This window comes from Ambystoma mexicanum, chromosome 12, assembly GCF_040938575.1.
Source record: "Ambystoma mexicanum isolate Mex_15411 chromosome 12, UKY_AmexF1_1, whole genome shotgun sequence".
NCBI classification, from domain to species: domain Eukaryota; kingdom Metazoa; phylum Chordata; class Amphibia; order Caudata; family Ambystomatidae; genus Ambystoma; species Ambystoma mexicanum.
In genome coordinates, this window is record NC_090936.1 from 522,794,894 (window position 1) to 523,083,251 (window position 288,358).

The following is a 288,358-nucleotide window of genomic DNA, read 5'->3' on the forward strand; positions in this document are numbered from 1 at the left end:
TTTGTACACACTCCGCCTGTCAGAAATAAGAAGTCTACCCACAATACTTCTGCGAAGGATCAACCCCCATTGTTGGGGGACAAATCAAGGCTGAACTGTGATGATAACCTAGATAAACAGGACTGGAGCTGGTTAGCCTTGTCTCTATGTGAGTCTATTGACTCACTAAAACAACTGAAGTCCCTCTAGCCAATCAAAAAACTTTAAAACTACTAAGTTGGAGCACGAGAGGTTCAACTAACCTGTTACAGAATGTGACTTTAATGAAGGAACTGTCAAAGTGCAAGTTTGTTTTCATCCAAGAATCGTGGGCAAGGGTCCACTTATGCTGGGAGGGTTTTTACGGTTTCTTCATTGTGTACACAGGGAGGTAGGGTGGGCCGTCCAAAGGGGGGTCTCATCACCGCCATAAAGAATGTCAATAAGCCCAGAGTTACAGGGGAGTGGTACTTTCCTCACCACTTCTTAGCAGTGGGATACATCTTGAGGTTCAACACCATTGATACAGCCTTTTTGTTTATTAATGTTTATTGGAATCATGCGGAAAAATCGGACCTACAACTTGGGGACGAACTCCTGAAACTTGGGTCTTTATTTGACACCTGGTTGGAAGTAAACCCCGGTGGGCACATTGTAATTGCAGGTGATTTGAATGCAGACTGCCTAGATGATTCCTTATTGGGTGATTTCTACATCTCTAGCTCTACTTCTCTAGATTCTTTGGGAGGTAATCCCAAGTTTCAGGCAGGATTTGGACACATTATGTGGAGGCGTGGGGGTTGGAAATGTTTATAAATAACCTTCCGACCTGGAAAGCGAGAGGTTGCAAGTCTACCATTGATTACAGTTTTTGCTCAGGTGGTCTTTTTAAGCTCTCAGGTTTGAGACCAAAGAAAATGACTTTAGTGATCACTGTATGCTCACCATTGAAATTCACTCTGTCACTCAACCAATGGTGAATAGGACCTACAAACACGGCCTGGATATACATTGTTCAGGCAACAGAATAAGATGGTCTGAGAAAAGAAATGCTAAATTCATTGCTTTACTGTTTAAAGATCATGAAAGTTGCTCACATTATCAGCGGGCAGAACTATTCACCGGCCCAGTTTACTGACTATATTAGTAGTTTGTTGCATACAATGGAGGTGTTATTCGGTGGAAAGAAGATAGATAGGAGTCACAAAACCCATAGTTTTGATAAAGAAGTTTGGGAACACAAACGTAAGATGAGGAAGGACATACGAAACATTACTAAAGCGGGGCACTCTATCGCTTGCACAGTTGCTATGAAGAAAAAAAATAAGACAGAGATATAAAAACTGGTCTATGCAGCATCGTAGTTTTAGATCACACCGTGATGGTGAAGACATGTTAAAAGCTTTGAGAGGATCTAACACGGCTAACTCCTGGAGCCTAATTAATAACATGGATAGGAGTCAGGAAAATGTACTCTCAAATTCCATAAATGAAAGCTTGTGGTTGGGACACTTTGCTAATTTGTATGGTAATAAATGCAGTGAGCCTGTGGTAACCTCAAAAAGTAATCCTCCTTGGCTTTTGGAATATAATGAGAGGGACATTGTTGATTCGATAAAGAAATCTAAAAACTCAGGTGCACCTGGACCTAATAATCTATCCAACAAAGTATTTAAGAGGGACCCAGAGACTTGGGCTAAAATATTGCTTGTTTTATTTGACAATATACAAATTACAAGAATCATCCCTCAATCGTGGAGGGTGTCTATAATTGTCCCCATATTTAAGAAGGGCTCTCGACAATGTCCCTCAAGTTATAGACCCATCCTCATTTCAGACCCTGAATCTAAACTGTTCACGTCATTGGTTTTAAGAGACATCCAGATTTGGATCGAGAAAAATAACATCTTGGACTTGAGACAGACTGGCTTTAGAAAACAGACTGGGACCGATTGCGGGGGCTTGATGATATATAGCCTTATAGCTCAATCCATGAGGAAGGGTGTCAGGTCAACCTTTGTCGCATCAATGGACTTAAGCTCTACTTTTGACCTTGTTGATAGAGCTATATTGTGGGAGATATTAATAACTCTGAAAATGCAGCCGTTTCTCATGGACATAATAATGGCCTTCTACACCGATAGTGGTGTGATGGTAAGACTGGACTCAGAAGGTAATCTGTCGAAAGAACTAAAAATGTATAATGGACTCCGCCAAGGGTGTAGGTTGGCATCAACGATTTTCAATCTATATGTAAGTGGTGCGGGTGTGGCCCTGTCAAATAAAGGCCTTCTTCTTCCCAGAATTGCGAACATTCACCTTGCGTGGATGGCTTACGCTGATGACTTCCTTCTTATTGACACAACCAAGGTAGGTCTTCAAAGATTACTTAAAGCCTTTGAGGACTTTATTAAGGGACTCTCGTTAAAAATCAATCCCTCTAAAACTGTGATAGTGCGTCTTGGTAGAGACAATAAAAAGGAGAACTCCTACACATGGATGTGTGGTAATAATAAATTAAAAGCAAAGCCTTTGTTTAAATACTTGGGCTTTGTAATTTCAGGCACAAACTCGAGATCCTTATTCAAGTCTCAATTGAAACTAAAGGTGGATATCGCCATTCGGCAAATGAGAGCATTAGAGGTGAAATATGGCAAATTCACAATGGCTCCACTCAGGGAATTTTACTTGAAAAAAAAATCATTCCACGTTTAACCTATGGTGTTGAATTTCAATCGATTAGTTGGGAGGCTGACCTGTCTTACATTGAGAGCTACATATGGAAAACAGTTCTTTATTTTATACCGAAATGTATACCAGGGGAATTGGTTAGATATGAATTCGGACTAAACTCACTGGCTGCATGTGCGATATGGAAAAGATTAGCTCTATGGAGGAAGTGCAACTCAGGGATTGAAGGGTCATTGTATTCATATGCGGGGCAGGATACTGGAAATCTGTTTACTCAAGCTTTGGCTGTGGAGACCTCAAATTGTCTGAAAATGTTGGCTATGTCTGTAACCTCCCTAAAGAACAAACCATTGCGGGTGAAAGAGAGTGTCATGGGCTTTGACTGGATAAATACTAAAAACAAAACTGCAGAAACTTCATTTTATCGACAAGCTTGCTCTGTCTATAAATGGTATGCAATCATGGAAAGATACTTGCTCAAATATCCCTGTAAACAGATCAGAAATGGCTACATGCGTTTTAGGTTTAACGTCATTTTAACAAATCAAATTAATGTTATTAGAAATAACTACTCAGATGACTGGAGGTGGTGCAGATTTTGTAGAGTTGAAGGCATGGTTGAATCCTTGCAACATGTATTACTTGTATGTTTGACATTAAAATCTGCAAGGGTAAAGTACTTTGCTAAATATGTACAAGATACTGCCAATGTAAATAGGAAATTTATCTGGACAAGAATGTTAAACAATTGTGAAGATAATCTAAATATTAGAGTGGTTACTTATTTGATGAATGTTTGTGCTCTTTTTTAGATGATGAAAATCATTGTTGTTTAATATTTTAACTGTTTTGGTTGGTAGATGTAAGCATTTATATCATTCTTTCTTGCAGCAACTGATGTATAGCTATTATGAATTGAGATACAGAAGTTTCTTTTTTATCTATTCTTTATTTCCTTTTATGATTGTATGTATTTAAGTCTTAAGAAAGGTTCTTTTTTAAAGTTCTTTTGTAAAGGTTTATATAAACCAAAACAATAAAACAAAAAAACAAAAACATGTACCCCAAGGAGGCAAGCTCTGCATTTTTGTGCAATGTAAAAAACTGACCTCATTGGTTCCTTGGGTGGGTTGTTGTCTATATTAAACTGCTCAAATGTCATGAATATCCTTGTTGTAGCTGTCTTCATTTCCTGCTGCTTCTTCCAGGCCCTTCACCTCTATATATTGAAGCTGATTTTGCTCTACAATCCCAGAGTCACCTTCGGTTGTGTACAAGATATCATTTTGCCCATGCAGCAGATCATAGCACAGATTATGCAGCTGCTCCTCAATCTCCAATTGTCAATAGATATGGAGTTGGTGAAAATCTCTATATATAAAGCACGACATCTCTTACTTTGTTCCTTATACAATTCCACACCGTTACACCAATCTGCATCAAATTTGGCATAGTTAACTGTTAGGACCCTCTGGACATTACTGGCTACATGGCATTTGGCCACCCCATCCCTTACTTCAGATTTCAGCCCCTTCGCACATGAGAATGGTTGCCTGAAGTCGGCGAAACATCAATGTGGTCATAGAAGGACCGGAAAACGCTCATTTTATGCGGCTTGATGCGAGCAACACATCTCAAAAGGCCTTGAAACCCACTTTTCAATGCCCTAGGACACACTGTTTCCGAGATTTTTGCACCGCAAAGCACTGCACCGGAGACATTTACATTTTGTGTAATTGCTATGCTTTTCTATATCCAGATGCCTACCAAAAATCAAACATCTATTGGAGAAAGTAATCCAAAATCAAAGAAAGTGAGATTATGAAGGCCCTATCTACAGAACACGTGTGGAGTCTACAGAACACGTGTGGAGCACAGATACTTTTAGCTAATAGATTATGAAAGCGAATGCAACGGATCTCAACCTTTTTGTGTCTGCCACCTCCCATGTTTCCAGTACCTTCTTGGTGGGTGTACTAACTCCTGCATTGGATTGCCCACTAAGCTTCTGGGTCATTGGCACCACCCTTAAAACTCTACCCGTTACAGCTTGGTCCATATGGATCCGCTACACTGTTCAGATCTGGGTAGCCAGATAATCAGGGTCCTAGCAGCAGGGTGGCCTGGTTGGATCATGCCAGTCTACCATTGATTACAGTTTTTGCTCAGGCGGTCTTTTTAAGCTCTCAGGGAAGTTTGAGACCAAAGAAAATGACTTTAGTGATCACTGTATGCTCACCATTGAAATTCACTCTGTCACTCAGCCAATGGTGAATAGGACCTACAAACACGGCCTGGATATGAATTGTTCAGGCAACAGAATAAGATGGTCTGAGAAAAGAAATGCTAAATTCAATGCTTTACTGTTTAAAGATCATGAAAGTTGCTCACATTATCAGCGGGCAGAACTATTCACCGGCCCAGTTTACTGACTATATTAGTAGTTTGTTGCATACAATGGAGGTATTATTCGGTGGAAAGAAGATAGATAGGAGTCACAAAACCCATAGTTTTGATAAAGAAGTTTGGGAACACAAACGTAAGATGAGGAAGGACATACGAAACATTACTAAAGCGGGGCACTCTATCGCTTGCACAGTTGCTATGAAGAAAAAAAATAAGACAGAGATATAAAAACTGGTTTATGCAGCATCGTAGTTTTAGATCACACCGTGATGGTGAAGACATGTTAAAAGCTTTGAGAGGATCTAACACGGCTAACTCCTGGAGCCTAATTAATAACATGGATAGGAGTCAGGAAAATGTACTCTCAAATTCCATAAATGAAAGCTTGTGGTTGGGACACTTTGCTAATTTGTATGGTAATAAATGCAGTGAGCCTGTGGTAACCTCAAAAAGTAATCCTCCTTGGCTTTTGGAATATAATGAGAGGGACATTGTTGATTCGATAAAGAAATCTAAAAACTCAGGTGCACCTGGACCTAATAATCTATCCAACAAAGTATTTAAGAGGGACCCAGAGACTTGGGCTAAAATATTGCTTGTTTTATTTGACAATATACAAATTACAAGAATCATCCCTCAATCGTGGAGGGTGTCTATAATTGTCCTCATATTTAAGAAGGGCTCTCGACAATGTCCCTCAAGTTATAGGCCCATCCTCATTTCAGACCCTGAATCTAAACTGTTTACGTCATTGGTTTTAAGAGACATCAGATTTGGATCGAGAAAAATAACATCTTGGACTTGAGACAGACTGGCTTTAGGAAACAGACTGGGACCGATTGCGGGGGCTTGATGATATATAGCCTTATAGCTCAATCCATGGGGAAGGGTGTCAGGTCAACCTTTGTCGCATCAATGGACTTAAGCTCTACTTTTGACCTTGTTGATAGAGCTATCTTGTGGGAGATATTAATAACTCTGAAAATGCAGCCGTTTCTCATGGACATAATAATGGCCTTCTACACCGATAGTGGTGTGATGGTAAGACTGGACTCAGAAGGTAATCTGTCGAAAGAACTAAAAATGTATAATGGACTCCGCCAAGGGTGTAGGTTGGCACCAACGATTTTCAATCTATATGTAAGTGGTGCGTGTGTGGCCCTGTCAAATAAAGGCCTTCTTCTTCCCAGAATTGCGAACATTCACCTTGCGTGGATGGCTTACGCTGATGACTTCCTTCTTATTGACACAACCAAGGTAGGTCTTCAAAGATTACTTAAAGCCTTTGAGGACTTTATTAAGGGACTCTCGTTAAAAATCAATCCCTCTAAAACTGTGATAGTGCGTCTTGGTAGAGACAATAAAAAGGAGAACTCCTACACATGGATGTGTGGTAATAATAAATTAAAAGCAAAGCCTTTGTTTAAATACTTGGGCTTTGTAATTTCAGGCACAAACTCGAGATCCTTATTCAAGTCTCAATTGAAACTAAAGGTGGATATCGCCATTCGGCAAATGAGAGCATTAGAGGTGAAATATGGCAAATTCACAATGGCTCCACTCAGGGAATTTTACTTGAAAAAAAAATCATTCCACGTTTAACCTATGGTGTTGAATTTCAATCGATTAGTTGGGAGGCTGACCTGTCTTACATTGAGAGCTACATATGGAAAACAGTTCTTTATTTTATACCGAAATGTATACCAGGGGAATTGGTTAGATATGAATTCGGACTAAACTCACTGGCTGCATGTGCGATATGGAAAAGATTAGCTCTATGGAGGAAGTGCAACTCAGGGATTGAAGGGTCATTGGGCCTCATTAGGACCCTGGCGGAGAGGGTTTTACGCCAGCGTAGTGCATGGCGTACCTCTCCGCCATACTACGAGTTCCCGTAGCGCCATGGCGGCCTTTTCCGCCTGGTTTTACCAGGCGGAGAAAACCATGGCGCTACGGGACCTCGTTGTTAATTACGCCACCGTATTTTACGGTGGCGTAATTAACTCCTTCCCCACTCCCATTATACCCTATGGGGCAAAAATGGGAATGGGGAAGGGCAGAATGGGGATTGGGGATTTACCGCCCCGCCAAGGTCGGAATGGGGCGGTAAATCCGCCAACCCCCATGGCGCTATCGGCGGCTTTCCGCCATGCTTCGCGGTGCATTTAGCACCGCGAAATCCGCCTGGGTCCTAATGAGGCCCATTGTATTCATATGCGGGGCAGGATACTGGAAATCTGTTTACTCAAGCTTTGGCTGTGGAGACCTCAAATTGTCTGAAAATTTTGGCTATGTCTGTAACCTCCCTAAAGAACAAACCATTGCGGGTGAAAGAGAGTGTCATGGGCTTTGACTGGATAAATACTAAAAACAAAACTGCAGAAACTTCATTTTATCGACAAGCTTGCTCTGTCTATAAATGGTATCCAATCATGGAAAGATACTTGCTCAAATATCCCTGTAAACAGATCAGAAATGGCTACATGCGTTTTAGGTTTAACGTCATTTTAACAAATCAAATTAATGTTATTAGAAATAACTACTCAGATGACTGGAGGTGGTGCAGATTTTGTAGAGTTGAAGGCATGGTTGAATCCTTGCAACATGTATTACTTGTATGTTTGACATTAAAATCTGCAAGGGTAAAGTACTTTGCTAAATATGTACAAGATACTGCCAATGTAAATAGGAAATTTATCTGGACAAGAATGTTAAACAATTGTGAAGATAATCTAAATATTAGAGTGGTTACTTATTTGAGGAATGTTTGTGCTCTTTTTTAGATGATGAAAATCATTGTTGTTTAATATTTTAACTGTTTTGGTTGGTAGATGTAAGCATTTATATCATTCTTTCTTGCAGCAACTGATGTATAGCTATTATGAATTGAGATACAGAAGTTTCTTTTTTATCTATTCTTTATTTCCTTTTATGATTGTATGTATTTAAGTCTTAAGAAAGGTTCTTTTTTAAAGTTCTTTTGTAAAGGTTTATATAAACCAAAACAATAAAACAAAAAAACAAAAACATGTACCCCAAGGAGGCAAGCTCTGCATTTTTGTGCAATGTAAAAAACTGACCTCATTGGTTCCTTGGGTGGGTTGTTGTCTATATTAAACTGCTCAAATGTCATGAATATCCTTGTTGTAGCTGTCTTCATTTCCTGCTGCTTCTTCCAGGCCCTTCACCTCTATATATTGAAGCTGATTTTGCTCTACAATCCCAGAGTCACCTTTGGTTGTGTACAAGATATCATTTTGCCCATGCAGCAGATCATAGCACAGATTATGCAGCTGCTCCTCAATCTCCAATTGTCAATAGATATGGAGTTGGTGAAAATCTCTATATATAAAGCACGACATCTCTTACTTTGTTCCTTATACAATTCCACACCGTTACACCAATCTGCATCAAATTTGGCATAGTTAACTGTTAGGGCCCTCTGGACATTACTGGCTACATGGCATTTGGCCACCCCATCCCTTACTTCAGATTTCAGCCCCTTCGCACATGAGAATGGTTGCCTGAAGTCGGCGAAACATCAATGTGGTCGTAGAAGGACCGGAAAACGCTCATTTTATGCGGCTTGATGCGAGCAACACATCTCAAAAGGCCTTGAAACCCACTTTTCAATGCCCTAGGACACACTGTTTCCGAGATGTTTGCACCGCAAAGCACTGCACCGGAGACATTTACATTTTGTGTAATTGCTATGCTTTTCTATATCCAGATGCCTACCAAAAATCAAACATCTATTGGAGAAAGTAATCCAAAATCAAAGAAAGTGAGATTATGAAGGCCCTATCTACAGAACACATGTGGAGTCTACAGAACACGTGTGGAGCACAGATACTTTTAGCTAATAGATTATGAAAGTGAATGCAACGGATCTCAACCTTTTTGTGTCTGCCACCTCCCATGTTTCCAGTACCTTCTTGGTGGGTGTACTAACTCCTGCATTGGATTGCCCACTAAGCTTCTGGGTCATTGGCACCACCCTTAAAACTCTACCCGTTACAGCTTGGTCCATATGGATCCGCTACACTGTTCAGATCTGGGTAGCCAGATAATCAGGGTCCTAGCAGCAGGGTGGCCTGGTTGGATCATGCCAGTCTACCATTGATTACAGTTTTTGCTCAGGTGGTCTTTGTAAGCTTTCAGGGAAGTTTGAGACCAAAGAAAATGACTTTAGTGATCACTGTATGCTCACCATTGAAATTCACTCTGTCACTCAGCCAATGGTGAATAGGACCTACAAACACGGCCTGGATATGAATTGTTCAGGCAACAGAATAAGATGGTCTGAGAAAAGAAATGCTAAATTCAATGCTTTACTGTTTAAAGATCATGAAAGTTGCTCACATTATCAGCGGGCAGAACTATTCACCGGCCCAGTTTACTGACTATATTAGTAGTTTGTTGCATACAATGGAGGTGTTATTCGGTGGAAAGAAGATAGATAGGAGTCACAAAACCCATAGTTTTGATAAAGAAGTTTGGGAACACAAACGTAAGATGAGGAAGGACATACGAAACATTACTAAAGCGGGGCACTCTATCGCTTGCACAGTTGCTATGAAGAAAAAAAATAAGACAGAGATATAAAAACTGGTCTATGCAGCATCGTAGTTTTAGATCACACCGTGATGGTGAAGACATGTTAAAAGCTTTGAGAGGCTCTAACACGGCTAACTCCTGGAGCCTAATTAATAACATGGATAGGAGTCAGGAAAATGTACTCTCAAATTCCATAAATGAAAGCTTGTGGTTGGGACACTTTGCTAATTTGTATGGTAATAAATGCAGTGAGCCTGTGGTAACCTCAAAAAGTAATCCTCCTTGGCTTTTGGAATATAATGAGAGGGACATTGTTGATTCGATAAAGAAATCTAAAAACTCAGGTGCACCTGGACCTAATAATCTATCCAACAAAGTATTTAAAAGGGACCCAGAGACTTGGGCTAAAATATTGCTTGTTTTATTTGACAATATACAAATTACAAGAATCATCCCTCAATCGTGGAGGGTGTCTATAATTGTCCTCATATTTAAGAAGGGCTCTTGACAATGTCCCTCAAGTTATAGGCCCATCCTCATTTCAGACCCCGAATCTAAACTGTTTACGTCATTGGTTTTAAGAGACATCAGATTTGGATCGAGAAAAATAACATCTTGGACTTGAGACAGTGTTAGAACACCTACTTATGCGGGGCGACGAGGCTCTAGGGGGCGTGCTGGTTCCTGGCAGTTGTACCCACGTCTCAGGCTGTGGAGACGTCGCACCGCTCTGGGCACATTTCCCCGGCGGAGTTACTCTGTCCTGACCCGTGTAGGGCACGGGTGCCGTTCGCGTAACTGTTCGAGCGAGTTTGCGTTCCAAGACTCGTTCGCGCAGCGGCATCCATTCGCGCATGCGCATTGCAGCGCGGTCCAAGCCTCGGTTTCACACAGGACCGCTATTTAAGCGATCCGATTCAGTTCTTCATCGCGTCTCAACGCGGTTGGTTCCCTTCCGCTTCGCTTCCTGATTCTGGGGTTCTGGGTCTTGATCCTGGTCCTGGGTTGGGTCCTTCCTTTTCCTCTTCTGATCAGGCTGCCTTCTTCCCTCCCCATTCCTGTTCTCCTGTGTTATCTGGTCCCTTCCTCCTGGTTCCCTCCTGCTCCTTCTATTGCCTGAGTTGCCCGCCTGTGCTGGGGTTCCTGTGGTCCTGGCCCGCTTCTCCGGCTTCTTTGGATCCCTGTACTTCCTCCTACCTTGGTACCTTGGACTTGCTGCTAATCACATTTTGGTACCTTGAACATTCTGCTTACCTGTACTGGCTACCTCGAAACTTCACCATCCTGGAAAGCTGTTTTGGATCCTTTGCCAGTATTTGCCAGTAACATCGACGACCTTCCCGATCAGTGCTTGCACTGTTCTGGCGCCACGTTAATATTGGGAAGTGTCATCCGTGGCGTCAGGAGCTGGCCCCAGTTCAATCCTGTATTACAGGACGGGTCCGGGGTCGGTTCTTTGCGTCACTTACTTCATCAGCTACCAGTCTACATCTACCACGACCTGGCTACCTCGGCACGCAAAACTCCTGGAGATACAGGTACGCCTCGTCCTAGGGACACACAACTTAACAGACAGACTGGCTTTAGGAAACAGACTGGGACCGATTGCGGGGGCTTGATGATATATAGCCTTATAGCTCAATCCATGGGGAAGGGTGTCAGGTCAACCTTTGTCGCATCAATGGACTTAAGCTCTACTTTTGACCTTGTTGATAGAGCTATATTGTGGGAGATATTAATAACTCTGAAAATGCAGCTGTTTCTCATGGACATAATAATGGCCTTCTACACCGATAGTGGTGTGATGGTAAGACTGGACTCAGAAGGTAATCTGTCGAAAGAACTAAAAATGTATAATGGACTCCGCCAAGGGTGTAGGTTGGCACCAACGATTTTCAATCTATATGTAAGTGGTGCGGGTGTGGCCCTGTCAAATAAAGGCCTTCTTCTTCCCAGAATTGCGAACATTCACCTTGCGTGGATGGCTTACGCTGATGACTTCCTTCTTATTGACACAACCAAGGTAGGTCTTCAAAGATTACTTAAAGCCTTTGAGGACTTTATTAAGGGACTCTCGTTAAAAATTAATCCCTCTAAAACTGTGATAGTGCGTCTTGGTAGAGACAATAAAAAGGAGAACTCCTACACATGGATGTGTGGTAATAATAAATTAAAAGCAAAGCCTTTGTTTAAATACTTGGGCTTTGTAATTTCAGGCACAAACTCGAGATCCTTATTCAAGTCTCAATTGAAACTAAAGGCGGATATCGCCATTCGGCAAATGAGAGCCTTAGAGGTGAAATATGGCAAATTCACAATGGCTCCACTCAGGGAATTTTACTTGAAAAAAAAATCATTCCACGTTTAACCTATGGTGTTGAATTTCAATCGATTAGTTGGGAGGCTGACCTGTCTTACATTGAGAGCTACATATGGAAAACAGTTCTTTATTTTATACCGAAATGTATACCAGGGGAATTGGTTAGATATGAATTCGGACTAAACTCACTGGCTGCATGTGCGATATGGAAAAGATTAGCTCTATGGAGGAAGTGCAACTCAGGGATTGAAGGGTCATTGTATTCATATGCGGGGCAGGATACTGGAAATCTGTTTACTCAAGCTTTGGCTGGTGAGACCTCAAATTGTCTGAAAATGTTGGCTATGTCTGTAACCTCCCTAAAGAACAAACCATTGCGGGTGAAAGAGAGTGTCATGGGCTTTGACTGGATAAATACTAAAAACAAAACTGCAGAAACTTCATTTTATCGACAAGCTTGCTCTGTCTATAAATGGTATCCAATCATGGAAAGATACTTGCTCAAATATCCCTGTAAACAGATCAGAAATGGCTACATGCGTTTTAGGTTTAACGTCATTTTAACAAATCAAATTAATGTTATTAGAAATAACTACTCATATGACTGGAGGTGGCGCAGATTTTGTAGAGTTGAAGGCATGGTTGAATCCTTGCAACATGTATTACTTGTATGTTTGACATTAAAATCTGCAAGGGTAAAGTACTTTGCTAAATATGTACAAGATACTGCCAATGTAAATAGGGAATTTATCTGGACAAGAATGTTAAACAATTGTGAAGATAATCTAAATATTAGAGTGGTTACTTATTTGAGGAATGTTTGTGCTCTTTTTTAGATGATGAAAATCATTGTTGTTTAATATTTTAACTGTTTTGGTTGGTAGATGTAAGCATTTATATCATTCTTTCTTGCAGGAACTGATGTATAGCTATTATGAATTGAGATACAGAAGTTTCTTTTTTATCTATTCTTTATTTCCTTTTATGATTGTATGTATTTAAGTCTTAAGAAAGGTTCTTTTTTAAAGTTCTTTTGTAAAGGTTTATATAAACCAAAACAATAAAACAAAAAAACAAAAACATGTACCCCAAGGAGGCAAGCTCTGCATTTTTGTGCAATGTAAAAAACTGCCCTCATTGGTTCCTTGGGTGGGTTGTTGTCTATATTAAACTGCTCAAATGTCATGAATATCCTTGTTGTAGCTGACTTCATTTCCTGCTGCTTCTTCCAGGCCCTTCACCTCTATATATTGAAGCTGATTTTGCTCTACAATCCCAGAGTCACCTTCGGTTGTGTACAAGATATCATTTTGCCCATGCAGCAGATCATAGCACAGATTATGCAGCTGCTCCTCAATCTCCAATTGTCAATAGATATGGAGTTGGTGAAAATCTCTATATATAAAGCACGACATCTCTTACTTTGTTCCTTGTACAATTCCACACCGTTACACCAATCTGCATCAAATTTGGCATAGTTAACTGTTAGGGCCCTCTGGACATTACTGGCTACATGGCATTTGGACACCCCATCCTTTACTTCAGATTTCAGCCCCTTCGCACATGAGAATGGTTGCCTGAAGTCGGCGAAACATCAATGTGGTCGTAGAAGGACCGGAAAACGCTCATTTTATGCGGCTTGATGCGAGCAACACATCTCAAAAGGCCTTGAAACCCACTTTTCAATGCCCTAGGACACACTGTTTCCGAGATGTTTGCACCGCAAAGCACTGCACCGGAGACATTTACATTTTGTGTAATTGCTATGCTTTTCTATATCCAGATGCCTACCAAAAATCAAACATCTATTGGAGAAAGTAATCCAAAATCAAAGAAAGTGAGATTATGAAGGCCCTATCTACAGAACACATGTGGAGTCTACAGAACACGTGTGGAGCACAGATACTTTTAGCTAATAGATTATGAAAGTGAATGCAACGGATCTCAACCTTTTTGTGTCTGCCACCTCCCATGTTTCCAGTACCTTCTTGGTGGGTGTACTAACTCCTGCATTGGATTGCCCACTAAGCTTCTGGGTCATTGGCACCACCCTTAAAACTCTACCCGTTACAGCTTGGTCCATATGGATCCGCTACACTGTTCAGATCTGGGTAGCCAGATAATCAGGGTCCTAGCAGCAGGGTGGCCTGGTTGGATCATGCCAGTCGCCAGCCTATGTTCTTGCGTGACCCCCCCAATTCCCCAGGTAGACTGGCCGCGCTGGCCATCTTTGAACAACACTGGTTTGGTTGGATTGCTCCCAATCATTGCATCCTAGCAAAGGGGCTTGAGGTTTCTGTTAGAGGTATGGGGGGTTTCACAAAAAGGCAAATAAAATAAAAGTGTTCCTTTCTGTTTCTGTGCAGATGATCGACTGCCATCAATGTGTAAACATTGTGCATCTGCACATGTGCATGTGAAGACTAGTCATGGATGTTACTAGGTAGTCAGAAACTGGCCGTAGATGCAGCTGATTACGAGAGACCTTGCATAATTGAAACATTTATTTTATGTATTTATTTATTTCATTTGTATAGCACGCATGCAACCCAGAGGCATTGAGGCACTGTTACAGGCACATGTTAACACTGTGGTTTCATCAACAATACAAGTGGCACAGGTGAAAAACGTTCTCACATTGAGGAGGGTACAGTGGGGTGGCAGGATGCTATAGATGTACACAGTGGGGTGAACTGGATCTGGTGCATTGTGTTATGAGTTAGCAGAAGAGCTGAGTTTTGAGCGCTTTGCGGAACACCCAGTAGGATTTTTCCATCCTCAGAAAGGGAGGGGGGGGGAGTTCCAATGTTTAGCAGCAAGGCAGGGTAAACTGGAGCTTCTGGCTTTAGATCCCTTTACCTTGGGTAAGATTAGGAGGTCAGTGTAGAGCGTCCTTGTGGGTCTTAGGGAGATAAAGGGGGGCTGCGTTAGAGAGACATTTGTGGGTGATGGATAGGGTTTTGAATGTGATGCGCTCCTGGATGGGAAGCCAGTCTGCTTCTCTTCTTGCTAAGGAAATATGTTTCTCTCCACTAAGAATGTGGGAACTAGGAATATCTGTGAGAACTGGACACACTAGTTTGGTTATACCTGTTACATAGAGTGAGAGAACCAGCCAGACATGTTCCCGAGCTTGTGGAAACTAGCAATGTATGTTTTGGGAATGTGAAGCTTATTGAGAGTTGTGACATGGCATGTGCAATTTGGAAATATTTGAATAATTTTCTGTGGCATCTTTGGACCTGTGCAAATATGGGTATTACTGTATCATACGTTTGCATGTGTACACTACTGTGTGAATTTAGCCTTGTGAAAACCTGGTACATATCTATGTAAATTACTAGGTAATTGCAAACACTGCCAAAAAATGTTGCTTTTCTTGTAAGAGCCGGAAAAGTAACGTGCGGCTATAGATGTAATGGCATTCATTCTCAAAGCCCTGCAGGCCCACAGCGGGATGCTACGAGTCTGCATGGCACACCTTGAAAATCCCCAGTGACGTGTCCGGGGAGTGGCCTGGGGTGGCATGTGCTACCCCTGGAATCTGATTGGCCACCACAGGTGCCACCCCATTATCCTAAACTATGATCATTATGTGTGCCTGCTCTCGTACTTCATGCCACCCCTGCATAAGGCAATGCCCCACTTGGGCCACCCGACATGCCACTGCTGAAAACCATGGTTCACAATGATGATTTGCGAGATGCAAGAGGCCCTTGCTGCAGGGGCAAGCTAGCCACCGCCAGCCGCTGCGGCTAAACGGTTTATCTTAAGGGGTGGGCCTTAATTTGGTAAATTAATGGATGTTGGTAAATTAATGGATGTGGCCCCTCACGGCCAGGAACCTAATGACACTCGCACATGTGAATAAAAACCGCAGATGTATGAAGTGATACAAGGGAGGTGAGCTTGATGCATTGTCTAGGAATGAGAAATTGAGAACTAGATAAATCAGCCTTTTATTCTACCAACAGACATAGAAAGGGCGAGTCTACTGTTGACAGCATATGGCCTCCGTCCTTGCTTTGTTGCCTTGTATGTCAGCCTCTCAGTTTTCTCCACGGGGCTTCTCCTCAATTTATTTCCAGGAATGTGAGGAGAGTTCTTTGATGGTGCTGCCATTTCCTTAAAACGTCATGTTTTCTCATCTCTTGCTGTAAGTAACATATGGTGGGGCGTGAAATCACTTGTTCGTAGGCCGTTTGCTCCCCTAACTATATCGATTCCGTCAGAAGCTGAATTTGTTTATGATGAGTTCTCTGTTCCTAAATCGTTTTTATGAGCATCAGTGGAAACCCCAGTATTTGCTCTGGTTTTGTGCTGCTTGAGTTCGATATTAGCCCCATTGGCCAAGAACAAGACATTACATGCTGTCATTTTATCGAGTTGTCATGGGGCTTTTTGTGCTGATAAGAAGTGTGCTTAGATATGGGACTTTGAAGGAACAGAGAGCATCCGTGTATGGACTCCAATGAGGCGGAGCGGCCAAGGATTTGTTCAATGTTAGAAGTTGGGAGTGATGTTGATAGTAGGAAGAAGGATTGGCTATGGGGCATGCTATGGGAAGCTGTGTACCATTACAAACAGTATGTAACTTGAGAGCAAACATTTTCCTTGGAATTGTCTTCTGATCCTAGCTGGCATTATTTGTGGTTTTTGCAAAGTGCATTCGACATGCACCAAAATCCATACGATCTATTAGACTGAACGCCTTCAAGGATTCCATGCCCACCTCTCCCACTCCAACCCAGGGTCCATCGTTCTTACCAGCCCACCTCTCCCACTCCGACCCAGGTTCCATCTCACTTACCAGCCCACCTCTCCCACTCCGACCCAGGTTCCATCTCTCTTACCAGCCTACCTCTCCCACTACGACCCAGGTTCCATCTCTCTTACCAGCCCACCTCTCTCACTCCGACCCAGGTTCCATCTCACCTACCAGCCCAACTCTCCCACTCCGACCCAGGTTCCATCTCTCTTACCAGCCTACCTCTCCCACTCCGACCCAGGGTCCATCTCTCTCACCAGCCCACCTCTCCCACTCCGACCCAGGTTCCATCTCTCTCACCAGCCCACCTCGCCCACTCTGACCCAGGTTCCATCTCTCTTACCAGCCCACCTCTCCCACTCCTACCCAGGTTCCATCGCTCTTACCAGCCCACCTCTCCCACTCCGACCCAGGTTCCATCTCATTTACCAGCCCAACTCTCCCACTCCGGCCCAGGTTCCATCTCTCATACCAGCCTACCTCTCCCACTACGACCCAGGTTCCATCTCTCTTACCAGCCTACCTCTCCCACTCCGACCCAGGTTCCATCTCTCTTACCAGCCTACCTCTCCCACTCCGACCAGGGTCATCTCTCTCACCAGCCCACCTCGCCCACTCCGACCCAGGTTCCATCTCTCTTACCAGCCTACCTCTCCCACTCCGACCCAGGGTCATCTCTCTGACCAGCCCACCTCTCCCACTCCGACCCAGTTTCCATCTCTCTCACCAGCCCACCTCGCCCACTCCGACCAAGGTTCGATGTCTCTTGCCAGCCCACCTCTCCCACTCCGACCTAGGTTCCATCTTTCTTACCAGCCTACCTTTCCCACTACGACCCAGGTTCCATCTCTCTTACCAGCCTACCTCTCCCACCCCGACCCAGGTTCCATCTCTCTTACCAGCCCACCTCTCTCACTCCGACCCAGGTTCCATCTCACTTACCAGCCCAACTCTCCCACTCCGACCCAAGTTCCATCTCTCTCACCAGCCCACCTCTCCCACTCCGACCCAGGTTCCATCTCACTTACCAGCCCAACTCCCCCACTCCGACCCAGGTTCCATCGCTCTTACCAGCCCACCTCTCCCACTCCGACCCCGGTTCCATCTCTTAGCAGCCCACCTCGCCCACTCCGACCCAGGTACCATCTCACTTACCAGCCTACCTCTCCCACTCCAACCCAGGTTCCATCTATCTTACCAGCCCACCTCTCCCACTCCGACCCAGGTTCCATCTCCCTCACCAGCCCACCTCTCCCACTCCGACCCAGGTTCCATCTCTCTTACCAGCCCACCTCTCCCACTCCAACCCGGGTTACATCTCACTTACCAGCCTACCTCTCCCACTCCGACCCAGGTTCCATCTCTCTTACCAGCCCACCTCTCCCACTCCGACCCAGGTTCCATCTCACTTACCAGCCTACCTCTCCCACTCCGACCCAGGTTCCATCTCCCTTACCAGCCCACCTCTCCCACTCCGACCCAGGTTCCATCTCCCTTACCAGCCCGCCTCTCCCACTCCGACCCAGGTTCCATCTCCCTTACCAGCCCACCTCTCCCACTCCGACCCAGGTTACATCTCACTTACCAGCCCACCTCTCTCACTCCGACCCAGGTTCGATTTCTCTTGCCAGCCCACCTCTCCCACTCCGACCCAGGTTCCATCTCTCTTACCTGCCCACCTCTCCCACTCCGACCCAAGTTGCATCTCTCTTGCCAGCCCGCCTCTCCCACTCCGACCCAGGCTCCATCTCTCTTACCTGCCCACCTCTCCCACTCCGACCAAGGTTCGATCTCTCTTGCCAGCCCACCTCTCCCACTCCGACCTAGGTTCCATCTCTCTTACCAGCCCACCTCTCCCACCCCGACCCAGGTTCCATCTCTCTTACCAGCCCACCTCTCTCACTCCGACCCAGGTTCCATCTCACCTACCAGCCCAACTCTCCCACTCCGACCCGGGTTCCATCTCTCTTACCAGCCCACCTCTCCCATTCCGACCCAGGGTCCATCTCTCTCACCAGCCCACCTCACCCACTCTGACCCAGGTTCCATCGCTCTTACCAGCCCACCTCTCCCACTCTGACCCAGGTTCCATCTCATTTACCAGCCCAACTCTCCCACTCCGACCCAGGTTCCATCTCTCATACCAGCCTACCTCTCCCACTACGACCCAGGTTCCATCTCTCTTACCAGCCTACCTCTCCCACTCCGACCCAGGTTCCATCTCTCTTACCAGCCTACCTCTCCCACTCCAACCCAGGGTCATCTCTCTCACCAGCCCACCTCGCCCACTCCGACCCAGGTTCCATCTCTCTTACCAGCCTACCTCTCCCACTCAGACCCAGGGTCATCTCTCTGACCAGCCCACCTCTCCCACTCCGACCCAGTTTCCATCTCTCTCACCAGCCCACCTCGCCCACTCCGACCAAGGTTCGATGTCTCTTGCCAGCCCACCTCTCCCACTCCGACCTAGGTTCCATCTTTCTTACCAGCCTACCTTTCCCACAACGACACAGGTTCCATCTCTCTTACCAGCCTACCTCTCCCACCCCGACCCAGGTTCCATCTCTCTTACCAGCCCACCTCTCTCACTCCGACCCAGGTTCCATCCCACTTACCAGCCCAACTTTCCCACTCCGACCCAAGTTCCATCTCTCTCACCAGCCCACCTCTCCCACTCCGACCCAGGTTCCATCTCACTTACCAGCCCAACTCTCCCACTCCGACCCAGGTTCCATCGCTCTTACCAGCCCACCTCTCCCACTCCGACCCCGGTTCCATCTCTTACCAGCCCACCTTGCCCATTCCGACCCAGGTACCATCTCACTTACCAGCCTACCTCTCCCACTCCGACCCAGGTTCCATCTATCTTACCAGCCCACCTCTCCCACTTCGACCCAGGTTCCATCTCCCTTACCAGCCCACCTCTCCCACTCCGACCCAGGTTCCATCTCTCTTACCAGCCCACCTCTCCCACTCCGACCCAAGTTGCATCTCTCTTGCCAGCCCGCCTCTCCCACTCCGACCCAGGCTCCATCTCTCTTACCTGCCCACCTCTCCCACTCCGACCAAGGTTCGATCTCTCTTGCCAGCCCACCTCTCCCACTCCGACCTAGGTTCCATCTCTCTTACCAGCCCACCTCTCCCACCCCGACCCAGGTTCCATCTCTCTTACCAGCCCACCTCTCTCACTCCGACCCAGGTTCCATCTCACCTACCAGCCCAACTCTCCCACTCCGACCCTGGTTCCATCTCTCTTACCAGCCCACCTCTCCCATTCCGACCCAGGGTCCATCTCTCTCACCAGCCCACCTCACCCACTCTGACCCAGGTTCCATCGCTCTTACCAACCCACCTCTCCCACTCTGACCCAGGTTCCATCTCATTTACCAGCCCAACTCTCCCACTCCGACCCAGGTTCCATCTCTCATACCAGCCTACCTCTCCCACTACGACCCAGGTTCCATCTCTCTTACCAGCCTACCTCTCCCACTCCGACCCAGGTTCCATCTCTCTTACCAGCCTACCTCTCCCACTCCAACCCAGGGTCATCTCTCTCACCAGCCCACCTCGCCCACTCCGACCCAGGTTCCATCTCTCTTACCAGCCTACCTCTCCCACTCCGACCCAGGGTCATCTCTCTGACCAGCCCACCTCTCCCACTCCGACCCAGTTTCCATCTCTCTCACCAGCCCACCTCGCCCACTCCGACCAAGGTTCGATGTCTCTTGCCAGCCCACCTCTCCCACTCCGACCTAGGTTCCATCTTTCTTACCAGCCTACCTTTCCCACAACGACACAGGTTCCATCTCTCTTACCAGCCTACCTCTCCCACCCCGACCCAGGTTCCATCTCTCTTACCAGCCCACCTCTCTCACTCCGACCCAGGTTCCATCCCACTTACCAGCCCAACTTTCCCACTCCGACCCAAGTTCCATCTCTCTCACCAGCCCACCTCTCCCACTCCGACCCAGGTTCCATCTCACTTACCAGCCCAACTCTCCCACTCCGACCCAGGTTCCATCGCTCTTACCAGCCCACCTCTCCCACTCCGACCCCGGTTCCATCTCTTACCAGCCCACCTTGCCCATTCCGACCCAGGTACCATCTCACTTACCAGCCTACCTCTCCCACTCCGACCCAGGTTCCATCTATCTTACCAGCCCACCTCTCCCACTTCGACCCAGGTTCCATCTCCCTTACCAGCCCACCTCTCCCACTCCGACCCAGGTTCCATCTCTCTTACCAGCCCACCCCTCCCACTCCAACCCAGTTTACATCTCACTTACCAGCCTACCTCTCCCACTCCGACCCAGGTTCCATCTCTCTTACCAGCCCACCTCTCCCACTCCGACCCAGGTTCCATCTCACTTACCAGCCTACCTCTCCCACTCCGACCCAGGTTCCATCTCCCTTACCAGCCCACCTCTCCCACTCCGACCCAGGTTCCATCTCCCTTCCCAGCCCGCCTCTCCCACTCCGACCCAGGTTTCATCTCCCTTACCAGCCCACCTCTCCCACTCCGACCCAGGTTACATCTCACTTACCAGCCTACCTCTCCCACTCCGACCCAGGTTCCATCTCTCTTACCAGCCCACCTCTCCCACTCCGACCCAGGTTCCATCTCACTTACCAGCCTACCTCTTCCACTCCGAGGCAGGGTCATCTCTCTCACCAGCCCACCTCTCCCACTCCGACCTAGGTTCCATCTCACCAGCCCACCTCTCCCACTCTGACACAGGTTCCATCTCACCAGTCCACCTCTCCCACTCCGACACAGGTTCCATCTCTCTTATCAGACTTCCTCTCCCACTCCTACCCAGGGTCCATCTCTGTCACCAGCCCACCTGTCCCACTCCGACACAGGTTCCATCTCTCTTACCAGACTTCCTCTCCCACTCCGACCCAGGTTCCATCTCTCTTACCAGCTCAGCGCGCTTTTAGAAGGTAATATTTAACACTCATTTCCCCAACCATTCCATGGGGCGAGGCCACCCAAGCAGACACTCTTTCTATCCCAATGTGCTCTAAAGCACACCATCTGCCCCTCATATTCCCTAAAAGTCCTAAAAAGTCCTTAAGGCAAAGCACACAATCCTTAATAAAACTGTAGGTCAACCAACTGGTTCAGTGAGCTGCAAAAGTTACTATTTGCCAATGACTTTCAAAAGATTCCTGCAGGGAGAACCCCTCCCCCCCTACACTTGCCTTTGCAACCTATCAATACATCACCTATATAAATGGCGCAATGTCCTCTCAAATTTCCCATTAGTCACTTATTTGTATAAACATTCATTAGGGAAGAACCCCTACCAATGTAAGGTTCCACATAGATCATAACACTGACGTTTGTTATTGGTGAATTATATGTTGACTTCCGTCAATTTCCCACACAGCGAAAGGTGGGGTAAGCCCTCCGACACACCCAAGTGACTCTCGAACCTGCCACTCTCCTGTACCTTTCCAAGTCCCTCCATCAGCCCTGTTATGAAGTGCACTGGGTTGTTCACAATCAACAAAATGATGCCTTGTCTGGGAACATATGCAGTTTGTGTTCCTTTTCGTCAATGCATATCCTCTCCACACCAGCGTTACTACAGACGGTGTGAGCAAGGGTTTCTAGTGCAAGGGTTGCCCGCTAACCTTTCTTGGACAACGCTGCCTGGCTACCTTTGTAAGTCCCTGCTTGGTTTGTACCCATTCAGGTTTATCTGAGCTCAAAAATCCATATCACTCGCCACTATTAAGATCCTAAACATTAGCTCTACGTCTAACTTCAGAAACTTTGCCCATGAATGACCAGTCGTTTATATGTTTTTATGTAAATATAAAAATGCATCTGCAAAGGCTTTTTTTTACATTTCCATACAAACAATATTCCTTTAAGTCCTATACATGCAAATGTGCTCACTGGCTCCATGTAGGAATGGGGCGCAACCATTGACCGTCACCAAATTTCCTCCCTGAAGCCCCGACACACATAAGACCACATCACGAAGCACACTGTGCAAGGCGTCCAGGTTTCAGGGAAGTGTAATGGAGGCCAGGATTGTACAGGTGGGCTGTACAGGCAAGTGTAGGGACAGGCGAGTGTGACGGAAGGGCCATGCAGTGGGAGCGGGAAAATTGGGGGGGGGACCCCTGTAATGGGGGTGGCAGGGGCAGGCATAAAACTAACCCTGTCGGGGCAGACTACACAGCCGCCTTCTGCAAAGTCGCTCTTATTTCTGCAACTTTTAGACACAGAATCAGCTCAACTCACCCGCACCCGGGTGGGATCAGTAAACCAATCCATATGTGTTGGAAAAGTCCTTGAAACTTGACTATGCATGGTGGGGCAGACTGTGGGTCCCTTACACCCGCGAGCATCCCCTCCTTCGCCTGTAAAGTCTACTACATGAATCGCCCGATAGTTTTTATATTCAAACAGTGAAATAGTGTTTACCTATGTAAAGGTTTTTCTGAAAAATGTTGTTTGGAAAATTGGATACTTTCTCTCCATATTATATCCTATTTTGTTTTCTTCTAAAAAGAATGGACGACATATTATATTAAAGTCCAATTGATAACACGTCTGCAAGCTAAACAAAAGAACACAGTGTGGAACCAGTTTGAACTGGGATGTGCATCAGTCTTTTGGTGGACATACCAATATTTGTGTTTAAGCAAAACTCCTGTCTGGGAAAGTGAAACAATGACCCGAACACTGAAAGTCCACATGCGATTTAGAAAAAAATTAGACTTGTCTTCGGAAGTAGGATTTTGGTTATAGTAATCGCAGGCCCCCGCCGTGTTCCTTCCCAGAAGTATAAACTGTTGCACGTGAGCTGTTTCCAGTGTGACAAGCTGGACTGCACATGCAACAGCACTGACCGAACACCTTTTTCAAAACCAGCACATTTCATTTTAACAGTGAATCAATTTGGGTGACAGCAGATCTACCTCGATTTGCCACAAGAATTCTTTAAGATGTCCAACTGTTCATATGGTCATTATGATGATGATAGGTTATTTATAACGCGCTTAATACCCAGAGGTTTCTAAGCACGGACCGGGGATCGAACCTGTGGTGCCCCGTGGTCTTGCTTCCAAGACGAGCGCGTTGCCCCTGAGCTATCCTCCCAAGACCAGAAACCTGGTGCCCCTGAATACACATGACAGTGCTAACAGAGCTGTCAAAATTACACGAAACAAAACCAGCTGCGACAGCACTCCATTGGCTGCCTATGGAATCCGGAATTTCATTCAAGATTCTCTGTACTAGGCCCTCCAGTGCAAATTCCCAGGACACCTGCAGACAGTGTATTTTCACTGCACGCTAACAGAACCCTATGGTCAGCCGGCTCTAAACTAATTAATCACCGGGAATTCTAATGACAGAAACACAGAGCAGGTCCTTGGAGTCCAATGCCCCAGAATATGTAATGTCCCTGAAGCCAAACCTTAAGGCAGAACCCAACTAACAATACTTCAACAAACTCCTGAAACCGGAACTGTTTAAACTGGCCTAAGACTTGCAACAAGTCCTGAAGAGTTAAATGATTGCGAAATACCAGCGTGAGGTGGAACACAGTTCTAATAAAGTAAACAAGACTGACCATGCATATGTTTGTTCCTCATTATGTTGGCCTCTCTTCTGCCAGTTTGTGGTATGCTATTTGTTTGTTTATTTCTTTCTTTATTTATATAGCGCACCAAACCCGTGGGTATCTGGGCGCGTTACCATGTTATAAAGGTTACATACAGAATAGTGATGTAGCAATCAATAGAATTTACAAAATATTTACAAATAATAGCAAGTGATAGATTCAGTTACATATGGAATAGTGATATAGCAGACAGAAGAATTTACAACGTATTAGACAATAAATAGCAAGTGATAGATACAGATATATACACGGATCATACAAAGGTTACATACAGACCAGTGACATAGCAATCAAAGATTTTTACAAAATATTTACAGATAGTAGCAAGAGATACATACTGATGTATGCAAGGATCTTGAATTATGAAGAGATTTATACATCAAGGGATAGAAGCCAAGATTTTGTGTTCTTCCAGAAACTATAGTTGGAAGGTTCTGCTCTGAGGTTAACAGGTAATGAGTTCCAGAGTTTAGCAGCCATCGCTGAAAAGCTGCTTCCGTCAGATTTCTGAAGTTTATATCTAGGTACCTTCAGGCAGTGTGAGTGTATAGTTCTCAGGGGACGTTCCAAATTTCTTTTAGTGAATTTGTCAACTAGATATTTAGGGCCGGAGTTGGCTAGACATTTATGAGTGAGAGTAAGAGATGTCGAAGAGATTCTGTCTGTGACTGCAAGCCAGTTAGTGCTACGTCTGAGAGCTGAAATGTGTTGTGTTCTGGGAATGTTGAACACAGATCGTAAAGCATTATTCTGTAAGGTTTGGAGTTTGGTTATGTTGTAGTTACTAGAGCCTAGATATAAGGCGTTACAGTAATTAATCTAATTTTGATCAAATTAGAGCTCTAACCAATGTGGTGCTACTAGTTGTGGAGTTTGAAGGGCTTTTTCAGCGTTAATTAACTTACAGGTGTATGCTGTGGCAGATGAGATGGCATTGACCTGTCTCTTCAGGTTTAGTGCAGAGTTAATCTAGAAGCCCCGTGTTTTCACCTCACTGTAAACTTTGATGATGTTGCCATCGATATTGAATGATTTGAATTGATTACTATGGTTGTTTACTTTTACTGAAGATCAGACGAGTAGAAGTTCAGTCTTCTCGTCGTTCAGACAGAGGCCGTGTGTAGGCATCCATGCCTGGAGAATGAGATATATTTTGTTGAGGAGGGTGGAATCTGTTTCATAATCTCCAGTGATGGGTATGAGAATCTGATTGTCATCTGCATAGTTAGGGTAGATGATACCCAGTCTATCAAGATTATCGAAAATGGTCTTGGTGAATATATCATAAAGAGTAGGAGAGACACAGGACCCTTGTGGAACTTCGCAAGTGATGGGTATGGGTTCGGCTGCAGCGTTCGTAGAAAGAATCTCATGGGGCAATTGTCCAAGAATGACTGGATCCAAGCCAAGGCTTCATTGGAGAAGTGTGCTGCAGAGGTTAAATGATTGCACAGGACCTTGTGATCTACTAGGTTGAAGGCAGCCGAGAGATCTAGAATAAGGAGGAGAGCAAGTTTCCCATGGTCTTTTAGGTTGTTCATTTGATTTTTTAAATTGATTGAAGCTGATTCGGTTCCATTTTTCGGTCTGAAACCAGATTGTTGCAGACCAAGGAGATTATTATTTTCTAGGTAGTACTGTATCTTGAGGTAAGCAGCTCTGTCTAGTATTTTAAGGAGGAAGGGGACAGTAGTTATGGGTCTGTAGTTGGTAGGTGAATTGGGATCTAGATTCAGGTTTTTTTTAGCAGTGGGAGAACCCACGTTTCTTTTAGGTTGGTGGGAACGGTGCCGGAGTCGAAGGAGGAGTTTATGAATTAAGTTATGAAAGGGGCTAGATCTCTAGCGGACTCCTTGATAATGGGAGCTGGGCAAGGGTTGCCCTGGCATCTCGAAGGTTTAAGAGAAGATATTATTTCTATTACTTTCTAAATGGAGACAGGGGTGAAGTTGAAGCGGTTACAGCATTTCTCAGGAGTAGGATGAAGATTAGGCACTGATGAGTCCTTGGCTATGTTATGTTTTTTCATTTCAATTTTCTTTTGTAGGAGTGATATTTTGTTAGCTATGGCAGTTTGAATATTAGTACACCAAGTCTTGGCCTTGATGCACGTTTCTGTTTGGGGGGAAGGTGACTCTAGTTCTTTTAGAATAGTGAACAATCCTCTGGTGTTAGAGTTTGCTTTGTGATCCTGTCATTGAAGTTGTCTTTTTTAGTGAAGAGTATCTCCTTTTTGAATTTCTTGGAAATCAAAGTAAATTTTTCCTTATTTGTGTCCGATGGGTTGGTCTTCCAAAGGGTTTTTGCCCTTCTTTTCTCGATGCATAAGGCTTTGAGTTGGGGGTGAACAGGAGTTCAGGTGTGTTTGGGGTTTCGCTTTGCACATTTTTAGAGGTGCAATTTTGTCGATAGCTGTTTTCATAGTATGATAGTAGAGATCAACAAGCACTCTAGGGTCAGAACTAGAAGGTGTGGTGTCGGTAATAGAGTGGAGTAGGGGTAGTAAGCTGTCCACAGTTATGTTACGCTAATTTCTAGTCAGAGAAGGGGGGGTTAATAGCTTAATAGTAGCCTGAGGCTTGAAAGGTAGGGTTAACAAGATTGTATGATTGTCAGTCCAAGCACATTGTTCATTTGCAGTAATTTTGGTGTCAAAGTCAAGGTCAGCCAGCCAGTCTAAAGTCCTTCCTGTGTTGTGGGTAGGGAGGATAATGCGGTGTGTGAAACCCAGTTCTGTGAGAGTATTGGCCACGGTAATAGCGTTGTTGTTGTTGATGTCATGAAGGCCAAGGTTGAAATCTCCCAGTATCATGATCTGTGAGGTAGGCTTGGTGTTAGAGGATAGTAGGGATGTGGTTTCTTCGTCAAAGGAAGAGATGGGACAAGGGGGCTGATAAATTAGGTGTAGGGTTATGGTACATGAAGGTGAAAGTGGCAGTTTGACTGTAAGGAGCTCTCCGGACGGGAAGGCGAGTAGTGGGCCTGTTCTGAGTCCTAATGTCGTTCTCGCGATGAAGGCTAGGCCTCCGTCTCTGTCCGATCTTATAATGTATAGGTGTCAGGTAATGCTAATGACAAGGTAGGGCCTGATGCAGAATGTAGCCAGGTTTCAGTTATGGCAAGGCAATCTAATTGGTTGGCGATAATAAGGTCTGCAATGTCAAGTGCGTGGGCAGTAATAGACCTGGCATTAACAAGTACCCCTTTAATGTAGGGTGAGTCCAGTTGGTTAGGCAAAGGGGAGATGGGATGAAGGCCAGAATTATTGGAGGGAGAGATGATTTTAGAATTAAATGTGGTTCTCTTTTTTGGTTCTGCGTAAGTTGGTAGATAGGTGAAAGAGTTGAGTCTTGAACCAATCCTGAGGTTTCTGAGGCTGGTGGAACAAGATTGGTTGGAAGTGAGTCTAGTAGCATATAGCTGAATCCATTGAGAGGGGGAAAGTGGACAGTGGTTATGGACATGTGGATGGGGCTTCTGTGTGAGGCTGATAGAGTCTAGTAGGCATAGTGGCAGGAATGTTGTGGGTTTGATAGATTCTGCCTGCGGTAGTACTAAACTCATAGAGAGTGTAATGCAAGGCTTATAGAAGTAGTTGTGTTTTGTGGCAAGATACTGGCTGATTCTATGAGGGTTAGTGTAACTATAAATGCTAAGGAGAGTACAGACCTGGAGATAAGCAGGTTAGGCACGCTAGTAGTCAAGAATGGGTACATGGCTGGCAAAGACACTAAACAACTTGGCTAGGTACACTATGGACCTGTTAGCACTAACAGTGGTACAGTCTAAAATAGTGGCGCAATCCGTAAAACAGAGTAGGCAGAGGCAGCAAGGTACAATTTGCCTAGGTTGACTATGCGTTGCTTAACATTTCAGCAAGCAATAGATCAATACAAGGTATGCATAGCACAAAGCAATTAGGCTATGTAGGCTGAAACAGGTTGACAATGCAAAGCTGTAGAAGGCCCCAAATACTACAAAGGAGCTGTGGCAGGGTGCAAATTATCTAGGTATGCTAATGCAGGGTAACTGTAGCAACATACTAAGGAGCAAATGGGGTAAGGTGAAGAAATAGTACGATGTGGTTAAGTTAGCTTCCAGTACACATGGTAATCATAGCAACGTGCGGCTTAGTAGGCTCAGTTACAGTATAATGCGGAAGCAGCATGAGCATGTGAGGCAAGTTAACTAAGGGCCAGATAACGCTGACAGCAAATGGTGAACTAGGAATAACAAGATTGGTTGTACAGTGATAAGCAAGCATTTAGCAATAGGTGACTTGACAGGTGGACCAGATCGCATTACAAAGTCAATATAGCACGGTACAGGAGAATTGCGAGCAGTATAGTCAGGTTGATGAAAAAATCGAGCGGGTTACTATAGTCCGTTGTGAGCAAATTGATAAAATTGGAAGGAGCAATACAGACAGTTAGTAGGTGCCAATGTTGAATGAGGGGGTGAAACATCAGAACAGATAGCACTAAGTAAACATGGTACAATTGACATACGGCAATGCCAAAGGAGGTCTCACTGTACGGCTCACAGTAGTCCAAGTTCGGAAGGGGCGGTTCTCGTACTGTCAGGGCTTCCAATGGGTTAGGTGAATGAGGGGAGGTAGGAAGGTGACAAGTAGAGAGCAGGTAAGGCGGTAGTGGTGTCGGCCAGCCACAGGGGCGTTGGCACTCACCTGTGACCAAGGCGGGTAGGCACATTATAACACCAGGTAAGCAACAGGGAGGTAGATCGAGAAGGGATCAGGATAAAGGGTGATGGAGTGGAGTAGGGTACTGGCGAGAGGGAACACAAACTCGTTCAGCTCGGTCAGACTCAGTCAGGAGCCTTATTTGTGTGCCTTTGTTGGGGGCCGGCTTACACTTGCTGGTGGCCCACGATAGGCTAAATGGAGATAGCTGCCCAATCAGGTGCCCAGGGTGCATTCATTGCCCTGGAGGTGCAAAATTTCCAGTGGCGGTCATCTTAAGGGAACATTTTTGAGGGATAATTCTAGAAATGCACAAATCAAACTCTGTCGCGGTCATAGAGCGGGCAGATAAATGTTCTCAAATTGTGGAGTACAAATGAGAAGGGCAAGATAGAACATAGCACAAAGCAAATCAAATTTGGGTACTGCAGTATAAGCCCACGGGCTTACGTCAGCTGGACCAGGGGATGAACAGCCAACAACACAGGAACCAGGCAGGGACAAGGTAAATGCACATTGAAACATACTTTATTAGTTACAGGTAAAAGATAGAAGTTTGCAGGCGAGCAGGCTCTAACATACCTCCATTGCCTGCTCCCATCCTGAAAGACACCCCAAACCGTCAAACCCAGAACTCGCAGCGCCCTTACATTCTGCATTACCTCACACATTCCAAGGACAGCTCATAACACTACCATGCAACCATACACGATACCGCACCGTTGCACCTTCAAGGACCATGAGAAATGCCCTGGAAAACTGGAGATGCGTGTAGTATGAAATGAGCCATGGACCTACATGAGCCATGAACAGAGAAAAATCAAAGCCATAATTCAGCAATGGTGCATCAACCATTGCCCTGTTTTGGAAGTATGACTTCCAATTGTTTGGCAATGCATGACGGCCCATACAGTAGTTCGGCTATGATGCAGGGCTTAGTCGAGGGCACAGGTATGCCCAGTTCCCAGCTCTACGTAATAAAACAAGGTGGTTTACAAGGCCAGCGAACCGGAATAGGAATCATGTGGACAGTAAGTGGCGATTCAGGCTTTATTACATGTAATGGAAAACCTTGCTAGAGGCGGTGGTTTGCATCATATGGGTAGGCAGTCCAGAAGTGTACTAGGACCAAAAAGTGCTGTAAGCCTTGACCTCCAAGGTTGGAAGATGTACCGTTAGGAAGTTCAGTTTTAATGTAACTGACTAAATGTGTCATACTGGCATTTTTTACAAGGCTCATTGTGTAAAACTCTATGAAACCATGAGGTTTGTGTGTGTTCGGGCCAGGAATACTCTGTCTGTTCCAAGTTCATTTCTGTACAGCTGTATGTACATAAACCCTGCCTCTATCTTTGCTGCTTGGTTTCCCCATTAAATTTACTTTGTGATCAACTGTAGGTGGTACCTTCACACTTCAGACTCTCCATTGCCACCTGAGACGTTGATGAGAGTAACTTGTTCAAACCCCTCTGTGCACATCCAGACAGGGGACGTCCTAAGGCGAAATGGGCAAAAGGCAATCAAAAGAGCTGAGAGCTCCCAACAGGGCCACAGCCACATACTTCACGTACACAAGTTACAATTATCTAGAGAAGTGGAGTGTTATGACAAAAGGTTACAAGCAACGTAAGTTCCCTGTAACATTTCGCTTGACTAAACCTTTTCATTTATGAGGCATTTTAGAAGATCATGGAAGAAATATTAAAAGAGAAGAGAGGGAAACTTGTTTTGACTCGTTTGCAGATGGACCCGAAAGGGTAGAAGAATCAAGGATTACATATCTGCAGGATTCTAAAACAAAGCTAACGAAATGATTAAATCAGTTAGACAAGCACAAATGATGTTTGGAGAAAGGGGCAAGGTCTGGTTTATCGACCTTGCACGTTAGGACAGCAAAATGATGCCCAAAATTAACAGTAAAGTATAAAAGTGGATAATGTGAAGATGAGGAAGACATTACTGATAGTAGAGGGAGTGTAGGCATAAACAGCAGACACAATGCTGCACGCAAACAACAGCAAAACCATCACAAACAACAATGGCACAAGTGTAAGCCCAAAGCTTCCAGCAAATGCAATCCTAAAACGCAGCAACACCCGCCCGGGAAAATATCAGCACCATAAGCCTTGCCCCTTCCCACACAGGCAGAATTTATAGCACTGGAACAATGCAATTACAATCCCCACAGAGGCAGCTACCAGAAGCGGCTGCTGACAGAGCTGGTAGTCTGGTAATGGTTCATGCCCCATGGATGTCTGGAGATTTGAGGGATTTCTGTGAAGAATTTCCTAATATGAGAGATGAACCAGAAAAGATTAATGAGGAGTGGTTATTCAATGTTATACTCCTTTATGGACTAATATGAATCAGTTCAAGAGAGTGATTATGCCCGCTGAAGTGTGCCAGAGTTTGAGTCAAGAGAGAGACTGTCCCACTAATGATGTAGGTTATGTTTCAAGTTAAAGATGCTAGGATACAAAAAACTGCAATAGTGTGCCAACAAAAGACAGATTGGGCTAAGATGAATAACTGTAAGACGATGAAGCATGAGTCACCAGCAAATGTTTTAGAACCATTGAAGGGTATTATTACACATCATTCTGGTATACATACACCTATAGAAAGTGCTCAGGAAGCCGCATGAGCTGCTTTTGCTCAAGATTGTTGCCAAAGATTCAGACCCAATAAAAGAGCCTATTCATGGGGTGGAAAATCAAGCCCCTCTCTGAACTTATTGCTGTTGTGTATCATTGTGTTTCTTGTTAGGAGCGGAAGGAAGAGATAAGTGACTGTACATTGATGGCACTTATTTCCAGAATTGAAAGCAGCAACAACAGCAAATGTGAGGGCGAGCAGTGGTAACTAATATGGATGGCAGGGGGCTAGTGGCTGCTAAAGGGACTGGACAACATAGCTTAGAAGATAAGATTGAGTATAGGGTAGAAACCCACTCCCAAATACAGCACAATGCCATAGCTTTTGGGTTGTAATGGTTTATTGAGAAGCCACCGTCAACACAGGGAGTTCCTTCCCTCCCCAATCACGTGGTTATGCAACAAACTGTTTAACAGATTCTTTTTTTTTATCCCTATCTCAGGTACATATCATGCCTCTTGAATCCCTCTCCCCACAGCTATCAATTAGCCAAGAACCAGGCCGGTGTACAGGAAACATTTAGGTATTTATTTAAATTAAAAGTAATAGAAATTAGCACAAAAAAGTTAAAACACCACTTTATCTGTGGCACAACACAATCAACTTCGCTCACCATAAACAAATCACAAAAGTGAGTTTTAAAAGAACTCTATCACAATTATTCACTTTCTGTAAATTTCACTTCACAAAATAATTATATTACACTGATCGATAGAGAAGGCACTTATGTACTGTTCTGCGATTTTGATTTTCCTGCAGGCTTAAAAGTCTAACAGTAGGATTTCAAGATTGGTAATGATGATTTCGCCCACAATTTTGGTTTAAAATAAACAAAGGGTTATTTATCAGTTTGTTTTTCAGACCCCTTGCGTTGGTCTATGTTGGGAAGTCAGACAGAAAAATTGGGATCCTTTGGGGAATTTTGGATTTCAGACTCCCTTACTGAAAGTCCTGTGTTTGGGAAGCTGGATAAAAAGGTTGGACTAAGTTAAGAACAAAGACATCCCTCTTCCTTAAAGAAGTTGGGGTCAGCTGGACAACAAGGATTACCCAATTAAATTATGGGCTATAGTTTTCAGCGCACACTTGGAAGTGAGCATTTTTAATTTCGAATTCAAAACAAAACAAAATTCACCCCGTAGTGTTCTGCTAATGGGGAATTAATTAAATTAATATGTTTGATACATAAGCTAAGGATCTACACAGTTTTGCCCTTTCCCACCCACTATAAAGTAAAAGGATTCAAGGCAAGCAGACTCCCGCACCTTTTGGTTTCCCAGGGCTCCGTTCTACTTACCTAGCAAGCCTCTGTTTAAGGTTCAGAAAAGCCAGCTGCATCTCAGGACACTCTGGAAAAATAGGGCAGGGGTCTGGTCACTCCACTCTCATAGATGGCCTCCCGCTCTCCACCATAGGACCCAGTCAGCTTTGAGGCCTTTGTAGGGATAGACAGCTGTAGCCAGATGTACTCTCAGCAATCTCCTCTGGTGTCTTCTTACAACTGTCAGATGGTAAGTTTCAGAAGCCTTCCTGATGTCTTTCTCCTTTTTCTGTCTGTTCCTCTCTCTGTGTCCCCTATCCTAGTGCAGCCCCCCTTATATATCAGCAATGACACCATCGATTTTACAATCTTGGGGAAGTACCCTGCAATAATCCCAGCCACTAGGATTGGACAATTAACCTTCTCTCTCCTCCCAAATCCAGCCTCCAAGTCAGGATTGGTTTAGGGGTCTGGAGCAACATATGGCAATTCCCATTTGTCATCATCCTTTGTTCTCCTTTCAACTTATTGGCAAAACTAGTTATTTATCAAAACTTCATAATTTTACAAGCAACTACCAGACTAAAAATATTTTCTATTTTAGCTAATCATGGGGAATTAGATAAGTCAACCACCAAATCTGTATCATGTAGCACGGCCATGTGGCCCCTTTCTGCCATTTCCATAAAAAGCACAACAGATATGAATATGTAAGTTATTAAGCATGTCCCTAATTTCAATTTCCACCCACTCACCAACTCTCACATTTGAAACATGTTCAGATCAGCCAGAAACCTAGTTTAACTAGCCATTACAGTTCCCGGAGTCACAGGTAGATACATTTTATATTCCCAAAATCACCTGGAAATTACATAAAAGGTGGTACATAGATGAAATCCATTCACTTTATGATGGCTGAGAAAAAGGTCCTTTTGAATCAATTGTGAATCTTCATGTGGGACAAATGGCCCTGACTCTTGCCTTCCGGCCATTTGTTTTCACTGGGTAAGCCTGTTCTTTTATCAGTCTCCTTTATGCTGGAGGCTTGCTCTTTGAAGTGGGTGCCCCCATTTTCACACATATTAGTCTTGCTTCAGCCAGGGGTGACTTTTCTTGAAGTCCATGCTTTCAGAGCAAGCAGGTCTGGAAAACACTGAATTTCGACACATTTAGCAGGACTTTTTTTTCTGTTTAAAGGTTTTTATTAAAGTATAATAAGAATAGATATTACAAGCAGGACGTTTTCATTGCAGTTGGTCATTATATGGGAGATGTTACATCCAGGCTGGAAGTGGGAGATGTCCTTGTGAAGTTTTGCCCACAGCCAGCAAAAGGGTCTGCCTTGGGCTGACATTTTCCATTAAGACAAAGTGGCTCTTCAAATGTCACTGGAGTTTTGTGGATGAAACATAATATGCATTGCTTTTGGTCAACCCGCACATCATGATTTGTTTTCCTGACATTTTTCTGTGAGCAGTGATAATTTTTTTCACTTTTACTTTTTTTATTTGCACGCCCGTTCAGGTCGTTTTTGTTTTCAACGTTTAAAAATCCTGTTTTCCATGTGACAGGGATCTTTGATTCCTCCTACTTTTGTAAATTAAAATGCTGCTTATCCATTCCACATGGCTCTTTAATTGTACTTGAACACAAAAACAAAGGCCAGGCCGTTTTTGTTTGAGTGTTTAAAATCCTGCCATTCACGTGAAATGGACTTATGTTTGAGGCCTTTAAATGCACCCCACAGTGTTAAGACACCAACACATTGTTCCTCATGTTCATTATTGGGGGCTAACCTTAATGAAAGGCATAACATTCTTGCGTAAGGCTTTTACACTTTCCATTAACGTCATGCCCCTTTTTCATTAATTTGTACTGCATATAGGAAGGGGCGGAAAGAAACCTGCCTTCCTCTCTGCCATACAGAGACCCTAGCATTTTTATGATGGTGCAAATGCTGGGGATCCCTATGGAGAATACCTGTATTATGCACTAGCATAAAGCAGACGGACTCCATAGTGATCCATTGTACATGCTGCCTGTCCTGCTTGCATGACAGGTAGCGTTTAATTGTAATTATAAACGCAGCCTAGCATGCTTGCATGACAGACATCGTTAACTTATTTGCATAGCGGAGTGAAAATATAGAGGGCCAAAGCAAGCGTACATGCACTCCGACGTGCAAATGACCGAACCGTAATGGCTCCCCGCCACCAAATTACTCCCTAGAGCAAACTGAGCTCCAATAAGTGCAGCCAGTTAAGCATTCGTGAGCACCATGCATGAGTTGGAGAGCTCAGCTTTAGGTACCTACCATGCACAGACTTCTGTGGCAAGTGCCTGAAATCAGGTGGGAGCTGTCACACAAGCAGAGGCTGAAATATAACTGCCAGCTGTGAACAGCCTGCATCAAAAAGGGAAAAGTAGGAACAGAAATAATACAGCAGACACCTCCACAGTGGTAAAGGATTACACTTGAAGGACAACAAAGAACAGCAAAGAAAAGAAGATTTCATGTTCAAGAAAAGAAGATTACAAGTGGATCTAACACTGGATGCCCTAATACAAACAGAGCACTATAAGCGAGATTGGTGATAAGCGACTATCTCTCCAGTAATTTGCAAAGGAAAGCCCCCTTTCACAAACGAGCATGGTAAAGGAGTATACAATGACATTATGGTGAGTGATGACGTGTATCTTGATCGGTTGCAAATCCCAACGCTCAATGGGATGCATGGTGTTTAATTCTCTATTTATGCTACTGCTGAAATCAGTAAATAATGATGCTATATAATATGAAGCCTCCCCTCGGGTCATCAAATGCCTTATCTAGTTATTTTCCCTTTGTTCCATGCTTCCCGAGGAAAGTACTTTAACAGAGCATGTGGCATTATTTTGCATCATATTCAGTCATGATTTTATATTTTGATTTGCAAACCTCTTAGTACTCGAAATTCGCAGTGTTTCACAAACGAAAGACATAATTCCATTAAATAAAAGGCACAGTATTCTGGATGGTGACCCACCCAGTGCCACTTACCTCCTGTATAGCTTGCACCCTGACTTGGTGTTGCTAAAAAATCTAAACAATGGAAAGAGGTGTGAATAGAGATTATTTATTTATTTGCATTGATTCATAAAAGAACCTTTACAAAATCATTCCTATAAAAAATGTTTTTCATATCATAAATTATAAATATCAATTTTATGTTTTCGCATCCCATCACAACACATCGACTTTAATTAAAAGTACACACACTATGTGCATAGAGTGAAAAATGTACTGATAAAATACATATATATCAATAATACATGTAAAACTGATTAATAAAATCTGAAATCTAAAGTCTAACATATGATCTAACAAATCATCTATTACATATAGTTTTCATAGTTATTTGCTTTTCTCTGCTGGAATTTGCTCAAGAATTTCTTCTACATTTTCACTTTTCAAGGTGTTTAGAAGCTCTGATACAATTCCCCAGATTCTATACAATGCTATAAGTACAGGTTCTAGATCAGTATATAGACAGTAGCTCCAGAATTCCTCACTTTTTATAGCCTCATAGTTACCTACAAATTGACCTAGTATTGTCACATAGGCCGGGCCCATCTTTGGGCACAGCGTCAATACATGTCTGGGAGTTTCAATGTTTTCTTGTGATTTGCAAATACGACACAGTCTCTGCAAAAGTGGGATATTGGAATGGGCACCATTCAGTGCTAACACCGGGAGTTGGTTCACTCGTAATTTCAGTATAAAATTACGGACAGCTGGACTAGGACATTTCAACAGGTAATGCTGGGTCTTTATGTATTGATGGGCTATACCTAATACGTACTTGAAGTTATGGAATGACTGAAGGTGTGAGTAGTGTTTTACCGAATCCCGCTATTTCAATTTATTCTTAAATATGATTTTCAGCACCTCATACTTAATATCACGTACAAAATCGGGGGACCATTCCATATCAAAGAAGCACTTCTCATTTAATTTCACAAAATTACTAAAGGATCTTGTATCGTAGACCCACCCAGTGCCACTTACCTCCTGTATAGCTTGCACCCTGACTTGGTGTTGCTAAAACATCTAAACAATGCAAAGAGGTGTGAATAGAGATTATTTATTTATTTATTTGCATTGATTCATAAAAGAACCTTTACAAAATCATTCCTATACATTTTTTTTACATATCATAAATTATAAATATCGATTTAATCTTTTTGCATCCTGTCACAGCACATCGACTTTAATTAAAAGTACACACACTATCTGCATAGAGTGGAAAATGTACTGATAAAATACATATAGATCAATAATACATGTAAAACTGATTAATAAAATCTGAAATCTAGTTCATTCAAGTTTCATAGATCTCAGAAACCAACAATGGCTTAAACTAAGGAAGTTGTGCAACTCGCTAAGCAGTACTGGCAAAATATGTTACAAATATCCAAATACAGAGCGAAACTTTTCAAATAAACCACCCGCTTTCTCCCGAGCTCCACACAGCAAAGAAAATGCTTCAGCGTTTCTAGTGTGAAAGGGGTATTGCAGAATTTACATGTCACTACCTGTGTGACTGCGGGATTATATCGACAGAGAATTTCCTTTGCTGGAATTAAATTCCATCGAAAGCAAATAAAAATGTGCCGAACAAGGGATGGGGATAGATGGTCAAGAAAGGTGCAATAATATTGGCAGCTTTATGGTCAAATTTCAAGTGTTTCAGAGAGTCATAAGAGTGCATGGTATGAGTTGTAGTGGCCCTGTCATGTCTACCGAGCATTTTTTTTACATTATCTGGATGTTCCTTTAGGTCCCTAAAAGATAGACCCAACTCAGAGAGCATTTGAAGACAACCTTCCGAAAAGGCACCAAGATATCTGTCACCTTTTTTTGCGATTGTATCTAAAAGATACAATCGTCTGTATACAGACAGAAGACTGATTCCGAAGTTATAATTTTATAATAAAGTGCAAAGTGCTTCCAGTGCGCTCTACTTTTTAAAGAGTAAAGATCCAAATCGTATCTCACCATGGCAAGTGGGACACTGTTAGGTACTTGCAATGCGCTTCTCCATAAATTAGCCTCAATCTGCGGAAGTAAATCCAGCACCGAACATGGTAGTATCTCTATGCCATATAAAATCTTTGGGATTATCGTCCCCTCATACATTTTAATGGCCGGGATCATAGAAAACTTTCCATATTTGGAATCTACTCGTAATAGCTGGTTACCCAAAGCAGTTCCACGAGATAGCTACTAGTCTTTCACTACCAACTTGGATTCATGAGTGGAAATTGGAAATCCCAAATATGTGAAGTTTGCCACGCGCTCCAACTCGTCATGTTCGACATACCATTTGAATCCCTTAGTACATTTGTTATGTTTAGTTATGCAGGGCATGACTTTGGTCTTTACTGAATTAACCTTTAGAGTGTGAGTTGTCGCAAAATATGTAAAAGCATTTAACAGTCTCTGTAATGTCATAGGGATAGTGTCAAAAATGAGGAAGTCATCTGCCTAAGCGAGCCAGGTAACCTTCAACTTGTCAACTCTCGGGGTCACCAATGTGGCCTTAATAAGATGGTCACCGATGTCACACAGATAAAGGTTAAATAAACATGCTGCCAAGCCACAACCTTCCTGACCCCTTTTACTGTTCTGATTTTTTGAGACAGGGTGCCAGCTCGATCTAGCTGAATCCTAATTTTTGTGTTGGTGTGTATAGCAATAATCAATTGGAGAAGCCCAGATGGAATACCCCAACCTTGCAACTTTGTCCATAGTAGGTTGTGATCTACCGCATCAAAGGCGGCAGATAGATCTATCGTCGCCACAAAAACAGACTAATTTCTTTGTCCCATACTTGGCTCAAGATTGCTTTCAAAATCAAGCCATTTAGTGCTGTATTTTTTTTTTTTTCTAAAGCCAGTTTGCCTTTTGGAATCTTGCCAGCTGCTTTTTACCAGGATTCTAAGTGCTCCAACAGTATAGCCATAAAGACTTTACTGTCTGCGTCCAAAATTGCAATTGGGCGGTAATTGGCAGGATCGGAGCGGGAACCCCTCTTATAGATTGGAATTATGTGAGCAGTTGACCACAAGGGAGGACAAAGTTAAGTTCCCACAAAGTCTGTAAAAAGGATAGTCAAGATTGTTGCACAGGTTGCTGGATCCCCTTTAAAGTGAATATTAGAGAGATTGTTAGGGCCTGCAGCGTGAGATGAGCTAATACATTGAATAATTTGAAGTACTGACTCATAGTCAAATGCTAGGGCCCAACCATCCCCATCTCTATGGGGCATCATAAAAGAAGAGCCCCGCACATGGCTAGACAGCGCCAATAAAGCTTCAAAATGTGCAATCCATTGGGCCTCCAATATTGAGATGCTTCTATGTTGAGATTGAGTCCCATTCATATTATTAATTAGAGTCCAGAAAGCTTGTGTATCTATTTTCTTCACATGGTAACATCGATTCTGCATTAGACTGCAGAAACGAGGCCATGTGTCCCTTTAGCAACATTCTGTAATATATATAGTTAAACGCTGACTGTTGTTGTTCACTGTTTCTTGAGCCCCATTTTTTTATTGCCCTGATCGCCGCTCGCATAATCCTTTTCTGCTGGACAATGGCAAAGTCAAATCAATGCGTGTTTCCTAGAATTTTTTTTTAGCTCCGACAACTAGATCTGTTATCACTGCTCAAGAATTCTTTGACAAAGCTTTTGAAGCTCAGTACTCCAAAAGACTCGAATTCCCAATCTACCGAGGTTGCATTAACACATTGATGTGCACTCAGATTAGCCTTCTCCACTCGAGTGGTATTCCAACTCAGATGGTTACGCGCAAGGTTAATCAACAGGGAAGGAGCGAAGGTTTGCTGTGGTTCAGGAGGCACTGATTAAAAAGATAAAATAGTTTAGAGATAGCTATGATTGCTAAAACTGTGTTCACAAATGGACATCTGAAGACAACAATCAAACAATGTAAAACCTGCATAAATGTAATCAATTATACCCCCCGTTGTTTGATGTAAATTTACTAGGCTCATTCCGTTGACAGAACCATTCAGCATAACCAACCCAAGACCTTGTAAATTTTGTATCCAGGCATTACCAAATTCATTATTTAACGAATCGTAGTGGGACATTCTAATATAGTAGTCCTCTTCCATCAGCTTCTCTTCGGTTCTCTCGATCCAGCGGCGACTCTGTCTTCCAGTCCCAGAGACCTGCTTTTTATGCAGTTTTCCCCCATTCACACAGCCTGGCTGTCAATCACACAGCAGGGTGGCGGGCTGTCCTGGCCAGACAGTCACCTAGCCAATCAGCAATGAGACCCTATGCAGGGGGCCTAAACGCCCCCCTCACATTCAGCCCACCCAGACTCTCAGGTGCCTAAGGAGGGCTTCTGTGCAGAAGCCTTCCAAAGGACGGCAAACAAAGGAACCAAACCTGGTTTGGCGCGCAGAGTAAAACACGAGAAAGACCTTTACAAAAAGAAATGGCAAATAAACCCAGCCGGAACCAAAATAAAATAAAAGGGGTCCAGCGGGTTAAAGTTTGAGGCTAATAACTTAACCTAAAACAGTACCAAGGCTATTTTCATAGTCCGCGGTAGGGAAAAAAATGGTAGATACCACTGCCACCAGCCAAATCTTAAAGAAAGGGGAACTAAATAATGTTCTATGAGAAACAGACAAAAAGGGAGAACTATTAACCCTTTCCAGCACTGGGTCTGTGGATTTAAAAAGACTAATAAAGTCAATGGCAACTTTACATGTTCTGGGAGACAGTAGTCAGCCCCAAAGAATTGAGCTGAAAGTGGAAAGTCTGAAAAAGACAACACTGTGCCACTGCACTAAAGGTGCTGTGTGACACACAATGAAAAGATTGTGCCTATGGAGTAGGTTAGGCTCCATAGCCTATGAACACAAAAATGTACAACACATAGCCACAAACACATGTAAGATTAGGAAAAAAAGGCTCACACTTTTACCAGCCGGTCAAGTGGCACCCGTGCTGTGCCTGCTAACGCAGGTTCGAATCCCGGCAGGGCCAAACTCAGCCTTTCATCCTTCCGAGGTCGATAAATGAGCACCACACACCATGGGTAATAATAAACAGCGCTCAGATACCTGAGGGTTTGTAGCGCTATATAAATGCCAAATTATTATTATTATGATTACCAGGTGAAATAATAAATCCTAGAAATCAAGCAAAGCTGCTGAGGGACTCAGTCGGTAAGGGAAATTAGCCATTCTGGTGAATTCTCCTTAACAACGAGCAGTGGTAACTAATATGGATGGCAGGGGGCCAGTGGCTGCTAAAGGGACTGGACAACATAGCATAGAAGATATGATTGAGTATAGGGTAGAAAGGCATTCCCAAATACAGCACAGTTCCATAGCCTTCAGGTTGTAAAGGTTTATTGAGAAGCCACCCTCAACACGGGGAGTTCCTTCCCACCCCATTCACATGGTTATGCAACAAACTGTTTAACAGATTCTTTTTTTTAGTCCTATCTCAGAAACATATCATGCCTCTTGAATCCCTCTCCCCGGAGCTATCAATGAGCCAAGAACCAGCCCGGTGTACAGGAAATATTTTGGTATTTATTTAAATTAAAAGTAATAGAAATTAGCACAAAAAGGTCAAAACACCACTTTATCCATGGCACAACACAATCAACTTCTCTCACCATAAACAAATCACAAAAGTGAGTTTGAAAAGAACACCATCACAATTCTTCACTTTCTGTAAATTTCACTTCACAAAATAATTACACTGATCAATAGAGAAGGCACTTATGTAATGTTATGCGATTTTGATTTTCCTGCAGGCTTAAAAGTATAACAGAAGGATTTCAAGATTGGTAATGATGATTTCGCCCACAATTCTGGTTTAAAATAAACACAGGGTGATTTATTGGTTTGTTTTTCAGACCCCTTGTGTTACGCTCACCTGGCTCCCACAGGGGCGTCGGTCAGACCCGGACAGCTGCGACCTCCTCCAACGTCAAGCGTAGTGCAGAGATGACAGATTGAACTGGACCCCCTAATCTCGTCTGCTTGACCCGTAGAAATATTCTCCTGCAAGTGGAGAAAGGGATTCAGCCACCCGTGGATTTTAGTAATGGCACCCCACTGTTCTCCCCACTAATCACCACCGATATTCACTTCCTGTAAGCTCACCTTAAGTTTGTAAATGATGAGCTCTCCATCCTGTGTGGAATGCAGGGGCGCGTAGATAGCAGTTACTTCACTGGTTTGAGGGCGTTGGAAGAGTTCCGGATGAATATTGACTCCGAGGTTTCAGGCGAGAACCCGTAAGTATAAAGTTCAAAGAGTTCAATATGTCCGATGTTCACTCTTGTACATTCCTTTCTTGTGTTGCAGCTGGGTACAAGGGAAGATTGTCTTGTGGCAGCTGATGGTGTTGAGGTAAGAGTCTGTATTACCCAACATTGTCAGGCAAAAGATGCGTGTGTTTAAATTGCTGGTTTCTCTCTCCTTACAGGTGCGGCGTAAGAAGTTGCGGTTTGTTACAGAATAATGCCTCCGGTTGTTAATCAGGTAAGTCTATGGTGGAGAGGTTGTATTTGTTGGCTCTCTCGGCTCACCTTATGTTTCTTTTGTCCCCTAGATGGTGGAATTTGGCGGAGAAAATGATGGAGGCTGCGCCGGATCGAAAAATGCTGTGAGGACTGGTGAGTATGGCGCGGCGCTGCAGCTGGCGATGTGACGCGTGTAGAATAATGTCCTTTTCAAGTTCGAAGACGCGATGGATCCGGAATTCAGGTAAGGATTGAAATAATATCTGTTTTCTAACCTTTCCTTCTTCTTTCTTCTATTGCTAGGAGCTCTGGATTCGAGACGGGCGTGGCTGAAGACTGGATGCTGACTGCAGGCACGGTGAGCGTTACGCTGCTGGATGCAGAATAACACGAACCATGTGCTGCTGTTCGGGCGTGGTTTAAATAGCCTCCAAAGTAGTTCCAGCTAAGAAGTCCCTAGAACCACACCGAGTAAAAAATAGTCCCTGTAGAAAAATAGTCCCATCCAGGCATCACGTTGGCTTGGATTCATTTGCTGCATGGTCTGCATGAGGTAAGTAAAGTCTATGAGCCTGGCGCCTATGGCGCCAGGACTGATTTCTATTATGAGCCTGGCGCCTAAGGCGCCAGGACTGAACCTAGACAGCCCCCAGCCGGGGCTGCTGGGGTTTTATTAAATACCTGGATGCCTGCTCCCGGGGCTGATGGGCTTGATCCAGATTCCCGGGGGTAGGCATCATGACAGCACTCCCCCCAAGGCCCCTCCTAAAGTTGCTCTTCCCCTTGGTCCTGGTTTGTCTGGGAAGTTCCGATGGAATTTCTTCACCAACCGAGGTGCATGAATGTGGTCACTAGGTTCCCATGACCTTTCTTGTGGTCCGTAACTCTTCCAGTCGATTAAATAAAAAAGTCTTGATTTAACCATCTTAGAGTCCAGGATATTCTTTACCTCGAATTCAGGTTCTCCATCTATTAGGATGGGGTCAGGTGGTTTGGTTAATCTTGTCCCAGGTTGAACTGATTTTAGAAGTGAAACATGAAAGACAGGATGAATCCTCAAATTAGAGGGTAATTCCAATTTGACGGCCACCGGGTTGATAATGGCCTTAATGGTGTAAGGTCCCAAATATCTAGGATTGAAAGTTCGGGTTCCCTTTAGAGGTATGTGTTTTGTAGCTAGCCAAACTTGATCTCCAATCTGGTATTGTGGAGTTTCACTTCTATGTCGATCAGCATTTTTCTTGTATTTCTCCTTTGCTTGTTTCAAGTGTTCTATTGCTTCCTTAAAGGCTTGTGTAATAGTAGAGTGCATATGAGTCACTGCAGGCATTTCTAAGTGTTGAGGCAAATTGAGTTCTGAGGTTCGAGGATGATGGCCATATATGGTATAAAAGGGGCATTGTCCAGTTCCTGAATGTACAGAGTTATTGTATGCGCATTCTGAAATCCATAAAATATCTTTCCAATTGCTTTCGGTTTGGTGTAGCATACAACATAGGTATTGTTAAAGAGTCTGGTTGGTTCTCTCCGTCTGACCATCAGTTTGTGGGTGGTGACTGGTTGGTAGCCTTTCGTCGATTTGCGCCAATCAACAGCATTTCTTCCAAAATTGCGAAATGAATTGACTACCTCGGTCAGAGACCAATACGGAAGGAAATCCATGGATTCGAACAATGTTTTCGAGAAATTCCTTGGCCAAAATCGAAGCGGAAGGTAATCCTTTTAAAGGAATAAAGTGGGCCATTTTGGAAAAAAGATCCACAATAACTAGAATGGTGTTAAATCCATTACACAGAGGTAGATCTGTAATGAAATCTAAAGACAAGGGGCCTCATTACAACTCAGGCGTTAAGGGTTAACGCCACCGTTAACCCTTAACGCCTGATTCTGATTTTAACGCCTGCTTTTAGCAGGCGTTAAAATCCATGGCGCTAACCTGCCATGGTGCTAATTACGCTGCCGTAATTTACGGCGGCGTAATTAGCCCCTTCCCCACTCCCATTATGCCCTATGGGGCAAAATTGGGAATGGGGAAAGGAAAATGGGAAATGGGGATTTACCGCCCCACTCACCTTGGAATGGGGCGGTAAATCCGCCATCCACCATGGTGTAAACGGAGTTTACACCATGGTGGTAAAGTTGGTGCACTTAGCACCAAGGTTGTAATGAGGCCCAAGGTGTGCCGTGGTGTAGGTGGAATATCCAAAGGTTGTAAAAGGCCAGCTGGTTTTTTCTTCTGACTTTTGTTTTGGGCGCAGATACCACAAGACATCACAAATAACTTTACGTCCTTTCGCCAGGTGGGCCACCAGAATTGTCTTTTAATTTTAGCTTCAGTTTTTGCAATACCTGGGTGTCCTTCCATAAGGGTGTCATGATAATTGGAGATGACTAGTTCTTGTAGTTCCTTGTGTGGAAGAAATAGACGTCCTTGATAGTAAGGCAGGTCATTGATGACTGAATAATCTTGGCCTTTCTTTACCCAGTCCTGCAGGGCTGCTGGATCGAAAAGTTGTTGGATTTTTAAATGAATGTCTTCTAGAGTCTGTAGAGTAGTTATGCCAAGAATTCTTTGTTCCGAAATTATAGGCACCGGTTCCGGGTTCGAATATACTTCTCCCATCCCTATTCGGGATAGGGCATCTGCCTTGCCGTTTTTACAACCTGGTCGATAAGTGATCACGAAATCGAATTCGGCAAAGAATAATGCTCACCGAAGTTGACGCGATGATTGGGCCTTGGCTGTTTTCAAATACTGCAGATTCCTGTGATCTGTGATTACAGTGATGGTATGCCTAGCACCGAGAAGATAATGCTGCCAAGCCTTGAAGGCAGACTTGATGGCCAATAACTCCTTATCAGTAACCGCATAGTTTAATTTGGGTGCTGAGAACTTTCTTGACCAGAATGCTACTGGATGAAGTTGACCGGTTTCGGGATCCTTCTGGGACAGGACAGCTCCCATGGCCAAACTGGATGCATCGGTTTCAACTACGTATGGAAGCTCAGGGCTTGGATGCTTCAAGACAGGTGCAGACGTGAATTTCGATTTTAGCTCTTGGAAGGCTCTTTCAGCCTCTTCAGTCCACAAAAAACGTTAGTTTTTTCGCAAAAGTGCTGTGATGAGGTGTACAATATGTGAGAATTCAGGAATAAATCTGCGATAGAAATTAGCAAATCCAAGCATGCTTTGTACCCCTTTAACAGAACTGGGTGATGGCCACTTGAGGATTGCATCCACCTTTCGAGAGTCCATTCAAACTCCTTTTGGAGTCAGGATAAATCCCAGGAATTCAACTTCTGTAGAATGAAAAACACATTTCTCCAATTTTGCGTATAATTTGTGCTGGTGTAGTTTCTCTAGGACTGCACGAACGTGCTTCACATGGTCTGATTCTGAGGAGAAGTACACTAGAATATCGTCTATGTATACGACAACACAGTCGTCAATGAGGTCACAAAGGACATCGTTCATAAAATACTGGAAGGCTGCTGGTGCATTGCACAACCTGAAGGGCATCACCTGGTATTCGAATAACCCGTACTTGGTGCGAAAGGCAGTCTTCCATTCATCGCTTTTCTTTACACGTACCAGATGATATGCCCCTCGGAGGTCTAACTTAGTGTAGATACAAGCATCCTTTACTTGGTCTAGTAATACGGGGATCAGAGGCAATGGGTATCACTTTTTTACTGTAATCTGATTTAATGCGGGGTAGTGTATGCACGTTCTAAGGTCACCTTCCTTTTTAGGCACGAAGAATAGAGCTGAGGATGCAGGAGATTTGGATGGACGAATGAAGCCATTAGCAAGGTATTGGTCCAAATATTGTCGTGGGTGAAGATTTTCGGGTTCCGTAATGGCGTAGATTCTACTGCATGGAGGTTGTGCACCGGGTACTAGGTCAATTTGACAATCGTATGATCTGTGAGGTGGTAAGGTATTTGCCTGTTCATTTTGAAAAACATCCTGAAATTCTTGATATTCCTGAGGTAACTGAACAACTGGATTAGTAACGGTGGCCACGATTTTGTTCAAGGTTTTTTTCCAGGTAGCAGGTGTGTGCACAATCTGGGAAGGTCACTCTCTTCTCTCGCCAATCAATACAAGGATTATGTGTTTCCAACCATGGCATTCCCAGAATTATTTGGAATTGCGGGGCCTTGATTAAATCAAACACAATAGTTTCTCGATGCCCATCTTGACCCAACAGTGTCAGCTCAGTAGTGGAATGAGTTACAGGCCCAGAGGCAATTTCAGTTCCATCAACTGTGGTGATGACATCCGAAGCGGTCTTTTTGCAAAGGGGTAGATTCATCCTTGAGGCCAATTCGTGGTCCATGTAGTTTCCTACGGCCCCGCTATCAATGTATGCCCTTACTGCGTGCATACGTGATGGCTGCCTTGGATCAATTAGGGCCATTGGTATAATTAGGTGGGAGGTCTGAGTGTCCTTCTTTAAGCTCGGTAAGCGGACCTCTACGCTTGTCGGGCGTGGTCGTTTCCCGAATAAGGCTCTATTTGACTTTTGTCAGCAACTCCTACTACTTTCTTGGGTGGTTTTCTAGGTCAATCGCATAGAAAATGTGCTGCGGTTCCACAGTACAGACACAATTGCATCTGCCGTCTCTTTTCTCTTTCCTTTTGAGTTAAGGGTCCTTTAACCCCCCCGATCTGCATAGGTTCTGATGCATCTGTTCCTTTGGGGATGACATTGGGTTTAATCCATACCCGACTCTCGAACTTAGCTCACTCAGCCTTTCTATTCTGAAGTCGGTGGTCTAACTGGACCACTAAGTCTATATATTCTGTGCAATCCTGAGGTGGGTTCACAACTTGAGCCAAAACATCTTTGAGTTCTCCCCGAAGCCCATGATGAAATAATGTAATTAGTTTCTCCTCAGGCCATCCGGTTTCCACCACCAACCTATTGAAGGTAGCGATATAGGTTAGCAGATCCTGAATACCCTGTCGAAGGGATAAAAGTTAGTTATCCAGGGCCTGTCCCTGTGAATGTCTGGCGAATAGTCTTTCCATGCTTCTTTGAAAACCCTGAAAATCCCGAAGAAGAGGATCATCCTGGTTGACTAGTGGAATTGACCAGTCAGCTGCGCTGCCACCAAGATATGATAGTACAAAGGCTACTTTGGCTTGGTCACTTGGAAAAGCTCCAGGTCTGCATAAAAAGTGCAAGCGGCATTGATTCATAAACACTGCAAACCTTTTTGGGTCCCCAGCAAAGCGTTCGGGTGGAGCTAAAGGAATAGCCCCTGGTAGGATTACTTGCACAGGATTGCTCGATGAAACAGGAGCTGGGTTTCCCCCGAGTCCAGGTAGGGTGTTTGCCCAGCTTGATTTTGCCGCAGTTGTCTAGCAATATCATCTGTGCGTTCCTTTGACACAATCAGTTCTCTCCTGAGGGCATTAGTCTCTTGGCGCGCAGAGTGCACTTCCGCCCTAAATTCCCCTAAAAATTGGGCTAGTTGGTCTGTTTCGGAGGTTTCCATAACGCCCGGGTAGGAATTTGTAGATAGGCTTTGTGTTCTGTTACGCTCACCTGGCTCCCACAGGGGCGTCGATCGGAGCCGGACAGCTGCGACCTCCTCCAAAGTGAAGCATAGTGCAGAGATGACAGATTGAACTGGACCGCCTAATCTCGTCTGCTTGACCCGTAGAAATATTCTCCTGCAAGTGGAGAAAGGGATTCAGCCACCCGTGGGTTTTAGTAATGGCACCCCACTGTTCTCCCCACTAATCACCACTGATATTGACTTCCTGTAAGCTCACCTTATGTTTGTAAATGATGAGCTCTACATCCCGTGTGGAATGCAGGGGCGCGTAGATACCAGTTACTTCACTGGTTTGAGGGCGTTGGAAGAGTTCCCGATGAATATTGACTCCGAGTTTCCAGGCGAGAACCCCTAAGTATAAAGTTCAAAGAGTTCAATATGTCCGATGTTCACTCCTGTACATTCCTTTCTTGTGTTGCAGCTGGGTCCAAGGGAAGATTGTCTTGTGGCAGCTGATGGTGTTGAGCTAAGAGTCTGTATTACCCAACACTGTCGGGCAAAAGATGCGTGTGTTTAAATTGCTGGTTTCTCTCTCCTTACAGGTGCGGCGTAAGAAGTTGCGGTTTGTTACAGAATAATGCCTCCGGGAGAGGTTGTATTTGTTGGCTCTCTCGGCTCACCTTACGTTTCTTTTGTCCCCTAGATGGTGGAATTTGGCGGAGAAAATGATGGAGGCTGTGCCGGATCGAAAAATGCTGTGAGGACTGGTGAGTATGGCACGGCGCTGCAGCTGGCGATGCGACACGTGTAGAATAATGTCCTTTTCAAATTCGAAGACGTGATAGATCCGGAATTCAGGTAAGGATTGAAATAATATCTGTTTTCTAACCTTTCCTTCTTCTTTCTTCTATTGCTAGGAGCTCTGGATTCGAGACGGGCATGGCTGAAGACTGGTTGCTGACTGCAGGCACGGTGAGCGTTACGCTGCTGGATGCAGAATAACACGAAGCATGTGCTGCTGTTCGGGCATGGTTTAAATAGCCTCCAAAGTAGTTCCAGGTAAGAAGTCCCTAGAACCACACCCGAGTAAAAAATACTCCCTGTAGAAAAATAGTGCCATCCAGGCCTCACGTTGGCTTGGATTCATTTGCAGCATGGTCTGCATGAGGTAAGTAAAGTCTATGAACCTGGCGCCTATGGCGCCAGGACTGATTTCTATTATGAGCCTGGTGCCTAAGGCACCAGGACTGAACCCAGACAGCCCCCAGCCGGGGCTGCTGGGGTTTTATTAAATACCTGGATGCCTGCTCCTGGGGCTGATGGGCTTGATCCGGATGCCCGGGGGTAGGCATCATGACACCTTGCTTTGGTCAATGTTGGGAAGTCAGACAGAAAAGCTTGAATGCTTTGGGGAATTTTGGATTTCAGACTCCCTTACTGAAAGTTCTGTGTTGGGGAAGCTGGATAAAAAGGTTGGACTGAGTCAAGAACAAAGACACCCCTCTTCCTTAAAGAAGTCGGGGTCAGCTGGACAACAAGGATTACCCAATTAAATTATGGGCTATAGTTTTCAGCGCACACTGGGAAGTGCGCTTTGTTAATTTCAAATTTTAACAAAATTCACCTGAAGTGTTCTGTTAATGGGGAATTCATTAAATTAATATGTTTCATACATAGGCTAAGGATCTACACAGTGTTGCCCTCCCCAACCCACTATAATGTGAAAGGATTCAAGGCAAGCAGACTCCCCCACCTTTTGGTTTCCCAGGGCTCAGATCTACTTACCTAGCAAACCTCTGTTTAAGGTTCAGGAAAGCCAGCTGCATCTCAGGACACTCTGGAAAAATAGGGCAGGGGTCTGGTCACTCTGCTCTCAAAGATGGCCTCCAGCTCTCCACCATAGCACCCAGTCAGCTTTGAGGCCTTCGTAGGGATAGACTGCTGCAGCCAGATGTACTCGCAGCAATCTCCTCTGGTGTCTCCTAACAGCTGTCAGATGGTAAGTTTCAACAGCCTTCCTGATGTCTTTCTCCTTTTTCTGTCTGTTCCTCTCTGTGTGTCCCCTGTCCTAGTGCAGTCCCCCTTATATAGCAGCGATGACACCATCAATTTTACAATCTTGGGGAAGTACCCTGACAATAATCTCAGCCACTAGGAGTGGAAAATTAACCTTCTCTCTCCTCCCAAACCCAGCCTTCAAGTCAGGATTGGTTTAGGGGTCTGGAGCAACATATGGCAATTCCCATTTGTCATCGTCCTTTGTTCTCCTTTCAACTTTTTTGGCAAAAACTAGTTATTTATCACAACCTTATAATTTTACAAGCAACTGCCAGACTAAACATATTTTCTGTTTTAGCTAATCATGGGGAATTAGATAAGCAAATCACCAAATCTGTATCATGTAGCATGGCCATGTTACACCTTTCTGCCATTTGCATAAAAGCACAACAGTTATGAATATGTAAGTTATTAAGCATATCCCTAATTTCAATTTCCACCCACTCACCAACTCTCACATTTGAACATGTTCAGATCAGCCAGAAACCTAGTTCAACTGGCCATTACAGTTCCCAGAGTCACAGATAGATACATTTTCTATCCCCAAAATCGCCTGGAAATTACATAAAGAGTGGTACATAGATGAAATCCATCTGCCTTATGATGGCTGAGAAAAAGGACTAAATGATAATAGTTCTTTTAAATCAATTGTGAATTTTCATGTGGGACAAATGGCCCTGACTCCTGCCTTCCGGCCATTTGTTTTCACTGGGTCAGCCTGCTCTTTTATCATTCTCCTTTGTGCTGGAGGCTTGCTCTTTGAAGTAGGGGCCCCCATTTTCACACACATTAGTCTTGCTCCAGCCAAGGGTGACTTTTCTTGAAGTCCATGCTTTCAGAGTAAGCACGTCTGGAGAACACTAAATTTCGACGCATTTAGTAGGAATGTATTTTTCTGTTTATAGGTTTTTATTAAAGTTTAATAAAAACAGATATTACAACCAGGACATTTTTATTGCGGTTGGTCATTAGATGGAAGATGTCACAACCAGGCTGGAAGTGGGAGATATCCTTGTGAAGTTTTGGTACCAGCCAGCAAAAGGGTCTGCCTTGGGCTGACATTTTCCATTAAGACAAAGTGGCTCTTCAAATGTCAGTGGAGTTTTGTGGGTGAAACAAAATATGCATTGCTTTTGGTCAACCCGCACATCATGTTTTGTTTTCCTGACATTTTTCTGTGAGCAGTGATATTTTTTTTCACTTTTACTTTTTTTTATCTGCACACACATGTTCAGGCTGTTTTTGTTTTCAATGTTTAAAAATCCTGTTTTCCATGTGACAGGGATCTTTGATTCCTCCTACATTTGTAAATTAAAATGCTGCTTATCCATTGGTAATGACAGTTAGGCCCCTTTCCACATGGCTCTTTAATTTTACTTGAAAACAAAAACAAAGGTCAAGCCGTTTTTGCTTCAGTGTTTAAAATCCTGCCATTCATGTGAAAGGGACTTCTGTTTGAGGCCTTTACATGCACCCCACAGTGTTAAGACACCAACACATTGTACCTCATGTTCATTGGGGGCTAACCTTAATGAAAGGCATAACATTCTTGTGTAAGGCTTTTAAATTTTCCATTAACGTCATGCCCCTTTTTAATTAATTTGTATGGCAAATAGGAAGGGCAGAAAGAAACTTGCCTTCCTCTCTGCCATACAGAGGCCCTAGCATTTTTATGATGGCGCAAACACTGGGGATCCCTATGGAGCATACCTGTATTATGCACCAGCATAAAGCAGACAGATTCCATAGTGATCCCTTGTACATGCTGCCTGCCCTGCTTGCAGGACAGGCAGCGTTTAATTGTAATTATAAACGCAGCCTACCATGCTTGCATGACAGACATTGTTAACTTACTTGCATAGCAGAGCATAAATATACAAGGCAAAAGCAAGCCTACATGCACTCCGACGTGCAAATGACCGAACCGTACCGTACCGTAATGGCTCCCTGCTACCAAATTACTCCCTAGAGCAAACTGAGCAAACTGAGCAAACTGAGCTCCAATAAGTGCAGCCATTTAAGCATTCGTGAGCACCACGCATGAGTTGATGCTGGGGCTGAAATATAACTGGCAGCTGCGAACAGCCTGCACCAAAAAGGGAAAAGCAGGAATAGAAATAATACGGCAGACACTTTCACAGTGGTATAGGATTACACTTGAAGGACAACAAAGAACAGCAAAGAAAAGAAGATTTCATGTTCAAGAAAAGAAGACTACAAGCGGATCTAACACTTGATGCCCTAATACAAACAGAGCACTATAAGCGAGATTGGTGATAAGTGCCTATCTCTCCTGTAATTCGCAAAGTAAAGCCCTCCTTGCACAAACGAGCATGTTAAAGAAGATACAATGATATTATGGTGAGTGATGACGTGTATCTACATCGGTTGCAAATCCCAACGCTCAATGGGATGTATGGTGTTTAATTTTCTATTTATGCTACTGTTGAAATCAGTAAAGAAGGATGCTACATAGTATGAAGCCTCCCCTCGGGTCCTCAAATGCCTTATCTAGTTATTTTCCCTATGTTCCGTACTTCCCGAGGAAAGTACATTAACAGAGCATATGGTATTATTTTGCATCACATTCAGTCATGATGTTATATTTTGATTTGCAAACCTCTTAGTACTCGAAATTCGCAGTGTTTCACAAACGAAAGACATAATTCCTTTAAATATAAGGCACAGTATTCTGGATGGTGAGCCACCCAGTGCCACTTACCTCCTGTATAGCTTGCACCCTGACTTGGTGTTGCTAAAAAATCTAAACAATGGAAAGAGGTGTGAATAGAGATTATTTATTTATTTGCATTGATTCATAAAAGAACCTTTACAAAATCATTCCTATAAAAAATGTTTTTCATATCATAAATTATAAATATCAATTTTATGTTTTCGCATCCCATCACAACACATCGACTTTAATTAAAAGTACACACACTATGTGTATAGAGTGAAAAATGTGATAAAATACATATATATCAATAATACATGTAAAACTGATTAATAAAATCTGAAATCTAAAATCTAACATATGATCTAACAAATCATCTATTACATATAGTTTTCATAGTTATTTGCTTTTCTCTGCTGGAATTTGCTCAAAAATTTCTTCTACATTTTCACTTTTCAAGGTGTTTAGAAGCTCTGATACAATTCCCCAGATTCTATACAATGCTATAAGTACAGGTTCTAGATCAGTATATAGACAGTAGCTCCAGAATTCCTCACTTTTTATAGCCTCATAGTTACCTACAAATTGACCTAGTATTGTCACATAGGCCGGGCCCATCTTTGGGCACAGCGTCAATACATGTCTGGGAGTTTCAATGTTTTCTTGTGATTTGCAAATACGACAGTCTCTGCAAAAGTGGGATATTGGAATGGGCACCATTCAGTGCTAACACCGGGAGTTGGTTCACTCGTAATTTCAGTATAAAATTACGGACAGCTGGACTAGGACATTTCAACAGGTAATGCTGGGTATTTATGTATTGATGGGCTATACCTAATACGTACTTGAAGTTATGGAATGACTGAAGGTGTGAGTAGTGTTTTACCGAATCCCGCTATTTCAATTTATTCTTAAATATGATTTTCAGCACCTCATACTTGGTACCACGTACAAAATCGGGGGACCATTCCATATCAAAGAAGCACTTCTCATTTAATTTCACAAAATTACTAAAGGATCTTGTATCGTAGTTCGCATCTATACATTGCAACAATCGGCATCTTGGTAAGCTTCTAAAATTAATATGAAGCAAACCCCTTTGTATAAGTGCCTGACTTTTAAGGGATACAAGTCCCAATTCTAAACATAAATAAGCCATTGGAGCGGAGCGAGGTAAACTCAGCAGCTTCCTTCAGAATAAACCCTCCACAACATTAAGCCAAGATAGATCTTTGATGGATAGTGCTTCTAGTCCATATAGGATAGCAGATGTAAAGCTTTGTTTATAGAGCTTGAGGATCCCTTCTATCGAATAGCCAGTTGCCTGATTCAACTTTGTTTATCAGACAAATCAATTGCCTGGCCTTACTTTTTTTTACTTTCTACGATAGCCCTATATGTCCCACCAGCCATCATCTCTATTCCCAGGTATTTGTAACAGTAGTATAATTTATAGTGCTTTAAAATATAGCGCTTTGAAGTATAGCGCTTCACTGAATGTGATAGCATTCTATTGCCAGCAATAATGTGGCAAAAACATATAGTCATTTTATGATGCCAACAGAACAGATGAATATATGGTTGAAGGCATGCAAGGTATGGAATTCGTATTGCAATAAATAAAAGCCCAATATAAAGCTACAGAGGGTAAACGTGCATTTGTTTTTCTCTTCCTTGAAATGCCTCATACACAGGAGACTACATTAGCTATCTAATTGACTGACTTAATTAACAAGTACTAATCACTAGTGCTAACTCATTAACATTATAATGTAATCTCTATGTGAAAACAAGGTGGAAGTACATGTTGTGAAGTTCGTTTTTCAAACGTGCGCTAGGATATTTTTTTCTTCTTCTTTCTGTTCACTGTGTTCGCAGCAAGCAGAATCTGCATGCCAGGAAATGATTTTAGTTACAGTTTCATACTGTAAAAATGGGCTATTGTATGGAAGGAAGGGTGATGCAGCCTTTTTAATTTGATTGGTGCAAAGTATCTGCAACGGCTCCACGTAGGAAAAGGGGAAGATACAGAGGTTTGCTGGGAAAAGAATGACAGATTTTTTGGCAGATCGCTTTTGCTGAGCTGCCGAGACAGAGAATCTGAGACTGGGCTGTGAGGCAGGCGTGCCCAGCCTCACTTAGCACCGGCTTAAGAATTCCATGATCTCGCTGTGCACTTCAAGCTTTCAAGATTACAAAGACAACCCTGGGCCCATTCTTCGGAGAAGAGTGAAGGGCGGTCGCGTGGGGGACAGATAATTGGTAAATATCCAAAGTGAATTGAGGGTTCTGTGTGCTGCTGTACGAATGACCTTCTAAAAATATCAGGCAGGCAGATTATAAAAAGGGAATCCCCTGTGTTTAATTGCCACGCTGTAATGTTGCAAAGTGAATGTTGTTCTGTCAAAATATTTTTTCTCTTCTTTTTGTTACAGACAATGCGGGAATACCAATGTACAAAAGGGTAAGAGGTTTACTTTGAAATGCAACTGATATACGCAGACCGTGTACAGTGTTTTTATTTTTGTCTTTTCTTGGTGCATTTAGAATAATATCTCGGGAAAGGGGGAAGATTTTTAGGTAATACATGTGTCATGTTTCCCATGTATATGGAATAGATAGAACTAGCAGTGATAAAGAGTTGTGTACGTGTGTTCCCCAGTGCATGGTGTCTGGGTGGAATCTAATACAAAATATAAATTACTCGGGGTCCATGAACCAGTAATAAATCTGTAATGAGGCATATGGAAGCATAGTTCACTGATGTATATAAATCAGTGATAACACCACAGGTTATTGAGAATGCTATATGTGAAATTGTGGTGTTTCTGAATGTAGGTTCAAGGCCCTCTATAAATCACAAGAACATTATAAGAGGAAGGTTTTGTGTATGCTGGGGCCATAAATAAAACAGACAAATCATGCTCACCACTAAAATACCAACAATAGTGTATACTACTAAATTATCCCATATAATGTAACAAGGAATGGTCACTGAAAGGAAATAAGGCCAAACCCAATCTAAATGCAAGCAGTAGTCATCACCAAATTACCATTATTTTTGGCAGTAAGAAATTACTGCCAGACCCCAAATCTACACAAAATATACTACATAACTTTTCACATATTCAACATTATGCGAATCCCATTGCACGTTTACCCTGGCAATCTTGTTTCCTGATATGGCCATAATTTTGGGCTTATTCATATTAATTCAGGCCCTTCAGAATTTTGCTATTGAATGTGCCAAAAAGTTCAGTCTCTAATTTCCTAATATGTCCTAATATGCAGATCTACACCTTTTTGACAGTGCTACCGTATATAGGTTGGGTAATTGACAAATAAGGCCATGCTCTGCAAAATCAGCATTGCAGTCAATGTGATTATCTGAAAGAATATCTCCAACTGACCTGTTCCAACTCAAATGGGTTCATTGTAATCATCTTTTTACACATCAAACACAAACCACATAGAAACAATTCTGTTTGTGTATCTAACCAGTCAGAAATGCTGGGTGGTGAGTAGTTATTAAGTCACCTAAATGTATACAGCCCTTAGAGCGCATTTGAGGAGTGTTGCCAATATTAACAATATTCCAAGACATGTTCAAACTGTTAAGATTTTAGTAAAAAAAAAACTTTGAAAAGAACATGAAAATATAAAAGTTACTAATTAATTTTGTGACTGGATTTACAGTAAGGTTAGTTAAACTAGTGAGATAGGAAAATAATCCATGTATTTATTTTGTCTATTTGTGTTCACTGACATTTGTAGTATATAATCATGACATAATGTACACGAGCCATCAAACTATGTAAACTTTATTCTGTGTTTTCATATTACTTAAATAAGAAGATGTGTGTTTTCATCTTAACTAAATGTAACTAGCAAACACACTCATCCCCACCCAATAATGTTATTCAGAAAGACATCTCACCAATTATATTTACCTTCAATCTGGTGAGCAATTGAGGTTATCATAGTTCCTAAAAAAAAATAGAATTTGAAAAATAATTTCATTTCACAAATTTCATATCCTGTAGTCATTCCACATGCAAATAAGGACTGTGCTACTGGTGTAAATCATGAGATGCCAAATTGTACATAATGCCCTATTCATGTATACTGTTGACAATAACTGGTTTTAAGGGCTAATTGTGGAGGCAGGGGAGAAACAATTTATTGACCAGCCATATATTGGTGTATGTTAACCTGTGGCTTATTTCTTCTAGTGTGTAACTGTTACACACACCTTTAACATTTGCCGGTGGCCAATATCTTGATTATTGATCCATATCAAAATAGGCTTATCCTAGCTAACCTGTATTTGTTTTGTCATTTGAGATTTCAAAACATGTAATGAGATTTATATAGAATGAGTCAGGTCCCTGCACTCGGACCAACATATGCACTCAGGGGCCAATTCTCAAAACTTGCGAAAAACAGGATGAGATTCTGCAACCAGTGGTGATTGTGCAGGAATTGTGATTAACAGAGGAGGGAAGCATGCAGAAAGTGGGTTAGACTGTGAGCATAAGTACCTCACAATTTGCACCTTTGCTGAGCTAAGTGTCTGGGGTGCGGGAACAGCACCTAGATATGTTTTGGCCACATGCATCCACCTAATTGGAGGACTAAGGACAGCCCTAAACCCATTTGGGTGCCTGGCATGCAACGGGATGACAACCTTAATGGATTCATTATTTGACTTTTATAAACATTTCCATCCTTATTTTAGGGGTGATCATTTTAAAATAGAATGGAGCTGCTCATGCTTTGCATAACATTTTCACCCCAGGCACTTAATTGCTGGGAGAAACCGGAAATGCCACCTGCCTACATTGCCCCTTCCCTTGCACTTGCTGGGAAAGGGTGACACAGGTGGTACACATCCCACAGGTCAACTATTGTGAATAAAAGAGACAATTTTTGTATTTTATTTTATAGTCATTTGGTTATTATCTAACCTTTGACCTTTTTCATTATCAACCTATCTCCCTAATCGACACAACTTCTAAGATCTTTGCCTCTATGGTTCTTAGGGAACTGAGATCTTGGGCAGAGAGAACCAACCCCCTGCATCCACTGCAGACAGGGTTTAGAAGGGGGGTGGGCACCTTGCAAAGTGGGATTATTCTCCAGACATGCCTTTCAGAGGTTGGCGGTAACACACATCCAACCTTGTACGTGGCTTCCGTCGACTTGTCTGCGGCCTTTGATAACGTAGCCCATCAACACCTATGTAAGAAGCTTGCAGACTGGGACATAGATGGGGGCTTGCTGTCTATGATTCAGATGTTATACTCTAACAGCACCACAAAAGTCAGGCTCAACCGCAAAGGTGATCTGTCAAGGGATATACAGGTCGCAAGGGGTGTCCGTCAAGGTTGCATTGTTGCCCCCACTATTTTCAATCTATACCTGTCGGACCTGTGGGAGGAAGCCAAGTCCTGGGGGGACTTTCCTCCGAGGTGGGGTCCGATGAAGGTGGGGTCCGATGAAGGTGGTGTCCATTGCATATGCAGATGATGTAATACTTATGGACTTTACTCCTGCAGGTTTACACCGCTGCCTCACTGGGCAGGGGACTTATCTATAAAAGAATCATCTGCATGTGAATCCTGCGAAATATATGGTTATGACATGCACTATGAAAAGGAAATAGATAAGCTACACAGGAAGAACAAAGAACTCGTCACTTACAAAAATTAATTACTTGCAATATTTGGGGTTTGCCTTGGCCTTTAAAATGAAAAGGAGAGTTAAAGAAAAGAGGATGGAAGGGAAGGTGGCGACTTGTGTTTCACTGGCAATGAGAGTCAAAACAACCCTGTGTACATTTTCCCTCCCATTTATTGAATTCGACCAGCCTAAAATATCGGCTCTGCTCCTGTATGGCTGTGAATTAACAACGCGTAAGGGTAGGAAGTTCTTTGATATTATGAAAGAGAGGGTATTGAAATGAGCCTTGGGTCTGCCAAGGGCAGCCGTTGTGAGTCTGATTAGACTAGAGTTGGGTCTAGTGTCATGGTGGGCCCAACATTTGAAATGCACTCTTACCCTTTATAATAATAACAATAATAATAATATTAATTTAGCGCTAGGAACCCTCAGGTATCTGAACCCAGCTTATTATTACCCACAGCGTGTGGTGCTCATTTATCGACAGTGGAAGGATGAAAGGCTGAGTTTGGCCCTGCCGGGATTCGAACCTGCATTAGGAGGCACTGCACAAACGTCAAAGTGAGCGCTCTACTCGCTGTGCTATCGGGCCGCCAATGCCATCATCTTATTTTAAGATGATAGTGGCAGAGGATCCTCAGATACACTATTTTTTGTTCGCTCACATGGCTAAAGGGAGGAATCCAGGGGAGTTGCTAGGTCTGGAAAAGAACCGGGGCCAAGCTGATGTCAGAACTGTTGGGAATGGGGGCTAGCTAGTCTTTTGGCTGTAGCTCCTGAGATTCTATCCGGGGCTACAACCAAAAGATCAGGGGCTATAGCCCCTTTAGCCCCCCCCCCCCTTAGCAACGCCCCTGGAGGAATCCCTTCTTGGTTAAATGTAAGAGCAAGTGCGATAGATTCATGGAGACGCTTGATCTACAAGCCCCAGTCTCTGATGGGGTGTTAAGGGCTAAGATTAAAAGATGGGATAATATAAAAGATCTCCAAGATGTAGGTAGATTGAGAATATACAAGGGCTATGCAATAGCATTCCTACCTATGAAACACCCAAGACTATGGCCCTCATTACGACCCTGGCGGATTTTTTCCGCCATCGACGGACTTTTCCGCCATGGCGTAAAGTCCGTTTACGCCATGGCGGATGGCGGACTTACCGCCCCATTCCGAGGTTGGCGGGGCGGTAAGTCCCCATTGACCCATTTACCCTTCCCCATTCCCATTTCGGCCCCATAGGGCTCAATGGGAGTGGGGAAGGCGTTAATTACGCCACCGTACATTACGGTGGCGTAATTAACACCAAGGTCCCATAGCGCCATGGATTTTTACGCCCGCAAGAAGCGGGCGTAAAAGTGACCATGGCGCTTTGGGAACTCGTAGTTGGCGGTAAGGGGTCGGCGCAGCTAACGCTGGCGTAAACCCCTTACCGCCAGGGTCCTAATGAGGGCCTATATGTTAGGAAATTCCCTTCAACTAGATTTCGAGAATGGTACTTGAAGTTTAGACTTAATTTGTCTTCCTACTTTGGAGGTAAGGGACCCCAAGTGGGGCATTTTGTCTGAGATGAGATGGTGCAGATTATGTGGCACCGCAACAGAATCATTGAAGCATTTGGTAATGGACTGCCAATTTGTGTCAGAAAAAAAGGATATTACTTCTGGGACCATTTGTGACTTCATTGGCTGGGGTTATTAGGGAGGACCTGTAGCATAGGTTGCTGATGGCGACCCACCTCTCCCTTATATTAGCCTTGGTGAAAGTCCTGATATGGAATTTTGCTCAATTACAGGGGCCCTCATTACGACCCTGGCGGAAATCGTGGTGCAAAATGCACCATGGAGCACGGCGGAAAGCTGCCGATAGCGCCATGGGGGTTGGCGGATTTTCCGCCCCATTCCGACCTTGGCGGGGCAGTAAATCCCCATCCCCCATTTTACCCTTCCCCATTCCCATTTTTGCCCCATAGGGTATAATGGGAGTGGGGAAGGCGTTAATTACGCCACCGTAAAATACGGTGGCGTAATTAACAACAAGGTCCCGTAGCGCCATGGATTTCTCCGCCCGGAAAAACCAGGCGGAAAACGCTCCATGGCGCTACGGGAACTCGTAGTAGGGCGGACGGGTCCGCCGCGAATACAGCTGGCGTAAACCCACTCCGCCAGGGTCGTAATGAGGCCCAGGGTGTCCTACAGGCAGCAAGAGCAGAGGTTATTAAGTTTAGTGGCATCTAACCTCGCCTGTCTCTTTTCTCTTTTTATCTGTCGTATTCAAGAAAATACAACAAGATAAGAATACTGTATATTCATGCCTTATGATTCATAATATTTTAGTTTTTGGAAATGATCCGAATTGAAAGCGACAGATCTAAGAAACTTGAATTTGCTTGCAATGGGTTATTTTGTACATACACTAAGACAATGTTGTATTTAAATCATGTTTGTTTTGGAATTTAATGTAGAAGCACCATGTGTGCTAAAACATTTTTTTTAATAAAAATAAATAATAATTTCATTATTGTCAAGTACATATAAAACAGTTTGATAAAACAACAGATACAATAAATGCACATACACCAAATTGATCAAATTCATGAAGTTAAGATCGCAATAAAAAAAGTGTCAAAGATCTCAGAAAACCAACAACAGCTAAAACTAAGGAAGTTGGGCGACTCGCTAAGCAGTACTGCCACAATATGTTCCAAATATCAACAGTAAAATTCAGAGCAAAACTTTCAAAATAAACCTCCCACTTTGCCCTGGGCTCCACACAGCGAAGAAAATGTTTCTGCGTTTCTTGTGTGAAGGGGGTATTGCAGAAATGACATGTCACTACCTGTGTGACTCCGGGATTATATCGAGTTGGAATTAAATTCAATCGAAAGAAAATAAAATTTCACTGAATCGAGGGATGGGGATTGATGGTCAAGAAAGGTGCAATAATCTTGGCAGCTTTATGGTAAAATTTAAACTGTTTCAGAGAGTCATAAGAGTGCATGGTATCAGTTGTAGTTGCCCAGTCATGTCTACAGAGCATTTTATTGACATTATCTGGATTTTCCTTTAATTCCCTAAAAGATAGACCCAACTCAGAGAGCATTTGAAGACAGCCTTCCAAAAAAGGCACCAAGATATCTGTCACCTTTTTTGCGATTATATCTTTTAGATCTGTATACAGACAGAAGACTGATTCTGAAGTCATGATTTTATAATAAAGTGCTAGGTGCTTCCAGTGCGCTCTACTTTTTAAAGTGTAAAGATCCAAATCGTGCCTCATCATGGCAAGTGGGACACTGTGATTATTTTGTCACTGTAGGTGCTTAGGGGCCCCAAACCTATGTGCCAGTATATGTCTATGAACAAGATATTCCAAATAATGTTCAGATTAATTTTGATATGAATCGACAGTATTCCAAACAGTAAAGTGTTGGATGAGATTATGGAGATCGGACTGGAAATCTTAACCGTGGTCAACAATCCCCCAGACGGTCTCCCCAAAGCACCATTTTCAGCTGGTTGACACACAATTGAGTAGTCATCAAGGGTGGGACTTTGTAATAACCAGGTTTCCTGTAAAGCAATAGTTGTATGGTTACCCAGCAGAGTTCCCACTTCTGAATTGGATACCAAAATGTCATGGCACCTAGTATTCCAACAAAGTAAAGATACATGAAATCCTGTCGGGTTAATATTAGGGATACGATGGAAGCATCTGGCTTTTGTTTACTGTAGGCACCCCACATGTCTGGGGTAAGCAGTTTTGTGAGTTTGGTGGTGTCCCAGTTATTCCCAAATAGTGGTTTTGTCTTAGTTGATCATTCTCCCTGCAAAGAGCTTCCACCATGTCCTTAAGGTATTTTTCATCAATAGAATGTTTCCCTTGAAATAGAGGAGTTTCTGTATATAATGAGAGGCCAAAGCCCATTGACCGGATTGCAATTATTTCCTTAAAAAGGAGTCAAGGATGATTTTGGATTTAAGATAAAGAAAAACTCAATGCCGACAAACGAAGAATGCGCAGTCAATATCAGTTGGTTTAATGAAAGTCAATGAGGGGAATGAGCGCAGCATTTCCAATACATTTGAACCATTCAATACAATAGATTTGTTATCAGGTAAAACACTCTCTAATAAAACCAACAGCCCCCGAGAGTAGTGCGCAAGCCGCATATTCAAACAATTCACTCTCGCCCTCTGTTTGTATCCCCCACTCAATTTACTCAATACACTTGGACCTATTGGTGCCCTTGCAATATCAATACCGCACATTCCATTCGTGACAGGTTGGTTTAAAGAAATGTGTGTATTGGAAGATTTCTTTAATACTTGAGGGTGCATTGGATATGGAGTTTGAGCAGTTGGTGCTGTTGTTGTTGTGACAACATACAGTTTAAATCTTAGTGTAGCATCTTTGTGTATAACACCTTGGCTCTGAGAGAAGGCGTTCCATGCAGATATTACATTGCTGCTAGAAATAATATTAGAGGCGTTCATCTGAACTTCAGAGTTCTTGGTCATCCCAGTGACTACCAACCCAAACTGATGTTGAGATTTTGACGGATTTGACAGGACCTTATCACCTAAAGAGATTTATGCAACCTTGGATCTTCGTTATTTAACGGATCAGAGCCTGCCCATGTCAGACCCCGGCCCCTAAAGTGGGTTGGACAGAGCTTGGCCGGGGCAGAGCTTCAGCGCTCGCCATGTCGCTTTACCATGGTGGTGATTACGATTCATTACACCTGCTGCCAGATCTTCACAGGAGCTCGAACTTTTAGAAATTGACTTATGAACCACATCAACTAGGTTAGAAAGTAGGTCTCTTATTCTTAGTTTCGTTGTTACCTCAGGTTTCTTTAACAAAGTGCGGAAGAATATTTTAGATGCTTGCCTGTTCTTATTCGGCATAACAATATTTTGGGATTACCAAACTTGTTTTCCTGATTTCGTGTATAGATTCATTCTCAACCACAATCACAGGCAAACCATTATTTTCTTTGGTGACCCCCCCCAAAACCCCACCCCCACTTTAGATCAACATACCCCTCACCCCCAAGCCCATTGTCATGGGCACCACAGATACATCAAGCATGTCCACAGACGATTTTTGATGACATGATGAACAGTCGGGCACCAAAATAGGGACTTGCTCAGGGTTCAGGAAAGTCAAAAGGGGAGAATCTGGGCACAGAGGCAGCATTGTTGGAGTGCCAGAACGACTAACCCCCGATTTTTTTAATAAGCAGCCAATATACTCCTCTTGTCGGGGTGGTTCCAGATCTATTTGATGAAACTTCATAGACCGCATCACAGCTGCCAGATCTATTTTCTCTAAATCAGAATCCTTGGTTGATTGTTGAGCAAAGCGCAGTTTACAATCATTCGCGGTCACATGAAGTTTCACAATATGACATGCACTTAACATTTCCAAAGCAAATACATTTGCCTCTTCAGTTTTATTTATGTGAAATAGGTGCTGACACAAACTGTGTGTATTTGTCCGAACTGCTTGAGCACTTGCCACATACAAGCGAGGACAATATTTTGTGAACTGTTGTGCTGTTTACTGAAGGCAATCAGATCTGTGGGAAATAATGTATTTTTCACAGGCCCCTCAACTCTACAATACACATGCTCTGATTTAATCTCCCTGATTTCCTTGCCTACAATTTCAGCCGATTTGTGAGATTAAGCTCAGTGGGAGGTAATGTCCAATTTCACTCTTTAATCCTTTAATACCAAAGTTACTGCTTAGGCCTATTCTCCTGTCTGTCTCAGGATGGTCAAACAGTTCTAGCCCTTCAAAAGTATGTGGCCGTGGCTTTCCTATTCTGTAACCTATTTCTTTGAAAAATTCTGGATATAGGATATTTCGTCCTGTAAATGAATATATGTGTTATATATTCAGTCTTTGCATATGCTAACCAGTGACGGTTGGACAGTTTTAAAGTGGTTTGGTGTACATATTTCTCCTACTTGGCATATGCAAGCATAGTGTGCAAGCCCAGACTCACCCAGAGTAGTTTGAAGGGTCTTCTCCCCAAAGAACAGAAAATATGTGGAGCTTGGGGCTAAAACAAGGGGCCTCATTACGACCCAGGCGTTAATGGGTTAAAGGCGCCGTGAAAGGCTGCGGCGCCGTTAATCTTTTAGCGCCTAATTACGAGGTCCCTTTGCGGGACCCGACCTTAACGGCTGGTGTAGACCAGCCGTTAAAGTAGGGACCCGCAAAGGGACCTTGGTGCTAATTACGGTGCCGCAAATTGCGGCACCGTAATTAGCGCCTTCCCCATTCCCATTGAGCCCTATTGGGCATAAATGGGAATGGGGAAGGGCTATGGAGGAAGGGGGAATTACCGCCCGCCAACCTTGTAATGGGGTGGTAATTCCCCCTTTCTCCATGGCAGAGTCGGTAACTTGCCGGCATGGGCCATGGTGCTAATAGCACCATGGTCTTCCGCCAGGGTCGTAATGAGGCCCAAGGTCTTTGTATTACAACAGAGTAGAATATGCGGTATGGAAGCAAATATTGAATCAACCTAATTGTATGCTGATCGTAGCATTACGGTTCAAGTTGGGGCTAACGTCTTTGAGCTCCCAATTGGAGTGGAGAATCTTGACGCTATATAGGAAGCTGTCGGTCTATCAGCAAGGGTCTTTATATCATGACCTTGCCGATGGTATGGTGCACTCAACCTCTGGCACGCTGAGGAATTTTAAGAAGCAGGCAGATCAGGTGCTGGGTGGTTGCGATCGATTGGTGGATGACCTCACCGAGAATCCAATATCTGTGAAAACAACATTTGTTCTGCTGTGCTTGGATGCTCACAATTTCCAAAATCAGATCATCAAATTTGTACAACAGCCTGAATCGTCTTGATTAATCACTAGGGGTAATCCCGAGGTGTTTTAAGAAGTTCACAAACGGGTACTGGTGCCAATGGTTTCGAAGATACAGACTGAATCTGCTTCACACAGGCGAAATACGTACAATCAAGTCCCCTGCAGAGGGGGGCGCAGGAGGATGTGGCCTATGTAATAATCAGGCGGTGAAGCAGACCAGGGAACACATTTTGAAGATGCGTCCTAAATTGCAGCCCCAGCAAACACTGTGGTTGTGTCAATTGGTTCATAATTCGGATTATTTTGTAGTGGGCGATCTCTTCCACCGAGTCTCGAGTGGAGAGGAAACTGTTGTCACAATAGGAGTTGTCAAACCTCTGCAGTGTGCATGACTGTTTCGAATACATTGGTGATAATGAGGTAATTGCAAAGGCACAGCTTTCAAATGAAACTACGCTGAAATACTGTAAATATTTTTCATGAACTTGAACTTTATCGTATTTGTTTTCTTTTTTCTTTTTTGCCTTTATGATTGTAGGTTGAGATTGATCTAATTAATTGAGTATCGTGAATAATGTAGTTGTAATCATTCAACGTGATGGGTTTTATTATTTTTATTGCTAAAAATACATTTTGAATTTTGCATTTTGCGTAAGGTTGGGTATGAACAAACAAAATCAAAAATACATTTTGTAAAAGAAATTAAGAAATGGGTCAAAACAGTGCATTGTATTGCTTAATTTCGAGGTGAAATTAGATTAAAAAGACATGGGGCCTCATTACACGGATGGCGGTGGACAAAGGTGCTATTAGCACCTTGGTCCATGCCGGTAAAATACCGGCACCGCCTTGGTGGAAAGGGGAATTACCACCCTATTCCAAGGTTGGTGGGGCGGTAATTCCCCCTTCCCCCATTGCCCTTCCCCATTCCCATTTTTGCCCCATAGGGCTCTATGGGAATGGGGAAGGTACTAATTACGGCACCGCAAATTGCTGTACCGTAATTAGCTCCCTTGTCCCTTTGCGGGTTGGTTTTTAACGCTGCAAAAAGCAGGCGTTAAATTCCCCAACCCGCAAAGGGACCTCATAGTAAGGCAGTAAGGATTTACCGGTACCGGTAAAATACCGGTACCGGTAAACATTTACCGCCTACCGTGTAATGAGGCCCATGGACCCTCATTGCAAGGTTGGTGTTTGTCATGGCGCTATTAGTGCCATGACTAGCACCAATACCGGTACCGCCACCGACGTGGTGGTATGGGGACTTACCGGTCCATTCCGCCCTTTTCCGGAACAGGTAAGTCCCCATTTGAAATGCCATTCCCCATTTTCATTTGAGCCCCCATAGGGCTCAATGGGAAGGCGGCAATAATGGTACCGCAAATTGCGGTACCGTTATTGACCCCGGTATCCCTTTGCAGGTCCCGTCTTTACCGCCTGCTAAAACCAGGCATTAAGGGAAGGACTCGGAATAGGGCGCGAAGGGATTACCGGCACCGGTGTCATTACCGGTGCCCGGTATCCCTTTGCGCCCGGGTCGTAATGACCCCCATAGCATTTAGACACAGTTCCTTTGGGGAACATGTGATATATTGCAATGGTTAGATGCCAGGCCATCCAAAGGAAAGAGAAGAATGTTGCCACTGCCAATCAGGAACCTTTTAATCAAAAAATTGACTGCCCAATAGAAACAGCTGTTGGGCAGGAGACACATCTATGTTTGCACCATGTCACTGAAAATATACCTGTGCAGTGGGCCACGACCACACTGGGAAAAAAGACAATCTAAATCACATGACTCCATTTTAAAAATGTTGCCAGGCTATTTATAATGTATTGAGTATCATTATTACTGTGCTAGGAAATAACCAGAATTGCCAGAGCATAATGTACAATCAGAATGAGCAGAAAGTGTGCTTCTGTCACATGCCAGGTTACCAAACATGTCTAAATGACACAGGGAGAAATCATGGCAAGTGGGACAGTTCTGGTTGCAATGGGATTTACATGTGACAAGCTAGCAGTGGGATGTGTCTGCCCATGATAAACACACTACCGAGGTGGAACTTACGTTCGATTGTCCCTGAACACTCCAATGACCATCGCATTGGCCCTCGAAACATCACACGTCAAGTCTCACTGTCCCCTGAATTGCCTGACATTAATGTCAATGCTTCAAGGACTGCCCCATTTCATGGTCCACTACCACCTGATTGAGCTATGCTACTCTCAGAGGATCCAGCGTTTCCCCATTGCCACTGAATTACCCAATGTCACTCTCATTGACCCAAGAAATGCCCCGGGGCATGCCCCATTGTCTCATGTCACTCTCACTAATCTATAACTGTCCTATTGCTCCCTTATTTTCCCTGCACCAATTCCAACTGATTTGCCCCATGTCTTTGTCAATGCCCCAACACTGCCCCGACTGACCACTGAGGGGCCCTTTGCCATTCTCACGGACATAGAACTGCTAGTCAAGATTAGATGTGTCACATGTGACATTCCATAGCCCCCTGGTCGACCCAATGTCACTCTCATTACCCCTACATTGTTTCATTGCTCTCTGACTTGCCTCATATAAAGGTCCACTTCCTGCTGCCCATATCACCCTCGTAAGCTCAGAACTTCCACGATTTGCCCAGTGTTGCACTAATTGCCCCTAGAATATCCCCCATTGACCCCAAATTGCCTCATATCACTCTCATTGCAAGTAGCACTGCCCCATGTCACACCCCACTGATCCCTGAAAAGCACATTTTACTTGCATATCCCCAAGAAATGCCTCCTGTCACACCCCACTATGCCCTTATTTGTCACATGTTTAACCAGAACGTCCCTGTCACCCCTGGTTTCCCCCATGTCACGTCCACTACCAATGCCACATGTCCCATCCCATTGATCCTGAGATCCCCCCATATCACTCCCATCGCCCAAACAACCCCAGCATCAGTTTCAGTTCCCTCAGACCTCCCCCATTGCCCACTCAATCTCCACCCAAGTAACTCTTATTTCCCCATAATTGCCTCACTGCACCTTCACTTGACCATATCAAGCCACACTCACCCCTGATTTGCCCATTGCACTTGCCGAATATCTGTGTCATGTACTACTGTATCTTGATTTTTACCAGGCCATTGTTATTGCCCTTACAATTGAATTACCAAGTATTGCACCGTAATACCCTCAGATTTGCAAATGCCATTCTCATTGATGAGACAACTGCCTCAAGTCAATTTCATCATCACCAGCATTTCACGATTGCTTACTGGATTCCCCCTTGTAACTTGCATTGTCCCGAGAACTGTCCCATGTTATGAGCAATTGCCCCTAATGTGTCCCATGTGACTCCCGTTCCACTAGAACAGTCTTGTGTCATGTCTATCTACCCCTGGAATTACCATATATAACTCTCATTGCCTCCATAACTTCCACCAGCAGTGCCCCCCTGAATGCCCCATTTTACTTGCATTTCCCCAAGAACTGCCCCATGGCACACCCCACTGCCCCAATTTAAACACTGTGACTCTAATTGCCTGTACATTTGTCACATGTCACATCTCACTGTCTCTGGCTTGTTCCATATAATCCTGAAGCCCCAACAACTGCCCATATCACTCTGTGACTACAAAACTGCCCTATGCCCCTTGTGTTCTTGATGGCATGCTTATGGCCCCAGAATGTAGCCATTTCCACCCCCAGTTTGTCACATGTCACTCTCAGTTCCCCTATAGCGGCCCCAATCCATGTTCCACAGTGTGACAAATTGGAACCTGCCTCGCAGGAGTACAAGGATGAGTAGGGATAAAATGGCCCACTCAGCCCTCACACTTCTACAAACCAAAACACAGAGCAATCATAAAGGTAAAACAGGGACAATCAAGAGATATACCTTGTTCGTCTTTTGTGGTAACGGGGGCCGAGGGAAGTCCATACTCTTAAGAGGGGCATGAAGGTGAACCACTAGTGACCCAAACAACACAGTATCACTGTCCAAAATAAAGGGAATGTCCATTCAAGGTTTTATAAAAATATAAACACTTTACTAAAACACACCATCTGCACGTAAAACGAAAAGAAATTACAATACAAAAACCCACCCCAAAGGAAAGGACAGATAAGATGCAACAGACTGGAGAAAGTACCACGCTCAGCGTAGTTCCGGGGATGGTAGGTAAGGTACTAGCATTAAAAAGGATATTGGGATGAAAACAGGAGCGATTGTGATCTAACCAGTAACTAGGGTCCAAGTGGACCATGGGGGCAGTTCAGTGCCAACAGTACATGGATTCAGTTCTTGGTGGGCTAACGCATCAGACCCAGAGTCGAAAGATGATGCAAGCTGATCAGGCTCAAACATGTATGTAGGATCGTGGATGCACTGGCAGCCAGCAGGGGTCGAGTAGGGGCAAATGCGGGTGGCCAAACAGCAGCGGTTCAAATGATGCAGGCTGGGCAGTCCCAAGAATGATTTGCAGTTGACCAGGCTGAGTAAGGCTTTGGTGGCTCACAGAGGTTGGTGAGTGACGCTCCCGCGGTTTGAGTCAGCGGGCAATGGTCATCGAAGTGGTTATCAAGGGTGCATCGAGGTGCTATCAATGAGGTTGCCGTTCTCGGGCTAGCTGGGCCAAGCAGTGGTTGGAACCCCCGGTTAGAGTCAATGAGTGACCCTCCAGAGATTCAGTCTGGGATCTGGCATTCAGTTTAGGTCTAGCAGGCGACCTGCTTCGCTAGGACACGATTCAGTGTCAAGCTGGTTTAGATGCATTACAATAGATCGGCTGGTTGGAAGAATGCAGACACAAGCGGCAGTGCCTTTCCTATTGTTCAGGATGCGGGAAACACAGAGTGACCATTTTTATTGTCAGTAAGAAGAAAGGGGCAGGAGTAGGATAGGCAGGAGTGCTCTGGACACTGGACGAAGATTTCCAGCATCTTGTTTCTCACTGTCTCTCTTTCCCTTTCCTGTCTCCTCCACTTCCTCTGTAGCAAAGCACTTTGAGTGTGACATCAACAGGGCAAAGTCCACTCCCATACCATCAGGCCATGCTCATTTACCTGTCTGCCAGTTCTCCCCTGAGTCCTCACTGCAGCACAGTTTCTTGCCACTACACACAACTCCTTCACCACGGTCATTCTGCCATGCACTGGAGTACCAACAGGACACGTCTTCAGATGAACAGACCGATCCAATCCATCCTCCAGAACGGGATGTAGTACATGGCCATTCACAATCCCCAGAGCCTGTTGCAGCCCCCAGAATGCAAGCCATCTGGGACCCACTGAACCACATTGAGCAGGGGCAGGCACAGATGCGTGCATTTGCTCAAGTACAATTAGCCAGTTCACAGGCAATGCGGGATGTGATTCAAGGGTCGGCAAGACTCCTGTCCCAGGCCATGGAACGACTGTGCAGGGGCACGGTGAACACTAAGGCCAGCCAAATCCTTGTAAGCCAGAAGGTGAGGGAGCTGGCTGAGCAGCTATCAGCCTCCAATGAGACGATGGCCCCAGCTATCATCCTCACAATGGAACACCTCGGGGCAGTGTTCAAGGGAGTTCCGTGTCTGCCACCCCTACTGAGGGGTCAATGGCAGGCACACCAGCCAGGCGTTCGCAGTGCCTCACATCTCATGCTTCCCACCCCAAGGACAAAGGGGACAAGAGGAAGTGGTAGTGGGAGTTGGCGTTGGAACTTGGGGTGGGGAGTTGCAGTTGGTGTTGGGGCTAGAGGGTGGTAGTTGGTTTTGGGATGAGGGGTGGATGTTAGTGTTGGGGGTGGGGGTTCCTTGTTGACAAGAATAAACACTGTTGTATGTTTTAATTTAATGCAATTTGGGACTAGTGCATTCATTACATGTATGGGCCACATGCGTCCCAAGTCAAAAGAAAAATACATTTTGCATGAGGTCCTAGCAGACCATTCGTCCTTCCATCACATCCCCATGTATGTTCTGTGCGGCCCTGTTCTCACTTCATGCACACAGGCATTTCAATGTTCATATGTATGCACAAGTTATGTTGCATTGCATGGCAGGATGCACTGTGTCGTCACATGGTTCAAGTCTGTGTTTTAGGGTGGATCATTCAGGGTTCTGTGCCTGTTCTGTGCATTTCTGTTTTTGCATCATGGGACTTGTAGTTGTTTCACTTTACTAGTGCTTTCGTACCCCAGGTGTGTGTCAGTGATTTTGGGCTTAGGTCTGAGTGCAGTCCTCTGTGCCTCTCCATGTACACAGGTAGGGTGCTGTTCTGCAGTTTCATTGAGTCATGTATGGCACCAGGTTTTCAGGTACAACAATGGCTGATTGTGAGGTCGGCATCGCAGGTCATTTGCACATTGATGGAATCATTCAGTTTCCTGTTCTGGTATGTCTGTTCTGTTGCCTGGGGCCAATGCCACATGTGTGCAATCCAAGGCACCTATGGTATTGGAGAAATGGGCAATGTTGTAGAAACATGCCTTTGCTGCATGCACCCGTGGCTTTGTGTTGCCTGTCTCGTTCCCTGCTGTGGTCCAGCATGCTGTTGTAGCTGGATGTGGAGTTGCAGGTTGTGGAGCCCATGATCGATGTCTGCTTTTGGCTGCATGTTGCTTGGATGTGTGTTTCAGGTAGGTGCAGTGGAGGTAACTGTGCTGTGTGTTTGGTGGAATTTCCTCCACTTTTTGGAGGTATTTCCGCTGATTTTGGTCTTGTAATTCGGCAGAATTGGGTTTTCTTTTTTTGGAGGTAATTCTGTCGGCGTAATTAGCCCCGACGCTAATGCCGCTAATTATTGGAGGTAATTCAACTGGAGGAATTACCACATTTCTTTGGGAAAGTCAGAATTCAGCATAGTGGTAAAGTTGGCGGTAATGAAATTACCGCCAATTTTACCACTTACTGTCATACTTTTAATGAGACCCAATGTCCTTGTGATATACTCGTCCAGACAGTCTTAACTTTATATTGTCTCCTGGGAAATCTCTTCCGGATCTGGATTGATTGTTACAAAAGAAACAAAATTCACTCCTTGTCTTGTCTGAAGGTTGCACCTTTTTGGTGAGTTCTTTCATTCAGCCTCTTGTGGGGTAAGTGGTTTCTCAATCCTGGGTAAGTGATGGGCGTGCTCAGTCCTTCGTAGTAGCTTGTTTCTTTAAACTCTTCCTGGGTTACTTGTATAGTCAGCCCTGCATGTGCTGCGAGCCTGTTCAGCCCTTCTCAATAATTTGCTTCGCTCATCGCCTCTTGGGTTACTCATATGTTCAGCCCTGTATGGACTGTGGGCCTGTTCAGTCGTGCTCGGTAACTTGCTTTGCTCGACCCCAGCTGGGATATTCTTGTGCTAAGCCCTGCATGGGCTACAGGCATGTTCAGCCCTTTCTGGTGTCTTGCTTTGCTCAACCCCTCCTGGGGTATTCTTATGCTCAGCCCTGTGTAAACTATGGGCCTGGTCAGCCCTATATTGTAGCATGCTTCGCTCAAGCCCTCCTGGGGTATTCTGATTCGTAGCCCAATTTGGTCTTTTCTGTGACATGGCTGCCGCCGGTACAATATCACATACCTCTCTCCCAGCTGCGGTGTGTCCCTGTGGCTTCGGCATCTCTGGTCAGTATGGTCTGCGCGAATGTGTTTCTCTATCATCTGTGGCCCCGTTTATGGATGGACAGGCTCTGGTAATGTTGTTGGCGGGCTGTCAACCCGCTGCTCCTGGCAAGACCTTGGTTCTTTCACTTATGGCAGTACTGGCTTCCCCAGATTATCTGCCAGTTCCCAAGTGGCAGTATTCTGGGGACTTCCTTGACTCTCCTCCCACCACAGTTCTACATGGTCTTTCAGATCAATGTTTTCGGCTGCCTCTCTCTCTTTTTGCTGGCATCCATTGGTATTTCAGTTCCTCCCTTGAAGGCGAGTACATGTCAGACACCAAGCTTTCCGTGTTAAAGGGCGCCTGTATATGGCTAGCTTGTTCAACCCCCATGTAACCAATGAACATTTAGGACTTAGACATAACCGGAGGTGGGATGGAATTGTTATTTGGGCTTTCCTTGTCCCCAGAAGTGGGGCCAACCCCTATGGGATCCTGCTTGCACTGTCCCCAGGGGTGGTTATTGCATAGCAAGCTCACCTCCCTTTCCCAAAGGGGTGGCTGCCCCTTGGGGAGAAGGGATGAAATCCTTGGATTTGTCACACGACTCATGGGGAGGTTTTAAATAGATATTGAATAATAAAGAGGACAAAGATGCCGCCTGAGGTAAACCACAATGGATAATTATCCCTTCTGGTTCATTCACCTCAAGTTTCAACCTAGTGGTCCGCTAGAGCGCCAAGAAACCACGCAGGTGGCAGCAGTGCACGGTAAAAAAATCTTTAAGATAACAAATGGATTAATTTGGAGCCATTTTCAGATATTTTAGCTACTTCCTTCAAACTGGACATATGCTCAGACAAAAACCCCAAAGATTGCAGGCCTTGATTGAGGAATCAGGGACACTATGGGCCTTATTCCGAGGTTGGTGGTAGTCATGGCGCTATTTGCGCCATGACTGCCACCAATAATGGGTCTGGCACCGGTATAGTTCGGTGTAGTCGGACCTTTGCGGGACCGGTAAGTCCCCATTGAAAATGCCATTCCCCATTCCCATTTGCGCCCCGATAGGGCCCAATGGGAATGGGGAGGGCGCAAATAACGGGCTCGTGAATGTCAAGCCCGTTATTTGCGCCCTGGTCCCTTAACGGGTCCGGTCCAGAAAGGCTGGTCAGACCAGGGTCGTAATGAGGGCCAATGGCGGAGAGGGGTTTACGCCAGCGTAATGCATGGCGTACCTCTCCGCCAGATTACGACTTTCCGTAGCGCCATGGTGATTTTTACGCCCGGATTTTCCGGGCGGAAAAATCCATGGCGCTACGGGACCTCTCGTTAATTACGCCACCGTAATTTACGGTGGCGTAATTAACGCCTTCCCCACTCCCATTATGCCCTATGGGGCAAAAATGGGAATGGGGAAGGGTAAATGGGGATTGGGGACTAACCGCCCCGCCAAGGTCGGAATGGGGCGGTAAGTCCGCCAACCCCCATGGCGGAGTTGGCAGTTCTGCGCCATGGACCATGGTGCAAATTGCACCATGGATCTCCGCCAGGGTCGTAATGAGGGCCAATGTATTTATAATGTTAGGTTTTGAAAAGCCTAAGTTATCTGCAGGATGAAGTACTTATAAAATTGGTGGTGACCGGGGGTGAACTTGTGGTACACAATATACACATCCCAATTAAATGTATTAATACCAAATACAAAAGATGACATGCAAATGGAAAGGAGATATTAAATAATGAGAGAATTGTATTTTAAGGAAATGTGAGTTGGAAATATAATTAGAAAAGTGATTGTGCCCTACTATGGAAGTTAATCAAAGAGACTAGTAATGCACACATAACACAAGGGAATCTAAAAGAGTACATATTGACTTGGAGCCACCATAGTTAGTCAATGAATCATTTGCAGATCTGTTTACCAGCATCCATGTTAACCTAATAAGTGTGGTATAGACCTAAAATGCATTATCTGAAGTAAAGTATGGAGAAAGTAAGGTAACAACAGTGGCAGCTACTGTATACATGCCAAATACGCAGTGTGTGTCAAGAAGCATATCAGGGGCAATGGGATGTGACATGGGACAAATCGTAGAGCAATGGAGCTGTTCTGGACCAAAGAGTGACATGGGACAGTTGTGGAATGATATGATTGACAGTGATCAAATCAGGGAGGAAGCGATGTGAGGTAGGAAGGTCCATTTGAGCGAAGTCACACATTCCACAACACCACCTAGTAGCCATCGCTGGAAGTTCACCTCCATTTCTGAGCCACAACAGCAAGGCATTGGGGTATGCAAATTAGCCCAAATGCATACCTTTTCTCTAGGAAATTGTCTTTGTCTTAGAGGGCAGTGCTACTTTATACATAGCTTAATCAACCAACCCAAGACAGACATTTTACAAGGCACAACACCATACCTGGTTTCACCCTTATTAGGGATCATCAGTGCAGTATAGACCTGGCAGCCTTGTGGTTGGAGCATTTGTCCATGTTTACACAATGCCAAGAAAGTTATGGTGAATCAGTTGTAGAGGAATGAAGAGTGACATGGGAAAAATCTGGAGTCATTGGGGTGTCATGGCTTCAGTGACTCATGAGGTTATGGCCTACTGTCTCATGTGGATGCTTTGTGCATTGTTGCAGTTGCTGTTGCATGCATTCATGGCAGTCACTGCATTTCTGTATGCCTACATGGTTGTACATTCAGTCATTCACTCACTCACCCTGCCTGCTGGCTCCACGCCAGCAGCCTGCCATATGTAAGATCCGACTCACCATCTCCTCTCAGGGTGTGAGTTGGAGGGGTTCCACATCCCCGCAACCTGTGGCTGCCGTCTTCATTTGGTGGATGGAGATGAGACTCCTCACCCTGGCCTTTAGGTCATTTCACCTTTTTTTCATTTCATCCGTCTCCCACTTCACATGCCCCACAGCCACCATCTTATCTCTAATATCGCCCCATATGGTGTTTTTCCTCTGCTGACTTGTTTTCTTGTGTTGCGACCAGTATAACTCTTCTGAGTGGGCCACCTCCTGCTCAGCAAGTACATTTTGGGCTTCCTGAGGCTCATATCGGGGACCCTGCTTTTCTCCTTTCCTCCTGACATGGTTTTGATGGTCAGTGTGTTCGGATGGCATACCTCTGTCGTGATATCCAATGGTTTGTGATTTCGAAAAAATGTGCACCGATGTGCTTCCTTTTATAGTGGTGATGTTTTTGAGTTGGTGGAATTTCAGTCGGCAGAATTGCTGTTACTGCCAATGCTTTGTGCGTGCACCCGTCATGTTGGAATATGGCCGTTATTCCACTACAGGACACAGCGGTAACAGTAATTACCGCCGATTCCTGGTCTAATTCGTAATGAGGCTCATTGTCTTGCTCTAAAAGAAAACATAGAGAGAGATTTATTTTTTGGAACTGTGTGACACTTAATCCAGAAGTGGAGGAGACAGTACGAACTCTTTAGTGGGGGTCAGAAAACCATCCTCCAATACATTTCTACCAGGGGGAAGAAACCCGGTCCCAGGCCCAAGCTTAAATTTCCTTTCTTTTCTTTCTTTCATACGTGGGAGGTTGGTTTGTAGCTTACAATAGATTTGGACAGAGGGCAGTTGTTGTTTGTGAGAAATCCGAATGAGCACCCGTTCGTTGTTTTATAGAGAAGGGACCCCTTCCTAGCAATAGGTTTAAAGGAGGTTTTCTTTCATTCCTCAATTAAGTTCATTGTTGAACCACGGCCCCTTTTCCGTCTCCTATGTCTGATTTACCACACTGGCTAATCTCTCAAAATATCACCTTTCAAAATTACACAGATTGCATGTAGCTGCTCTTTCAGCCCCATGCAGACAGACTTAATAATAGCTTTGAATTAATAGTAAACACTTGGACGGAGTCTAACTGGCTTAGTCTGAATGCATTTAAAACAGAAGTCTTAGGGCCTCATTACACGGTAGGCGGTGAGCCATGGCGCTATTAGCGCCATGGCTCATGCCGGTAAAATACCGGCACCACCTTGGCGGAAAGGGGATTTACCGCCCCATTCCAAGGTTGGAGGGGCGGTAAATCCCCTTTCCGCCATTGCCCTTCCCCATTCCCATTTCTGCCCCATAGGGCTCTATGGGACTGGGGAAGGCGCTAATTACGCCACCGCAATTTTGCGGTGCCGTAATTAGCTCCGAGGTCCCTTAGCGGGTTGGATTTTAACGCCTGCAAGAAGCAGGCGTTAAATCCTCCAACCCGCAAAGGGACCTCGTAGTACGGCGGTAAGGGTTAACGGTCACCGTTGCCATTAACGGTGACCGTTAACCCTTACCGCCGTCCGTGTAATGAGGCCCTTAATCTCATTTTTGCATCCGTCTGCGGCGATCACAACCGATCTTCATTAAACCATTTCTCTTTAAACAGTCAGCGTTAAAACTCAGATGTCACTATGCAATTTAGGGGTCTATTTTGACTCTTTCCTCTCAATGGCCTAACATGCCAACAAGGTAGTTAATTTCTCTAAATACTAACTGAGTATACCAAGAGAAATCACACAGTTGCTTTCAGAACATCGTGCAGCATTTATAGCCCAGCAATCAGCAGTTCTAGGATCGACTATGGGAATGCATTAATGCTGGCAGGTCCACAATATGTACCAAACTGTGTACAGACAGTTCAAAATACAGGGGCCAGAAAAGTAACTTGCACAGCTTACATAGCGCTCCCTTCAGCCGCCTTACGGAAACTACAGTGGTTACCTGCCTCAGCTACAAAGAAGATTAAAGCTTTATCCATTGTGTTTTTTTTTATTTATTTGGTTATTAGATATTTGTTAGGCGCCTATACAACAAATGGTGTTTCAAAGCACCACAAGGCAAAAAGAGGGTGTGGGGGGTGGGGGGATGGGCAAGGGAGAAAGATAACAACAACGGTCCTACTAGGCCTTGTGACCTTCAGATTGTGCAAGTGCAGAAACAAGAAGTGTGAGGGGGTGACGGTCTGCGCGAATGCAAAGTGCTAAGGTAGGAAGGGAAGGCCGGGCAAGGAGAGAGTGCAATTGAAAAGGGGGGCTGCGGGAGAGGGTGTGGGGGAAGAGGGCCACAGGGGCAAGACGAGCGCTAAGGGGAGGCCATGTGGCAATTGCCAGGTAATGCATGGGATGAGGATCCACCTGCTAAGTGCGAGGAAGGAGGAAGACTGGGCGGGGGGGCCTTGTGCCCTGTTGAACTCAGAGGGAACCAGGCAGTCAATCACTGCAGCAGATGGGGCGTTATTATGGGAGGGTGAGAGAGAAGGAAGAAAAGGAGGGTCTTGAGGAGCTTCCGGAATTTAAGGAGCTCTGGCTCGAGCCTGAGAGGGGCAGGGAGACGATTCCAGTGGGAGGCTCCTGCAGAGGAGAGAGATCTACCCCCACTCTTTGCTTAGTGAAGTGTCTGGTCTGCAGAGAGTTGAATGTAGAAGACCGAAGGGCTCTAGCAGGGAGGTATTAAGGGAGAGAGAGTTGGATGTAGCGTGGTCCCAGTCCCAACAAAAAGTTGTGGAAGATGCAGAAGGTCTTGAACTTGATCCTAGCAACAACCGGGAGCCAGTGGAGAGATTTTAGGGCTTGAGAGATGCGGTCCCTGGTCTTGAGGCCAAGGATAATCTCTGTCATGACCACCAACAGTGTTACCCAGCAGACAAACACCCTCTCACCATCTAGGTGTAGGTATTCTTGCAGTTCTGGCACTTTTTGGCCCATGAAAGCAGGTACAAAGACAAGTTGGGCTCACAGCCACAAATACTATTAGGGCATGGTTGCTAAGGGTACTTCCTGGTTTCCAGCAAGATGGCTGTTCAGTAGGCCATGGGTCTCTTGTGAGGCTCATTACTAGTTGCTGGGAGTGGCTGGCTATTTAAGCGAAGGCAAGACTTTCTGCAGTGCTTCACGTTATTCTGCAGGTTGTAGCGTGATGCTTACCGACGATCCTCCGACCTGGAATACAGAAAGAACAGCGTTAGAACATGTGAACATGTCATTATGAATGTAGACTTTGAATTCTGAACTTACCATCAATGTTGCAAGGCCCTTTCCTCTTTCTGGCGCACTTCAAAAAACGTTCACAAGCATCCAGCATTTCATCCCTCACCCGGCTCCTCCTGTCTCATTGCTTCTCTGCATTCGAAGCTCCTCGCATCCACAGCATCCCCGGTGTTCCAGTCCACATACCGCCGCCGCTTCTGAGCGCCCACCTGCAAGTAAGAGGAAACAGCATTAGACAGCAAGTCAGCAGGCAATATAAAACACACCCAACGTGCTCACGGCATACCACGCATACTGCTAGCAGAGGCTCCATTAACAATTAACAGCTGATCATTGTAACTAGCAGCTGCTCACCAGCGAACACTCAGCACACCGCAAGCAGGGGCTGCAGGAGAACTTACCCGAACACCACGCTACTGCTAATTAGTCATACCGCAAGCAGTGTATGCTGCCATTCACGTCCAATACAGCTAACAGCAGCTCCAGGAAGGTACAGCGCCCAGGTCCTAATGAGAACATTACAAACAGTACAAACTAGCAGAGACTGATCCATCAGGCCACTGCAAGGCCACTAAGCTCCAACAAGCAGTTCTACAAGACTCTCCTCAGTGAAAGATAGACAAGGTGCATCCTCAAGCCGCAGCGGTCCTGGGTTTGAGCACCAGTGAAGTAGCTGGTGCTGCATTGCACAACTACACAGAAGTATAATGCCCCTGCGATAGACAGAAGGATGGAGAGCCCACCATGGTAAACTCTCAGGTGAGCAGAGCTAATACAGAAATAGACCAGGGGAAACGTTTAAAGACACAGGGATTCGGCCCCACTGCAAGAAACAGACAATCAAAGACTGAAGAATCCAAGTGTCACTCAACACCTCCCTTCCTTCCTAAGTCTGGACAACTCAGTCCGTGGACCAAATAGGCACTGAGTCAGAGTTATTCACTAAACAAATTTATTAAGAAAAAGCAGATTAAATCAATACACCTTAAAAACAATTTACAATGGTGACATAATAAAACATGTACAAAAAGTATTTATCACATATTTGCTAAAACCACATAACCCTAGTACAAACAAAGTGTCATACAAAAAAACCCCTTCCTATACAAAACTAAAACATACAGTGCAAAAAACACACAAAAAACACACAACTGAGTATATCGGCTAAGTGCAAACAAAGCGTTGGTGAGCAGAACCAGGGGGTCCCTTTAATCAGGATTGCCTCACTGACCCTTACAAAATGGTCCTATGTATACAACCATGTGTTCCTTCTCTGCAACAAGGAACTAAAAACAACTCAATGGGCCTCATTACGACTTTGGAGGTAGCCATGGCGCTATTAGGTTCCCAGAATGGGGAAATACCAGCCCATTCCAGGTTTGGAGGGCCCAGTATTTCCTCCTTCAGGGAACCCGGGCCCAGTTCTTCCCCATTCCCATCCGAGCCCCGATAGGGCTCAATGGGAATGGGGAGGGAGCTAACAACGGGCCTGTTAATAACGGGCCCGTTGTTAGCTCCCTGGTTCCCTCGAGGAACCCGCTATGGACGTCTGGAAAAACCTCGTAATAGTGCGGAATGGGTTTAACGGCGCCGGCACCATTACCGGCGCTGTTAAACCCATTCTGCACTACTCGTTATGAGGCCCAATATGTTGTTGATAGCACTGCTCTATTTTACAGTGCAAAGCACACCCAACATGTTTTGTTCAACAGATAATTAAGGTACGAGTTAGCCGTGAACTTCTTCAGGGGAACAAACCTCACTTTGTACTAAGAACACACTATACAGCAGGGAGTAGAGCCTATACAAAATGTCAAAATATGCAACCACAACTACAACCAAAAAAATATATATGCAAGCCAGGAGTCCAGACCTACAAGGAAGGAAAGAGAGAAAACAGCGATGAGAGGTGGAATATAACTACTAGCTGCTGCACCTATAGGCTACAATAATCTACCCGCATCAGGCTTACCATGTATCCAAGGTATGCTAAGTATCCTTTACACTGACACATTCGGGCATCTTCCAAGCAGACAAAAGATCTGAGGAATGCTATAAAACATCAGTATGAGTTAAGGTCAACTGCCCCTACAAGCTGAGACTACAGGACAGACTTCTGTAATTTCCTCAACCAAACTATTATCATTGTCGTGATGCATCTATCTTCTGCATCACCTAACCAGGCACTATACTAGGGAAAATGATTCTACTTGAATGCCATGCAGTCACCAAGGTGAGTGTTTACTCAGCCACTAGCTGTCCAAGATCGGCCGAGTTCTAATGCAGCGAACCAGTAACCAGTTGCTTGTGCTAAAGAGACGGTCCCTGGTACATGTAACTAGTGAAAGAGAGGGGGAAATATAGATGCATCTATATATGTGTGTGTACTCAAAATGAGTTACACAACATGTGCTTACAAATTATTATTTACTTCTGCCCAGTAGTACGAGGGCTGGAACTCTATGTGGATTCACCCATCAAGCACTAACGGCCGCCGCACATTTCGACTGTTGGAGTCTTCTCTCAAAGTTTCACCGCATCCATGGTGGTACTTATGACTGGCGTCTGTACTTCTCTGAGAAAGACCTGCCGGGACCAAAACCTCTGTGTCAGTAAAGCTGGGACCCCTTACTCATCCAACCAAAAGCATATGCCTAACGGGGGACACCAGGGAAACCAAGGGGTGGGCAGGGAGGGTAGCTAAGGCTTCACTAGGTAATATCTACTTCCCACTCGCCTTAGGTGCAGCCCTACAGACATCTCCAACACGCACAACCCCAGCAGTGACCATCAACCAGAGGCTCGGCAGAGTCCAGGTAAGCGCAACAGTCTCACAGTCCTATTCTGGATTAGTTGAAGGGGCGAAGGGGGGATGAAGGAAGATTGAGGAAGAGACTTTTGCAGTAATCCAGCCTACACAGAAAGAGAGATCTGGAGACATTGAGTTTCTGGAAGAAGGCGAGGAAAGGGAGAATGTCTCTGAGGAGGTGCAGCTGATAGTGGGCCTTCTTGGTAAGGTCAGTGATCTGAGGAGAGAAGGAGAGAGGGGGGTCAAAGATGACACCAAGGTTTTCTGCCTCGCAAAAGGGTGAGCAGAAGGGACCCATACAGGGTGGCCAGAGGGCAAAAGGGAAGGAAGGAGCAGGGCTCCCAATGAGAAGGATCTCCGTTTTACTGGCATTAAGCCAGAGATCATTGGCAGGATACCATGCCTGTATAGCAGTCAGACAGTCAGGCATGAGAGAGGAGGAAGAGGAGGCAGTGGAGGAAATCTTGAAGGAGAGCTGCATGTCATCTGCATAACACCGGAAATTAGGAGAGAAGGAGGCGATCAGGTGGGCTAGAGGGGCAAGGTAGGTGTTGTTCTAAAGCCTAGAACCAAAATACTTGCAACACAAGTTCCAGCTTTACTGCCCATCGTGTACACTTAGATCTTTCCGCAACTATTCACTTTCTACCATCAGATTTAATCGCTCATGGGTGCTTTGGTCTTCTTTTCAAGTCCAAAGAGACAGGGTCTGGAACACTTGTGACAAGGCCAGTAACCGCGCCTTGTTCAGAGGTGATAAGAACCACTCTCTACCGAGGATAGGGGAGGGCTACCAGGAGAAACTAAGAGTCAGGGCTACCCCAGAGAGCCATTTCTTAACCCTTCCCTGTGTTCCTGCCTGGGGGATTTCAGTAACCCTGTGTCCCACACCATGCCTCAGAAACACTCTGCTCACCAGAATGTGTTTGTTTTCCATAGAGACTACTAACCGGTGAAACAGAGCATGGAAGAATATCCAACGCCCATTTAGAGCTGTAAGAGCACTACAGAGACCAATACATGTGAATCAGATGACAACCTTCCTGATGTGACTGGTGGAGAAAGACAAGCCATGAGAGACACGGCTAGAGAGGAAGCTGGGACTGAACCAGAAGCACGGAAACTGCTCCATGAAGACCTGCTCTCCGACCCCGATTCCAACACCCCCTGTGCCCTCATCTTACTTGATCTCTCGTCTGCCTTTGATATGGTCAACCATGCCATCCTGCTCAACCTTCCTCGTGATAACCAGGGTATCACCGATCAGGCCCTGCCTTGGCTGACCTCTTTCCTCTCTGATCGACCCTCCCAGGTCCAACTTGTGTCCTTCTTCTCCTCTATCTCTAGCTCTACCTGTGGTGTTCCCCAGGGGTCTAACCTCTCCCCCTGGCTGTTCAATCAATACCTGCGCTTCTTGCCCACCGCATTGACGCTCTCTGCCCCAACATTCGTTGCTATGCGGATGATACTCAACTAATTTTAAGGCTCCCTTCTGTCACCTCTTCTCCTTCTCTCATCTCTGACTGTCTGTCTGCTATCCAGGAGTGGTGTGCCGCCAATGATCTCTGCCTTAATGCCAGTAAAACTGAGATTCTCCTCATCGGCACACCCGCTCCCTCCTTTTCTGTCACTCTCTGGCCGGCCTCTCTTGGCCCTCTTCCTGCTCCCACCTGTGAGGCTAAAAACCTCAGGGTCATCTTTGACTCCACACTCTCCTTCTCTCCTCACATCTCTGATGTCTCTAAGAAGTCACACTACCAACTGCACCTCCTCAGAGGTATTCTTCCTTTCCTCTCCTTCCACCAGAAGCTCACTGTCTCCAGAGCTCTGGTTCTCTCCAGGCTGGACTACTGCAACAGCCTCTTTCTAAATCTTCCTGCCTCTACTCTCCGCCATCTGCAACTCATCCAGAACAGGACTGCGAGACTTGTCCTTGGCCTCAAGGCCAGGGACCATATCTCTCCAGGACTGAAATCTCTGCACTGGCTCCCAGTGGCTGCGAGGATTAAGTAAAAAACCCTCTGCATTGTCCACAAGGCTTTCTGAGGCATGGGGCCTCAATACCTTCAACTCTCTCTTACTAAATATCTCCCTTCTCAAGCTCTTCGCTCATCCGCCTCGAACTCCCTCAGGGTCAGTCGCTTCTCCAAGTAACGAGTTGGTGGTTGAGTTCTTTCTTTGGCTGAGGCCTCCCTGAAACTTGAGGAGAACCATCTCTGTTTCTGTAAGCACCTCAAAACCCTCCTCTTTGCTTCTTCTTTCTCTCCTCCTCTCCCCTGCTGAACTCCTGGCCGAAAATGAAACTGCACTGGTCACTTGGCTACCCTCTGATCTCGGGCCCATGCCCCCTCCCCACCAGTTGCACACCTGCACTGCCGCCCTGCAACCCCCGCGCTTGAGGACTGTTTTCTGTATCCCTACAGTCCCCCACCAGCACTTGACTACTGATGTCTGCACTTAACCTTGCACTTGCCACCAGCTGGCTGCACCTTTACTTATTGCTTTTTTATTCTATTTATTTTACGGTCGATCCCAATGTAATGCACTGACCCCCCTTCCCCTCTGCATTTTTCCCCTTCCCCTGCGCGATCTCAATGTCTCCTGGCCTAGTGAGATCGTAGTCTGTCTTCCCCTGTTCCCCCTCCCTTGCCTCGTCGCACCTTGAAACACTTGTGTATAGGCGCGTTATAAATGCCATATCATATCATATCATAACCACCGCACAGCCAGAGCACTCTGCTCTCGATCAGAAGTGAAAAACACTCTCAGGAGAAAGGGGCCACCTTCTCTACCAACACTGACCTTGGGCAGACAGTAAGCCTACCCCAATAAACTTGCTCAATGAACTCTGTACAACGCCATTACAATTTTGCAGAGACACAGCACAGAAAAATTGATCAGCGCTTAGCCTGCTATTTGTGTTTTTTTCACACACATATATCCCCAGGTGTGGGAAGAAAGGTCATGATCCCCAACAAGGAGGGAACATAAGAAAGGAGGACAGGAAGTGGTGGGATGTTCGGGTGAGGTCAGAGGAGGATCCGAAGGACAGAGAGCCCAGCAGGAGAAAGGAGGAAGCGGTGAAGTGTAGAGGCTATAATTGGAATATGTGAGGTGTTAGTTTAGTGAGTGCAAGGGTATTTCTGTATTTGTGGGCATGTATGTGAAGTGAGTGAAGTAGTCTTATCAGTTTAAGGAGTGTTTGTAAAGTGACTGTGAGTGAAAGAAGGATGTGTTGTAGAGAGTGGGTGAAGTGGTAGGAGCATTAGAAGGATGAGGCGAGTAGTAGTAGGAGGAGGAGGAGGAGAGTATTAGAAGGAAGATAATTAATATCAAAGGGTGGAAGCGAGAGACAGGAGGAGTGAAATATCAAATAGATAGGCAACAGATGGGAGGACTAGGAAGAGGGGTATGTGTAAAGAGTAGAAGAGAAATGGTAAGCGTGAACATAAGTGAACACAGCAAAATACAACTGAGCAAGTGCAAGGCACTACCCAATTCCCTATCAGAACACTTGCAACTGTAGAGTTAAGAACCCCCTGAGAGAGTAACATAGCCTGCAGTTAGGGAACCATCATTAGCAGAAGCCAGGAATTAGACTATAGGAGTCACAGTTTGGTAGCACTAACCGGGGTTATGGACCCTTGGGCTAAGGAGGAAATCCCATGCGAGACAAAAGAGAGAGGGACGGCCTATGGCCCACACAATTTTAGTAAACACCCTTGCACGGGGAGACATCAATCCTAACTGTTTCAAGGAGCAACGTAATGGCGGCCGCAATCTAAGTTGATTGCTGCATGCCATCAGGCCTAGTGATCCCACAGTTACACAGGCACCACATCATCAGTCACTGGTAAGGGTGCCGGCCCTTGCTGTCTGTGCACTGTGTTCATAATGTTGCTAAGCAACGGGAACTTCTACTAATTATATGCGCACGGTAACGTTAGATACAATTACTAATTTGTGCTTGTGTGGGATATCATGGGTGCCATTGACAGAGTGATAACACTAATATCAGAATACTAATTCCCAACATGTCAGTGTATTTTGCTTGAGATCTCTGTGTATTTTATTTTGCACAGAATACGTTAATTTTCACTAATGGTACACACACGACACTAGATTTTGCCACACTTTTGGTGTTTGCGGCAATCTGCAATCAAGAATATTAGCAGAATATCACTGGTTTCATATATAAACATGACAATATTTCCTAACTGTGGTGTTTATTACCTAGAACTCTCCTGACAAACATGCTTGTCTGTGACCGGTACAATTTTCGGTTCACTAAATATCAGGTTCTACTTACCTTTCAGGAATCTGGGATTCAGCCCCACATAACTGAATTTGCACGCAACACTCTTTGATTGAAAGCATTAGAGACCCCATAGGTGCGTGTACCATCAACATGATAAATGGCCCGTAACAAAGGGTCCCCCTATAATTTAGCTAGGTCTATCAGGCCTACCTTACCATAATGGCTGAATTCACTGACATGTTTCTTTTTCTCTCCTCCAGTCCCCGTTTCGCTCCCCCTCTCCTCTCTTTTATTATGTTTTACTATTATTTTTCATTTCTCTTTCACTCCCATGCAAATCCCTCCAATATCCAACCCTTTGTCATCCCACATGTTTACTTGATTACTTTATATTTTGGTTTCTGATTATGTAAATTCTCATTGCATGTTTATTTTGATGGCTTTATCCATAATAATCATGTTACGTTTGGCGGCACATGATTATTTGGCTACATTATATGCTGGTTACTGCTTATGTTCATTTTCATTGCATGTTGAATTTGATGGCTTTGTTCATAGTAATTATGTTACATTTGACTATGTTTAATGTGTCTTTGAAACCCATGATGCAAAATTTGTTTTGATACATATGATATACTTAGTTCTTGTGCCCGGTTTTGAAAACACCTGAGATGAGGTCGAAACACGTGTCAACTTTAAGGGGCACCACCCCAGTAAAGGCATTCACTGATTACCACAGCTTACCGCAGTTTTCTTGCAAATGAGAAATTGGCAAGCTGCCTAAATATTATTTGTCAAAGGACTAGTGCCAGATACAGTGTACCCAATTGAACATACTCATGTCAGTCTAGAAAAATGGATACCTCTCATATTTGACGGCAACGTATTTTGATGGCCGTGGGCAAACCGTCTCATGCACGATATGACAGACATATAGGTTTCCGAGTTTGCCAATGAACGGCCATTTTGATGTAACAAGGATCGCCATTTTGTTTTCTAACCATTGCTCATTGCTTTCTGTTCTTATTGCTTCACAGTACATTTTCTGCTTACACTGCTCGACTGTAAAACATTGTTGTCTGCACGTGAAAGGACAAGGCCGCAGGGCTGCAAGGATAACAAGAGTTCGTTGAAACACAACGTAGGCAGCGCCAGGAAAGAATGCCCGGCTCCCTCCCAAATGTAGCCTTGAAGCAGAGCTGCAGGGCATTTAATCATTTCATAGCTGCCAGCCAGTCTCGTTATATGGTAGAATATGTTTAGAATAAAGCAGCTAAAGGCTTGAATTATGCTCTTCTTACAGCCCCCCTTTACTGAGCCCTGTAGAGCGTGTCGGCTCCCAGGACACGAATAGCACCTCATAGATAGCAAGGTCTGGAATGCGACTCTTCCCCCGTATGTAGCTCGCTGCCAAGAACCGAAGCACGGTGTTCTGTTCAACAACTGAAAGATGCCTCCGCACTTACAAATTGCATATTGTTACTAGAATAGATATTTGAAGGTGTCATAATTGTCGAAAGTGTCCATCATCACACCGAGTTCAAAGAAACCCAATAAAGGGGGGTGTTAAACATGTCATAGCTGATTGTATGATATGCATTTTGTATATATGTAACTGATGTACGTAATTCACTCTCTTGCATCCCTCGAGGTCTAGAGATACACGTCGCGGGGCGAGACCGAGTTGGCCAACTGAGGCTATTTGCTTTGCAATAAACCCTACCTTTGGGAATACAACCTCGTGTCTGGCATATCTATCATGTGTGGTGACTCGCCTAGTTTCCATAGACGTAAGGGACGCCTAAGGGCCCCTTTCAAGATGGCGCCCGAATAGGGACAATGCTGAAAACAAGGTCCCTCCGAGCCTGAGAAACTTAGAAAGAAAAACCGCAGCGTTTTCAAACACAACCGCGTTGTGTTTCTACCTAAATCTGCTTTCCCATTTGGGGCTCTAGGGCTCCCCACGGGGAGCCCTAGAGCCCCAAATGGGAAAGCAGATTTAGGCAGAAACACTGCAGCATTTAGCATTTCCTATTTGGGGCTCTCGGGCCCCCTGTGGGGTGCTCGAGAGCCCCAAATGGGAAATCAGCTGTAGGCAGAAACACTGCGGCATGTAAACACAACCGTGTTGTGTTTCTGCCTGCCTTGGCTTTCACTTTCGGTCTCCGGTGGAGCACCGGAGACCCAAAGTGATAGCCACGGCAGGCAGAAACACAACGCGGTTGTGTTTGAAAATGCTGCGGTTTTTCTTTCTGAGTTTCTCAGGCTCCTCCGAGCCGAGCCGGAGGAGCCTGAGAAACTTAGAAAGGAAAACCGCAGCGTTTTCAAACACAATAACGTTGTATTTATGTTTGCGGTCGCTTCAAAAGCTACCGCAAACATAAATACAACATTTTTAAAGCTGTGGTTTTATTTCTAAGTTTTCCTGGCTCCTCCAGCCCGGAAAACTTAGAAAAAAAATTGCAGCTAGTGTTTATTTTTATTAAAAAAATAGCACTTGCCGAGATGCAGCTGCAGCTTTTCTGCCTGTAGTCTCCGGTCCCCGTCCTCCGCGTACAGCACCAATGAAGGAAAAGCCACCCAGTGGTAGCTTTTGTTTACTACAGCTGGCTGGCTTTTCCTTCATTAGTGCTGCAAAAGCCAAAGCGAGCACAGCGGCGGGCATCCATGTCACAAAATGGATGCCCCCATGTGCTTTCTTTGAGCTTGATTTGCTCAAAATTTTACATAGGGACTTGGGAAAAAAAATTGCCTATCGATTTTTTTTAATATTGCCTATCTATTTTTGAAATAAAAACTTTTGGGCGAACCATTCCTTTAAGGACTGGAGAAGGGAAGCAATGCTCTGATTTAGAAGTAGAGCGAAGCATGCACGCAGGCATAAATCGAAAGGTGAAGTAGTGGAAGAAAAGGAAGAGGAGTGGACGGAGAGTCTAAGGAGGTCAGGTAGACGTGACCAGTTGAATATAGAAAAAATATACCCACAACGAGAATTACACATAGCAGATGAATTGATAGAAAACATATTGACCCATACAAAACAAGGCTCAAGATCAGAAGGGAGGCCAAACACGTCAGTAACTAGTGCCCAAACCCCGCCCGTAGCCCAAACTCTCCCTCCTGTAGCTCAAGTCCTCCCACAGCCACAGACCGTGCATGTAACACTCCCTATTAGCCAACCAGGCCCACAACAGACACTCCCTGTTCCCATTGTCCCATCCGCACCTCCCGCCTTAGACACAGACTCGGTACCGTCCGTTCCTCCCGGGGTTGAAGTTGAAACCACGGGGGCGAGAGGCGGGACTGAACAACAGGGATGCACGAGGGTAACTCGCAGTGCGATCAGCAAAGAAAGGAAGGTGGAATTGCAGCAACAGGCAGAGATGTATATAGACGGGAATGATGGGACGGCAGCATTGGTTTCGATGTATGACTTCCGAAGAAGCAACGAAAGACAGGTAGTGTTGGAATGCATGGGTGAATATTTGGTGGAAAAATGGAAACAGTTAATTGGGAAATTACCACTGCAGCGATTGTTAGATTTGAATGCATTAGAACGCTGTAGGGAGAGGGATGAAGAAGTGAGAGAACATGTATATGGACTTTTTGAACTTAAAGATGAATTAGATAATGATTATGCTGAAATGTTTACTACACCTGTACTGAGTATACATATGTAATAGGTACATTAGAATAACTTCTCCATAGCCCGTGATTGAGTGTTAATATATACTACACCTGGGTACAGGGGTAAGGATATCGGGAGACATAGGAAGGAAGCTGTAGAGCCGTATATACAACGACGACATTCAATGTCGTCAGTGCAGAGGGGCGACAAGTTGAAAGTATGTATACGAGAAGCGTTTAGATGGATGTCGGATCCCAGTATCCCCACAATGGAGATACATGAGATATTTGATGAATATTCCATGCCCATGAAAAGAAAAGCACTGCAGTCGATGGCTGAACATTTACTAGACAAAGATATTAAAAACGATAAGGCCAGCCCACCCGAAATAATGGCAGTATATAAGAGAGCACTAGAGCGAGGGACAGGAGAAACAGCCCTATCGCTTGATCTGGGAATATTGTTACACATGAGAGAAGGGGGAGGGACAGTAAGTGGGGCATTTCCTATGAGAGAAGTCCCACCTACCTTTGTGCCCAAAGTAGAGGTTCCCGCAGCGGGCAATGTAGCGGCGCAGGTAACACCAGCCCATTATACCGCCCAATATGTGCATATCCCCTTTTCCAGACAGGAGGTGAACAACATAAAGCAGACGATACCTGATATAAGAAAGAATCCTGCAGGGTTTTACAAGGAAGTAGGGTCCTGCCTGCAATCATCCATGCTTACCATGGGTGACATAGACCTAATATTCCCAGTGATCCTGCCAACCGACATATGGAAGCAAATAAGAAAGGTGGATGACATAACGACCTTTGGCGCCACATGGGCGGACTTGATAATAGAAGACAGGAATAAAGCGGTTAGAGGAACACCGGGACCGAACCTGGTAGCATTACCAGCACGCATAGAACAGAAATTAAAAGAAATTGTCCCAGAGAAAAGAATTCAAGGGGACAAATTGACTGCATGTGTACAAGGCAAGGATGAGTTAGCTACAGATTATTTTAACAGGTTTGAAGAAGTATTTACAGACTTCAGTGGGCAGGATGTGAGCTCGGAAGCGGGAAAGAGGTTATTTGTTGACAAATATGTGAGGGGGTTAAAACTTCCAATCCAGAACCTAATAATGACATCAGAGCGTGCATCGCAAGCAAAAACGCTGGGCGAAGTATTACACATGGCCCAATTTTTTATGAGAACAGAGTGACTGCGGAGAAAGAAAAAGAGGAGAAGGATAGGGTAAATCTGAAAACACGGGTGCTACTGCAGCAAGTAGTAGGACATAATTATTATTATTATTATTATTATTATTATTAAATTATTATAATAGAGGGAGAGGGAATGCACAAGGGAGGAGTAATTCGAATATGCATGGGGGAGCAGTGGGACCAAATCGGTGTGCGTATTGTAAGGAGGAAGGACACTGGCGAGCGCAATGTCCGCATCTGCAGAATAGAAATGGGTCTGGTCAGAGTAGGCAGCATAGAGAGCACCAAGGAGCGAATGGACTAAATAGGAATAGTATGCAGCAGCACCACAATAATGGAGGTAATCAAAACCAAGCCCAAAACCAAAGTGCCCCTAACCAGAGTCAGGGACAGCAAAACCAACAGTATGGAAACCAGAGTGGGGGAAATAGAGGGAAGAGTGGGAATGTTTTCGATACACAGCCAAAAACGTATTACAGTAACAATAATGATTACACATCGGACGATGTGTTATTTCCCCAATAGGACAGCCCAGGACAGGGGTCGGAACCAGTGTCTATTCCCGTGAATCAGAGAGGACCCTACGTAGAAATGAGAGTCGGGAATGAGGAGCACCACTTTCTTGTAGATACAGGAGCGCAAAAGTGTTCAATAGACCATCACTTGGTTCCGGATATACCACTGTCAGGGCAAAAGAATGTTTCCGTAGGGTTCGCAGGTACACCGGTCATAAACCCAGTGTCCCAACCAGTTCCAGTTACTATAGGACCATTCACTGAACATTGTATTTTCCTTTTAACAGAAAATTGTGGGGAGAACCTGTTGGGATTAAATTTGCTGAAAAAATTAGGTTCCGTTATACATTGCACGGCAGACGGGGTGTTCCTGACGATTTGGCCACAAGATGCCCCTGTGTCAGAATTCATGTCTGAAACTTTACCAGGAGAACTAAGTAAAGTGCCAACATGTATATGGGCAATGCATGACAACGATGTAGGATGCTTGAAATTAGAGCCAGTAAAGATCATTTTGAAAGAGGGTGTTACCCTACCGCGAATTCCCCAATACAGAATTTCGGCTGAAGGTGAGAAAGGATTGAAGAGTATTGTTACAGATTTGGTGAAATTAGGGGTAATTGAAGAAATTACAAGCAGTACATGCAACAGCCAGATTCTTCCAGTTTATAAAAAAGGAGGCAATGAAGTACCATACCGTTTTATAATTGATTTGCGCGCGCTAAACAAAGTAGTAGATCCACAGTTTCCTTTAGTGCCAGATGTCACTACAATATTGACAATGATACCTGTCTCAGCAGAATATTTTAGTGTAGTTGATCTAAAAAATGCGTTCTTTAGCATTTCGTTGGACAAGGACAGCAGATATTTGTTCGCGTTCACATTAGGAGGACGATCATTTACATTCATGCGGATTCCGCAAGGTTACACGGAAAGTCCGAGTATTTACAGTAGAGCATTGAAAGAGCAGCTAGACATGCTAGACTTACCAGTGGGTTGGGTACTCTTGCAATACATAGACGATCTACTGCTAGCTGCAGACACAGAGGAGATTTGTAAAGAAAGCACTGTATTACTACTGTCACACCTAGCGGCACATGGCCATAAAGCTAGTTTGAAGAAATGTCAATATAATCGAAAGGAGGTGGCCTATTTGGGCTACCTTCTTTCGAAAGAAGGGAGAAGGCTAACGCCAGAACACATAAAAAGTATTTCTTGTATGCCTATTCCAAAGACACAGAAAGGAGTCAGAGCCATAATAGGCATGGCTTCATATTGCCGACAATGGATTGGTCATTTTGCGTTAATTGTGAAACTGATGGTGAATTTGACTAGAAAGGATGCGGTTATGCCTTTACAGTGGGATGAGGAATGTCAGAAAGCATTTGATCAATTGAAAACTGCATTATGTTCTGCTGCAGTTTTGGGCACGCCCAATTATGAGAAGGTTTTTAGACTGTTTGTGTGTGAAAGTGAAGGATGTGCATTGGCGGTTTTGACACAGGAACAAGGTGGAAGAAATAGGCCATGCGGCTATTTTTCTTCTGTGCTGGACCCTGTAGCGCGCGCACTACCACGATGTTTGCGATCTGTCGCGGCAGCTGCTGCGTCAGTGAAACAAACGGAAGGGATGCAATTGGGGCATACTTTAATTCTGATGGTGCCAGATGCCATAGACGTTCTATTAAATAGAACACAGACGCAACACCTCACCTCTGCTAGATTGACAAGATATGAGATTATCTTGTTCGCGCCCCATATCCAAATTATGAGGTGTAGCGCTTTGAATCCTGCAGAATGAATGCCACTACCCATAAAAGAAATTGGGGAGAATGAATCACCCCCCCCCATGATTGCTTAATGGTCACTGAGGAAGAAACCAAGGGGAGAGTTGATTTAAGTGATACCCCACAGAAAGAGCCAGATGGAGAGTTATTTTGTGACGGCTCTTGTTTTAAATTACCTGACGGCACAACAAATGCCGCGTACGCTATCACTACCCTAGAGAGCGTTGTAGAAAGCAAAAGAATCCCCTACAACTCGGCACAAGCCGCAGAGATAATAGCATTGACCAGCGCCTGCGAGATTTCTGAAAATCAGAATGTGAATATATATACTGATAGTCAGTATGCTTTTGGGGTGGTTCATAACTTTGGTTGACTCTGGGCAGAGAGAGGGTTTTTGACATCACATGGTGCCAGAATTCAACATGGCCCTTTCATTGTGCGATTGCTGTCTGCACTCACGCTTCCAAAGTGCCTAGCAATAATGAAATGCGAGGAACTCAAAAAGGTAACATGCAAAGTAGGAGAGGGAAATGCATTTGCAGACAGAATTGCGAAACAAACTGCCACTGATTTAAATACCAAAATGATGACAGTTCCGACTGAGGGAGCACCCTGTATGATAGAAAATGGAGTTGGCACTGTCAAAGAAATGCAGGCCGAAGCTACGGCCGATGAAATACAAGGGTGGGCAGAGGGCTCTGCTGAGTTAGATCTGGAGGGTTGTTGGGTGCACAAGGGAACTAGAAACTGGATGTTGCCAAATTCGTATGTGACTGCAATGGTCACAATGGCCCACAGCCCTACTCACATCTGTGCGAAAAATATAATACAGCACCTATCTACAGTATGGCAGAATGTAAACATAAAGAAGAATGCAGAGAGGTTGGTGCAGAACTGTATCACGTGTTTACAACACAATGTAGGAAAGGGAACAGTGACTCCAATAGGCAGTTTTGGCCCGCCCTCTATGCCTTTTGAGGTGATCCATTTTGATTTCATAGAGATGGAGAGATACCAACATTTTTAATATGTCTTAGTGGTTATCTGTGCATTCAGCATGTGGGTGGAGGCATATCCCTTAAAAGACTGCACAGCAATGAGCACAACAAAAGTAATGCTTAAAGACTATTTTTCCCATTTTGGCTTGCCCCGTGTCCTATGGTCAGATAATGGCCCACATTTTGTGGGTGCAGTGGTGTTACAGATATGTGCGGGTCTTCAGATTGATAAGAGATTCCATAGTTCAAGGCATCCGAGTTTGGCCGGTCTTGTGGAGAGGCACAATGGGATTCTCAGGTCAAAAATCAGCAAAATATGTGCAGGAAGCAAGTTGAGTTGGGTGGATGCATTACCAATAGCGCTATTATGCATGCATACGTCTGTACAGGCTAAAATCGGGCTCTCCCCGTACGAAATAGTAATGGGGAGGCCGGCAAATGTTTGGTGCGCACCTCAGCCAAAATGACTTAGAGAGGTAGAACATCCTGTGCTTAGTACTTATTGTGGCCTTTTAATGCAGAAATTGCATTTGATTCGTCAGCAGGTGCAGGAGGCATTACCAGTGAGATACACAGGTCCAGGGCACGCGCTGGAGCCAGGAGACTGGGTGCTGCTTAAAAATATTGAAAGAAAGTCATCGTTAGCACCCAGGTGGCGTGGCCCCTATCAAGTACTCTTGGCAACGCAGACGGCGATACGGGTGGATGGACGGAAGTTGTGGATCCATGCTACCCATGCCAAAAAGATTCCAACTTGACTGAAAGACTTGCCTGACCCAGACGACCGGAAAGAGACAGAGGTCCCAGAAACAGAAGAAACTGTTGCCAGTAAGCCACCACAAAATCTGCCCAAGCGAGAAGTGAAACTCGAACCAAAGCCTAAGATGATTGCCAAAAAGGGGAAAGGGCAAAGAGTGCCCCAGTGTTGCCCAGCAGAATCTACATCACTGTTGGCTGACACGAAATCTGCCTTGCAAATACCAGCAGAAACTAAACGTGTACCCCTTTGGCGCCCACCAGCACTTGCCAGCACGCCAAAGACCGAATCTGCATTACTGGCGCGGCGCACACCAGCACCTGCAGTAGCGCCACAGGCTGACTTTGAGCCTGAATCTGGAAGTGCACCGGCACTGTTCACGGATCACACAATACCAGGAGTGAGGCGATACAATTTGCGGCCTCGAAAGACAAAGTGATCCACAGTTCTTTGGTATTTATGTCAACCTCTGGTTCTGCTCATGGACGGAGAAGGAACTAGAGGTGTAGAGGAGAGAAGCGTGAGAATTGTGCAAGTCGGACAATTCAAGACTCGCGGCTCCTCGGTGCGATCATAAAATGTACAGGTGTCTGGAACCAGAGCGGACAAGCTGAGCGCACATGGTACTAAGGCAATAAGATAACTGATCAAAAGTCCTCTGAGCAGTATGAGAAAGGACAAGTGATCTTGCCTAAAAACAAAATAAGCAAATCCAGGCTATAAAGGACTGGCAGAACTGAACTGTGACAAATTCCGTTGAACTTATTGACATCAGAGCAAGTGCAACGAAGAGAGATATCCACGACGAACTGTAATAAGGAAGAAGAAGGACGATGAGAAACATGTCGGGACCGGTTCCAGCCTCCTCCTGTACCACTGCTGAGAATGAGTAAATTGTAAAGACTGTAAGCTTAAGAAAAACGCATGGTAAAAAGAAATGTATGCTGGCACTGACAATAATTATGCGCTTTATGAGCGTGGTAGCACCAATAACGACAGCCGTAGTATAATGGTATGTGGAATCGATACACCCATTGGGAATGTTTTTACCAATAGTTAATATATCCACTACTGAAAGCCCGGTTCAGGTGATTACTTATACCCTGTCCCCAATGGAAGAAAGACACAGGGAAGGGTTTGGGAACAACACGTTGTTATTAATTATGAATATGACACATGCAATTCTGAAGAAAACAAATTGCTGGGTATGTGCCCATTTACCACAGCATGCTGGGAAAGGAATAGGTTGGTATGTACAGCCATTACCATTAAGTTCTGCATGTAGCGCATCTTTAAGTGCAATGTTCTATGGGAAATGGAATAAGAGTAGTACGGGTCAATTAGACAGAACCAACATGAATGAGTTTGAGGAAATAATAATGAGGCCTGTGGGTTGTTCCATATTCCATAAAGCGCAAGTAATGACCCCAGAGCCTACGAGGAAAAGTACGCGAATGATAACACGACAAAATAGACAAGATAGATTGTCCCCACCAGATAAAACATCTGTGATGACGTTTCGTGTAAGAACAAACGGGAACAAAGATGCAGTTCCCCCTTCTTACACGGTGAATTATAACCCAAGAACTGTCCATTTTTGTCTAAAAAAGAAAGGCTCCTTTTCAGTCGGAACATTTACTGGATGCATGAATACAGTGGTATTGAAATGGGAAACAGAACCAGTATATGTGGGAGATCCAGTTTATTTTATACGTGGAGAGAAAGCATATCCTTGGTTGCCCAGAAACTGGGGAGGTACATGTTACCTAGGTCTACTGTTCCCAGGAGTGTTCCCCTTAGAAACAGCAGACATGGCCAGACTATCCAGATCTAGAGTCAAAAGGAGTAGTGAAGGTGTTTTGATAGCGACTGACGTAGCAAAATCATTCATTCCATTCTTGTCCCAGATAGTGAACTCCTATGATATAAGGCAGCTGTCCAGAATACTAAAAAATACCATAAACACAACGACAAATATACTATTTAACATGACGTTGGAAGAAAAAGGAATCAGGTTAAAGATGCTGCAAAATAGAATGGCTCTTGATGTGATCCTGGTTGATCGTGGGGGAATTTGCAAAATAGTGGGATCAGCGTGTTGTGTATTTGTAGATGACTATTCCCCTACAATCTTTGAAGCAATAAAGAAAATTCATGTCCTAAGTTCCGAACTCCCTACTGGAGAAGGAGGCTGGGGAATAGAGTCCTGGTTTTGGGGAATACTGCGTTCTTGGGGATGGAAGTTGATTTCGATATTAGTAGTGGTGTTTGGAGTATTCATAACGTGCTGTTGTTGCATACACTGCCTACCAATAGTTTGCACTGAGGTAACTGAGGGATGTATTAAGGGATGTATGCATATGATGACAAAAAGAAAACAAACTCATGGTCGGGCTGACCAGGACACAAATTAGATGAAAACAGTAAAAGAATTGATGGCTATAGATATTAATGAAGATGATGATGCTTACAATAGCATGCAAAATTCAGACATAAGTTCTTCAGACTTATTGTCATTAGAGGAGGATACAATGAATGGATGAGACGTTTGGCATACGGCCAAAGGAGGGTTTGTCAGTCTAGAAAAATGGATACCTCTCATATGTGACGCCAAACGTATTTTGATGGGCGTGGGCCAACCGTCTCATGCACGATATGACAGACATGTAGGTTTCCGAGTTTGCCAATGAACGGCCATTTTGATGTAACAAGGATCGCCATTTTGTTTTCTAACCATTGTTCATTGCTTCCTGTTCTTATTGCTTTGCAGTACATTTTCTGCTTACACTGCTCGACTGTAAAACATTGTTGTCTGCACGTGAAAGGACAAGGCCGCAGGGTTGCAAGGATAACAAGAGTTCGTTGAAACACAACGCAGGCAGCGCCAGGAAAGAAGGCCCGGCTCCCTCCCGAATGTAGCCTTGAATCAGAGCTGCAGGGCATTTAATCATTTCACAGCTGCCAGCCAGTCTCGTTATATCATAGAATATGTTTAGAATAAAGCAGCTAAAGGCTTGAATTATGCTCTTCTTATGTTCCCCCTTTACTGAGCCCTGTAGAGTGTGTCAGCTCCCAGGACATGAATAGCACCTCATAGATAGCAAGGTCTGGAATGCGACTCTTCCCCCGTATGTAGCTCTCTTCCAAGAACAGAAGCACTGTGTTCTGTTCAACAACTGAAAGATGCCTCCGCACTTACAAATTGCATATTGTTACTAGAATAGATATTTGAAGGTGTCATAATTGTCGAAAGTGTCCATCATCACACCGAGTTCAAAGAAACCCAATAAAGGGGGGTGTTAAACATGTCATAGCTGATTGTATGATATGCATTTTGTATATATGTAACTGATGTACATAATTCACTCTCTTGCGTCCCTCGCGGTCTAGAGATACACGTCGCGGGGCGTGGGACCGAGTTGGCCAACTGAGACTATTTGCTTTGCAATAAACCCTAGCTTTGGGAATACAACCTTGTGTCTGGCGTATCTATCGTGTGTGGTGACTCGCCTTGTTTCCATAGAGGTAATGGACCCCTAGGGGCTCCTTTCACTCAAACAACCCACCTTGGGTTCCAGAGGTTTGTTCCTAGCACATGAAAACAGAATTGCATTTGAATATGTTGTAATTTAAAGTAATATTTAGCAATAGTGCTATTTCATTTATTCCAAATATCTTTTGCCTTCCAAGATTCGAGGTTCCATCAGACAAGATGTTCCCTGGTATATTATTTTCAACACTGGCCATTTAAAGCATATTCCACGTAAGTGCTTAAACAAGTTGCAGAATGGAACAATGGTATTTCAGTGCCGAACAGGGGATGATAGATATTGGATATCTAGTGACACAATTGCAGAATTTACAACTAAACAATGGACAGCCCTTTCTTCTCATTAGCTAAATACAAATGAGCATCCAAAGTTGGGAGCAGAAGTGATCTAATCAATCAGCACCCGCACAAATTAAAATGTCTGTTGTAACTAATACAAAGAACAGTGTTCTCCAGGATTCCCCAAAACCTTTCGACTCAGGCAAAGCAAAGTACTTGTGGTAATGTGCCCTTTAAGAGGATGTCATGACTTCCAATAAAAGGAGCCTCAGCCGGCATGTGTGTTTAGAATGGCGGCAGACTCCATGAATGGCACTTCTGTCTCTGTATCTCATTTCGGGCCTGCAGGATAACACTGTGTGATCACGGTGCTGCAACCCTGGCCTGCAGGTTGATGCCCTGTGAACACGGTACTGCGGCCGCCACTGATGTGGGTGATCCCAGATCAGTATGTGTAACCTGGGTGGCCACAGGCCACAGTCAAGCTATGTGATAACAGCTCAGTTGCACACCCAGGAGCCCCCGGCAACTGTTGTCCGCCGTGTGACCACGGCAACTGGAACGACTGCTGGGTGCACCCAGCACTGGTCGGCTGGCCCGTGTGCCCACGAGCCAGCCCACAACATTACTCACACATTCAAATTCCACAGATGTATGTTTCTTTTTGTTTCTGTGTACAAAATATTTGTACATGCAGAATTAGTTGTGCAAATACCAAAGTGATCTAATTCAATCCCCTCATTGGGGCATCTTAAAAGCTTCATATGCAAAATGGCTATAACTGTCCCATATCAAACGCTAATGAGGATTGGTAGTGTTGGTAAAAGTGATAAAAGTTAACCATGTCAAAATAGCACTATGATATCCCAGAAAGTGACACTGTTGGCCCTTATATGTGCAGGGAATTAAATTTCGTGATTTGTGTTCAAGTAGCCATGATAACTACACAGTGTTTTAAGAAACCTTATCTAGTTCATAAGGATGTCATCTATAAAACATAACTATAGAGCACCCTGGACAATCCATTGTGTCTTTTTAAACAAATCCTGCTTGATATGCTAGGATGTGGTCAATGATAGTAAGGGTTAAACATTTCAGGATAAGATGCAAGTATGTTGTCCAAAACACATATCTAAACAACAGCACACAAATCACTGGCTAATTATTAGCTGGTGGATCCCCAATCCCACCTTTACTTACCTACTTCTGGAGCTTTACCTTGACTTTGGGTCACCACAAATCCTAGAAGGAAAATAGAAAATGAAATCTAGTGCGTCTATCAATATAATCTTAGATTATGCAGGTGACCTAAACAAATGGGGCTCCTTGTTATAAAAAAAAAAACTATGCAAAGCAATCATTTCATTGTTCCTTGAAATATGTTTTTGTGAGAGTGTGGGGGTCTTTCTTGTGCATTTTCTCACAAGGAATTCGTCCCTCTCCCCTTTGACCCTTACACAGTTGCCTATCGCTCATTTTCCCACTTCCTTTGGTTGATGCATTCCCACCTCCCCCACTTATTTGTTTAGAACTTGCCCCTCTCCTGCCTAAGCATAGTGTGGCATGAAAAACGTACTTTCGATTTTTTCATGCTGAGAAATTGCATTATTGGTGTAAATCCCTGTTAATCTATTGTTTGAATGCTACTCGCTGTATTTTTGGTAGCTCACATCCTTAAAATGGTGGGAAGGAAACATGAAAGTTCTGCCATTAACATGTATTATTATGAAGTCACCTGCCTGGGCTTCAGAATAGACGGTAGAGTCGAAAAAGGGGTAAGATGAAGCCACAAGTCATGTTATGTTGGACCCAAACCGCTGGGGGGAGGTTTCACTGGCTGGCCCCACGCTCCCCACCTGCCACAGGCAGGTGGCAGGATATCACAACAGGGTACTACTACGCAGTACTGTCCATTTTAGACATCACAGTTTGTAGTATGGATATTTAACCCCTTCTTAACATGGATAAATGCTCTCACACCAACATTTAAACACTTAAACCAAGGGAATTTGCATCACAGTCTAGTTCACATCAGTAATTCACAAAAGGTGAGCAGTGCCGGTCTCCTGCCTGCGTGCATAGATGAAAAAAATGCTGGATGGGGAGACAGCAGCTTGCGGTTGAGGAGAGTGTGCAATAAAATTACTACTGCTCCATAGGAGTGCAACGATGAGTAGTGGATACAAATTCTACTCAGTACCAAAATACTACAAAATATTTGTTCTAAAGGGGAAAAAAGCACAACCCGACAAGAATAACTCCTTCACCTCTCGCAGTAACTTGGGCTGAGGGCAAAGAAGAAGCCTTGAAGAAGCAACAGTACTTTGGTCCCAAAAGAAAAGAAATATCCAATCAAGATTTGATAACAATAGGAGTCTTTAATGGAACCTAAAAAACAAACATAATAGTAACTAAGCCCTGTAAGTGAACACCTAGAATATGTGACTTTAAGAGGAAATAGGTCACTCTGGGTTTGAAGAAGGCGGTAGACAGGCAATTAATTGTCTCTGCAGCGATGTTCCAGTTTAAAAGGATATGCTTCAAAACATAACAAATGGGGTCTACATTGTCACTGGAGCCTTTAAAACCAGGCCTGGGGAACAGACCCACTAACAGTACCGTTATACTCTTCTTATGGTAGCTGTAAAGCATTAAGCCTCGGGAATCTTGGTTCTTTACAATGGGCGAAAGCAGTGTTGAGGTGATTGAGTCAGGTGCTCCCAATGGATCAATTTGGTGTCAAGGCGGTGGAGTTGCTTCAAAGCGTTTCAGCCATGGGTTGGGGTCCTGTGGCAGTGATTGGCTCAGATCAGCTGAAGAAACATTCTGGTGATGGTTTAATCAACATCTAAAAGTGGTTGAGTTGGTTCAACAATGTTCAATGATGCAAAGCGGACCTCCAGCCACCTTCTGCTCAAAGACAGCTGGAGGGTAGTCAGGCAATGGTCGGGTCGGTGGCTCAAAGTGGATTGAAAAACTGGTGAGTGTCAAAGGCAGCTCCAAAAGCAAGAAAGTGATCAAGTCAGCTCAAAGGTGGAAACAGAGCCCAGAGCTGTTCTTTGGCATTCTATTTGCCATCCAGGGTCTCCAGGAATGAGGGGTGGGGGGGCTTTTTCAGTCCTTTAAAAACAGAAAAGTTGCCAAAGAGCACTTGCTGGGGGTGTCACCTCCAGTGAGCAGGATCCTGGTTCCAGTGTTCAGGCAGCAGCAGACCTTGTTTAAGGATCAGGTTACCCCGAATGGTTCACCCAGATGGGTAAGAGAGGGCTTTGTTGCCTCCGTCAAGTATGTATCTTTACCTCTCTGGCAGAGGACTTTGGGCAGGCTGTACCCCAAAAAGGTTCCAGGTGAAACCTTCTTCTTCTGAAGTTCAATGATGATTTAGCCAAGGGGGCATGATTCACCCCCTTATGTAGCCAATTTTCCACAGCATATCAGTCCATTGCAAACACTCTTTAAGGCTGCTGTGACAGGCGCATATGCCTGAGGATGTCAGCCCTAGACTGCTTTGTCCACAGGAAGTGCTGAAGGGGCAGAGGACATGTGAATGGCCTAAGAAATCCCAAGATGTTGGAACACCACTCTCGGTTGCAACTACTCTCCTGAACTACTGCAAATCCTCTTTCTCTCTCTCCTGTCTGCCTAACATCACAGGGTCTCCAGTAATTACCACCCTTGTGTGATTTCCCCATTGTCCTAGTATGGCTCTCCATTGAAGCACTGGTTCCCAGCTATATCCTGCCCTCTGGAGAAGGTGAAAAGCCTTCCCAGAAAGAACAAAGGGAACTTCTGGGGTTTAACCCAAATTATTTGTTTTGGATCAAACTAAGTCCCGGACAGCTGATACACAAAAAGGCTATACTACTTAAATGAGCCACTAGAAAACAGACTGACAATAATGACATTGAAAACGTGTGTGCCAGTTTAACAGTGTATCCTCATGGACCATCGTATAAAATTAGATGTGACTCATAACCTTGTTTATAAATCAACTGCCACCAGACCCTTGGGGTACACCAGTTATATATAATTGGGATCAGGGTTGCCCATGGTTAAAGGAAGCCCCTGGCTGTTGGAACTTTGGATTTCAGCAGGTTGTCTGCAGCAATGCACATTACTCTGTAATTGCCATATTGCCAAACTACAAGGCAGCTCCTGTGTTAGTAGACAGCCCCAACACAGATAGGTTTTTGCACTATACTTTTCAGCACAGAGCGTTGTAGCTGGTGATGATGGTGGTAAAAACATTGTTGAGGTCCATGATGGTTTTTCCTTCAGCTAGCAGCCTTACCAAGAAATCTAGGACTGATATAAATATGTCAACATACTCCATTCCTAAAATATGTGGAGAAAGATAAGACATTGCTTCACCAACAATTGTATTTTACCCCCGAAGTAATCACTTGATAACTTAAAATGCAATGTGAAAGCTAAAAAACTATATTTAATTGCCAATTTTATATTGTTCAAATAACACAAATAACTCTCTGGTATGGTTAGAGGCAGTATCCTACTTATAAATACGTCATCTATGTACCATATCAAGAAAGCTCCTTAATTCTCAATTTCTTCTATTTAAACACATCCTGCTCCATATGCTATGAGGCTGTCAGAGACATCAGGATGCACTTAAATATTCCAGGTTCATATGTAAGCATGTTTTCCGAAGAAATACAAAACATCCTTATCTAAACCACAAAGTAAGACCAGAAAATCACCTGCATGTTATTCCCATGGAGACTACTAATCCATCCTTACCTACTTCTGGATTAGTACCTTGGCTTGGGGTTACTGCAAATGCTAAAAAGAAAACAGACATTGAAATAAAGCTTGTCTAACAATGCATTATGTTTAGATTATGCAGATGAACTTATGAAACATGGCTCTTTGCTATAATGAAAAACTATTGAGGTCAGCCATTTTAATGTTGATACATTACATTTTTTAAATATTTTCTTATGTGTTTCGGGGTGAACATCTTTCCTGTGATTTGTTACAAAGGGGTGACTTCCCCCTATCCTGTGACCTCTCATACTGTTTCCTGTCACTCCTTTTGCTTCTCTATTTCATTATTGCATGATCTGCCTCTTCCTCATTAGCCTTTTTGATGATAAGCACTTCTGATATTGTTTCTCTCCTCGTTCTCAAATGTAATTGAGAATACAAATATTTGTTTGAGATTCGCATGCTAAATTGTTTTTGTGTCTATTTTTTAAATGCCCCTCCCTCCAATGTTTGTAGCTCATAGCCAACGGTTAGAAGGGCAAGTGAGACTGTTGCTATTAAAATGTATGTATATCGGATTATAAGCAGCCCGGCCAGGAACAACCACCAATCAGATTCCGTGGAATCCTGGCTTTACTTAGCAGTATAAACCTGCCTACCTTGTGTCCCCTACAATTCCTTCTTAGGTTGGCCCAGTCCCAGCTACTGGAATGGATTGCACCTTCTCCTTCAGTGATCACCAACAACAACACCCTTGAGATGGATTTCCACCTGGTATAGGAACATCTCCCGGAGTTTTGAAATTTCAGGCGCTCAAGTAAATAGATTCTGCCAGGAAAGCTGCATCTGCTAAACAGTCTCACTTTCGGGCAGCACTCTATGTTCAGCAAAAGGTGGTGTTTGTGAGTTTCTACACAGATGGGCCTGGCAGCCATTGGGTGTATAAATCAACTCGCCAACATCCATATATAAGGCACCTCATTTATGCGTGCCTGCTGGGCATCAGTAATTGGCATGCCAGACGCTTTTACACCACACTGCTCCAAACATAAGTGTATGGCCAACAGGAAATGCTCATATGAAGGAACTGAGTACGTGTTTCATTGACATTCACTCTTAAGAGCCTGATTAGCTCTAGGGGAACCCCTTCACGTTATACAGATGTCTATTGATATGATATGACATATTTTATTTACAGCGCGCCCATACACACGTTTTTATTGACGACACATCTCTCTTTATTTATAATGTGCTATGGGATGAGGGAACGTATGCAGATCTTACATTCATTTTGAACAGCAGATTGTCAACTCACGAAGTGGAAGCCCAGTTTTGTCTGGCATTCCTGCTACACAAGTACACTCTTCACTACATCAAGAAGGTCCATCCTAAGGATGTGTTGCTAGCATGACTACAAAGTTGCCTTGAAAATCTCACTGGCCTTTTTGGAATGAAAATGTAAATCCATTTGATGGTAAACAAGCACGCCTCAAATAACTGGTAACCTCATGAATCTGGTGGCAGTTCTACAGTCCCCTTTAAAATAGGAAACATGCAAAGGTAAATATATGCCTATATCTTATCAAACTGTGGATATAATGATTCCTGAGGGATTACGTTTGCCTACAGATGAAAGAGACGTCTGCTGCAAGTTTCTGCCTTTGAAGCAGCTTCACAACACATGCGTGCAGCTCCCCTCAGGAAGCCTATTGGCCTCCTACTGGGGATTCTGACACCTCTTCCAGATAGAGAGAATGGCTTCCTAAAGGGGGGAACTCAGAACAGGCAATTCAAGGGAGGCTGCAGGACAAAGGACAAATGCTTGGAAGGGAAACATAGCATGGAGACCCTTCGATCTGGGAGAGACAAGGAGAGGGTAGTCCCACAGATGCCAAGATGCCCGAAACTAAGGCCAACTTGGATTTTGACTTTATGTCGCGGGAATCCTCACATCTGGGCAATCATCTTTTGGAATTACCTTTGGAACAGAATAAGGCTCAAGAGGGAAATCCCATGCATTGCACGGGGGGAAGACAAGATCTCGAGAAGAGTTAGTGGCTCTCTCCTTAACCACCTTTGTGGGACAAGAGAGATGACTGCTGGAAAAAGGCTTGCCTCCTACTGAAAATTGCTTGACCGCATGGAGCACTACCCACGACTGTGGCAAAAACCCAGCAAGCAACTCAGCAGTGATTCCGTGGATTGGGAAGAGTCTGGCAATGCATCATTCTCTTCAAGGGGGCTGGTGAAAGGTCCCACAGCATGCTGGTAGCTTTTTTATTTTTTTTTCAAGCAGCCTCAAGTGGATTGAGCCTGAATTGAGCTACCATTAAGATGCTGATGCTCTCCTACTTCCACATCGTATGTCCTTCGAGCTGCGCTACGCCAGGCCGAGCGACCCTAAGAATTCAGTCAAGCTATGACGTAGCAGCCACTTGCCACTGATCCTGTGCATTTGGCACTGATTCGCCACATTGCGATCTTATGACCGAATCACCTGCTTCTTCATCTTCGAGTCACTCGTCGAGCAATTGAGCCACAACAACTGGAACCACCGCTCCCTGAACCTGGACACCGCTGAGCCGCTTGAGGTGCATGTCGACACTGTTGATAAATCCAGTCGAGCCACTCGCCTGTTACAAATCACAAATTGCTCCATAGAAAAGGCGCTAAGAAGACTGGATCAATGCTGTCGAGGCACTACAAAAAACGATGGTAATATTGAATGGGGTAGATGCCCATAAGACGACTTTTCTTGTTTATACCTCCCTAACCCTTATAACGTGAGTCACCAGCATATATCTACGTTTGCCTGGATTTGTGTGTCTACTTTACAGGGGTGGGCATTGTTATGGTTTTGACCAACTGTTTGTGTTTTTAGTAAAGTATTGATAACTTATAAAAACCCTGTGTGGGCACTCCTTTTATTTTGGCACTGCTGTACTATTGTTGTTTGGGTGCTTCTGTACTTGTTCACACATCCCTGAAAGGTGCAGCCTTGCCTCAGCAAATTATACCTTCAGTGGAGGAAGAAGTATACAATTCATTTTGGTGCCTGTTTCACCTTCATGACTGGATCAGTACTGTGCTATTAGTAGTGCAGTGGTGAGTATAGTGCTGAGAAACCTTTCTCTCCCTTGTATTATTTCTGGGCAATAGACATTTACTCAGAATGCCATTCCCTCATCTTGTCCACTGCCCTGGAAATCGACGAGGTGCCCCGGAAGCCATTTCTATGGCAGCCATCTTAGTGCCATTTTTCATTTGTAAGAGGTTTGCACACGGGTTGTGCTTTAAGCATCCGCCATTTTATGCTGAGGTGCTAATCGGGTTCATGGCTGACACAGTGATCTAACTTGGCCAGTAATGGTCATTAGCTCCAACTTCATGGTGGCTAATGCGCCTTTACTGGCTGTGGCAGCAATTAACGATTACATAACTGTCTCATCAGGGTAATATATCGGCACTCAAAAAACAAAAACAACTGGTTTCAAATATTTTAAAGGACAAACATTAAATACAATTATTTCAGGAATAATGGACATATTTGTAAATTCCGAAATGATTTACATACTTTACATACGTTGATGAACTATTCTGGATCTGCTACCCCCCTCCACCCAGTTCCATGCTGGGTGATTAGGTAGAACACCTAAAAACAGAATTGTAATGGACTATGGAACTCCTATATCATGCTTAGCAAAGGCGCTGGGAGTATTGTTTTCTTGTTCTGTATGTCTTATTTCTCTTCGACGATGCCTTCTCCTATCGGACAAGTCGCTCATTTCCCACATGTTTCATTCGCCTCACAGGCATTTTAAGGCATGCATCACATAAGTGGTTAAACCGATTGTGACTTGGAGTAATGGTCGTTCAATACCTGAGCAAGGGAGATAGCCACTGGACTGTTCTAGAGCACATTGCACACTTTACAACTTAAATAATGTAATGCCCTTCCTGGGGGAAAGCTAAATGCACCCGAGTGTCCAAAGCAAACACCAGGACTGATCTAATCTACCTGCCTGAAGAACTATGGTCTGGTCGATAAGCAAGCAAAGGGTCAGTGTAACATAGATTCGCCAAAAAGTAATATTTCCATATGAATACATTATTTTTACTGTGCATAAATGTATATGGTGTTCCACACTTGATACAAAAGTGTGTCTGGCATGCCTTTTTTGCTGCCATACATTGCAGCCACTTGTCTGCTGCCTTTGTCGCACATTAACATGGAATTGCGATCCACATCGGCTGGTTAATATGCTCTAATGTGGTCAGTGTCCTGAGGTTGCTACTTTAATATTTTCAAGGTTAAGCACACGTTGATTTCCCCAAAAAGTATCTTGAACTAATAGCATACAAAGTATACCTAACAAATCACAAGCAAACCATTCTCTGGCAGTTACCCAATACAACTGCACTTACCTACTTTTGGGCTTGTAGCTTGATTTGAAGTTACCGCCAGACCTAAAGGAAGAGCAGATACTGAAATACTGGTTGTCACAGAATTAATGATGTTGAAATTATGAAGGAGACCTCAACAAATATGGTTGTATTTTGTAATGTGTGACAAAGTCCTTTGCCTTACATTGGATCCTAGTGGGCTGACAAAGAGGGTTTGGTGATCTCCATGAGTTAGTGAATGATAGACCCAGGGAGGTAGGGTGGATGTATCCCCGGTCCCTCTCACTTAGCCCCGTCACTGGGGCAAAGAATAGTCCCATGTCTGCCAAAGCTGCTACAGCCCTGTAAAGGCATTGCCAAGGGACCTATGACTTTTCACGGGGAAATGCATACCCTCCAAAAGGAAAAGTGAGGGAAAAACAGCAGATTGTTTTTTTTTTTTTTTAGAAACTATGATAATAACTCAGAGGCATTTGCAACCCTCACCACGAGTCCCGCTGCAGCCACGGCTTTCCTGCAGCAGCGACATGGGTATTCTTGTGCGAAGTGACAGAAACAAGGAATTCAAAATAGTGGACCTGTCTTTTAAACTCACTGTCCAGCCTTTGCCTGAACCTCATGCTGAGGCATATGCTACACCTGGGCGAGGGATGTGATGCTGCAGTAACCAATCACACGCCAGCAGTAATAACGGTAGACATGTGGACACCCTTACAAACAGGCTGGTCCCAGGGGAGGAGTATGAAAGGCACTTCTACACAATGGGGAATGCAAGTGTTTGGAGAATGAGGGTTTGGAGCAAGTTGGTGATTCAGGACAGAGTTTGGAAAGATACAAGAAAGACTGATGCAGGCTTTGGACAAGAAAGAGAGAAGAGTCATCAGGAGTTGATGGGTGTAAGTCCACAGGAGGGAGTAGATAGATGTCATCAGAATCATCTGAAGGTCCTTCCTCAACTCCAAAGCTCCCTGGACCTACAACACCCATGACCTTACCTGCACCCTACCTGGAAGTCTGCAAGCCATCTTGATCTCCCTGATTGGCCCCAGAGGGTTATGCGACCACAAAATGCGACTGGAATCATATTTTAAAGTCACATTTTCTTGCCTCATCCCCGATTGCCAGTGTCTGAGGATCCTACCTCAAAGATGAAGCTCCCAGTGCTGTGTATACCACACCTAGATTGTCATCTTTCAGACAGGAGGAAGAGTAGAAGCCATCTTCAGCACTCTGATTGGCTGCCAGAGGAATTTCATTTTAAAGTAATATTTTGCCACATCCTGCTTTGCCAAAGAATCCTATCGTCCATCCGAGGGTCCGGCCTCAAAAACAAAACCTCATGGTCCTACAGCGATGTAGTGTGGTCCTGTAGCAGTGATCAGCTCGGTTCAGTAGAAGTAACAGGCAGGCGAATGTCATCCAAAAGGTCAAGTCAATTCAATGAAATCCTGCAATGCTGTTCCGCAGGTTTGGGGGTGTTTGACCGTATGAAAAGTGACAGCGGCAAACTGGCCAAAAAAACCAGCCTGCATGCGGTCACTTTTCACATGATCAAATGCCACCACCCACACCCCCGCCCCCAAACCCCTTCCCTACTTACCTGCTCACTCGTCGCCTGATCCGCTTCAACCCTGCAGCGTCAGATCCGTCCCTCTAACGCGGGTCAGATCGGACACCGCAGGGTCCCTTATTTTTCCCTTTTTTTTCGTCCCCTGCCTCCAATATCAAGGAAGCAGGGGACATCCCTGCAACCTCCCAGGCCAATACACACCAAACATGGAGAGCAGGGGACACCCCCGCAACTCCTGCTACACATGTTCAGTATGTAGTAGCCAATTTGTTCGAATATATTTGGTCAAATGGTACAGGCCAAATTCAGTCAAATGTACCATTCGGCCAAATATATTTGAACAAATCTACTAATATCGCTCTGCAGCGGCATTCAGCTCAAAGAAAGCTGGAGCGAAGGAGGGAGATGGTCAAGTCACTGACTCAATGGCTTTAAGTGCAATGAAAAAGCGGTGCATGTCAAAAGCACCCCGAAAACACAAATGTGGTTGAGTCTTCTCAAAAGTGGTTTAAGGTGGGAAGGCGAGCCTAGGGATTCTTGGTTTTCTGGTTGGAGCCCAGGGTCTCCTGGGATGAGGTGAGTCCTTCTTCTGCCCTTCTAAGCCAGAAAGGTTGCTAGCGAGCACTTGCATGGGCTGTTACCTCAAATGAGCAGGATCCTAGTTCCAGTGTTCAAGCAATAGCATTCCTTGTCCAAACAGCAGTTTGGGTAACTTGGCGGTCTTGTTATCTTCTTGGAATCTTTATGTTCATTTCTGTGGCAGAGGACTCTGGAAAGTCTGTTCTCCAACAAAGTTGCAGGTGAAACCTCCCTCTTCTGATATCCAAAGATTATTCAGGTTAGGATGGGGATTCACTACCTTATATCGTCTATTTGCCACAGTAGATAGTCAATTACTGCCTGCTTTGACAAGAGTATTTGCCAGAGATGTCAGTCCAAGAGTGCTTTGTCTGCAGGAAGCAGGAAGGGGGCATAGGAAATGTGATTGGCCTAGGAAATGGTGGAACCCATCTCTAGGCTACAACTACTCTCCAGGCTGCTGTAACTCCACCTCCTCCACCTCCTCCAATGCCTAGCTAAACCCTGGTTTGACCTTTACATTGCCCTGGTGGGGCTCCCCTTTGAAGCACTGGTTCCCACCTAGCCCTCTAGGGTATATCCTGTTCTCTGGGGAAGGTGAAAAGCCTTCCCAGAGAGAACAAAGGGAACTTCTAGGGCTAAGCCCAAATGGTTTGTCTTGATTGAAACTCAGTCTCAGGCAGCTGATACAGAAATTGGCCCTGACAGTTAATAGAAACTGGGCTGATAATAATGACATTCAAAGGTTTTGGCCAGTCAAATTCAGTTTTCCCATGGACCAGTGTATCAAGCCAGATATGGCTTATATTTATGTATTAATAAACTGACACCAGGTCGCGTACACAATTATATATACGTTGAACTCAGTTTGACAGTTTTGGTTCCAGCAAGCTGTTTGCAGGAATGCACATTACTCTGCACCTGTCATGTCGCCAAACTGAAAGGCAGCTGCTGTTGGCATAAATAGACAGTCCCAACAGAGATACATGTTTTCACTATGCGTTTCAGTGTGAAGGTCTGATTAGAAGATCTCACTTGAGATATAATTACCAGCATCCTTGTGTGTTCAAAATTAAAAATGCTCATACTAGTATGCACTCACAGATAGCAATATACCACAGAAAGAGCCCCTTGGGGGATTTTGCGGTTGTAGCAAAGCAATGCACGAGCACTCCACTTGGGATACAGATGTCAGTGGTATGAAAAACCGAAATTTCAGACAGGAAGCCTGATTCCATGGTCTGCTAGCAGACATCCTTCCCTATGCCCTTAGTTGAGAAACTTGTAGTATTAAGCACAGTTAACCAATCCAGAACACTGCCCATAAATCAGATGCAGGAGAAACACATGCATACAGTATAGCCCCAATTACTAGCCGAGAAGGGGATAAAAAGAGTTGGCTTAGAGCGGTTAGTGTGGCTCTTTGGAGAAGGAGACAGATGCAGTGGAGGTTAAGAGAAAGATCGAAAGCGGACAAACAGAAGGCTGGATATGTGGAGGATTGTTGGAGGAATGAGGACAGAGGAAGGTGTCAGGAGGGTCAGGGCAGAGTAGGGAAGGAGAACATCAGGAGTTGGAGAAAGGAGGAGGTGGGAGGGGAGAAGAGAGGAGAAGAACAGAGGATTATCCGGGAGTGAATCCAGGAGGAGGAGGGTTGGAAGACAGCAAAGGAAGGAAGGATGAGCAGCCAAAAATGGAGTCTGTAGGAGGCTATGGAGAATAATGAGGAGGTGCAGTGTAACAATAAAAGGATTGAGGAGGGATGTGGAGGTGGAGATTAAGGAGGACAATTTTGGATAACACAGTAAAGGAGGAGCAGAGGAGGCTTCAGTGAAGGAGAATGGAGGAGCAAGAACGTCAGGCCCTAATAAGATCAAGGCTTTAGAAGCAAACCCTAAGTCCAAAGAGTGGGAACGTGGTTTGCATGGAGGGACGAGTGAGCACAGGAAAAAACAGTGAGGAGGTGCAGTTGGAGAAATTTTTTTGGAAAGAGGGAGAGAAGGCAATACATGCGGGCCGATAGTAATGAGCACATGGCATAATGTCAAGGAGGAGCGAGATAATGGATTGTTTGGCCAGAGAGCCAGAACCAGAGAGAAAGAAGGTGAAGAAAGGCCCAGGAGAAAAACAGTGGGATTTCAGGGGCAGCCTCTACTCTTCCTGTGACTCAGGACTTTGTAATACACTGTCACACCGCGGAAACCGTGGAAGCTATGGGCAAGATGGAGGCGCTATTAGGTCCCAATGATCTGTCGGTGAACGGTCTAGTCTTTTTCGCCGCTGCATTTAAAGAAGCCACGCCCCCCCCTGCGAGTTGCGTTGCAACTCGCTCTGCTGACTTTCGAACCTGTGCCTACGATAGCTCCTGACCTTTCGAGCTCATCTCTGCCTTCTCGGATACACTCCGCGGTCCTTCGCCTTCTCGCCAGGCGACGGCCGTTCTCTTCTGCCTTCTTGGATACACTCCGCGGCCCATCGCCTTCTCGCCAGGCGACGGCCGTTCCTTTTTGCCTTCCCTTATTCCTTCGGTCTTACCTTCCCTCGCCTTTCCCCTCTTTCCTCCGCATACTCTTGCATCCACTCTACTTCGTATTCGCGCACTCTCACAATCACTCGCTCTCTCATTCATGCTCTCTTAGATTCACTTCTCCTTCATTCGCGCACCCCTACCATTCATTCGCTCTATCTCAATCAGGCTCACTAGCATTCACTCTATCTCTCTCATTCAGACTCCCTAGCCTTTCACTCGCTCTCTTTTCTGTCTCTCTCGCATTCATTCTCTCTCACTCTCACTGACTCTGTATTGCTCTCCTTCTCTCACGCGTTTCTCTCTCTCTCTCTCCAAACCAACATACCTCCGTCAGCAGTCTTCGGAGCCCTTGCTTGATCCCTCGGAAGTCTACAAGTCATCCTTCGTGGCCCCACACTCCATTGCCTCCTCCGAGACTCTCTCATCCCTGCCAAGAAATCACTGTCTTCCATCTGTTATACTTTGGAGCTCTCAACTGGACATTAGTCTCAAGACTCTTAAAGCATCTGGATCCGCTATTCTTCCTATCCATCCTCGCCAGCAGCCTCACAGGGTTTTTTCTGCCTTACGGGCTTTTTCCCTGATTTGGGAGGGGCGGACTCCCCAGGGTTCACCTGACGGTTTATTCGGTTAACGGTCAAGGTGGCCTCCGGAGGAGACCGTCCCTATCTCTTCGAACGCAAGAAGGGTAAAGGACTCCTTAAGAAGGATATTGAAGAGGAGAAGACCCCGAAAGACCGGAGGAGAAGACAGAAGGCTACCTGTCAGAGTGAAGACCAAGGTGAGGAGACTCTAGGGGAAGGAACTTTGGGAAGTGGCTTTGACAGTTTGCAACGCCCAACAAGTACGATGGCCTCCTTGGAACAATACCAGGAGATGGTAACAGCGATTCAGGGTCTCCAGGCGGAGGTTCAGAGCCTTCGAACAGAGAACGTCAACTTACGCCAGCAGGTGGCAGCTCGAGACGATTTCCGAGGCGACCTGCCTCCCCTGACGTTTTCCTTCGGGAAGTATGATGGCAGTCCACAACTCTTGAAAGAATTTTTGGATGCCTGTATGATTTACTATACCTTTCGACCTAAGGCCTACCAACTCGATAGGGCCAAGGTTGGGTTTTTGGTTTCCAACCTAGTGGGTAATGCTTTGGCTTGGGCTACTCCATTGATAGCGCAAACAAATCCTGCGGTTAATGATTACGCACAGTTCATTCAATTGATGCGGAACAGATTTGAAAGACCAGAGGTCCAATATTCTTCGTATGAAGCCCTTCTGGATCTCCGTCAGGGGAATCAGGGGGTACAGACATACGCCTCCGCATTTATGAAGTTGGCGACGGAGGCAGGATGGCCAGATTCAGCCCAGCAGACCCTCTTCCGACGAGGATTACACGATGAACTTAAGGACGAACTTGCCCGGATGACACGTCCTGCTTCCTTCCCAGAGTTGGTTACGCTGTCCCTGCAATTGGAGTATAGATTGCAAGAGCGAAAAGTAGAAAGGAGGAGGTTCAGACCTCACCAGACCACCGGAGTACCCGCCTCAACTCCCTCTACTCGATCGCCATCTGAGGAACCTATGCAAATAGGATCAACTAGGGGCCCGTTGACTCCCGAGGAACGAAAGAGACGCAGAGAACAAGGTCTTTGCATGTACTGTGGATCCTCTAAGCATCTGCTTAGGAGTTGTCCCGAAGTTCCCCCGAGACGGTCGGGAAACGCGTCTCCCCGGTCTTAAGCAGGGAAAGGAACCGGGCAGAATCGATTAATCCCTGCAATTCCAGGCAGCAGGATAAGCCGAAGGAGGACCATAGACTCATGGTATTTACCGTCCATCTAACTTTCGGTTCTCTTGCTTCACTAGAAACCTTGGCTATGCTGGATTGCGGAGCGGCTGGAAATGTTATTGATATTCAGTGGGTTCAAGAACAAGCCATTCCCCTAATTCAGAAGGACTGTCCTTTACCGGTAGAGGGTGTAGACGGGGCTCCTCTCTCTTCTGGACCTATCATTCAAGAGACTTCTCCAGCTACTATGGCTTTGTTCCAACACCAGGAACAAATTACCTTTGATGTCATCAGAGCTGCCCATTTTCCCGTCATCCTGGGCATACCCTGGTTGCGCAAGCATAACCCCAGGATAGACTGGGCTACGAATACTGTAAGTTTTCAGTCCTCATATTGTTCCACTTCGTGTCTTCCCCAGGTATCTCCTTTCAGGGGGAAGGGTGCCGCTATTTCAACCTCCTCGGCAGTGGTTCAAACGATCCCTCCTTGTTACCAGCAGTATGCCGAGTTGTTTGAGGACACACTACCCCGTACTTTACCTCCTCATCGAGCTGAGGATTGTGCTATCAATTTGAAACCTGAAGCATCGGTACCGTTTGGACGCATGTATCCGATGTCCCTACCAGAAAGAAGGGCTTTGAAGGAGTATCTGGATGCAAATCTACAGAATGGCCTGATCCAGGAGTCTCACTCCCCCGCAGGGGCTTCAATGTTCTTCATCCCAAAGAAGGGCTCTACTGAACTCAGACCGTGCATAGATTACCGGGGATTGAACAGCTTGACTATTCGGGACAGATACCCTATGCCTCTCATAAAAGAGGTACTCGAAGCAGTAGAAGGAGCTTCTATATTCACCAAATTAGACCTTCGGGGAGCCTACCATCTGCTAAGAATAAGGAAAGGGGATGAGTGGAAGACGGCCTTTAGAACCCCTCTGGGACACTTCGAATACAGAGTCATGCCTTTTGGTCTGGTGAACGCCCCGGCAGTGTTCCAGCGCTTCGTCGACAAGATTTTTTCTGACTTGCTGTGTGCCTCAGTGGTGGTCTATTTAGACGATATTTTGGTCTTTTCCTCCTCCCTCTCGGAACACCGAAGACATGTCTCCCTGGTCCTCCAAAGATTAAGGGAAAATCAGCTTCTGGTCAAGCCAGAAAAGTGCATATTTGAGGCTATCTCAGTGTCATACTTAGGTTTTATCGTCTCAAAGGAAGGGGTACAGATGGATCCGGAGAAGGTAAGGGCAGTCCTTAGGTGGTCTGTTCCGAAGAGTCCTAAGGACATACAAAGATTTTTGGGTCTTTCCAACTTCTACAGATGATTCATCCCAAACTTCTCTGACATAGTCTTACCCATCACTCGTCTTCTAAAAAAGGGCCAGAGGTTTGAATGGGATAAAGACGCCGACCAAGCCTTCTTGGTACTCAAGAAAGCCTTTACTACTGCCCCCATTCTGGTGCAACCCAACCAATCTCTCCCCTTTGTTGTAGAAACAGATGCCTCGGGAGGGGCTATTGGAGCTGCTCTTCTACAAGCCGGCAAAGATGGAGTGGAACATCCGGTGGCTTATTACTCTAGAACACTTACACCTAGTGAGAGGAATTACTCGGTTTTGGAACGAGAGTTACTGGCGATCCGACAGGCCTGTATCGAATGGAGACATTTGTTACAGGGAGCGGCCCATCCCTTTCTGGTTCGCACTGACCACCGGAATCTGAAGATATTGCAGCAAATGGAGTGTCGCAATTCCCGACACGCTCGATGGGCCTATTTCTTCTCCCAATATGACTTTGAAATCACATATCTTCCTGGAAAGGAGAACGCCTTAGCGGACGCTCTCTCTCGGAGCCTGGAGTACCAAGAGGAAGAGAAACAGGGCCAGGATGGGATACTTGCTGGCAAGAGAATCTTGGGGTTGGTCAGCTCTTTCCTACAAGAAGTAGAGCTTGCCACTAACCATATCGAGGTGTCTTCAGAGTACCAACCGCTTCTGGTGAAGAAGGGTGGATTGTACTTTCATCAAGGCGCCCTATTTCTACCATCTAAGGAGTCGCAAACCCAAGCCCTATATTGGTGTCACGACCTACCGTCTGCGGGTCACAAGGGGCAGAGGGCAACCCTATGCCTGGCATCTAGATATTTCTGGTGGCCGACAATGATAAAGGACATTAAGACATACGTGATGAGTTGTCCAGTATGTGCTGCCAATAAGAATACCACTCACAGACCTTTGGGTCTGCTCCAACAAGAGCCTCTACCATCCCAGCCGTGGATACATGTATCTACTGATTTTATTGTAGATCTTCCCCCTTCAGGGGGTTATACAGCAATTATGGTGACGATTGACTCCCTGAGCAAGATGGCACACTTCTCTCCCTTACATGGCTTGCCTTCCGCTCCTGTAACTGCCGAGGTGTTCCTGAGAGACGTAGTGAGACTACATGGCTTGCCTCGGACCATAGTGTCGGATAGGGGTACCCAATTTACCTCCCGTTTTTGGTCAGCGTTATGCAACTCTCTGGGGATTCAGAGGGCACTGTCGTCTGGTTACCATCCCCAGAGTAACGGCCAGACCGAACGCCTCAATGCCACCATCGAACAATATCTACGTTGTTTCTGCAATCAGGAGCAGGATAAGTGGCAGTCCTATCTAGCACTGGCAGAGTTTACATATAACAATACCCAACATTCTGCTACAGGCATCAGTCCCTTCTTTTTTACCTATGGGTATCATCCGAGACATATACCTCTTTTCGGGATTCCCACTACTACTGTGCCCTCAGTGGATCAACATCTTTATGATCTCCGTATCATCCAAAAGGAAGCTGTACATAAGTTGGAGGCAAGCCGGATACGTTACAAGAAGTATGCGGATAAGAAGCGATCCCCTAACCCTAACTGGGTTGTAGGAACCAAGGTGTGGTTATCAACCAAATATCTCCCACGTTGGGTTCACCCAGGAAAATTCTCGGCTCGCTTCATAGGTCCATTCACCATTCTGTCCCAAGTAAATCCTGTGGCCTTTCGGTTACAATTACCACCCAAGATGAAGAAGATTCATCCTGTTTTCCATACGTCTCTCCTAAAGGCTTATATTCCCGATCCTGCGAGTCATCGGAGACCCTCTTCTTTAAGGATCGAGGAACCGGACCCTGACGAGTATGAGGTGGAGAGGCTGGTGGATTCCCGTTACAGACATGGCACCGTACAATACCTGGTCCATTGGAAAGGATACTCCGCTGCAGAACGATCTTGGGAGCCCAGACACAACATCCATGCCCCACGCCTTCTCAGATCGTTCCATCGCCTTCACCCAGGGAAGCCTGGGGGAGAAGGGATAAGGAGAGGGCATACTGTCACACCGCGGAAACCGTGGAAGCTATGGGCAAGATGGAGGCGCTATTAGGTCCCAATGATCTGTCGGTGAACGGTCTAGTCTTTTTCGCCGCTGCATTTAAAGAAGCCACGCCCCCCCCCTGCGAGTTGCGTTGCAACTCGCTCTGCTGACTTTCGAACCTGTGCCTACGATAGCTCCTGACCTTTCGAGCTCATCTCTGCCTTCTCGGATACACTCCGCGGTCCTTCGCCTTCTCGCCAGGCGACGGCCGTTCTCTTCTGCCTTCTTGGATACACTCCGCGGCCCATCGCCTTCTCGCCAGGCGACGGCCGTTCCTTTTTGCCTTCCCTTATTCCTTCGGTCTTACCTTCCCTCGCCTTTCCCCTCTTTCCTCCGCATACTCTTGCATCCACTCTACTTCGCATTTGCGCACTCTCACAATCACTCGCTCTCTCATTCATGCTCTCTTAGATTCACTTCTCCTTCATTCGCGCACCCCTACCATTCATTCGCTCTATCTCAATCAGGCTCACTAGCATTCACTCTATCTCTCTCATTCAGACTCCCTAGCCTTTCACTCGCTCTCTTTTCTGTCTCTCTCGCATTCATTCTCTCTCACTCTCACTGACTCTGTATTGCTCTCCTTCTCTCACGCGTTTCTCTCTCTCTCTCCAAACCAACATACCTCCGTCAGCAGTCTTCGGAGCCCTTGCTTGATCCCTCGGAAGTCTACAAGTCATCCTTCGTGGCCCCACACTCCATTGCCTCCTCCGAGACTCTCTCATCCCTGCCAAGAAATCACTGTCCTCCATCTGTTATACTTTGGAGCTCTCAACTGGACATTAGTCTCAAGACTCTTAAGGCATCTGGATCCGCTATTCTTCCTATCCATCCTCGCCAGCAGCCTCACAGGGTTTTTTCTGCCTTACGGGCTTTTTCCCTGATTTGGGAGGGGCGGACTCCCCGGGGTTCACCTGACGGTTTATTCGGTTAACGGTCAAGGTGGCCTCCGGAGGAGACCGTCCCTATCTCTTCGAACGCAAGAAGGGTAAAGGACTCCTTAAGAAGGATATTGAAGAGGAGAAGACCCCGAAAGACCGGAGGAGAAGACAGAAGGCTACCTGTCAGAGTGAAGACCAAGGTGAGGAGACTCTAGGGGAAGGAACTTTGGGAAGTGGCTTTGACATACACTGACTCCAAAGCAACAATATAGCATGGTATCAAAGAGGGAGAATCTTTCCAGATGGTAGGAGAAGAGTCTCTCAATGTACTCAAGCCTTCTACTGTCACTGCCAAGAAAGCAGGAAGATTTGTATTTATTTCTTTATATATACAGGAGGAACAGTCCACGTTTGATCAAAAAAGAACATACAACAGATAAGAAATCAGATTTGATGGGAAGCAGTCAACTTAGTACAATGGGGTGAGTTTGAGGGACATTCTGAACTGTTTGTGTAGAGGAGTAAATGGAACTGTGACTGGGTACAATACATAAGTGCACACCCATAGATTAAGGACAACCAACATTGGACAGACATTTTTAAGTGCAGCTAGGCGGTACAGACATATGTGCACAGGACGGGACCATGATGGGTGAAGGGCTAAAATGGAGGCAGAGGAAGTGAGAAACAGAGGCAGGTTTGGGCACGGGAGAAATGTTGGCTAGCAGGCAGATGAGAGGTAGGTCAAGAAGGTAACTCAGAGGCGAGGAGGTAGGCTTCTAGTTTGGTTTTGAACAAATCCATGTGGACTGTTTCTCGGAGGAAGAGAATTTCATGCAAGTGGAGCAATACATTTAAATATCAGAAGCAAGAGGAAGCAGAGGAAGGGTGAGGAGTCAGAAGGGTAATCGAGGATGCAGAGCAGAGCTTATGAGAAGGCTTGCATAGAGAAGGATATATACAGTGGTGCCTTACCGTGGATAGATTTGTGAACAAGGAGAAGAAATTTAAATCTGGCCCTATTTTGCATCATCAGCCATCCAGCCTGGTGATGGTACGAGGAAGTAGCTCTGAAGTGAGGGAGTTCAAAGAGAGTCCTGGTAGTGAAGTTAAAATGATCTTGTTTAGAGGACAGAACGCATAGTTGGGGAGACCAAAGAGGATGCTGACACAGTAGTCCAGAGAAGACAAGAGTGGTTAAGAGATGCTTGGCAGTGTTGAATGGAAGGAGGTGCCTGATGTTCCAAACATTTAGAAGGTTGAGGCGAGCTGCTATTCCAGTTTTGGAGATGAAAGTAAAGAAGGTGTGAGAAGAGTCACAGATGATGCAGAGGTTTCTAGCTGAAGAAGAGTAGGGGAGAGTGTCAGGTGGGAACTGGACAGAGCTTTTGGCAGGGAAGAACAGTACCTCTGTTTTGGTAGAGTTTAACATCAGAGAGTGCAACGTCATCCAATATTCAATGGCAGAGAGACAGCTGGAAAAGTTCTATAGAGAGATATGAGGAGAGTCCAGGAAAAGAAAAGAAGATTTGGGTGTCGTCTGTAAAGAGTTGGCACGAGAACCCAAAGGAGAAGATTAGTGCCCTAAGAGCACAAGTGTAATGTGTAAAGAGGAGCAGACCGAGGGAGAGAGCCTTTTGGAACAGCAACAGCTAGAGTGAGTTCAGAGGTGCTGTTGCTCCAGGACACAGAGAATTGGAAAGGTGCAAGGTAGGTTTCAATCCAGGCAAGGGCTTGATCGTGAAGCCCAAGAAGAAAGAGAGTATTAAGCAGATCAGAGCGATCAACAGTGTCAAAGGCAGCAGACAGGTTAAGGAAAATTTGGATAGAGGATAGGTTTGAGTGCTTAGCAAAGGCAATGAAGTTGGACACAATCATGAGAGCAGTTTCCTCGGAGTGACTGGAGCGGAAACCTGCTTGTAGGGGGTCTCCAAAGTTGTGGATGTCTATGAAATTAGTGAGACTGTTGAACACAACCCTTTTGAGCACTTTAGAGTAGTGCAGAAGGAGAGGCACAGGACGAAAGTTAGCCAGTAGGTTCGGGTCAGCCCTTTGCTTTTTTTAGGAGAGTGATAACTGTGGTTGTTTTGAAAACAGAGGGAAAGCAAGCAGAGTCGAAGGACAGGTTGAAGAGTTCAGCGAGGTGAGAGGCCACTATAGGGCAATAGGCTAGACTAGCTGAGGACCAAGAGGGTCTGATGGGGCGCAAGAGGGGTTCGCCTTCATCAATAGAGATAGCACTTCATCAGTATTAGTGTGACTAACATGGGAGATAGAGGCAGAGGATGATGGTAGAGTAGGCGGAGTGTAAAATGCAGGAGGAGGGAGTGTGAGGAAGGTCAGGAGAGAGTCTCTAATTTTGGAAATGTTTGCAGTGAAGTATTCAGCCAGGTTATTAGGTGTGGGAGAGGAGTTGATAGTAATAGTCTTAGGAGTGAGTTTAGTGTGCCCTGTAGCTGGTGAGGATGGTTGGAGTGAGATTCACTGAGTGTTAGGTAGAATTCCCTTTTAGCGCTACCAAAAGTGGACTTGAGAGAGTTCAGGGCAGAGAGGTGGAGTTGCAGGTCCTCATGTACACCTCCATTTGCGCAGTAGTCAATGTACGTCTGTGCGGTGAGAGTGTATGCATGTGGTGACGCATGGTTGATGATGTTGAGACTTTGGGATGAAAGTAAGGAGTGGGAAGTAGAGGAGAATGAGTCATAGAGTAGGGATAGGAAGATGGAGAAGGCAGTGTTGGTGGAAGATTCCATTAACCAAAAGGCTGTGAGAGAATGGCCAGGTCCTGAGAAAACCCCAAAAGAGGGGAAAATGAGCAAAACAACCTGATTAAGTTTAATGTGTTCCCACTGTTACGGACACATGTACATTTTCCAAATAAATATTGTTGGACAATACTACTCGTGTGCCTCCTGCGTGAGTACCACTCTGCTTTGTGACACTATTTACACCAAGATATTAAAGTTCAACTGTCATCTCAGAAGAGTATACCTGCACTCAGAAAATAAAAGCAACTGGTTTTCACTATTTTAAATGACAAACATTACATGTAGTCCTTTCAGGAATAATGGGCATAATTTGTAAGTCCAGAAGGGTTCACTTTGATTAAGTATTCTGGATCTACTTTCCTCACTGTCTCCATCGATTGCTAGACCATTACATCTAATACCTGAACACAAACTTGCAATTGACTATGTTGCACCTCCTAATAATGTTTAGCAATAGCAATGGGGGGGTTTAGCTTGCTTGTTCCATACTCTTCCTTTTTCATCAAAGATTCACTTACAAATATAACATAACAGGTTAAAAATGGGTATCTGTTTAATTTATTTGATCACATAGACCCCTTTTTTTAATGTAACTTTTTATTTTCATATTGCAACATAGAAAAAATTCCAACAATGCAGTCAGTCTGTGTCAGTCTCATGTATTCTCCTTGTGTGCTCCTCCTTCCCCCCACCTCCCCTAATATCTCCCTCTCCCTGCCATTGCCCTCCAATACATTTATTTATATTTGTAATGGCTGACCCATTCAACGCTACCCTCCCCAGATTTTCTTGTATTTCTGACCGTATCCTCTATTTTTGTAAACCAACTGGTCCCATTTTTTTAACTGAGTCCATCTTCGATCGCCAAATTCCCACACTCAGTGCTTCTCGACTCATCCACATTTGCACTATCCCCCTCTTTGTCAACTTAAAAAAAAATGTCCTGGAATCTCCTCTGATATTTAGAGTGCTCCCCATCTACCCAGATCCCTAATAGGACGCCTCTGAGTTCCAGTTCTATCTTGTCTGCCAATACTGTCTCTAATCCCCTTGTACCTTGTGCCAGAAACTCTGTATTTTAACACATCCCAAGACAATATGGAAGAAAGAACTTTTTGCCATTTAGGAATTTGGAAGATCTATTGTCCTCCCTTTTCCCATTTTTGACAACCTTCCCATGGTGTATTAAAGCCTATGTAGATATTTCAATTGTACGAGCTTGAGTTTAGCCCAGATGGCCACTTCTTTGGGATATTGTAGGGCGTACCTCAAGTCCTCCCTGTCTATTGCCCCCACATCTTTCTCTAATTGTAGTTTCAAGTTGTCTAACTGTCTAGTGGAATAAGAGGCTAAGTCCCTGAAAATCGCAGAGATCTGGCATGATGTGATCTCCCCATCCAGTAAGTTACTCTCCATTGGGAAAGCCTGTGGAATCAGCTCCCCGCCTGTCAAGTGTGGTCTCAGGGCGTGTCATAACTGCAGGTATCTGTAGTGATACTTATTGTGTAATCCCCATTCCTCCTTGACCTCTTGAAAGGTCTTCATGTCTGTCCCTTTGAGAACTGTTCCCATATCTGTTATCTCCCTAGTCCTCCATTCTCCCACCCAGTCCAGATGCCTAATCTCTTTAATTATCCCATTTTACCAGATTGGTGACCATTGCGTCACTCTTCCTCCCACGTTAGAAATGTCTGTGCTTGGTTCTATGTCCTACCTACTACTTGCTTGGTTGGTAGGAATCCTAGTTGTTCCTATTTACTATGTAAGAGTGCTTCCCACCACTTTATTCCTCCTGCCTGCAATTCCCTGTCCACCACATTACCCTCCCTCCTACAATATTTCCATGCGTTTGCTACTGCCAATTCTGACGCCCAGTAATACAACTTCAGTTTCGAAAGCTTTTCTCATTTATTAAACCTGCTGAGACTGCCCTTGGTGTATGTTGTATAATATACATCAGCCAGGGGAGCGTTATCATTTTGTAAAGGGCCGCCCTTCCTAAGAGGGATATCAGCAGTGAGTGCCAATGTTGAATATCTACTTCGCATCACCCGATTGTCGAAATCAAGTTTAAGTCTTTATATAGGGAGTCCTCTTTTTGAATGAAAACCCCCAAGTACCTGAATCCTGCCTTCACTGTTGCCATCTGAAGGGGATGCTGCCTCACTATTTGCCCCCATTCGATTGGATAGTGGATGGACTTTTCCCAGGTGATCTGGAGACCTGCATGGCTTCCACATTCTTCCAGTATGTCAGGCATTTTAAGTTATTGTCTGCATAGAGCGATACCCTATCTTCCTTCTTCCCTACACCTCCATGACCCCTTAGCCCAGGATCACTGCAGAATGATTCTGCGAGTGGCTCTATCACTATCACAAATAATAGGGGGGAAAGCGGACATCGCTGCCTAGTCACCCTCTCTTGGAGAAACCCCTCTGATAGGTATCCGTTTTTGATTATCCATGCTATGGGTGTGTTATACAGTAAATTCACCCAGCTTGTGAAGCCTTCCCCAAATTCCATTTTAGACATTAAGCCAAACATATAGTTCCATTCGATCGAATTGAATGCTTTATGGGCATCAACGGACAGGAGTTCCACTGCAGTATGGGAACTCTTCGCCCTGGCCATCAAAAGGTGAAGCCTCCATTCAACTTTGTCAATCTATTTGGGATAAATCCACACTGATCTTCATTAACTAAGTCTGAAATTAGTCTATTCACCAGTGTTTTGGTCAGGATCTTGGTTTCTATCTTGAGGAGCAATATGGGCCTATAGGACCCACAATGGTTCAGTGGTTTCCCAGGTTTTGGAATTGTGACTAAGACGACCTCTCTCAAATCCGGTGCGAGAATCCCTTTTTCCCTACTCTGCACAAAATGTCTGCCATTGCGTTTAGTGATTACTCTTTCCGTTGTACCCACAGCTCCAGTGGGAGTCCAATAGGCCCGCTGTCTTGCACCTGGCAAGTTGGCTCAATGCCTCCTCTAGTTCCTCAATGGTTATTTCTCCTTCCAAATCATCCGGTTGAGCGCCAGGCAGTCGTTTAGTGGGGGGGCCATCCAAATAATTCTGCAAGTCCCCCTTTCTCCCTCTTGTCTGTGATGTGTATAATTTTTTGAAAAACATTGCGAGGACTTCGGTGTCTCTTGTGCTTTGTTCACCTCTTCTTCCTCATCCACCACCTGTATTTCACTGATTCCTTTGCCTTGTTCCTCCCTGTTCACCAGGCATGCCAACAATTTCCCAGTGTTATCCTCTCATTCATAAATCCATGCTCCCTTATGCCACCAATCTATCTTTGATTTTTACTGCCTCTTGTTGCTTTCTTAAAGTCCTTTAGTATGCCCTCATTTTATGTCATTTTATGTCTCCCACCATCATCCTTCTAGCCTCCTGGCCTCCTTTTCCACCACCTTGTATTGCCTCTCCTGCTCTTTCTCCTTTGCAGTGACTAGTGTCATCGCTTTCCCCTGCTTCACCACATTTAACGCTTCCCACATTGTCTGCTTTGATTCTACCGATTCACAGTTATCTCAAAAGTAATGTGTTGCTTCATCCTTCAATTCCGCCACTACTCTATCATCTAACAATTGATATGCATTTAGTCTCCATATACCTCCTACCCTTTGTTTATCTGTTGCTGTTGATATGGGTGTATGATCTGAGATTCCTCTAGCTAGAAGCCCCACGTTCCTCACTCTAAACCTCTCCGTCCATGGGCAAAGCAAATAATCTATCTGCGAGAATTAGGAGAGCGCTGTGGAAAAAAACAAGTACTCCCTGCACTGCAGGTTCATCACTCTCCATGTGTCCATTAAACCCATTTCCTCCAGGAAACCCCTTAACTGTGATTTCCCTATTCCCTTGGTGCCTCCTTCCCTCCTGCCCTCCACCTGTACACTGTCGAGTCCATCACTGTATTAAAGTTTTCTCCAATAATCAGTGGGCCATGTGAGGCTGCAAGAACCATCTTTGTGAGCTCTTCCAGGAAGTCTGTCAGTAATGTGGGAGGTACATATACACTAATGAATGTATATGTTTCCTGTCCCATCTTTCCTGTAATCTCAACCAATCTACCGCCAAGATCCCTCATCACTCTAGTAACCTTGAGATTCAGTGACCTTTTATCAGTATTGCCATCCCTCTAAATCCACACGTGTAACCTGCATTCGTACGGTGCCCTCCCTAACAAAGCACCTGAGTCACCTAAAAGGTATGTTTCTTCGAGCATCAGTACCTCCGGTTTGTGCATTTTCATGTTTTGAAATGCTGGGCTTCTTTGGATCTTGTTTTTTAGCCTGTTCACATTCCATGATATGCATTTGATCCCCCCTCACCCTATTCCATGTGTGTATCCCTCATTCTGATTAGCATCCCTTCTCTGCCTGATGCCTCCCCTACTGTCTCCTCTTAACCTGATTGCTTAACCTTCCCAGCATCCCCGTCCTCAGTTAACATTTGAATACCTTGCACCCTCCCCCCATACTTCTCCCCCAACTGTGAAGTATTGGTTACTCTGCCCCCAACTCATGTTAACGAAACCACAACCCTCCCTTAACTTTCCAGTATTATACATTCCACATATACAATGCCCTGACCCATCTCTTATCCCTTTTATCACCCTCTGAAAGAAATTCTCTATGATTCTTCCCCTTCACATGCACATTTCCAGTCTAACCACCCTGCCACCTCCCCTGCTATTTCCCCATATCAGAGAACCCTTTCTTGCAGACCCCTTCTCCCTTCCCTATCTCCTTTAGGTAACAGATGTAGCCAACCTCTGCTGCAAAACCTGGTCTTTCGTCCCACTCCCCAGGGACTGCAGTAATTCTGCCCTGTCGATCATCCCTTCAGAGTTTACAGTAAATGTATAATCTTCTTGAGGGCTATACACCGGATCCTGATTTTTGTGACCGGCATCCTGACTACTTCCGACCATCCATCGTTGCCACGTCTGCTTGACTGACATTTACTCGGGTTTGCCTACTTCCTACTTTAATGCCTTTACTCTCCAACCAGTCCCATACTTTCCCTGGATCGTGGAAGACACAGGAGCGGTCACCTTGTATCACCCTCAATTTAGCAGGGAAAATCAGCATGTAATTAATATTGTTGTCGCGTAGTTGCCGCTTTACCTCCTCAAATAACTTTCTCGGACCATGGGCCTGTAGAGTGTAATCTGTAAAAAATGCAACGGATTGGTCCCCTGCTCCTGGTCATCTGTAGGATATTGTCTCTATACTCTGTAATTGAAGAGCTTGGCTATCACCAGTCTCGGTGGTGCTCCTGGCAGTGGTGATCTCCCCAGGACTCTATGTGTCCTTTCAATTGAAAAATAAATTAGACAGGCCTTTGTGCTGGAGGGTTTCACATATCCACTTTTACAGGCATAAATCCAATGCTGGTCCATCTACCCTTTCAGGCAATCCAACCACTCTAATGTTCACCCTCCGGGAACTAACCTCTGTGTCCTCTGCCCTGTCCTCAACATTCGGGACTTCCACGTCACATCCTGTACCCTGGTTTGAAGTGTACATACAGTATCCTCCAGCATACCTATTCTTTCCTATGTTTCTCCCACTCTTGAGGATATGGCCTGCAGGTCTTGTCTTAGCAGGGAAACATCTAACCCCACATAAACTTTTTTGTCCTGAGGATAGATCTGTACTCTTGCACCACTTTCAGGATCATCGCTACAGACCACTCTCCATCTGTAGCCTTGCCTGATTGTCTCTTCTTCCATGACCTGCTCTGTTCCTGAGATGTCATTTTATATATGCGGTCAGATGCATATTTGTCATTTTACGCTGCAACGTTTTCCCCATTTTCTCCTTGACCATATTTTGGCCTGCACTGGTGTGCTGTGATGTTTCTGTTCAGGCCCCCTTTCCTCTCCACTTTCCCGTTGATACCTTTCCTCTGTGATCTGGTGAGGGAACATTAGGGAGCGCTGGCCCTACTATCACTCCTTCCTTGATGCTACTTATATGGTCTCCTTGCTCCCTTTCACCTATGCCCGCGATTCACCCGTACTGCTTCTCCTATCCCTTTGCAGGCTCCAATTCCTTTGGCTCGTCCGGAGCTGTGCCTTCTCTCTGTCATATATTCCAGGTGGGGGCGAAGCCCTCTGCTCCCTTGTTTCTACCAGGCCAAATGTGTCACCCCATGACAATTCCCAGTTTATAGAAACCCCCCCCTTTTCGGGGGCCGCCCCCAATGTATGCACTCATTCCCAGCTTCTGCCCCTCAACCACCCTGCGTCTTCCTCTGTGAGGTCTCCGGTAAACACGCTCACCCTCCTCTTTGGTTAATCCGCTATCTTCCACGGTCCTCAATTGCAGCTCTTCTATCCTTGGTGCTGCACATCAACCTTGCCAGACAGTCTCTTGCTGTGGCACTGTGCTCTGCTCTTTCACCATTGATGAACTTCCCCCTGTTCCACCTTGTGAGCTTCTTCTCTTCCTGGGCCCAGCGCGGCTTTGTGGCTCTGCAAGCCTGTGGCGGGGCCTTGCCTTTCCGTACCAGTCCTCCTCCTCATCCACTTCTCATGCGGCCACATGGAACCTCATATACCATGCCCTCCTACTTCTTAGTGTAATCTCTTCCCGGGGGATCATCTCTCATTGCACTTGTGCAAGGTCTATCGCCTCTGCTCCGATATGGATAATTTCATCTGATCCCTGCTGGGATGGGCTGGAGCGACACAGCAATGTGTCCATCTTGTGCATTGGTCTCTAGCACCTCCCACATAGACCCCTTTTTGAAGGTCTGCAGTTTGGTCATTTTTTCCCTCTAATGAGTGGGTTACCCTATGCACCCATTCTTATCTCACACCCCTCTTCCTATACCCTGGAGTCGACCAATCTGAGTCGACCAAACTGCTGACCTTCGAAAAGAGTTCTGTCTAATTACTGTACACCACAAGGGTATTAGTAATTCAATACCTGAGTGCAGGTGATAGACATTGGAATGTTCATGTCCAAATTGCACACTTTTTAACTTAAGCAAAGGAGATTCTATTCCTTGGGGATAGGTAAATGCAATAGTGTCCTAAGTGGACACCAGGGCTGATCTAATCTATCTACCAAATGATGTTCTTGTTGATAGGGCTCTCAAAGGGTCTGTTTATCCTATGATCCCCAAATGTCTTCTTATGGGACAAAAAGTAATGGTGTACATGGAATTACTTTTAAGGATTCCACAGTGGATGCCAAATCATTTCTGCCATAACCTCTTGCTGCAAAATGTTTCACCATCTCGGTTGCTGCATTTAAAATTGATGGTAAGTGTACCCTATTAAAATAGAATTATGTTGTAATAGAGGATATGTTGTAATATGTCCAGGCGCGTGTGGAATGTTGATGGCTGTTCAGGCATCAACATTCCACATGGGCCAGTTGGTTCCTGGATCCTCTGGTGGCGGCTGCTCGTCTTTGGGGTCCATACAATAAACAGTTAAACTCACTTACCTGTGTCCGTGGATCTTGTCAAATTACTATCCATCGGTTTACTAAAGATGGTAAAGATAAATTCAGCATGAAATTGCTGCATCTCTTTGACTGCTGACAAAAATGCTGACCAGTCCACTCCATTAGTTTCCCTTGAATTGCCATACAACCCATTTCCCTTCAAACTGCTCTCCTTTGCAGATGTTACATGAAAATGCTATGGTCACTGTTTTTGCTGCCGGGATTGTTAAACAATCAAAAAGACCCCACATGAAAAATGTGCCCTGTAAAATGGGTTGTGTGTGATCATATTGGTAGAAAAACATTTTGGGGTCAATATTTGTTTTCTCTACATCTAATTATCCTTGTCAAGAAATTCTAGGACCAAAATAAATATATAAACAAACTCCATTGCTAGAATAGGCGGGGGACGTGCTGTATAGTGGGAGAAAAAGACATTGCTTCACCAATTACTTTTTTTAACACAGGTGTATTCATTTGATACCTTAACATTTAGTGTGCTAGCTAAATAACTACAGTCAAACACAGGTTTTAGATTGTTCAAACATGAGACATCTTTCTCTGGAATGGTTAGAGGCCCTCCCCGAATTATAAATATATACTAACATACCAAGAAAGCACCATTGATTCTCAATATCTTCTATTTAAACACCTGCTGCTCAATATGCTATGAAGCTGTCAGGGACATCAGAATGCTGCTTACATATTGCAGGGTTATTTGCAAGTACACTTCATACAAAATCCCTCTTAAACCAACAATGTAGGCTCAACAAATCACCTGCACTTTATTCTCTTAGAAATCCTCAAAACAACCTCACTTACCTACTTCTGTATTAGTACTTTGACTTGGGACTACCACAATTTCTAAAAGGAAAACAGAAATCGAAATAAAGCTTGTCACACAATTCATTATGTGTATATTATATAGATGACTTACGTGAATGCAGGTTTTTGCTTTAATGAACAACTATTGTAGTCAATCATTTTAATGTTGCTACACTTATTTTTAAATATATTTATATGTGGTTGTGGTGTGAGGGTCTTTCTTGTGTTTTGTTAAACAAGGTTGTCTTTCCCCTACCTTGTTACCTGTCATACTGTTTCTTGTCACTACTTTCCCCTCTTCTCTCTTTGGTTAGTGCATTATCTGTCTCATCCTCATTTGGCTTTTTGTTTTTTAGCCCTTCTGATATTGTTTCCCCTCTTCTTTCCCACACGTAATTAGGCATGAAGGTCTTGTTTTTGACTTTTCCATTCTAAATTATTTTTTGTGTCTATTTTTAAATGCCACTCACTCTAATTTGGGTAGCTCACAGCCAATGGCTGGTTGGGTAGGAGATGGGGCACAGGCAATATGGGCCGCCTAATTGCTGGGCTCCAAAAGCCCTCACAGAAATCAACTTCTGGAGCAGACACTGGCACACATGTAGACCTCTCCTTAAAACCCCAAAAAGTGGCAAATTAATGCAAAGGTGCCTGACGGTGAGTTAACAGAGTGGGAAGCAAGGAGGTCTGAGAGAGAGCCAGAGGAAGAGGCACCTTCAGTCACGGGTGCCGGCAACGTACCAGGAGCTTGCAGCTCATGACTGGTTGTTGAGATGGTTTAATGCAGCCTTCTTGTGCCTCAGCCTGGGATCGTGGAGAGTCAAGATTTGTTTGCTGAGCCCAGTACAGCAGTGCTGGATCCTTGGCTGCTCTGATATGGTCGAAGCTAGAGGGAATGGCACAGCCGTACTGGCTATGGACAGCATGTCCCGTTGAGGCAGTAGCAGCAGGGGGGAGTCTTGGGAGAGAAGCACCAGAGTGGAGGGTGAGAAGCCTTCCTCCCACTGCCTCCTCCAGCACAGGTTGATATTTTGCTGGGGCCAATGGGCAATTGCCTGGGAGCCATGGAGGACCTTTCCGCACCAAGTGGAACTAAGGGTCATATTGAGGGCAGATCCCACACCTCATCTTCTTGCCCTGTCATAGGAGCCTTGAAAGACAGAAGCCCTGGAAGTTGATCAAATGGAGGAAGGATTGACAGGATTGACGGGGCCAACTTTGAGGTCGGACTACATTTGAAACAAAGATCGGGCCACGAGTATGTACTGCTACATTCAGTCTAACCTGATGGCCAGCATGGCAGGACAGATGAATTACACCACAACATATAACTTGGACAAAGTGGAGGCAGCTTCTGAATCAGACATTCTGTGTATTTTCTGAGAGCTAAATGTGTTTCAATCAGATCAGCAAGCTTCACTGCCAATCAAATGGAACCCATTGAGAGTAATCAAATGCTAGCGGGATATTGGAGTTGAGATTGGAATCAGTAATCAAATATTGGGAGCAAGGAATTCAGCTAGAAGGTGGAAAATAGGAAAACTGCAAGAGGCAAAATAACCTACGCTTTTTAAGAATAACCCACAAAGAAGGGGAACCTATGTGAGATCTCAAGAAAAAAGTGAAAAGAGTCATGAACATTCTGAATGATGAGGAAAAGGGCAAGAAGTTGATGCTCAACAGACAACAGACTGTGCAGTGGTGAATGCCCACATGGAGGCCATAACTCAGTGTTAGAGAAGGGTAAATACTTCAGAGACTGGATGGACATTGTGGACAGAGCAAGGATGAAGGATATTGTTAACTGTGAGGGAGCTAAAGTGAGAATATTTTAAGACTTCTCGGTTGCTACACTGGACATGCAAAAATGTGTGTAAGCCCCTAACTTCTCGTCTGATGGGGAAGTGGGTACAAGAGAGGTGGGGCCTTCATTTCTCTCTCTCTCTCTCTCATTTTAATATAGAGGCTCGACATATCGATTGACAGACTGCTAAAAGAGCTTTGCAAAACATCTGTCTAAAAAGACCGTTTCCCGGATAAAGCTAAACAAGAAACTTTTTGAGAGCATTCTCAGGGGGAGGGACAAGTTTGCAAAGCAGAATATGTTTGAAGAATCAGAAGGTTCACTGCCTTGTCTCCCTAAGGGACCATAGCAGAAAAATGCTTCAAAAGGGATTAAGATTCACTTAATATCTGGTGGTTTGTTGGAAGGGGATAGTCAGAAGAGGGTCGAAGGTTAGAGGGTCTGTGGTGATGACAAGAACTGTTTGGGGCTTTGATTAGTTGGGGTGTCTAGCAAGTGTGCACATATTCTGATGCTTGGATATGAGGTGGGGGGGATTGTGCCCAGTGGTTGGATTTATCTGTGCATTTTAACTGGTAGTTTAGAATCAAACTGGAATTGATGTTAACTTTATTGAGGTTTGCAATAGTTGGGTATGGTTTACAAAGGGCAAAATGAGGGAGGACATCCAGACCTATCAGGCACAATGTGGACATTTGAGTGGGGGGAAGAACTTTACATTGAATAACTGGAGAAACCAAAAGGGACCATTGAATCCCCCCGCCCCCAGGTAATTTGGATAAAGTTAAACAAAGAGTGAGGTTTGCCACCCTTATATGACACACCTTTTAAGCTTTGGCGAAATCTAAAAAGGTAGGAGGCAGAGGAATTATTTTGTGAACCAACATATCATTTGATGAAGTGTAGATTAAAAAAGATTTGGAGAGAAGTTCACTAATGATAAAAGGTAGGATGACTGGGAAAAGGCTCATGTTATTTGCTTTTTATATCCCTAAAACCTGACTGTTGAAGGTCATTCAGAAATCATTTAAGATGATTGATCAATGGCACAGGGCATTAGGATAATAGATGGAGATTTCAATATGATTAGGGACCTGCTATTGGACTGGAGTTTGTGGGTGGTGATAGAGGAGAGGGGGGTATACAATTAGTAAATGATGGGGCCAGTAACATCATTCTTGGTGTGATATTTTAAGGGAGGTGAAGTGAGTGGATAAAGGGTTTAAACTTCTCTCTAACCCCAGTAAGCCTTAAACAATGATTATACTATTTTCTTGTAGAGAAAGGAAGGGAGTACATATCAGAGGCCCCCAAGACAGTAGTAGTAGGATGGTCAGACCAACTGTATGTTGTTAATGGATATGAACTTGGAAAGTAGATGGGGAAGTATAAATAGATGGCACTGTAATAACCTCCAGAGAGACAAGATTTTAAAGGATTTGTCTGAGCTGAAGAGATATGGCAGTTCTTTGAAGTAAATGACTATGGAATGGTTTCTAGAAACAGTGTGGGAGACAGCAAAGGCTACCACAAGGGGACTACAGATAGCAGAGAGATCCCAAAAAAGAGAGCAAAGACATACAAAGGCTTGAGAAGGAGTTATAGATGCTCTGATGGAACGATAAAGAGTTGATTCATGAAATCGAAAGTAAGAGGCATATCCAGCCGATGGGCATAGAAAAAATATATAGATTGGTTAGGCAGAAATATTATGAGGAAGGTGATACATCTACGACTCTTCTGATGGATAAAACAGGAGCGCAAAGGATAGATAGGATGTTGACGAAGATCAATGGTGGAGAGGGGGTAGAATGGGACCATCTGCTTGAAGTCGCACATTGTTTTGCCCAGTACTACGAAGCATTATGTAACAGGAAGGAGTGTGAAATGGAAGATATGTCAACATATTTTCAAGGGGCAGAGGTTCTGAAACTCACCTCAACAGAGGCAGAACGTTTAGTTGCATTAGGCAGTAGAAACTGCTATTCAATGGTTGAAAGTGGCCCAGGCAACAGGAGAGTAGGGTTTTAACATCACTTTTTACAAGTCATTTTCAGAGCCCCCCTCTCCTTTGTTAATACAGGTTTATAATGGGCTCTTGCTGGAGTGTAGCGCTCCTCTTAATAATGGTGATACCAAAAGTGGGTAGGGAACACACAGTATGCTCAGGATCCAGGCCAATCTCCTTACTTAACTTTGATGTTAAAATATTACAAGGATATTGGCCACTAGTCTTGAACTTTACTTCCATCCTTAGTACATAGAGATCAGGTGGGCTTTATCATGGGTAGGAATGATGAAGACATTCTAAGACAAATCTTGAATCTGATGATGTTGTCAGAAATAAACACAACTGACCTTTCAGAGTCTCCAAGAGATTTTGTGTGTTTTAATTTTTCTAAACAATTTAAGATGTGCAGATTATTCAATGCTAATATAGACAGACTGATTGATGTTAATTTGAGTGGATTATTCAGTGGTAGGTACCAAAGCTAGGAGGTAGGGTGGGTACACTATGGGGCATCCCTCTCTAGTCCTCCTGTGGGCTTCTCACCTCCCTAGCCCAGTACTCCCTAGTCTGTAGGTTTTCAACTAGAGATAGATATCGCCAACTATCTAGTGCTAGGTGTTAGTGGTAGTCTACATGCAATAGCCTTATCTATCTGGCTCCCACCCTTGGTTTTCTCAATATGCCCTAGCCTAAAACTCCCCAGCGTTGTTGATATGACTTAATGGAAAAATATGCCAATAATAGATGCTTTGGTTCAGTGTCACCCCCAATCACTCCTTTTTCAGTCGTCTCCCCAATCTTACTACTACCTCTTTTCTACTCTCAGTCTCGCTCTCCTTTTCCCATCCTGTCTCACTCCCTGCAGTTATCTTCCCACTCTCGCTTCTGTCACCCTGATGTTCACACTCTCTCTGTACTGCCCCTTCTTCTATTTACCCTTCTCCTTTTCCTCTCTACTACTCTTTTCTCCAATGTACTTTCTTCTTCCTTCTTCACCCCTCTCTACTCTACTCTCCTTGTTACTCTCCCCTCCAATCTCCACATTCCTATCTTCACTTCTTGTCTACCCCAAATCCACTGCGTACACCTCTCTACCCTGCCCTTACCACCTTCTTTTTGCTTATCTCTTGCAACTACTTTCCCCTGCTCCCTCCTACGTCACTCCACCTACTGCCCTGTACTCTCTTCACACCCATCTACCACACACTCTCTCTCACTTTCACTCTCTCTCTCTTATCCTCCTGCACTTCCCCCTTTCTATCGTTCTTTCTCTCTCCGCAAATATGTTCTTGTTGATAAAGGTGCCAATGGTCTGTTTATCCTATGATCCCCAAATGTTTTCTCAGGGGGCAAAAAGTAATTGTGTACATGGAATTACTTTTACGGGTTCCACAGTGGATACCAGCTTATTTCTTCCACACTCTCTTGCAGCAAAACGTTTCACCACCTTTTTGCTGAATTTTAAATTGATGGTAAGTGCACCCTATTGAAAGGGATATACTATCCATAGGTTTTCTAAAGCTGGTAAAGAAAAATTCAGCATCAAATTGCTGCTTCTCTTTGACTGCCGAAAAAACTGCTAACCATCCTCCCAAGACAATCCGTTCCCCTTCAAATTGCCCTCCTTTACAGATGGTACATGGAAATACTATGGCCACAGTTTTTGCTGCCGGGATTTAAAAATGATCAAAAAGACCACAAATGAAACATTTGCCACTCTAAAACTTAAGGAGAAACATCTCCGTTTCCGGAAGCACCTCAAGACCTTCCTCTTTTCTTCTACCTTCGCTCCCCCTATCCCCTGCTAATCTGTTCTCCGTTGGCACCGTGCACCTGGCCACCCTCTGTCCTCTGGGCCCAGGCACCTGCTCACCCTGCCACCCTCCTGCTCTGCCTCCGGGCCACTCCTTGCACTGGGGTCTGTATATGTACCGATACAGCCCCCCCTTTTTCTTCCCGCACTTATCAGACCTACCCTGTCTGCTGCCTTAAACCTAGCACTTGTCAACTGCTGACTCCACTACCACTGTTTGTTGCCTTTATTCTTTATTATTACTTATTTGTTTCTCCTTTGCTTGGCACTTTCCACTTCTCCCCCCTTCCATGCACTTTTCCCCTCCCCGTCTCACATGCGCTTGCGCATTCTCAGTGTCACTGGGCCTAGTAAGATCGTTGTTTTGTTCTCCCCTGTTCCCCTGCCTTGCTTTGTCGCACTCTGAAACACTTATGTACGAGCGCGATAGAAATAAAATATCAATATCAATGTAAAATGGGTTGTATGCGATAATATTGCTTGAAAAATCTTATTGAAGGCAATAATCTTTTTCTCTCCATCTAATCATCCTTCCTAAGAAATTCTAGGACGAAAATAAATATTTAAACAAACTCCAGTCCTAGAATAGGTGTGGAACATGCTGGATAGTGGGGGAAAAAAGACATTGGGCCTCATTACGACCCAGGCGGTAAATTACCGCCTGGGCCGTGACTTTACCACCATGGCGTAAACTACGTTTACGCCATGGTGGTTGGCGGATTTACCGCCCCATTCCGACCTTGGCGGGGCGGTAAATCCCCATTTTCCCATTTACACTTCCCCATTCCCATTTTGCTCCATAGGGCATAATGGGAGTGGGGAAGGCGTTAATTACGCCACCGTAAATTACGGTGGCGTAATTAACTCCATGGTCCCTTAGCGCCATGGATTTTAACACCTGCTAAAAGCAGGTGTTAAAACCTCCATGGCGCTAAGGGACCTCGTACTCAGGCGGTAAGGGTCGGCGCTGTTTGCGCCGCCGTAAAACCCTTACCGCCTGAGTTGTAATGAGGCCCATTGTGTCGCCAAAGTTTATTTTTAACACTGATGTAATCACTTGATACCTTAAAAAGCACTGTGATAGCTAAATAACTACATTCAAACACAGGCTATAGAATATTCAGATATGAAAACCAATTCTCTGGTATGCTTAGAGGCCTATCAAAATTATAAATCTGTAGTCACATACCAAGAAACCACCAATCATTCTCAATTGTTCTATTTAAACACATGCTGCTCAACATGCTCAATACACCCTTACTTACCCACTCCTGTATTAGTACCTTGACTCGGGGCTACCACAATTTCTAAAAGGAAAACAGAAATTAAAATAAAGCTTGTCTCACAATTCATTATGTTTAGATTATGCAGATGATAAGTCATTGCTTTAATGAAGAACTATTGCAGTGAATCATTTTAATGTTGCTACACTGAATTTCAAATATGCTTTTGTGTGTTTTGTGGTCTGAGGGTCATTCTTGTGTTTTGTTAAACAAGGTTGTCTTTCCTCTACCGTGTTACCTCTCATACTGATCCCTGTCACTACTTTCTCATCTCTCTTTAGCAAGTGTATTATAGTGCATTATCTGTCTCGTTCTCATTCGACTTTTCATTGTTTAGTAGTTCTAATGTTGTTTGCCCTCCAATTTCCCACTAGTAATTAAACATGAAAATCATGTTTGTGACTCTTTCATACTAAAACAATTGTTTTTGTGTCTATTTTTTAAAAGCTACTCACTCTTATTTGGGTATCTTACAGCCAGTGGTTGGCTGAGCAGAAGAGGGGGCATCGGCAACATAGGTCACATAAGTGTCGGGCTCTGAAAGCCCTCAAAGAAATCAACGTTTGGAGCAGATGCCGTCACATATCTAGACTACTCCTCGGTGTGGGATCTGACTAAGGAAGCACTGTGAAGTCCAAGGAAATTGCAACACTGAGGCGCCCCAAGGTGAGTTAACAGAGTGGAAGCAAGGAAGCCCGCGAGAGAGCCTGGGGAAGAGCTGCCTTCAGTGTCGGGTCCTGGAAACATACCAGGAGCTTGCAGTTTGTGACCGGATAGGAAGATGGTTTAAAACAGCCTTCCCGTACACTGCACTGGGATGGTGGGGAGTCAAAATTCATTCTCAGAGCCTGGTACAGTGTAAGTTGGGTCCTTGGCTGCAGTGATGTGGTGGGAGTTAGAGGGGAGTGCAGGCGTACATCCTATGGAAAGAGTGCTCTGTTGAGTGGGTAGCAGTGGAGGGTGGTTTTGAAAGAGAAGAACCAGAGAGGAGGGGCAGAGAGAGGTCTTCCTCTCCTTGCCTCCTTCTACACTGGTTGATATTTTACTGGGGCCACTGGGAAATTGCCTGGGATAATGGGGGCCTTCCTGCACCCTGTGGAACTGAGGGTAATGTGGAGATCATATCCCACTCCCAACCTTCTTCCCATGTCCTAGGAGCCTTGAAAGAGAGTAGCCCTGGAAGGGTATCTTATAGAGGAGGGATTAAAAGGACTAACAGTATCAGCTTAGGGTTCATGTTACATTTGAAACAAAGATTGGGCCACAAGTAGGTACTGCTACATTCCAGCTCACCTGACGGTCAGCGCCGCCGGACAGACCGCTTAGACCACAACAGATAACTTGAATTAGAGAGATCAAGGTGCTCATCTGCGGGAGCAAATCTGTAAGCTTCATTGTCAGAGCTTAAAGGCACAGTGGACAAGCGGGTGAAACGAATGGAAGCCCTTAAGAGTAATCAAATGTTAGCAAGATATTGGAGCTGAGATTGGAATCATGAATGAAATATTGGAAGCAGAAAGATAAGAAATTCTGCTTGAAGGTAAGGTAGATGGTATGGACAACTGCAAGAGGCAAAACAACCCATGCTTTTTGGGAATCCGCCCCCCAAAGAAGGAGAGCTCACTGGAGAGTGCAAGAAAAACGTGAAAAATGTCATGAACATCCTGTATGAGGAGGAAAAGGGCATTCCCCTGTGCAGGCCATACGTCAGTGCTAGAGAAATGTAGCTACTTCAGAGACTGGATGGACATTCTGGACAGAGCAAGGTTAATGGATATTGTTGACTGTGAGGAGCTAGAGTCAGAATATTTCAAGACGTGTCGGTTGCTATACTGGAAACGGAGAAATGTGTGTAAGCCCCTAACTTCTCGTCTGATGGGGAAGTGGGTACAAGAGAGGTGGGACTTTCATTTCTCTCTCTCATTTGAATATGGAGGCTCGGCATATAGATTGACAGACACTAACCAAATTCCTAAACTCCTAATGTGTCAGGACAAAATGCAAAGTGAAAAAGAAAAACAATCTGTGCAGATTTATTTGGATCCTGTGAAGAAATGGCATACTGAAATAGAAGAAGAGAAGTGCAAACAAAACACCATCCCTAAAGCAGACACAGAAAAACGCATCACCACTCTTGCTGATATACATGGAAGATGATCAGCCATGGATTCATGTTGGTATAAATGGCCATTCTGAAGTGATAAAAGCCACTTTGGCACTTAAACAGGAAAGGAGTTTTATTAATGAGAAATTACTTCAGAGAATATTAGAAAGGGAGGAGATCCCAAAGTTTAGAATTAAAAACCAATACATCTCTGGATTGGACAATCCAGATTTTGAAAATCGAATTGCAGGAAGGTGCATGCTAAAGATTATTGTTGGACAAAAAACCTTCTACCACAATATGTGGATAGTGAGTGGAACACAAAATGATTTTTACCTGGGCAATGATATCATGCACAGGATGTGTATGGTGTTAGATTTCCTAACCAAAAAATATCGGCCTGTGCCCGAATTTGAAGACAAAAGAAAGGCTTATCATTGTGCACATTTGGTGCCATATGCAATTGAACTACAGATGAAGGAGGATATTACTATTCCTGCATTCACCGGGCAGGTTGCTATAACACTAAAGCGCAAAAATGGACAGCAAATGAAGGATTCTGATGCATTTGTGTGCTTGAATGAGTCCATGAAACAGCAAGGGCTGAACTATGAATATACCCCATTGGTAGATATTGGGGTGGGGTCCGTCAAAATCATGGTGGATAATAAAGGGTGACAAGACATTTATTTAGAAGATAATTCCATGCTAGGAATGGCAATACAAAAATCACATTATACTGAAGATTTCAACAATATGATGATTGGAAATATCCATGAGAGATATGTAGATGCACAGAGTATGTTGCCAGAGTCCCTGGATTCTCAACCCAAAGGGATGTTCAAAATTCAGTCTGTATACCCTTATGATTCCAATTAGACAGTGTGCTGTCACCAAGAGAATTGCATATGATTTGATTTAAATGAAAATGAAACAGGAAATCAGCACATTGAAATGGAGGCTAATATGCCAAAATATTTAAAAGTGGCAACTCTGCAGAGAGATACAGCCACATGGTTGGAAGAAATCACAGAGGTTCCTCCATTGGAGGATTTCCCAGAATTTTCAAAAATGGTAGAGGAGCAAATTCTGTTAGCAGATGCCTGTGATAGCCAAGAGAATAAGAATTAATTGAGAAAAATATGTATGGAATTTAAGGAAGTTTTTGCCAAAGACGCATATGATTGCGGCCTAACTGATTTACATGTTGCCACATTACCAACGGGGTGTGGTAGAAATCCAATATTTTTGCGCCAATATTGATTGCCACTGGCATGCTTAGAGTCATTGGCAGAGATAATTAAAAACTTGGAGTCTAGGGGAATTATCAGACCCATTCATAGTACCTCCAACACTCCCATTATGTCTGTATCAAAGCCAAATGGTCAATGGCGTCTGTGTGCACACCTGAGGGAATTAAATGAAAGAGTGCCAGTGTCTAGATGGCCGCTGCCATTCATTGATCAAGGCCTTGCTCAGGTGCATGGGTCAAAGGCGTTTACCACGTTAGATCTTACATCTGGGTACTGGTATGTGCCATTGGCAGAAGATATTCAGAATTTGTTTGCATTTTCATTTCATAAGATGCAATATGCTTGGTCCAGAACACCATCTGGGTATGTCAATAGTGGGAGCGAATTTGGCATATTTTTGTGAAAAGCTATGCCAGATGCGGCAGAAAGAGGGACCATAGTTTATGTGGATGATGTCCTGATAAAAACGTAAAGTCTACAAAGTAATTTTGATGAAATTAGACCTGTACTTGACCAATTGCAGAAGGCAGGTGCCAAAGTATCTTTACAGAAAGCCTAATGGTGCAAGAAAAAGGTAAATTTCTTAGGCCATGAATTAACTGAACATGGGTTAAATCCACAAAAGAAAAAGGTAGAGGCCATACAGAAATTGAAAGATCCTTAAAACATGAAAGATTTAAAAAGTCTATTAGGAATGACAGGATATAACAGGAAATGTATTGGAAATTATGCTAAAAGTGCTCAACAATTGACTAAACTATTGAAACTGAATTAACCCTGGAAATGGGAAAAGTAGCAGTCTGAGGCAGTTGCTAAATTGAAGGAATGTTTCAGAAAGGCACCAGGCTTGGCCTATCCCATAAGGAATAAAGTTTTTTTTGTAGGAATAGGATTCACTGAGCCGTGTATGTCAGCAGTGTTATCTCAAAAACATGATTTGAACCAGTGTCAGAGAATGATTTAACAATATACTGGAGAAAAATGTGTGGACATTTGAAAACACCAGGGAGGATAAGGAGGGAAATGATAGAGCAGATCAATTGGCCAAGATTGGGGCTGTTATGGGAGAATTATGGGAGAATTGTTTCCCATTGAACCCCTAATTGGTGAAATACTAGTAGATGCAGTTACATGCTCTAAATCTCCAAAAGAAGTTGAACAACCTGTAGTGTAATGGAGTTATGATATACCAGATCAGGATCTGATTAAGGCACAAAAAGAAGATCCAGTATTGGGGGTCTATTATAATCATTTGATGGACCCCATAAAAAAATCCTTTAACTGAAAATGATTGTACAAGAAAAGAAGAGTTGAGAGTGTTATTAAAGAACAAAAAACAAATTAAACTACAGGATGGTCTGATGATCAGGCAGGGAATCCATAACAGGGCAGATACAATGGGTGGTACCTCTTTCATTCAGAGGGCTAATGTTACACCATGCACATGATGTAATAACTGCAGGACACAGAGGTTCACAAAAGACTTTAGAAATATTGAAAGATATTGCTTACTGCCCACACATGTCTGAAGATGTGGAATTATATACTATGGGGGGTCTGGGATGTGCACAATTTAAACCTGCTTCACCAATGCATAGAGCTCCATTAATGAAAAGAGGCTTAACACTTCCGTGGTCGGATTTGCAAATCGACTATGTAGGGCCTGTAAAGAGATCGTAGGGCAAATCGGTATTTATTGACGGTGGCATGTTTAATGTCAAAATGGGTAGAATGCACTCCTGCGCCAGATTGTAGTGCACAAACAGAAGCTAAATTGCTAGGAAATCACATATTTTCAAGATTTGGGTTACCACAAAGAATAGAGTCAGACAGAGGAAGTTATTACAGAAGCACCTTAATGAGCAAGGTGTGGCAGATATTGGGGGTAAAAAGGAAATTGCATATTGCATATCGGCCCACCTCTTCGGGGAATGTTGAACGTTGTAATAGATCTGTCATGGAGAAACTAAGAAAGTTTGTCGCAGAGGCAGGTTCCAATTGGGATCTCCACTTACCTTTAGTGTTAATGGCCATTACGTCGACTCCTGCTAAAGCAACAGGTATCAGTCCTCATGAGGTGTTCACAGGAAGAAAAATGGTACTGCCACAACATTTATTGTACAGGGCGCATGAGTAAACACAGTGCCTCTACAGTTCACGAGTATGTGGAAGAATTGAGGAGGAATTTACAACATGCATTTGCGTTTGTACAGCGAAATTTGGGAAGTGCTGCTGAGAGAGCAAAATCCTATTATGATACAAATACATCTGTGAAAGAATATAAGATAGGTGATCAGGTATACAAGTTCCATTTTGATAAAAGCAAACATACAAATTCAAAATTCCTCATAGCATGGCAAGGCACAATTTAAAATTGTAGATAAAATATCCCCCTGTATTGTACAAAATATTAAAGATAGAGGGTGAAATAGTGACAAAGCAATTTGTCCATGGTAACCAAATTAAGCTCTGTCATCCAAAGCATGAAATCCAGACTTGAACAGGTGGAGATGGGTTGAGTGTGCTGATTGTGTGGAAAAGGAAGCTGAATGTAAATGACAAAAACATAGTGAGCTGGTATATTGACAGATGCATTGAAGAACCGTTGACTATTTCATAATGCATTTGGTTGACATAATATCAAGGTGGTGTGTTTCATTCCATATGAAACCAAAAATATAGTGGTAAACCAGTCAATCAAGAAGCAAATAAGATTGTCACATTTATCCTTAAAAAAAGATTAATCTATTATAGTACAGTGTTGTAAAGTTAGTTTTCATGCAGATTGTTGTGATGCATAATAACGTGAGATGTAAATATTGTTTGTTTCTCTAATGTGTGTTTATTTGCAAATACAAAAGCAATAAGTCATGATGGCTTAAGAGAACATTTTTATGTTTGGCTGAGTGGTGAAAGGGATAGAAAATTGTTTTGTATTATGTACTTAATCTGTTCCTTTTCTATTTGATTTAGAGTCTACTAACCTATTGTTGTGGTAGGGACCGGAGACTGATGAGCCGGGGACCGCAGGAGTCCATGGGAGGCCTCAAGACCAAGGATCCAGGAAAGCCTCCGGACCTAAGTATGGAGGTGAAGATAAATAGAATGAGATGCCAAAAGAGAAGATTTCGGTGGAGAAGAGCCCATGCGCTGAACCGGAGAGATTCCACTGAAAAGGATGCAAGTATGAAAGTTTGGTGATCAGGACATCTCAGAGGTGCGGTCATGAAGATGGTGAATGCCATCAATGGAACAGTGGTCAGTTGAACTTAATTCCGCAGTATTGCTGGTGGGGAATAGTATTGTCCTGTGCTTTACCAATTGAGACTGGAAAGGCGAATAATGGAGACTGTTTATTTTAATTTTAATGAATAATTTTGTTATTTTATTTATTTGTTTTAGTTAATTATGTTAGCCACTTATTTTATTTATTTATTTTATGTCATTGTTTTATTGTCATGTATGCATACTAATGAGAAATGTTCATTTCATACATACATAGAGACTATAATTGAAAAAGACATTGTAAAATATGGACATATATGGACACTTCAGTTGGAAGTATGTGCATATGATGGTTCATTACACATGCACATACGTGTGAGGACTGGTAGGCCTTATTTGGGATCTGCTTCACTTTTGCTTTATGATTAAGCAATGGTTTGTTGTGAAATGTTTAAATGTTCATTTTATCAAGATGCTATTATTTCAACCGTGATTCGTCTAACAACAATGAAAAAAAAGAGATGTCTCGGGACACGTACATTTTGAAGTTTAATGCACGTTTCCTCCAATTATGGGTTTATTAGCCGGAATTGTCGGAAAAGGGAGGGTAGTATGTAGGGATATTCATGCAAAAAGAGAAAAAGTGGGGGTTTCATTGGGTAGTAGGTAAATGCAGCAATTTCAAAGTAGGTGTGAGGAACGGCACAGCTTTTTGACAATAAGTCACCAAGCAATAATTTGGAAAGCATTTAGCCAAACCAGAAAAATGGGTTTAGTTCAGAAGCATTTAGCACAGTGTGCTGTCATTTTAAAATGTAGAAAATGTGCCTATTTTACAATTTGGATGTTTTAATCTGTGTGGGACTGCATTAAAAATATATATAATTAACTAATCCTATATTAATTTGTCCTACTAACTCATTAACTGTTCATCTAACATATAATGCAGTTCTAAACACAGTGAGATTCATTCCATGTTAGTTTTTTATATGGGGAAATAGGCCCCAGCAGGAACCAGATGAAACAATTTTACACTGAAGCATTCATTGTTCTAAACAGGTGAGAAGATAGTGCAGGACATCCTTGAAATCTGATTGGTAAATGAAGGGGTAGAAAAGCTGATGTCAGGAAAGGACTGACCGAAGAGTGACAGAGAGAGTTTTTATAATGAGCTAGGCTAAAAAAAAATAGGCAGAGCTGTTAGGGATCGGAATGCGAACAGCCAGAGATTCAGGTGCCACTGATGTCTAAATGAATGGGGGCTTGGTGAATGCAGCCTTGAACACAGCTGGCAGCCCATAAAAAGGACAGCTTGCTAGCATTCAAACTGGAGGAGTTCCGAATAAAAAAAATGATGTATTTTTGATATAAGACGTGTCAGATTTCTCTGCATAGTTGCTATTGCAAAGTGCTTGTTTCTGTTGTTGTTTTTTTTCTTCTCTGTTATCTTTTGTAGGCTCAAGGCTGTGAATAACATGGTGAGAGCAAATGATTGTAACATCACATAATGTAACCTTGTTACCACAATTGTGTAATACATCGTGTACTGAAAGTATATTGGGTTTTTCTGTTGTGCTTTTTTTCATGTGTCTATTGGTCATTCTTATATATTTCTCTGCAAGGTACGAAGGCGTGTGGATGTGTTTTGAATGCACTTTTCTCTGTATGGTGTGAAGAGAAAGCGATGCCTCAGAGCACATAGGTTACTGAATGTACATAAGTCAGTAACACGGTTTACATACAATAAGTGACATTCTGAATAAACTCACTGGGTTCCCTAAAGGTGCTAAATCCACAGAGTGCCTGCAGACAGCCAAAGGTGGGTCACAATTACAATGAGGGAAAGTTTGTTCTATGATGGGGCGATAGTATAAAAAAGACATGCTCACCACTATACCACAAAAATAAGGCAATTCTAAAAATACCACCAAAAATAAGATACCACTAAAATTACCGCTAATATAAGATAACAATATATTATCATCAAAATAGGGTAATACTGAACTATCTCTAATGGTAAGAACAGTTTACGGCCAATATACTGCCAAATTGATACAGTGAGAAAATACCACCAAATCCAGATATTGCCCTAAAAGACAAAAACCCCAACACTCCCCAGGGTTGTTGATATGATTTGATGGAAACATTTGCCAATAATTGATGCTTTGGTTCAGTGTCACCCACTTTTCAGTCCTCTCCCCAATCTTAGTACTCCCTCAGTTCTACTCTCAGTCTCACTCTCCCTCTCCAATACTGTCTTACTCTCTGCAGACATCTTCCCACTCTCTCTTCTGTCACCCGTATATTGACACTCTTTCTGCACTCCCCCTTCTTCTTTTGCCCTTCTCCTGTTCCTCTCTCTACTACTCTTTTCTCCAATTTACTTTTTTCTTCCTTCTTCGCCCTTCTTACTCTAATCTCCTTATTACTCTCCACTCCAATCTCCACATCCTACCCTCACTTCTCATCTACCACACCTCCACTGTCTACACCTCTCTACCCTGCTGTTACCACATTCTCTCTGCTTATCTCTTGAAACTACCTTCACCTGCTCCCTCCTACTTCATTCCACCGACTGCCCTGTACTCTCTTCATGCCCTGCTACCACAGAATCTCTTTCACTTTCTCCTCCTGCACTTCCCCCTTTTTATCTATCTTTCTTTCTCTCTCCCAAAATATGTTCTTGTTGATAAGGGGGTCAATGGTCTGCTTATCCTATGATCCCCAAATGTTTTCTCAGGGGGCAAAAAGGTACTGTGAATATTGAATTATTTTACGGGTTCCACAGTGGATGCCAAATTATTTCTTGCATACCCTCTTGCAGTGAAACGTTCCACCACCTTGTTTGCTGAATTTAAAATTGATGGTAAGTGCACCCTATTAAAAGGGAATTAATATCCATAGGTTTTCTAAAGATGGTAAAGAAAATGTCAGCATCAAATTTCTGCTTCTCTTTGACTGCTGAAAAGAATGCTGACCATACTCCCCAGACAATCCATTCCCCTTCAAATTGCCCTCCTTTTCCAATGGTTTCAATCGAAATGCTATCGCCACAGTTTTTGCTGCCGGGATTCAAAAACGATCAAAAAGACCATAAATGAAACATTTGGGTTGTAGGTGATAATCTTGGTTGAAAAATCTTATTGATGTCAAAAATACATTTCTCTACATCTAATCACCCTTCTTAAGAAATTCTAGGACGAAAATAAATATATAAACAAACTCCAGTCCTAGAATAGGTGTGGAACGTGCTGGATAGTGGGAGAAAAAAGACATTGCTTCACCAATGTTTATTTTTAACACTGATGGAATCACTTGATACCATAAAAATCACTGTGATGGCGAAATAACTACATTCAAACACCGGCTTTGGAATATTCAGATATGAAAACCAATTCTCTGGTATGCTTAGAGGGCTATCAAAATTATAAATCTGTAGTAACATAACAAGAAAGTACCAATCATTCTCAGTTGTTCTATTTAAACACATGATGCTCAACATGCTCAATACATCCTTACTTACCCACTCCTGTATTAGTACCTTGACTCGGGGCTACCACAATTTCTAAAAGGAAAACAGAAATAAAAATGAAGCTTGTCTCACAATTCATTATGTTTAAATTATGCAGATGATTTATGTAAATATAAGTCATTGCTTTAATGAAGAACTATTGTAGTCAATATTAATGTTGCTATACTGAATTTCAAATATGCTTTTGTGTGTGTGGTGTGAGGGTCATTCTTGTGTTTTGCTAAACAAGGTTGTCTTTCCCCTACTGTGTTACCTCTCATACTGATCCCTGTCACTACTTTCTCATCTCTCTTTAGCAAGTGTATTATAGCCCATTATCTGTCTCGTTCTCATTTGCTTTTTCATTGCTTAGCAGTTCTAATGTTGTTTGCCCTCCACTTTCCCACACGTAATTAAACATGAAAATCATGTTTGTGACTTTTTCATGCTAAAACAATTGTTTTTGTGTCTATTTTTTAAAAGCCACTCACTCTAATTTGGGTATCTTACAGCCTGTGGTTGGCTGAGCAGAAGAGGGGGCATCGGCAACATAGGTCACCTACGTGTCAGGCTCTGAAAGCCCTCAAAGAAATCAACGTTTGGGGCAGATGCCGTCACACATCTAGACTACTCGTGGGTGTCGGATTTGACTAAGGAAGCACTGTGAAGTCCAAGGAAATTGCAACACTGAGACGCCCGAAGGTGAGTTAACAGAGTGGGAGCAAGGAAGCCTGCGAGAGAGCCTGGGGAAGAGCTGCCTTCAGTCCCGGATCTTGGCAACATACCAGGAGCTTGCAGTTTTTGACCGGATAGGAAGATGGTTTAAAACAGCCTTCCTGTGCCCCGGACTGGGATCGTGGAGAGTCAAGATTTGTTCTCAGAGCCTGGTACGGTGTAAGTTGGGTCCTTGGCTGCAGTGATGTGGTGGGAGTTAGAGGGGAGAGCAGGCGTACATCCTATGGAAAGAGTGTTCTGTTGAGGCAGTAGCAGTGGGGGGAAGCTTTGGAAGAGAAGAACCAGAGAGGAGGGGCAGAGAGAGGTCTTCCTATCCCTGCCTCCTCCCACACTCGTTGATATTTTACTGGGGCCACTGGGAAATTGCATGGGAGCCTGGGGAAGCTTCCTGCACCCTGTGGAACTGAGGGTCATGTTGAGGTCATATCCCAGTCCCTACCTTCTTCCCATGTCCTAGGAGCCTTGAAAGAGAGTAGCCCTGGAAGGGTATTTTATAGAGGAAGGATTAAAAGGATTAACAGCATCAGCTTAGGGGTCCTGTTACATTTGAAACAAAGATTGGACCACAAGTAGGTACTGCTACATCCCAGCTCACCTGACGGCCAGTGCTGCAAGACAGACCACTTAGACCACAACAGATAATTTGAACGAAGTGATGAAGCTTTTAAGTCAGACATTCTGTGTATTTTAGAGATAAAAGTGCTCATCTGCGGGAGCAAATCTGTACTTTAGAGGAGATACAGGTGCTTTTCTGAAAACCTCCTCTTTGAACACTATTTCAGATAACACTTTATCAGCCCTAGTGGTGATTTGCGAAATGCAAGAGGTTGGTATTACGTCAACTGAAAAGGCCCTCATCCCAGCTGCGAAAGTTTTCCCTGTAATCATTATTTCAGATAACACCTTGACAGTCCCAGTGTTGAATTGTGAAATGCAAGAGGTTGCCATCTTACCTGGAACTAATTAAATATCTGATTCAGTGTTGGAATCAGCGGTGTTTACCGGAGAAGTTATATTCACACAGGATTCCCAGGTCAATGGAATCACTCAGGCTGAATTCAATTGTGTAAGCGAACCGCTGTTAAAAATTCCCCCTGTGTGTTCTGTTCAAGCCCAATATGAATTGCGTAAAGCATATGACTTACTTACAGTTGCTGGTGTCGTTGATGATGATGCCATTGATTTCATGAACACATCTAATAACACATGTCATGACTCAGACAATATTTTGTACATATGCTCAAACACAGACAATTTGATTCAACTACAAGAAGAGTTAGGTGCTTATTATCCGTTACCCCCTGAGGCTACCAAGCCGTTAAATCAGTATATTGAAATTTCTGAAGCCCCACTTGATCTTTCTAAATCACCAATTTTGTTTGACAAGTCTGACGTGCATTCTTTGAATACATCACTTTCCTTTATTGCACCTATGCCCCGCCGCTCGAAATTTACCGAGCTGGCAAGAGATTGCCAATTTTTCATTCAAGATACAAACTCTCAGCGATTCGCCTTTCCAGAGGGTCCGGCCCTTAACAATACTCTTAGTGCAATGAATACCGCCCTTCTTGCGATGTCCCGTTTATATGAAGTTCTAGACCAAAAAATAACTAATCAATCCGACACATTGTCTCAAGTGCTGAAGGATTGTATGACAACGAAGTGCTTGTGTGAAGCACACAATCAGTCAATGATGTCCCTAGTAACATTAATAACACAAAAGCTCCCACCGGTAATATCCAATATTAATCTGGAAAATGATAAAATACTCCAGAAGGACAAGGTCCTTTATGACCAGCAACTGGCTAATGCAACCATCGCGGATCCATTGCTCATGGTTGAGCCCATGAAGACCGCAGCCATGGAGTCAGTAACGGCTCCAAATGTGGGTCACCCGGTTCAAGTGTCATCGGCATCTAGTGATGCCGATTCCAATCTGACTCATAACCCATTTACTCTGTTTACAAAATTTCCTTCGCCCATTTTAGCGAATAAGCCACCCAAAGAAGGGAAAAGAAAAATCTGTGCCGCCAAGGCATCCCAACTAGGCGCTCAAAAATCTAAGACACAGAGATTTATTAAACTATTGACAAATCCAACCAGACCAAAAATAACGGTGCCTCAGACTTCTGTGAGTAAGCCGGTCCGCGATGGTTGCCATACCACGATTGTTGGTAGTGCAGTTACGGATTATCAACCGCTGGATGATTTGGTGGACATGGTGAATAATAAGAAGGTGCCTTGTCAACCAGTGTCACAGGTGTTTGAAGGTCAACCGACTTATATAGAACCTAATCCAACAGATATCATGACCATTTCAAACATCCAGCTGTTGAGAGAAGAGATACAAAATTCAATTTCTCAATATATGGGTGACAGTCAAATTCTATCCCCTCCAAACAGTGAAAAGCAAACTCAGAAGGTAACTTCTCCCGCTTACATTACTTGTCAGGAAGGGTTGGTACATTCACAAACAGAGAAGACTCTTACAAACAGCATTGCGAATTCAAGTAATATGTTAAAAATTATTCCAACAGAGGTTATACCAACTCCAAATCTGCAGCAATTGAGAGAAGAAATAAAAAACTCAATTACGCCATATATGGATGCCTCCCAATCTTCACCATTGCCAAATCCTGAAAAATCAGCCCAGAGGATGCCCAGTTCACTTTTGACTCCCTTACTTAATGGCCCACGTCATGTACAATCAGGAAACACCCAATTTAGTAATTCTTTGAGTATAAATAATTCCACGAAAACCTTTAGCAACATGTCTAGAATTGTGGGGAGTGGGCCGTTGCGGAACAAATCTGTGCAATTTAAAAATTGTCATCGATTTCTAATTAGATGTAGAGACCATCCTTATGGTCAGTACGCTGTCAATCGAACAAGTATATTGAACATCTGCAGAGATGTACCAAGCCTGGTGGGTTTACCTTCAACAGATATCGAATTAGTGGAATTCATTGATGATCGAAAACTTACGGAGGCAAGAGTTCTCATGAAATCATACTCTAATTATGGGAGATTTAAATCTTCATTTAATGGCAATGCAGAAAACTCAGACTACAACAGATGAATTACAATGGGAGCAGCTAATGGCAAGTAGAAACTATGTGATGCTAAATGGTGCATTAAAGGGAGATACTCCCCCGGCAACAACTTGGCACAGAGGCTTGCTAGAAGCAAATCTGGATTACATTTATAGTGACACCAAATTCTTTGACATAGCATCATCATTAGTTATCAAAGCCTCTGATTATAGTGATCATAAACAACTGTGCTTATCGTGGATATGGCCCACAAGTCATCTTATGAATTCGAAGAACACTAACCTTGCACATATTACATCTAACATCTCAAGGTCTCTGTTTGGACAGAGTTTAAGTTACTTGAATTCGAACAGTTACTCATTGATAATACTAAGTGGAGAAACCCTTTAGAAGGCGGATGTTATATCGCCACAATGCAACGATTTGCTCAGAAAAAGTCATGTAACGGTCAACGTAACCCTAAGCACTTACATGCGTTTGATGTTGAGCTGAAACATAGGAAAGCTGATTTTAAAAAAAATCTGAAGAATCTGAAACATCTCCCTATCTCCGTTAGAAGTACCCAGACGAAAGCCCTAAAAACCGGTTATAAAAAATGGCTAAGGGGTTGTAAAAATATTCGATACCAAAAATATGGGGAATTGATGATGGCCCAGATCAAATTGAAGTCAACCCAGGGAATCTGAGCATTTTTGAATGAAGCGGTTGGTAATACACAAGTTTCTGCTCAGACAAATTCTATATCGGAGCAGACCTGAAGTGAATAGTTTGGCTCCATGTATAGAACTCCTCTGCCTGGATGTGATATTGAATTTGCAACTTGATCATACTTTTTTTTCATAGGGATGATATAAATCATTGCATATCCAAGCTGAGCAGATCAAGAGCGGTGGGGCCTGACGGCCTTCATAATTGTACAATGAAATAAAAACCTGAACATTGGTCCTCTATTTTGTACCATATATTTAGACACACTATGAGTACTGGAGCTATCCCCCTTTCTTGAAAATCCTCTTACATTCTACCGATTTTTAAGAAGGGGAATAGAGCCGATCCCAAATCATATCAGCCCATAGCTTTGCTGGTTTGTCCAGGCAAGATCTTTGCTCGGTTAGTGCTATGAGAGTTTAATAATTGGCTATCTGTTGCAAACCTGAGACATCCGTTCCAGACAGGATTTATTCCTGGTCTGGGGACTGCCATTAACCTACTCACACTGTCCGCTATTGTCCATGAGGCAGATCAACGTAAGCAACCATTATATGCAGCCTTCATAGATTTTCGAAAAGCATTTGATTCGGTTCCACGTGAGTTGTTATTTAAAAAACTAATGCAACATTAATGTCCATGGTTTATATTGAAATGGTTGTACGAATTCCATTCAGGTACTTCAATCCAGATACATTTAAGTCGGGAGGGCCTACTATCTGATGCAATATCGACCGATCGTGGGCTGAAACAGGGCTGCTTGCTAGCCTCCGCCCTATTCAATTTCTACATTGCGGATGTAATCGATTGTTTCGAAGGTTTGGAGGTTGATGCCCCGAGACTCAAGGGTAAACCCATTCATATATTCCTATATGCGGATGACATGGTCTTGATATCCAAAACACTGCAAGGTCTAAGAATAATGTTAAATGCCTTGGAGAGCTATGCTAAAAAAAATTACATTACTATAAATACAACAAAAACTGAAATTGTGGAATTTGGGAATAAGAAGCAAAGATCAATGTGTCATACATGGATGTTACAGAACACCAATTTACAGAGGGTATCGAGTTACAAATATTTGGGAGTCTCTATCAATAATCATCCTCACGATCTGCCATATGAACTTAGCTTAAAGAATAAAGTATCTACAGCACTATCCCAAATGAAAGTGATCAGAGCAAAGTATTGCACATTTTCCATTGCCCCTCTAATCTTGTGCTAAAAGCAAAAAATGATCCCTGTGGTGCTATATGGCACTGAAACTAAAAGCTGGAAATCTTATCAATATTGGGCAAAGATAGAGGGACTTTATTGGAGGAATATGTTGTGTTTACCAATGTCAGAACCTCTCCCAATAATTTGTCATGAACTTGGTCTGATCTCTCTTCATGCAGTATATAAATGGAAAATCTGTACTTTAAATAGGAAATGCATCATGAGTGACAACGACAATGGTCTGCTAATCATAAAATCGGATTATATAAACACCTCAAATAAACAGGGTAATTCATAGAATTCAGCGCACAAGTGGCGCACGCGGCTGGCGCACAGTGTACTGGCGCGGCAGTCAGCGCGAGCCGCATGCGTCAAAATCCATTTCGGCGCACAGCGTATTCATGGATTTTAAAATCCAAAACCAGCCGTGGCACAGAGTGGCGCAGCGACCCTGCAGCAGCGCCAGTTACGCCCCCAACCCCTCCCTGTGCGCCAGGAACAGCGCACAAATCCGTACATGGCGCACAGGCAGTGGACCAGCATACACCCCCCAACCACGAAAAAGTCTGTAAAAATCCCTGCGCACCCCTTCGAATACATGTACCGCGCTGCATGGGAAGTATTACACGCGATTGGCCCTGTGCGAGCGGGGTATGTGTATTTCGGGGGTGCGCGGGAAGTTTCACACGCGATTGGCCCTGTGCGAGCGGGGTATGTGTATTTTGGGGGTGCTAGGGAAGTTTCACCCGCCATTGGCCCTGTGCAAGCGGTGTACATGTATTTCTGGGGTGCGCGGGAAGTTTCACACGCGATTGGCCCTGTGCGAGTGGGGTACATGTATTTCGGGGGTACGCGGGAAGTTTCACACACAATTGGCCGTGTGCAAGCGCGGTACGTGTATTTCGGGGGTGCCCCAACAAATTGGCAGTGTGTGTCCTCCCAGGTGTGCCCTCTCCCTCCTCCCGAGGGCCTGCAGTCAGACCACAACACAGGGGTACACACTGCACCCCTGGCCATGCCCCACAGGCAGCCCATCCACCCTGCTGAAGCCCCCCAGCCAGCCCACATGTCACCATGCACAAGTGAGCACTGACTTATGTCCCCCAGCACCTCCATCCACCCAGCATTGAGGGGCACCTGCCAGCAGGCCCCAACTCATTTCCCCCAGCACCCCCATCCACCCAGCATTGAGGGGCACCTGCCAGCAGGCCCCGACTCATGTCCCCCAGCACCCCATCTACCCAGCATTGAGGGGCACCTGCCAGCAGGCCCGACTCATGTCCCCCAGCACCCCCATCCACCTAGCATTGATGGGAACCTGCCAGCAGGCCCCGACTCATGTCCCCCAGCACCCCATCCACCCAGCATTGAGGGGCACCTGCCAGCAGGCCCCGACTCATGTCCCCCAGCGCCCCCATCCACCCAGCATTGAGGGGCACCTGCCAGCAGGCCCCGACACATGTCCCCCAGCACCCCATCCACCCAGCATTGAGGGGCACCTGCCAGCAGGCCCCGACTCATGTCCCCCAGCACCCCATCCACCCAGCATTGAGGGGCACCTGCCAGCAGGCCCCGACACATGTCCCCCAGCAACCGCATCCACCCAGCATTGAGGGGCACTGTCCCCCTGCAACACGAAAGGAAGCTGCACTATCATGGCCCTCATGTGCACCACAATTCCACAGCACGCCACCCCAGTCTTGACATGCAATGATTTCACCAATCCACCACACACCGACATGCCTATGTCACGACACAAATCAAAAGTCAACCATGTACATCAACACATGTCGGTCACACATACACACTGTTTGGCAGAGATTGTGCAAAATCACAATTTGACATGCATGAACCCAATGAGCGAATCCCACACATGGAATTAAAATATCAAAATGTATTATTAACAAAATCAATGTAATGAAATGAAAGTAAAAGAAAAAAGAAAAAGGAAATGAAATGCATGTCCAAAAATATAAAAAATGAAATGTAGATGCAATCCAAATAAATCCAGAAGAAAAATGGTCCAAAATCTTTGTTTCGCCAAAACAAATCCAAAGGAAACATAAAAATGAAAATCCATTGCCCCGTGGTGAAATTCTAAGAAAATGCACACATATATCCAAAGTCCAACTATGTACAATCAATTTTGAAAGGGTCCATGAGCCCAACGAAAGAAATGAAACCTATCTAAAAAACGACCTAAGAAAAGAACTATATACAAAAGTATGGGGCATAGTCCAATCACCCCAAAAGAAATGAAAACGAAAAGGAAAGCTAACACTAAAAACTATTTACAATGGCGGCAGGCTAGTCCGACGGCTCACTTTCCGATGTCCCGGGCCAGGGCATCATCGAACTCCTGGTCAATGTCCTGGAGGCTGTCCTCTTCCATGGCCCCGAGGGTTCGCAGGGACGATGCCATATCGGACTCCAACTCCCTGCGAATAGCCTCGAGGCACTCGGCCCGCCTCAGTGCCCTCTGCATGGAGTTCTCCGCCCTGACCATTGTGACCGTGCCTCTTCTGCCCGCTGCCGCTCCGCATCTATACGCCGGCCCAACCGCAGCCACACAGAAGACACACCCATTCCAGGGTCCTCCTGCCCTCTGGCCGATGCCTGCCCCTCTGATGTCGATGGCCCCTAGCCATCATTGCTCCCACCTAGAGCCTGCTGCTGCTGTCCATGTGCCCTGTCCGATGATGCCTGCTCATCCTCCATCTGTTGGTCTCCAGTTGTTGTGGTGTCCACCCCTGCTGGACTGCTGACTGCCGACTGTGGCAGGGATGGGATCTCCACCAAGCTGGCTGTGTTGGTCAGGTCAGGTCCACAGGGGGCCCTGGTGGAATCTGGGCTGGAAGACGGCAGGGAGAACGACTGGCGCATACTCTCCACAGAGGAGGAGAGGTCCGCCAGAGTGCGCGACACATGTAGGAACCCACCGACCAGGGCCCCTCCCAACAGTGCCACATTGCAACGCTGCTCTTCGTGATGGCGTGCGTGCTGCCCCCCAGTAAGCACGCACGTCATCACGAATGTCACACGTGCGCAAAGCGACACCAATCAGGACGGAGCCCATACGGTCATGGGACCCCTCGTCCGCAGGTAGTGGAGAGGCAGATGACATGGGCCTCCCCCCTACCTGCGGATGGGCCTGGGATGGGGCATCCCTGCTGGTGCATGGTGGTGCAGTCACAGGGTCAAGGACAGCGACATGCACAGGCCCCTCCGCGGTGACCTGTGCTGCCTCCTGACCCTGGCCCTGGACTGCACCACTTGCACCAGTGGTACTACCCCCACCAGGCCCCATGTAAGGCTCAGTAGCGGGCTCCTCCTCCTCTGTGGAGACCACCAACCTGGATGTCTCTGTACCGTCTTCCGCCACTGCAAGCCCCTGTGGGGGCTCACCCGGCCCTTCCGCTACAGTCGTAGTGGCAGACGCGGCACCAGTCCCCTCGCTCCCGGATGATGGCAATTCCTGGGAGGGTGGCTGGGCCTTGCGTCACCGCCCGGTGGAGGCATCCCTGCCGCTTGGCTCCACAGCGCCGTCTCCGCCCTCTTCTTCACTTGGCGCTGCGTAGAGGGAGACATAGAACACAAGCATCAGGGTACAGTACAATATTCCCCTAGACAGGAAGCAATAACACATGAGTGGCACTGTCAAATGTCACTTCCATCCTGTCCCTCCACAACACATGGGTGAATGCACGCAACACACATGCAGAAAAAGGCACAGCGCCTGCAATCAACATCAGCATCCATGTACAAGGGCCTCTTTTAACCAAAATGTTGCCTTAAAACTCACATGCATCATCGCTCATACTGATCCCATGCACACACATCACCAGAGGGTCATGCATCATGGCTTGTACACCACAGACACAGTGGATACAACGGTGACCGCACTGCATGAGTGAATCTACACATCATCACGGACATGTGTCATGCATCCATGGCGTTTCAAAGTCACACACACACTTCTCAGACACATACACATGTGCATCATACATGTACATGAGAGCAGCACCCATCCCTCACCCCCCCTCCATGTCCAAGAACAGAGACTGGCATGCATTCATGTGTGCATTCCGCATACAGCTCCCCATGTTGCATTGGAACACATGCACCATCCATGTGGTTCACACATTACTGGTCTCACATGCATGACCATGATGTCCCTGCACACACACATCCATATATGGCCTATGTTACACATACAGGCAAGTATCAGACTACCAGCACACTGCAACATGCCCTGTCTCACACAGCAATGCTTGGCCACTTACCGCTCAACTCCAGACGGGTCTGCCTTCGAAGGATCTGGGCATGGAGTGCTGGGCCTATGCGTTCCAGGACCCTCATCTGGATGATGCTCATGCTGACCCGGCACCCCTCTGCATCCTCTGCCTTCACGAGGCGCCGGGCCTTTTAGAGGGTCCTGGAACTGAAGTCCTCCCAGCGCTTCTGGGCGTGCTTGATGTCACAGGTTGCCACCCCCTCCACGTTGATGGCAACCACTACGTCCTCCCAGATCCTCTCCCATCCTTCCTTGTTGACGCGTGATGTTCCGAAGAGGGCATCATAATGCCCCAGGACATGCTCCACCAGGACACCAACTTCCTTCTCACTGAAGCTGGTGGCCCTCTGCTTCTCTGGCTGGAGGTCGCCAGTGGTCTCAGATGGTGTTTGCCCCGACATGGCGACCCCCGAGGCAGGCGTGGGTGGGCAACTTGGTCCTGGGGCTGGGCTGTGGAGCGATGGTATCCCAGTCGGGAGTTTTCTGTTCCAGCAGGGGTGGACACAGCAACTGGACCCCTGCAGATGGCTGACGTGCAGGCACGAAATAGCAAGGCACGTGGGCAGCAGGCAGGCAGCAGCAGATGGCTGGTGGGAGCATGCTCGGGGCTCTTGGGGGCAGGAAAATGGCTTTTTGGGCAGGAGCGTGGTCTTCCGTGTGTTTTCGCGTGGCCAGCTTGATACGGAGTGATTTGGCACGTGAAAAAATTGCACGTCAGCGTGAAATCCGAGGAAAGGCCCTTAGCACGTAAGTGCGTAAGTGACGTTACGTGAGTGGGCGTTACCCCACAACACGGGTGCATAGTGAATCAGCACGTGAGAAAACTGCACGTCACTGTGCTATTGGAGGAAAGGGCCTTAGCGCGTAAGCGCGTAAGTGTGTGGGCTGGCTTAAAAGGTACGAGTATCACGCTATTTTCTTGTATGTGCTTTTTGTCGAGAGCGAGCGGGTGATTCTTGTACTTCTTGTCAGTTCACACGCTATTATTTCACAATGTTTCCAGTTCGTACTCCCTGTTTCCTCAGACTGCGTTCTTTTCTTCTTTGGCGGGGGTGTTGCCAATGCGCACATGCGCAACTCTTTTTCACGTTCTTTTTCAAGGCAGACGGTGCGTCGCGCATGTATTTTCCAACAGTGGTTGCCCCCGTGTGTCGTGTACCCCTTCAGAGGTCATTGTAGGCTCCGTGTAACACGCGTAGCTTATTTTTGTGTTTCTGGGTGCCACAGCGTAGTGCGGGTTAATTTTTCCACGCATGTGGTCTACCAGGGGTTGCATGCACGTGTACTTCTGTTTTTGGGGTGCTGTGCGTTGCGTGACCCATCATCTTCCCCCAGGGGTCACAGACAGCCTTGCTATGCACTAGGGTAAGAATTCCATCTAGTACCCTACCCCTTTCACCCCAATTGCCCAGGACAATGGTTTACTGCAACTCCCATACGCACAACAACATCAGTGCCATGGTTTGGAGGTGACCAAGCAGTAAGGGAGGCAAAGGTGGCCAATCTCAAAGAGGTGGGGTGGTGGGCGCGGTAGGGGATGTGGCCAGGATTTGCAGGGTGCCCCTAGAGCCCCTTGTGTGGTGGACCAATCGGGGCCACCTATGCCCCCCAATGGTTGTGGGAAACGTAGCTGACACCATCCCTGCTCAGCCCTTGTTGGACCGGCCCATTTTGTCAACTGAACCGGCACAGGATGACTCCCAGGCTGACTTCCAGGTCACCAAGTCTAAGCCATGTGTGGCGGTGAAAGTTTCTATCACCGGGCCACATGGATCTGGGGCAGCAATGTCATCTGCTGCCCCAAGTAGCCAAGGTGGGGAGGCTGCAGGGGCAGCTGCAGCTCAATCCACCCCAGCTCCGAGTCTCCCAGCCGGGACAGTGTCAGTCCAGGTCCATCACACCGACGTTGGCCCTGCCAACATCACCCTGCAGCTACTGCCTGCACCAAGACCTTTGGTCATTGTGCCTTTACAGGCTTCAAGTACCCAGTACACCTCTGCTTCTGCCCCTACTGCCCAGAGCGGCGTAAGCCACTCAGGATCCGCACCACCTTACAAGAGGAAGAAGAAGGGTGCTCTAGCACTACAGGCGGAGACCCCAGACACGGCTACACACTCCGGCACGTCAAGGAAGCCTAGCTTTAATAACGCCAAACTTGATGAACTTGTGGCCTAGGTGTTGGCACATAGCCACGAAATGGTGGTGACTGCAGGGTGCAAGACTACGCCTGGTCAACGTAGGGCCCACTGGCAGACCATCGCAGACCACATTAGTGCCCTTGGATTTGTGAGGCGCACAGCTGATGATTGCTACAAGCGGTGCAATGACCTGAAACGCAGAGCAAAGAACAAGCTGGCTTTAAATCATGCCTCTACTCTGGTGACTGGCGGTGGGTCTCCACCAGAGGACGACCAACTCACTGAACATGAGTCTGTTGCTGGAACCTTCGTCATAGAGGAACAGATCCAAGGCATGGGAGACCTACCAGATTACGAAGCATTGTCCGGTGAGTGCTCATGCATGTGTGTGTAATCCATGTGTATGTTGCTTGGGTGACGTGTTCTGATTGAGTGCCAGGTGAGGGTGTGTAGTCCTGAGTTGTATGGGTCACCCATGTGTTTCCTCCAAACCATTCGCCGCCCTTGGATTTGGGTATGACAGTATTGCTTCTGACCACAGTAGCCAATTAGAACCACATTACTGCAGTTGCCCTTGAACTGTCATCTTGCAACAACATTGTTCAGAATTATCAGTGTTCATTCAGCCTGATTGTTTCAATCCTCCCATTTTTGCAACACATTTTTCAGCCCTAATGCCACATATGTGACATGCTTCTGTCATATATTACACCCCACAATGGCCGACATTTATTACCTTGTTATGGGAATGATTTGACCATTCAGGCTGATTCACATTAACTTTTGGGCCCTGTTTGAATGTGGAACATGATTGTCATTTCCTGTCATGTTGAAGTGACCAACCATTGATGTATCCATCTGCCTGCCATCACTGTGTAATTGTACACTGGATGTGTTGCAGTGTGTGGCACATGCATATTTTGTCACACTGTTTGGAAATGTTCATCTCATCATGTCCATCTCACATGGATGGATGACAGTACTCATTCACTAACATATGGCTGTACTTGTCAAATGTACCATGGCTATGCTACGTGCCATCTGTGTGCTGGCATGTGTCATGTATCTGGATTGCCCATGCCACTCACAGGCTAATGTGTGATGCCAGTGCTATCCAGCATGCAGCACATGTGTTGCTTTTCCATCTTGGAGTCCTCAGTGTCTGCGTTTTGCTTCCCCTTCCAACTCATTGACAGTGCATGCATGCCAGGGTTATAGTCATGTGGGACATGTGTAATTCATGTACTGGATCTCTGGCTTGTCAGGCCTGTGTGTGTGCTATGGTGCTCATGTCTGTTTCCATTTGTTGTCTTTCGTGTTTTTCCAGGTGATGACGCACTTGATGCTGTTGAGGTGGAGGAGATGGTGCAGACCCAGGAGGAATCTCAGCCACGACCGGGCACCAGTGGAGGTTGTGGGGTGATAGTGGGTGAAAACCAAATCCTCCTGCAGACTATACTGTCCACGGGTGTCTCTGGGTGCACCTCCCCAGACCTCTATGATTCAGGTGCTGAATCAACCAGTGAGACTTATGTGCCGTCACAGGTGAGTGTTTCTGGCAGTGATGCTGTTCTGTCCAACCCACCTGCATGGGGGTTAGACCCCTCTATGGGGATGTCAGTGTTGGTAACTCCACCTTTGGTGGTTACAGATGCAGGGTCACACTCCGCAACATCTGATCCTGTTCCTGGGCCAGCAGATCAGAGGGGGAATGCATTCCTGCAGCCTCAGGCAGTCCCAGCACAGCAAGGTGCAGATCGCCTTGCCCCAAACAGGTGTGGTGCCCGCCGACGCGGTGGCCGTACGCCACCAGGCAATACTGTATGGGAAAACTTCATGTACGGTATAGCAGCACAACAGGGAGCATCGGTTGAAATGATGGCTCAGTCAATGGAGAGGGTGGCCACTTCCATTCCCCCCCGTGAAAGGCAGATGGAGCTCCAACAGCAGGCAACAGACTCCATTTGCCAATCACACAGGGAGGACATGTTGGCATCCAACAGGGACCGACGGGCGGCACTTGAGACTCTGCGCAAAGCCATATCTGTAGAGTCCCAGGGCCACAGGGAAGCCCTGAGGTTAGAACTCCATTTCCTGAGGGAGACTCTGGGTGAACTTGAGGCTTCCCAAAATGTTAGGTCTGAACAGCAGCTGGAGCAGCTCACATGTTTGCTCTCAGCTGAGCTCCAGGCAACCCGTGAGGAGATCTGGGCATCACGCGAGGCCATGCATGCAGAAATGCAGGCAACCCGTGAGGTTCTGCATGGGGATCTCCGTACTATCATCCTCCAGAACCAGACCTTCCAGACCTGCATGCTTGCTGCCATGGAGGACCATACCAGGGCTTTGCGTGGGCTGCCTCCCATAGCACTGCCACCTCCTGATGTGGCAGCAGAGGGTGAAAAAAGCGACAGCAGTTCTCCCACATTAGCATAGCCGTGCAGGCCATGAGCCCATGGAGGTATTTTTTTGCAACATCCACGCAGGTGGTGGTTGGGGTGCACCCTGTCCTCGTACCTCCTGGGTGGCCTCCCCCCCGGTCGACACATGGCCATTTTTGATTTTTTTTTTTTTTTATACAGTGTGTTGCCTTGTGTGGCTCCTGTGGGCATCCACTGTGTATTCCAGCTGGGCACATGCAGGCTAGTCCTGTCTTTGGGTTAGATGCTTGGGTTCCTGACACACACCCCTCCTGCTTCCCCTTTCCATGGGCTTGCAAAGGGTGTGACCAAGTGACAGTGACTTACACAGTGGCATTGGTCTCCCATAAGCTGTGTGGGCAGTCTGTAGTCAAAACTGTGTGGACATCCCTAGTGGGCATTGTTGTTGGATTGAACACTGCATGGTGTATTGATATGTGCTTGTGCATCCATGTCTTTCTCCTTATTCACATGTACCTTCTTCATGTCTTCACAAGGCCATCTCCTTTGCAGATGCAGTTCATGATGTATGCAGAACACTGACACATTTGCCTGACAGCAACACTCTGGAGTTGGAAGGGGTCGATGTGCTGGCTTATTCCGGTTGTGAGACTTGCACTACTTTGATTGTGTACTGTCATATTTTGCCACTGTTTCATCCTGTGTTGCTGTATTGTGTTGCAGGTAAGTATTTGTTCATGTGTGCTGTTTCTTATTGATTACTGGGAGCATATTGTCTGTGGCCTGTTTACATTTAGGACAGTGCACTTTGTGACACTTGTGTCATGTGTTGTGCATTCATTTGGTTTCTTTCACATTGCATGGCATGCCATGTTGTGTTGGGTAGCTGAGATGGGGAGGGGTTGAGTGATATGGCACTATTTTCATGTTGTATTTTGCAAGTGGGTAGTCATTCATGCAGCATGAATGTGTATCTTTTTGTCACACAGCATTGGTTGTCTTTAAGTAGGTAGGGATGCACACAATGTAACACTTCCAGGTGACCAATCTCAGGCTGGTATGGTTGTGACAGTTGACTGTCCCTTATGTCATCATCATTGATTGTCAACTGGTATGTGCCAGGGCTGTGAGCACTCCACAGGGGTGTGTTTTAGGCGAAGTAATTAGCTACCAGCTGGGTACGGGCTGTCTCACCATGTGCCCTTTCCCCTCCCATGCGCAGCGGCCGTGCATGTGGTTGGGGATGTGGGGGCACCACCATGTCCACCGGCAGGCCCCGGCGGGTTGCAACATTGTGTAGGACACATGCTGCCACTATGATCCTGCACACTACTGGGGGTGCGTATAGCAGCTGCCCACCAGAGCGGTCAAGGGAGTGAAAGCGTGACTTGAGCACTCCGAATGTGCGCTCCACTATGCCCCGGGTTGTAATATGGGCTGTGTTGTATCTTACCTCAGGTGGTGTGGTGGGGTTCCGAATTGGTGTCATCGTGTGGGTGCTCAGAGGGTAGGCACTGTCCCCTGGGGAGGTGATGATGGGTATCATTAGTGGGGTTGTGACATTACTCAGTATCTGACATGCATGCATGTGCAGAGGCATTTATACTCACCAAGCCGCCATGTATCGCCATGCCGCCCAGCTTCTAGGTCCTGGTTTAGGGGTGACATTCTGAAAATGAAACTCTCATGGGTGGACCCTGGATAGTTGGCATATACTGAGGTGATGATTCCCTTGGCATCACATACTACCTGCACGTTGATGGAATGCCAGTGCTTGCGGTTTCTATAGATATGCTCAGTTGCCCTGGGAGGACATAGAGCCACATGGGTGCAATCAATGGCACCTAGCACTTTGGGGAAGTGTGCCAGCCCAGTAAAACTCCTGGACGGCAGCCTGCGTATCTGCAGGTGTTCTGGGCATGTATATGTGCCTGCGGACTGAGGAGCATGCAGTCATGTTGGCCAACACCTGGTGTAGACAGCGTGACTGCATGGCCTGTGACACCCCCCCACTATGGCACTTGTCCGCTGAAATGAACCAGTGGCCAAGAAGTGCAGTACATTGAGCACCTTTTCCAAGGGGCTCAGTGCTTGGGAGCACAGGGTGGGTGATGTGAGATCATCCTCCCACTCACTCACCAGGTCGAGTATTATGTGTGGTGGAAACCTTTACCTCCCATTCACCTGGTCATCAGACATCCCAAAAAGGCTGGTCCTGGGTGTAAAAATTCTGGGCCTGACTATCCTCCTCCTGCTGCGGTGTCCCACAACTACTGCTGCGAGGAATGGTATATTCATCGTAGCGTCTGAGCTTGTTTGTTGTTTGCGCGCACTTTTAAGCTGCGCGGGGCCGCGTACACCTGCTTCCTGCTGGCGTACGTGTTTCCGGATTAGCGTGTCTTTTTTGGCGCACGCGTTTCTCCTGTTCGATTCCATGAATACGTGTTGTAGGCGTGTGTGTGTGGGCGTTCCGCGCAATTACCTCCTGTACTTCCCCCTACACACGCAAGGACTTCAATGAATGATGTGCGCGGCTTTGGCACGCTTGCTCTGCGATTTTTGCGCTTGCGCTGCGATTCGCACACTTTCGCACACTTGCGCTGCGATTTTTGGCGCACATTAATTCCATGAATCGGCCTGAATATGTTTGCGAGACAACGGATATCTAGGGCCCTAAAAATCTTACATGATGCAGATATATCCATCAATCTGCTCATCGAAAATCCAAACAATGCAAAGCGAAAGCTTAATGATTTTGATTGGATTCAGACCCGGGCCCAGTGTTTATGTTATAAAAAATGTAAGGATAACCATTTTTTGTTGAAAAAATTTGACATAACAGCTCCGTATTGTTACACTCACCAAATTCACATCACTGTACAGATTTCCTGCGTTTTAGGGTAAACCTATGGCCTACTAAGGAAATATTATGTAGATGGAAGAGAATGACGCCAGCAGACCTAAATTGTCACTATTGTAAAAAAAGAACCAGAAACCTTACAACATCTGTTGACGAATTGTGATGAACTGTTGTCAAAAAGGGGTCATTTCTTTAATCCCTATTTTGAAGGTCATGTCAAATGAAAAAGCGATTAGATATGCTATTACAAACTTTTTGGGAAACTTGAACTTGATGGATATCTCAATAGCTAAAGAATAATTATATTTGTTGAGAACCATAATATATAAAAGTGGATGAAAATATGAGCTATGACTGAGAAAAACAGCCACGAAATATTTTTTTTTTGATTAATTGGTTTTATTGTTTTTACTTATGAAATGAAAAGAAGTTTTACAAATTGTATCATTAATTGTATCAATTGTATTAATTTTATTATAAATTGTCTAATTCTATGTTATGCTATTTATACGTTGAAAAGCTGATTGTTTTTCAGCTATATCAACGTCAATAAAAAAAGAAAAAGAAAGTTATCTGCTGGAGCAAATCTGTAAGCTTCACTTTCAGAGCTTCAAGGCAGAGTGGACAAGCGGGTGAATCGAATGGAAGCCCATAAGAGTAATCAAATGTTAGCAAGATATTGGAGCTGAGATTGGAATCATGAATTAAATATTGAAAGCAGAAAGATAAGGAATCCTGCTTGAAGGTAGACGGTATGGCAACTGCAAGAGGCAAAACAACCCATGCCTTTAGGGAATCCCCCTTCAATGATGGAAAGCTCACTGGAGAGTGCAAGAAAAACGTGAAAAGTGTCATGAACATCCTGTATGAGGAGGAAAAGGGCATTCCCCTGTGGAGGCCATAGGTCAGTGCTAGAGAAATGTAGCTACTTCAGAGACTTCATAGACATTCTGGAAAGAGCAAAGTTAAAGGATATTGTTGACTGTGAGGAGCTAGAGTGAGAATATTTCAAGACGTATCGGTTGCTACACTGGAAAAGGCAAAATGTGTGTAAGCCCCTAACTTCTCGTCTGATAGAAGTGGGTACAAGAGAGGTGGGACTTTAATTTCTCTCTCTCATTTGAATATGGAGGCTCTGCATATAGATTGACATACACTTACCAAATTTCTAAACTCCTAAGAGTTTAGCAAAACATCTGGCTGAAAAGACCAATTTCCTGATAAAGCTAATCAAGAAACGTTTTTGAGAGCATTTGCATGGCGAGGGATAGGTTTGCAAGGAAGACTATGTTTGTCAATTCAGACGGTTCGCTGCCCTCTACCCTCTGGGACCATAGCAGAAAAATGCTTTGGAAAGGGTTAAGATTCACTTCATATCTGGTTGTTTGTTGGAACGAGATGATCAGAAGAGGGTTGAAGGCTAGGGGGCCTATTGTAATGGCAAGAACTGTTAGGGGTTTTGATCAATGGGGCTGTCTAGGAAGTGTGCATATTCTTTGATGCTAGGGTATGAGTTGAGGGGGATTTTCCCTAGTGTTTGGATTTATCTGTGCATCTCAACTGATAGCTTAGGATCAAACTGGAATTAGTGTTAATGTTGTTGATGTTTGCAATAGTTGGGTGTAGTTTACAAAGGACAACACGAGGGAGGGGATCCAGACCTTTCAGGCACAATGTGGAAATTTGAGTGGGTGGGAAGAACTTTACATTGAATAACTGGGGATACCAAGTGCGACTATTGAGGTTCCCCCCACCCCCAAGGTAATTTGGATAAAGTTAAACAAAGAGTGAAGGTTGCCACCCTTAAATTCTCCCTCAAAAAGATCATTGTTACAAAGAGATATACTTAGAAATAAGCTTACACTGCTTTTTGTGCAAAAAACACATTTTAGAAGAGGGGAGGAATTCAGGATATTTGGCAAAGGTATATTTCACACCTTTTGATCTTCGGTGAAATCTAAAAACGTTGGAGGAGGAATTCTTTTGGGGACCAATATATCATCTGATGAAGTGCAGAATAAAAAACATTTGGAATGAAGTTTGGTGATGATAAAAGGTAGGATGACTGGGGAATGGCTCATGTTAATTATATGTCGCAGATGCCCAAATATTGAAGTTAATTCAGAAATCCTTTAAGATCAATGGCAGAGGGCATCAGGATAATAGATAGGGATTACAATATTATTAAGGATCTGCTGTTGGACTGGAGGTGGTAGACAGTGATCGAGGAGAGAGATGTATAAAAAGAAAGAAATGACGGGGCTTGATTATTACGTGGAACAGCACTCTTGGTGTGATGTCTTGAGGGAGGTGAATCCAGGAGCTAAAGGGTTTAAGCTTCCCTCTGACCCTTTAAGTTTTAAACAAGGATAGTCAATGTTCTTGTATAGAAAGGAAGGGAGTAGCTATTGGATATTCCCCAAACAGTAGTAATAGGATGGTCAGACCAAGTGTATGATGGTAATGGATATGAAGTGGGAAAGTGGATGGGGAAGTAGAAACTGATGGGACTGTAATGACAACCTCCGGAGAGACAAGATTCTTTAGGACGTTTCCAAGCTGAATAGATAAGGCAGTTTTTGTAAATAAATGACAATGGAAAGGATTCTTGAAACGTGGTGTGGGCGGTGGCAAAGGCTACCACAAGGGAACTGCAGATAGCAGAGGGATCCAAAAAAAGAGTAAAGACATACAAAGGATCAAGCAGGAGTTAAAGATGGAAGGAGGAAAGGATACTGAGTTGATTCAAGACATCCAGAAAAGAGGCATAGCTAGCAGACAAACATAGAAAACATATATAGACTGATTGGGCAGAAATATTATGAGACCAGTGTTATATCTGGAACTCTTCTGGTGAATATAATTGGAGCACAAAGGGTACAGAGGTGGGTGTGGAAGATCAAAGGTGGGCCGGGGGTAGAATGGGACCATCTAGTTGAAGTGTTGCATTGTTTGGCTGAGTCCTACAAACCGTTATATAATAGGAAGGAGTGTAAAATGGAAGAAAGTATGTCAGCATACACACCGGGGGCAGAGGTTCTGCAGCTCACCTCAATAGAGGCTGATCATTTGGGGAGTGTTGTTACATTAGACAGTACAAGCTGTAATTCAATGGTTCAAAGTGACCAGGACATCAGGAGAGGATGGTTTTACCAGCACTTTTTATAAGGCATTTTCAGGGGCTCTCTCTCCTTTACGAGAAAACGTTTATAATGGGCTCTTGCTGGAATGCAGGGCTTACCTTAATAATGGTGATACTAAAAGTGGGTAAGGATCACACAGTATGCTCAGCCTACAGGCCAATCTCCTTACTTAACTTGGATGTTTAAATATTTACAAGGATATTGACCACTAGGCTTGAACATGATTTCCATCCTTCATATATGGAGATCAAGTGGGCTTTATCATGGGTAGGAATGATGAAGAAAAATGTAAGAGAAATCTTGAATCTGATGAGTTTCTCTGAAATAAACACAACTGACTTTGCAGAGTCTCTAAGGAAGTTTGATGGTTTTTATTTTTCTAAGCAAAGTAAACCGTGCAGATTATTTAATGCTAATATAAGAAGACCATTTGATGTTAATTTGAGTGGATTATTAAGTATAAGGCACCAGAGCTTGAGGATAGGGTGTGTACACTCAGGGGTATCCTGTTATGATTACAATACAAAGCAAGAATGTATACACAATGAACTCTTACTTGAAATTGGTGTCCTTGGTGATAGGATGTAATGGGGGGCCTACCACACTCCACCCCGGCCCCTAAAATATGGTAAAAAGGGTCCGGAGGAGCCTGGGAAACCCTCCTGGAGAACAAAACTCAATGTGGCTTGGCTTCTGACTAGAGGATGATCCAAGATGATGGATGCCAGGAAACTCCACTGCTGGTATGAAGCTGCTTGGGGTAAACTGGTAGCAGGCTGACATACCTGGAGGCAGTGCAGAAGGATAGTTAATACAAAGAAAGAAGCAGCAGGGCAGTATTAACTGGAACTGGCAGAACGTGGCTCAAATTGCAAGTGAAAGAAGGACAATAAACGTAACTGCTAGCCACTTTCATAAACATTAGTGAATGAATAAAGGAGAGCTGTATACCGAAGGCACCGATTGACGATGAAAGTGGCAGAAACCCAAAGAGGGCTTCCTAATCAGCAGCTTGCGCTCTCTTTGCAAGGATGCTGCAAGAACTGGAAGAGGCCAGGTGTGAGGCAGACACGCCCGCAGCTCCGCAACAGAGAGTGGCTAAGGCTACGGCTGTAGCAGGAAATGAACTGCTGCGAGACGGACACAACCCCAGTTCCGGATCTGAGAGTGGCACTAGGAGCAATGGGGAAAGACGCGCCAGGGATTGCAAGTACAGGGAACGCTCGACACTGTTGGGAAAAGGACCGGCAGCGTTGACATTAGCCTGTGAATAAGAGAGCAATCAATCCTCAAGTTACTAAAAGAAAAATAACACAGTTGACATCCAAGAGCAATGAAGTGCACAAGTTGTGCTGGAAAGTTATCAACAATGCGGAATGAGTTGCGCACAGGAGAGATGGAACTGGGGAACATGTTGCACACAAGGAGTGAGGGTCCAGGTCTCGAAGTCCCACACCAAAGCACAATGAAAGGAGGCAATAGGATGGAAAGACAGCATGAAATTAAAAGGGATGGGTGAAACAGAAGAGAGAGAGAGAAACTAGGAAGCCAAAGAGTAGAATAATACTTACAGGAGCATATGAATCAAGGTAGACGCAATGTACAGAGCTGGTTGGAGAGAGTATTTCTGACCAATGAGTTGTTTAGCAGGTGGCCATCTTGAAAAAAGCCTGCTTGCAGGAGGCAGTTTACTCTCATGGAGCTATTCAATGCCATCTCTTAACCCCATTCTTCTCCATTTGCGCCACAGAGACCATGACGAATAGCGATTCATGACAGTATGCCCCCTTGTGCAGAGAGTGGACTGAGTTTCCAAGGTCAGGATCTATGAAAGAGTCTTATGCATGCAGGTCCATGAACAAGAGATGCTGGTTACCAAGTGCCTTCTGCAGGGGAATACCCCTTCCAGTTGACCGGATATTGTAGTCGTCCTCTGTAGTAGCGGGAGTCACAGAAACCAGCTACTTCATATTCAGGACTCGTACTTGTGTCCACCAGGGGTGGATGTGGTCAGGTATTTCTCAAGAAATGGTCTTGTAAGTGTAGTTTAGTTGTGAAATATGGAATACAGGATGTATCCGAGACCATGATTTGTTTAGTTTTATAGCCAAGACAGAAAAAGGACCGAAATATTGAGGTGATAATTTGGACAGGACCAAATGTCTAGGGAGGAATTGTGAGGCAAGCCATACTTTGTCTCCAATATTCAAAATAGGCTCCTTCGTTCTTTTGTGATCAGCATATTTTTTTGCTGTACTCTAGACGCTGAGAGAGCAAAGAGTGCCTTTGTATGCCCTTTCTTTATATTGGTTATCAATTCTTCAAGAGCTAGACTTTTGATGGAGGATAATGAGCCTCATTGTGAGGTTGCCGGTCCGGTAACAACGGTACCGGTATGCTTGCCAGTACCGTGGTTACCGGACCAGCAAACTCCGAGCTGTGCTGCGGGTACCTTTCATTCTGTCAGGTCTGCCCTGGTGGAATGACAGGCACCCGCGAGCACAGCATGCCTGTAGCACCAGCATCGTTATGAGCGGTGCTGGTGCTACAGGCATCCCCATTCTCATTGAGCCCTATGGGGCTGAAATGGGAATGGGGATCTACCAGCACTTGCACCCACGAAAAGGCAATTACCGGGTCCAGCGGGGTCGGAATACCCCAGTAAATGCCCATTCACGGGTGCCGGACTTACATGCCGGTATGGAGGTAGTCTTGCCGCTCTTACCGGCAAGGCTACCTCCAACCTCGTAATGAATGTCTGAGAAGGTATGCTGGAAGGATGATATCTAAAGGTACAATACAAGGGACTATTGTTGATAGTACTGTGATGAGTGTTGTTGTAGGCCAATTCTGCTACAGTGACAAGATCTCTCCAATTGTCCTGAAGTGCTGAAACAAAACATCTCATGTAGTGTTCTAGAGTTTGATGTTGTCTTTCTGTTTGACCATCGGTCTGAGGGTGATATCCTGAACTTAAAGCATGTTGTATTGCTAGGGTTTTGCAGACTAGTGCCCAATATCTAGAAGTATATTGCACCCCTCTGTCAGAAATTATAGGATCCGGGAGGCCATGCAATGAGAAAATAGATCATAAGAAATGTTTGGTCATTTGAGATGCAGACGGAACCTGTGGCAGCAGGGCCGGTCTTAGACCAGAATGTACCCCAGGCAAGAAGCATCATTGGCGCCCCTCCCCAAAAAATGACAACAAGCATTTTATATTACAAATTTTGTAAATGGTTTAGGGTCATTTGTTCGAATCAAAAGATTTGAATAGTCAAACTTTTGAAACAAAAGTTTCGAAATCAAAAGGTACGAAATGCTATCTTTAACATGGAAAGTGCATTTCGTTCGAAACCAATCCATCTCCAATAGTCATGGATTGGTTTCAACTGAAATGCACTTTTACATGTTAAAAGTAGCATTTCACTGCCTTTTTGTTTGTAACGTTGAAACTTTACATGGAGCTGCCCAGTGCTGAAATTACAGGACTGGGCAGCTCCATCTAACGTTTAAAAGTGTTTTGTGTATTTTGGCACTTAAATGCCTCTTTTTTCAAACTTTGAAACGTTACATGGAGCTGTCCAGTCCTGTAATTTCAGCACTGGACAGCTCCATGCAACGTTGCAAGGTTTTAGTGTATATTGGGGGGCTCCCCATACCTCCCCCAAACCCCAAGCCACCGTTCCACCCCCCAAACCTAACCCATCCTTCAACCCTAACCCCATTTTCGAAAGGCAAACCTTTGAATTTTTTTCGGTCAAATTGTCATTCGAAACTTTTGTATTTCGAAAAAAAAAGATTTGAAAGTTTGCCTTTCGAAACTTTTGTAATCGAACAAATGACTGGACACCGTTGTAAATAGGGGCACTCAATAAAGAATTAGATGGAAATAAAGCCACTCATTTTATAAGCACTCTTCGTGTCCTCCACTGAGATCCTGTTAAAAAGGAGCATTGGGAAAAGACAACATTTATGGCTTGGGCATAAGTTTTAAGCATTTGCCAGGCACTGCTATTAGATTCCCAGGTACTCGCACCATTTTGCACATGCTACCAACAATGGGTAGTTAATACCACTATGGCTGTGAATGGTAAGTGTCTTTCCCATGACTACACAAAAGCCCAAACTGTTGTCATTGCCAATCCTTGTTCGAGTTGTCCTAGGCTGGCCTGGGATGTCTCCTGTGAATATGATCGACCCCCGCTCTGGACTTGTCTCTTCATTGTTACTCTTCGGGCTGTACCAACAATCCGAAGGGGTGGTGCAGAGGATTCTTGGTCTGTAAGCACATGATGCACGTAGTTATGTGGTCTCTGATATCTTGCCACATATCAGACCATGTACTGAAAGAGAAAAATCAGCCTTAGAGACAGAGTTGGCGCCCCGAGTGGGAAAGATCTAGAGGGTTTAGTGTAAGGAGAGCAGAGAGGCAGCAACAAAGGGATGCCTCAGAGGCTGACCTGGGCTTGAGCCTGGCTGAAAAGAAGAAAAGCCCTACTGTCGCGCTTCTCAGTATCACAAGATGTTGACAAAGAGTAGGTGGATTTGGGTTTGAGTAATAGAAAAAAGATTTTATTTCTTTAGACAAATACAGGCATATTTCAATCAAAAAGCAGGTTTGCCGCACCTTAGAATACAACAAGAAATGATAGAATCACAAAATGAAATAAACTTGGTATCAGATATCCAAATAGGGTCCAAATGTTCGTGGTTCTCTTGGATCAAAATATTGAATAACACAAATTGATTTATACTAAGTTGTTTTCACTTAGTCTTGGCACTTGATTGTTGTTGAAATAACGATGAAGAGTAATGAGCTCTATGTTTAAAAGATGTCCTTTTGAGGACAGCACGAAGTTACTGGAGTAGACCTCAAGAGTACTACAGAGATTCCCAGTTAACAATTATGATTGACCCCCAGAGTACGAGACAATAGGTTTCGCTTTAGAAAGCTATTAGGTTTCCGGTTTTTCTCAGTGATTGATTATGGGTTCCCAGGAAAAAGGTACCATGGAGATTCCCCGAACACACAGTCTTAAAAGTCCTGTGATAGCTATGGCGAGAGAGGGGAGATGAGACAGTTGTCAACCTGGCCATTCTCCTTGAGCTGCATCTGTGTGCCTCACATTGAAAATGGCTTAATTGATTCAAATAGGTTCCAGTTATGGTATGAGGATGGCCTGGAAATGATACCTCAGACGTTGGATGCTGGGCAATATAGAACTATAACCCAATTACAGTAGCTACTTAATGTAGACTCACTTTCATTTTGTTTCCATATCTGCAGCTATATGGGGTACTCACAGAAAGCAAATGGGGGATAACCTTAAAGAACTCACCCACTTTGAAAAAGTTTTGTTGACCCAAAGAAATAGATGGGGGTCTAATTTCTTGGATGTCCAGGACCATTCTAAACATGGAACATGAGACTATGGTGAGAGTCAGGGAACGATGGGAAGCTGATACTGGAAAGAGCATTGATGACTGGGTATGGAATCTGCTTTGACCGTCAGTTTTCCAAATCAATTGCCTCCCAATACAAGCTGCATGCACCCAAAAAGCCACACATTTGACAATAACCCCACTTGAAGTTTTGTCGGATGTACCCAGATGATAGCTCACATTGTTGGAGAGGAATCAGCGAGATAGGCATATGTTGACATATGTGGTTAGCTTATAAGCACATTCAGATATATTAGAGAGAGCTCCTCTCATGAGCGCATTAGCTAGTGGGCATGGAAAGAAAGCTGTAAGTGTTTTGATGCTCAGGGGTCAGGAGGAGGTAGTGTTTAGCGGGCTAGGTCACATGGTGCATGCTAATACAAATTTTTAAAATCAACCCTGTGGACAGATTCTGAGATGCAATCCTATTCTGGGGAACAGGTACAGACACTAATGTCTCTATCTGGGTACATAGAGAGCAGTCTTAATAATGCAAGTTTAGAAGAATGTATACACATATAGATATTTATTTCTGTTTTGGACAAACATCTAACAATGAAAAACCAGAAGTAACACAGTAACGCATTCACTACTATTATATACAAATTCACTTTGGTGTGATCTGATAAGAGCACTAATACTTTGCTTTTAGAATACAGTTATGTCAGTTTCAGAATACTATGGGATAGAAAAGCAAGTGAATAGAAAGATTCAGGTAAATAACCATCAGTTAGAGAACTAATAGGCTGAAAATAGTGGCGTTCACAACACCATACAAATCCTTATAAATGAAGGCACTGCATATGAGGGGGCCTAGTGCCCCAGAGTCATGTGTTCCAATGCAGATCTTTTCAGAAAGATAAGAGTTTTTTAAGAGGTATCTGTACTCACCCCTGTACTCCGATTCACTCAGGTACCACCATAGAAGATCCTGAAATCTCGGGGACCTCTTTTCTCCTACCTTTGATCCGATGAAGGAAGTCCCTAGGTCTCAGGTGCAGAGGTCGCTTGTGATGTTAAGTTTTGTGTCTGCTAGACGGTTGTTTCGGGCTCCGATGGATCGGTTCTGGACAGCACTGGACAGCTGGCCAGCTCTAGTGGACTGAAGAGAGGACCACCTCTCTGGCACCAACCTCAGATAAAAACAGCTGATGGAGTGCTTGTATTTTACTGGGTTAGCTCCTCCATAATAGGTGAGAGGGGGCCAAGACCCGGTGGGTCAACGCCCCCTTGTCCATTCTGGACGAGCCGCCCTTGGGAACTTTAAGACAGGCTGTTTGGGCAAAGGACAAACACTTAAAAGGGTACCATATACTATAAACAGAGACCCTTTGATCTGGGAGAAAAAGGGTGAGGGGAGGTCCAGGAAAGCCAAGATGACAGAAACCTAAAAAAATAATATTTGGCCATCTTTAATTTCTAAACCCTCTTCTACATTGCTTACTGGACATCTAGGCTTCTGAGTGTGAAACTGCAGAGGAGGGTAAATATGTTACAGAGACATGGAATGGCTATTCACATAAATATTGAAAATCGACCAAACCCCTGCTAGGAATTGACTATTTATTGTGCTAGAACCCCCCTCCCCCCAATTGGTAAATCATCTTTTGGAACCATCTTTTGAACAGGAAAAATATCAAGACGGAAATTGTGTTGGAGGTAAAGTTTATTAACTCTCTTGCATAAGTTGCGGACAAAACCTTGAGAAGAGTTAATGGCTCTCCCTTTAACCGACATTGAGGGACAAGAGAGGTGACTGTTGTTATGTTATAATAAATATATTTATACTGCGAACTAGCAGCACTGGAGTGGTCCCCTGGTGCTCTGGCAAGTCAGAAAAGCAAAAGGGCAGGTTAAGTTAGTGGGACTGAGCTGGAAAAAGTGCAAGAGAGCTGTGATGTGCTGTTGGCAGCTCCATTTCGGTTTACACTGTTCGTTGAGCAAATGTGTGATTTTTCAGTCAAAAGTTGTCATGTGCTGTTGTGAGAGGCTATGTGTGGTTTGTTTCATTGTTGCGGTGTATTGAGGTGCGTGTGGTTTGCTGCGCAATATAGGTATGGTTGTGTTTTGTTTAGAGTTTGAGAGGTGTAAGCAGAGGAATGAGTTTTTTTAGTGGGCTGTGTAAGGAAGGCATGGTATCAACAGTAGACACAGACGCAATGGATAAGTTTGAAAAACCTTTATTGGGTAATTTGGTTGGGTTGGTAGAATTCCTAACTGGCCCTAACTATAGAATAAGAGTAATCTCGACCATTAAATAAATAACAAACAGTCCCAGTCACTTTACTCAACATAAAAGGCCTGTACTAAGAAAACCTAACCTTGCCCTCCTTCTCAAAATGACAAATGGGTTAAGGGAATTCAAAAGAAAAATAGTGTCTGAAAAGAAATGTCAGAATGGCTTTAAATAACTCCCTTCCACACGTTCAGCACCACGGGCTCTAGAGCGTTTCATAAAAGGTATAGGTGGATAGCACCGTTTTTTCAGTCTTGCACATTTTGGCTTATTAGTACAATTTAACAGTTTAGGCTTGGGCTTCGAGCTTCTGGTAGTTCAATCACTTCCTTAGGCTTCGTCCGCTTCCCTCTGACAGGCTCGAGCTCATCTTTCACCTTTCACTTTATCACACAGTTCTGCAAAGGCTTCCCTCTGCCGGGCTCAAGCCTTTATGTCTCTCTATGGGGGTTCCCTTCTCCACATTTTGTCTTCAGTGTTTTTTCTCTGTTGAAGACTTTAAAAACTGCTACGATTTTACATAGAACTCTGCATGACCACTTCGGCCTCTCTTTCTATAATTCTATAATCCACAATCTTCCTCCTCTTACAACACCAATGCATCTTGGTACATGGTACATATCCCCTGCACACAGGGAGTGACACAACAGTCTAGGTAGCACCCACACCTAAAACAGAATGGATGTGTCTTTTAAAAAAATCAATAACATAACAGATAAACACGCAACTACTCTCGCGTTTGATGAGAAAGAAGCTACACTGATTTTAGGATTGATCAAATAAATTGAGACTAGCATTCCAGCAACAACCAATCCTGAAAAACGTATAACACAGTTGGAGAGAGTCATTAGGAGGGAGATTTCTCAAAAACATCATGTCACAACACTGGCCCAATACTACCAAGCTAAAAGAATCCCACGAGGCATAAAGGTCTACTTGAGACCAACCCTCTGCAAAGATAATCCGGACTTTGTAAAGAGATGAGAGACAATCCTCAATAAATGCTCCTTAGATTTGATACTCCTGACCATAGAAGAGCTATCCAAGTCAGTCAACAATATGGATAAGGAAATAGAAGAATTGACTGAACAATTATCCACCTTTAAAACCACAGAAGAACTGAAAACTATTCTAGAAGAGGTTAACAACTGCTTGGAGAAATTATAAGAAGGACATTGAGCAGACGAAGGTAAGAAAATTCCGGCGAGACTCTAGATTATTCACAAGACATTGTGTATTCCTGGCAGGAGTACTACAATCAAGCGAGACCAACACCGAATAAGAGACCACCACAGAATCCAAAGACACCTACCCAGGACGAAAGCGAACCAAGTAGTGAAGTACCAAGCAGTGGAAAAGATAATACAACTGAACCCAGGAGACCACTAATTATCCAAACATGACAGGAAGCTGCAACTTCCAATTTACAACCAACGCAACCGTCTTTTTTAGAAAAAGTCTGGCTAGAAGAGACCAAAAGGTCAAAAAGCAAAGCCAACAGCTAGTCGTCAATATTTCATCAAAAACATTCACAGAAAACCAATTAGATGTACTCAATCTAGGATTGTTCTTTGTTCCGACACAGAATTCCAATTTCTTAGAAGAGAAAATCAATTTACACAGAATTACAAGGAAAATGAGATTGAAGGTGTTTTTTGAGTCTCAAGAAATGATGGAATCACAGACAGTAGAACATGATTACTTGGAAATAAAACCCAAGAGTTACTTTGATCCCCAGGTAAACAATTTATCAATCAAAATGTTCGAGAAACAGATGTTGAAAGACCTGAAAGCAATTAATTTCACCAGAAACAAAGGGTACAATATAAGACGACACCAGAGTCAATTGAGAACAGATTTAGCAGAAGACAATACCATAACCCTCAAACCGGCGGACAAGGGTGGTGCCGTTATAATAATGGATACTGTGTTTATTTGAAAACCGGCTAAAGGAATTACTAGAAGATGAAAATACATACATCAAAATAAATGAGGACCCCACAAAGGAGATAGCGAAGATCATTAAAGAAACTTTAACAAGAGCAGTTGAACAAGATTGGATCTCGGAGAAGACCGAGAAATTTCTATCAATCACCCTATTTCCCCCGTTTTTTTACGGATTACAGAAAATCCTCAAGGACACCAAAAAACCACCACTATGCCCAATAGTAGCAGGCACAGAAAGTATTTTTAATCCATTGGCTATGTTGATAAAGCCTTACGACCTTTGGTACAAAACAGATCTACCTACTTGAGAGACACAACTGACTTTCTGAATGTACTAAAGGGTTTGCCAGAAATCCAAGAAACAGACTTACTTGTATCTTTTGATGTACAGGCACTCTATACATCTATCCCTCACCAAGATGGACTGGATGCTCTAGAATGGGCCCTTTTGAGAAGTGAAAAGTGTGAAGCCAATGTAAGGGAGGAAGGGTCCGTATGCCCCCCTATACATTCCACACAAAATAAGTCTATTTCCTCATCCCATTGTGGGGAGACATCCCCTTCTTTCACTGACAACATTAGTAAGAGACCCATGGGACGAGACACTAACACTCCATTTTGTGCCACATCAGACTCCATTTTTATATTAGGCCGCACGCTGATTTTTAAAAAGCCTCCTCTCCCCACACCCAGTGCTGCGCACCGTCAGCTCCAACATCCCCCACCACCTCCTCCCTGTCTGTGCTGCGCCAGACCAGTTCTCATGGAAGTCCAGGTGCGAATTGTTGCAACTAAGAAAATGTATTCTTTCCCTTCCTCTGAGCTCATTGCCCTGTATGCGACCGGGGCAGATCCGGACTTTTGTATTCATCTGTCTCCACAAACCTGCTCCTAGATTGCCCTCATATAACTAATCCTGTGAGATCATACATTTCACTCGGACTAACACCTATCAATCTATTTGTTTGAGGCGAGAGCTGTACTAATAATATCTATTTGTTTGAACCATGAGGCACCAGGAAGAATACCTCTTAGAGTGAAACCTTTAGATAAACCACCTGGCAAAACGGACCACCACGCCCCTGCCCCACAAAGGCCTAGGTTAAGAATGTGTTCATGTTTGATTACAATTTATAGGCGACCCTGCATTCTGGTAGATGTTTTCTGTGTTACTTTTCTCATGGCATGTCGAAGATACTGGGCCTCATAACAAGATGGGAGGTAAGGGATTACCGGCACCGGTAAGCGCACCAGTGCTGGTAATCCCTTACCTCCCTACTACGAGTTCCCTTTGCGGGTCCTTCCTTAACGTCTGGTTTTTGCAGCCGTTAAGGACAGGACCCGCAAAGGGACTCTAGAGCTAATAACGGTACTGCAATTTGCAGTACCGTTATTAGCGCCTTCCCCATTCCCATTGAGCCCTATGGGGGCTCAAATGGGAATGGGGAATGGCCCTGGTGAATGGGGAATTACCGGTCCCTCCGACCTCGGAATGGACCGGTAATTGCTCCATTCACCAGGGCGGAGTAGGAAGGGTTTTGGAGGCAGCCATGGAGCTAATAGCTCCATGGCTACCTCCAACTTTGTAATGAGGCCCACTGTGTCAGTTTAGATTAATCAGAACAATCGCCCATTACGGATCCAGCCTGACCTCCACCCCCACCCAGATGAAGCCAGCTGACCTACGTGCTGCGAAGAGCGACAACTCTGCACCAACCAATCAAGTCGCACCAACCCCCTATGTACTATAAGGACTTGTTACACTGTACCAATGGGCTCGTACTATTCATCCCATATATTATTCGTCACTGATGACAAATTGTGTGTATAAAGATATGTAGTTTTTGTATTGTTGGCAAAGCACCCTCAGAGCAGCAGAGTTCTCTGCGTGTATCACTTTGCTTGATAAACCTTTACTTAACTTGCAATCTTTCTCCTGGTCTCATTCCCTACTGGGGTGTGTCCTTTCATTCTGAGTTTGGGTTTGTATCTTGGGGAATGACCACCTTCACCAACAAGCAATTTATCTTGGAACTAAGGAAGATCATTTTGGTAAACAACTACTTCAGGCATAAGAAACAATTTTATTTACAGGCCTCGGGTACCTCGATGGGTTCCTCAATGGCTCCAGCCTATGCTAAACCGTTCATGTTTCACCTTGAGAGCATGTACATTTTTTTTTTATTTGTTGTTTACAGTTTGTCATCAAACATTTACAACATACATAATCCAGTTTCATTTCTGTTTGATAAGTACATAAAATCATCTAATTAAAAGAACACATTTACAAAGATACAATTATTCTTGAAACAATGCTTTAACAAAAATCCTCATATGATTCACTGAATGTAGTAGTACAAATCTTAAACAAGGTAGCCGTGCGGCCAACATGCGTGACCAACACAGCTTAACAGAATGTAAAGTACCCCTGTCATAGACTTGCATTATGGTACAATGACAAGCATAGCAATGTGTTTAAACATGTTTCCCTTCTCTGTAAATATCGTGAGACATAACATTTGCTCTGGACACACTAACATGTGATGGTTAGCCTTGATGCCTATGTTAGTATGAAATTCCCATGCAATATTTTGCCTTCAAGGTACCCTAACCAATCATATCAGTTAGTCATCTTACCATGGATAGCTAATAATTTCCTACCACACTCATTAGTGTTCATTAGGTCTAGGTAGCTGTAAGATTGAGGCAAAATTGTAATTTACAATTTAGAGCCTCGCTTAAGTGTAGTAGGAATTGTGATAGTGATAAAATCACTCAAATATGCAAACCCTCCCATTCAAGCAATCCAGATCCACTTCCTAGCAAGCTCAGTATTACTAATTCTTGTGGTGCCAAAACTTTGGATTCTCTTCTCTTCAAAGTGTTGGCAGAAAATTACCAAATGTTTAATTGACTCTTTTTGTGGTGTGATCTGGCAAAATCTGCAGTTCTCTTTTTCCTCTTTTCTAATGTGTGGATACCAGTATTTAATTCTTTCATACGTTGGCAACTGATTCATTTTGAATCTTAAAAAGACATCACGCAGTTTATTGAAGGGAAATTGCACCAAGTATGACTGATGAGGCATGCGTTTGGTGATAAAAAGTGAAGTTTCCCTGAAGGATCCTAATGTGGATATCTGGTCGATAGTGTGGCACCAGTCCAATTCATAGAGTTTGTTCTTGGTAAACGCTTGTCTTAATTCCAGGTCAGAGATCTGTAGCCTGTGCCCCAAGACCCCCAACCAGCCCATAGAGTCGGGGATTGCTCTGAAGCACTTTAAGACAAGATAGCAGCACCCGTGAGATGGATGGGGGTGCAGATATATACTTCAACACCAATCAATAAGGACAACTCAATAGTTTGGCAAAGGGAGTCCGTTTAATGACAAGTACAAACAATGGGGAGTTATGAATATCAGCAATGGTGCGATCTTCCTTCTCGCTTCAACTCCAACGAACTTCATAAAAATTGTAACATTTATACTAAAACCTCATCATCATTGACGTGTAATACTCAAAACTTAACATGCAATTCTATTGGCTAGGAAAATGTAACTTTAATATAGGCACTATATCTGTATATGGTAACAAAGTGAGGGGATTGGGTAAACACTGTCAGGTGGGCATCTAAGCCCTTCCTCCAAAAATGACTACTGCAGACGTCACTAAAAGTACGACTATAGGACCCTAGATCATTTGGTCCATTGTGATTGGGTTGGCACCAACCCCATGCATACTTTTCCACTTTGCTTAGCAGCAAGCAGAATGGTCGGCCTGGTGCAGGGTGCCCCTCAGTTACCCAGCATTCCTCCAGTTATCATTACAATCAATCATAACTTTAATGACCATGTGTCAATTAGTTTACTGTGGTTGGCCTCGAGGCTAAATCTACTGTCTGGAAAAATTCTGATATCTTTGTCTGGCCCGGGGCCATGCATAGGTGTGAACTCTTGCTTCTTCGTGCTCGGCTTGTCACGTGATTCAGACACAGTGAATTTGCCTCTTTTCCATCAATTTGTCTATTTGATTTTCGTTTCACCCATCGCCTGACTTCAGTTTCTTATCTCGACCTTTCAGAGGCAGGATATTCTGTTCTTAGTTTCAATTAAATGAAGCTACTGTTCGTCTTCTCTATTGATATGACCTTGGCTCTCCTGGCACGAGTTGCCTCTGCTGAGTTTCGTTTCAGCCATCTCTCCTCAATTTTGCTAAATGTGAATCTTTTTCTCGTGTGGCCTTTAGTAACCCTTGGTTGATTCTGCTTCGTGCAAAGTGGAAATATACCTATAATCATGCGCTTCGTTTGAGGTAGATTATGTATAGTGGCGCTTGCCGTACTATCTTTCGTAGAGTTTGTTCTTGGTAAATGCTTGTCTAAATTCCAGGTCAGTCTGTAGCCTGTGCTCCGAGAGCTCCAACCGGCCCATAGAGTCGGGTTTGCTCAGAAGCACTTTAAGACAAGATAGCAGCACCTGTGAGATGGATGGGGGTGCAGATATATACTTCAACACCAATTAATAAGGACAACTCAATAGTTTGGCAAAGGGAGTCCGTTTAATGACAAGTACAAAAAACATGGAGTTATGAATATCAGCAATGGTGCGATCTTCCTTCTCGCTTCAACTCCAACAAACTTCATAAAAATGGTAACATTTGTACTAAAACCTTGTCATCATTGACGTGTAATACTCAAAAGTTAAGATGCAATTCTAGTGGCTAGGAAAAGGTAACTTTAATATAGGTACTATATCTGTATATGGTAACAGAGTGAGGGGATTGGGTAAACACTGTTAGGTGGGCATCTAAGCCCTTCCTCCAATAATGACTACTGCAGACATCACTAAAAGCACGACTATAGGACCCTAGATTATTTGGTCCATTGTGATTGGGTTGGCACCAACCCCATGCATACTTTTCCACTTTGCTTAGCAGCCCACAGAATGGTCGGCCTGGTGGAGGGTGCCCCACAGTTACCCGGCATTCCTCAAATTATTATTACAATCAATCATAACTTTAATGGCCATGTGTCAATTAGTTCACTGTGGTTGTCCTCGAGACTAAATCTTCTGTCTGGAAAAATTCTGATATCTTTGTCTGGCCCGGTGCCATGCGTAGGTGTGAACTCTTACTTCTTCATGCTCGGCTTGTCACGTGATTCAGACACTGTGAATTTGCCTCTTTTCCATCAATTTGTGTATTTGATTTTCATTTCACCCATCACCTGCCTTCAGTTTATTATCTCGAACTTTCAGAGGCAGGATATTCTGTTCTTAGTTTCAATTAAATGTAGCTATTGTTCGTCTTCTCTATTGATATGACCTTGGCTCTCCTGGCATGAGTTGCCTCTGCTGAGTTTCGTTTCAGCCGTCTTCTCGGTTTTGCTAAATGTGAATCTTTTTCTCGTGTGGCCTTTAGTAGCCCTTGGTTGATTCCGCTTCGTGCATAGTGGAACTACACCTATAATAATGTGCTCCGTTTCAGGTAGATTATGTATAGTGGCGCTTGCCGCACTATCTTTCTACTAAGCATAGCAAGCCGCACTGTTTTCTTAGCTTTCTTACAGTTCCAAGCATATTTACAGGTGTAAACTGGTCAAATATCTTCATCTTACTTACAGCATAAGCTTCTTACATTTTGACATCGTCCTTTCACTTTAGGTTCACGACATCCTTGTTCATGGTGTTTCGTCTCTTTGCGTCATTCTCTGGTCGTCATTTCTTCTATCTCTGAGTCAGTCTGGGTTCTTGTGATGTCACCATTCGTCTTCTATTAAGGCCTTTTTGGTTTCTTCAGGCACTGTACTCAGACGATCTTCATTTAGTTTCATTTGTTGATATGGTTTTCTCAATGGATACCTTGTTGTCCATGGTTTCTTTGGAATTGGTACTTCAATAGGTGCTGTTCTTCTAATAGGTGCTGAGCAGAGCCATACCGCGCCTCTCTGCTGGTTTATTTGCTCATCATACGTCACATATTTCGGTGTGAACGTTCCTGGTACTTCAAAATGGATGGTTGGAGTGCAGGCTTTATTTGGGACCTCCTCTACACTCCCCCCTCTGGGTGATTCATCAACCACTTTCACCTCCTTCTTTGGGTCTGTCTTCTTTTCTTCTCCTGTATTCACTTTTACTTCATCGCCTGGGTTCATTATTTCTTCATCTTCTGGGTCTATACATGATGGTCTAAAGAAATGTATCTTTGGAGTCCATCTCTTGATGACTCCTTTCAGACTTCCTGCTGTCCTTTCATGTTCGTCTTTATTCCATGTCATCAGTTGACATTTTCCATTTGGGCTGCAGTAAACCCATCTTCCCACATAGTTTCTGTGCTTTCTGGGATAGAGAAACTTTGCTCCTTCTGGTGCATGAAGGCTAGATCTCACAAAGTCTCTTATTTACTCATAAGTCTGGTCTTTGGGCTTCCACCCTGGCTTTACATCAATCATGATCTTCATCCCTATGGCTTTTTTTTGCAGTTTTCTGACACTGAGAGATTATCTTGATAACACAGAATCCTAGCAATATCATCATTAGCTTGGCTCCCAGAAACTTGAAAGCATCTGCCATCCATTGTGGAACCCATGAGAATAGTGATCCAAACCAAGTGTCATCATCAACTTCGTCAGTTTCATCAATCATTTGGTTCTGCAGTTTTGTCAGCATACTTATGGCTTCTGTTAGAGTTCCATTTTCCTCATTGTGAGAAGGTATAAATGTGCAGGAAGATTCTCCGATTTTTGAACAAACATCTCCATCCATAGCTGTGATCATGTCAAGTACATATCTGTTCTGGAGAGTCATCAGTTGGATTGCCCTTAACTTCTCTTTAGTTTAGTTTAGTTTAGTTTAGTTTATTCATGTGTAATGCGCACCAGACCCGAGGGTATGAGGGCACAGGAGCAACAAGGTTATTCACAGCTTGATTACAGGTTACAGTGCAGTACAATAATTACAGTAGGTACAATGGGTGAAATAGTCACGATAAAGGCAGTAGTTTGTAAATTTACAAATATACATATTTACATAATTTGCAGCGGTGAGGTAGGTTGAATAGTCACTTTAGCGGTCATTGGTCTTTAACCAATGGATATAGTTGCATCTAAAGTGTGTGTAGGTTTGGGGTGTCCTTAGAGAGGGTGGCAAGGAGTTCCAATGTTGGGCTGCTTTCACCTGGAAGCTGTTGCCGCCCATTTTGGTACGTTTGAACCTAGGAACTGTGAGCAGATTTGCATTGGAAGTTCTAGTAGGTCTGTTAGAGGTGTGTTTACTTATTCTGTTGACTAAGTAGCAGGGGGCAGCGTTGTTGAGGCATTTGTGTGTTAGTGATGCTACTTTGAGCAGGATTTTATCTGTAGTGTTGAGCCAATTGTGGGATTTCCTAATGTTAGAGATGCGTTCTCTCTTGGGAATGCTAAGCGCTGCTCTGAGAGCGTTGTTTTGTAGCGTCTGTATTTTGTTAGTAACCTGTTTGCTGGCTCCTACGTAGAGGGCATTGCAGTAGACCAGTTTTGATAATACAAGGGCTCTGGCTAATGTGATGCAACTCTGGGTGGATAGGAAAGGTTTGGCTGCTCTTATAAGCTTACATGTGTAGGCCGTGGAGGATGCCATGGAGCTAACCTGTTTGTGGAAGGAGAGGGAGGAGTCAATGTAAATTCCTAAGGTTTTCACTTCCTTGGCTACCTTAATCGGATTCCCGTCTATAATGAAGCTGGTGTAGTTGAAGTCCAATTTGGTTAGGTTAGAGGTAGCGCCCAGGATGATGAGTTCATTCTTGTCATCATTCAGGCATAGACTGTGAGACGCCATCCATGCCTGGAGGATGAGGTACACCTTGTTCACCCAGGCCAAATCATGGTTGTAATCTCCCGTCAACGGGATGAGGATCTGGGTATCATCGGCGTAATTAGTGTAGGTGATACCCAGACCATCGAGATCATCAAACAAGGGCTTCGTGAATACGTTGTACAGTGTAGGGGAGACGCATGAGCCCTGGGGGACTCCACAGGTGATGGGGATAGGGTCGGCAGCAGTTGTGGTGGAGAAGACGCGCATGGATCTGTTGCTGAGGAATGACTCGATCCAGCCAATAGCTTCTTGGGAGAAGTGGGCAGCTGAGTCCAAGTGGTTGCATAAGATTTTGTGATCAACTAGATCAAATGCCGCAGAAAAGGTCTAGGAGAAGCAGTAAAGCAGTTTTCCCATTGTCTCTCAAGGTGTCAATTTGAGCCTTCAGGTCGATAAGGGCCGTTTCTGTTCCGTGTTGCGGTCTGAAGCCTGATTGCCGAATACCCAGGAGATGGTTTATTTCAAGATATTTTTGTATTTGTTGGTAAGCTGTCTTGTCTAGTATCTTGAGCAGGAATGGGACGGTGGTAATGGGTCTGTTGTTGGTGGGAATGGAGGGGTCAAGAGAGAATTTTTTGAGAAGGGGGAGGACCCATGACTCTTTGAGGTTACTAGGGACTGTACCTGAGGAGAAGGAGGCATTAATGAGTCTGATAATGAATGGTGAGAGGTCTCTTGCCACATCTTTAATGATTTGTGAGGGGCAAAGGTCGCCCTGACAGTTAGATGGTTTTAGGCTGAGAATGATTTTTTCCACTTCAAGAGTGGAGACTTTGGAGAAGCTGAAGCGAGTGGCGTTGGGTTGAGGGTGTTGGGGTGTGGTGAGCGGGGGGGGAATTAATGGGGTTGGTTGGTTTAGTTATGGATTCTTTCTTGTTTTTAATTTTAGTTTGTAGGCCAGTGACTTTATTGGATAGGGCATTTTGGACACTAGTGCACCATTGTTTGTCCTTCACACAGGTGTCTGTAGTTAGCACAGGTGTTTCTAGCTCTTTAATGATCATAAACAGTTCTTTGGTGCTGGAGTTGGACTGTGCTATTCTCTGGTTGTAGGACTCTTGTTTGGCAGCAATGATTTCTTTTTTGTAATTGGACGTTGTTTTATTGACCATCATCTTGTCATAGTCTGTGGGAGATTGTCTCCAGGCTGGTTCTTTTTTGCGTTTTTCTAATCTAAGAACTTTAAGGTGACTGGAAAACCAATGGTTGAGGTGTTTTTTTGGTTTACATTTTCTTAGTTTTAACGGTGCAATAGAGTCTAAGGCTGTGCGCATAATTTTGTTATAGCCTTCTATAAGGTCACATGGGTTGGAGGTAGCCGGGAGTTGGTTTAGCGTCGGGAGGATGAGGGGGATCAGTTTTTCTACTGTTATATTTTTCTTACTTCTCGTTGGGATGGCTGAGGCTAACACATTATTGTTGATGGGGCTCGAAGCTTCGAGGGTAAAGGAGAGAAGATGGTGGTCAGACCATGGTTGAGGGGAGTTATCGGTGATGGAGGCTGCACAGTTATAATCTGCTACCCAGTCGAGGGTTCTCCCTTTATTGTGGGTGGGGCCAGATACTCTTTGGGTAAAGCCTGATTCAGACAGAGTATTGTTAATGAGGGTAGCCTGGTGATCGTTGGGGTCTTTACGGTCTAGGTTGAAGTCCCCTACGAGGAGGCTCTGGGAGATATTTTTTAGGTTATTAGTGAGGATGGTGCTGAGGTCTTCCTCGAAGGATCCTAAGGGTCCTGGAGGTCTGTAAAGTAGGTGAATGGATATCGTTTGAGAGTTGGCCGTAGGAAGCTTAGCTGTCAGTGATTCGCATGATGGGAGGTGGTTGCAGGAGTCGAGTCTAATGTTGAGATGTGTTTTGGCAATTAAAGCCAGGCCACCACCTCTAAATTCTGTTCTGTCGGCTCGGAGGATGATGTAGTGGTCGGGGATGGCTAACGAGAGGGCTGGACCTGCGGCTGCATGGCGCCAGGACTCGGTTATGGCTAAGAAATCTAGGTCTTCTGCTAGAATGAGGTCCGCTATATCTGTAGCATGGGCTACTATAGAGCGTGCATTAATGAGGGCGCCTTTTATGAGTGGGGCGGTGGTTTTAATGGAGGTAGGGATGGTGGCTGTGTTATGAATTTTGTATTTGGTCATAGTATTGAGTGGGCTAGAATTAGGTCTTTCCAAGGTAAGGTTGGCGCAAGTGCTAATGATAGGGGAGCGGTTAGTCAGTTTGGATTGGGTAGTGTCCCTGGCTCGAGGCTCGTATAGTTTGGGTAGTCTGGCCCGTAATCTGGCATTTCTCGCAGGGAGGCTACATGGTAGGGAAGAGTGGAGCAGCATGGTTGTGACGTACGGCCCAGTGGGGGGGGGGTGGAGTGGTGCCTATGTAGGCCGAGCTAAGGGTAGAGCTAGGGAAGCATGAAAGATTAATAAGGTGGAGAATAACTCTCAGCAATATTGAGTAGATACCTGGTAGGAACATTTTGTTCGCAATAGGTGGGGTATGGAAGTCAAGTGAGGAGGCCAACCTAGTTGGTGGTTGGCTGTGGCAATCAGCACGAGGGCAGGGGGGTACTAGATACTGCATAGGTAGCTAGGTTGTACACAGAAATCAGTTATGCATAAGATATTAGAGTCAAGTAGCAATTAGCTAGCAATCAATAGGTAAAGCAAGTAGTGACCAGGTGCGGTAGGACTGCAGGTGCACCGGATAAGCGAGATAGGCCTAGGCTAGGGAGTACACAGAGAGCAGTTTTAACAGTGGCTAGGGTGCACACAATCAAATTCAATCAGCATTTCAAAATAGTACAGTGGCTAAAATGCAGTGGGGCAACATCTAGATTCAAAATAGTACAGTGGCTAAAATGCCATGGGGCAACACCTTTGCCAACCCTATCTCCGGCTTTTCGATTTGCTTGTTATCACAAGTGAATGTGTGTCATTGTTAATCACATCCATCTGAAGTTCATTCATTCCACCATCAGATCTTCTAGGGACTGGAATGACTATGTAAGGTCTGGGTACTTTCGAAGACTTCATGTGTGCATCATTAGGTGGGTGCACTGGAATCGGAACGCTTTGTGCACCAATAAAAAATGCAGTTCTAATCATCAATTATAGTAAAACAATGATGAATATAATAAATAAATACATTATGCCTCTGTAGGTCAGGCGGCAGCATTTACTTCCAGAAAAATGTGGACGTCTTTCCTCCTGTGGGAGGACGAGGTTGCTGCTCTGGATCCCCATCTCGATCATTCACCAAAATGTTAACTTTTAATATAATTCTTTAACCAATATTACCTTTTGGGTTCTGTGTGTGAGTTGCAGGTGTTACACAATTGTCCCCCTTTGTTTGAATAATGAATTGTCTATTATCTCGGGATACAGTTCTCTTTGTAGGCTATGGGAAGTGTCAAAATCAAGCAATGATTCAACAAGTCTCTTTATTGTGCATGTTCAAAATATATCAGCTCCCGGTCCACGCCTTTAATCTGCTTCATTCCAGAATACATGCTGTGTCCTTGTCAGCATAACAAAAAATAAAAGGAGAAAAAGTCTTTGGCTTGTTCTCTTGGTCTGTCCCTTGGCGGAAAGTCTCAAATCTTCTCAAATAATTCTGTTGATGGTTGGAAAGTTTCACTTGCATCACTGTTCCATGCAAGAGCATGCTCATCTGTGTAGAATTGGCTGGGTCTCTGATGAATGTGAGGACGTCAACACGTACAGGTCTCCCCACTAGCTCTGGAAAATCTGTGATTAATCCAAAGAAGATGTTGCTGGCCAACCTACTGTCTTCTGGTGACAGGGACATTTGTCTTGTCTTGCTGAGGTTCAGGACTGTATGCTTTCACTTCACTATGAACAATGTCTGCAAATTCCGTTTGCGTGGAGTGCAACTAAGATCACAATGTTATTTAGGACTATGCTCAGACGTTCTGTATTTGCTGGATCTCGAAGAAACAGGAGTACATCTGTCGTTCTCCCGACAAGGTTTGGACAGTCTTCGATTAAGCAAAAGAACAATATGTTGAAGAGCTCATTTACTTCCCTCTTTGCTTGGGACATTTGGCTTTTCCTCGCTGTACTCCGGAAGTAGGAGGAACTGCTCGGCAATCACAGTAAGCATTTGCTTGATAATTTTTTCGTTTTCAGGATCTTGAAGAAAGTCAGTGACACTGGTGAGCCTCCCCACCAGTGATGGGTATGACCGTAGTACTAGATAGAAGTATGTCACCACGTCTTTGGTGACTTTGCTACTGCGGGACACCATAAGTGATTCCGAACAAAGTCTCTGTGTGGAAGCAATCTGGGTACTATATTTTCTTCCAATTTGTGTGTCCTCGATCAAAATTTGGCATATTTTTTTCTAGTCAAGGCTTCAGTGTGCCTCAGTTCAAAGCTCAAAGTTAACAGACTATATTGTGGTTTAAATACACTTTTCTTCTTCCCCCTGCAACTAGGATGCACAGAGTGTCCGTTTTTTATGTCCTTATCCTCTTTTTTGCTCAGAAGAATGTCCAAATTGAAACCACAACTATCTCACAAAAGTTCTTTGTCTTTACTCTGCTGCTGCTCATGCGTCCTGCTTCTTCGTCATGGATCTTGTCTGCACGTGCTGTGGTTCTTCCCCGTTGCTCGTAGTCTCCTCGTGCTGAGGTACAGGCAGGGGGCCTTTTCCGATGTAGGGTTTGATATCGGCCAGAAAAATCCAACCTCTTCTGCCTTGTAGTTTCACTGCAGAAGGAGTGCAGTCTTCCAATGTAAAGGGACCGGTAAACCTTGGTTCATCCCACCTTTTCCTCGTATGGTTCCTTACCAGGACGGTATCAGTAGGAAAAACTGATGGTACACAAAGTCCTTAAGCTGTGCCTGGAGTAGTATCTCCTTCTGTGTTCTGTGCTGCCCTGCACCCTTTTTGTTATCGCTGCAGCTGGTCTGAAATTACAATAAGGCAAGATGTCATGCAATTCAAGTAATTTTGCATTTCAGACCCGATGATTTCGCCTGTTGACTTGGCATCACATCTAGCTCTATCTCGGGGTGTCAGGGGAGTCTGCATTCTTCTTCCTGTGGCTATTTTGTGCGGCGTAAGATGATGGTCGGAACCGGGTTGGTTCCTGAGCGCATACAGTGCCAAAGGAAGGCAGTGCAACCATCCCTTTCTTAGAGTAAGCTTCAACTTGGCTATCCTCTCCTTTAATAGGCCATTGAGCTTTATACCAAGCAGCAAGCTAATCTGTTTGAAAACCTCGTTTACAAAGTGGGTCCCGTTATCTGATCTCATGACTTCACATACCCCACACCTGGGAAATACCTCCCTTACTAAAAATGTGGCTGCACAGGTAGAGTCTGGGTGTGTACATGGACCTGCCTCTATCCATCTAGAGAATGGACACACCACAACAATTAGGTATCTGTACCCATTACATACTTGAATCATGTCGACGTAATCGACATGCAAGTACTGAAAAAGCCCATTTGGTCTTGGGATGACTCCTCTCATTACTTTTAATGTGTGCCCACCTGTGAAATGTTGGCAGATTATACAGTTCACTATAAAAATGCAACATGCTCAGTTAAGTTCGGTATGAACCAGTCTTCTGCCAGCGTTGCTGCTAGTTTCTCTTTTCTCATGTGTACTGGATAGTGTAACTGCTCCAGTGCTAATTTTAACAGGGCTATAGGAATTACTGGTTTACCAGTGCTGTCTTGTCGCCACAAGCTTTCAGAGGGGTTTAAAGAACACCCTTGTTGTTTCCACAATGTTTTCTCCTCCTGTGGTGCCTCCCCTTGGAGTTCCATCAACTGTGTTTGTCCCAAATGATTATAGCTTTCTGGTGTAATCCGTGCAACCATCATTTTCCCATTTGTGTGGGTGACTTCCATTTCCATGATAATCTCACTCTTGGATGCCATACGCTTGGCTTCCGTGTCTGCTGTTTGATTTCCACATGAGATAAAATCTGTCCCTTACATGTGAGCGGCGCACTTTAAGACCGCTATGCCCACTGGGAGCTGTAGTGCCTTGATCAGCCTGTCCAATAAGGCTGTGTGCTGCACTGGCGTGCCGTCTGCTCAGAGGTAGCCCCTCCTTTTCCAGCATGCTAGGCCTGCGTGCACTGTCGACGTCACATAGGCAGAATCACTGTACACTGTTACTTCCTGGTCTGCGTGATTCTCAATGACGAGTATCAACACCAATAATTCTGCAGCCTGTGCTGAATAATGAGATGGTATTCGCGCACTAAGGAGTACTCGAAATTCTCCATTTGTTGTTTATTTTATCACAGCGACGCCTGTATATCTTTGCCCATCACTTTGATTGATTCTTGAAGAACCATCAATGAAGACACTTTCTCCTTCTGCCAATGCATTTTCTTTTACTCTGGGAATTTCATCATAGAATTCTTCATAATTTGGACAGTCATGTATTGGCTCTCCTTCAGTGACTGGCTCTGCTATAAAGATAACTGGGTTCACTATCTTACATCAGACTATTTTAATCGATGGATATGATCACTTCATAAGCAGAAGCTCTCTGAGATGTTAGTGTGCCCTTTGGTTTCTCTAGAATAGCAATAGCGAGTACTCGATGTACAACGTCATGGAGCATCCCATTACAATGGCAGTAGTCTTCTCAATGACGAACGCCGCAGCAGCTAAACTTTGTTCACACGGGAAATGGCCTCTCATCACAGGGTCTAAATTTCCACTATAGTATGCCATGGGCTTGTACCCCAATGTGGTTCTCTGTGTGAGCACTGCTGTCATAATGCTGCCATTCATGTGTGAGAACAGGAAAAATTCCTCTGCATAATTGGGGATTCCTAAAACTGGTGCTGTGCAAATTTGTTTTTTGAGATCAGCAACTCCTTCCTCCATGGCCTCAGACCATTCAATCTTTTCTTTCGTCACTTGGGATTTCTTTAGGGCCTGAAGCAGAGGCTTGGTGTACGAGCTGTAGTCAAAGACCCATGCCCTGACATAATTGCACAGGCCTAAGAAGCTATGCATCTGTTTTACTGTGTGGGGCTTGGCTGTGTTTAGTATGGCTTCAGCTCTTTCTGTGGTAAATCTTTTCCCCTCATGCGAGATCAGCTTGCCTATGTATAGTACTTCTTGTTGACAATATTGTAAATCCTCTTTGTCAACCTTATATCTTTTCTCAGCCAATATAGTCAACAGCTGAACAGAATCGTGTCTGCATTGCTCCTTTGTAGTGCTGCAAATTAGGATGTCATCCACATATTGCAAGACAACGCTTTCTCATTCAATGTTGCTTAGGTCCATTTGTAGGACTCTGTTAAAGATAGAAAGAGACTCACAGTATCCTTGGGGTAGCCTTGTGCTTTTGAGATGCAATCGTCTGAACGTGAATGACGTCAGATCTTGTGAGTCACGGTGCAACGGGATTGAGAAAAATGCATTTTTCTTATGTCAATCACTGTGAAATATTTTGCATCAACGGGTATATTACATAGAATTGAGCCGGGTTCGGGACTAAGGGGAACTAAGCCTCAACAATATCATTTATTGGGCGTAAATCCTGAATTAGCCTCCAAGACCCTCCCTTTGATTTTTTGATTGGATAAACCGCAGTATTGCATGACGACTCTGACGTCACTAAGATGCCTTGTTCCATCATAGCCGAAATTGTCTTAAAAATTCCTTCATCTGCCTCCCTGGACATGGGGTATTGTCGTGCTTTTGGTAGAATTGCTCCTAGCTTCAGTTTAATTTTCACTTCTCCTACTCCTTTCAATAAGCCTACTTCATAGGGGCCTATATTCCATACTGAGACAGGCACTTGGGCCATGTCATCATCAAAATATTCGGGATAGTTCTGTGCCAACATCATTGTTTGATCATTCTCACCCAAAAGGTGAGGCTCACCTCAACTGTTGTTTCTCCCATATCTGCTTGATCATCAAACAGATCGTCATTAGTGACGTCAATCGGTATCCTCCTTCAATGGTGATTACTGTCACCATTGTCGGCCTTCATCATCATAACCATCAATCAAAGCCATTTTCCCTCGTACTGCAGCTGTTTGTATCACCAAGGGAAATACCTGTCCCTTTTCCTCATGCATAGGTATCCTTGGCCTGAACGGAAATTTATCTGGGGTCCTCATGATCTTGTCTGCAAGGCCTGGCAGCCCTGCCATTAGCACACGTATTCCATACGCAAATATTTTGGGATCTAATGGTACAGCCCTCATGGCTGTATGTCCTGCGTATGCTCCAATCATTTTGTATACGTTTGAATAGTGAATTCCTGGAGTTGAACATATTATGCCCTCCTCCGTGAATGAGATTGTCATATTTAACTTTGTCATTATATCTCGAATCAAGATGTTCACTGGGGTTTGTCGTGAATATAATAGAGGCACATTCATTTCACATTCTTCTATAGAGACTGGAAGTGCATTTGTAGCTCCTGTGAAACTCTGAGTATTTATAGCATCGCCGGACAAGGAAAACTTGCCTTCACGCATAGACGAACGTGTAGCACCCATGCCAAGGAGGAAGGAATATTCTTTATCCCCTATAACAACATCCACCCTAGGTTCCCGGTGAGGGTCTGGTGTCACTGATAGGATAGAAGAAATCAGGGCTCCCAGTGAGCTGTCCTAGTCCATATATAATTTTGACCTACCTTGTGTGAGTGGACTTCCCCCATCACAAGTGTTACTCCTCATTCCAGGGTTCACAGTCTGCCCTGGGCTCACCGTCTGTGACAGTTACATTGGTGACTGTTGGGACTGTTCTTGTGGAAAACTCACTACTTTTTGAGGTTGTAGGCTTTGCTGTGCTCCTGGTGTTTGCTGTTGCACCGTGTGATTCTGTGCAACTCCCTGCTGTAAGAAAGCAGGTGGATTCACCATGCCTGCTCCCATTCCGTGGCCGTTTTGCATCATGCCTTGATTTCTGAATGTGCACGCTAAGTGCCCTGTCATCCCACACAACCAACATACTGGCAATGGTCAGATCACTTGCCCATTTGACATATCTTGATTGCCATTTTGCATATTTTGAAAACCTCCCTGATTACTCTGGAAACCTCCCTGATTACTCTGCCATCCTCTTCCTCTAAATCCTCTTCCCCTAGAGTAAAACCCAGTGTTTCCGTGATTATTCTGCTGTGGATTATTCACCTGTTGCATGCTCGACCCGTCTGTGCTAGTAAGCATTGCTCCTTCGAGAGCTTATTTTGATAATTTCTTCTGCTCTAATTTTGCCTCTTCACCCTTTCGTGCAGCTTCCTTTTTGTGATTCTTTTCTTGCAGTAGCCTGCAATAGTGTGCGATGGTCAACCGTATTTCTGACCATGGTTTAGCTTTGATTCCTACCAATTTCTTGAGCTGTTTCTGTACCGGCTCTGGCAACCCATGGCACAATATATGGTAGAACACAGGTATAGATTTCCCCCAAGATTCATGAGTCTCGAGTACCCACGCGTCTTAAAAATTCTGTATGTAAATCAACGGATCTTCCGACTCCTTCATTTTCCGTGTCATTATAGCTCCCATATCGGAAGTATCTGGGTATAGCATTCGTAATGCTTTCCACGCTGCGGTTCTGCAATTATTAAATGGAGCCCCATCATTTGCGGTATTAACTGTGGTCACACAAAGGTTAACCTGCTTGTGTCCACACATTGTCTGCTCTCTCAAGTATGATTATTAAGAGACCCTTGATATCCCCTATAGCTAGAGTGTTCCCTCCCGTCATTTTATCTACGTCGTGTATCCATTTTCCGGCTCCCGATGTCAACATTGGAAGCTTATTTTTCAAATTTTCTCGATCCATGTGTAGCCATGGAATATATTGTGGTCTCGCCCCTCCTTTCTCGAGCAACAGAAATTGGAATGCATAGCCCTCTCTCTCTTCGCTCATTGTTCTCCTGTCTATCGCAGGGTTGATATTTCTGCATCGCTGCCTACCTGGCAATGTCCTAAGCCTTCTCACATAGGGTGGTGGAGACACACCCCTCTGACCGTGAGATACTTCTTCGTGTTGGTCTAATAGTATGGTGGATTCTGATGCCCTTGGTGCAGACTCACTAGTGTTTGACCATTGTATCCCTCTTTCCCTCGAAAATCGTCTTTCGCATCTCCTCTCTGTCTCATTTTCCTCACGCTCCTCTCTTTCGGTGTCAGACATGGTCTGTCCCCAACTCGTGCAACTTCTTGCATCTTCTTTGTTCCTGCTTATTTCTAATCTATCTTGGGATAGTTCCCTATTTCCACTACTTCAGGAGACATCCTCAGTGTCGTAAAGCTGAGTGCTCTCTAGGCGCTCATCTTCCCCCTTCCCCTGGGGTATTTGTTCTAGACCCATTTCGTCACATATTCTATCGATCGTTTCTCTGATGCTTCTGGTGTCGGAGTCATCCTCAATGTTCGGCCTAGACGTGCCTGGTACTGAATCGTACTCAGGAAAGAATTCTTCATTGTCTTCCCAATCTACTACTGGATCATGTTTTTAACCTCTCTTTCTAGGTATTGAAGATTGCGTGCTCTCTGTCTTCACTTACGTTCTATATCGTAATCGAATTCTCTGCACTTCCTCGCATCGTCTAATCTCCCCTTTTGTTTTGCGTCATCAATGCCTTTGCCATTGAGTTTCAATAAAATGTGTCCTCCCATCCATTCCTTCTTTGCGAATCATATCTCATCAGTTCTGTCCTCGCTTCCTTTCTATCTTTTACCCTCTCTCTCTTTGTCGAGAGATACACTTGTCTGTGTCTGGTCCCTTCTCTCGTCATCTCGTCTCTCCTTGTATCTTGGGACTGTGGAGGTAATATCTTTATCTTTACCTTGATTTTCGTCACTACTTTGTGTAGGTGACTCATACGCTGGGTTACTATACCTCGTGGCTGCTTTAAATTCTCTCAGTGGGTATAACCCTTCCCCCTTATTGCCTTCAATTTTTTTTTCAGATGGGGCATCTCACCCCCCTCTGTGCATACATTAAGTATCCAATCTAATGGCGGCTCCTCTTCCTTCTTCTGTTCATACATTTTCTAAAGCTCTAGAATAGCTAGGCGTTTGTCTAACTTTTTGCCAGTGTATGTGGCGTGCAAATATGTCGTCATGTGTTGCAAGACCGCTTTAGATAAGGATCCACGTTGTGGCCAAGGCATAAACATTTTGTGGGCGGTCCATTTAACCCATTCTGTACTGTATTTTTTCAGCTTAGGTGCATGTTTCGGCAACTGTTTGCACAGGTGTGCTAATGGCATTATGCCTTCCATATTAAACTTTGTTCACTTTCACTTTAATGTGACACTTGTTAATGCTTTTCTCACTTAAAGAATTCAAATAAGCAACAAACACTGAAAGCTCCAATCCCGTTTTTTCCACAAAATGTTATATCTTCTATTTTACTCAATAAACATCAATTCGTATACTACAAGGTTTTAGTTACTTAATCGTGTACATTTTATGTCAGTTCCTCTAAGGAAAATTGTTCAATTTATGACATCACAACAAACAATACATAAGACAAACGTTAACAGACTAGACAAACTCCAGCTGGCCACATGTACCTCTGCCTCTAATATTACCCCAACATGGAGTTTAAATGAATCCCTTTCATGGCGACTTTAAACGCTGTGGTAGTCTATTTGTTCCCCTTTATTTGGGACTATGGATACAAGTTTCTTCTAGCCGCTATATTAAAGCGCAGATATATACTTCAACACCAATCAATAAGGACAACTCAATAGTTTCGCAAAGGGAGTCCGTTTAATGACAAGTACAAAAAACGGGGAGTTATGAATATCAGCAATGGTGCGATCTTCCTTCTCGCTTGAACTCCAACGAACTTCATAAAAATGGTAACATTTATACTAAAACCTTGTCATCATTGACGTGTAATACTCAAAATTTAACATACAATTCTATTGGCTAGGAAAAAGTAACTTTAATATAAGTACTATATCTGTATATGGTAACAGAGTGAGGGGATCGGGTAAACACTGTCAGGTGGGCATCTAAGCCCTTCCTCCAAAAATGACTACTGCAGATGTCACTAAAGGTTCGACGTCCTATTGGTCCTACTAACTATAGGACCCTAGATTATTTGGTCCATTGTGATTGGGTTGGCACCAACCGCATGCATACTTTTCCACTTTGCTTAGCAGCACGCAGAATGGTTGGCCAGGTGCAGGGTGCCCCTCATTTACTCGGCCTTCCTCCAATTATTGTTACAATCAATCATAACTTTAATGGCCATGTGTCAATTAGTTCACTGTGGTTGGCTTCGAGACTACATCTTCTGTCTGGAAGAAGTTCTGATATCTTTGTCTGGCCAAGTGCCATGCGTAGGTGTGAACTCTTGCTTCTTCGTGCTCAGCTTGTCACATGATTCAGACACCGTGAATTTGGCTCTTTTCCATCAATTTGTGTATTTGATTTTCATTTCACCCACCACCTGCCTTCAGTTTCTTATCTCGACTTTTCAGAGGCAGGATATTCTATTCTTAGTTTCAATTAAATGTAGCTACTGCCCGTCTTCTCTATTGATATGACCTTGGCTCTCCTGGCACAAATTGCCTCTGCTGAGTTTCGTTTCAGCCATCTCTCCTCGATTTTGCTAAATGTGAATCTTTTTCTTGTGTGGCCTTTAGTAACCCTTGGTTGATTCTGCTTCGTGCAAAGTGGAAATACACCTATAATAATGTGCTCCGTTTGAGGTAGATTATGTATAGTGGCGCTTGCCACACTATCTTTCTACTAAGCATAGCAAGCCGCACTGTTTTCTTAGCTTTCTTGCGGTTCCAAGATATTTACAGGTGTAAACTGGTTGAATATCTTCATCTTGCTTACAGCTTAAGCTTCTTACATTTTGACATCGTCCTTTAACTTTAGGTTCACAATATCCTTATTCATGGCGTTTCGTCTCTTTGAGTCATTCTCTGGTCGTCATTTCTTCTATCTCAGAGTCAGCCCGGGTTCTCTTGACGTCACCATTCGTCTTCTATTAAGGCTTTTTTGGTTTCTTCAGGGACTGTACTCCGATGATCCTCATTACGTTTCATTTGTTGACATGGTTTTCTCAATGGATACCTTACTGTCCATGGTTTCTTTGGTATTGGTACTTCAATAGGTGCTGTTCTTCTAATAGGTACTGAGCAGAGCCCTACTGCGCCTCTCTGCTGGTTTATTTGCTCATCATACGTCACATATTTCAGTGTGAACATTCTTGGTACTTCAAAATGGACGGTTGGAGTGCAGGCTTTATTTGGGACCTCCTCTACAAGCCCCATTTCATGCAGCAATGCGTTCATTCGATTGGAAAATTTGACGAAGGATGAAGGATTAGACACCCTAATAATTTTCCCAAAGTTCTCATACAGGGAGTTTGGTGGAAGAAACAGCATTTTGGCAAGGTTTGTTAGTAGCCGCCATTGATGGCGAGCAGACAGCGCCGAAAGACCCAACTCCTGTCTAAGAATGGCATTTGGGAGAGACTTTGCAAGTCTCAAGGTCTTTTTCCAGAGTGCTCCTTGAATTTGGTTTAGAATGCTGTCAATTTGTGTTGGGCACATATCTAGACCATAGAGTATTATGGCCTCCACTTAATTCGATCAGAGGTAGCATTCAATATTTGCTAAATTTGAGGTAGACAGTGTGCACTTGTGCAATTAGTGGATTTATTTTTTTGGTTAACTTTTCTTTCCACAGTTTTGCAGAATTTGCGTCCATTAAGTCATACCCCAAATCTTTGATTGAGAATGTACGTGGCACAGGAGTTTGATTAATTAACCAGTTGAATGTGACTACTTTTCGCTTGAAATTCTGAAATATTATGATTCTGGACTTTGTAACATTGGAGTGCAGGTTGTTTGCTAGCGAATATTGAGAAAATAAATTCAGTTTTGCCTGTAAACCAAAAGGTGTGCGGTCAAAAATAAGGATATCGTCCGCAAAAGCAAGCCAGTTTAACCGCAGATGTCCAAATTTTGCTAGAAAACTAGTACCGTTAGACCACATTTTGTCAATGTCACACAAGTAGAAGTTAAACAGGGTTGCTGCCAAATTGCAACCCTGCTTAACCCCCACGTGAATTGAAATTGGAAGCATTGTTGCTCCAGACAAATTGACCCTTACTAGATACTCAGTGTTCTGATGGAGTTTGGCTATGAGGGTAATTAGGTGGACTGGAAAACATACATTTGTCCCACAGCAAATCTGTAATAACACAGTCAAACGCTGCAGAAAGATCGATTGATGCCATATATAAAGGCCCGGCATTTGGACTTTTTGTTTGTTCCAGCAGATGGGCTACAACGGTGGCATTCAACGAAGTGCCCATCTATGAGCGAAAGCCAGTCTGAAAATGAGAAAATATGTTGTTATGGAAAATATGCTGTTGAAGTTCCCTAAGGAGCAAAATGGCAAAAACTTATGCGGAGGCGATTGGGCGAAAAGTTTGAGGGTCGACCGTATTGCCTTTTTTGAATACTGGGACTATTATAGACTGAATCCATGTTTGGGGAAGCTTCAAAGTGGAGTAAACATTGTCAAATCTGATTTTTAAAATTTTCACCCAGAACTGCGGGTTCCTCTTCAGCACACACAGTGGTATAGAATTCGAGCCCGCAGCCTTGGAATAGTTTCAGGTCAGGATTGCCCATTCAACGTCATCCGTGGACCAAGGTGAATTACTGTAGGATGCTAGCGAGAGGTTACGAGGACTGCTGTGGGGAAAATGTATGTGGTAGTTGAAATTTAGAGGTAAAAAAGTTTGACCACGTTTCGTCAGAAATAGATGCAGCCGGATCATTCCTTGGCTTAGAGGAGTCTGCTCTTAACATGGCCCATATTGATCTCTGATCATTGTGGCATAAATAATAAATCATTTTCTGGTTATTTTGATTATGTCAGAGATATTTAATATTAAGACAGACTTTTCTATAAGTGTTGCAGATTTTTTTTTATCGCTAAAAAAGCACCTGAACTGAGATCACTAGATTTAAGTAGGCGTAAGGCCCGATTTTTGGTGCATTTTGCTAGCATGATGTCACTACTATAGGAGTGAACATGTTGGCATTTGGATGCCACCTGCTCTTGTATTAGCTTCACCAACTATTTTTTTATAATGTGCGTGTGGCTATCAGCTACCTGCTGTAAGGAGGAACATTTTAGATTGACCTTTTTGTCTAAATGTAATTGCTTATCAATCCTTGTGTTTAATTTGTCACAGAGGTAAGTATTCCAGCGTAAGGAGACGGCCGGACAATCAGTTGAAAGAAGAGTAATATTAGAATCAGTAGGTAAGAGCTCTAATGGTTGGTGAATCACTAGCGATATCATCGAATGGTCGTTCACACGTAGATTCATTATGCCAACTGGTTTACAAATGCCAAGTAAGTTATGCGAGACGGCAAAATAATCAATGCAGGAACTGTTTGCACCTCTCCGCCAGGTGGTCGGGGAGCCGCAAGAGTCAAAGATCAGAAAGAAGATTTCCCATTGTGCAAGAAATTCACACCAGCAGGATCCTCACTCGTCAGGTGCTAATGCTTCCTCCCTAGACCAAGGGATGGTTGACACTGAGTCAGACTGTAAGCAGAAAGCGTTAAAGTCACCCCCAACAATAATTTGGGGGTCAGGATTGAGACTTAACGCCTTTTCTAATAGCTTTGAAAGATGAGTTAGCATTGCGTCCAGCTGCTGTGAAGCCGGATTACAGTTAATTGTCATCATGAGAGAGACATCAAAAGCCTTGTCATCAAGTGAAATAGGATACCTAAAATTTCTGGTAGGCATGCTACTATTTGTGAGCGTACTAGAAGGTGGCTATTTATAAAAATTGCTAAACCGCTATACGGTCTACCCCTTCAAGCATCTGCCGTGAATGCAAACATTTTTTTTAATTTGGAGCACCTTCTGGCTCATAGTTTCCTGGCAGAATATAATATCCCTGTTTTAGCTGGATCAGTGGAATTGCTCCAGGTGAATTGATTAGAGAATGCACATGGACTCCAAGAGGTGATTTTCAACAATGGTTAGCTACCGGGATGGAGAAAGTTCTTTACCAGTATTTAGCCTGTCAGCCAACGAAGCCATCCACGACCAATCCTTACTGATTTTTGACAATGCTGCCAGCTGGGTGATTAGTGCTAGATCTGGTAAACCTGCAATAACAGAGTTCTCGTCACTTGGAATGGACTTCGATGCAGTTGGTTCATAAGCTTCTTTGAAGGCAATGGCCTCCTCTGTAGAACTAAGTATATGAGGAGTTAGACCAATCATTTGAAGGTCATTGCGATGATCCAATATTCATTTGGTTATGGTTTTTCTTTGAAATTCGCAAACCATGCGATAGTTATATTTGACTGGGCGCAAAATCCATTCAATATCATGAGAAAACAATGTTCTAAGTGCATGTTAATATTGCATAACAAGAGATGGAAAAACAACATCATCTTCTGGAGGAGATATATAGATGACATCTTCGTCATCTGGAGGCGCAGCAGAAATGACCAGGACGAATTTCTGATCTACATAAATTTAATTCATGAACGCATTATAATCACCATGGACAGAAATGACAACAAACATTTTTCATAAGAAGACAGATGTTAATAACTCCTTGCATTACCACAGTCATCACCCGTAGCATCTTAAACACAATTTACCCTATAGCCAATTTCTTCAGTTGAAAAGAATCATATCATCATAAGACATATTGGAAGAAGAAAATGATAAGTTGACTGAAAAATATTTGGAGTGAGGCTACCCCAGAGTGATTATAGAGCAAGCCAGATCAAAGACCCAGTGTGCAGGAGGGACTCCAGCCTGTCCATAGGACTGGGGTTTTCCCAAATGGCACTTTAAGATAGAATAACAGAACCTGTGAGATGGATGGGGATGCAGATTAGTACTCAAGCATCAAATCAATAATGACAACTCAATGGTTTGGCAAAGGGAGTCCGTTTAATGACAAGTACAAAAAACAGGGAGTTATGAATATCAGCAGTTGCTCAATCTTCCTTCTCGCTTCGACTCCAATGAATTTCACAAGAATCACATCCTTTATACTAAAAACTCCTCATCACTGACGTGAAACGCTAAAAATGTTGTAATTCGTGGTTTTGAGTTTAGCTTTCTGTCCACCAAATGCCTTCAGCTGCTTATCTCGACACCTTTGAACAGGATACTCCGCTCTTGGCGTCATAAATTGTATTAGCCTCTGTCAGCTAAGATGACCTTGGTTTCTTTGCACGGGTCTCATGGATTTGAGTTCTGTTTCTGTCTTTGGCTTTCGATTCCCGTGTTTGAGGGCTTTCTCTCCTAGGGCCTCTGGTAACTTGCGGTTGGTTTCGCCCTTTCGCAAAGTCGACATATACTTTATATAAAGTGCTCCTTTTGAGGTAGATATGTATATGTGGTGCTTGCCGCATCTAATTTCCTACTAAGCATTGCAAGCCGCACGATTTTCTCCGCTTTCTTGCGTTTCCAAGCACATGTACACGTGTAAACTGGTTGCCCATCTTCATCGCTCTTATGGTATAAGCTTCTTATACTTGACATCGTCCTTTTACTTCAACTCAGGATGTCGCTTATCCATGGTGTTTCGTCTATTTTTGTCATTCACAGGTAGCCGTTTTCTTTATCTGCGAGTCAGTTCGAGTTCTTGTGATGTCGCCATTCATCCTCTTTTAGGACTTTTGTGGCTTCTCATTACGTTTTGACAATTGTCATCTGTCTCACTTGTCGATACGGTTTTCTCAATGGGTACCTTACTGTCCAAGGTTTCTTAAGTGTAGGTACTTCAATAGGTACCATCCGTCTGAGAGCTACCGGGCAGAGTCCCACTGTGGCTCTCTGCTGGAAATGCCTCTTTGGGGTCCATATTTATATTACTCCCTTCAAGCTTCCTGCGGTTCTCACGTGTTCATCTTTGTTCCTTGTCATAAGTTGACATTGTCCATTTGGGCTGCAATAAATCCATTTCCCCACATAATTTCTGTGTCTCCTTGGATACCGAAACTTTGTTCCTTCTGGTGCACAAATGCTAGCTTTCACAAAGTCTCTTATTTCTTCATCAGTCAGGTCTTTGGGTTTCCATTCTGACTCGACATCAATCATGATCTTCATCCCTATGGTTTTTTCACAGTTTTTGGCATTGAGAGATTATTATCTTGATAACGCAAAATCCAAGCAATATCATCACTAGCAAGGCTCCTAGGAATTTGAATGCGTCTGCCATCCATTGTGGAACCCATGAAAACAGTGATCCAAACCAACTGTCATCGTCTACTTCGTCGGTTTCGTCAATCATTTGATTCTGTAGTTTCGTCAGAATACCTATGGCTTCTGTTAGAGTTCCATTTTCTTCATCATGAGAAGGCATAAATGTGCAACATGATTCTCCAATTTTTGCACAAACTCCTCCATCCATGGCTGTGATCATGTCAAGGACTTATCGGTTCTGGAGAGTCAGTAGTCGAATCGCCCTTAATTCTTCCTTGATCGCGTAGAATCCCTTTGTGGCTGTATTGATTGTCTGCAGTAACTCCCATCTGGTTGTCTGTAACCATTTAGTATTTGCTCCAACTTGGATTCTCTGCATGAAGATTGTTGTGAACACTGATGAGGTCTGCCTGTACAGACTATGTTCATACGGAATCGCATGAAAAGCTTGTATTGATTTGGCAGAGAAATAATTTTCTCTTTTCATTCTGCTTCTTACTTCTACAGATCTCTTCTTCCTCAGGTGAGCATCTGCTTTCGGAAAACTGTCAAACATGGACATTTACTAATGTGCATATACCGCACCAGTTTTTCGGCAGTCTGAGATATGCTTTGGATCCACATGCCCAATAATGATCCATGGTCACTGCAGTAACGTGTACCATTCCTGGAGCCTCAACAATTTGTCCACAGTTCTGATTTTCTCCCATTTTTCTTGTACCATTGTTTCTGATGCACAGTTTCGGATTCTCCAATGGCACTATCTGTAGGGGTCCTCCTTCTTCTTCGACACATGTCAATAGTTTTGCAAGTTTTGGCCATAGTGGCTTGCATATCTTCTGTGCATTTTCAATTGCTTCTTTGCAGGCTCCGGTGACCATCCATGCTCTGCAGATCACTACTCCTTTCTCCCATCTGTCTGGTGAAAGCACTGTTCCCCATATTTGCATTTGGCCTCTGTTCTTCCATTCTCTTGCTTCTTCTGGAGTTCTTCCTTGGACGTTCATCTTTTGATTTGCTTCTCTTCTGATCTCTACCCCTTTAACTCCAGGCTTCTCGTACCTGATCACAATGTGCTTTGTCTTTCCATTGTTTCTTGTCTTTATGTCCTGGACATAATCGTCTTCGTTTTGATCAGTTGCTTCAGTTGCCCATTTCAGTGAGGCATCATTTCCCATGAACTGGCCTCTTGTCTTCCACATTGCTACGTGTGATAGACAGTGTGCTGTCTGGATGTCAATTTCTACGGTTACAAAGATCTTTGATTTCCCCATTCTTTAAGGTAGGAGAACGCAAACAAAGCATTCCCCCTCTGAGCTCCGTCTTCCAACTTCTTTCATGTGTTGGTACCATATGTTGTTTCCCAAATGTGTTGTGCTGTCCAGGTAATCATTTAGTTCACTGTCATCTCCTTGTATGCTTTTGTTGATTCTCAAGGTTTTCATGTAGTTTGCTATCATCACATCCTTAATAACATCCATGTAGCTTCTTCTCACTGTGGGATTCTCAGGCACTTCCATCCATGGTTCAGGCCTCTTCATCTGTACCAATGAGGTAGGCGAAACTCTTGCAATTCTTTCCCTCATCTCCTGTCTTTCCCTGGCTCTGGTTATGAATGGCCAAATTGGTTCTGCCACTATCTCTGCACATCATAATTTTGCAGGACTTGTGCTTGTTCTCTTCATTGGATCAGGTGTGCTTGTCAGTGCTGTCTCTGTTGGTTCATTCTTCAGCTCTCTTTGTCTTTTTAAAAGTTCAGTTTTTCCCCTTTATCTTTTCTCTTCACTTGTGGGGTAGCTTCTCACAGTTGGTTGCCCTAACTTCTCCCCTTCTTTGGCCTGTGGTTCTGTAGTTATTGAAATTAGATCTGGTGTATGGGTTCTCATCGTTTGCATGCGTGTGGTTGTCAGTAACCTGTTTTCATTCACATTTTGCAGACCCTGTCTCAAGCTTGTTAATGTGATCATCACTGCAACTGTGTGTGTGTCATTGCTACTCACATCCATCTCAAGTTCACGTACTCCATTGTCAGACATTCTAGGGACTGGAATCACTACATAGGGTCAGGGTGCCTTTGTGGGCGGCTTCATGTGTGCATCGTTAGGTGGGTGTACTGGACTCTGAACACCAATAAAAAATACAGTTCTAATCATCAGTGACAATAACAACAATGATGACTATAATGCATAAGTACATGATACCCTTATGGGTTAGACTGCAACATTTACTTCCGGAAAAACAAGGGCGTCTCTCCTCCTGGGGGAGAACATAGTTGCTATTTTGATTTCTCATCTCAAACATTTTAAGGAAAAATGCTAACGCTTTCATACAATCTTAGAAAATATTATTTCTGGATTCTGCTGGTTCCTCGTGCGGGTTTCATGTACGGAAACAATTGTCCCTCTTGCCTGGACACTGGATTGTCTGTTATCTCTGGGTACAGTTCTCTTTTTCTACGTATGAGGAAATGTCAAAATCAGGTAATGCGGTCAGCACGTCTCTTTTACTGTGCATGTTCAAAGTACACAAGTTCCCAGTTGATGCCTCTTATTTGGTTCATTCCAGACGATATGTCGTGTCTTTGTCAGTGTAACAAGAGTGAAGTCTCTTGGCAATGCTTTCTCGATCTGTCCCTCGGCGATACCATGCAGGATCATGCTTAGCTGGGTACATTTTGCTGGGTCTCTGATGAACGTGAGGACGTGAACACCGGCAGGTCTCCCTACAAGTTCTGGAAATTCCTCAATTAGGCAAAAGAAGACATTGTTCGCCAATCTGCTATCTTCTGGTGACAGGGACATTTGTTTTTTCCTTGCTGAATTCTGGAACAGTTCGGTACTCACTGTGAGTGGCTTCTATGATCCAGGTTGGCGTGGTGAGTGAGCTGGATTATGATGCCATTCAAAATTGTGCGCCGGTGTTCTGTATTTGCCAGATCTCGAAGAAATGTTAATACATCAGTGTGTTTTCCGACAAAGTTTGGGTGCTCTTCAATTCGATGAAAAAATATCACGTTGATGAGTGTATTCGCTTCTTCTTCAGCTTGGGACATTAGTTTTTTCCTCTCTGTATTCGGGAAGTAGGAAGAACTGCTCGGCGATCACGGTGAGCAGCCTTCTTATTGTCTTGGTATTTTCAGGATCTTGCAGAAATTCGGGGATGCTAGTGAGCCTTCCCACTAGTGATGGGTGTGACTTCAAGACTAGGTCAAAGTAGTTCAAAACATCTTTAGTGATGTCGCGACTGTGGGATGCCATTTGTGAGTCCAAACAATGTTCCTGTCTTGAACAAGTCTGGATACTGTATTTTCTTCCAACTCGTGTGTCTGCGATTGAAATGTGACATATTCTTTTCTTATCAAGGCTTCAGTGTGCCTCAGTCTAAAGTTCAAAGTCAATAACCTACATTGTGGCTTACATATGCACTTCTCTCCTTCACCCTGCAACTAGGCTGCACAGAGTGTCCATATTTTTTATTGCCTTATCCTCTTCTCTTTTTGCTCAGAGGAATGTCCATTTTTAAGCCACAAATTTGCACAAAAGTTCTTTGTCTTTGCTTTGCTGCTGGTCATGCGTCCTTCTTCCTCGTCATGGATCTCGTTTGCACGTGCTGTGGTTCTTCCCCGTTGTCTGTAGTCTCTTCACGTGGGGTGCAGGCAGGGGGATTTCTCCGACGTATGGCTTGATATCATCTAGGAAGATCCAAGCTCTTCTTCCTTGTAGCTTGACTGCAGATGGAGTAACGTCTTCAACTGTGAACGTTCTGTTGAACCTTGGCTCATCCCACTTTTTACTTGTGTGATTCCTCACCAGGACAGTGTCTCCAGGGAAGATTGAAGGAACACATAGACTCTGAGCTGTGTCTGCAGTAGCATCTCCTTCTGTGCTCTGTGCTGCCCTGCACCCTTTTCGTTGTCACTGCAGATGGCCTGCAATTACAGTAAGACAAGATGTCATGCAGTTCAAGTAATTTTGCATTTCAGACCCTAAGATTTCACTTGTCGGCTGGGCATCACACCTAGCTCTGCCTCGGGGTGTCAGGGGAGTGCGCATACTTCTTCCTGTTGCTATTTTGTGCGGAGTAAGGTGATGGTCAGAACCAGGTTGGTTTCTGCGTGCATACTGTGCCAGTGGAAGGCAGTGCAGCCATCCTTTCTTTAGAGTAAGCTTTTACTGGGCTATCCTTTCCTTTTACAAGCTGTTGAGCTTCTCACAGAGTCCATCAGTTTGCGGGTGATGAGAACTTGTGCTTTATACCAAGCAACAAGCTAATCTATTCAAAAACTTTGTTTACAAAGTGAGTCCCATTATCTGATTTCATTACTTCACATACCCCCTACCTGGGAAATACCTCTCTCACTAGAAATGTGGCTGCACAGGTAGAGTCTGGGTGTGAACATGGACCTGCTTCTATCCATCTAGAGAATGGACACACCACAACAATTAAATACCTGTACCCGTTACATACTTGAATCATTTCGACGTAATCGACATGCAAGTGCTGAAAAGGTCAATTGGGCCTTGGGATGACTTCTCTAATTACTTTTAGTGTGTTCCCAGCCGTGAACTGCTGGCAGATCATACAGTTCATCATAAAAAATGCAACGTGCTCTGCTAGGTTTGATATAAACCAGTCTTCAGCAAGCGTTGCCGCAAGATTCTCTTTTCTCATGTGTGCTGGATATTGTGACTGCTCCAGTGCTAATTTTAACAGGGTTATAGGCATTACTGATTTACCAGTGCTGTCTTGTCTCCACAAGCTTTCGGAGGGGTTTAAAGAACACCCTCGCCGCTTCCAGAGATTCTTCTCTTCCTGTGGTGCCTCCCCTTGGAGTTCCATTAATTGGGTTTGCCCCATGTTATTATAGCTCTCAGGTTCATTTCGTGCAACAATCATCTTCTCGTTTATATCAGTTATTTCTACGTCCATTATGGGTTCACACTTGGACGCCAGACGCTTGGCCTCTGTGTCTGCTGCTTGATTTCCTCTCCCTTTGTGTGGGTGGCGCATTTCACGACCGCTATGCCCACTGGGAGCTGTAGTGCCTTGATGAGCCTGTCCAATAAGGCTGCGTGCTGCACTGGCGTGCCGTCCGCTCGGAGGTAGCCCCTCCTCTTCCAGCACGCTAGGCCTGCTTGCACTGTTGATGTCACATAGGCGGAGCCACTGTATACCATCACTTCCTGGTCTGCGTGATTCTCAATCGTGAGTATCAACGTCAATAATTCTGCAAATTCTCCATTTGCTGTGTGCTACGTCACAGCAGCGCCTGTATATCTTTACCCATCATTTTGATCGATACTCGAGGAAACGTCAATGAAGACTCCTCCTGCCAATGCATTTTCTTTCACTCTGGGAATCTCATTATAACATTTTTCATAGTTTGCTCAGTCATGTATTGGCTCTCCTTCAGTGCCTGGCTCTGCTATAAACATAGCTGGGTTCACTATCTTGAATCGAACGATCTTAGTCAATGAGTTCGATATGATCACTTCATAAGCAGAAGCTCTCTGAGATGTCAACGTGCCCTTTGGCTTCTCTAGAATGGCAAATAGCACGTGCTCGACGTACAACGTCATTGAGCATCCCATCGCAATGGTTGTCGCTTTGTCTATGGTGAACGCTGTGGCAGCTAAACCTTGTTCGCACGGGAAGTGGCCTCTCATCACTGGGTCCAAATTTCCAATGTAAAATGCCATGGACTTGCACCCCAATCTGGTTCTCTGTGTGAGTACTGCCGTCATGACGCTGCCATTCGTGTGTGAGAACAGGTAGAATTCCTCTGCATAGTTGGGAATCCCTAAAACTGGTGCCTTGCAAATGCCTTTCTTGAGTTCAGTAAACCCGTCCTCCATGGTCTAGGACCATATGATTTTTTCTTTCGTCACCTGTGCCTTCCTTAGGGCCTGTAACAAGGGCTTGGTATATGAGCTGTAGTCAAAGACCCAAGCTCTGACATAATTGCAAAGACATAGAAAGCTCTGCATCTGTTTTATCGTGTGTGGCTTGGTTGTGTTGAGAATGGCTTCAGCCCTTTCTGGGGTAACTCTTTTCCCCTCGTGTGAGATCAGCTGGCCTATATTCAACACTTCTTGCTGACAATATTGTAACTTTTCTTTGTCCACTTTATATCCTTTCTCAGCCAGTATAGTCAATAGCTGAATAGAATCGTGTCTGCACTTTTCCTCTGTGGTGCTGCAAATTAAGATGTCATCGACATATTGCAAGACAACACTTTCTAATGCGTTATTGCTAAAGTCCTTCTGTTGAACTCTATTGAAAATTGGGGGAGACTCACAGTACCCCTGGGGTAACCTCGTCCTTTTCAGACGCATTTGTCTGAAGGTTAATGATGTCAGATCTTGTGAGTCTCGATTTAATGGGATTGAGAAAAACACATTTCTCAAGTCATGAAATATTTTGCCTCAACGGGTATATTACATAGGATTGTGGCTGGGTTCAGGACTAAAGGGAACTCGGCTCCTACAATATCATTTATCGGGTGTAGATCTTGAATTAGCCTCGAAGACCATCTCTTTGATTTCTTGACAGGATAAACTGCAGTATTGCATGACGACTCTGACATCCCTAAGATGCCCTGTTCCATCATAGCCGAAAATTGTCTTGAAAATTCCCTCATCTGCCTCCCTAGACATGGGATACTGTCGTACCTTTGGTAAAACAGCTCAGGCTTCAGTTTAATTTTGACTTTGCCTACTCCTTTCAATAAGCCTACGTCATAGGGGCCTGTGATCCACATTGAGACAGGCACCTGGGCCATATTGACAAAATATTCAGTACGGTTCTGTGCCAACATCATTCTCTGGGACACTTCTCTTTTGATCGTCTTCGCCCAAAAAGTGAGATTCACTTCAACTGTTATTTCCTCAGCGTCTGTTCGTTCGTCAAACAGATCATCATCCGTGACGTCAATCAGCCTGTACCCTTCTTCAATGGCGATCACTGTGAACCATTGTCGGCCTTCATCAGCACAACCATCGATCAAAGGCATTTTCCCTCGCACTATGGCTGCTTGCATCATCAAGGGAAATACTTGTGCCTTCTCCTCATGCATAGGCATTCTTGGCCTAAATAGAAACTCATCTGGGGTCCTCATGGTTTTGTCTGCAAGGCCTGGTAGCTATGCCATCAGCACCCGTACTCTGTATGCAAATATTTCTGGCACCAATGGGATAGCTCTCATGGCTGTGTGTCCTGCGTATACTCTAATCATCTTGCATATGTTCAACTAGTGCATTCCTGGAGTCGAGCATACTATGCCCTTCTCTGTGAACGAGATTGTTGTGTTTAACTTTGTCATTAAGCCTTGTCCCTATATATTTACTGGGGTTTGCCTTGAATATACCAGTGGCACATTCATATCACATTTTCCTATAGAGACTGGAAGTGTGTCTATAAAAGGAACACAGCTTGTTGCCTTGAGTGTTTATAGCATCACCGGACAAGGAAAACTTGCCTTCACGTATGCACGAGCGTGTCGCACCCGTGTCAACTAAGAAGTAATATTCTTTACCCCCTATAACGACATCCATCCTTGGTTCCTGGTGAGGGTCTGGTGTCACTGATAGGATAGAACACATCAGGTTTCCCAGTGAGCTGTCCTAGTCCATGTACAATTTTTGTCCCATTTTGCGTGAATGGTCTTCCCGCATCACCAGAGTTAACTCGTATCCCATCGTTCACAGCCTGACCTATACTTGTTGTTTGCGACATTTGCATCAGTGACTGTTGGGACAATTTATCAAATTTTGAGATTGCGAGCTTTGCTGTGCTCCTGGCATTTGTGGTTGCACCGTGTGATTTTGCACAACTCCATTTCCTCCCTGTTGTAATAACAGAGGTGGATTCACCATACCTGCTCTGGTTCCTTGGTGTTTTGCACCATGCCTTGACTTCTGCATGTGCGTGCTAGGTGCCCTGTCATCCCACACACCCAACATATTGGCGGTGGTCTGATCATTTGCCCATTTGACATATCCTGACTTCCATGTTGCATGTTTTGGAAACCTCCCTGATTACTCTACCATCCTCTTCCTCGAAAGCCTCTCCCTCTGGGGTAAAACCCATTATTGACCTGATTACCCTGTGTTGATTATTGGCCTGCTTCATGTTTGATCCGTCTGTGTTAGTTATCATTGCCCCTTCAGTGGCATATTTTGGCAATTTCTTCTGCACTAATTTCTCCTCTTCACCTTTTCGTGTAGCCTCTTTTTTCCGATTCTTCTCTTGTAGCAGCCTGCAATAGTAAGCTATGGTCAACTGTATTTCAGACCACGGTTTGGCTTCAATTCCTACTAATTTCTTGAGCTGCTTCTGTACCTGATCTGGCAGCCCTTGGCATAATATATGGTAGAACACGGGTATAGATTTCCCCCAAGATTCCCACGTTTCAAGTACCCACGCATCTTGGAAATTCTGAATGTAAAGCAAAGGGTCTTCTGACGCCTTCATTTTCCGTGACATTATAGCTCCCATGTCAGAAGTATCCGGATAGAGCGATCGTAATGCTTTCCATACTGCGGCTCTGCAATTGTTAAACGGTGCTCCGTCATGGCGGTATTAACTGTAGTCACACCAGAAGTAACCTGCGCGTATCCACACATCATCAGTTCTATCACCAAGTATGTTGATTAAAAGACCCTTGATATCCCATATAGCTAACATGTTCCCTCTCGTAATTTTTTCTAACTCATGTGTCCATTTTCCGGGTCCCGAAGTCAGCATTGGAAGCTTGTTTTTCATGTTTTCCTGATCCATGTGTGGCCATGGAATATACTGTGGTCTCGCTCCTCCTTTCTCGAGCAACGGAAATTGGAATGCAAAGTCTTCTCCCTCTTCTCTCATTGTTTTTCTATCTACTGCAGGAGTGATATTCCCGCATCGCTGCTTACCTGGTAATGTTCTCAGTCAGCTCACATAGGGTGGTGGAGACACCCCCCTCTGACCGTACAATATTTCTTCACGTTGGCCTGACTGTGTGGCTGATTACAATGCCCTCAGTGCAGACACACTAGAATCCGACCATCTTATTCCTTTCCCCTTGAGAAGCGTCTTTTGCTTCTTCTCTCGTCTTCCTTTTCCTCATATTCCTCTCTTTCTGCGTCTGACATTATCTTCTCACATCCTCCTTGTTCTTACTGATTTCCAACCTATCTAGGGATAGCTCTCTATTCTTACTATTTAGGGAGACATCCTCAGCATCATAAAGCTGAGTGCTCTCCAGGCGCTCGTCCTCCCCTTCCCCTTGGGGTACTTGTTCTAGCCCCATCTCGTCGTATATTCCATCGATCGTCTCTCCAATGCTTCTGGTGTCGAAGTCATCCTCAATATTTGCCCTATACATGCCTGGTACTGAATCGTACTCAGGAAAGAATTCTTCGATTTCTTCCCACTCTACTACTGGATCAGGTTTTTTAACATCTTTCCAGATATTGAAGATCGTGTGCCCTCTGTCTCCGCTTACGTTCTATGTCGTCATTGAATTCTCTGCACCTCCTCGCTTCCTTTCTGACCTTATCTTCTTCCTCTGTCTTTGAATTTTTACCTTCATTTGCCCTTCGTATTTCCTCATCCCTTCGTCTCTTTATTCTTATCTCCCATATCTTTTTCTCATCTTCTATTCGCCTTTGTTCCTGTCTGTCTTGATCATTAGATGCTCTCTGTTTATGATCTTGTTGTCTTTCTTGCTCTTCGCGATATAATTGCTCTTATCTCTGCCTCTCTTTTTTCCCAATTTTTTTCGTCTCTCAATCCTTTTTCCTGTTCCTTCTCCGTTCTCCGTACATCGTCTAACTTCTCTTTTCGATTAGCGTCATCAATGCTTTTACCATTGAGTTTCAATAGAATCTGACCTCCGATCCATTTGTTCTGTGCGAATGCTATCTCATCAGATCTATCTTCATTTCCTTTCCATCTCTTGCCTTCTCTCTCTGTATCGGGATATGTACTTGCTTGTGCCTGGTCCTTCCTCTCATTTTTGCGTCTCTCCTTGTCCCTTGGGACCTTGGAGGCGATATCTCTACCTCTGTCTTTGTCTGGGCTTTCTTCACTACTTTGCGGAGGTGAGTCATATGCTGGGTTGCTGTACCCGTGGCTGCTTCAAGCTCTCTTAGCGGGTATAATCCTTCATCCTTACTGACATCAATTTTTGTTTCAGATGGGGCAGGTGGCGCAGAAGGCGGCTCACCCCCCTCTGTACATACGTTAAGTTTCCAATCTAACGGTGGCTCCTCCTCCTTATCCTCTTGGTACATCTTCCAAAGTTCTAAACTAGCTAGGCGTTTATCTAACTTTTTACCTTTGTATGTGGCGTGCAAATATGTGGTCATGTCCTGTAGGACCGCTTTAGACAGCGATCCACCCTGGGGCCATGGCATAAACGTTTTGTTTGCGGTTCCTTTAACGGATCTACGCTTTGTCACGGCCGGAATGTTCGCATGAGAAAGGTGCAAAACACCAAAAGTTTGCACCTTTCTCATGCGAAGACATGTACATACCCACACCCACACCCCCACCCACACCCACAACACACCCATGACAAGCCCCCACTCACTCCCTCAACACACCTCCACCCACACCCCAACACACCCCCACCCACATCCCCAACATAAACAAACCCCACTTACCTTTTTCTTCATGCTGAGTCCCTGCGGCGCCAGTTCCCTTTCACTTCCGTGATCAGAAACCGGCGCTGCAGGGTCCTTTTCTTTTTTTTTTCTTTTACGGGAGCTGCAGGGGTTTCCCCGCAGCCCCTGCTCACTATACTATAGAGTATAGTGAGCGGGGTGTTGCTTTTTTTTCATGGGTGTGCTGCAGGGTTGCCCCCCACAACACCCCGCTCACTATACCACACAGTATAGTGAGCGGAGTGTTGCGGGGGACACCCCCGCAGCCCCTGTTTTTTTTTTTTCGCGGGTGTGCTGCAGTATAGTGAGCAGGGTGTTGCGGGGGCCACCCCCACAGGCCCTGCAATCTTTTTTTTTTTTTTACTTACCTGCAATGCTACCAACAAAGGTTCGAACTTTTGGTGTTCAAACCTTTGGTGGTAGCATTTTTAGAAATGTTTGTTCATGCGACCATTTAGATACAGTCTTTTTGTACAATACCCCTTTACCCCATTCTGCACTGTACTTTTTCAGTTTGCGTGCATGTTTTGACAACTGTTTGCACAGGTGTACTAATGGAGTCATATCCTCCATGCTTAAATCTGTTCCCCTTTCCTTCATATAACACTTTGTATGCCCTTCTGTTTCTTTAAACAACTCCAACAATATGAGCATGCACCAATCGTTGCAAGCTCCAATCCTGTTTTTTCCACAAAAATTATACTTCCTTTTTCAACCAACAAATATCAATTCGTTTTCTACAATATCTCAGTTACTTAATTGCATAATTGTTTATGCTTGTTCCTTAAAGGAAACATTGTATCCTATGACGTCACAATACAGAACACATAAGACAAACGTTAACAGACTAGACAAACTCCAGCTGGCTACACAGATCTTCTGCCCCTAGATTTTACCCCGACATAGGGTGTAAACCCATCCCCTTCACAGGCGTCTTTAACCGCTGTGGTCTCCTATTTATTCCCGTTTTATTCAGGACTATGGATGCAGGCTTCTTCTAGCCGCTATATTAAGCGTAGGAATTTGGGCGCATCCTTTCTCTTCTCGGTGCCCTCCCCGGTATTCCCTTCTTTTCTCAGGTATCCTCCTGGTATACCTCTCTTCTTGGGTGTCCTCCCCGGTATTCTTATCCACTACTTGGTCACGCCTTGAGTCTCTTTTTCCTTCCCCACATATATATGTACATTCTACTCTACTTCTAACTATATTTTTGTTTTCTTTTCTTCCTCCCCCGCCGTTACCTTCCCTTACTTGTTCTAAGGCATACAATTTTGCCAAAGTATCCAGTCTTTTTCACTCACCGTTCACATATTTCCTCTCTGGGTGCTCGGGATCACCGCCTTCATCACCGCCTCTCCTGCCGTTTGCCTGCTCAGCTGCTCGTAGAAGTGGGAAGGGGTTTGTAGGGGAAAGTACAGGTTCATTCAGGCCTTCACCTGCAGGTTTTGCTCTTTATTCTAACCACTGTTGTACGGGGAGCTTCAAGGTCTACTTAGCCGGATTGCAAAGGACTTGTGATATTGCCGAAGACCTAGAGTTACTTTATGTCGACGGTCAATGGGTGTCTTATCTAATCGATAATCGAGAACCACCAATCTCTGCTACCAAATTTGCAGTAGGGATCCCAGCCGGCCCATAGGACTGGGGTTTTCCCAAATGGCACTTTAAGATGGAGTAGCAGCACCCGTGAGATGGATAGGGAGGCAGATTAGTACTCAAGCATCAAATCAATAATGACAACTCAATGGTTTGGCAAAGGGAGTCTGTTTAATGACGAGTACAAAAAACGGGGAGTTATGAATATCAGCAGTTGCTCGATCTTCCTTCTCGCTTCAACTCCGATGAATTTCACAAGAATCCTTTATACTAAAAACTTGTCATTGTTGACGTGAAACGCTAAAAATGTTGCATGCAATTCTATTGGTTATAGGAAGGCTACTTTACTATAGGTACTATATCTGTATATGATAGTGGAGGAAAAGGATTGGAAAACTAGTGTCAGGTGGGGCATCTAGGCCCTTCCTTCAGAATTACTACTGTGGATGTCACTAAAAGTATGACGTCTCATTGGTTCTACATACTATAGGATCCTAGATTACTTGGTACATTGTGATTGGGTTGATATCACGTCATCTTGTACTTTTCAACTTTGCTTAGCAGCATGCAGAATGGTTGGCCAGGTGCAGGGTGCCCGTCAGCTCCCCTAGCCTCCCACCAACCAATGCCACCATCCATCACTGACCCACTGGCCATGCGTCAATTAGTTTCTAATTTGTAGGCCTCGATGCTGCCTCAGTGTCTGGGAGAACTCGGATATCTATGCATGGCTCTAGGCTGCACGTAGGTGTGAAAGCCCCAACTCTTCTTGCTTGGCAGGTCACGTTTTTTAGACACTGTGAAATCGTCTCAGTCTCCATGTAATTTGTGTATTTGATTTTAGCTTTCTGTCCACCAAAGGCCTTCTGCTGCTTATCTCGACTCCTTTGAACAGGATAATCGGCTCTTGGTGTCATAAATTTGTATTAGCCTGTGTCAGCTAAGATGACCTTGGTTTCTTTGCACGGGTCTCATGCATCTGAGTTTCGTTTCGGTCTTTGGCTTTTGATTCCTGTGTTTGAGGGCCTTCTCTCCTGAGGCCTCTGGTAACTTGCGGTTGGTTCTGCCCTTTTGCAAAGTGGACATATACGTCATATAAAGTGCTCCTTTTGAGGTAGATATGTACATGTGGCGCTTGCCGCATCTAATTTCCTGCTAAGCATAGCAAGAAGCATGATTTCCTCAGCTTTCTTGCGTTTCCAAACATATGTACACGTGTAAACTGGTTGCATATCTTCATCGCTCTTATGGCATAAGCTTCTTATACTTGACATCGTCCTTTTACTTCAACTCAGGATGTCACTTATCCATGGTGTTTCGTCTCTTTTCGTCATTCAAGGTCGTCGTTTTCTTTATCTGTGAGTCAGTCCGAGTTCTTGTGACGTCGCCATTCTTCCTCTTTTAGGACTTTCATGGCTTCTTCAGGCATTAAGTTTTGACAATCGTCATTCTGTCTCACTTGTTGATACGGTTTTCTCAATGGGTACCTTACTGTCCAAGGTTTCTTAAGTGTAGGTACTTCGATAGGTACTGTCCGTCTGATAGGTACCGGGCAGAGTCCCACTGCTGCTCTCCGCTGGTTTATTTGCTCATCATACGTCACATATGTTGGCGTGACCGTTCCTGGAACTTCAAAATGGTCGGTTGGAGGGCAGGCCATATTTGAGGCCTCCTCTACACCACAATTTAGAAAGGATGCAACTTTTAGCCCCCAGAACACAATCAAAGGAGATTCCATTCTTATATGACTTAAGAAACTCTGGACAGAGCCACCAAGTGACCCGACTCATCAAGAAGAATTGGCGTCTCATACAACTAGACCACAATTAAAAAAACTATTCCCTAAGCCCCCAATCATTGCTTACAAAAGGGGACGCAATTTGAAAGACCAATTAGTTAAAGCAGAAAGACCACCAAAAGAAAAACAACTAACATTGAGTATTAAGAAAACAGGTACATACCCATATTTAAACTGTTAGAATTGCAACAATGTCATTAGAGGTGGATATGTCAGACACCCAAAGAAGGGAACAAGATCAAACTAAAAGACTTCACAGTTTACTCAACATAAAAGGCCCATACTAAGAAAACCTAACCTTGCTCTCCTTCTCAAAATGACAAATGTGTTAAGGGAATTCAAAAGAAAAATAGTGTCTCAAAAGAAATGTCAGAATGGCTTTAAATGACTCCCTTCTCCACGTTCAGCACCACGGCGTCTCGAACGTTTCATAAAAGGTATAGGTGGATGGCACAGTTTTCTCAGTCTTGCACACTTTGGCTTACTGGTACAATTTAACAGTTCAGGCTTGGGCTTCAAGCTTCTGGTAGTTTAATCACTTCCTTAGGCTTCGTCCACCTTGTCATAAATATACAGTTCCACTTTTGACATTTATTGTACAGGCTTCCCTCTGATGGGCTCGAGCTCATCTTTCACCTTTCACTTTATCACACCGTTCTGCACAGGCTTCCCTCTGCCGGGCGCAAGCCTGTCTTTCACCTTTCACTTTATCACACAGTTCTGCACAGGTTTCCCTCTGCGGGGCTCAAGCCTGTATTTCTCTTTATGGGGGTTCCCTTCCCCATGTTTTGTCTTCAGTGTTTTTCGACTGTCGAAGACTTTCAAAACTTCAAGGATTTTACATAGGCCTCTGCATGACCACTTCAATCTCTCTTTCAATAATTCTACAATCCACAATCTTCCTCTTCTTACAACACCAATGCTTCTTCTCTTCGGTTTACCTTATTGGCCTTTTCCAAAATTCATATGTAGCACCGATACTTCTTGGTATCTGTAGTTTCTTATTTTCTTCAGTGTGCCTTCTTGGCCTCTTTCAAATTTTACATACTTTACCCTCTTGGCATATTCAAAGTTCACATACTTTGATTTTCACTCAATCAACTTTCTTTCAGGATCACGATTACTTTCTTGCCTTTGGTTCCCAATCAACGCAGAACATTTCACAGAGACTTTCGAATGTGTGATTCCACCTTGCAGGACCACTCTGTTACTTTGTATCCATTCCTCTTACAATTCAAAAATTGTCCTTTCCATTACGCGTTTTATCAGCATATCTGCAAACTTCAACTTTTGAGTTACAGTTACTTTCTTTCCAGTATGCGTTTGATCAGCGTACGCACAACCTTCAACTTTTCAGTTACAATTACTTTTGCTTTTAACACAAACCGACTTTTGTTGCATTCAATAACTTACTGGTTGTGGTAATCAGCTTTTTATCATCAATGCTCATCATGCAGTGGTCAAGGCTGTTTCCAGCACCTCCTCTGCTCCTCCCCAACTCTGCCGTTCACCCAGGATGGTCGCGGGCTGATTTCTAGTACCTTGAAGATTTCTTTCTTCCGCACAGTCGGTTTCAGCCTTGGAACCCTCACAACTTCCAGAAAGTGTAGGATTCTAGCCTGGCTCGCTCTCGATCTTCATAACTGCAGACCAGCCTTCCATCGCCTGGTTCGCATCAGCCCCGAAAGAGCTGTTCCTTCTTGTACCAGCCTCACTCACAGTGTGCCTGTGCATGCCACCTTTTATTTATCTGGACAGAAGTGTTAACAAGTGGCAGGTGTATATTGTTTGGATTACTTGCCTGACGCTACCTGGCCTCATTACAGGGACAGAGCCAGTGCAAGTCAGTGAACATAATCTGCCTGACCTTATTCCTCATCTTCCTGGTCTCAGCAGTGTTGTCAATGTAATGTGGGGAGGAAATATGGGAGCTGTAGTTTCCCATAAAATGAGTAGGGGTAGGGGTTAGATGGGTTGTGTAAATAGGGGGATACCATGTCTAGCCATCAGATGTTTCTCCCCCACTCCCCGAGGACTCCCTACCCAGGTGATCCTCCCACGATTGTCCACCCCCAGGGTCGGGATCCAAAAGCGATGGCCTTTCCCTGCCCATCTGAGTGCAGGATCCCCGGGGACTAGGTTGTGAAACATCCCCTGGTTTTTCACACTTGGTTAGTGGTAGCGCCCCATCGTAGCTCCTCTGCTTTGGCTACCTGTGGTATTCATCCTTGCCAGTGTTGTGTATTGTGATGTGCTCGGATTTGATAGTTTGTTCTTTTTGCCTGGTCATAGTTTTCCTCCATTCTAGTTCAAGTTTCTTTTTTTATTATTGTACTGAGTTGGGGTGTGATCCATCTTACCACGGCTTCCTTTTGTGAAGGGATGAAGGGATTCCCCGGGGAGATGCTGTCTATTGTTTCAGTGATCCATTTCTGGATTAGGTCTGCTTTTTTGTCTAGGTTGGTTCCATCCAGGCTTGCGATTGATGGTTTCGAGAATTGCAGTTGTTCCAATAAGTTTTGGGGCTGTTTGGGTGTTTTAGCTGGTAGTTGGATCATGAATGGTATGATGATGTGATCGCTCCATAGTATTTCTATTGGTGGTGCAGTAGAGATCAGGTTTTTGTTGGCGAAGACTGCGTCGAGAGTGTGTACTGCTTAGTGGGTCGCTCCTTTAACCACCTGGTGTGGTTTCATTGTCTTGAATTGCTTGATTCGTGATTTTTGAGAGTTTGCGTTCTCATAGGATTATCAGGTGTCCGTGTTTGATATCTACATTTGTGATGGCTCCTATGAAGGTGTCTACGAAGGTTGCATTGTAGGTCAGCTGTCTATAGATGAGTATGAATGTGAGGATTGTTTTTGAGTTAGTTGTCAGGTAAGGGTGAGGGTTTTGCAGCTCCTGATGTTCAACAGGTTATTTGTTTTTATTTTCAGGTGTTCTTTGTAGGCTATTGCAAGTCATCCTCCTTTTTTTTTCCTTTTTCTGTTTACCTGTGTTCATTTGAAGTTGGCGAATAGACAGCTGTGTAATGTGACTTTGTAGTTGTCTTCTAACGAGGTTTCTGTGATGAATAAAATGTCTATTCCGACGCTGTAGAGTAAATTGTGTATCTCATTAGCATGTTTGGACATTGATCTTGCGTTGAGTAAATTGCTGTGTATTTTTTTTATCAGTGCTTTGTTTTGTTCTATTTCGTCTTATGGTGGTCTAGTTTGCGGGTTTCCTTGTTCCTCTCAGAATGTGAGGTGGGCTTAGTAGGGTCTTTTTTCATCATTGAGTAGATCTGCTAGGTTCCGTATTGAGTTACTGACACTGTTTTCCCTCTTGTTCTTTCTGGATGTTTCTGGTCTATTCCTGTGTGGTCCTGGTATCTTGCTAGAGCATCTAGCATCGTTGGTGGTTGGGAATTGTTCTGGTTGGTGGTTCATTGCGAGGTATGGTGCTAGATATAAAGATTTTTCACTTCTCTTGGAGTTTGCTCTATTTTCTGTCATGCTCATGGGTGTGTAGTCTGTTGTCATGTCTACACTTATTGGCGAGGTGCCATAGTGTAGTTTCATTTATTTTATTCTTTCCCCTAGTTTTCTCTCGCATCGTCCGGTTCGATGTTGTGTCACTGTGGTCTTTTGAAATCTACTAGTTTAATGAGTTTGCATGATTGTGTTTCGGTCGCAGGGGTCCTTGCCTGCCTGCAACACTTGCCTGATTTTCATTTGGGTTGTGGTGTTCCTTCGGGTTCTTTGTGGTTTTTGGTGGCCTGTGGTTATGGATGAGGCGGCATGATAGGGGGGGCTTACAGTCTGACAGCTAGAAGATTTGGGAAGGTTGGGGAGCTTTTAGAGGCCAAGGGGACGATGCTTCCTGGGTGCGAGCCATTGGTGTCCTTATCCTTTGGGTAAAATATCCCTTGATTCTGGGTATTGTGGGGGTGAAGGGTGAGGTTGTGGTTATTGAACCAGTGGTTGTAGATCCTCGCGATTCAATTGTTTACTGCTATTTCCTTTGTGCTTCCGGTTTGGTTTTTGGTATTTATCTTGGGGTTCTTTTGGTTGTGATTGTTGAACTAGGGGTACTAAACCCTTGCAGTTTAGTCATTTGCAGGTATTTCCTTTCTATCTCCAAAGTTGTGTATTTTTTTCTTCTTTTTGGTGTTTATCTTCTGGCTGCTTTCGTTGATGTTGTAGAAAGAGGCGGGTTGTGCATCTAGCTAGCCGTTGAGTTGGTAAAGGCCTGGCGGTTTGCGTGCAATGGGGGAGGGTGTTGGGATGGGGCACTGCCAATGGTGCAGTGACAACCTAGATTTGGGGCGTTGTGCTAAGTGGGAGAGCTGAGTTATGCAAAACCAGCGGCTGTTGTAGGTGTCTGGGTTGAATACACAACGGTGATTACTCAAAAGACACCTATACCTTAGATACCAGGGGTTGTGGGATGCCCAAGTTGGGTCATAGCAGCAGTACTTAGCTTGGGGATGCCTGGTAAGAGGGTGGGGGCCTAGGATTGTGGAGAAAACCATAAAAGCGTTGATACCTACCTTTGGGATACATAGCAGGTGAGAGAGAGTCCCTGATTGAGGATGCAGCAGAGAAGGTGGTAATACTTAGATTTGGGATGCCTGGCAAGGGGGTAAAAAGCTCGGTAGAGGACATAGCAGCAATGCCAAGTATAGCTAACAAACACAGTTGGCCTAGATGCCAGATATGGCTGACTGTAGTGAATCTAGTAACACCTAGATTTGGAACACCTGGGTAGAGGGGGAAGTGCCTAGAATGGGTGTGCAATGGCAATGCAGTAACCCTATGATCTGGGGTACCAGGACTTAAAATGTGGCAGAACAGTAGATGTGGTAACACCTAGATTTGGGATGTACGTATAGAGGGAAAATGGCCTGAAATGGGATACAACAGTAAATGCAGGATCACTTAGGTTTGGGACATCTGGATGGAGGGAGGGTGGTCTAAATGGGGACAGAACAGTGAATGTACAATATTAAATGCCGTAACACCTAGATTTGTGATGCCTGGATAGAGGGAGGGTGGTATAGAATGGGGGCACACAGTAAATGCAGTAACGCCTAGATTTGGGACACCTGGATAGAGGGACATGGTCTAAAATAGGGGCACAACAGTAAATGCAGTAACACCTAGATTTGGGACACTTGGCTAGAGAGGGAATGGCAGTAAATGCAGTAACATTTCAAACGTATGGTTTACCAAAGCCATCATGATAAATGTGAGATATGGCTAACTAACACAATCAGGCTAAATGTGAGACAAGATTACTATACGAAGTGTGGGTTTTACGCATCAGACTATATGGTAAAAGAGGATTATATAAGAGATAAGATTGGGTTGGTCTGTTTAGTTGGGAGCAGTAATGGCTGCACCCCCTGCCCGAATCTCACTTACCTTGTCAGTAGCTGCTGGTTGACGTCTGCAGGCCTCACAGGCTAACACGGGCAAACACTGTCTGGAGCTGCTTCTGCTGGAGCTGCGCTTTGCCTCAGGTCCCTTTGCTGAGAGGTCTGCAACAGGCAGTGGGCTGCCCTGGAACAGGTGTCAAAATTGGGCAGATGGCCAATCTGGAGAGGAGGGAAGGCTGAGAGGCGGGCGGGCCAGAGAACAATAAGGAAGGGGAATCAGGGGGCTGTGGGCGGGCTGCAAGCGGTCAATTTACAGTGGGGAAAAACTATTTAAACAGTCACAATGGAGCAGGGAAAGGGGCCAAAAGGGACAAACACTCACCTATTACTTCCTATGTGAAAATGCACTCATAGGTTATTCAAATGAGGCTATGCCTCCGAACGAAGGTACTGCAAGGCAGAGGGCCAATCGAGGAGGAGGGAGGGCTGGGAGGTGGGCAATCCGGAGCACAATAAGGAAGGGGAATCAGGGGTCTGAGGATAGGGCATGGGGTCAAGGGGTCAATTTACAGTGGGGAAAACCAATTTAAACAGGCACAATGAAGAAGGGTAAAGGGGCCAAAAGGGACAAACACTAACCTACGGCTTCCAATGTGAAAATTCACTCGTAGGTGATTCAAATGAGGCTATGAGGAGAGCCTGTCTGCAACAGAAGACTGCTAGTGCCCAAGGAACTCTGCAGTATTCCCCTGGACGGGCAAGACCAGGGCACTGCATAATTTTCTTCATGGGGCCTGGTGAAAATTCTGATCTATGTGATTATTGCGAAAATAAAATGCTGAAGACAAAAATGTTGATTTTTCTTTTCTTTTTTGACAGTTCAATGTAATTATATGCAGGGGGAGACAAGCTGCAGCCTCCCACCATACTCCCCATACATTATTTATTAACCTAACCCACCCCTCACATATAATGACCTCAAAATGCGCAGCCAAAAATGTTGTCTTCAGCATTTTGTGCCATACATTAATGAGGTGATAACAAAATGTCCACAGTGTGCTAAAGCCCATAGGCAATGCCTTTGGCAGATCTGTGCGCAAAATCCTGCATTTCCAGATTGAAGCTACTTCAAGCAGATTGAGCTGAAATCAAACTACAATTGACCTGCTGATGCTTTCCTAATTCCTCATCATCTGTGCTTCAAACTAAGCTCGCCGCCTTGAGCCACCCTGAGGATCCAGTCGACCCATGAAGTGGACACTGCAGAGCTCCTCGAGCCAGTTGTGGGCAACAATATACTCACTGATGATCAAATCCAGTAGTAACACTCGCCATCTTCGAGCCGGGACTTGCAACAGTAAAAAAGTGTGTAGACAGTCGCAATACTGTTGAGCTACGACAAAAGACTAAGGCAGTGTTGAATTAACCAGATGCCCCACAAAGGGTTCCTTCTAGGCTCTACCTCCCTGCCCTTTATACCATGGGCCCTAGGGACAGTTGCTCCACATTAACAAAGGCATTGCTAAATCACCATCATGCATGTACTGCTTTTCTGAATTTCAGCTATTTTTTCTGCCCTCCTCTTATACATACCCGGAGTTGCCAGTCCATATCTAAATTTGCATTAATTTGTGTGTTTCGTTCACTGGAGCGGGTATTTTAGTGTTTTGGCCAACTGTTTGTGTTTTTATTAAAGTAACTATATTTTATCAAAATACCCCGTGTGGGCACTCCTTTTATTTTGGCCCCGCTGCACTATCGTTGTTTGAATGCTTCTGTACTTGTTCACACATCCCTGAAGAGTACAGCCTGCACTCAGCCCATGATATTTTAGGAGGAGAACGAGGAATACAATGAATATGGACGCCTGTTTCTCCTTCATGACCAGATCACGTCTATGCTATTAGTAATACAGTGTGGAGTATAGTGCTTCGAAGCCATTGCTCCTCCGAGTACTATTGCTGGGCAATAGTCGTCGCATCACAATGCCATTCCGTGCATCTTGTCCTCTGCCATGCAAACCGGGGAGGAACCACAGAGGTAATTTGCATGGTTGCCATCCATGGTTGCCATGGTATTTTCTGTGTTGAGAGCAAACACGGGTTGTGCACTATGCATGGGCGATTATTGGGTAAATGGCTACCATAGGTACATGACATGGGCCCTCATTACGACCCTGGCGGAAAGGGGTTTACGCCGGCGTAAAGCATGGCGTACCTTTCCGCCTGACTACGAGTTCCCGTAGCGCCATGGTGATTTTTACGCCTGCTTTTTGCAGGCGGAAAAATCCATGGCGCTACGGGACTTGTTGTTAATTACGCCACCGTAATTTACGGTGGCGTAATTAACGCCTTCCCCACTCCCATTATACCCTATGGGGCAAAAATGGGAATGGGGAAGGGTAAATGGGGATTAGGGACTTACCGCCCCTCCAAGGTCGGAATGGGGCGGTAAGTCCGCCAACCACCATGGCGGAGTTGGCAGCTTAGCGCCATGGACCATGGTGCAAATTGCACCATGGGTCTCCGCCAGGGTCGTAATGAGGGCCATGGTCTGTAATAGTCCTAAATCCCAACTACAGTTTTGCCAATTGCCTTTATTGATTGAACCGTTAATTGCTGCCAACAGCCCCCCTCCCCTGTCAATGAACTCCCCCCCCCCCCTCCGTGGCAGCAATTAACTATTAACTATCAACTAGTTTGGAGCATTTTAAAGGAAACATTGCCATATTTGTGAATTGCAAAGTGTTCACTTTGATGAAGTATTCTGGATCTGCATACTCCCCCTCCACCCTTAGCAAAGACGCGATGGGAGTATTGTTTTCTTGTTCTGTATGTCTTATTTCTCTTCGACGATGCCTTCTCCTATCGGACACGTCGCTCATTTCCCACATGTTTCATTCGCCTCACAGGCATTTTAAGGCATGCATCACATAAGTGGTTAAACCGATTGTGACTTGGAGTAATGGTCGTTCAATACCTGAGCAAGGGAGATAGCCACTGTACTGTTCTAGAGCACATTGCACACTTTACAACTTAAATAATGTAATGCCCTTCCTGGGGGAAAGCTAAATGCACCCAAGTGTCCAAAGCAAACACCAGGACTGATCTAATCTATCTGCCTGAAGAACTATGGTCTGGTCGATAAGCAAGCAAAGGGTCAGTGTAACATATGTTCCCAAATCTTCTTAGGGGACACAAAGTAGTGTTTCTTTATGCATATAATCTGTTTTTCAGTGCATGCCATATTTGTGTTTGTGATATTCCACAGTGGGCACCAAATCATATCTCTCACGCCGACTTGCTGCAAAACATGCCACCATTTTGTCTCCTGCCTTTGTCAGACATTAACATGTCATTGCAATCCATAAGCTGAATAATGATGGTCACCAATAATGACCGCTGTAAAATATCGCTATGATATCTAAGAAAAATGACCTTATGGACCATGCTATTTGTAATACAATCAATCATAAAGATGCCGTTTAAGAAACATCAAGAAAGCACCATTAATTCTCAATGATTTCTCATTAAACACGTGCTTCTCAATATGCTATAATGTGGTCGGTGACCTGATGATGCTACTGTAAGATTTAAGGGCTATCTATATGCAAGCTGGTTTTCCCAAAGGGCACCTTTAACTAATATAACAAAAAGCATATCCAAAACAACTGTACTTACCTACTTTTGAGATTGGAGCTTGATTCGGAGTTACCACCGGGCCTAAAAGAAGAACAGATACTGAGATACTGGTAGTCACAGAAGGCATTCTGATTAAATGATGCGGTCTCCTTATGTCTCCATAGACAAATATGATTGTATGTAACACTGTGTGACAAAGTCCCCCGTCTTACACTTGGACATCTAGTGCAGCCAGTGACCTGAGCTAGTTAATGGGGAACTGTGGGGTAAGGTGGGGGGAGGGGCATGGAGCAGGTCCTCATGAACACTCTCACTTATTTCCCATCACTGGGGAAGGGGGGCATTCACATGTCTGCCAGAGATATTACATCCATGTAATGGCATTTCCAAAAAAACAGTGACTTTGCATGGGCAAATGCACAACCTCCAAAAGGTTGTTTTTTTAGAAGTTATAATAATAACTCACATGCATTTGCAACACTCATGACAAATCCGGCTGGGGTCACAGATTTGCTGTGGCAGTGAAATCGTACACTTGCACGGACTGAACCAAAGAAGGAATTCCAGATGGTGAACCAGCTTTTTAAAGCTACGTTCCAGCCTCTGCCCGGAACACCTGCTGGGGCATATACTACACCTGGAACAGGGTTGCAATGCTGCACTAGCCAATCACTCACAAGCAGTAATGAGGGTAGACACGTTCAAGACCTTACAAAATGTCTGACCCAGGGGAGGAGTATAAAAGCAACTACCATGAAAGTGGAAGAGCAGGTATTTCGAAAACTATGGTATGGCAGGAGTTTGGAGCAACTTGGCGGTCCAGGAAGGAGTTTGGAGAGAGATAGGAAAGAGTGAAGGAGGTTTTAGATGAGATGGTGAGAAGAGTCCTCAGGAGGTGGTTGATGGACGTCAACAGGAGGGGTATGTAGAATTCATCAGAACCATCTGAAGGTCCTATCTCATAAATATAGCTCCCTGGGCCTTACAACACCCAGGACCATGCCTGTGCCTGCATCTATCCAGGAAATCTGGAAGCCATCTTGAAAACTCTGATAGAATTCCAGAGGGTCATGTGGCCACATAATGTGACTTGAATTTCATTTTTTGTTTTCATTCAATCTGTTTTTATTTTCAAGTTACAAAAAGACATAGATACAGCCGACTCGTTATCAGCAAACTTGTACAGGCTGGACAGTGATTAATCTGGCATCTTGCATCAATACTAATCTCTACCTGCCCCCCTAGTAATGTGAGACCCTTAAGGCTTTATCTACACCCCTGCAAACTATGGCCACCATGCACCCCCACCACCGTATATGCCCATATCCTAGAGTTGCCGATATAGAGTGTTATATCTCAGTGTGATCAGCCAAGAAGGGAAAAACGAAGAGATCATAGGACAGCGGGATATTGGGCCCCAGCCAGCTCATGTTCATGGGCTTTCTCCTTTTGTCCCGTATAGTTGTCCCCTAATATGGTACCAAGCGCAATGCACCGCAGGTGTAGGGTCTGAGGAGAACAGACCCTAATATTAAGAATGAGTGCCGGATTCTAAACTTACCCTCACCTCCTCTCTTCCCCGACCCCACTCCCTGCAACATCTTTCGTGGTGCCCCCGTTAGTAACAATCAGAGTACAGTATATCCCCATAGACACCCATAGCCCGTCCCTGGCTAGCACCTGACAATGTTAGTGGCTAGAGGGTTACTTTGACACTAGACATAGGGGTCCAGCAACTACCAAAGCCTTCCCGCTTGCATTTTGTTGGTCTATGCAGGATAGTAAATGAATATCCAGACATCATTTTCTGCAAAAGTAGTTCCCTAAAAGGCACTCTGGTCAGCAGTTTCATGAAATCAGATGACACAAATAAAGCAAGGAATTGGTTAAATAACTGTGGAGAAGGCTTTTTCAAGCGCACATGCTGTAAAATCTGTGAATATGCCCTGAATTGTGACACTTTCAATCATCCCGTACTGGGATACCCCATTAACATCAAGGGAAACATCACACGCGACTCCGAATTTGTTGTTTACGTTCTCCAATGTCCTTGCAATAAATGGTACGCGGAAAGCACAAAATGTAAACTTAAGATTTGCATCCTGAAACATGTAAGAGCGATCAAAAATAATGATGCTGCCAATCCCATGGGCACATTTTTTTTTAACTACATGGAGGTAACCCTGCAGAACTCATCTTTTTTGGGATACCTAGGATTAATACAAGACCAAGAGGAGGGGACAAAGAACGGTTACTCCGACAGGAAGACACACAATTCATCATAGACTTTGAGAGCAAAAACCCTGGAGGACATAATCTTGATGAGAAACTGTACACCTTCCTGGGCACAGAATGATTCTAACATGTAATTTACATTAGTTATAGGTAAAACCATATTTGGATACTATCATATAGTGATCCAACATTACATGTAAGAACAACACAATCCTTGACAATCCTTGGCCCTTCAGCAATCACCATAAGCAAACTACTCAACTTCTATTGTTCATCTTTTTATAGTAAAACGTCTCTTTTAAGTTGGAATACAAGAGGGTTTAAGCATCTTCTCAACAATGATCAAAGTAACATAGGCAAATGTGATATAGTCCTCTTGCAGGAGACATGGCTGACCCACCCTCCAACGTGGGACAACCATGAAGTCCATTTAAATCCTGCATCCAAATCTCTGTTAGGAAGGCCAACTTCTGGTTTGCTCACTGCTGTAAAATTGGGGAAGGGCATGTCATCCAGGATTTGGGCAACCCCAAACAAGTACATGTTGTTGGTTAGGTTGTTGACTCAGAAAGAAGATTATGCTATTCTCAACATATACTGGAATCCAGTAGCGTTATCCGATGAGTGTTTTTTTAGAGATTTGAACGTTTTGTTGGACATTGTCGTTGAAGTTCCTTGTGCTAGCTGGGGACTTAAACTTAAATTGTCTTGATAACACTGATTCGCGTACCAAAGAGAGACGACTTTGATGGAACTTTTTGGTGGAATCCAGAAGTTTACATGTCCTAAATGGTGCCTTTTACTTCTGACATTCCGCCTGCCCCAACTTGGCACAAAGGCGATAGTGCAATGATTATTGATTACATATATGTTAATACTGCATTGTGGCCACCTATGGAGAAATTTTGTGTGATCAAGTCTGTAGTGAGCAATCATAATATCTTGCGAGCGGAATGGGGTGCGAGTGTGGAAAAAGACAGTAACGAGGTTGGACATCCTCATGGATGCCTAGTGGTAAATGCCAGAAAGAATCATCTCTGATTGTCAGAGGATGCTCTAGTGCATTTTCAATCAATTTCTAACCCAATCTGGAACTAGTTATGATATGCAGTTGGTAAATGTGGAATCATATATAGTGATGTGATGCAAGTATTCCAACAGGTAAAAACAAACATCACTAAACAACAGAGTCATCTACATATCTATGAAAATGTAGTAAGAATAAGAAAATCATTATATCGAGCAGAGATGAGAAAGCTCGCTAAGTGACCCTCCTCTGATTGTCAGAGGATGCTCTAGTGCATTTTCAATCAATTTCTAACCCAATCTGGAACTAGTTATGATATGCAGTTGGGAAATGTGGGAATCATATATAGTGATGTGATGCAAGTATTCCAACAGGTAAAAACAAACATCACTAAACAACAGAGTCATCTACATATCTATGAAAATGTAGTAAGAATAAGAAAATCATTATATCGAGCAGAGATGAGAAAGCTCGCTAAGTGACCCTCCTCCATCAGAGCGGAACTTTAAAAAAAAATAAGATTTTGGTACAAAAATTGGATAAAGGGCCATAGAGCGTTGCTTTACCAGAGAGATGGTGCCAATATGCTAAAGATCCTAGCAAATAAAAACATTTCCAAAATGTGGGCTGTTATAAATCAATCTATTATAGGCCCCCAAATAGCGATGCAAGCCACCTCTGTGAATACGCATCTGTGGGTCTCACATTTCACCCAGCTATACTCAGCCTACAAGGGCAGTAAGACCTTGGAGTCATTAGGCATACCAATCGTCTTCCATATACAGACCGATTCATGGAATGAATGTGCGCTTACATTTTCAGCGAAAGCATATGAAAGCGTGCAAAAGCGTGCGAATCGCAGTGCCAGTGCGAAGATCGCAGCGAAACCTGTGCACAGCGATTCATGGAAGTCCGTGTGCGTGTAAATCCCAGGATGTGCGCCAAAATTCTGCGTGGCGCATGCTGGCGCACACGTCTCCAAACAGTGTGCGCTACGCACACAGCGAAACCGCACATAGCGCAGTGCACACAACAAAAGTAGGAGGAACAGAGGGCGTGACACGCAGAACGGGGAACAACGCGTGAAAATGTGGGCGTCACGGGGGAAGTACAGGAGGCAAATGCGCGGAACGCCCACACGCACGTTCAAAACACATATTCATGGATTCGAACGGGGCTAACGCGTGCACCAAAAAAGACGTGCTAATCCAGAAACACATACGGCAGCAGGAAGCAGGTGTACGTGGACCCGCGCAGTATAAAAGTGCGCACAAACAACAAACAAGCTCAGACGCCAGGATGAATATACCGTTCCTAGCAGCAGTGGTCGTGGGATACCACAGGAGGAGGAGGAGGATAGTCAGGCCCAGAATTTTCACACCCAGAACCAGCCTTTTTGGGATGCCTGATGACCAGGTGTATGGGAGGTACATGTTTCCACCTCACATAATACTCGACCTGGTGAGTGAGTGGGAGGATAACCTCACATCACCCACCCTGTGCTCCCAAGCACTCAGTCCCTGGAGAAGGTCCTCAATGTACTGCACTTCTTGGCCACTGGATCATTTCAGCGGACAAGTGCTATAGTGGGGGGGTGTAACAGGACACGCCGTCACGCTGCCAACACCAGGTCTTGGCCATCATGACTGCACGCCCATCAGTCCGCAGGCACATATACCTGCCCAGAAAACCTGCAGAAAGGCAGGCTGCTGTCCAGGATTTCTACGGGGTGGCACAATTCCCCAAAGTCCTAGGTGCTATTGATTGCACCCATGTGGCTCTACATCCCCCCAGGGCATCAGAGCACATCTATAGTAACCGCAAGCACTGGCATTCCATCGACGTCCAGGTAGTATGTGATGCCAAGGGAATCATCACCTCAGTATATGCCAACTATCCAGGGTCCACCCACGACAGTTTCATTTACAGAATGTCAAGCCTAAACCAGGACCTAGAAGCTGGGCGGCATGGCGATACATGGCTGCTTGGTGAGTATAAATGCCACAGAACATGCATGCATGTCAGATACTGAGTAATGTCACAACCCCACTAATGATACCCATCACCACCTCCCCAGGGGACAGTGCCTACCCTCTGAGCACCCACATGATGATGCCAATTCGGAACCCCACCATGCCACCCGAGGTAAGATACAACACAGCCCACATTGCAACCCGGGGCATAGTGGAGCGTACATTCGGAGTGCTCAAGTAACGCTTTCGCTCCCTTGACCGTTCTGGCAGGCAGCTGTTATACGCTCCCCCAGTAGTATGCAGGATCATAGTGGCAGCATGTGTCCTGCACAACGTTGCAACACGCCGGGGCCTGCCCGTGGACATGGTGGTGCCCCCACATCCCCAACCACGTGCACGCCTGCTGCACATGGGAGGGGAAAGGGCACGGGGTGAGGCAGCCTGTACGCAGCTGGTGGCTAATTACTTCACCTAAAATCACACCCCTGTGGAGTGCACACAGCCCTGGCACATACCATCTGACAATCAATGATGATGACATAAGGGACAGTCAACTGTCTCAGCCTGAGATTGGTCACCTGGAAGTGTTACATTGTGTGCATCCCTACCTACACATACACCACCAATGCTGTGTCATCAAAAGACACACTTCTATGCTGCTAAATTCATTACCCCCTTGCAAAATACAACATGACAACAGTGCCATATCACCCAACCCCTCCCCAGCACCGCCACCCAACACACCATGGCATATCATGCTATGTGAGAGCAAACAAAGCAATCCCCAAAACCTGACACAAGTGTCACAAAGTACAGTGTCCCTAATGGAAACTGGCCACACACAATATGCTCCCAGTAATGTAGAACTAACAACACACATGACCAAATACTTACCAACAATACAATGCAGCTACAAAACCTCAAACATAGCAAAAACATGACAGTACTAAGTTAAAGTAGTGGTAGTCTTACAACCTGATTATGCCAGCACATCGACCACTTCCAACTGTACAGTGTTGCTGCCACGCAAATGTGTAAGTGCACTGCTTACAACATGAACTCCATCTCCAAAGTAGACGGCCTTGTGACGACATGAGGAATGAACCTGCAAATTAGGAGGAAGACATGGATGCACAAGCACATATCAATACACCATGCAGTGCACAATACAACAACAATATCCACTAGGAATGTATACACAGTATTGACTACAGACTGCCCACACAGTTCATGGGAGTCCAACGTCACTGTGTAAGTCACTGTCACTTGGGCACACCCTTTGCAAGCCCATGGAAACGGAAAGCAGGAGGGGTGTGTGTCTCACGAACCCAAGAATCTAACCCAAACTCAGGACAAGCCTGCATGTGCCCAGCCGGAATACAGTGGATGCCCACGGGAGCCACACAAGGCAGCACACTGTAAAAAAAAATCAAAAATCAAATCTCAAAAATCAAAAATGGCCATGTAGGGGATCGGGGGCGGAGGAGGCCACCCAGGAGGTCCGAGGACAGGGTGTGCACCAACAGCCACCTGTGTGGATGTTGGGAAAAAAAACACCTCCATGGGCTCATGGCCTGCACGGCTATGCCAATGTGGGAGAACTGCTGCTGTCGCTCTCATCACCCTCTGCTGCTGCCACAGGAGGTGGTGGTGCTATGGGAGGCAGCCACGCAAAGCCCTGGTATGGTCCTCCATGGCAGCAAGCATGCGGGTGTGGAAGGTCTTGTTCTGGAGGATTATAATGCAGAGATCCCCATGCAGCACCTGACGTGATGCCCGGATCTCCTCCCGAGTTGCCTGCATCTCAGCTGAGAGCGAACGTGTGAGCCGCTCCAGCTGCTGTTCTGTCCTCAAGTTAGTGGAAGCCTCAAGGTTAACAAGAGTCTCCCTGAGGTGATGGAGTTCTACCCTCAAGGCTTACCTGTGGCCCTAGGACTCTATTGATATCGATTGGCGTAGAGTCTCCAGTGCTGCCCGTCTGTCCCTGTTGGACGCCAACATGTCCTCCCTGTGTGATTGGCAAATGGAGTCTGTTGCCTGCTGTAGTTGCTCCATCTGCCTTTCAGGGGGGACAATGGAAGTGGCCACCCTATCCATTGCTTGAGCCATCATCTCAACTGATGCTGCCTGTTGGCTTGCCATACCGTACATGGATTGTTCCCATACGGTATTGCCTGGTGGCGTACGCCACCGCATCGGCGGGCACCACACCTGTTTGGGGAAAGGCGAGCTGCGCCTTGCTGTGCCGGCACTGCCTGAGGCTGCAGGACTGCATTCCCCCTCTGATCTGCTGGCCCAGGAACAGGATCAGATGTTGTGGAGTGTGACCCTGGATCTGTAAACCCCAAAGGCGGACTTACCAACACTGACATCCCCATAGAGGGTTCTACCCCTGGTGCAGGTGGGTTGGACAGAACAGAATCCCTGCCAGAAACACTTACCTGCGACGGCACATAGGTCTCGTCATCCGAATCAGCACCTGAATAGAGGTCTGGGGAGGTGCACCCAGAGACACCCCTGGACAGAATGGTCTGCAGCAAGATTGGGTTCTCCCCCACCACCACACCACATCCCCCACTGGTTCCCGGTCATGCCTGAGATTGCTCCTGGGTCTGCACCATCTCCTCAACCTCAACAGCATCAAGTGCGTCATCCCCTGCAAAAACATGAAAGACAAAAAATGGAAACAGGCACTAGCACCATAGCACACAAATAGGCCTGACAAGCTACAGAACCAGTACATGATTTACACATGTCCCACATGACTATAACCCTCCCATGCATGCACTGTCACTGAGTTGGAAGGGGAGGCAAAAGACAGACACTGATGACACCAAGATGGAAGAGCAACACATTTGCTGCATGCTGGGTAGCACTGCCATCACACATTGGCCTGTGAGTGGCATGTCCAATACACATACATGACACATGCCATCACAGAGATGGCATGTACAATATCCATGGTACATTCCACAAGTACATCCATATGTCAGTGAATGAGTAATGTCAGCCATCCATGTGAGATGGACATGATGAGATGAAAAATGCTACATAGTGTGACAAAATATGCATGTGCCACACACTGCAACACATCCAGTGTACAAAAATACAGTGATTGCAGGCCGATGTAAACATCAATGGCTGTGCACTTCAACATCACAGGAAACAGCTATCATGTTCCACATTCAAACAGGCCCCAAAAATGTATGTGATCAGGCCAATACTCAATCAGCCTGAATGGTCAAATCATTCACCTAACAAGGTAACACATGTGGGACAATGCATGGTTCATCAATGACAGAAGCATGTCACAAATGTGACAATAGGGCTGAGGAATGCGTAGCAAAAGTGGGAGAATTTAAACAATCAGCCTGAACGAACACTGAAAAATACAAACAATGTTGTTGCAAGATGCCACTTCAAGGGCAACTGCCGTAATGTTGCGCTAAATTACTACTGTGGGCAGAAGGGATACTGTCACACCCAAATCCAAGGCCACTGAATGTTTTGGATGAAGCACATGGGTGACCCATACCACCCAGGCACACACACCCTCACCTGGCACTCAATCAGAACCCGTCACCCAAACAACATACGCATGCATTACACACACATGCATGGGCACTCACCGGACAATGCATCATAATCAGGTAGTTCTCCCACACCTTGGATCTGTTCCTCTGTGACGAAGGCCCCAGCAACAGACTCATGTTCAGTGAGTTTGTTGTCCTCTTGTGGAGACCCACCGCCAGTCAACAGAGTAGCGGCATGATTTGAGGCCAGCTTGTTCTATGCTCTGCGTTTCAGGTCATTCCACCGCTTGTAGCAATCATCAGCTGTGCGCCTCACAAATCCAAGGGCACTTATGCGGTCCGCGATGGTCTGTCAGTGTGCCCTACGTTGACCACGTGTGGTCTTGCACCCTGCAGTCACCAACATTTTGCGGCTATGTGCCGACACATAGGACACAAGTGCATCAAGTTCTGCGTCATTAAAGCAAGGCTCCCTTGACGTGCTGGAGTGTGTAGCCGTATCTGGGGTCCCAGCCTGTCGTGCCAGAGCACCCTTCTTCCTCTTCTTTAAAGGTGGAGTGGAGCCAGAGTGGCTTACGCCGCTCTGGTCAGTAGGGGCAGAATCACAGGAGGACTGGGTAGTAGGAGTGTGGGAATGCACAATGACCATAGGTCTTCATGCAGGCATTGGTTGCAGGGTAATGTTGGCAGGGGGAACGTCAGTTTGATGGACCTGGACTGACACTGTCCTGGCTGGGAGAGTCAGAGCTGGGGCGGATGGAGCTGCAGCTGCCCCTGCAGCCTACCCACCCTGCATACTTGGGGCAGCAGATGACATAGCTGCCCCAGATCCACGTGTCTTGGTGACAACAACTTGCACCACCACACGTGGCCTAGACTTGCTGACCTGGAAGTCAGCCTGGGAGTCATCCTGTGCCAGGTCAGGTGCCACAATGGGCTGGTCCAACAGGGGCTGAGCTGGGATGGTGTTAGCCATGTTTCCCTCAACCATGGGGGTTGGGGGCATGGGTGTCCCTGATTGTTCCTCCATACATGGGGGTATAGGGGCACCCTGCAAATCCCGGCCACGTCCCCTACCAAGCCCACCACACCCACCTTTTGAAGGTCAGCCACCTTTGCCTCCCTTACCGCTTGATCGCCTCCCAACCATGGCACTGATGTTGTTGTGCGTATGGGAGTTGCAGTAAACTATTGTCCTGGGCAATTGGGGGTCAAAGGGGTAGGATACTAGATGGAATTTGTACCCTAGTGCTCTAACAAGGCTGCCTGTGACCCCTGGGGGAACGCGACACACGGGTCAAGCACAGTTGCTAAGTACGTGCGGAACTCACCGTCTGCCTGGAAAAAGAACGTGAAAAATACGCGCGTGTGCGTGTTGGCAACACCCCCGCCAAAAGAAGAATTGTACGCTGTCTGAGGAGACAGGACAAAAGGAGAAGTGAACTCTGTTTGAGGAAACAGGCCCAACAAAAAATCAGAAAAGAGCTGTCAGAAGTAACAGGGAGTACGAACTAGAAACGCTATGAAGTAATCGCGTGTGAACCAACAAGAAGTACAGATTTCACCCACTCGCTCTCCACGAAAAGCACATACAAGGAAATGGCGTCCTACACGTAGCTTTTAAACCGGCCCACACGTACACGTCCGATACGCGTGTACACGGGCCCTTTCCTCCAATTACACGCGATGACACTCGGACGTACAGTTTTTCCACGTGTGCTCTGTCATCACATGCTATCAGGGAAACGCCCGCACGTGTAATGTAACTTACGCTCTTACGCGCTAAGGCGATGACACTCGTACGTGCAGTTTTTCCACGTGTGCTCTGTCATCACGTGCTATGAGGGAAACGCCCGCATGCGTAATGTAACTTACGCGCTTACGCGCTAAGGGCCTTTGGTCCAATGAAATCGCGTGCGTGTGCTGACGCGCTTACGTGCTAAGGCCCTTTCCTCGAATTACATGCTGAAGTGTAATTTTTTCACGTGCCAAATCACTCCGTATCAAGCTGGCCACGCGAAAACACACGGAAGACCACGCTCTTGCCCAGAAGACCAAATTACTGCCCCCCAGAGCCCCGAGCACGCTCCCACCTGCCATCTGCTGCTGCCTGACTGCCTGCTGCCCACGTACCCTGCCATTTGCTGCCTGCACGTCAGCCAGGGGTGTAGTTGCTGTGACCACCCCTGCTGGAACCAAAGACTCCCGACTGGGATTCCATCGCTCCACAGCCCAGCCCCAGAACCCAGTTGCCCACCCACTCCTGCCTCTGGGGTTGCCATGTCCAGCACAACACCATCTGGCAGCACTGGCAACCCCCAGCCAGAGAGGCAGAGGGCCACCAGCTTCACTGCCACCGAAGTTGGTGACCTGGTGGAGCAAGTCCTGGGGCAGTATGATGCCCTCTTTGGAAGTTTGCGCGCCGACAATGAAGGACGGACCAGGATCTGGATGGACATCGTGACTGCCATCAACGCAGAGGGGGTGGCAGTCCGCGACTTACATCATGTCAAGAAGCGCTGGGAGGACTTAAGGTCCAGGACCCTCAACAAGGCCCGGCGCCTCGCTAAGGCAGCGGATGCCAAGGGGCGCCGGGGCCAGCTGTCGAACCATCAAATGAGGGTCCTGGAACGCATATGCCTAGCGCTCTACGTCCAGATCCTTGAGAGGCAGACCTGTCTGGAGTCGAGCGGTAAGTGTACATGCATGTTGATAGTACGCTGTGCGTGTCGTGGTGTGCCAGTAGTGTGCAGGTTGCCCACGTGTTTATGTAGGGCCATGTAGGGATGCGTATGAACATGGGAGTGAGGGTGCCACATGTGAGTCCTCTCAGTTGTGAGACACATTGATGGTGTATGTGTTGGTAAGCATTCTGGGCAAATACAGGTGGGGGAGCACACATGTTTGAATTTCTGTGTATGTACATTGGCATGGTTGTGGCATGGATGGAGGTTCATAATGCATGTATCTGCACTGTGTACATGTGCATGTATGTGTATCTGACAAGTGTGCAACTGTGATGCAACATGGATGCACGTAACACTGATGTGTAGAAGGATGAATGGCAGATGTGACATGTATGTCGATCTCATCACTGCAACAGTTGGAGGAGATGTAGACATGCATGTATGTGTGGTGGCGTGTGTGCATGTCTAGTGCACTCCTTGTGTTTCATGTGATGTCAGGCTCACCTTTGGCTGTTCATGCTGTTGTATGTGTATGGATGGTGCTGCCTGGTGCAATATTGCTGTTGAAATGTTCATGTGTGTGAGTTAAAATGACATGTGTGTCGTGGAGTGTGATGCTGTGTCTGTAGTTAAACAATGCCACTCATGTGCAACTGTCATGTGTGTATCAGTCCATTGTACAGTGCCCTGATGCCTGTGTTTTATCTCTCCCTTTCTGCAGCGTCAACTGAAGAAGAGGGCGGAGAGGGTGCTGTGGAGCACAGCGGCAGGGATAATCCCGCCAGCCGGAGATGCAAGGCCCGGCTGCCCTCCCAGGCTGTCATCTTGTCAGGGAGTGAGGAGTCCGGTGCCGTGTCCCAGGCCGCAGCTGTCGAGGGAAGGTCCAAGAGGCGGAGGTCGGAGTTGGACTCTTCGGCAGCAGAAGGGGCAGCTGAGACCCCACAGGGTCCGACGGAGGAAGATGGCACTGAGTCATCCAGGTTGGTGGGGGGTTTGGTGGAGGAGGAGGCCATGCAAGGGACAGACACGGGGTCTGGAGGTGGGGATTCCACTGGTGCTAGTGGTGCAGTGCAGGGGCAGGGACAGGAGACAGCACAGGCCACTGCAGAGGTGCCTGTGTGTAATCCTGTCCCTGATCCTGTGACTGCATCATCCCGCACCAGCAGGGTTGCCTACGTCCAGACCGGTTTTCAGGGAGGGGATCCGCTTACAACAACTGGCCTTCCTCTCCCTGCGGACGTGGCTATCCGGGACCGGGTTGAGCCTCTCCTGTGTGGGGTGGCATTGCGTCAACGGGCCATGTGAGGTGACCTGCAGTCTTTTCATGAGGAGACTGCACGACATCTTGAATGGCTCGTTGACCGCGTTGACCTACTGGGACAGCTCACCAGGGCCAGATTCCTCCATTTGCTGGACCTTGTTCTGACCCCCTCCTCAACTGAACCCCCTGTGCGCCAGTCGTCCTCCATGCCATCTTCCCACCCATGTATTACCTGGGTACCCTGTGGAGCTGCCTCTGACCCTGCAGCCAGGCTGGTGGAGGACACATCCCTGCCACAGTTGGGAGTCGGACGTCCAGCAGTGGTGTCCACATCAACAACTGCACCCCAGCCGGAGGAGGATATGCAGGCAGCAAGAGCCAGGGCACAGGCAGAGGCACAACAGCAGCAGCAACAAGGTGGGAGCCATGATGGCTCGGGGCCTTCGTCATCGGAGGGGCAGGCATCGGCCAGAGGGCAGGAGGACCCAGGACGGGAAGTGTCCTCTGTGTGGCAGCGGTTAGGCCATGCTATAGATGCGGAGCGGCAGCGGGCAGAAGAGGCACGGCTCACGATGGTCAGGGTGGAGAACTCCATGCGGAGGGCCATGAGGCGGGCCGAGTGCCTCAAGGCAATTCGCAGGGAGTTGGAGGAGAACATGTCGTCATCCCTGCGAACCCTCAGGGCCATGGAAGAGGACCGCCTCCAGGACATTGAGCAAGAGTTCGATGATGCCCTGGCCCAGGACATCCAAAAGTGAGCCGTCGGACTAGCCCGCTGCTATTGTAAATAGTTTTTAGAGTTAGGTTTCCTTTTCGTTTTCCTTTTATTTGTGGTTAATGGACAATGCCACACACATTTGAATATATTTATATTTTTAGGTAGTTTCTTAGGTAGGTTTTATTTGTTTAGTTGGGCTCGTGGACCCTTTACATCGTTGGAAAATGGATTGATTTATTTTGGGAATTTTTGAACATGGATTCATTTGGATTTTTTTTTCCTTATGGACATGGAGTAATGGTTTTTATTTTCAGGACAATGTATTGTAAATAGTTGGACTATGGCTTGATTTCACATTTTTATTTATCATTATGAACATGAAACAATGGATATCTTTTGTTTACCTTTTTTTGGATTTGCGTTGGTGGAGGGAGAGTTTGGGCTGTTTTTCTTTCAAATTTTTTTGCATTGCTTATCATTTTCATTCTTTCATCTTTTTCACGTTTGATATTTTGGTATGCTTTCATTTCATTCATTTATTTACATAATACATTTTCATATTTTAGTTCCATGTGTGGGATTTGCTCATTGGGTTGATGCATGTGAAATTGTGGGTTTACACAGGCAATGCCAACCAGTGTATGTGTGTGATGGACATGTGTTGATGTACATAGTTCAGTTTTAGTTTGTGTCTTGAGATGGGCATGTCAGTGTGGGGTGGATTGGGAAATCTTTGCGTCTCAAGAATGGGGTGGCGTGATGTGGTATTTTTTGGTGTAGAAGTGGGCCATGACTGTGCATCTTTATTTCGTGTAGGGGGGGACATAAGTGGGACATGAGTGGGGGTCTGCTGGCAGGTGCCCCTGACTGCTGGGGAGTGGGGGTGCAAAGGGACATGAGTGGGACATGAGTGGGGGCCTGCTGGCAGGTGCCCCTGACTGCTGGGGGGTGGGGGTGCAAAGGGACATGAGTGGATGATCAGTAGTGGAAGCTGACATGTGGCTTGGCTGGGGGGGCATGCCCATGGTAGATGGGCTGCCTGCGGGACATGACCAGGGATGCAGGGTAGTCCCCTGTGGTGTGGGCTGCCTGCAGGGGCTGTGGGGGGTGTAGAGGGAACACCTGAGAGGACCCACACTGCCAATTCACGTGTAGGACTCCCCGCGCACCCCCGAAATTCAGAACACCACTCTGACAGCAAAATCGCGTGTGAAACTTTCCGCGCACCCCAGTAATACACGTACCACACTCACACAGGCCCTTTTGCGTGTGAAACTTCCCACGCACCCCAGGGATACATGTACCCTACTCGCACAGGGCCAATATTCCTGGGGTTCACGTGAAGTTTTACACGCGAAAGGGCCCTGTGCGAGTGGGGTACATGTATTCCTGGGGTTCTCGTGAAGTTTTAAAAGCGAAAGGGCCCTGTGCGACTGGGGTACCTGTATTCCTGGGGTTCGCGTGAAGTTTTACATGCAAAAGGGCCCTGTGCGAGTGGGGTACCTGTATTCCTGGGGTTCGCGTGAAGTTTTACATGCGAAAGGGCCCTGTGCAAGTGGGGTATATGTATTCCTGGGGTTCGCGTGAAGTTTTACACGTGAAAGGGCAACGCCCATGCGCGATACGTCACAGATGCGCTTTCGCGCTAAGGGCCTTTGGTCCAATGAAATCGCGTACATGTGCTGACGCGCTTACGCACTAAGGGCCTTTCCTCGAATTACACGCTGACGTGCAATTTTTTCACGTGGCAAATCACTCCGTATCAAGCTGGCCACGCATACACACACGGAAGGCCACGCTCTTGCCCTGAAGGCCATTTTCCTGCCCCCCAGAGCCCTGAGCACGCTCCCACCTGCCATCTGCTGCTGCCTGACTGTCTGCTGCCCACATGCCCTGCTATTTGGTACCTGCACATCAGCCATCTGCAGGAGTCCAGTTGCTGTGTCCACCCCTGCTGGAACAGAAGACTCCCGACTGGGATACCATCGCTCCACAGCCCCAGGACCCAGTTGCCCACCCACGCCTGCCTCGGGGGTCACCATGTCGGGGCAAACACCATCTGAGGCCACTGGCGACCTCCAGCCAGAGAAGCAGAGGGCCACCAGCTTTAGTGAGAAGGAAGTTGGTGTCCTGGTGGAGCATGTCCTGGGGCATTATGATGCCCTCTTCGGAACATCACGCGCCAACAAGGAAGGACGGGAGAGGATCTGGGCCGACGTAGTGGTTGCCATCAAAACGGAGGGGGTGGCAACCCGCGACTTCAAGCACGTCAAGAAGTGTTGGGAGGACTTCAGGTCCAGAACCCTCCACAAGGCCCGGCACCTCGCGGAGGGGGGCCGGGCACGCCTGAGCAACATCCAGATGAGAGTCCTGGAACGCATAGGCCAAACGCTCCACGCCCAGATCCTTCGGGGCAGACCCGTCTGGAGTTCAGCGGTAAATGGCCAAGCACTGCTGTGTGAGACAGGGCATGTTGCAGTGTGCTGTAGTCTGATGCTTGCCTATATGTGTGACATAGGCCATGTATGGATGTGTGTGTGCAGGGACATCATGGTCATGCATGTGAGACCACTTATGTGTGAACCACATGGTTGGTGCATGTGTTTTAATGCAACATGGGGCGCTCTATGCATAATGCACACATGAAAGCATGGCTGTCTCTGTTCCTGGACATGAAGGGGGGGTGAGGAATGGGTGCTGATGTCATGTACATGTACAGTGCACATGTGTGTGTGTGTGCCTGAGAAGTGTGTATGTGACTTTGAAATGCCATGGATGCATGTGACTTTGAAGGCAACATCTTGGTTTACAGGGGCCCATCTACATGGATGTTGATGTTGATTGCAGGTGCCGGGACTGTTTCTGCGTGCATTCACCCATGTGTTGTGGAATGACAGGATGGAAGTGACATTTGACAGTGCCACTCATGTGTTATTGCTTCCTGTCTAGGGTATTTTGTACTGTACCCTGATGCTTGTGTTCTATGTCTCCCTCTACGCAGCGTCAAGTGAAGAAGAGGGCGGAGACGGCGCTGTGGAGCCAAGCGGCGTGGATGCCTCCACTGGGCAGCGACGCAACGCCCAGCCACCCTCCCAGGAATTACCATCATCCAGGAGCGAGGGGGCTGGTGCTGCGTCTGCCACAACGGCTGTGGCGGAAGGGCCGAGTGATCCCCACAGGGGCTTCCAATGGCAGAAGACGGTGTGGAGACATCCAGGTTGGTGGTCTCCACAGAGGAGGAGGAGCCCGCTACTGAGCCGCACATGGGGCCTGGTGGGGGTAGTACCACTGGTGCAAGTGGTGCAGTCCAGGGCCAGGGTCAGGAGGCAGCACAGGTCACCGCCGAGGGGCCTGTGCATGTCGCTGTCCCTGACCCTGTGACTGCACCACCATGCAGCAGCAGGGAGGCCCCATCCCAGGCCCGTCCGCAGGTAGGGGAGAGTGCCATATCATCTGCCCCTCCACTACCTGCGGACGAGGGGTACCACGAACGTATGGGCTCCATCCTGGTTGGTGTCGCGTTGCGCACGCATGTCATTCGTGATGACGTGCGTTCTTCCTGGGCGGAGAACGCACGCCATCACGGAGAGCAGCGTCGTGACGTGGCACTGCTGGGAGGGGCCCCGGTTGGTGGGTTCCTACATGTGTCGCGCACTCTGGCGGACCTCTCCTCCTCTGTGGAGACTATGCGCCAGTCGTTCTCCACACCGTCTTCCGGCCCAGATTCCACCAGGGCACCCTGTGGACCTGGCCCGACCAACACAGCCAGCTTGGTGGAGCTCACATCCCTGCCACAGTCGGGAGTCGGCGGCCCAGCAGGGTGGACACCACAACTGGAGACCAGCTGATGGAGGATGTGCAGGCACCATCAGACACGGCACATGGACAGCAGCAGCAGGAGCAGGCTCTAGGTGGGAGCAATGATGGCTCGGGGCCATCAACATCGGAGGGGCAGGCATCGGCCAGAGGGCAGGAGGACCCAGGAATGGGAGTGTCTTCTGTGTGGCACCGGTTGGGCCAGCAGATAGGTGCGGAGCGGCGGCGGGCGGAAGAGGCGCGGCTCACCATGGTCAGTGCGGAGTTCTCCATGCGTCGGGCTTTGAGGCGGGCAACTTGCCTTGAGGCAACTCGCAGGGAGTTGGAACAGGCCATGAGTGCCTCCCTGCGAGACCTCGGGGCCAGGACAGAGGCCCGCCTCCGGCAAATAGACATGGAGTTCGATGATGCCCTGGCCCGGGACACCACAGAGTGAGCCGCTGGACTTGCCCGCCGCCATTGTCTATAGTTAGATCGTGTTAGGTTTCCTTTCGTTTTTTCTTTATTTTGGTTGTGCTTGGACACTGCACCACGTTTTTGTAAATAGTTTTTTATTAGGTAGTATTTTTGATAGGTTTCATTTCATCAGTTGGGCTCATGGACCCTGGATTGTTCATCTGTACATAGTTCACCATTGGATTATTCTCTTTTTATTTTATTTTCACCATGGAGCAATGGTTTTCACTTTCTTTTTTTCCCTTGGATTTGCTTTGTTGGACTGTGACTTTGGACTCTGGATTTCTTTGGATTATGATTTCTTGTTTTTTATTCTTTTACGGACATGCAGATTTTCTTTTATTATTCCCATTGTTGTGTGTTGGATTTTGATTACATTCATGTTGTGTTTAAAACATTTTTTTCTTCATACTTTGATGTGTGGTATTATCTCATTGGTTTCATGCATGTCATGATATGGGTTTTCACATTCACTTGCACCCATTGTGTGTGTGTGATGGACATGTGTTCATTTATATACTTGCCATTGGGGTTGTATTATGTAATTGCCTTTTCTATGTGGGTGGATGCAAAACTTGGTTGGGTCTTTGGGCTGGGGAGGCTGGCCATAAGGGCCATGATTGAGGATCGTCATGACCTGGGGCAGGGGGACATGAGTGGGGGCCTGTTGGCAGGTGCCCTGCACTGCTGGGGGGTGGGGGTGCAGGGGGACATGAGTGGGGCCCTGCTGGCAGGTGTCCTGCACTGCTGGGGGGTGGGGGTCCAGGTGGACATGAGTGGGACATGAGTGGGGGCCTGCTGGCAGGTGCCCTGCACTGCTGGTGGGTGGGGGTGGAGGGGGAAGTGAGTGGGGGGCTGCTGGCAGGTGCCCTGCACTGCTGGGGGGGGGTGGGGGTACAGAGGGACATGAGTGGGGGCCTGCTGGCAGGTGCCCTGCACTGCTGGGGGGTGGGGATGCAGGGGGACATGAGTGGGGGCCTGCTGGCAGGTGCCCTGCACTGCTGGGGGGTGGGGCTGCAGGGGGACATGAGTAGGACATGAGTGGGGGCCTGCTGGCAGGTGCCGTGCACTGCTGGGGGGTGGGGGTGCAGGGGGACATGCTGTCATGATCTCTGCTTCCAAAAGGTCAGGGTTTTCCCAACTCCCTTGGAAGCAGATCCATAACCCAGGTTCCGAGTGCCAACCAGTCCCAATTGGGACCTTTTTGACCCAGTCCTGGCGCCAGTGGCACCAGGCTCATAAATATGCCCAGTCCCAGCGCTGGAAGCGCCGGGCTCATAATGCTTGGGTGGACTTACCTTCAGCAGACCATGCTGCTTACTTGCCTGCCAGTTGAGCCTCTGATCCTCTTCTGTTTGGAACTACTTTTCCTGTTGGGTGGGGCTGGAGCCACTCCCTAGATTCAGAACACTGGAACTCTTCTGGAAGGCAGGAACTCTTTTCTTACCATGAACTCTTTTCTTACTTAGGCGTGGCTGTGGAAGGAGACACCTAAGCACTACAGGAGGCTATTTAAACCACACCCGGTGGATGAATCTTGCTTTGCGTTATTCTGCAACCTCTGCAGCAGAACGCTCATTGTGTCTTCTGCATCCGGTCCTGGGCCTAAGGAAAAAGGCTTACCATCCTGAATCCAGTCTTCAGCAACACCTATAAAGACAAGAAAGAACAGGTTATCATTCCGGCATCTGAAAGGCAAAGGCTTACCATCCTGAATCCAGTCTTCAGCAACACCTATAAAGACAAGAAAGAACAGGTTAGCATTCCGGCATCTGAAAGGCAAAGGCTTACCTACTCTTTGTGCGCTCCGGAGGTCTTCACACTGCATTCCGGCATCTGAAAGACAAAAGTTTACCAACTCTTCGCACGCTCCGGAGGCCTTCGGCGCTGCATCCCGCATCTGAAAGACAAAACAAGGTGCGTTTAAAGACATTGGGGAACTTTAATACTCACGTGCCATTACTCCTTTCCACATCTAATCCAGTGGGTATTCCGGCACCCTGCAGGCGCTCCGAACTCATACCTGCAAAATAAAAAGACAGTTAGAGCGCATAGTGAAGCAGGCAACAATCGCTTACTTACGTGCTTCCAGGCGCTTCTATTCATCACACGGGCTCCATCTTCAACTCACTTCAGCCCGTCATCCGCCATCGCCGGAACCCTGCAAAACAAAAGACATCATTACTAAAGACTTTAAAGACATTTGAATGACTCGAAACTTACCGTTCGTGCAGTAAACGACGGACAGCAGTCCTCTGAAGTCAAGAGGCCTGCGCTACCTATCCAGTGAAGAAACTGGTTACAGCACCCTGCCCCGAGGCAGATGGAGAGCTCGGCATTCACTTACCTAAGGTGAGAGCGTTAACCTTTGGGGGTCTACAGGAGAGGAGAAGAGGAAAGAGATAGGGACACCCCAATAACCCCAGTTCATTAACCCCATATTTTCTATCTGCAGACATCTTACTCTACACGTCAGGCATACAGTGCACAGAGGTCCAGCCCAAAGAGCCAACCGGGTGCTACACATCACCTTTGAAGATACGGTAGTCGCCCAGTCAAGACCGGCGCCTCTGCGAGAATCAGGTGAGCGTTACAGAACGCAAAGCCTACCGCAAAACTCTCGCCCAGGCGCTATGGAAACCTCGGATACTGACCCCCTAGCCCGGTTACTTGGGGAACTAAGGGCAGAAGTGCATGCAGCTCGTCAGGAAACGAATGCTCTAAGAAGGGAACTAATTATTTCCAAGGAGAGAACAGACAATCTTGCTAGACAAGTGCTACAGTCACAAGCCGGACAGACCCCGTTACCCGCATCAGGGGCAAATCTTCCTTCAACATCCTCTATGAATCCAGTGCAGATCAACCTACCTGGGAATGTACCTCTGGCTCCGCCCGAACTATTTTCTGGTGACCCAAAGAGGTTTGCAGTATTTATCAATCAGTGCCGGTTGCACTTCTTATGCCGGCCAGCAGCCTTTCCAACTGATCAAGCAAAAGTAGCTTTTGTACTTTCGTACCTTAGTGGCAATGCGGCAGACTGGTCGATCCCTCTAGTTAATCAAGATGATCTGGTTCTCCATGATTTTCAAGCCTTTCAGCTTAGTATGGAAAAACTGTTCGCAAGACATTCACAGGGGCAGGCCTTGGACAATGAGCTTCTTTCGTTGCGACAGGGTAATCAAGACCTTTTGGCTTATATTGCATCTTTCAATAGACTAATAGTGGAAACTCAATGGCCTGAGGACAAAAGGATTACGCTGTTTTATAGAGGTCTACGTGGAGAGCTCAAAGACGTTTTAGCCCAAGTAGTGAATCCCCCACAAGACTGTTCGGATTATATAGACTTGGCCGTTCAAATAGATCACAGGCTGCAGAACAGGAAGGCCGATCGTTCCAAGTTTGATGCTCGAGTATTTTCCAAACCGCCAACTCCTTCCAAAGGAGTAGACTCCGGGGAACCCATGCAAATAGGGGGTCTGAAAGGTCCTCTAACACAAAGGGAGCGGGAAAGGAGGAAACAGTTGCAATTATGCCTATATTGCGGAAACTCAGGGCACTTTCTTCGAGACTGTCCGGTGAAACCTGCCAAGAAGGCAGTAGGAGCTGCAGTTACCAAAGTTACAAACTCTGAGCGGGGAAACGACCTCGCCCGACAAGAATAGAGGTCCTCTTGCCGAAAACCAGTTCCGTGACCTCGCATTTCGTGATACCTATGGTCCTCATTAGCCCTGATAATCCGGATCGATTACATGCAATTGAAGCTTACGTCGACAGCGGTGCCATCGGCAATTATGTGGATCATGAAATGGTTTTGAGGATGAATCTAACTCTTTGTCCCAAGGCTGTAAAGGACGTCATTACTACGGTGGATGGTACGGAGATAGCCTCCGGGCCAGTAACGCATACCACTCAAGAGGTGACGCTAGTAAGTCAAGATGGACACCATGAGAAGATCGTGTTCGATGTGATCAAGGCCCCTCAGTTTCAGATTATTCTAGGAATACCTTGGTTAGAGAAACACAATCCTCTGATCGATTGGCGAGCAAGAACGGTCCAGTTTCCAGAATGTGTCTCTACTTGTCACCCTCCACCTGGTGTTGCACTGGCCGCAATTTCTTCAGAGACTCCCCAGTTACCTCCCGAATACCTACAATACCAAGATGTTTTCCGGAAGGATCAGGCTAACTCTCTACCTCCTCATAGGTCTTATGACTGCCAGATAGACCTGATACCTGGATCTACTCCTCCTTGTAGTAGAATTTATGCCCTCACCGAGCCTGAGAACCTTCACCTTCGACAATACCTGGATCAATACCTGGCAAATGGGTTTATTCGTCCTTCCAAGTCCCCTGCTTCTTCAGCTTTGTTCTTCGTTCCAAAAAAGGAAGGAGACCTTAGAACTTGTATCGATTATCGCTCCCTGAACCAGATCACTGTTAAGAATAGATATCCGTTACCTTTGATCCCTGAACTCCTGGACCAAGTCAGAAAAGCATGCATATATACAAAGCTGGATCTTAGAGGAGCTTACCACTTGGTACGAGTAAAAGAGGGCGATGAATGGAAGACGGCCTTCCGCACCAAGTATGGGCTATTTGAATATCAGGTCATGCCCTTCGGACTTTGCAATGCCCCGGCCGCCTTTCAATATTTTATGAACGATGTCCTCAGAGAGCTCATAGATGTATGTGTTGTTGTTTACATTGACGACATCCTCGTTTATTCTTCATCGGAATCTGAACATCGGAAACACGTGAAAATGGTCCTCGAAAGATTGCGTCAACACAAACTTTTCGCTAAGTTGGAAAAATGTGTTTTCAACGTGACTGAAGTTGAATTCTTGGGATTCATATTATCACCTGGTGGAGTGCGTATGGATTCAAAGAAGGTCGATGCAGTTCTCAAATGGCCATCACCATCCTCCGTAAAAGGTGTGCAAAGCATGTTAGGCTTCGCTAACTTTTACCGCAGGTTTATCCCCGAATTCTCTCGAATAGTCCAGCCCATCACAGCCTTGTTAAAGAAAAACAAACGTTTTGAATGGTCTACCGAGGCGGAACAAGCTTTCCAGGATTTGAAGACTAAATTTATCTCTGCACCAATCTTAAAACACCCTCGCCCCGAACTCCCCTACATCGTGGAAACTGATGCTTCAAGCCTTGCCATGGGGGCAGTTCTATCACAAAAGGACCCGGTAACCAATCGGTTGCATCCCGTGGCATTTTGGTCCCGCAAATTCTCGCCTCCTGAAATCAATTACACGATTACTGACAAGGAACTTCTGGCTATCAAGTCTGCCTTTAAGGCTTGGCGGCATTATCTGCAGGGGGCCCGACACACCGTTACTGTGATTACGGATCACCGAAACCTGCAATATTTGAAGACCGCAAAAGCCCAATCCTCTAGACAACTCCGTTGGGCATTATTCTTTGCCGAGTTTGACTTCATAATTACCTATCGACCTGGTACAAAGAACGGTAAAGCCGATGCCCTTTCTCGGATGGGAGTGGAAGAACACTTGGTCAACCCTAAACCTGTACCAATCATTCCCGAACAAAGAATTCTGGGTGTAATCGCCACAGAATCCATAGAGGAAGTTAAGGATAAAGCCAGGCAACTTGTAACTCCAGCAGACATACAGAATTGGCATCTGCAGGGAAAGGACTTTGCAGTAAAGGACAACTTATTGTATTTCCAAGAACGATTATACCTACCCAGCACAGATTTACAGAAAAAAGTAATCTCTTGTTATCACGACTCTTTAATGGAAGGTCATCCCGGTATAGCCAAGACCTCAGAAAAGATCAAGCGCTACTTCTGGTGGCCGTCTTGGAAAAAAGATATCAGAGACTTTATAATGTCCTGTGGAGTATGCGCCCAAAACAAGAGTCAAAAGGAAAGACCAGCAGGCCTCTTACGCCCTATTGACATCCCACCTCGCCCTTGGCATACGCTTTCTATGGACTTCATCACCGATCTACCTCCATGCTCCGGATACAATACGATTCTAGTAATCGTGGACTTATTCTCCAAGATGGCGCATTTCATTCCGCTCAAAGGCTTGCCAACAGCAGCAACTCTGGCCCGAGAATTTCTCGAAAACATCGTCCGACTGCACGGTTTTCCTTCGGTTCTAATTTCGGATCGAGGTAGTCAATTTATTTCTCATTTTTGGCGAAGTTGCTGTCGGTCGGCTCAAATTGATGTGAGACTATCGACCAGTCACCACCCTCAGACTGACGGACAAACCGAGAGGACCAATCAAATTCTGGAACAGTATTTACGCTGCATGCTGCAACAAACTGAAAAAACTTGGAAAGATATCCTTTGGATAGCCGAGTATGCCTACAGTAACTCTGTCCATTCGGGAACTGGGAAAACCCCGTTTTTTCTTTTGTACGGCAGTCACCCTCGAACCTCGGAGTTGGATCCCCTCCAAGATCTTGAAACACCAGCAGTAGACTACCTGCATTCTACAATCACCCAAGCCTTTAAGGAAGCTGTTTCTCACCTTCAAAGGGCTAAAGAACAATACAAGAAAGGAGCAGATCAACATCGGAAGGAAGCCCCTCACTATCAAGTAGGGGATCAAGTCTGGTTATCCACCAAATATCTATCTCTAAAAGGGCCACGCACATTCAACCCAAGATACCTTGGTCCCTATTCCATCACTACCATAGTAAACCCAGTAGCGGTCAAGTTGGACTTGCCCCCGCACATGAAGATACATCCGGTCTTCCACGTCTCTCTATTAAAACCCGTGCAACCTCAAACCCGACAAACCAAATCTCCAAAACCTATCCTAGTGGATGGAGAACTCGAGTTTGAAGTCAAAAGCATTCTGGACTCCAAGATCTCCAAATCTAAACTATTCTACCTAATTGACTGGAAAGGCTACGGCCCCCAAGAGAGATCCTGGGAACCTTCTGAATATGTCCACGCTCCTCGCCTAATCAAAAGATTTCACCGAACATTTCCTGACAAGCCAAAACCCCCGGAGAAGCCCGGTTTGGGAGGGGCCTTGAGGGGGGGTACTGTCATGATCTCTGCTTCCAAAAGGTCAGGGTTTTCCCAACTCCCTTGGAAGCAGATCCATAACCCAGGTTCCGAGTGCCAACCAGTCCCAATTGGGACCTTTTGGACCCAGTCCTGGCGCCAGTGGCACCAGGCTCATAAATATGCCCAGTCCCAGCGCTGGAAGCGCCGGGCTCATAATGCTTGGGTGGACTTACCTTCAGCAGACCATGCTGCTTACTTGCCTGCCAGTTGAGCCTCTGATCCTCTTCTGTTTGGAACTACTTTTCCTGTTGGGTGGGGCTGGAGCCACTCCCTAGATTCAGAACACTGGAACTCTTCTGGAAGGCAGGAACTCTTTTCTTACCATGAACTCTTTTCTTACTTAGGCGTGGCTGTGGAAGGAGACACCTAAGCACTACAGGAGGCTATTTAAACCACACCCGGTGGATGAATCTTGCTTTGCGTTATTCTGCAACCTCTGCAGCAGAACGCTCATCGTGTCTTCTGCATCCGGTCCTGGGCCTAAGGAAAAAGGCTTACCATCCTGAATCCAGTCTTCAGCAACACCTATAAAGACAAGAAAGAACAGGTTAGCATTCCGGCATCTGAAAGGCAAAGGCTTACCATCCTGAATCCAGTCTTCAGCAACACCTATAAAGACAAGAAAGAACAGGTTAGCATTCCGGCATCTGAAAGGCAAAGGCTTACCTACTCTTCGTGCGCTCCGGAGGTCTTCACACTGCATTCCGGCATCTGAAAGACAAAAGTTTACCAACTCTTCGCACGCTCCGGAGGCCTTCGGCGCTGCATCCCGCATCTGAAAGACAAAACAAGGTGCGTTTAAAGACATTGGGGAACTTTAATACTCACGTGCCATTACTCCTTTCCACATCTAATCCAGTGGGTATTCCGGCACCCTGCAGGCGCTCCGAACTCATACCTGCAAAATAAAAAGACAGTTAGAGCGCATAGTGAAGCAGGCAACAATCGCTTACTTACGTGCTTCCAGGCGCTTCTATTCATCACACGGGCTCCATCTTCAACTCACTTCAGCCCGTCATCCGCCATCGCTGGAACCCTGCAAAACAAAAGACATCATTACTAAAGACTTTAAAGACATTTGAATGACTCGAAACTTACCGTTCGTGCAGTAAACGACGGACAGCAGTCCTCTGAAGTCAAGAGGCCTGCGCTACCTATCCAGTGAAGAAACTGGTTACAGCACCCTGCCCCGAGGCAGATGGAGAGCTCGGCATTCACTTACCTAAGGTGAGAGCGTTAACCTTTGGGGGTCTACAGGAGAGGAGAAGAGGAAAGAGATAGGGACACCCCAATAACCCCAGTTCATTAACCCCATATTTTCTATCTGCAGACATCTTACTCTACACGTCAGGCATACAGTGCACAGAGGTCCAGCCCAAAGAGCCAACCGGGTGCTACACATCACCTTTGAAGATACGGTAGTCGCCCAGTCAAGACCGGCGCCTCTGCGAGAATCAGGTGAGCGTTACACATGCGTTGCTGATCAGTAGTGCAAGCTGACATGTGGCTTGGCTGGGGGGCATGCCCATGGTAGATGGGCTGCCTGCGGGACACGACCAGGGGTGCAGGGTAATCCCCTGTGGTGTGGGCTGCCTGCAGGGGCCATGGAGGGTGTAAAGGGAACACCTGGGAGGACCCACACTGCCAATTCATGTGTAGGACTCCGCATGCACCCCCGAAATACACGTACCCCGCTCGCACAGGGCCTATCGCGTGTGAAACTTCCCACAAACTCCAGTAATACACGTACCCCGCTCGCACAGGGCCTATCGCCTGTGAAATTTCCTGCGCGCCCCCAAAATACACGTACCCTGCTGAAATCACGTGTGAAACTTCCCGCGAACCCCAGTAATACACGTACCCCGCTCGCACAGGGCCTATCGCGTGTGAAACTTCCCACGAACCCCAGTAATACACGTACCCCGCTCGCACAGGGCCTATCACATGTGAAACTTCCCGCGAACCCCCGAAATACACGTACCCGGATCCAATCGCGTGTGAGACCTCCCGCGAACCCCCGTAATACACGTACCCTGCTCCAATCCAGCTGAGACCCCACAGGGTCCGACGGCAGAAGATGGCACTCAGTCATCCAGGTTGGTGGGGGGTTTGGTGGAGGAGGAGGCCATGCAAGGGACAGACACGGGGTCTGGAGGTGGGGATTCCACTGGTGCTAGTGGTGCAGTGCAGGGGCAGGGACAGGAGACAGCACAGGCCACCGCAGAGGTGCCTGCGTGTAATCCTGTCCCTGATCCTGTGACTGCATCATCCCGCACCAGCAGGGTTGCCTACGTCCAGACCGGTTTTCAGGGAGGGGATCCGCTTACAACAACTGGCCTTCCTCTCCCTGCGGACGTGGCTATCCGGGACCGGGTTGAGCCTCTCCTGTGTGGGGTGGCGTTGCGTCAACGGGCCATGTGAGGTGACCTGCAGTCTTTTCATGAGGAGACTGCACGACATCTTGAATGGCTCGTTGACCGCGTTGACCTACTGGGACAGCTCACCAGGGCCAGATTCCTCCGTTTGCTGGACCTTGTTCTGACCCCCTCCTCAACTGAACCCCCTATGCGCCAGTCGTCCTCCATGCCATCTTCCCACCCATGTATCACCTGGGTACCCTCTGGAGCTGCCTCTGACCCTGCAGCCAGGCTGGTGGAGGACACATCCCTGCCACAGTTGGGAGTCGGACGTCCAGCAGTGGTGGCCACATCAACAACTGCACCCCAGCCGGAGGAGGATATGCAGGCAGCAAAAGCCAGGGCACAGGCAGAGGCACAACAGCAGCAGCAACAAGGTGGGAGCCATGATGGCTCGGGGCCTTCGTCATCGGAGGGGCAGGCATCGGCCAGAGGGCAGGAGGACCCAGGACTGGAAGTGTCTTCTGTGTGGCAGCGGTTAGGCCATGCTATTGATGCGGAGCGGCAGCGGGCAGAAGAGGCATGGCTCACGATGGTCAGGGCGGAGAACTCCATGCGGAGGGCCCTGAGGTGGGCCGAGTTCCTCGAGGCAATTCGCAGGGAGTTGGAGGAGAACATGTCGTCATCCCTGCGAACCCTCAGGGCCATGGAAGAGGACCGCCTCCAGGACATTGAGCAAGAGTTCGATGATGCCCTGGCCCAGGACATCCAAAAGTGAGCCGTCGGACTAGCCCGCTGCTATTGTAAATAGTTTTTAGAGTTAGGTTTCCTTTTCGTTTTCCTTTTATTTGTGGTCAATGGACAATGCCACACACATTTGTATATAGTTATATTTTTAGGTAGTTTCTTGGGTAGGTTTCATTTGTTTAGTTGGCCTCATGGACCCTTTACATCGTTGGAAAATGGATTGATTTATTTTGGGGATTTTTGAACATGGATTAATTTGGATTTTTTTTTCCTTATGGACATGGAGTAATGGTTTTTATTTTCAGGACAATGTATTGTAAATAGTTGGACTATGGCTTGATTTCACATTTTTATTTATCATTATGAACATGAAACAATGGATATCTTTTGTTTACTTTTTTTTGGATTTGCGTTGGTGGAGGGAGAGTTTGGGCTGTTTTTCTTTCAAATTTTTTTGCATTGCTTATCATTTTCATTCTTTCATCTTTTTCACGTTTGATATTTTGGTATGCTTTCATTTCATTCATTTATTTACATAATACATTTTCATATTTTAGTTCCATGTGTGGGATTTGCTCATTGGGTTGATGCATGTGAAATTGTGGGTTTACACAGGCAATGCCAACCAGTGTATGTGTGTGATGGACATGTGTTGATGTACATAGTTCAGTTTTAGTTTGTGTCTTGAGATGGGCATGTCAGTGTGGGGTGGATTGGGAAATCATTGCGTCTCAAGAATGGGGGTGGCGTGATGTGGTATTTTTTGGTGTAGAAGTGGGCCATGACTGTGCATCTTTATTTCGTGTAGGGGGGGACATAAGTGGGACATGAGTGGGGGTCTGCTGGCAGGTGCCCCTGACTGCTGGGGAGTGGGGGTGCAAAGGGACATGAGTGGGACATGAGTGGGGGCCTGCTGGCAGGTGCCCCTGACTGCTGGGGGGTGGGGGTGCAAAGGGACATGAGTGGGTGATCAGTAGTGGAAGCTGACATGTGGCTTGGCTGGGGGGGCATGCCCATGGTAGATGGGCTGCCTGCAGGACATGACCAGGGGTGCAGGGTAGTCCCCTGTGGTGTGGGCTGCCTGCAGGGGCTGTGGGGGGTGTAGAGGGAACACCTGAGAGGACCCACACTGCCAATTCACGTGTAGGACTCCCCGCGCACCCCCGAAATTCAGAACACCACTCTGACAGCAAAATCGCGTGTGAAACTTTCCGCGCACCCCAGTAATACACGTACCACACTCACACAGGCCCTTTTGCGTGTGAAACTTCCCACGCACCCCAGGGATACATGTACCCCACTCGCACAGGGCCAATATTCCTGGGGTTCACGTGAAGTTTTAAAAGTGAAAGGGCCCTGTGCGACTGGGGTACCTGTATTCCTGGGGTTTGCGTGAAGTTTTACATGCAAAAGGGCCCTGTGCGAGTGGGGTACGTGTATTCCTGGGGTTCGTGTGAAGTTTTACATGCGAAAGGGCCCTGTGCAAGTGGGGTATATGTATTCCTGGGGTTCGCGTGAAGTTTTACACGTGAAAGGGCAACGCCCATGCGCGATACGTCACAGATGCGCTTACGCGCTAAGGGCCTTTGGTCCAATGAAATCGCGTACATGTGCTGACGCGCTTACGCACTAAGGGCCTTTCCTCGAATTACACGCTGACGTGCAATTTTTTCACGTGGCAAATCACTCCGTATCAAGCTGGCCACGCATACACACACGGAAGGCCACGCTCTTGCCCTGAAGGCCATTTTCCTGCCCCCCAGAGCCCCGAGCACGCTCCCACCTGCCATCTGCTGCTGCCTGACTGTCTGCTGCCCACATGCCCTGCTATTTGGTACCTGCTCATCAGCCATCTGCAGGGGTCCAGTTGCTGTGTCCACCCCTGCTGGAACAGAAGACTCCCGACTGGGATACCATCGCTCCACAGCCCCAGGACCCAGTTGCCCACCCACGCCTGCCTCGGGGGTCACCATGTCGGGGCAAACACCATCTGAGGCCACTGGCGACCTCCAGCCAGAGAAGCAGAGGGCCACCAGCTTCAGTGAGAAGGAAGTTGGTGTCCTGGTGGAGCATGTCCTGGGGCATTATGATGCCCTCTTCGGAACATCACAAGGAAGGACGGGAGAGGATCTGGGACGACGTAGTGGTTGCCATCAAAACGGAGGGGGTGGAAACCCGCGACTTCAAGCTCGTCAAGAAGTGTTGGGAGGACTTCAGGTCCAGAACCCTCCACAAGGCCCGGCACCTCGCGGAGGGGGGCCGGGCACGCCTGAGCAACATCCAGATGAGAGTCCTGGAACGCATAGGCCAAACGCTCCACGCCCAGATCCTGTAACGCTCACCTGATTCTCGCAGAGGCGCCGGTCTTGACTGGGCGACTACCGTATCTTCAAAGGTGATGTGTAGCACCCAGTTGGCTCTTTGGGCTGGACCTCTGTGCACTGTATGCCTGACGTGTAGAGTAAGATGTCTGCAGATAGAAAATATGGGGTTAATGAACTGGGGTTATTGGGGTGTCCCTATCTCTTTCCTCTTCTCCTCTCCTATAGACCCCCAAAGGTTAACGCTCTCACCTTAGGTAAGTGAATGCCGAGCTCTCCATCTGCCTCGGGGCAGGGTGCTGTAACCAGTTTCTTCACTGGATAGGTAGCGCAGGCCTCTTGACTTCAGAGGACTGCTATCCGTCGTTTACTGCACGAACGGTAAGTTTCGAGTCATTCAAATGTCTTTAAAGTCTTTAGTAATGATGTCTCTTGTTTTGCAGGGTTCCGGCGATGGCGGATGACGGGCTGAAGTGAGTTGAAGATGAAGCCCGTGTGATGAATAGAAGCGCCTGGAAGCACGTAAGTAAGCGCTTGTTGCCTGCTTCACTATGCGCTCTAACTGTCTTTTTATTTTGCAGGTACTAGTTCGGAGCGGCTGCAGGGTGCCGGAATACCCACTGGATTAGATGTGGAAAGGAGTAATGGCACGTGAGTATTAAAGTTCCCCAATGTCTTTAAACGCACCTTGTTTTGTCTTTCAGATGCGGGATGCAGCGCCGAAGGCCTCCGGAGCGTGCAAAGAGTTGGTAAACTTTTGCCTTTCAGATGCCGGAATGCAGTGTGAAGACCTCCGGAGCGCACAAAGAGTAGGTAAGCCTTTGCCTTTCAGATGCCGGAATGCTAACCTGTTCTTTCTTGTCTTTATAGGTGTTGCTGAAGACTGGATTCAGGATGGTAAGCCTTTTTCCTTAGGCCCAGGACCGGATGCAGAAGACACGATGAGCGTTCTGCTGCAGAGGTTGCAGAATAACGCAAAGCAAGATTCATCCACCGGGTGTGGTTTAAATAGCCTCCTGTAGTGCTTAGGTGTCTCCTTCCACAGCCACGCCTAAGTAAGAAAAGAGTTCCTGGTAAGAAAAGAGTTCCTGCCTTCCAGAAGAGTTCCAGTGTTCTGAATCTAGGGAGTGGCTCCAGCCCCACCCAACAGGAAAAGTAGTTCCAAACAGAAGAGGATCAGAAGCTCAACTGGCAGGCAAGTAAGCAGCATGGTCTGCTGAAGGTAAGTCCACCCAAGCATTATGAGCCCGGCGCTTCCAGCGCTGGGACTGGGCATATTTATGAGCCTGGTGCCACTGGCGCCAGGACTGGGTCCAAAAGGTCCCAATTCGGACTGGTTGGCACTCGGAACCTGGGTTATGGATCTGCTTCCAAGGGAGTTGGGAAAACCCTGACCTTTTGGAAGCAGAGATCATGACAGTACCCCCCCTCAAGGCCCCTCCCAAACCGGGCTTCTCCGGGGGTTTTGGCTTGTCAGGAAATGTTCGGTGAAATCTTTTGATTAGGCGAGGAGCGTGGACATATTCAGCAGGTTCCCAGGATCTCTCTTGGGGGCCGTAGCCTTTCCAGTCAATTAGGTAGAATAGTTTAGATTTGGAGATCTTGGAGTCCAGAATGCTTTTGACTTCAAACTCGAGTTCTCCATCCACTAGGATAGGTTTTGGAGATTTGGTTAGTCGGGTTTGAGGTTGCACGGGTTTTAATAGAGAGACGTGGAAGACCGGATGTATCTTCATGTGCGGGGGCAAGTCCAACTTGACCGCTACTGGGTTTACTATGGTAGTGATGGAATAGGGACCAAGGTATCTTGGGTTGAATGTGCGTGGCCCTTTTAGAGATAGATATTTGGTGGATAACCAGACTTGATCCCCTACTTGATAGTGAGGGGCTTCCTTCCGATGTTGATCTGCTCCTTTCTTGTATTGTTCTTTAGCCCTTTGAAGGTGAGAAACAGCTTCCTTAAAGGCTTGGGTGATTGTAGAATGCAGGTAGTCTACTGCTGGTGTTTCAAGATCTTGGAGGGGATCCAACTCCGAGGTTCGAGGGTGACTGCCGTACAAAAGAAAAAACGGGGTTTTCCCAGTTCCCGAATGGACAGAGTTATTGTAGGCATACTCGGCTATCCAAAGGATATCTTTCCAAGTTTTTTCAGTTTGTTGCAGCATGCAGCGTAAATACTGTTCCAGAGTTTGATTGGTCCTCTCGGTTTGTCCGTCGGTCTGAGGGTGGTGACTGGTCGATAGTCTCACATCAATTTGAGCCGACCGACAGCAACTTCGCCAAAAATGAGAAATAAATTGACTACCTCGATCCGAAATTAGAACCGAAGGAAAACCGTGCAGTCGGACGATGTTTTCGAGAAATTCTCGGGCCAGAGTTGCTGCTGTTGGCAAGCCTTTGAGCGGAATCAAATGCGCCATCTTGGAGAATAAGTCCACGATTACTAGAATCGTATTGTATCCGGAGCATGGAGGTAGATCGGTGATGAAGTCCATAGAAAGCGTATGCCAAGGGCGAGGTGGGATGTCAATAGGGCGTAAGAGGCCTGCTGGTCTTTCCTTTTGACTCTTGTTTTGGGCGCATACTCCACAGGACATTATAAAGTCTCTGATATCTTTTTTCCAAGACGGCCACCAGAAGTAGCGCTTGATCTTTTCTGAGGTCTTGGCTATACCGGGATGACCTTCCATTAAAGAGTCGTGATAACAAGAGATTACTTTTTTCTGTAAATCTGTGCTGGGTAGGTATAATCGTTCTTGGAAATACAATAAGTTGTCCTTTACTGCAAAGTCCTTTCCCTGCAGATGCCAATTCTGTATGTCTGCTGGAGTTACAAGTTGCCTGGCTTTATCCTTAACTTCCTCTATGGATTCTGTGGCGATTACACCCAGAATTCTTTGTTCGGGAATGATTGGTACAGGTTTAGGGTTGACCAAGTGTTCTTCCACTCCCATCCGAGAAAGGGCATCGGCTTTACCGTTCTTTGTACCAGGTCGATAGGTAATTATGAAGTCAAACTCGGCAAAGAATAATGCCCAACGGAGTTGTCTAGAGGATTGGGCTTTTGCGGTCTTCAAATATTGCAGGTTTCGGTGATCCGTAATCACAGTAACGGTGTGTCGGGCCCCCAGCAGATAATGCCGCCAAGCCTTAAAGGCAGACTTGATAGCCAGAAGTTCCTTGTCAGTAATCGTGTAATTGATTTCAGGAGGCGAGAATTTGCGGGACCAAAATGCCACGGGATGCAACTGATTGGTTACCGGGTCCTTTTGTGATAGAACTGCCCCCATGGCAAGGCTTGAAGCATCAGTTTCCACGATGTAGGGGAGTTCGGGGCGAGGGTGTTTTAAGATTGGTGCAGAGATAAATTTAGTTTTCAAATCCTGGAAAGCTTGTTCCGCCTCGGTAGACCATTCAAAACGTTTGTTTTTCTTTAACAAGGCAGTGATGGGCTGGACTATTCGAGAGAATTCGGGGATAAACCTGCGGTAAAAGTTAGCGAAGCCTAACATGCTTTGCACACCTTTTACGGAGGATGGTGATGGCCATTTGAGAACTGCATCGACCTTCTTTGAATCCATACGCACTCCGCCAGGTGATAATATGAATCCCAAGAATTCAACTTCAGTCACGTTGAAAACACATTTTTCCAACTTAGCGAAAAGTTTGTGTTGACGCAATCTTTCGAGGACCATTTTCACGTGTTTCCGATGTTCAGATTCCGATGAAGAATAAACGAGGATGTCGTCAATGTAAACAACAACACATACATCTATGAGCTCTCTGAGGACATCGTTCATAAAATATTGAAAGGCGGCCGGGGCATTGCAAAGTCCGAAGGGCATGACCTGATATTCAAATAGCCCATACTTGGTGCGGAAGGCCGTCTTCCATTCATCGCCCTCTTTTACTCGTACCAAGTGGTAAGCTCCTCTAAGATCCAGCTTTGTATATATGCATGCTTTTCTGACTTGGTCCAGGAGTTCAGGGATCAAAGGTAACGGATATCTATTCTTAACGGTGATCTGGTTCAGGGAGCGATAATCGATACAAGTTCTAAGGTCTGCTTCCTTTTTTGGAACGAAGAACAAAGCTGAAGAAGCAGGGGACTTGGAAGGACGAATAAACCCATTTGCCAGGTATTGATCCAGGTATTGTCGAAGGTGAAGGTTCTCAGGCTCGGTGAGGGCATAAATTCTACTACAAGGAGGAGTAGATCCAGGTATCAGGTCTATCTGGCAGTCATAAGACCTATGAGGAGGTAGAGAGTTAGCCTGATCCTTCCGGAAAACATCTTGGTATTCTAGGTATTCGGGAGGTAACTGGGGAGTCTCTGAAGAAATTGCGGCCAGTGCAACACCAGGTGGAGGGTGACAAGTAGAGACACATTCTGGAAACTGGACCGTTCTTGCTCGCCAATCGATCAGAGGATTGTGTTTCTATAACCAAGGTATTCCTAGAATAATCTGAAACTGAGGGGCCTTGATCACATCGAACACGATCTTCTCATGGTGTCCATCTTGACTTACTAGCGTCACCTCTTGAGTGGTATGCGTTACTGGCCCGGAGGCTATCTCCGTACCATCCACCGTAGTAATGACGTCCTTTACAGCCTTGGGACAAAGAGTTAGATTCATCCTCAAAACCATTTCATGATCCACATAATTGCCGATGGCACCGCTGTCGACGTAAGCTTCAATTGCATGTAATCGATCCGGATTATCAGGGCTAATGAGGACCATAGGTATCACGAAATGCGAGGTCACGGAACTGGTTTTCACGCTCGGCAAGAGGACCTCTATTCTTGTCGGGCGAGGTCGTTTCCCTGCTCAGAGTTTGTAACTTTGGTAACTGCAGCTCCTACTGCCTTCTTGGCAGGTTTCACCGGACAGTCTCGAAGAAAGTGCCCTGAGTTTCCGCAATATAGGCATAATTGCAACTGTTTCCTCCTTTCCCGCTCCCTTTGTGTTAGAGGACCTTTCAGACCCCCTATTTGCATGGGTTCCCTGGAGTCTACTCCTTTGGAAGGAGTTGGCGGTTTGGAAAATACTCGAGCATCAAACTTGGAACGATCGGCCTTCCTGTTCTGCAGCCTGTGATCTATTTGAACGACCAAGTCTATATAATCCGAACAGTCTTGTGGGGGATTCACTACTTGGGCTAAAACGTCTTTGAGCTCTCCACGTAGACCTCTATAAAACAGCGTAATCCTTTTGTCCTCAGGCCATTGAGTTTCCACTATTAGTCTATTGAAAGATGCAATATAAGCCAAAAGGTCTTGATTACCCTGTCGCAACGAAAGAAGCTCATTGTCCAAGGCCTGCCCCTGTGAATGTCTTGCGAACAGTTTTTCCATACTAAGCTGAAAGGCTTGAAAATCATGGAGAACCGGATCATCTTGATTAACTAGAGGGATCGACCAGTCTGCCGCATTGCCACTAAGGTACGAAAGTACAAAAGCTACTTTTGCTTGATCAGTTGGAAAGGCTGCTGGCCGGCATAAGAAGTGCAACCGGCACTGATTGATAAATACTGCAAACCTCTTTGGGTCACCAGAAAATAGTTCGGGCGGAGCCAGAGGTACATTCCCAGGTAGGTTGATCTGCACTGGATTCATAGAGGATGTTGAAGGAAGATTTGCCCCTGATGCGGGTAACGGGGTCTGTCCGGCTTGTGACTGTAGCACTTGTCTAGCAAGATTGTCTGTTCTCTCCTTGGAAATAATTAGTTCCCTTCTTAGAGCATTCGTTTCCTGACACGCTGCATGCACTTCTGCCCTTAGTTCCCCAAGTAACGGGCTAGGGGGTCAGTATCCGAGGTTTCCATAGCGCCTGGGCGAGAGTTTTGCGGTAGGCTTTGCGTTCTGTAACGCTCACCTGATTCTCGCAGAGGCGCCGGTCTTGACTGGGCGACTACCGTATCTTCAAAGGTGATGTGTAGCACCCGGTTGGCTCTTTGGGCTGGACCTCTGTGCACTGTATGCCTGACGTGTAGAGTAAGATGTCTGCATATAGAAAATATGGGGTTAATGAACTGGGGTTATTGGGGTGTCCCTATCTCTTTCCTCTTCTCCTCTCCTGTAGACCCCCAAAGGTTAACGCTCTCACCTTAGGTAAGTGAATGCCGAGCTCTCCATCTGCCTCGGGGCAGGGTGCTGTAACCAGTTTCTTCACTGGATAGGTAGCGCAGGCCTCTTGACTTCAGAGGACTGCTGTCCGTCGTTTACTGCACGAACGGTAAGTTTCGAGTCATTCAAATGTCTTTAAAGTCTTTAGTAATGATGTCTTTTGTTTTGCAGGGTTCCGGCGATGGCGGATGACGGGCTGAAGTGAGTTGAAGATGGAGCCCGTGTGATGAATAGAAGCGCCTGGAAGCACGTAAGTAAGCGATTGTTGCCTGCTTCACTATGCGCTCTAACTGTCTTTTTATTTTGCAGGTATGAGTTCGGAGCGCCTGCAGGGTGCCGGAATACCCACTGGATTAGATGTGGAAAGGAGTAATGGCACGTGAGTATTAAAGTTCCCCAATGTCTTTAAACGCACCTTGTTTTGTCTTTCAGATGCGGGATGCAGCGCCGAAGGCCTCCGGAGCGTGCGAAGAGTTGGTAAACTTTTGTCTTTCAGATGCCGGAATGCAGTGTGAAGACCTCCGGAGCGCACGAAGAGTAGGTAAGCCTTTGCCTTTCAGATGCCGGAATGCTAACCTGTTCTTTCTTGTCTTTATAGGTGTTGCTGAAGACTGGATTCAGGATGGTAAGCCTTTTTCCTTAGGCCCAGGACCGGATGCAGAAGACACGATGAGCGTTCTGCTGCAGAGGTTGCAGAATAACGCAAAGCAAGATTCATCCACCGGGTGTGGTTTAAATAGCCTCCTGTAGTGCTTAGGTGTCTCCTTCCACAGCCACGCCTAAGTAAGAAACGAGTTCCTGGTAAGAAAAGAGTTCCTGCCTTCCAGAAGAGTTCCAGTGTTCTGAATCTAGGGAGTGGCTACAGCCCCACCCAACAGGAAAAGTAGTTCCAAACAGAAGAGGATCAGAAGCTCAACTGGCAGGCAAGTAAGCAGCATGGTCTGCTGAAGGTAAGTCCACCCAAGCATTATGAGCCCGGCGCTTCCAGCGCTGGGACTGGGCATATTTATAAGCCTGGTGCCACTGGCGCCAGGACTGGGTCCAAAAGGTCCCAATTGGGACTGGTTGGCACTCGGAACCTGGGTTATGGATCTGCTTCCAAGGGAGTTGGGAAAACCCTGACTTTTTGGAAGCAGAGATCATGACAGATCCTTCGGGGCAGACCCGTCTGGAGTTCAGCGGTAAATGGCCAAGCACTGCTGTGTGAGACAGGGCATGTTGCAGTGTGCTGTAGTCTGATGTTTGCCTATATGTGTGACATAGGCCATGTATGGATGTGTGTGTGCAGGGACATCATGGTCATGCATGTGAGACCACTTATGTGTGAACCACATGGTTGGTGCATGTGTTTTAATGCAACATGGGGCGCTCTATGCATAATGCACACATGAAAGCATGGCTTTCTCTGTTCCTGGACATGAAGGGGGGGTGAGGAATGGGTGCTGATGTCATGTACATGTACGGTGCACATGTGTGTGTGTGTGCCTGAGAAGTGTGTATGTGACTTTGAAATGCCATGGATGCATGTGACTTTGAAGGCAACATCTTGGTTTACAGGGGCCCATCTACATGGATGTTGATGTTGATTGCAGGTGCCGGGACTGTTTCTGCGTGCATTCACCCATGTGTTGTGGAATGACAGGATGGAAGTGACATTTGACAGTGCCACTCATGTGTTATTGCTTCCTGTCTAGGGTATTTTGTACTGTACCCTGATGCTTGTGTTCTATGTCTCCCTCTACGCAGCGTCAAGTGAAGAAGAGGGCGGAGACGGCGCTGTGGAGCCAAGCGGCATGGATGCCTCCACTGGGCAGCGACACAACGCCCAGCCACCCTCCCAGGAATTACCACCATCCAGAAGCGAGGGGGCTGGTGCTGCGTCTGCCACAACGGCTGTGGCGGAAGGGCCGAGTGATCCCCACAGGGGCTTCCAATGGCAGAAGACGGTGTGGAGACATCCAGGTTGGTGGTCTCCACAGAGGAGGAGGAGCCCGCTACTGAGCCGCACATGGGGCCTGGTGGGGGTAGTACCACTGGTGCAAGTGGTGCAGTCCAGGGCCAGGGTCAGGAGGCAGCACAGGTCACCGCGGAGGGGCCTGTGCATGTCGCTGTCCCTGACCCTGTGACTGCACCACCATGCAGCAGCAGGGAGGCCCCATCCCAGGCCCGTCCGCAGGTAGGGGAGAGTGCCATATCATCTGCCCCTCCACTACCTGCGGACGAGGGGTACCACGAACGTATGGGCTCCATCCTGGTTGGTGTCGCGTTGCGCACGCATGTCATTCATGATGACGTGCGTTCTTCCTGGGCGGAGAACGCACGCCATCACGGAGAGCAGCGTCGTGACGTGGCACTGCTGGGAGGGGCCCTGGTTGGTGGGTTCCTACATGTGTCGCGCACTCTGGCGGACCTCTCCTCCTCTGTGGAGACTATGCGCCAGTCGTTCTCCACACCGTCTTCCGGCCCAGATTCCACCAGGGCACCCTGTGGACCTGGCCCGACCAACACAGCCAGCTTGGTGGAGCTCACATCCCTGCCACAGTCGGGAGTCGGCGGCCCAGCAGGGTGGACACCACAACTGGAGACCAGCTGATGGAGGATGTGCAGGCACCATCAGACACGGCACATGGACAGCAGCAGCAGGAGCAGGCTCTAGTTGGGAGCAATGATGGCTCGGGGCCATCAACATCGGAGGGGCAGGCATCGGCCAGAGGGCAGGAGGACCCAGGAATGGGAGTGTCTTCTGTGTGGCACCGGTTGGGCCAGCAGATAGGTGCGGAGCGGCGGCGGGCGGAAGAGGCGCGGCTCACCATGGTCAGTGCGGAGTTCTCCATGCGTCGGCCTTTGAGGCGGGCAACTTGCCTTGAGGCAACTCGCTGGGAGTTGGAACAGGCCATGAGTGCCTCCCTGCGAGACCTCGGGGCCAGGACAGAGGCCCGCCTCCGGCAAATAGACATGGAGTTCGATGATGCCCTGGCCCGGGACACCACAGAGTGAGCCGCTGGACTTGCCCGCCGCCATTGTCTATAGTTAGATAGTGTTAGGTTTCCTTTCGTTTTTTCTTTATTTTGGTTGTGCTTGGACACTGCACCACGTTTTTGTAAATAGTTTTTTATTAGGTAGTATTTTTGATAGGTTTCATTTCATCAGTTGGGCTCATGGACCCTGGATTGTTCATCTGTACATAGTTCACCATTGGATTATTCTCTTTTTATTTTATTTTCACCATGGAGCAATGGTTTTCACTTTCTTTTTTTCCCTTGGATTTGCTTTGTTGGACTGTGACTTTGGACTCTGGATTTCTTTGGATTATGATTTCTTGTTTTTTATTCTTTTACGGACATGCAGATTTTCTTTTATTATTCCCATTGTTGTGTGTTGGATTTTGATTACATTCATGTTGTGTTTAAAACATTTTTTTCTTCATACTTTGATGTGTGGTATTATCTCATTGGTTTCATGCATGTCATGATATGGGTTTTCACATTCACTTGCACCCATTGTGTGTGTGTGATGGACATGTGTTCATTTATATACTTGCCATTGGGGTTGTATTATGTAATTGCCTTTTCTATGTGGGTGGATGCAAAACTTGGTTGGGTCTTTGGGCTGGGGAGGCTGGCCATAAGGGCCATGATTGAGGATCGTCATGACCTGGGGCAGGGGGACATGAGTGGGGGCCTGTTGGCAGGTGCCCTGCACTGCTGGGGGGTGGGGGTGTAGGGGGACATGAGTGGGGCCCTGCTGGCAGGTGCCCTGCACTGCTGGGGGGTGGGGGTCCAGGTGGACATGAGTGGGACATGAGTGGGGGCCTGCTGGCAGGTGCCCTGCACTGCTGGTGGGTGGGGGTGCAGGGGGAAATGAGTGGGGGGCTGCTGGCAGGTGCCCTGCACTGCTGGGGGGTGGGGGTGCAGAGGGACATGAGTGGGGGCCTGCTGGCAGGTGCCCTGCACTGATGGGGGGTGGGGGTGCAGGGGGACATGAGTGGGGGCCTGCTGGCAGGTGCCCTGCACTGCTGGGTGGTGGGGGTGCAGGGGGACATGAGTGGGACATGAGTGGGGGCCTGCTGGCAGGTGCCCTGCACTGCTGGGGGGTTGGGGTGCTGGGGGACATGAGTGGGGGCCTGCTGGCCAGTGCCCTGCACTGCTGGGGGGTGGGGATGCAGGGGGACATGAGTGGGACATGAGTGGGGGTCTGCTGGCAGGTGCCCTGCACTGCTGGGGGGTGGGGGTGCAGGGGGACATGAGTGGGACATGAGTGGGGGCCTGCTGGCAGGTGCCCTGCACTGCTGGGGGGTGGGGGGCGTGCAGGGGGACATGCGTTGCTGATCAGTAGTGCAAGCTGACATGTGGCTTGGCTGGGGGGCATGCCCATGGTGGATGGACTGCCTGCGGGACACGACCAGGGGTGCAGGGTAATCCCCTGTGGTGTGGGCTGCCTGCAGGGGCCATGGAGGGTGTAAAGGGAACACCTGGGAGGACCCACACTGCCAATTCATGTGTAGGACTCCCCATGCACCCCCGAAATACACGTACCCCGCTCGCACAGGGCCTATCGCGTGTGAAACTTCCCACGAACTCCAGTAATACACGTACCCCGCTCGCACAGGGCCTATCGCCTGTGAAATTTCCTGTGCGCCCCCAAAATACACGTACCCTGCTGAAATCACGTGTGAAACTTCCCGCGAACCCCAGTAATACACGTACCCCGCTCGCACAGGGCCTATCGCGTGTGAAACTTCCCACAAACCCCAGTAATACACGTACCCCGCTCGCACAGGGCCTATCGCATGTGAAACTTCCCGCGAACCCCCGAAATACACGTACCCGGATCCAATCGCGTGTGAGACCTCCCGCGAACCCCCGTAATACACGTACCCTGCTCCAATCGCGTGTGAAACTTCCCGCAAACCCCAGTAATACACGTACCCCACTCGCACAGGGCCTATCGCGTGTGAAACTTCCCGCGAACCTCAGTAATACACGTACCCCGATCGCACAGGGCCTATCGCATGTGAAACTTCCCGCGAACCCCAGTAATACACGTACCCCGCTCGCACAGGGCCTATCGTGTGTGAAACTTCCTGCGAACCCCTGTTATACACGTACCCCACTCGCACAGGCCCTTTCTCGTGTGAAACTTCCTGCGCACTCCCAAAATACACGTACCTGGATCCAATCGCATGTGGGACTTCCCGCGAACCCCTGTAATACACATACCCTGCTCCAATCGCGTGTGAAACTTCCCACGAACCCCAGTAATACACGTACCCCGCTTGCACAGGGCCTATCGCGTGTGAAAAATCCCGCGAACCCCAGTAATACACGTACCCCGCTCGCACAGGGCCTATCGCATGTGAAACTTCCTGCGAACCCCAGTAATACACGTACCCCGCTCGCACAGGGCCTTTCGCGTGTGAAACTTCCTGCCCACCCCCAAAATACACGTACCCGGATCCAATCGCGTGTGAGACTTCCCGCGAACCCCCGTAATTCACGTACCCTGCTCCAATCGCGTGTGAAACTTCCCGCGAACCCCAGTAATACACGTACCCCACTCGCACAGGGCCTATCGCATGTGAAACTTCCCGCGAACCCCAGTAATACACATACCCCGCTCGCACAGGGCCTATTGCGTGTGAAACTTCCCGCGAACCCCAGTTATACACGTACCCCAGTCGCACAGGCCCTTTCGTGTGTGAAACTTTCCGTGCACCCCTGAAATACACGTACCCGGATCCAATCACGTGTGAGACTTCCCGCGAACCCCCATAATACACGTACCCTGCTCCAATCGCGTGTGAACCTTCCCGCAAACCCCAGTTATACACGTACCCCACTCGCACAGGCCCTTTTGCGTGTGAAACTTCCTGCGAACCCCGTAATACACGTACCCTGCTCCAATCGCGTGTGAAACTTCCTGCAAACCCCAGTTATACATGTACCCCACTCGCACAGGCCCTTTTGCGTGTGAAACTTCACGCGAACCCCAGTAATACACGTTCCCCGCTTGCCGTTTGATGTTTGGCAGCCCTGTAAACTGGTCCAGGGTTAGCGCAGCCCTTTGCGCTGGATTGGGGATTTTGATGGCTTTTCCTTGCGCGAGGGTGTTCTTGGGGGCGTAACTGGCGCTGCTGCAGGGTCGCTGCACCACTCTGCGCCACGGCTGGTTTTGGAGGCTAAAATCAATGAATACGCTGTGCGCGGAAATCGATTTTAGCGCACGCGGCTGGCGCAGACATTCGCACGTGCACACTATGCGCCAGCCGCGTGCGCTACTTGTGCGCAAAATTCTATGAATTACTCCCTTGGTCTTTGACCAAGGTGACATTTTACATCTTATCAAAACAGCCAGCAACTCTAAGTTAGTTGGTCGAGATGGCCTGTCAAATCATGTTGTGAGAGCGCATCCTGAACTTTGGGGCTCCATATTGTACAAGACTTTCTCAGCTATAAACCATACGCAGACTTTACCAAAACCTGGACACAAGCAATCACAGCACTTATCTGCAAAAAAAGGAGACTAGAAATCTCCTGGTAGTTACCGGCCCATTACACTTCTTGATCTACCGGGTACAATCTTCTGCCGACTAATCCTTAGAGAGTTAAAAGCGTGGTCGACAGTAAGACAACTCATAGATGCATTTCAATCGGGTTTTGTTACTGGCTTGGGCACTATCCCAAATATACTTGCCCTAACTATGATTCAATCTCACTACACGGCTCTGGGCCAAACTATCAATTTGGGATTTATCGACTTCAGAGCCGCGTTTGATTCCGTAGACCGAGCACTCTTGTACTCAAAGCTAAAAAACATGATTGTCCTACCACTCTACTATCTCTGGTAATGCTATTCCATATGAAAACATCAAGGTAAGTGCGAGTAACCTTTGACAGCAAACTATCTCCCACAATTGTTACGCAAAAAGGGTATTAAAGCAGGACTGCGCCCTTGCCTCCTTTCTGGTTAATTCCTTCATATTAGATATGGGAGAATCATTAACAAACTGTGACAGTGACCCCCCTAGATTAGGAGCCCAAAGAAATCCGTATTTATTATACGCAGATGATTTGGAGCTCCTTTCGCAAACTCCAAGGGGTCTTCAAAAAATGTTACAACAATTGGGCACATATGCTCAAGAGAAAACACAACCATAAATGGCACCTAAAGGGTTGTGAATTATCTAATGTTCACTGATACAAATATTTAGGTGTAATGATTCAGGGCGTTAAAACCACGAGCCAGTATATGTTGGAACTCAAAAACAAACTGCAAACATCATCGTCACAAACGAAAATTCTCATTAAAAAATTTGGAAAATTTTCTTTGAAACAGATTATGGCTTTCTATAAAATGAAAGTCACTCACATTTTACTGTAAGGAGTAGAAGCCATCATACCTAAAAAACGCAATTTCTGGGACATCATAGAGTCCAAATATTGGAAACAAACTTTACAGCTACCAAGCAGTACCCTCTAGCATTGATACGTCATGAGCTAGGCGTTTTGTCTTTATACTCAAAGGTACCTTGAAAACAATGTGCCTTATTTCAAAAATGTTTGTTAGGATTAGAAAAATCTAGCATTTTGAAAGTTGAAGTACATTACCTGCTCATTTCTGAAAAGAAATTTCCAGTAAGATGATGTAATCATGTATTGAATGTCCTAGCTGACACATTGGTTCCTATAGATCTTCTCATTACAAATCCAGATCATGCAAAAGTAAAAAAATGTCAGCAAAATTGGTCGGAGAATGCAGCAAAGTGTACTCTACACAAATATTTTAACATTTTCCTGTTTGGCACCAAGAGATATGGGGTGATGGCCGAATACCTGAAGAAATGTCCATCCCCATACTTACGCACAAAATATTTGCGGGTCAGACTAAACCTGTGGAATACACGTGATGTTTTGTATAGTAGGAAAACAATATTGGTAAAAAAAAACTATTGCTGTTACTGTTTGAATGTAAATGAAAAGGAGACCCTACAACATCTCACAGTGGATGACACTGCATTAAGTGTCATACGAGAAATGTGTTTTAAAAAGATACTCACTTTCCAAGCTCATTCACATTGAGATCATATATGGCAATTGATATTCTCAAATCCGAGATTAACAGTAAAAATAGCTATACTGCCTTATCCTGATATGATCTTACCAACTTGAAATAGTATTGATGATCTAGTGACACGTTTTTTTTCCTGCATGAGTTGAGTGTACAGACAATTTCAAGCTGCTCTCTATTCAGTTTTAAATTGTGTATAGGAATCTGAACAGTAACTCTTGTATTAATTGTATGTATGGTAAAGGAAACAAATTAATGTGATCTGTGTTTTCTTTTGTTTTCACTTTGTAAAGCCTTAGTTTTATCAACATGTGAAGATTTACTATTATGTAAAGTATTTGAAAAGTTGATTTGTCGACTAAACAAATTAAAAAAAAATAGCAAAACGTTTACCAGTAATACGTTGTTTTTCCTATTTTTTACATGTACATTTTTACGTACACTGTAAAGATTTAACAATGATGTATGTGTTTTCCCACTTGGAATGGATATGCATTGTATGTTTTCATCTCAGCCAGTTCACTGTTTTACACCCCACTTAACTTGGATGGTTAAGTTTACGTTGAATGTCGTGTTGTGGAAATTATTTGCCAGCCTACAAGGAATGGAACAAAATTACCGAAAACAAATTACCGACCCCACCAAAAGACCTAAAACACATACCACAAAAAGTTCAAACTACCAAAAGTTTGAACTTTTTGTGGTATGTGTTTTGGTGTGGGGTTGGTAAAAAAAGAAACAAAGGCTGTTGGGGCTGCGGGGGTGTCCCCCTCAACATCCCGCTCACTATACTACACAGCAGGGGTTGTGGGGACAATAGGTTGTGCTTACCAGAGCAAAAAAAAAAAAGAAGAAAAAAAAAACCTATATATAGTATAGTGAGCAGGGGTTGTGGGGGACAACGCACAGCTCACCCGAGCAAAAAAAAAAGGCAACAAAAAAAAGCCAGGGGCTGCGGGGGTGTCCCCCGCAACACCCACTCACTATACTATGCAGTATAGCGGGTGGGAGTTGTTGTGGGCACCCCCGCAGCTCAACCTAACAAAATAAAAAAAGAAAAAAGAAAAGGACCCTGCGGCGCTGGTTCGTGATCATGGTAGTGAAAGGAAACCTGCGCCGCAGGGACACAACGCGTCTGATGGGAAGGTGGGTGGGGGTGTTGTGGGGGTGTGAGTGAGGGTGTGTGTAAGGGTGTGCGTTTTAATCTGTGTGATTTTCAATCGATGTCCGCATGGGAAATGTACAAACATGTAGGGAACAAACTAGCAGCCTATATTGGATCACAAATTGGATCCAAAATGCTGACAACACACACACAGTTATTGACACCCTTAGGAGGATATCTTATTTTGAAGCACAGATAGAATACTAATTGTGTAATCTAGCAGTCATTGGAATTCATACCATTGTGCTCCTTAATATGGATGTCGCCACATGGTAGCAATGACAGAGATACAAAAACCTGATTGCCAGTGTGTTTCAATCATGTTTTATCCGTTTTGGCACTAGACACTTTAGCCAACTTGGTTTCTTATCAGCCATAGATCATGATTATCTATGCTACGACTTGAGGCACTAGACAACCTTTTTTTTAGCTATGATATATGATATATGATATGGTAAGGCATTTATAGCGTGCCTATACACAAATGTTTCAAGGCACGATGAAGCAAGGGAGGAGAAACATAGGGAGGACAAAACAGCGATCATACTAGGCCTAGTGACATTGAGATTGTGCAAGTGCAGGGAGAGGGGAGGGGAAAAGAGCTGGGAGTCGTGGGGGATGGGCAAGTGCAGTACATGGGATCAAAACAACAAGTAGTGCGGCCAACAAGTGGCAAGTGCGAGTGATAAAAGTGCAGACAGCAAGTGTCTAATAAGTGCAGGAAGGGGACTGTAGGGTTACAGACAAAGACCACACGTTCAAGGGATGCCTAGAGGCAGTGCGGGTGTGCAACTGGGTGGGCAGTGATCTGGGCCTGAGTTCAGATGGTAACCAGGTGAACAGTGCAGTATCAGACAGGAGATCAGCAGGTGACTGCAAGAGAGAAGGCACAAGCAAAGAGGAAGGTCTTGCGGGTCTTCTGGAACCATAGATGGTTCTGTTCAAGTTTCCGAGTGGCAGGGAGGCTGTTCCAGAGGGAGGAGCCCGCCGGAGAAAGAGATCTGCCCCCAATTTGTTGCTTGGAGAAGCGACTGACCCTCGAGGAGTTGGAGGTGGAGGAGCGAAGAGCTTGAGTAGGAAGATATTTACAAATAGAGAGTTGGAGATATTGCGGTTCCAGGCCCCAGACGATCTTGTGGACAATGCAGAGGGTCTCGAACTTAATCCTTGAAGCCACCGGGAGCCAGTGGAGGTATTTCAGGGCTGGAGAAATATGGTCCCAGTGATTGAGGCCAAGGATAGGTCTTGTAGTTCTGTTCTGGATGAGTTGTAGAGGACGGAGAGTAGAAGGAGGAAGATTGAGAACGAGGCTGTTGCAATAGTATAGCCTAGAAAGAACCAGGGCCCTCAAGGTGATGAGCCTCTGTGGGAAAGTGATAAAAGGAATACCTCTGAGGAGGTGCAGTTGATAGTTGGACTCTTTGGAGATGTCTGAGATGTGAGAAGCGAAGAGAGTGGAGTCGAAGATGAGCCCAAGATTTTTTGCCTCATTGGTAGGTGTTGGCGCAGGGCCAAGGGAGGCAGGTCAGTGAGAGGGTGGGAAAGCGGGAGCAGGGCTCCCAATGAGAATGATCTCTGTCTTACAGGTATTCAGGCATAGATCATTAGTAGCACACCAAGCCTGAATTGCAGATAGACAGTCAGGGATGAGCGAGGAGGAGAAGGAGGCCGAGTTTAGCCTGAAAGAGAGCTGTGTGTCATCTCATAACACCGAAAGTTAGAGGTAAAGGTAGAGATCCTTTGGGCCAAGGGGGCCACATAGATATTGAAGAAACAGGGGGAAAAGTTAGACCCCTGGGGGACACCAACACAAACTACAGTGAAACTCTCCAACATTTCTATTTCCAGATTCAACATCTGCATCTAACAATACATAGTTACAAGTATGCTTATATTTTTTTAATCATTTTGTGCAACTCTTTTACAAATATATGTATACAGGATTTCTGCTACTTACCCTGCAATAAGCTTCTCAATAAGCATATTTTCTTTTTTAATCAATTCAGCAAAATCCATCCTTTGCCGCATTCAGCACCTCCTCACATCAAGCAGCAAATACTTGCAATGCTGTCATTTAAAAATGTATCTTTTTAGGAGCATTTTCGTGAAAGTTAAAAAATACATATGTGCATTTATAGGAGCACTGTGTGCCACTTTTTCTTAAAAAAGGAAAAGCATATTGGAATGATTTGTACAACATGTTTAAATGGCAATTGGTGTGTGCAAGTTCAATATGTTGGCAGTATATGCATAGTTGCCAACATGACCTATTCCAATCTATAAGTGCTTATCAAGTCTTCTTTTTTTCTTTGCATTCTTTCACTTTTAATACCACTTCTTCCATTACAAAACTGAGACTACATCTCACAGAATGCAAAGTCAATACCAGGACTGCATCTAAGCATTTTAAAATATTTCTTTTTAGCAGCATTTTCATTAAAGCTAACACATTCATGTATACATTTACAACAGCACTGTGGGTATATCTTTTGGAGGAAAAAGAGAACGCAAATGCAAACCATGTGTACAATGTTTTTAAGTGCCTCTCAGTGTGTGCAAGTTTAATAACTTCGGAGCACATGCACATTTGCTAACATAACCTGTTCCAATCTGTAGGTGCTTATCCAGTCCTACTTTCTTCTCTGCATTCTGGGACTTCTAGTCCAACCTTTGTAATAGAACAAGTGCAACTACAACTCCCAAAATACAAAGACAAAAACCAACACTCAATTAGCACCTAATGTGAGAATGCATCATATTGGCAAGTATACACGTACTGCCAACATATTAAACTTCCACACAACAAGTGCCACTTAAAAATGCTCTAAACATTTTGCTTTTCTTTTCTCTTACATAAATGTTACACACAGTTCTGCTATACATTCACATATCAATGCATTTGCATTTTCCATTTTTCATTCAATATAAATGTCACTCTTTCCAACATCACTCATTACATCCCTTACGCTGCCACCATTCTCCACATGCCCACACATACATATATACCAGCAAATTATCTATATTCAACACTTCCCCTCACATATAAAGTACTCTTTCTTTCCAAACCTCTACTATAAAACACCAAACACTACTGCAACCACAATCCTCCATTGCATTAGTACTATGCTACAGTTTCCCTATTGTTTAAAAACAGTGCAACACATTACAAATTCATTGCACCAGAAACACAACACTTCTTTCATTACAATCAGCAAATCTAAAGTAACCTAAAAATGCACCTTTTTCTTAAATACATTTTTGCCCTGTTCCTTCTACTCCCCCAAACAGCACTACTCATACTCCACTTGTTCTAACAACATAGTTAACATACTTTAGTAGACTATACATAACACAACTTTATTAGCTCTTTTTCCCTACAACTCCTCCTGTATTCATAAATAACAACCTATTTTACTAAAAGTACTTTACCTTTACCATATATACCATATATACCCACCGACTTTCATTTACAATTGTAGGAAAGAAGAAAATTCCCGAAGACACCAACCAGAAGAAGACTACTCTTCACATCCTAAAAAAGTAAGTACATTACTATGGTATTCATTTCTCTGTTATTGTAAGAATGTTGCTTTGCTATATATTAGCCTACAGTATTCCTTTCAAATCAACATTTATTTCACTCTTGCTCATTATATTTCAACATGCACACTCTTTCTATTCTCATCTAACCACCATCATTATAACACACACTGTTCTCCTCAAAACATCATAATGGGCCTCATCACGACCCTGGCGGTAAGTTACCGCCAGGGCCGTGACTTTACCGCCATGGCGCTAACTACGTTTACGCCATGGCGGTAAGGGGATTTACCGCCCCATTCCGACCTTGGCGGGGCGGTAAATCCCCAATCCCCATTTACCCTTCCCCATTCCCATTTTTGCCCCATAGGGCATAATGGGAGTGGGGAAGGCGTTAATTACGCCACCGTAAATTACGGTGGCGTAATTAACACCAAGTTCCCTTACCGCCATGGTTTTTTACACCCGCTAAAGGCAGGTGTAAAAACCGCCATGGCGGAAAGGGAACTCGTAATTGGCGGAAAGGGGTTGGTGCAGCTAACGCTGCCGCAAACCCCTTTCCGCCAGGGTCGTGATGAGGCCCAATGTCCCTACATATTTATTCACAACACTACTCTCTTACTCACTAACCAAAACCCTTCACACCTCTACACACTCTTACTCTTACAACCTTCCCACCCGCAACTATCATCACACAGCACCCTATTAATTTCTACCATCACATTCACGCACCCATTCACAATACATCCATATACATTCCACTACTTTCAAACCCACACTTTCTTTTTTGCCAACAGACACAATGGAAAAAGAAAAAATAGAGCAGATACAAATAAAAGCAAGCCATATAGTCATCCGCCTATAAAACAATTTATAGAAAACATTAAAATAAAACTGCTAGTAACGTCACTCAACAAAACTTAACCAACGACCACTAAAAAAAGAAATGCGCCTCTTCCAAAAATTAAGAGTAAGAAAAATGTATAAACAAAAGCAAACCAAAAATGAACCTAACACTATATCTACAAATGTTAACATAGCCACAGTAAAGCATTCCATAAAATGTATTTTATAAACATTTTTCCACCGTAGAGTACTTCACAATCTTATGAAGGCAGCTGAAAAGTCATGATCTACCCTTAAAAACTTCTGCAGAAGACTTATCCTTGAAGCTCTAATGACAGCGCATTTCTACTAAAAACAAAGTTGTTTAAATTCATTTTAAACAGAATGAAACCACTAACTAAATTAATCAGTAAATTACAAAAAGTACTTCTGAACATGCGCAATGTCCATATAGATAACTTTTCAAACTTCTGTGAAGGTAAATGGATTCACACAAGCAGCACAGAACCATATTTCAATGAATAGGCTTACAAAGAACAATAAAAACCAATTGCCATAGACAGCAATGGCCGAGGATGTGCAAGAAAAGGTAGCAGGCGCCCATCTCTAGATAGAACATGGAATGATAACCTGTTCTGTGGTTTTTGTCCCACTTTGATAGTCCGCAGCCATCGCTTTTTGCTCACGGTACTTTTCACAAAGGAGTAATATATCAATTTGCATATCAGTCTTTGTCCCGGCAGTTCAGCACCAAAATGCCAGGCAACCTCCTTTGAACAAGAGCACCAACAGCAACCCCATACACGTGTTTTAGCCGAGGATGTAAAATGGTAGGAGACACCATTATGGCCCAAGAAATGCTTCTAAAAAAATAAACGTCCCCAACAAACTTTCAACCAACTGTTCCTTTTGCCCAAACAACCCGTCCAGTGTACAAATTGACATGCAGCTGAATGTGTAATGTACGCCAACAATCCTTCAAATCTTTTAAACAATTCCTCAATCACTATGTGAAACTAAAAGACAAAAGTAAAAGACAAACCATGGACTCCTGTCCAGTGCGCAGCCACACTGCACTGCAATGACATTCATTAGGCTGCATTTCGGGAACTGCTTGCAAAAGCACCTTCCACCACATCAAAATATTAGCAACACACCATTACACTATACGCAATCTTGTGCATAGACTGTACTATGAAAAAAGTCCTGCTCTACAACTACAAAATGTAAATAACATTCTCCTACATGGAACAGCCAAGTAACTTCTTCAAGAAATAGAGCACATCCAAAGTAAATATTTTGGAACTGAAGTTCACTTAGAAAATTCAGTACCTTTGGAAAACATTAGTGAACACCTTAAAACACAAACCTCCTAAAAAAAACATACAAAAGAGAAATAGCAAAGTTTCAAAACACATCTGCTGAAATACCAGACACATGATGTGTCTGTTGTTGCAGAACCTTCTATAAAAAGAGCACAAAAATAGGAGATATGGCCTACGAAATAGAGGACAATGAGAAATCCCAATAGTTCCAATTAGCTTTGTATCTAACAACAGAAAAAAAAACAAAATACCCTTCCCCTCAATAGTTTGCACATACTGCAATAAAAAGATTGACAATAACCAAATGCATCACGTGCTGTCACTAATAACTTACAAATATTCCCACTTCCAAAGGCTCTCCTACAACTTAATTTGTATGAGAGCATTATAATCCAAACAGTACACCCATTTCAACTTATAATATGCCTTCAGCCCAAAACAGCCAAATTACATCCCTATAACATACTAAAAGGCATTTGTGGCAAAGTAGTGTGTTTGCCATTAGAAAATTTAGAAAATCTAGGATACGATGGCCAATAGATCAATTTTTGATTGTACTATTTAATGGTGTACTAACAAAAGACAAAAGAATTTGACAACAACTAGTCACCTTAAACAAGGTTAGACAAGCCCTACAAGATCTTAAAGAAAACAATGAATACTAGAAAGATATAAACATAGAAGAGAACTTAAGAGAAACCACGCAAATAATTCAGGATACACCACCAACTGGCCAATTTGAACGTGTAGATCCTATTACTGCAGCCAACATTTTGGACCAGTATACAATTTGCCCACTACACTCAAAAGACACCATAGAAGATGCATTAGAAACATATCAAATGTGTCAGGCCAAAGGATCTCCAAAGAGCATATGGGAGAATAGTGCAGAAGCATGTTCCTTTCGTCTACTCCTTCCTACAGGAAAAGGAAGAAGATATGATGAAAGGTTCACACAAATAACAGCCCCAAAATATCGCTCTTTATGAATGTATTCTGAAGACCCCAGATTCGGACAAAATACAGAATACTTTTTCCACTACCTGTTAGAAAGTGAACTAGCAACTCTATGTTACAGAATTCCAAACACATTAAATACAGGCTCCAAATGTTTTAAACATGTCCCCTACCCAACTGCTTCAAAGGTTTTACAGTCAAGTATCACTGATATCCTTGGTACAAAAGAATACTGGTTCTGATGTCACGCTGATATACGTAGTATGCTAAGGAACCTAGGCCCACCCACAAGGTTTGTTACTTTAAGTTGTGCAGAATACGCATGGGATGACTTGCACGACCAAAATAAAGAAGGAATAGACATGAAAACACCAGGAGAACTGTTCTCTTGAACCTGTAAATGTATCAAGGTACTTTCACCATCGCTTTATTGCCATGCTACACTTTATCTGCAATAAAAGTACCCCTCCACTCGGAGAATTAGAACACTTCTTTTGGAGAAAAGAATATCAATCCAGAGGAGCACCACACATCCACATGCTTTTGTGGATAAATGATGCTCCCAGATTTGCCAATGCCAGTGATTTCACTGTTTTACAGTTTATTCAAAAACACATAACCTGCGACATCCCTTAAGAAACCACACATAGTGACCTATGTACACAAAATGTACGCTTCCAAAAACATAGGTGTGGAAAATACTGTTGACGTAGATATCAAAACAAAGGTAAATACAATACCATTGTGTGAAAGGTAAATACAATACCAAATGTGGTTTGGCTTCCCTAGACCAGGTTCGGCAAAATGACAAGTACATTGCTTGATGTCCTCTGTTAGACACAGTGTAAAAGGCAAATCCCCTAGAAACATATAGAACATTAAAAGGGGCGGACCATCCAAGTGCATCAATGATTACAATGCAAGCATTGCCTCTTGTGGAATGCAAATTTAGACATATAATGTATTGCAGACAATTCCACTGCTGTTGCAAGATATGTCACAATATATCTCACCAAAGCTGAGAAAACAGAGCTAGAAGACCTCTGGGATGATATATCATCTGACAAAACACTGTCACAAAAATTGTACAGCTTCAGTATAAACCCTATACAAACACTCACATAAATGTAATCCGTTTTTTTAACCCTCTACATAGTACATAACATTTACCGATTATGAGTGTCTAAAAAGTACATGAATATGTGAAATTGTATGGAATTAAATATTTTAAACTATCCTGCTTAACATATTATACTTAGTTTTTTTCGCAGAGAAAGAACCAGCGATTCCACCTTCATTACCATCTGCAACTAAGTAACCCTACCAAATTTAATCCTATTTGTTATCTTTACAACAAAACAAATACACACTACCCGCAATTGTACTGCAATCATAAATGCTATTTACACTTCAATTGTATTATTCCACCATATTACAAATACTGTACACTCCCCCTACAGTACCTAAACTTAATATACACATATTACTATAATGGTTTTGGCCAGTGGCCAGATTCTTGGGGGCATGGCCTATAATGATTATGGCCAGTGGCCAGATTCTTGAGGGCATGGCTGTATCTGGCCGCTGACCAAAACCACCACAACATAATTAAACCATATCACAAGTACATACAACACATCTTCAAATAACAAAATTCACCCAGAACCCCCCCAATTCAAGTGATGTCCACAGATATTGAATTTGACCGAACACTCGGTGGCATCTACAAATCTTTTTTTTCACCTATAAAACAGCTCCATATCATCTTTATTCCACTCCCCTACTTTTTCCAAGACCTCTTTCAGCCTCCAAATAACCCCAAATTTGTTTTCCAAGCTGTCAGTTCATGGCGCTGTCCACCAACTAGCGCGGTGTCTGGGGAGCGGGCGTCACACGCGTCCACTTTTTTCACCTAAAAAAACAGCTCCATATCATCTGAATTCTACTCCCCCACCCTTTCCAGGCCCTCAGTTGGCCACCAAATAACCAAAAATGTGTTTTCCAGACTTTTTCCCCACTCCGCTGTTCATGGACAGCAGCGGCTGTCTGCGGATCCAACATGGCGGGCTTTCCAAAAATATGGTGCACCTCACGATATTCACCACCCAATCAGCAGTCTTGTCCGATATCCGCTGACCTCACGACGGCCCCTGTCTGTGGAGCGAATAGGGAAGTTTGTCCGTGGACCGAACCCAGATATCACAATTCTTTTTATTTTTACCTACTATTTGGTCATTTAAAAAAAAACAACTGGGCAGATTTACATCAAATGTACAAAAGCATGCTTTTGGGATCAAGCCGATGCTCCTGCTGCAAATTTGGTGAAAATCCATCCAGCAGCGGTGTAGTTTTAGTTAAGTTGCTCAACCCATAATAAGAGCACTTTTTGGGAGGCTTATAACTTCGCCCCTACAGGAAGAATCCTCACAAAACTTTGCAAAACGAGTATATTGCACCGTCAGAGGTTTGGTGAGGTTTTGTGCACGGGTGGGCAACGTTATAGAAGGGGTCCCAAAATGTGTGTTTTTTCCCATAGAAGCAATGGAAAAAAATGTTGCTCACGCCTACAGCCCAAATAGTTGGACGGATTTTCACCAAATTTGTACCAGGAGTGGCCGCTTGGTCCCAAAAGCATGCTTTGTAAATTTGGTGTAAATCTATTCAGTAGTTTTTTTTTTAAAACGGGCAAAAAGTAGGTCCTAATAAATTGTGTGGTATCTGGGTTCGGTCCGCAGACTAACTTCCGTGTTTGGTCCACTGACAGGCCTCCCATTGGCCTGGACGGCGGTGTCAACTAATTAAACAATCTCTGGGGAGGTGAGGGGTGATGAGTATAGGATGGAATATGGCCCTAAAAAGCTGGCGTTTTTTCACCAATGATGTCTACTTACAGTTCGGGAACAACCATGTAATGTTCCCGAACATCTCAGATGTTCAGGGACATCCATACATATTTTTGCATTCAAGGGTTGGTGAAAAGCAGTTTTTGGAATGGAAATAACTTTGGCACCACTCATTGAAACTGTAGGAAATTATGTGATATCATTCTAGACGTAGCCTTGAATAGCGGTACAAAGTTTGGTGCTGTTTTGCCAAGAGGGAACAAAATTAGAGGGGGGTCCCAAAATATTTGAAAGACCTATACATTTTCTGCCATTTCACAAACCTGTACAAAGTTTTCAAAACGATTTAAGACCCAGATTTGAATGTTTTTGCAAAGTTTGGTGGGATTTTGTGAAGAAGGGACAGAATTAGAGGGGATGCCACATATTTAGATGGGTTATAACTTTGTTGCCATTTGACGAATGTGCACAAAAGATTTTAGAAACCGACTGAACCTTGAATTTTTCTGCAAAGTCTGGGAGATAAGTTATATGACTATTTTACATACATACATGTTGACACTTTTCAAAAAATAGAACATGGATGGATTTGCAGGAATTTATGTGCAAGAAGGATTGGCAGGTACTTGAAAACATGGTTTTGAAAATGTGTTGTGTTTCATTTTTTGAAAAGTGTCATAATGTAGGTGCAAAAATATTGATATACCTTTGGTGATTGAGATATAGCCGGTGGCCATGGGCAGTGGCCAGATTGTTCGAGTTATGGCGTGTGGCCATGGACAGTGGCCAGATTGTCTGAGTCAAAGCCATGACTCGGATAAACTGGCTACTGGCCATCAACACAAGGGATTGGCAATGGGGTTAAAGTGGGCATGGCCACCAGTGACTGGCTATGTGGTGAAGTTTTTCAAAATCAGGATAGGTTTGAATGGCAAAAAGAAATTCTGCCTGTGACAAAAATTCTGTCCGTGGCTACAGCCCTAAGTGCTGCACAGGATTGCATTAACAGATCGCCATGACTATCACTGCATACACTCATACACTTCTAATCAGCAGATAATTACCAAGCACGTCAAACTAGGTGCCCATGTGGTCACCAGGCCTCCACTTGAAATCATTAACCACCCTTATTTGCGACCATAGTGGGAAAAGATACTGTAATTGGATGCCAGACTCATTTCCACAAACTCACAGCAATATTTGGCCCAAAATCCACATGCCTTGAGAAAGACCCTGGAGAGTTGAATCACGTGTTGGCTGACTTCTAACAATAAGCATAGCATCAAGAATGGTTTTGAACACTGCTTCATTACGACAACAGTTACTTATTGAATACCCCAGCGCTGAGGTGAACAAGGGCCACTCTCCTATTCGAAACCTAACACTTGAAGAAGGAAGGGCACCTTAACAAAAGAACCCCCTTACCAGCAGTAAGGTCATGTGTTTAAAGTGCTAGATGAAGCACTGTGATCTACCCATTCTACCACCCTGCAATTATTTGATAATCGTGTACTCTGATTTGAACCCTAGGTTTGAACAGGAAGAAATATTCTGCTTGCGGCTACAGCCTGAAGTTCTGTACTGAATTAAAACAAAACTGCATGAGGGGCAACAGCAAGGACCTGAAAGCATGGTTTTGCAAACCTGTTTTGTTTTTTTATTTTTCCAAAGTGTCCTAATGTAAGGACAACAAATAGTGATATAAGTTTGGTGCATGGACAATGGGCCTGGCCCTCGGCAAGGATGAATGCCTACTCTGATTTTCTCATTGGGGCATGCAACATGGCCAAAGCTCTAGGTTTAAATGGGAGAAAACAAATCTGCTTGTGGCTGCAGCCCGGAGTGCTGGACGGGTTTGCAGGAATGTTGTGCAAGGAGCTTCAGCAAGGATCTGAAAGGATGCTTTTGGAAATCTGTCCGAAGTTTTGCTTTTTTGAAATAGCCGAAACGTAATTACAGAAAATAGTGATATAACTTTTTTCGCCTGTGGACAGAGGGCCTGGCCTTCGGGAAGGACAAATATCTACTCTAATTTGCCTATTGGGGTATGCATTGCTGCAATAAATATGTTTGTTAAGGGAGGTTTATAGTTATTTCATATATTTTAAAAGAGGAATTATTAATAACTTACATACAGTGATGTAACATTATGAAACATTTTCACTTATGAAAATGTATTCAATTGACAGAAAAAACGTTGGTAAAGGGACGTTACAGTTAAGATGTACCCCACCCTAGGGACTCCTGTGCCCCAGTAATTAGCTAGTGGCTGCCCACATTGGCATTCATTGGCACCTCCCTCCTGTGCTCCCATGAGCCCTTGTACATCTGTACTGCCCCTTTTATTTATCCACTTGTGTCACTGCACAATGCATATGTGCATTTGTAGGAGCACTATGTACAATTATGTGGTATGAGAAATGTAGATGAAAAATATTAGTAGAACATTGTTAAGTGGCAGTTGGTGGGTGGATGTTTAATAGGCTGATAGACTACATGTAGAGATTTTAAGTGGTTGATGGATACATGTGTGAATGGTTTAAAGCAGGCAATGAGGGAGTGTTACAAACATAACAGTAAAACGAGTAGAATGGCTGTTTTGTGTGATGGTGTGCATGTGCAATCCAGGTTTTCCAATAAGGCATGGGCTGGATAGGGGAATGCGAAGATTGTGTATAGTTATAAACACCAATGTATTATGGTGTTTATTGTATGCTATAGAGAAGAATTTTGGACAGAAATTTGTTTCTGTGCTTTTTTTATTTTTCTCTCGTATAGTAGAAAATGCTAATGGGAATGTTGGAGAATCGTATTGAATCTAACTACTTTTCTGAAAAATGTAAAGTAGATGGAGTCTATAAGCACATTTGTTTAGTTCTATTTTTTAACTGTGAAAAGTGGTTCCTTAAGGAAACTTTTATAAATGTTTTTGTATTTTTTGGAGAGTTTTTTGCCAGAGAGGCCAGAAAGTAATGTGGGGAGGGAAATGAGGGAAGGGGCACCAACCACAGATATGGAGGGTCAGGTGGACAGGGGAAGATGTTGCACCTGTGTTAAATCTAAGGTAGAGGGCAGTATTTTTCATGCTCCTTGATTACAGCTTCAAAAGCACTTCGAAATTGCTCCCCCCTGAAGAGTGGTGTGTTGCAGTATATTCAGAGTGCTGTTATCTTTGAAAGATATGGATCAATAGCCTTTTTTATCGCTTGCAAAGTAGCTGGTAGTGTGGTGGCGCATGGAGGTGGCCCCGTAGGAGTATTGCACAGGTTGTCCGTGACCTAGTACAATGTTGTACTCAGTGTATTTCACTTTGGTAGCTTTAGCCTTTGGTACATTTCCAACAGTGGTAAAGAACTGCCACAACCATGATTCTCTCTGGGTGCTAGAGGTAGGCACTTCTTCTACCTCATCTTCCTGGTCTGCTCTATTGTCCTTTGAAGTTTTGTGCTTCTTTCATTGCATAGGTTCGTCAGCTGGTGGTGGTGGCAGCTCTTGGGGAGGAGGGATGGCATTGCCCGATGTGATTTTTAAGATAAATAGCAGTTTTCCTAATATTCTCCCAAGTATGTGCTATGTGCTAGATTGTTAATGGATAATGGATAATGAGTAAGAATAGGTGGAGGAGCTGTGCAAGGTTACATTTTGAGCTTTAAAGTTTCTAATTGAGCTGAAAAATGCATTTTTGAACTTTTCACGAAGCACGTTCGCGGACATGTCATCATGCTGCACGCAATCGCGTGGTCATGTGACACTGTCCGGATAGTCCGCGATGACATCAGACGTTCATGAACATTGATGAACAAAAAAGCGATGGAAAAAAAGTGTATACAAAGGTTAAAAAAGATGCTAGAAGGTGGGGAATGGTAGAGTTCTAAGCGGAAACTTTTTAAATTGGCCAATGTTGCTATATTGGGGTAAGTATGATATTAGTAACTTGTAGCAAATGAGGGTGCACTGGTAAAAACCCATGAAATTCACTGGAAAAACTTTGTTAAAGGGATGTTATGGTTAAGTTGCACTAAAATAAAACATGAAATTCAATGAAAACACTTAGTTAAAGGGACGCTATGGTTACAAGTATAAATGAAAACCACCAGAAATTAACTAGTTATGGTAAAATGAGCAACCAAAACTCATGCCACCACCATGCGCTGCTAAGATAAACACCCAGTACATGAAACATAAATGTTGTTGATGACATCACTGATGATATCACATATTGAAATAATTCTGATGAACAGTACCTATAAGGGTTAGTGTTTATAATGTTGGTAACAAGATGTCAGGGGTGATCGGGAGATTTATCATAAACTACTTAATGTATTAAAGAATGTTCTCATCTAAAGAAAATATTATAGTCAATGTTGCTGTTAATGCAGGAACCTAACCATACATACATATAAGCAATGGTTGCAGCATGTACCAAAGAAGTACAATATTTTTTATCGGGTAATTTCCAATAGTAAAATAATAATTGCTACCTTATCAAAGTTTTGCGTAATGTTAAACATTGAATAAATAGCTAACAATTTCAAATTTAGGACACACATATGTTAGTACAAAACATACATATAAAACCCAGAATGCATACAAATTAGAGAAACATACAGGGAAACTAAATTAAGGAAGAAACAAACAACTCTAACATTAGAGTTGATTATCATCTACACAAATTAATTGAGTGTTTGAGGCCTCTTATTTCCCCATGCATGTGCATTATGCGGTCAAATCGAACTATATAGAAAATACCTGAAGAAGATATAGGAAGGTTAATGTTTATTCATAGCATCATGTCAATTTTTTAAATGATCATTATCAGGAAAAAGCAAAACCAGCCTATACATGTCAGTGAACAAAAACAAGTGGCCCAGATATGTGCTGTTATCAGTGATACTCACAACTTTGAGAGACTAGAGGATAGCGACCAATACCTTTGTCTTGGGCCTCCTTGCAACAGCCCTCTTTAGTACACAGCCAACACCTTCATATCAAATATGCAAAGGGTCCCCTGTTTTCTCATCCTCATCCGGTTTTGACCCTAAACGTATGTCTCTACTTTTAAATTTAGACATACCACACCTCATTTTTTTATCAAAAAAATCACGGTTTTATTTTCTTATAGTAAAAAAATGTAACATCTTTTTCTTTAAAAAGCACACATTTCATTGACAAGCAATATTTGAAATTTGATTTTCTCAGATTCTTTTTACATTACTACTTTCGATACAACAATTTCTTATTCTGACAAACTGTCTCTTGGGCAAATTGTCATGCAACAATTCTTTTTAATCTATTATGTTAATGATTTTATAGCATGTGATACCAACTGATAGTCTTCTAATTAATTTCACATTGGTGATCTTTCACTTAGCCATCCATTCTTTTATCATTCACAAACATACCCGACACGTTTCATTCCTCAACTCAACTTTCATACTTTTAGCCAGGAAATTCTTCAGGGGAAAAAAAATGCAATACATAAACAGTTTTTAGTTTCCAATTGCTGCTTGTCATCAATATTTGCACGGGATCTAGACTTCATTTTCTGTCCCTTCTATTTTGACTTTTGGTCAAACTCCGGATGATGGTCTGTGGGATATCTTTGGGGTGAATTTCCCTTCCCGTTTTTATTTCTGCCGGTTTTTTAGTCTTTAGTTAGAGGACAACCCTCTTGTAATTCCAGATTTTTTTCTAGTGTTGCCTTTCTGTTGACCTTGTTGGGTTCTATCCTTAGGTTCGGTGTTTGGTCCGGTTGTTATATGCCAGCTATTACGTTTCTCAACCGTATGGTATTCTTTTTATATTGCATGGGCTCTTTGAGAGCTTTTCGTTTTTTTTTTGCGGATTAATCTTTTACCCCCTTCACTGGGTGTATCTTTTGCTTGCGTCCACTTCTTGGTCTCTTTTTTGTGATCAGGAGTTTCCGCTCCTGCGTACTGCTCCTGTCACCGCGATCCATCCTCTTCTTATTGAAGTTTACTGCATCCTCAGAATTCCGCTTCCATGTTGTTCCCTTTCACGAGGATCCGTGTTAGGGAAGCGAGTCTTCACATCCGTTAGCGTTTTTCTTCCGCATTTGTCTAATCAGTGATGTCATCAATGACATGTGCGATGTCATCTTTGATGTCATGGGTGTTAGTCCTTGCAGTGCAAAGTCATGGCGCGAGTTATGGTTGCTTAGCTTACCACAACTGGTGAATTTCTGGGGTTTTTGGGTTTTACTTGTATCCATAATATGGATAGGTTGTTCTTAGTGCAAAGTAACTATAATGTCCCTGTCAAATAGTTGTTGCACTGCAGGGCAACTTAACCATAACGTCCCTTACCAACTTTTTTTGTGAGTGAATTACGTAGGTTTTTAGTAGGGCACTGTAACCAGAACGTTCCTTTATAATAGTTTTGTTCAGTGAAGGTGATAGGGTTTTAGTAGTGCAACTTAACCATAACGTCCCTTTAACAATGTTTTTTCAGTGAATTTCATAGGTTTTTACCAGGATACTCTTAGTTTGTTGTATATATGTAATGTACAGCATACTGAAACCGGTGGCTCCATACTAATAGCCAAAGTGGTTGCGGACAGTGCGTCTGTTTGCGGACATCTGGTGGTGTCCAACCTGCCGAGAAAGGGAGGGGTGGTCGTACATAGTGATACCATCCAGCAAAGAGAAGAAACAAATACAAGCAGGAGCAGGTACATGAATTGGAAGGGAAAATGCAGTAGATGTACAAACTGTGCACTTTTTAAACAGCACAAAGGCATAGGGTATGCACCATAATGGAATGCACCAACAAGAGAAGTGACATCTGCCTTCAACAAGTTTACTGCACAACTACTTTACAAGTAGTACTTTAGCAACAAAGAACAAAGAGGGAGAGTTAGTCCTGCAAAGTACTGAGAGAAGAACGTCACTGCAACGTGGTAAGTACACCAAATTTTACCTTATAATAGCCCAGGTCCTGCACTGTACAATAGGAGGGAAGCATGATGTTTTCTTCTTGTGCGCAGAAATGGAAACCTAGAATGGCTTGAAGAGACGGAATGAGTGAGGACGATAACCCCAGTGGTAGGCACCGCAGCGTGAAAAGTAAAATAATTACTGCAATCGCAAGCACCCTAGAATGGCTGGAAGAGAATGTCCTGCATGACGAAATGAGTGACCATAGTAACTCCATAGGAAGGGAACGCAGTGTTAAAAGTAACACAATCACGATATATTACTTTGTGTATACCAAACACATTTGTTTTTCTTTAACAGAACATACAGGAATAGAAAGGAGTACACCACAAGCAGCACCTCTTCCACAGCAACATACAGCCACAGGAACTGAAGGAAACACTTTAAATAGCAAAGTAGAATGCCTCGACGCCAAAATGGATGAATAGCTGACCAATTTTGCCGCCTTGAAAGATTTCATAGAAG

At 45.1% G+C, this 288,358-nt stretch overlaps 1 protein-coding gene across 1 annotated transcript; it reads right to left on the reverse strand.

The window, feature by feature from the left end:
* Positions 1-3,821: 3,821 nt before the first annotated feature.
* Positions 3,822-226,004, reverse strand: LOC138514504 (uncharacterized). Its single transcript, XM_069629978.1, has 10 exons — positions 225,917-226,004; positions 146,636-146,677; positions 136,513-136,554; positions 129,617-129,658; positions 103,444-103,485; positions 99,886-99,927; positions 56,742-56,777; positions 52,840-52,881; positions 36,026-36,067; positions 3,822-3,931 (listed from the first exon to the last, which is right to left on the reverse strand). Exons 1-10 carry the CDS (start codon positions 226,002-226,004, stop codon positions 3,822-3,824), a joined length of 528 nt encoding a protein of 175 aa, XP_069486079.1.
* Between the last annotated feature and the right edge of the window lie 62,354 nt (positions 226,005-288,358).

What these genes read in the sequence shown, in the direction of transcription:
- LOC138514504 (XM_069629978.1), bottom strand. Translation starts at nt 226,004, where the DNA reads ATGCCTTCTGTGACTACCAGTATCTCAGTATCTGTTCTTCTTTTAGGC. An exon ending in AGCTCCAATCTCAAAAGTAG is followed by an intron (nt 146,678 to 225,916) that starts GTAAGTACAGTT and finishes TTTTCCTTTTAG; the next exon opens with AAATTGTGGTAGCCCCGAGT. An exon ending in GGGTGCAAGCTATACAGGAG is followed by an intron (nt 3,932 to 36,025) that starts GTAAGTGGCACT and finishes ACACAACCGAAG; the next exon opens with GTGACTCTGGGATTGTAGAG.